The sequence below is a fragment of the Musa acuminata genome, chromosome BXJ1-7 (genome assembly GCF_036884655.1).
Source record: "Musa acuminata AAA Group cultivar baxijiao chromosome BXJ1-7, Cavendish_Baxijiao_AAA, whole genome shotgun sequence".
In the NCBI taxonomy this organism is placed as follows: Eukaryota; Viridiplantae; Streptophyta; class Magnoliopsida; order Zingiberales; family Musaceae; genus Musa; species Musa acuminata.
The window spans coordinates 1,600,500-1,880,387 of record NC_088333.1 but is presented as its reverse complement, the minus strand read 5'-3'; the positions used below and the strand labels follow the sequence as shown (position 1 = coordinate 1,880,387).

Sequence of the window (279,888 nt, the reverse complement as noted above, 5' to 3'; positions counted from 1 at the left end):
GATCGTTCCGATTTATTATGATATTATAATTGTCACTGATTACTATATATGTATGTATGTATATATGTATGTACGTAATGAAAATACGTAACATATAAAAGCATAAAGAGTTCATTTCTTTTTGTGTTTTTATTTCTTTAGATAAACTTAAAAGTTTCTTCTCTCTTTTTTTTTTTTGGGTGTTTTCTTTCTCAATTTTTGTTGCTGCTTGTTGTCATCTTCCTCCTCTTTTTTTTTTTTTTTGTCCAGTGAAGAAATGCATGTGGGAATCAATAATTCAAGCAAGTTGGGGATGGCAACGTCGATATCTGCCACCAACAGATAACAATTCCTCTTCCTCTTCCTCCTCCTCTCCTCTCATCTTCTTTTCAATGTTGGTGGTGGTGGCCATCTGCGATGGATGATATAACATGATGGAGATGAGCCACATCAACCCATAAAGTCTTTAAGTGATCAATATTTTTGGCAATAAAATTATATGTGCCATCCAATCCAAAATTATAGTGAAGAATTTTTATTTTTACTATTTGTATATAGACTTTTGCTAGGATTTCTATGTACTTGTTGGATAAAATTTTCTACTTATGCTTCTTAAATATAGCCATAGACATATCCTTTCAAAAAAGATATAATAATTATATGGGTCAATTAAATAGGATAGTTGTAGATAGATGAATGGATCTATAAGAGAGATAATTAAAATGGTAGGAGTTGAGTTGATGTGAGAGGTGAGATGTAGTATGTGGAGTGTATATTGAGTGAAACAAAGAAGATTATCTCTTCCATACTATACTCCATCTTATTAACATACATTTCTCTCCCTATCCCTTGGATGACACCATGAACAATTATTTTATTGGTGTTGAAAGAACAGAAAAAAAAAATTTACCTACTTCTACTCCTCTAATCTATTGGAGAAACCATGCTATCAAATTGAAGAATCACAAGTCTCCCTTGAGTCAAATCAAATGTAGAACACAGCAGACTAATCTCAGTGGAATGGTTGACACCTAAAGGTGGGAGTTCTTAGCACAACCTGCACTCTCCTCTATTTATGTATGTTTGGGTGATGAGCAGATGATATCATCATCACTTGTGTAGATTGGTAAGAGTTTGGAGTAAGGCACCTAACTCTGCTGATCACATAGATAGATAAACTTGTTTACTGATCCAGATAAACTTTAATAAGAAGACAGATCAATGCCAAACATGTCCAAGTTGCCATGTTATATTTTTAGTGTTCCTAAAAGGAGCTAAATCTTGCTTGCTAATTTAATTTCAGTTGTGTTGTATGTAATTAAGAAGAATAAGCCCCTCACATCCAAGTAACAAAGAACATTATACGAGCATGTTTAAGGCTCCTACAATCCTCAAACATAGTAGAATTCATGCTTTAGCTGATTTATCTTGTATACATTAAGAAGGATCCTATTGATACAAGGGTTTGAAAAGGATTAATGTAAATAGTGTCAAATTATGAATTAATTTATCTTCGTGGCCACGATAGAAATATAATGGCCTCGGTTTAATTTTATTTTCCTTTGATGTTGCTCTAATTAGAAAACCTAAAATCTTAATTTTTGTAGAGGACAAATAATATCTTGCTTTTTGATTGGATGGTTGGTTATTATCGAATATTTTATTTTCTTAAGGAGAAAAAGCCAAAGAAAAAGAGAGACGAAGATCAATATTATAGTTGAATTATACTATATGTTCATATAGTTGATGATGGTGGGTTCTAAGTGGAATAGTAAATATAAATAAGAAAGGAAAAAAAAAGACTTGAGGTGGAAGAAGGAAGCAATTAAGGTCTATCCTAAAAGATAGACCTTTTAAGTTCTATCCTTTTCCTCATAGATATTTTTTAAGGTCTATTCGAAAAGATAAAATCATATAAGATTAAGCATGACAGAATTTTATTTTGGTAAGTATCAACTATGATGGATGATCGACAAGTATATTGATTTTTTGAAACATATTTGACACGATAAGTTTTGATTGTCCGACTTAGAGGACGATGAGGATCCAATCATAATCTTTTTTCTCGAGAATGTCATTGACGTAATTGGGTGAAGCATCAAAATCATCCACTTGGGGCTTACAAAATTACGACAAGGGCATGTCCAATCAAAGCTAAGTTTAAATTTAGATTAAAATTAAGTAATCCGAAGGTGCATATCTCTCTATAATAGTATACGTAGGATATTTTATTATGTGATAGAGAATGATATAATTGGGTGAAGCATCGAAATCATCCACTTGGGGCTTACAAAATTACGACAAGGGCATGTCCAATCAAAACTAAGTTTAAATTAAAATTAAAAATTAAGTAATCCGAAGGTGCATATCTCTCTATAATAGCATATATAAGACCTTTTATGATGTGATAGAAAATCATAGATGATTAATTAGGTAAGAGAGAATTAAAAGAATAATTATGAATCTAAAAATATTTATTTGTTTGGGAATCAAAATAATTAATACAAGGGTTTGAAAAGGATTAATGTAAATAGTATCAAATTACGAATTAATTTATCTTCGTGGCCACGATAGAAATATAATGGCCTCGGTTTAATTTTATTTTCCTTTGATGTTGCTCTAATTAAAAAATCTAAAATCTTAATTTTTTATATGTCCATTTGGAACGAGTGTTCCATCCATAGAGGACAAATAATATCTAACTTTTTGATTGGATGATTGGTTATTATCGAGTATTTTATTTTTTTAAGGAGAAAAAGTCAAAGAAAAAGAGAGATCGAACACCAATACTATAGTTGGATTATACTAATAAGTTCAATGATGGAAGAAGGAAGCGATTAATGTCTATCCGAAAAGATAGACCTTTAAGGTCTATCTTTATCCTCATAAATATTTTTAAGGTCTATTCGAAAAGATAAAATCATATAAGATCAACTATGATGGATGATTGACAAGTATATTGATTTTTAGAAACACAATTCAACACGATAAGTTTTGATTGTCCGACTTAGATCATCATCTTTCTTGGGTGAAACATCGAAATCACTCAATTGGGACCTACAAAATTACGACGGCGGCATGTCCAATCAAAATCAAGTTTAAATTTAGATTGAAAATAAGTAATCTGATTGGTGCTATCTCTCTTAAGACTTTTATTGTGTGATAGAGAATATGATGTGATAGAGAATCATAGATGATTGATAAGATGCAAGAGAATTAAAAGCATAATTATGAATCTAAGAATATTTATTTAATATCAATCTTAATAATCTTTTTTTGTTACAAAGATATTAATCCATCAACCGTCAGTCTACCCATATCAATGGACAGTTAAACGTTTTATGGCATAATTTGTCAGTGAGATAAGAATAAGCTGAATAATAAAATTATTATTATTTTTCAAAAAATATTAACTATTTGGATATATTATTATGTAAATAAAACAAGGAAGAAACGTGTGAGTCGAGTAAGTCTTAACGCCACACTCAACCCTCACACGGAATCTCATGTTGTTCCATGTCAAATCTAACTTTTTCTTTCCTTTCTAGTTTAAATATGGTTGGTCATACGGAGCTTTCGAGGAAGAAGTCTCGAGTCATAATCCCACACCATTTCCGGTCACAAAGAAAAGAGATAGATCGACATCATACCACACTCTCTTCCTCCTTCCACCCAAAATTGTGGACGTATGTGTGCATCGACGTGTCGTCGTACTCATGCATTCGCGTTGTGTCGAGGAATGTCAGACGTTACCAGCTTGCCCCCTGCAAGCGGGCACATCAGAAAACAGTAAGCTTCCTTATAAATACCTTCGCATTCTGAACGGGAGGGGGAGAAACATACACACAAAAAAGACTTCTTCATCTGAAACCCCCTTCACATCATTTGACTTGATCGTCGGAGGGGTCAGGTCGAGCTTCTCGACCCAACCTTTGTGTAGGTGCGAAGCCGAAGGTTTCCGCGGGATGCGCAGGCGAGGAGCTCTTACCCGGAGGAAGCGGCCACCCCGTCCCGATCGGACCACCTCACCCGACCACCTCGACGGGCTCGAGGAACGCCCCAGGGAGATCCCCGTTATTCGGACCCGAACCGAGCCACGTCGGCCCCGAGGCCACGGCTCAAGGCTGTTTCCCACAATAAATTGGCGCCAGAGGAAGGGCCCGGAATGTCGGGTGATCACCCGAACGGCTCAGACCTGGGCCTGTCGTCGCCCGACGGAGCCCCCGCCGACTTGTCGCCCGTGTCGTCCAAGAGAGAGCTCGGGGAGGACACGCACATCAAGGGTCTCCCTTCACGCCCGAGATACGGGATCAGATAGTCCCCCCGGACTTCCAGCTCCCCTCTTTGGAGGTTTACGATGGCTCCACCGACCCAGCGGACCATGTAGTTGCTTTTCGCGCCCAAGAGGGTCGGCCCACGCGTGGTATGACGGCTTGAAGACCAAAACTATCGCTTCCTTCGACCAGCTCGAAGTCATTCGTGGAGCGACCTCCCACCACACTCATCAGGCCCATATAAGCTAATCATACTTATTGCCCACTTTCGATGTAGGACTAATGGGATGTTACAATATCCCCAACTCAATTAGCTTGACATCCTCGTCAAGGCCCAATATAACCCAGATCGAACCCTAGCATAGTGCATGTGAGGTTTAACTCAGTGGTGGCCAATAACTCCATTTTGGTCCTTCAACCACGGACCAAAATGCTTAAGCAGGAGTTAAATGTAGTACACTCATCAGGCCCTTATAAGCTAATCATAAATATTGCCCACTTTCGATGTGGGACTAATGGGATGTTACAAAGGCTGTTTCCCACGACACTATTATAAAAAGGTATTATAATAATTAAGATCGATCAAGTATTTGAGCATTTTCTTTCTAACATTTTAAGACTTTCTTTCTATGCGTACGAGATCAAACTAAATCAATCTTATTAGAAATTATTGACAATCCATCGTATGTATTATCAACTTTGATTGTCGAGCATTTATTTAGAAAACTATTACTAGCATTATTACATCATCTAAACTTGAACAGATGAGTTTGCTTGAGAAAGATATATCTTGTTTCCATGGAAAAGATCAAAAGATGATATCGATGGGATGAGTCAAAAACTGATCAAGAGGTCAAAGATGCTCACCAAATTAATTTTCTAGTATTCCTCTTTTTTTATTTCTCTTTGTCATATCTTTCTTTTATATATATTCTCTTTCTTGGAGGATAAATTTTTTTTCCCTTTATTAAGTGCCTTGTAAAATTAGATTTCCAAATTGAAACCTCTGTTCATCAACATTTGGTAGTTTAATAAGAATTTTTGAATTTAAAAAAGATTATTCCCATGAATGCTTAGTTGGACAAAATCAGCATATCAAATTTAGGCTCAATCATATGTCATTATCATGAAGATTGATTGAGCAAAAAAAAAAAACATTCCTTCAACCACAAAAAAAAAAATCTAATTTCAAGCTCTAAATTTGAAAGATATGATGATGTGTATGATGACAAAGATCCCACATCAAACTAGAATATATAAGGAAATCAATGAGCCATCAAGCCTTGACAATGTGCTAAACAAGTTCTTCCCATGGCTCCAATGAAGTCTCTTCCATTTGGTCCTTTTGATTTATGCTAAAATAAATAAAAAAAACAATTGAATAATTAGAACCTCCCAAAAAGCAAGAAGACAACAAAGATCCATATGATCCTAAAGGCCACATGATTGAAGATTCCACTCTCAGATAAAAGAAAAAAAAAGTTAGATATTTATTTATGTTACAAGACATTTATCTATATTTTGTAATCTCAAAATATGTGATATTAGGTATTTTGTTCCTTAATTTTAGTCTTAACAAAACTACAGAAAACTTTACAGGATGACCTCTTGGAATAATTATATATATATATATATATATATATATATCTAAAATTAAAGTTCCTAATCTAAATAGAAATTGGACATCAAAGAGAAGTTGGCGAAGTCCCTTTATGCCTAAGAAGACCAGACCGCTCGTACTAAGAGGCAATAGTACTAATTAGGCCCATTTGAAGTGTTTTGTAGCTAAATTTGGATCAGAATAGCTTATGGAATCGTCTGAATTGAGTTGGCCTAAGAAAGACGTCCTTTGAGATAGGAATGGAGCTTTTGTCACCCAAATCAAAGATAAAATTCAAATAATTATAATCAGTGAAATTATAATCCTTAAGATCACTATCAATCTAAATTTTAAGCCACTTTAGATATTATCGAAATAAACAAAAGTGTCATAATCTTCTTTCACCAGAGGACTTATCATCATTGTCACTTATTAATATAGCTCAGATTAAATCTTAACATGATGTGTGATTTGGTTTAATAGTATCTCCTCGTCGGTATTGTTAAACTTGAGTCATTTGTCTAAGACATTTATGCTGAACTTAAATTGAATTGAAATATCATATATATATATATATATATATATATATATATATATATATATATATCTCAAATAGATATCTTAAATTCTTATTATATTATTTATGTTTTACATTTGAAGACATCGTTTATATTTATATATTTCATTTGCTTAATAAAAAGTACTATATATCATTAAAAATATGTTCATTAAATTGTCTTTCCATATAGAATCGCATGCATTTAAGTTGACAACAAACCTAATAATTATCCCAAATAAAATTGTTATCGAAAATGATTCTTACATCGCATCCTACAACTTATAGTTAAGAACACCCTTAACTTATACCCTAAAGTTATCTCAATCCGCATTAGTGTCTAATTTTTCCACCTTATATTTTTTAATTACTTGTTTACTCGTGACAAAAAATCGATGGTTGAGTACGTTTCACACGGCTCTTAATAAATTTTTTTATCCATGTTTCTTATGCTATCGTCAAAATGTAAATAAAAATTAGGGAATACAAATAAAAAAAATATTATTCAATGATGTCCTTCATTATTATCTTTATTTTCGTATTATATATTATTTTAATATTTTGACACGTTTCGTTATGCTGTCTTATTGCTCTGATTAGATTTATAGTTAAGAACAGTGTGATCAAATCCACAAGGTAGAGGATTCAATTATCATGAGGAAAAAAACCGAGTGAGAAAGATTGCTCGTCAGAGTGAGGAAGACTATGGGCATGAGGGATAAGACATTCAGTGATAACATGCTTGAAGAGAGCCTTATGAAACTTATGAAGACTATCCTACTTGAAGGGGGACATATGAGGAAGTCCATCGTTGAGTCAGAGTGAGATATACCGTGGGCTTGGGTAGAGGGCCTTTGAGTGAAAAAGACCATGAGCTTGAGGAGAAGGCTTTTGATGACGATATACGATGAAAGAGGAATCTAATCTATAACAGTAGAATATTAATTTGTCTCTATAGTTTCCAAACTCATGTATTTCTTGATATAATAATTGTCATATATTTCTATTTATTCTTATCAAATAAGGGATTTAACATCCCTTAAAATTTTTATTAATGAGATTGGTTAAATTCTCTCTCACCTTATAAATAGAGTTATAGGTTATATCCCAATTTAGAATTAATAAAGTTTATTCTTCCTTCTTTTTATTTAAACCAAATAAAAAAACATATTGCTCAATCATGTCCTTAATCACTTTCTTTACTTTCGTATTATATATCACTTTAATGTTTCGACGCGTTTCTCATGTGCTGTCTCGTACTATAATTACAGTTTGGTCACTCCTCCATTTATATATATCATCATGATAAAGACGTATTACGTCTTTATCATCACCCTCCGGTGAGATGATAGGTGTCCGAAACTGTATGGTTGAGGTATTTTCCTCCGTCCAAGTGACATTATTGCATTGAGATTATAAGTTACACTTTACCGAAGGTGATGGGACCAAATCGAAGCATCTCCTGGACCTATAAAGGATGATTGAGCATAGCTACGTCGAGGAGACACGGGAGAACGAGAAGCGAGAGGGATGATGGAGGGGTGGGAGAGACCTCCGCACCGTCGCAGCCGATCGAAGAACGCGTCGTTCTCCTCTTCTCTCCTTGACGCCATCTACCGCTCCATCGACGACGACGTGGATAACAGCAAAAGCGGAGAGACGAGGGGCGGAGTACCCGACCGCTTCTTTTCCCACAGGAAGCAAGTCGAACCGGTGTCGCACTCCCGAAACGCGAGTAGAGTACCCGTAGTGAGCGAGCTGGCGGTGAGCGGTCCCGGTGTCACCGACTACTACCGCCGCAGCCGTTGTGTCGTCGGCACATTCGCTCCGACTTCCAGCTCCTCCTCCTCCTCCTCGTCCATCACCCCTAGAATCAACGCCACAGGATTGTTCTCATCGTCAGACGGTGAGTCCAACCAGTCGGACCGCATTCCTCGGCCCGATTCCCCTGCCACGAAGAAGAAAGCGAAGCCCAAGTGCAGCAACCTCCGTAGCGGGCTCCGGGGCCTGAGAAAGCCCCGGACGGCGTCGGACGCAGCTGTAGCGACGTCGCCGCGGGCGCGGCTGGTGAGATTTATAATCGCGCTCTTTTCCGCCGCCGGGAGCTCCAGGAAGCCCAAGATCGCCGTCCCCTCCGCCGCGGCGGCCAAAGATGGGGCCCGAACGGAGGAGTCGACGACGACATCCACCTCGGCTTCGAGCTGCAAGGGTACGTGCCTGAGCAAGGCGTCGGAAGCGTCACGGCGGCAGGCTGCGGGAGCGGAGAAGGGGAAGAGGTCGGTGCGGTTCTATCCGGTGAACGTCATCGTCGACGGGGACTACTCGCGGCCCTGCGGCCACAAGCGCCTCCAGGACGGTGCCGCCAATGCAGCGGCGAGGGTGAAGGAGCTGCTAAGGCCGGGAGGGGAGGAGGAGGAGGACGACGACGGGGGGAGCGAGTCAAGCTCGGATCTGTTCGAGCTGGAGAATCTAACGGAGGTGATGGGGGAAGGGAGAGTGGGAGGAAGGTGCAGGGATGAGCTCCCCTTGTACGAGACCACCAACCTTAACAAAAATCGGGCCATAGCACGAGGTTTGATCCTTTAGGAAAAAGATGCATCAGAAATAAAACTCCAAGCAATCAAAGAGAACAAAATAATATTATATGTTTGTAACTCTTTTCTAATGATAATTATAAATAGGAAAATCAAATAAAAAAAGCTTATTGCTTTTGTTTGAACATATGTTGATCGATAGAAGGAATAGTGGAGTTGTTCTTATGTTTGAGCTTTCGGCAGGGGCAGATGCATATGATATGTTCCAAAGAAGACGGTCCAAAGTAAATGATTGGGAAGAGCCATATGTTTGTGCCTTCTCCTCCTGTCACATTGGACTTCAATGGAGCCACCACAGGTGCTATCTTGAAGATTGATATGGAAGATTGAAGGTACTGTTCTTAGCAGAGGAGGATCATTGAATCCAGAGTGCATGATGCCTCATCAGGGAGGTTTTTGTGTGTGTGTGTGTGTGGATTTGAACCCTACCAAGTGTTAGATAACCATGATATGACTGCAACACTAGTGATTGATATAGTCACAATAAAATTAACAAAGATACATATGCTAATCAAACTCACTATTAGTCCACACGTACTCCACAAGCTCTAGCAATTCTCCATTTGCATCGATGGCTCGAGAGACCTTCTAACAACACAAAAGAAGATGAATTCCGTGTTCCACGAATTGTAAATATGATGTGGCCAAAGCTTCTTGTTATGATAATATAATACTCTACCCGCAAAGACGAACAACATGTATCGAACGAATCGGACGTCGATTGGGTCATTCCGACTATGCTCTCTCTTTCTCCTCTCCAAAGTTCAATCCACCAGCACGAAGAGAGGGAAGAGAGTCGGTAGTGTCGCCTAACGGGATGGACCAGGAATCCACCACTATGATTCTTCTCGTCACGTCCTCGTCTTCCGATGCACAAATGTAAGGCTCTTCCTCCACTCCTTCCAAGGCGGGGTTTAGGAAAGGTAGAAGAAGAACGCTTCTCTACACATGGAAAGGTTCTTTCTTTTCTCATATCATATGCGTACGGTTGGTGAGTGCATGATTGCATGGTTTCAGTTGGTGGTATGTATGTATATATATAAATGTACACAATGGTTAGGAAGTGGCTTAAGACAACCAACCCACTAAGCAAGGGGGGGGGGGGGGGGTTGACGCCCTCTCTATCTTCTCCCTGATCATCTCATATCATTGCTTGTATGATTCCAGCTGCCCCACCCCATGCAGTGGAGGAATCCTTTTTGTTCTATATAACTCTACTTGCCATGTATTCTTCATAGCTTTGATTAGGACGGACGACAGTGTATCTATCACCTTTCGTCACCTAACCCACTTGAGCCGAAATAGGATGTCCAATAGTTAGGATTCTGATGGTATGCTAATTAGGTGGTGGGAAAGGTTCAAGTCCCTGCATAATTACATGGATTTGGACGTAAATATGACGAAAATTACCATTTTTAGGTTAATTGAGTCTACCTGATCTGAATCGTTTGTGAACGATTAATTCATGGATATATATATAATATGTTAATTTTTCTTGTTTCATCATGTTGCAGATTCAAATTTTGAGATCTCCAGAATGTAATATTTGATCATTGAAGACCAATTTTTACATCCATTTCTATCCATCTTTTGGATCTATCATGGCAGCAAAAAAAAAAAAAAAAAAGGGATTTATATTTTCTTGAAATTTCATGAGCAAAAAGAAACATTGGTCTTAACATACCAAGAACGCATAATTTGAGTCTTGAGACATTACTAGAACAGTCCACCTCACAATGTGGTGACAATCGGGCATATATTATTTTCTCGAGTTCTCCGAGTAGGGGACTCCGAATCCGACCACCCACCAAATGTGGATGATTGAGGAACAACAACTCACGTTGCTGTGACAGCAATTGCTACTCCAGCTAGCATTTAGGCAGGCCAGCGATTTGGAGATTCCCCAAACTCATCGTGCATGCATGCATGCAGTAAGGGAGCATAAGAACAAGCCACGTCGGCCGCCTTCTGGGCGCATGAACATGACATGGCTAACGCTGACGCATACTGCGTCCTGTTTTGGTACGGAGGCCAAAATCCATTCCCTCCCTCCAACTAAATGTCACAATTGCACTCAGTAATCATTGTGAATGTATTATTAATAAGCATGCCTTCATTTCATACATCTACTTTTTAACACATTGTATGCACGACATATTGGTATAGTGAAAAATACTCCCTCTTAACACACTGTAAACTAATCCATTTATCACCATCTGTAAGCTAAGCACGCAGCACGATCACAGTTATACATGTCACTGTAAACGAACATTCATCTTACAGAGATTGGAGGTAACGAAAGCATCAAATTTTGTCACTCAATTCAACAAGAGCATCGGTCGCAGCAAGTCAGATTTCCAGTAGGTACAGCTGCAAGAACTTTACTGGCATTTCAACCGTATCTTAGTATTAATGGTTGGCCTTGAATGAATCATATAATTCATGCCATGTTCTCTTAATTAAGTTAGGTAAAACATAGTAGATCCAATCAAAAAGGGGGAGAACACTCGAATTTAATTTCTTAGTACAAATATTACCACCTTGAACTACATATGTTCAAAAACATGACATGGTCTTTTAAGCAGTCCATTTACCTGCACTGTACAATTTCATGGCACCCACAAAACGACAGTTATCCTTTCATAAAATGAATACATCCTCAGCCAAATCTACATGATTACCAGTTACCTCTTCCGCCTCTTCGGTTCAGCCTGCAACAAGTAAATCATAAAAGTAACTCAAGGATCGAATAAAATTTTTGACATAAAATAAATAATATTATTTGCAACCATAAAAACTGTTTTTATGATACAGAGTTATTTATTTATTTTGCAATAAATATGTCACACCTAATCTTCAATATGTTTCCAATTGGCTTCTATAAAGTTGAAAATTTTAAGAAATATTAAGCTACAAGGATTTTTTGGCATTTAATAATTTTATTTTCTCATTGTTTTATAATTTTGCCAATCTGATTCAAACAAATACTGTTGATTGCCTCTAGCTGATCCTCATATCAGATGCAAAACTTGTGAACTATGGACTGAAAATTATTTACTGAAATGTACAATTATATGAACCTTTATATGACTATTAAATCTTGATCAATTAAATAACTTTGATTTTTTAAATAGTGAACATAGCAGAAAGACATTTATTGTATGAGTTATGCCTGTCACCATGGGTTCTAATATACTAGCTCACTAGTGCCCATCCTTGCATCAAAAGTGAGCTTTAGTTCACGCGACCAGATATTAGATGATATCTACCTCAAAGAATGGATATCTAACTGTCAGTCGAACTGGCTACAACTATGGGCAGAGACTAGTAAGTTCTGGAGGTATGATTTCTATGTTCAACTCATTCTAACTTAAGCACGAAAAAGGCTCTGCCACAGAAAACCCTAAAACCCTCCAGCACTCATTCTAACTTAAGCATGAAAAAGGCTCTGCCACAGAAAACCCTAAAACCCTCCAGCATAGGCTCATAAAACTGGGTCAGAGGCCATGACGAGCCGAGCTACAGGGTTGGAATTTCTGTCATTGCTCACATAACAACTTTAATAATGTGTGAAACAAAGGTTATAAACACAAGTATCTTCATCAATATCTTTATGAACCAAAACATTTTGACCCATGTGGTATGATATGCCTTAGTACAACAATAAAAATACTAAAAAAAATTTAATATGTTGGTATCAATGGGTACAATCAGTTTTTCATAACATCTGAAACAATGCACTACATAATCTCAACTCAAAGCTATCAATATGCTCACTAACTGCAAACGAAAATCATGGTACCAAGATTATAATGGGAAGTCGTAAAACACATGATGGGAATGAGACGGATCATCTAGGTGTCTTTTTAGACTTTATGGCTTTGAAAAATATTTCTCCAATTTATATCTCCCCTTTGACTAGCACCAAGATCCAACTATTAAATCCTACAAACTTTTGTCATACAGGTTGCATGTTATAGGCATTATGGTGAAGAGTACAGTTCCGTATAATTTGTTTAACGTTATAGGCATTACAATAAAGAAACATGCAGCATCGAAATCAATTCAACCATATGAACAAGTGGGAAGACGTAGGGGGCAAACTATGTATATGTAGAATCTATAAATGATCAACTTGCTGCTTTATTTATTTGATCAGGTTACCGACCATTTCTATGCCAAAAACAAAAGAAACATCGTCTTCAAGGTAAGTTCTCTTAACTGTTATAGGAATTCTTGAAACGATTTCATATCAGCCATTATCTCGAGTTCACAACAACGCTTCAACAATTTGATCATCCTCGATTTCAGTATCAGGTTACTAACACAGACTTTAAATTAAGTTTCTCATATATCAACATATTTCTGAGCAAATTTTGAAGCTTCTGCAGGCCTAAAAATGTCAGATGAAACAAATTCAAAGCAAATGGCATATGTCCGGATTTTTAAGAAAACTTGAATCAGCTTCAGTTACTCACATTGCTAAGCACATGTGATTCAGTTTCAACCAACTTAGAAGAACACTAACTAGTTTCAGAAAATATAAAAATTTGAAGGTTGCAAAGACTTCTGTTATCTTTGTGAGCTTAATTTAAACAAGCTATAAAGTAAAGAACACATGGAAAATCTTATCAAAATTTGAACTAAAATGTCCAAGCTTTAAATTTGATCAGAAATGGAAAGGTATAACAGTAACATGTTTAAGGGAATCATTAAATTTAAATTGTTTTGTGCACTGAATTTCCTCCATTACACAATCTTAATCAAAGTTTGTAAAATAAAGTCATATTGCATGCAAACTAAGCAATATTACCCAAGAATCGTAATTTTGTACTGTACCAGAGTTTCGAGTATAGCTCAGTACGGTACAACACAAAGTATCGAGCGGTACATCAGGGTGTACCGCTTGGTGTGTGTGTGTGTGTATATATATATATATATATATATATATATATATATATATATATATATATATATATATATATATATATATATATATATATATATATATATGTTTAAAAAAAGGCAACATCGCCTCCTTTTTTTGCTTGCGTGGGGAGAAAAAACTGAGGTTTCCTTCTCCTCGCGCAAAAAAGGGCGATGGGTGACATCGCCGAGGCCTCATTGCCTAAGACGAGGAGGCAATATCTCATCTACGACGTCCGGCGAGGGAGGACAGCGACGGATTGGGATCGTCGGGGGAGAGCAACGCCAGATCTCTAGGTTCTCCCTCTTCTTTCTTCTCCCTCGGCTAATACCACCCAGTAGCGGGCGACAAAGGTCGAAATCAATCGTCATCGACTGATTTAGGGTGGTAACGGGATGAAAGCAACCCCAATCGACGGTACCGCTCGGTAGCAGGCAGTCTGCATACCAGTTTGCTGGCGGATTGATACGTACCGCCTGATACGGGCAGTATTATTCAGAATTAAAATCCTTGATATTACCAATGTGATTCTCAGTTATTACTTCATTTCTAAAATGGTTCATGAATGAAACCCTTAAAAATTAAGCTTCAGTCTTATCCTTGAGTGATTTGATGCAGATGTACAAACTCAGTAGTGACAAGTAGTACCGGTAACTTATTTTATCTTTTGTAGCTACATTAACTATTATTTTATTTTTAAAAATAATCAGAATCCATGTCATGTGCAGACAAATATTCACTAAAATAGCACTACTAGAACTCAAATTGTCCCTAAATTTGTTTTTCTGGCTTTTGACTTTTTAAACTTTGATCTCATTAACCTTACTATATAAACTGTGTAGGTGGTACAGTCCAAATCATAGGAATTACAAAACTGAAAATAACAGTTATACAATTATGTCTACTTTTGTTGTCATTTCATAAGATGAAAATTTAAGGACATAACAAAAACTTTAAATGTTGTACCAATAAACTAGTGCTGGAAAAGAAATTTCTAACTATCACATTTATGGTAATAAAAATGTCATATATATAGAAATTTTCCAAGTTAGAACTAAACACATCCACAGTCTAATGCATATTCTACCATGAGGACATGTTCATGTTAGCTTGGTACTTGACTTCTAAACTACCTCAAAATCAGGAGTCAACATTTGCATAATAATCAATTTATGCAGAAAAAACCTTGTGCACATATTTAGTATATCAAACAAGTACACATCAATCAAGAACTACGAGAAAATATGTAATGTTGACATCACCTTGGGCTCGTTAATTGGCGAAGCTGGAAAACCATTCATAGATCTTTTAGCATCATTCTCAGAATCACAATCTGAGCACAGAAAGTGTTCTAATTTTTTAGCCTGTTCAATTGTCATGCCCATACAAGATGGATGGAACCTGTTCACATAATCATATCTAAAGTCTCACTCAAACAAATGAACTAATTTAATTTTAGTAAAAAAGGAAAGCAATATGAGTAATGGCAGCTAAAGTTTTAGAATGCAAAGAAGCAAAAAGATACAATTCCCACTTACTGTTATAATGACTTCATCCTAAGCACTGAAATGATATGCAACCACATGATAAAATATGAAGTTTGTAACTTATACATGCATCACATTACTCGTTAGATGATGTGTTTAGTAGTACATACAATGAAAAAAAAAACACATCTTGTGATGCAAGGATTAAAATATCATACTGTATCGGAGTTTTAAGATTCGCTCGATACGGTATGATATTGTATACCGAGCGATATATTGTGATATACCGCTCTGTCACGGACAAATTGTATACAGGATGTTCGATGTAATGCTTATGTATGTCTGTGTCTTTTGGTTTATTCATGTTTTGCACAGCATGTAGAGGGATGGTTGAAGACTTAACAACCTCATTTTAGTTGGGTTTGGTGGTTGTTTTCGGCTTGTAAATAAAGGTTGTGTCATGTTGACACTTGTGAGAGATTTCGAACTGTAGAAGACCATTTTGGACCCTTTGTTGTGCAACCGTTCAGAGCTTGTGAAGTCTGTTTGTAATTTGCATTGGCTATAAAGTGTTTACTGAAATGATTGCTTGTGGATCCCGAGTGAGATACTTTCTCTAACTCGTTTTCTCTTTTGTATGTCCTAAGGGACTATAGGAGGTTTCGGGGAGACTGACATTTGTGAACGGACACGCAAGGGTGCCGCACGACATAAGCAAAACCAGCTAAGTGCGTGACAGCTTGGTATATATATATATATATATATATATAACAAAATGCATAAAAAAAACTCATGATTGTCAAACGTCAAAGAAAAGCACTATAACAAATACCGTCGGACATAAGAACATCATATACGTGACTGATATAATATGGGACAGATCAGCTTCAGATCAATGTTTGCAGAACTTTCACTTAGCACATAACCCATTTAGATGATACAATTCAAGTTCTGAATCTGCAAATCAAGTGTGTATCTTCCAGACGATGATGAGCAGCTTATCACATTGGCATTTTGTAAAACAATGTACAAAATTTCTGCCCCAGAGACATCCCAGTATTTTAAATAAAAGTCTATTCTTTGTGATGGCACCAAGCAAAAGAACATGGAAATTTTAATAAAACTATTCAGAGACCACACTTAGATAGAATCAAAGAGTTAAATCGTGGACACAGGCTTGCATTGGTTCAAGAATGACACTATCAAAACAACTCGACATAATATGATTGACTGCATGCAAGTATTTGATCAGCCCAGCACATCACCATTTATCATATTTGAATCCATGACAGAATAAAAATACCAGCATCTAAAAGAGCAAAATTGTATGCAAGCATCACAATAAATGCACCAATATTTTGATCCAAGGACTGCCATACCACCCGAAATGGTACGAAACAAGTACCAGTTGAGGTGTGGACAGCCCCTGGTTCAGACGGTCCAATCCAACTCATATTAAAAAAATAATAATAAAAGGCTAAAACAGTTTTTAGGTCTCACAAACACAAGCCCTCTTCTCACAACGCTGCTGCTGCCGCCGCTACTGTTCACCGGCATCTATCTCCCTGGTACACTCCCTCCTCTTCTATTCCTCCTCTTTCTTCCTTCTTCCTTCACCACCTCCCCTCCTTACTTCCTCTTCCTCCATTTTCTTCCTCCTCCGCCTTCACTTCTTCCTTCCTCCTCCATTATGATGTCTTCAAAACAGTGATACATACCGGTGCCCCATGAGTCGATACACTGGTATCAACAGGTACATATTGGTCAAACTAGATCACAGAAATGGATCCAGTATCTGAAACTGCAGTCGTTGCTTTGATCAGCAAACAAACTTGGTTATATCACTCATAGAATCAAATTTTGGTTGCATCAATCACTGAGGACCAGTAAATATGAATATGACCAATGACCAGTCATATAGTAAATACTTCATTTTTTGTGAACCTAGACAGTGTGGTCAATATGCCAGTATCATATTTGTCCAACTGATTACTGAAACTGATACTGGATCAAGATTTAAATCCTTTGCACCACTAGACAAACCTTTATTAGAACAAAGAAAGTTCCAAATTAATCATCCATTCTAACGCACAGTAATTCTGTTCATTAAGTATATTCATAACGACCACAATCAGAAACAAGAATCAATCATAATGATGGATAATTTGTATGATACTTCCAGCTCTCAACATGAGTCAACTAATGTGCACATCCCAACACATGGTCTCTCAAAATAAGATTTAAAAGATGTGCAAGCAGACAATGAGAAGACAAGATATTGCAAACTATAAAAGGAAAAAAAAAACCTTATTGGTAAAGAAATAGTAGAAGAAAACTAAAAAAAATCAAGTCCCTATAATGTCATATTCACAAAATAGGAAGGCAAAAGGTTTACAAAGTTCTTCTGCAAGTATAATGGTGGAACACCTTAAGTGACACATCTCACTGACATATAAAGGCAATTGTTAAAAATAAGAAAAATAAATCAGGAAACCTTTTGTATTGACAGTAATATATATTGAGATTGGCAAGGATGATATGCGCAGGATTGACAGGATCGACTGGATCAGTTAGAGACAAAACTGAAATATTACATCTTAAATTTTTCTGGGATCCATAGATTGAAATCAAGGTCAATGTTAAGGCAAGTAAGCTTGGTAGGCTGTGGCAAAAACTTAAAATTTATGTAAACCATCTCTTTTCTAAAAATGAGGACACATAAAGACACTATTGTGTGCTTTAAGATGCTGCTGACTGAATTGTTTATGCCAAAACTTCTAAAGAAATGGTCGAAAGATTTATCAACTAAGAGACATGCCACCAAACAAATGGGTCAGCAACTTGTTGTTCCTTGCCTGGCTTACAGCGAAATATTACACTGAAATCTAGGTTGAGCTCACGGCATACTCTAAAACACCATCATGTGCATGTAGCTTAATTATGGAGATGCAAGATGATTGTGTAGGAAGAAGAGAACAATTTTGTGTCGGTGATTCAATATTCTACAAATGATCCTAATTCCACAGAGCATGATGGTATATCATGTTACTAAAAATGATAAATCAAGAAAACTAACATGTCTTTACAATAGCTAAAAATGCTAATTTTGACTGGTTATCTCAGGTGTCAGAACATTGAACCATTTGCACAAAAAAACAACAAGGGAAAGAAGCATTAGCACCAAGAGAAGTAAAAGCAAAATAGGAAGGGAAAGCAAGAAAGAGATGAGGAAAGAACGCAAAAAAGAGAAAACAAACTACTAAGTTTTAACTCCTTGTATGCTAACTCAATTATCTATCTCATTTCCCTTTTGATCGAAGGAAGACATTCTCCTTTATCAGTTGGTCTCTTGTCCTTTATTAAAAATTGGCTTGCTTTAACCAAAAAAAGTTCTAATGTGATTTTTTGTATCATATAAATCTAAAGGATAGTAGCGAATACAGAGATCATAAGAAACAAGTAGGTTGCATGTTCTAATAACCATTTTTTTAAAGAGAAGCAAGACACATGCCTAAGGCACGCCTAGCCTCATCCGAAGAAAAGCTGAAAACTAAGCCTCATGAATGAACTTAGCTTTGAGAACTTTATGTAAAAGGTTCAACATGAAAGCGGCACAATATGACACACATCAAATTAGGGAAATCAAATACACTCTTCTTTGATTATTTCTGACTAATTTCAAGTAGCCCATGCCGCCATGCAAACAATCTTTAAATTCAATAGGGTTTTCACATTGTTTTAGCTGGACTAGCGATACTAAAACATAAATGCAATAAGAAATAATGACATCTGAACCAAAATATTATATGAATAATGACATATTTTTTAATCTACCAGGGACCTAAAACTTATATATATATATATATATATATATATATATATATATATATATATATATATATATAATTAAATTATTGCATTGCATGAGGCATGAAAGGACTAATCTATCAAGAACACATCAGAAGTGGTAGTTTAACCACAAAATGAAGATACAAGGCTGAAAGTAAAATCTCAAATTTTTGCAATAATAAAATACACAGAAGCAATCGAATATAGATATTATGAAAAGGATTCGTTATTATATGAATGAATATCTTTTGGATCATCTCAGCCAAAAGATACTATTACCCAAGCATATAAGATTTAAATGCTACACCCCATCAAATATTATAGCACACACAATTCTGTTCTATACCAGACTTAACACACTAACGATGATCTTAGTACTTTGATAAAATACAAATACAATTAGAAGATATTGTTGGGAGAAATAGCCTGAAAGTTTAAGTTAATCCATTAGCTAGAAAAAAATAATGCAATTCTTCCTACATGAAAAAGAGAAGACAAGGCACCAATTGTAAATTTGAAGTACATGCCACTACTAAATGTTGGTAGTGAGTAGTAATTCTCTAGTTTAATAAAATTATATATACAACTATTAATGAGTGAGATAATTACCGGAGATGAAGAACGAAATACTACTCAGGCAATCAAGCAAGGCAGTTCATTGTCTAAGCAATGTGCATAAATTTTGCTTGGTGCATTCATTCCAGTACTTCTCCCAAACATCAAGAATCTGCTTATAGAAATCAAAGAAGCAGCACAATACACAGAACTAGCTAAAAGAATTTCACATATGAAAGGCCAACTGGAGAACTAATAACAACAAGTTAGTCATAGTACTTCTTCACAAAAACAAAGGAATAAAAAACAGAAAAGGCATGTTGATATCTTAGCTGTAGCTGGCATATTTAATGTTTCATAACTGAATAAACCAAGGAGTCAGAATACAAAGTCCATCTAATCTCACTGCAATTAGGGAAGCAATAAGGAGCAGCATAGGATGAAAGAGCAACTACAAGTTTGCTTACCAGTCCTTGCATCCCTCACACTGGACCATGAGATCATCAGGGTTGTAAGGCATCTCACACTTGCAGTACCTGAAATGCAAGATGACACTCGCTTAATGGACATACAATTACAACAAAGATAAGATCAAGATTATGAAGAAAGAGAACCAAAGCAGGCAAAGCCTACACGGCAACACGATCGGGAGTGAAGGCTCCGGTGGCCGCCTTGTACTCGAAGCGGCAAAAGTAGTCCTCGGCGCCGACATTCTCCAGCTTGGTGTAGTTCTTGAAGGAGTGGACGATGCACTTGCCCTCGATGGTGTGCGCGCTCTGCATATCGTAGTGATCGGAGAGGAACAGCTCCTTGGCGCCATGGAACTGTCGGCGGCCACCGATCGACTCCTCGGGGCGGTAGTACCACCGCACCCGCACCCGGACGTTGTTGCGGTGGTCCGCCTCGATCTTCTCCACCCGCGCCACGTACGGGGGCTTCTCCGACTCCGCCGGCCGCATCAGCACGCAGTCGCCCACTACGCCCCCCGACATTATAAAAAGCCAAAACAGAGAAATGGATCGAACAAGGCCGCGATTAGCACACAAATCTGGAGAATACCTTTGACGACCTTGTTGGTGCCTTTGATGGTGTAGGAATCGAGGTCCTTCTTACCGGGCTTGGTCTTGGCCATCAGCTGAAACCTCTTGTGTGATATCAAATCGAACAACTTCCTGTCTCCTGCGTTGATGATGGGGAAGGATAGCTTTTGGATCTCCTACTTTGGTGGTGGGTGTAGAGAGAGAAGATGGGAAGGATGGGGCAATGGAAACCCTAAAGTGACGAGGGAGGAGAGAGAGAATAGTGTGCGGTTTCGCCCAGACAAACTGAAGTTGGCCTCCGTGATAGTATCTGGTCTGGTAATTATATATATATATATATATATATATATATATATATATATATATATATATATATATATATATGTATATATATATATATATATATATATATATACATATATATATATATATTAGAGATTACAATCTATATTTACAATTTCATATTAGTAATTTTTAATATTATTAACTATATATATCATCAATTAAGAACTTAATTCTAATAAAATCTTCTTACTCCTCATCTATATTTTTTTTTTCTCTTTTCTTTCTCTGAATGAGATGACATAAAATAATAAAAAATAATAATATGAAATAATATGAAGATCGAAGAGGAGGTAGAGAAAGTCAACGACAGCAGCATGTGGGGCGGAAAAAATAAAAGAGAAAAATAAAATAAAATTAGAATGATTATAAATAATAAAATATTATTTTATTAATTTATTAAAAAATTATGAATAATGAGAAAGTTTTGTATAATAAGAAAGAGATTCTAATAGTAATTTCCTTTAGTTTTTCTCAAATAATACTTTAAATTCATAAAATAGCGAAGTTATTCCTTCTCGAGAGTTGTTCACTTTTGTTGTCGTCGGAAGAAAAGAGAGAGAAGAGAAAGGTACCCACCTTTGCGGTCACTCGTCATTCATAAGAGACGAATGAGGTGCGAAGGGAAGGAAAAGATTATATTGAATACGCACTCTAGATAGAATAATCATAATTTTTCAAATCTAAAATTACCTCCTCAACTTAGAAAAAGAAATAATAGTGATGCTATTTATTATAGATTCTATTTCTAGCAAGATTACATGACATTGTAGCGTATATGACAACTCCTTGCATTATCCCTACTCAACCATTCATATCTCTTCTAAGCCCAAAGTGTTATCTCCAACCTCCATATTGTTTTTTCTTTTAATGCTTTGGGCTTATAAGTGTATATTTCACTCATGAAATAACATCTGGTAAGCTCTTGATGATGACTTGCATACCAGAGTTACATCTTCAAGAAACAGAATAAGTCACCACATTAGGAACTGATCCTGCAATATTGGTGTTCTGAAGGTTTTATTACCACCACAGTTGAGGAATCTTAGCCTGCAGGAATAGTAAATGACATTTCATGTATTCCACTTCAGGCTGAAAGGATCAATATTTTATTTTGTAGGGAAACACAAACCAATACCAACTCATAGTTTGCAGTATATACAAGATCGCGTCACAGTTTGTTCTTAGCTTGTTCAACAGAAGTGCTGATGGCTTCTGTCGCAGCGAAAAGAGTCGGGTGGAGTGTGTAATTTGAGGGGACCAAATAACCTGGTTCATAGGATACAACAAAGAAGTGTATTATAAATTCTGCAAGATATTGGATTCTAGCAAACCAGTCCTGTCTCAATCTCCTCATGGGAGATTCATTTCTCGGCAAAAGGTCTTCATGATATCTCCCAGCCAGAGTAGTGAGAAGAAACTTGAGAGTAATTATCTCCATAATCTACCTTCTACCAAATTCCGTATATATCAATTCCCTCACACATCATATACAGATTCCTGAATTTATAAGAACACAGGAAACCATTAGTAATCATTCGAGGATGAAGTCAAAGGAAAAACGATATTGAAGAAATGGATTATGATCGTAAGCTGATGTGAAAAAGCTACTCTCTGTTTAGCTTGGACAAGAAATTGCATTATGGGAAGTTAATGCCATAACTACCTAAATGCAATTTCGTACCTGACTAAAAGCACATGTCTGAACTTGCATACATACTCATGCAGAAAATACAAAAAGAATTTTACGAATGAAAGGGTGATAGTTAGCATCTACCTAATATCTTGTGATGCCAATTTTGCTACTTGTGTCGATATGCATGGGTAATTGCATTCTCATGAGTCGCACTCTTTAGCATTTTAATTGGGGTAGCTTCTGGACTCGCGCTTGACTGAGGAATAATCTCTGCTAATGGATTGACAACAAGTCCACCTTGGACTCCGAGCCTCCGCTTATCCCACTTGTGGGAACCTCTAGTTTCCATCTCAGTTAGGTTCTGTAATTCTGAAGTGGAGAACCTAGAGGAACTTCTGCCTTCAGTCCTCCTCCAAAATTTTGCGCATAAGAATTCAGCACCGGGTAATCTGCAGCATGTATTTGCTGCAGAGTCATTATTTGCAATCCTTCCTGCAGATAATGCCAAATTACGGGAAATCTCATCCAGTGCCATCTCGAGGCCATGGACTCTTGTTTCCAGAGAATGGAGTCCATTTTGGGAGTTGCCAATGAATTTCTGCAAGATGAAAACATCCTTTAGAATTGTTGTCTTAGAAAAAATGGAATTCCTTGATTGCAGAAGAACAATAAATATGCCAAAGTAGCATAAAACACAACAGACAGTGGTTAGCAAAAATACAGGATATCTTTAAGCGCCAAGGACTAAAAATGAAGCAAGAAAAACATGGCATACGAAGAATGAAAGCTGAATGCTTACTCAACCTTCTGTAGATATTTATCATACTCAACACTGGCAAGTATAATCTTCACCATGATGCCATCATTCTAGTGTTACAGCCATGAGTGACAAAAAACTCAGCCCTACGCTGGTACGAATTCATGGCATTTAACCTCTTATCAGTGTATATCATCAGTCAGCTATGACCTACATTAAATAAAACTGTATTGGTAGTTTTCTAATTCTTATCAGCATCATAGTGTAATACCATCTATTCTGCTATATTTTCTCATCCAGACATCGACCAATAAAAAACATCTACGGTCATGATTTATCTTGTTACTTATAAGCAATACTGGTGAAATGTTTAACTGCAAGGAGAGAAATTGGTTGATTACCCTTGTTATTATTTTTTTCTTTCTTGAAATGTTTAATGCAAGTCTTTCATAGGGTTATTATTCAAACGAATTTCAAGTAGGTAGAGGGTAAATTGGATAAAATAGAAATTGAGGAAATCAAAGCGATAAATGTAACTGCAACAAATTACATAAACGTCATCTTTGGTTGGAGTATATATTAAGATATAAATTATTTTACCCCTTTGGAGGATTATTTTGACCCAGACTTTCCAAAATGAACTAGCTTTATTGAATTAAAATAGCCAGCCTAGCTTTGCAGCATTTGACAGATTAAACTAAAAGTCTTAAACCCAAATACAAGCTTAGCCAAAAAGATGAAGAGACTACATGGATGAGGAAGATCTGCATGCTTATATTTTAGACCACAAGCATAAGATATCACATTGAGTACCAAAACTCGATTTGAAAAACCTGCCTCTTAGTATTTTTTAACACATCTTAATCTCCAATCATCTTATTATGTATTTGTTTAACTAAGATAGTGGTACTCCAAGATTTAAATGTAATCCATAAATTGATTAGCCAACAGACTACTTGATTCATCATAGCTAAGGCAAAAATTGAACATGATTGGTCCTAAGCTAAGGTTAACAAATTGTAGAGTTAAAATTGTGTACCTTTATCATACTAGCCCTACTTTTCAGTAAACTGTCCTGATCACAACAAAATACTAAATCCCAGATGATGCTTTTTCTAGATCGTGAATTTGACTCTTTATCAATATATTGTTCATAAGAAAATAAGACATGCTCTTGAATTTCTTTAAATTCATTTAGTACCAGGCAATAGGGAAAATTTATAGATTGTGATCTGCTTTCTTATATATCACAAGCAAACTCCAAATAATTCTGCTAACTTCAGTCGTCATGAAACTGGCAGTTTTTACAGTAAAGATTAGCTTGCAGCTTAATGTATTAACATCTAAAACATTAACAAAGAGTTTATGAATCTGAACCTATGCTTTTTTAGGAGTTTCCTGCAAAACCTGTATTGAGTAGTAGAACTAAGCTAGATAATAAAGTCATCCTACATGACTACGGAGTTTATAAGAACACTTAAATAGCTTATTTAGACTTGGAGCAACCAGACTCCATTGAGTTTGTTCAATGAGGATAAATCCCTACTCTTCATGTAAAATCAAATAAATACTACCTACCAATGATTAGTTCATCTGTGATATTTGTGAATAGAGTTCCTTTACGTTAGGAAAAAGTCCATCTGTCGGAAAGATTTCTAACCAACTGTTTCAGGCATCAAGGTTCTTGAACACCATTAATTGTCAAGTTCTCTTACGACACCACAGAATCCACCCTTTTCAATTTTGTTTCCATTATGAAGTGGTGCACGTCTTTGGAAATACATGTTTCTGAAAATTCACACTGATGATGCATACCTTCGGTAGCCAGAAAATTTACAAGTTCACAATAAATCCACATCAAAACTTTTTTGGAATCCTGGCATGCTGAACTCGTGTGTATGTATGTGCCGTATATGTGCATCTATGTATATGTACACGTGTATGACATGTTAGATTAAGATGGGACTGCTTTGAGTGGCCAACAAAAGGCGATGCCACAATGATTTAGATAATGAATTTTTTGACAAATTATTCACAACATTCTTATGTTATTGATAATTTACAAGAAATAATAGTATTTGAAATGTGTGATTCATATTTATCAAGAGAAGTGATGTTAATAATACAACTAGGCATCAAAAGGAAAGAAAATCAATCAGTAGCATATTTTGACTGCTACCCATTTTATCTTCACCAAGAACAGACCACTTGAATGCACAACAATAGAGCACACATATTTAAGTTCTGATTAGCAACGAATAATGGGGTTTTACTTAAATACCAGAAAGGCAAACCTATGCTGCTAATCGTACTCATTGGAATATACATGGACATGCAAACTGATAAACTCGCAGCAACAACACTCAGACTAACAAATATAAGAAGACATCCTAATTGAGAGGAAAACGATTTCGCATATGAAAGTGAGCTACCTGGAGAAGTTCTAATAGATTGGACTGTTGGTTCTCAATTTGAACCAACTGCATCCGAATCAAAGATAGATCACTATCCTTGTGCCCGGCATTTAGTTCATCATCTTTAGTGTTAGCCCCCACAGTTGATTCCAAGCTCCCAGTCTCCTGAAGTGGAACCATACGTGATGCTGATTTGAACCCAGCTAACTTATTCCCCGTGTCCTCATGGTTCCTCTCAAACAGCATCCGCCGTGTTTCTAACCTGGATCTGATATTGCCCTCTGATCCTCCATGTTCACGAATGTTATGAAGCTTTTCATCGTTCACAACTTCTCCTGGAGCACCGGCAATAGAGATTTCCACCCTCCAATTAGAGGGCCTTCGTTCATCCTTGTGGAACAAAGGTGGAGACAATTTCTTGTTCCTGATTGAAGGAACATTCTTTCTCGGTGTTGGGATCGGTAAGGCAGCAGGCGGAGGTGACCTGCTCGAAGAGAATCTTTTTGCAGACGGTATTGAACCAGAGCCGAGAGAAGCAGCTGGAATTGGAAGTACACAACCAACGATTAAAAACCTCTGTTGGGATTTCGCATAGACCGGATTGAAGCAATATCAACAAAAAAGGTTGAAATTTTTGGCCTTGAATTGATCTATAAAAGAGACAAGGGGCTGATTCATTACCTTTGGGAGAAGGTTTGGGCTGCGACTGAGCACTGAGATTGCTTTCAGGGACTTCAGGAATATCCTTCCAAACATCCAGCATCCGAGTCATTGAATCTCTGACAATTTTCACCTGCATTTCAAGAATCGATCATAATTTAGGTGAATCAAGAGAGACACAAGGCACCAAATTTAGCAGCAGTCTCAGACAAGCGATCTTTGCTCCCGACCTTATCGAACTTCCTCGATTCGAACGAAGAGAGGCAGGACGACCTGAATCCGGTCAACAGATCCTTCTCTCTGATGGCAAGAACGGAGAGTGACTCGGCGGCCGCCTTCCTCGAGGCCCAGTCGTCGCATGCGAGGGACTCCACGAGACAGGGGACGAGCAGCGCGAGGAGAGGGGCCGTCCCGGCGCCACCGGCACCGGCGGCGCTGCCTAGAAGGGATAGCAGGGATGACTTAGCCTTAAACGCGTTGCTCCTCAGGAGCTTCACTAGACGGGGGAGGAGCCGCTGGAGGTGGTAGGCGAGATCGGGGTCCAAGGCGGTGGCCGCGGCGGTGTCGATGGCGGCGGCGAGGGAGAGGGCAGCGGCGATCTGAGCGCACTGGTCCTGCTCGTGAAGGAGGGCGTCAGTGAGGGGGCGGAGGAGGACGGCGACGAGGGCGGGCGGGTGTGCGGCGGCCATGGAGCGGACGGCGTCGACGCAGGCGGCGCGGACGGAGGAGTCCGGGTCGCGAAGCCGCCGGAGGGCGGCGGCTAGCATGCGGGGGAGGTGGGGAGCGACGGCGGCGGGAGGGTGGGAGTGGGAGAGGAGTGACAGTAGGCGGAGGGAGTGACGCCGGAGCGGCGTCTTGTCGGTCGGCCGCGCGTCAGCGATGGCGGAGAGGAATGGCGGGAAGGCGTCGGCCGTGAGCTCCCTCGCTATGGCGTCAAGCTCGGTGGCGGCCATGGCCTCCGTGTCACGGTCCGACAGCTTCATCATGCAGCGGTTGACACGCTGCCTCACCCCCTCCTCATTGCTGCCACCCTGCTGCTGCTGCAGAGCTTTGGAAGCCATTCTCGAACTTCTGCGGCTGCCGGTGTTGTCTGTTCTCGATATCTTTTGGCTCTATGGATATATACCAACGAAATGCTCCTCTTCACATTGTTGCCTTGTGCAATGCATGATGGTATGATGATGATGCAGGAAGGAGAAAGAGTAAGAAGGAAGAGTCTTGCATTGCTAGGGGGTTGAGGGAGTGGGAAAAGAGAGGAGGGTGAGTTGGGAAGCTGTGGGGATAGAGAGAGAGAGAGAGAGCTCTGGTTGAACTACTAGAGAGCAGAAAAAGGGATATGGTGGTTGAGAGGGTGGGGAATGGCGAGATTTATTGAGCAAGGAAGAAGAACTACCTGTATGATGATGAATGGAGAGGAACAGATCTCAGCTGTCTAAAGCCACTGTTGTGTTCTTTTTTTCCCTACCTTTCTGTATCTTTTAATTATTTGTTTAATCCTCCTGGATCTGCGTCAACTTACTGCTACTCCATTAGTGCATTGCATGCATTGGAGGGAGCACATGTGAGGCATGTGATGAGGGAGTTTAATCCGAATCTAAGGGCCTCCAACAAAGACCTTCGTATTATATCCGAGAATACATTACATTGCCCTCTTCTCTATGGAGCCGACGGCGGCCATGGATTGCACTGGTCGTTCTATTAGTTAGATACATCAGTATCTCGACAGTTAATGTAGCGTTTCCATGTGAAGTTGTGCATTGTGCTGTATGGTGATAATCCACATTGTGTGTCGTTGACCAGCAGAGAAGTGGAATCAAGCACACATGATAACCACATGGATTGGATTGCATGAATCTTATTTACCTAACAGTCCCGAAGACTCTCAGGAAAGTTCGTTTACCGGTGAACGAACGGTCATTACATGCGAAGCAAATCAAATCAAATCAAATCCAATCCAATTGAATGGTAGAAAGCATTAATCCCCATGAAATCCATCAGAGGAGAGTGATACGGCTACGGTTGGTGAGCTGCCCGTGGGACGAAGAAACCAAACCAAGCAGGCAAAAGTGGGAGACTTGAATTCAACGGGGACGGCGGACTTTTGTTGCTTTCCCCTACCGTGTCCCGACCGACGCATCTGCCCTTCCTTCTCACCCCACACCTCCGTTTCACCTGCTTCCAAATCCAGAGATACCAAATTACCCTTGTGCAGTCCCTTTCTGTGTCGCCACCCATGCATGCCCACCACGGACTCATATGTGCCTACTCTTCCGTCTCCACCGCCTCAGCTTCGCCATGAATGCAGAAGCTCCAAAGACTTCACTGCCAAATTTATCGTCCGAGGGTCGATCGGATAAATGCCGGGACACAAAATAAAGAGGCTATACGGCGTAGCCGAGAGGCTAAATGTGGCAGATTCCACGGCGTATTGTCTGTGAATCTATTTATGGTGGAGTAATGGCAGCAGGTGCATGCCCAGTCGTTAATCCTCTATCTTAATGATACCGTCCGGAGTTGGTCAGGGGGGGTAAAGGAGATGTATCCCCACATCTCTCGCTACGCAACAATGCAAGCACGAGATCATGTGATGGATCTTGGAGTGGCTTTGGAGGAATGGAACATTACAAGATAGTACACAACAATGCACCCATCCTTTGTCGCTGATGTATCGATCGAGTATAGATTTCATTGTGAACAGTATACGGGACTACGCTGCGACAGCTATAACATCATTCTCCAACAATATGTTTCCATAATTGAGAGCGAGCTTAGGATTCTTTCTTTCACGAGGAAGCTGCTCTGTAACAAAAGTACGCATGAAATAATTGGACATGAATATAATAGATTATTAAAAAAAATGATGAGAAAAATAATGACAAAAGATAATCCACTTACGAGTAAAACAACTACAGTGGATGATTGAGATTTTAGGTGAGAGAGATCGATGATTCTGAGTGGGAAATCCATATCAGCGAGTGTCTTTCTCATTCATCAGGACACATCAACCCTAAAGAACGATTTGTCAGGTGAGGTAGGTTATCAAAGCTCAAAAAGTTATATTATTTCCTTTTTTGAGGTAGAAGAACCTCGAAGACGATCCTCATGCTGGGGCATTCTTTCCTTCTCCTTTATGGGGTGTCTCCATCTTTTCACCGAGATGCTTCAGCCTTTGTCCTTCCATACCTGTATTTTAAATTATAATTTTTGTATTTTAATTTGTAATAATGGTTTACCCTCCATGAGAGGGACTAAAGAGAGAGGCAAATGGAAGAAAGAGAGGAGAAGAAAAGAGACTTGTGCTTGCTCAAGAGATAGATACATCGAGTCAATTATATAAGTCCAGAGTTTAATTGCTACAAAACCCTAAAATAATCAGTCTTTGTTGCTATTATCCTTCTTGGTCAACTGCTGTTGAGTGGGCTGATCGGTCAATGGTTCTTAAAGTAGATAACCTCATCTGATGGTTGGTGTTCTATCCTATCATATCTTAATTTAGCTCGCTTGCAATTTGAGGATTTCTCAATAGAGGAGTTCTTCTTTTTCTTTTGCTAAAATGATGTCAAAGCTTAAGCACTAATAGAGCTGTAGGCAAAGGTCGATGCATACTTTTCCTCGATTCCTCAAGTAGTTGAGTTGCTCATGATCAAGAGATGAAAACTCAACTTCCAGTGGGAAGCAAATGTATAAAAGAATTCTCTTATATATGTTGTCAAATATATATCGAATGGTGACAACATATTCTCAGCCAAAATTCATCTTTATTTTTAACGAAAAATAAAGATAAGCTTTACGCCTACCATTCATCTCACCCAAACCTACCGACATCCTACCTTCGCTAAAGCTGATGCATCATGTTTAGCTTGCATGCTATTGAAGGTTGACCTTTTGCCTCTCGAGCTCCTTGTCATCCTGTGAACTTACTTGGCTGCAAACGGAAGCCACACACCATACTGTCTGCATCTCTCAGTCACTGATGTTGTAGGCTTGACGAAATGACACACACAGATAACTTGATGAAGGAATCAGAAAACTAGTTTATGGGTCCAAAGAAATCATCGATCCATTCGTCGGGTAAATGATCTGCGATGCATGAAGAAGCCAAAACACAAGACTTGGGATAGATGAATACGGTATTACCGCCGCTCGACAAGCAACAAAACATGATAAGCTTCTAACACACACACAGCAATAGAAAGTCGAGCCCTTATGATCACTCGCATGCGTCCAACAATGAACAGTGAGTCGAGTTCTACGAACAACGAATTAATGTGTCGGCATGGCATGTGACAGACTCCACATGCACCTACAATGGACTGATGGAGAATGTCTCGGAACTGCTCCCACACGCATCTTATTAGGTCTCTGTCGAACAAGAGGACGACAGTGTGGCCATGATAGCAGCTGCAGGCACCTCTGCATCCGAACCTGAAAATGGATATACATTGCTGAATCTATCATGCATCTGGCAGCACTAGTATATTCTCGTAGATGAATAATCTACCTACATTATAATCCAGCATGAAGATGGAGAAGGCTGTGGAGCAGTGAACACAGCGGCTCATGACATGTCGGCGGGATGATGATGCCAAGCGGTAGGTGATGGCCATGGAGGAATACGAGGGATCTCTCAATAATAATATTACTCACATGGAGTGTGGGGCAATCATATGGGGGGTTCCCATGTGCTATTATATGGTCCCTATTCATTACATGTTGTTATCGCTAGTATTATTATTGCTCTCATGCATCATTAGCAACCAAGTTTGTTCGCTAGTGTGGTTGATCATAAAAATATCATTTTTCTTGCTATTTAGGTGCCATCCACATGTGACTTGCTTTTCCTGTACGATGAATTATAGTTTAAAACCCAAAATTTCATAAAAATAAATTTTAGTTTTCGTAAAAACTATAATAATGAAAACATCCTATTAAGGTAATCAATCTCATGTCCATATTATTTGGTTTTGTTGTTTGATTTATTGAAAGAAGATAATAAAATCACATCAGTACCAAATCCTCACTGATTCATGTGGTTTGGGTAGGTCTGATTGATTTATAGTCGCCTTCATCCGAAAGCAAAAGTCAATTACCCTTTTTTTTGTCCATCTACTGTACTCCTCACAATGTGTTGGGTAGCAACGTTTGTTTCTTCACCCATAGATAGGTCGTCGATGTCTACCAAAAATATAAATGCATTCTTTGACTATTTAACACGATTAGTGTGTTGGAAAATGACATGCCAAAATTATAGTGGAGTCATTAATCGGGTCTCGATCGATCGAGAAACATACATGCATGAAACCAACGAGTCTCTCCCACTCAATTTCATGGTGTAATTTACCACACGTAACCTGCAATTTCAGTGTGATGCAAGACTAGCTAATGTGTATCCATCGAATGAAGATAGCTAGATTTCAACTTGTCTCGAGATAATGATTGTGTCTTACATCTTAAAACAATTCTCATCTCTTACGCATTTTCTACATTTGTTTAGTCCTCTACTCATAATTCAATTTATTTGAAATTATTCCAAAAGTCTCGTATGAATTCTACACTAGATTGTGATTCGTGTTTAATTTATTTGTAATTATTCATGATTTTATAAAAAAAAAAAAAAGGTTGTTTTAATTTTTCGGAAGATATTCATGTATTCATTTTTCTCAAATAATGTTTTTATTTTTTGTAATTCCATAAATATCTCTCACATTGTTCATCGCCTTCTACCACACTGACCACTAGGTCCTCCTCATGTATCATGATCATCAACTTCAACAATTGGGAAGACGACGATACATAGTTTTCTGTCTCTCCTCCCCCACATGACCCACTATGTCACGTGTTGCCCATGAGAACCCACTTGTACTCTGTCCCCTTAAGCACCATTATCGCTTCCGTCGTTGAAGACTTCTACCCCACGATTATCGCCAAGCACCTCCCCACCATATCCACCATAGCCCTCATGGCCTCCTCCTTCCTCTCACATGCTAGTGCCACTCGTAGCCTCACCCAATCGACTAGCGACAATAGGCTGTACTCCATTTGTCTAGGAAACATGGAGGGTAGATTGTTGTTCTCATCATCTTTGACAAAAGCAGTAAACAAAAGCGCATGAGTAAATGCAATAGAGAGTGAGCGAGCATCAATGCCTTCACGCTTGATTCCTAAGTGTGCTAAGGCTAAAAGTGATCAATGGTGGATACTAAGAAGAAAAAAAAACCCATCGCTATCCCCCTTGTCTAATTCACAACTAGTGAGGCGAAGGCAACACAAATTCATGGTGAGGTAGAGATAGCCGCATCGATGCGATGGAGGACAATAAGGGATATTTATGGAATTACAATAAATAGAGCATACCATGTGGGCGGGGAGTAGGTAACGGGGTGAAAGTGAACGACAACGAAGAGGGACATTTAAGGGATTACAAAAAATAAAGTGCACCATTTGAGAAAAACTAAAAATAGGGATACCTTTCAATAAATTAGATTATTATTTATAACCCATTTTTTGTTATTTACAACCTCATCTTAAGGATTTTAAACATTCCCAAGTTATCCCTTTGTAAATAAATGTATATGCCCTCAATTTATAACCTAATTCTAATAAAATCTTTTCAATCCTAATCTACAATTCTTTTTCTTTTTCTTTTTTAATTCTTTTTTTTCTTCTCCTCCTCCTCTTTATTATTAGAGGTGATGTAAAACGATAAAAAAAAAGATAGATGATGAAATGAGATGAACTTATGATCGAAGAGGAGGTGAGAAATAGTTTTTGATGTTTGTTATAATGATTTAATATTTTTCAGGTTATGTAGCAGCCTAAAAGATATAATATTCTAGGTCAATTGTATTAACCTAAAGATATCATGTTTTGAGCCTTTATAAATTGCATAGTAGGGTATAGTAGGGTGCACCGGTGGAAGCTATCAGGGAGGGAAAATAAAAAAAAAGGAGAAAACTAAAAAATAAAATTAGAAGCGATCGAACTTGAACCCGATCGGGTCTAACCAGTTCAAGTCGGTTCAGAGGGTTCACTAATTAATTTAGGTTGATTCAAGCTAGGTTGAGATGATTTCTGATAGATCATAGTTGGATTTGAATATATTGATTTCGGTTCAAATTATATTTAAATGATTCTAAATCATTTAAAACTCGTTAAACTCGAATTAGGCTAATTTGGCTCTCCTTGGGGCCAATCTTAAGGCTAGTGGGCTCGGTACCATTCTTTTTTTTAATTTGATGAATTTTAATTTTTTTATTAATTGCTATATAATAAAATTTGTGATTGACTTATCATTGATCAAGGTTGATATTATAATATATTTTTTATTCCATGACGAGCGATCCAAATTGAAAGCAGATATGGATCCATCACCATGTCACGCATGTAATATATAAAGCATTGTCTTTTATTTTTGGCATATACATAAATATCTCCTTTAAGTGTATACATGGATAGAAGACATTACCAATGAATAAATGAATGATTGTGATAGATAGATATATACATTTGTTACCCTGTCAATATCAGATATAGTATTGTAATTTTTTAAAATATTAATAAATTATCAGACGTGATGATTAAACTATTCATTCATTATTAGGAGAAGTCTCCCCACTATGTTTTCTTTTGGTAAGAAAATATAGAGTATATCGTATAGATGTACAGAGTATAGAGAATGTATCTTTATCCATTAATAAAAGTGGATGTTTGACCTTTATGATTATATATATTATGTGGATGTCATTTGATAATTTTGTGTGTTTAAGTTATATTGTATGAGATCAATGCACAGTGATTTCATTTATTGCATAATGATTGCTTTCATGAAATAATTTGGAATGATAATCGAGTTCTTACTTTCATTTTCATGAATAATTGATTTATATAATTTTATGATTATTCATGGCATAAGAAATTTAAATATAAAATAATTAAATATATTTCCCTCATATCGAAGCTTGCCTTTATGATTTTGAGGTCATAGGGAGATTCCTGCTTAGTATGATCGTTGAAATATTTTATTTACTCATTTTTCACGTGGTAAAATAGGAGTTAGGTTCTAGAGCTTGCCTATAAAGGAAAAGGAAAAATGTTTTTTGTCTGTGCCACTTGCTTCTACATGAAAAACAGAACGAATTCCTATAAAAAATAACTTCTATTTTTAAAAAAATTTCAATTAGCATCCCAAGTTTAAAAAAATTCCTGCACGATGCTACTTTTTTTGTTAAATGATCATATTACTCATATTAGCCATTATCTTGCCCAACATCTTCGTCCTCGTTAGACCTCGTGATTCTCGTCGAACCCATCATTATAGTCGCAAACCTCGCTAGCCCCCGTCAATTCTACCCTTACTTCCTTGCCCTTGTTGTTCTCACACACGACACAAGTGATCATTGGCTTCAATCATCATAACTCCTCTCCCCTTATCCTCGCTGGACTCCCTGTCTCCGCAGCCATAGCCCCCTCTGCTTGTGCCTCCATCGCTGGCTATTTATGCCACAGGCAAGGATGGTCAGAGTGAGGTGCATTGGGGTAAGTCTAGTGAGGCATAAGGAAGAAAAGTTAGGGCAACAAGGGACAATGATCGCTTGTGCTACGGGCGAGAATAACAAGGACGAGACATAGAAGCAAGGGTGGGTTCAACAAGGGTTAATGCGGTTCGTAGAAATAGGGGCGATGTAAGGAGCTGAGGGTAGTGAAGTAGAGTGAAGGCGACGATGGGTTCGATAGAAGCATGGGTAAAATGATCTTTTCACGCAAGAAAGGACAATATACGAAAATTTATCAAAACTAGGGACTTTTTTTTTAGAATTCGCCTTACAAAATATGAAATTCTTCTTCCAATAGTACTTTTTTTTTTTTTTTTTTGCTTTATCCAATATCATAATCTATTTAAAGCCTATAACCCTCCTCGATCAAACGCTTCCTTCTACTATGCATATCACTCGAAGTCCTAAATCAATAGGATGTCCGCCGGTTGCGACACTTGCAGGAGATCGACATTCTCGTCTCCTTCGGAAGCGATCGCGACGGCCATCATGACCACGTCGGCCGTCGCCACGGCCATTGGTACTTGGGTGTTGCTGTGGCGCTCGATCGATCGTGAGGCAGAGGGAACCAAGATGCAGATCCTAGCAGTAACATCAGTGGTTTGGGCTGCCATATCCACGCTCATGTTGCTTGCTGTTGTTCTTCTGCTCGTCTACGACTCTTGTCTGGTATTCGAATCGATGGCAATGGTTCGTCGACGTCCGAGAGAAGATAGAGCATCGAATGATGAGGAAGCTGTTGCCCTTGACATCCATGGGGAGGAGAGGAGGAGACGGTAACATTACTCTCTCAAGTGAAACAAACATGCATCCAAAGATTAGATTTTTCTTTCCTTTTTTCCACACTTGAAAGTCAAACTTCACTTGCTGTATCATAAATAAATACATCTGTTATATACAAAAAGATTTGGTGATTGAGCAAAATGTAGCATTTTCTTCATGTAATATATTAGATATATCAATAAGTATATGTCACGTATTAAAAATCAAAATTCTAACCGTAGGTAGGAGTATATGATTTGAGCTCAGGGCCTTATGATGAAGTATCAAAGTCTTTTACTAGCTAAACCGGCTGACACATTAAAAAATACATTAGATGATGTTTCGAACCCTCAATAGTAAATTATGATCCTAAATTATGAACCCTAAAAAAATGCTATTATTTAAGTTATGATCCTAAACCCTATCACAATTGATTTTGATCCATTTTCAATAGCAATGTCCCATTTAACATGAATAGGTTGCTAGGCATATATCTCCACTCCCCCTTAAATTCGACAAGTTTAGGGAGATGTGCGAGTAAGAAATAGTTTGATAAAATAGATTGTTAACTTAAAGACAAATATGATTAAAATTGCAAAACAATATAAATGAACTAACCATTTCGCAATTCAAACAGAAAAAACTAACACATTTTTCGAAAGATACACACACTTATAATTCGATATAATGGGAATTAGGAAAATAACTAAGTACACCCATCAAGAGTTTATTTTACAAAATTTAGAAACTAATTAAAACCGTGAAGAATTATTGTTTTAAATTAAAATGTTAACTTAAATCATATATTTAACAAAAAAAATAGAATTCTAAAAATCAAATAAAAATAAAGTTAATGTAACACATATGAAACTACAATAGTATATTCTTAGTCGAGATTGGAAAAAACAGCGACTAATATACTTACTACTGTGGTGCAAAGTCAAAATGTTGAAGGATCCTTGGAACAAATGTAGAGGCCAAGAGGGTGTGTACCTGCGTCAACTAAAGTTCACTACACGGTGACGAAGAAGACATGAAGGAGCAAACGAACATCCATAGAGTTGGAAGGATTTTTATCGTTGTTTGTTCTTGCCAACCAATGCGTGCATTGGATAGTCTTAACTCACTTTGTTTGCGCAATAGGAATGGGTATGAATCAAACATTTTGAATGCTTTAGTTTAATTTATTGATCAACTTGTAAGTGATCTGTTGATTGTGAGCTAACTAATGATAATACCAACCTATTTAAATTTATAACCTATTGTTGATTTTTTTTTTTAAAGGTATATCGAATTTGAGAATCAAATTCCTTAAGGATAGAAATGCAATCACCTTAATTTTTTTTTCTTAACTAAAATATTATTTTTATATTTTCTCTTATAACGAATTCTATTTCAGCAACTAATACCTATTTCCTATTTTGAATATTCGAATAGGAATATAACCTAACTTAATTATTTTTTAATTTAAAATAAAAATAAAAATTAATTCTTACCTTATTTGAAATCATTCTCGGCCTCTATATAAAATGGTTGGATTCCTATCTTTTTTGTATCTTGATAAAATTTGAGCGAAGAATTAGTGGAGGTCATTAGCTCCAAGTATGTTCTCCTACATTTTCTTTCATTTAAATACTAAAATATTTTATTCATACATTAAGTTTTTAATACTTCATGATATATATATATATATATATATATATATATATATATATATATATATATATATATATATATAGGTGTAAGCATTTCACGCTCTACCTCTCCCAATTCAACACACTAATCTCCTCTTTTTTTATCTTCTTGTTGACTTCCTCATTTTCCTCCTGTGATAATGGAGTGAGAAGGTTTGCTTTTTCATCTAACTATACTTTTTCGACCTCTTCAATATTTTTGCTATTGTCAGCCTCATCGCCTCCCTAGTATACATCCTTAGCTTTTTTGACATTGCCTTCATCCAAGTGTCTTCTCATCCTATAATGATAGCAAATTCCTCTACTCTGGTGTGCCCCATCCTCACCCTCACCCTCATTCACTCTCATTGCCATTTGATGGGGCATTAGCGGTGCCTCAATAGTGGTGGAGGAGGGAGAGGGCATGGTAGTGGATGAGGAGGATGAAGGCAATAGAGCAGAGGCTACCACACGAAAGAGATAGGGCCTCGTAGTGGGACTGAGGCCGAGGTCGATGAAAGAATAGGACAAAGACAAGGCCTTAACAACACCTCGATAGCTAATAATAAGGATAAAAGAGATAAGGGGCGAAGGTGGTCACACCAAATGATAGGGTAAAGGTGGAGGCCGATGGGTAGAGATCAAAGATAATAAATATCATCTTTTCTTTTTAAAAAAAATACTCTATAAGAATGAACCAAAAATGGGTGAAGAAAATTTGGGGCTCTTTGGTGAATTTGTTATAGATTAATTAGAAAAAACTTTACATATTTAATTAGAGGCCGTGTTTGGTCCAATTTAGGCAACACTATCTTTGTTTGGGCATAGGTCCTACAAGGAGCAAATGCAACTTAGGTTAAACCAATCGATCATGGCATACTAGACCCAACATGGGTCAAGTCCAAACTGACTTGCACTATGACTTAGAATGGCCTAGTGGCTGAGTGTGGCCTATAGCAACCATGCAACATGACATAAACCAAGCCAGTGTGCCTAATACCTGTGGCCTAGAGGTGCCCGATTCCATGGTCCAATATGACTTGATTCCAATGACATAGCATACTTGAATCGATCTGGCTAGGTTCAAGGTGATTATGGGGTCGGTTCAGAGATTTTTAATATGGGTTTAAGTGAGATGATTTGTGATCGTTAAGCCTGATTTGGATAATCTCACTCTAGTTCAAGTTGGATTTGGATGATTTCTATTTGGTTCAAGTAAATTTGGGTGATTTCAACCTTTATTAAGCCAGTTCAATTCAAACTAGGTCGGTTTAGCTCATGTTTATGCTAAGACCGAACTAGATGAAAACTAATTTTACATTTTATCCTTTTTTATGACTACAATTAGAATACATTGAATTTGTCACATATTAATGTAATTATGTACACAAAACAATCTAAATATCTATGTAGATATTACTTTCTCAATCGTCTCTCATATTTAATAACCACATTTCGTCCTCTCCTATCCCCTACCTCTTGTTGATATTGCTTTCTCTTTCAAATTGTATGCTCATGCATCTAGTTTTTGTTATCGTTTTATTAGGCAACAAAGTGTTTTCCTTATGGAATAATAGATCTTACACTTTCTTCAGGTTTTATTCAAGATTTGTTTGAGCTTCTTGGATTATGTTTTAGTAAATCAAGATCATCTCATCCCCTATATAAACTATGTGAATTCCTCTCTTTTTATCTATCTTAACAAAAGACAAAATCTTATAAGCACTTGTGGGGATCTTTGATCGTGGTAGATCACCTTGGACTTTTTGTCATGTGATCGTTCAGAACTTGCGAAGTCTATATTTATAATTTACATTGCCTATCATATGTCTACTAAAATAGCTACTTGTGTATCCCAAATTAAATGCTTACTCTAATCTTGTCTTTTCTTTTTAGGTTTTTAAAGGACCATAAGAGATTTGAAGGAGATTGACTGTATTTACGAATATACATACAATTGTGTTAGATAAAACCAGTTATGCCCATAACAATATGACACCATAGGATTTTCTAATCGATTTATATGATCCAATATTAAATAATTATAATATCAATCAAAATATTTTATAATTAAAATAAAAGAAAGGAATACAGAGCCTTTTGGGAGCCGAATGACCTCTACTAATCCCACGGTCAAAATTTATCTTTGAGAGATAAATAGTTTATATAGGGGATGATAACATCTTGATTTGCCAAAATATAATCCAAAATGTTTAAATAAATCTTAAATAAAACCCGAAGAAATGGTAAGATCTATTATTCCATAAGGAAAACTCTTTGTCGCCTAATACTTGGAATCTTACAATTCAGTAGAAATGAAACAAGGTATGCAATTCAATTCAATAGCATGCAATAAGGCAGGGGATAGGAGAGAACGAAATGTGGTTATTAAATACGAGAGACACTAATATCTACATAGATATTTAGATTGTTTTGTATACATAATTACATTAATATGTGATGAATTCAATGTATTCTAATTGCAGTCGTAAAAAGGATAAAAATGCAAAATTAATTTTCATCCCACTATATATATATATATATATATATATATATTGTTATGTTTTTCGAATATCATAATTTATTGAAAGCCCGTTACCCTCCTCGATCAAACGCTTTCTTCTACGATGCATATGACTCGAAGTTGTTTGTTTATCCATAGGATGTCCGCCTGTTGCCCAAACTGCGGGAGACCAAAACTATGGTATGCTTCGGAGGCGGTCGTGATGGTCATCGTGACCGTGTCGGCCGTCGCCATAGCTCTCCATACGTCGGTGTTTCTGTGGCTCTTGATTGGTTGCGAAGCATTGGGAACAAAGATGCGGGTGGCAGCAGCAGTAGCATTGGCTTGGCTTTCCGTATGCTTACTCATGGCGATTGCAGCAGCAGTTCTCCACATCCGTGACGCTCGTATGGCATTCACGGAGTCGGAGGTGGCCGCACGATGTCCGAGGGACGGAGCAGGAGAGGATGACGAAAAAGCTCTTGCCATCGACATCAGTGTGGAGGAGGAGGAGGAGACCATCCTATTATTATTAAGTGAAACATGCACCCACGGATACGAAGGATTTAGATATTAGATTTGTTTCTTTTCTTTTCCTTTTTTCAACCGGATGTTAAACTTTTACTCGGTTGTATGGCCAAAAAATCCATTTGTTCGCATCTGGAGAACCAAAATGTCAAGATCTAGAGGATGGCATTGGTACCATACATAACAAGATTTGATGATTTGGAATATAGGAGATATGTCTTCATTAATAAGTAAGTAAGCTAACGAGAAAGTCTATTGTTAGCTTAGAATCAGACTCGATATTAATTATGCTATATCTGAAATGCATAGATCTAATTATTACGATGCGTACCTTTTGATGTCATCCCTCAACGAAAAGGTGTGTCTGTATGTGTATACGTGCTAATGTGTCAATGCTCTCTCAACCCCTAGGTCATGTTCTTTTATAGGCGAGAGCAGAAGGTCTATGATAAGATCTCGGGAGATTTCCTCCTATAAAATTATCTCTCGAGGAATTGTTCTTCTATTCTATTGGTTAAAATATTTCAACAAAACCCTTAGATATATATATATATATATATATATATATATATATATATATATATATATATATATATATATATATAAAATCTAATTATAAAAGAATCACAAAATCTAACAAAATGTCAAGATCTAGATGATGGCATTGGTACCATACATAACAAGATTTGATGATTTGGAATATATGAGATATGTCTTCGTTAATAAGTAAGCTAACGAGAAAGTCCATTGTTAGCTTAGAATCAGACTCGATTTGCGTCCGACGAATCCTCTTACAGTTGCTTCACAATGTATATTGTAACGACAATATATAGATAGATAGATAGATTACCTGCAATCAAGATTTGGATTCACAAACACTATCGACAAATCCAATCACAAATGATTTTGATCCACTCCTCCTCGGTCGATGTGTCTCATCTCAGATTCAATGGAATTCATCCTAGTGTGCAAGTAGTACGACATAGTTTGGTAAAATAAGGCTGCCAACTTTAGGTGGAATATGATTAAAAATTACAAAATAATATAACTTGATTAACCATTTCATGCAAAACAAGAAAAATTAAAAGGAAATTTGTTTTCTCAAAATTATAAGCATATATTTATTATTATTATATATAATGTTTGGTAATTAAGAAACTAAGCTAAGTATAATCTGATATCGAGTGAGTCCTTCCTTAATCGCAACCAATTCCTTTTGGTTTAAATCATATTTAGTTTAAATTGAAATAGGAATGAATCGGTTCAACGATTTATTGATTTCAAATCAAATCGGGACTGATCCAAGATGGTTCGATTCTGATTTCTAAGTTTAAAAAATTAGAACCGTGGATTCCACAATTTACGAATCAGAAATTTCGATTCAAACCACCATATTCATAATTCTAATTTATTTTTATTATTAAAAAATAAATTTAATTTTTTATATTTTAAAAATTTTAATTAAAAAATTAACTATTCGAATTGAAACCAAAATGGGTAGGGCGCCGCATAGAGTCAACCGACACCATAGGGCTAAGTCAGTACATGCAATCCATGCACTGTTGTATATTGCACTATTCTAGCATCTCCCCCACATTCACATTCAATCGCTACGTCAAAGCCGATGTGGCACCTCGAAGCTGACATGACACACGCGCACCGATGTGACACCTCGAACTTGTACAAGACAATCACATGCACCCATGTCGCTAACACATGCCGCTTGAGGCTATATGAGACAGCGCCACACAATATGAAGCCGCTCTAGAACACTCAAAGCTGCGTCGCGTGGCATAGAGCCATGTAGGTTGATCAGTGCTGTGCGGAGTATATAGGCCAGTTGCCCGAGGCATCGACGACCATTAACAAACTATGTGCGATCAACCTTTAGCCACAGGTATAAAAGTCGACCTCCTAACTAGTGCTAGAGGTGAGACTTCAAACACCTAATCTCACTATCACTTCTCCCTACTGACTTAAGCTTCAGATGGGTCGAGTCAGAAAATCTACTCCCGACTTTGGCCCATGTGTAGGAGCCCAACGAGAAAGGAAAAGCAACCCCTTAGCTCTACCTCGAATATGCTCGGCAAATGGCATCCCGACCCGACCTAACGCCGACTCTCTCCAGCTAGGAAGCCACGTTGATGATCTTGTGCACTCGGATCGGATGGAGTCATATTGACTACTCGGCCACGACGTAAAGTTGCACAATGGGTGGATAATTATTTCTTTAAATCAATTACACCCTTTAAGATGATCATTTCCTCGTGATGATCACCTCCTCAAGTTGGTCGCGTCATTGAGATAAACTCCCTAAAGTTGGTTGTATCCTTGAAGATGATCATTTTTTTCAGATATGATCGCTCCTCGAGCTGGCCATATCATCAAGACAATTGCTCTATAAATGATCACATACGTCAGTGGGACAATCGTTTCATTAGAACAGTCACCCTCTCATGTCGATCCCGTCCTTCAAGATAGTTACTAGTGAAGTCCGATATGATCAGATGGGTTAATGGTCAATTTGTCGGGAGGAGCTAATCAAAATCAATAGTAATAAGCAAGTCGACGGCACACAAATGGTGAAGACTACAACTTGTGAAAGATGTTATTCTCTCTATCTAAAATTTGAACTTTAATCTTCCCTCTAAAAGAAGAACCCTTTACTTACCACTCTCTCTCTCTCTCTCTTAAAAATATTAAAAATAGTGAGGTCTGCCTAGTGCAGCAGAACCTTCGTCGATGGAAGGAGAGGAAGCAGGGGGAGGAGGGTAGGAGTTGGTCGATGATAGTGAATTCTTGATCTTCCACTGACGACTACAAGAAGAGAGATCATAGTTGCTAAAACAAAATAATTTCTAACCAAGAAACCTAACAAAAAAATCGTAAGATGTAAAGAGAGAGAGAGAGAGAGAATAAAAAGAGTAATGAGGAAGATGATGTATTGTGTCTTTGTTTAGGAATTCTGGATCAATATTGGTCTTGCAAGGATACATCGTCTCGGAAGGAGAGGAGGCAGAAGAAGTCGACCAGATAGAAAGGGAAGCACGAGCTTGTACATATTTTGTCTACCTTTCCTTGATATCCGTAATCTATATATAAAGTTTTTATAACTATAGTTTCTAAAAATCAAATAAAAGTAAAGTTAATGTAACACATATGAAACTACAATAGTATATTCTTAGTCGAGATTACAAAAAACTGCGACTAATATGCTTACTACTGTGGTGCAAAGTCAATTTGTTGAAGGTGTTATGGGAAACAACTTTATGTCGTGGCCTCGGGGCCGACGCGGCTTGGTTCGGGTTCAGAAGACGGGGGTCTCCCTGGGGGCGCTCCTCGAGTCCGCTGAGGAAGTCGGGGGTGGTGTCCGATCGAGACGGCGTGGTCGTCTTTGCCCGCGGGACCGACGGGAACCTTTGGTCTCGCACCTGCACAAAGGTCGGGCCGAGGCGCTCAGCTCGACCCCTCCGACGATCAAGTTAGAGGGAGATATGGAGGGGGTTTTCGGTGAAGTCGTCTCCTCCCCCTCGTTTAGAACTCGGGGGTATTTATAGGACAGTTTAGTGTTACTTGATGTGCCTGCCTGCGGGAGGCAGGATCGTACCTCTGATGGCGTTTGACATTGCCATTGACGTTGCGTGGAGAACCGAACTGCCGCAGGGTATGGGCGAGCTTCGGTCGTCGTCCTCCTCTACCTCGGTCAAGCGCGCGGGGTCAGACAACGATGAAGTCGTTGTCTGAGAGCGGATGATGTCAGCGCATGTCAAGTCAGCATTATTGCCCTCCTCCTCGGGCAGAGTGGCGCCCAGGTGAGGCCGACGTCGTGACACGTCATGTCGCCATTATTACCCCTATCAAAAGGATCCTCGGAACAAATGTAGAGGCCAGGAGGGTGTGTACCTGCGTCAACTAAAGTTCACTACACGGTGACGAAGAAGACATGAAGGAGCAAACGAACATCCATAGAGTTGGAAGGATTTTTATCGTTGTTTGTTCTTGCCAACCAATGCGTGCATTGGATAGTCTTAACTCACTTTGTTTGCGCAATAGGAATGGGTATGAATCAAACATTTTGAATGCTTTAGTTTAATTTATTGATCAACTTGTAAGTGATCTGTTGATTGTGAGCTAACTAATGATAATACCAACCTATTTAAATTTATAACCTATTGTTGATTTTTTTTTTAAAAGGTATATCGAATTTGAGAATCAAATTCCTTAAGGATAGAAATGCAATCACCCTAATTTTTTTTTCTTAACTAAAATATTATTTTTATATTTTCTCTTATAACGAATTCTATTTCAGCAACTAATACCTATTTCCTATTTTGAATATTCGAATAGGAATATAACCTAACTTAATTATTTTTTAATTTAAAATAAAAATAAAAATTAATTCTTACCTTATTTGAAATCATTCTCGGCCTCTATATAACATGCCTCAATTCCTATCTTTTTATCTATCCTGATAAAATTTGAGCGAGGGATTAGTGGACGTCATGAGCTCCAAGTACGTTCTCCTACATTTTATTTCATTTTAAATATTAAAAATATTTTATTCATATTTTAAGTTTTTAATACTTCATTATTGTGAATTTGATATGGATTAATTAGAAAAAATAATATATAGATTTGGTTACAGATAGTGTTTGGTCTAGTTTAGGTAACACCGTTTATGTTTGGGCTTGAGTCATTAAACACGACTTATGTGTGACATACAAACCCAACATTCTACGACCTAGAATGGCCCAATGATTAAGTGTGACCTAGCGACCATGCAAATGATTTCTATTTCTATTTAGTTGATTCGAGCTATGCTGATTTAGCTCAAGTTTAGGCAAAGACCAAACTAGATGAAAACTAAGTTTGTATTTTTTATCCTTTTTACGACTACAATTAGAATTCATCGCATATTAATGTAATTATGTAGATAAAACAATCTAAATATCTATGTAGATATTAAGTGTCTCTCGCATTTAATAACCACATTTCGTCCTCTCCTCTCATATCCCCCCGCCCTTGTCTTATAATTTCGATATGCTTTGCTATATATCATTCATTTCTATTGAATTACAAGATTCCAAGTTGTATGCATAAGAATTTTGAAGATGGTGTATCTAAGATATCAAACGCTTTCTTCTACGATCCATACGACTCACTCGGAAGTTGTTTGTTTATTATCCATTGGATGTTCGCCGGTTTCCCAAATTGCAGGAGGTCAAAACTATGGTCTGCTTCGGGGGCGGTCGCGATGGCCATCATGACCGTGTCGACCGTCGCCCTGGCTCTCCATACGTCGCTGTATCTGTGGCGCTTGATGGTCTTTGAAGCAGTGGGAAAAGAGATACGGGTGGCAGCAGCAAAATTATTGGCTGGGCTTTCCTTATGCATACTCATGGCGATTACAGCAGCTGTTCTCTACATCCGTGACTCTCGACGGAATTCAAGGCGTCGGAGGCGGTTGCACGATGTCCGAGAGATGCAGCCGGAGAGACTGATGAACAGTGTCTTGCCATTGACATCGGTGGGGAGGAGGGGACCATCCAATCATTAAGTGCACCCACAGATACGAAGGATTTAGATATTAGATTTTTTTTCTTTTCTTTTCCTTTTTTTTCAGCCGGATGTTAAACTTTTCTTGGTTGCATGGCCAAAAAATACGCATTTGTTCGCATCCGGAGAACCAAAACATAAAGATGTAGAGGATAGCATTTGTACTATATATAAGAAGATTTGATGATTGGCAAAAGATGTCATGGAATATATGAGATGTGTATTCAACAAAATATATATTAATAAGTAAGCTAACGAGACAGTGCATTGTTAGCTTGGAATCTTAGAGACGTCTTTTGGAGTTCACATTATTTCGAAAGAATAAAATCGTACGAGTACACCCATCGCTCAAAACGGATAATTCTTCGCGAGACAATACATTGTTAGCTTGGAATCTTACTCTTAGAGGCGTCTTTTGGAGTTCATATGTTTCGAAAGAATAAAACCATACGAGTACGCCCATCACTCAAAACGGATAATTCTTCGCGAGCCTACGGATCGCACAAATGGTCGACCGATCAAATGGTCGACGTGCATCGTCCTCCTCCCTCGATCGGTTTTACCTTCAATCGTCTTACGCTTGCTTCACAATGCATATTATAACGACATTATATAAATAGATAGATTACCTGCAGTCAAGATTTTGATTCACAAATTCTATCAACAAATCCTATGCCACCATCTAGATTGTGATCGGAGCCCCAATCACAAATGATTTTGATCCACTCCTCAGTTTGTTATGTCTCATCTAACATTATAGTGTTTGATTAAACGGAATTCATTATAGTGTGAAAGTAGTAGGAAATAGTTTGATAAAAGAGGCTGCCAACTTTAGGTGGAAAATGATAGGAGGCACCATCAATCAACCACCATGGTCATCCAAAGAATGGGAGAATTAACAATAAGAAACAAGTAAAGCGTCACTGTTCTGTGGCATAAAGTTCATCAGTTTCACAGTTGGAAGCAATTTACCATCTCATGGTAACTAGTTAGAGAACATAATAATGCAACTCCGATGCAATCTGCAAATTCATTATGGGATTATATCATGTATTGCCTCTCTTGATCGGGAAGCTGTTCTCTTTTAGCAGTCTTAAATAAATTCAAACACAATATTGTATCTAATTTTTCTAAAATACATAAGCAATTCTGAGATATCTTCAAGCTCCTGAAATTAGAGTCACAATAAAGCTCGACATGCTTCAGATATCCATGAATCACTTTCTTCTCTGCATCTTATTTTCTGTCTCTAGCAAAATATCAAAAAACTCTTTACAGCAACAGCATGTATGTCCTCCTATCTTCATTAGCAGGTTTACAGAAATAGTGTGTTCAGGCTTTGATCCAATCTCCATGAAAGAGAGTGATGAATGATTGGCAAATGTCCCGAGTCTTGAAAGCTAGCAAGTTTTGGAGGCACAATAAACCAACCACTGTAACAGATGAAGGCACTTAAACCGCACCTTACAGAGCCTATGTTTGAGACTGAAGGTCTAACTTGTAAGCCTGTATTTCCATTGGGGATATTAGCACATTTCCCTCTTGAGCTACTTCTCCCAACTGCTCGTTGTAACCCAGCATTTCAGTGTCATCATGTAATAGATTCAAGGAAGTTGCTTTCACATTGGAAACAGTGAGGTCCTTGAACATGTAGAACAAATTCACAGGCTCGTCCGCAATGGTTGAACAATGCAGTCCACCCCGTTTGCAGAATGAACCATCCCAGCCCTTCCTCTGCAAAAGAATAACAAATCTAGAGGCCAGAGGGTGTACCTGTGTAAACTTTAGAGGCTGTGGAACTTTAAAGTTCACTACATGTAAGTCACATGGTAATGAAGAGGATAACGGAGCAAACGAACGTCGATGGAGCTTGAGGGATTTTTGTCGCGGTCTAGTCTTGCTAACGAATGCACACATTGGATAGTCCAGGTGGGCACCCACACGATGGGAAAGAAGTGATGGTTGGAGAGTCAACAGCATATGATTTGAAGGCAAAGCAGAGATATTAGACTCTGTGAGGATGTGGAAGAGGACATTATTAGGAAGGTTATCCATCACCCCTTGACCTAGACCACGTCCATCATCATAAACCAATCGGCGATCCAACATAATTTCTAACCAACCATCTCTCAAGCTAGCTGCCCCTAGTGACTGTTTAGAATGTACTGAGAACCGGTGACCTGATGGATCCTGCATAAAAGCAAGTGATGGCATGGGATAGTAATTTCCTTGTGGTGGGATCTTGTCATATGTTTGTCTTCGGCTCATCTGAAATCCGTTAAGATCAGAATAGAAGACCCTCTTATTGTCAATGTCTGTCTTGTATCTCACAATTAGTTCCCTGTCATTGAATTCATCACCGAAAAGCTCAACATGGTATTCCTTCTCAACAATTAACTGCTGTACAGTGTTCTGTGCACTGTAGATCCGTGTTATATGAGAAATAGGCGTATTCTTCCACATGGTCTTTGGAATAGAAAAAGATTCCTGGACCAATGAACCTTCAGAAATAATAAATTGGCCACCTTCCTCAATAATAGGTTTAGCCTCTCCAATAGGTTTGAACAAGTAAGCACCACTTCCAACACTACTATACAATCCTATGTCTTCACCGACATAGGTTTGTTTGCCATCTTTATGGCTTATCTTCTGCAGCAGACCTCTCTTTACATCGAATGTGAGTGTGTAGAGAAGGTTATGAATCTGTACTGTATCAGTTTCAATTTTTGAACATACATAAGGAGGAGGACAAGAAAATGGGGTATCAGAGAATACTCTCACTTTGGCAGGTGCAGCTTTTTCACACGACGGAGATCCACGAGCTACAAAGTAGGTTTCCAACCCCATTGCAGGAACAGAAGCTCGCCAATAAAGGCGATGCAGCTTGGTATCATCTTCTGTTGTATCATGCTTCCAATTGGGAGATACTTGGCTCTTCACACATGATCCATTTGAGTGCCAAACGGACACATCAGGCTTTGATACTATTACCATTACGACTTCATCCCTTGTTTGCTCCAATGGATTAAAAAATACCACAGACTGGGGTTCCCCATCGGTAACATCAAGAACTTTGTGCACTGGCTGGGCATCATACCTAGACCTACTCTGCTCTGGTTCAAAATGGGACAGCAAGGTAGGATCTGCCTTGTCATGAAAATCACCTAGAAGAACTTCCACAGCCCTAGCCATAAAAATCTGCAAGTCCTGCAGGGAAGTACGCATTCTAGTGCCGTAGTCTCTTACAACATGGTCCTTGGCAGTACCAGTTACTCCATCATGATGCTGAAAAAGAGCTAAGTTCCTTCTTGCAGCGGTCAACTTGTGGGAGAAACTGATAGGTAGTTTAGCACACTGAAGCTTCTGACAGTATCCCAAAACTAATGCAGCTAGTATTTCTGATGCACGAAGTGTCTGTTCCAGAACCCGATCAAATGCTTTAAAGAATGGCCTCGAAACATAGTAGCCACTCCAATAGTCTAGGTTTCTATCAGCATAAGTAAAGAAATCACCTGAAAGAGATGGGAAACCCTCCAGTTCAGCAGATCCCACCTCACCGGGCCGGGAAAAGTTTCTTCTTTCTGCTTCCTCACGAAGAGTGCCAAAGTAATCCTCAAGAGTACCAAACTTGACTTCAGCATTCAAGCTGGGATTAGAATTTATATAATCAAAAATCATTTGATAGTTCCGAAACTGGACTTCTGCTTCATCCATGCTAATATAACGAAAATCATCACCCAATGGAACAAGAAGGGTGTTTGTTCGGTATAAAGTAGACTTTTTCCTGTATTGATCCAAAAGTGTCATGGCTCTGTCCTGAACATTGTTAGAATTTGTTTCAACTGGATCAAACTTCCAGGGGCATGCCTCATAACTAAATCCACGCATCCGAGCAAAGTCAAACTGACAACAAATAGCTGGCTCAGGTCCACAAGTATGTGGAATATCATAAGAATAGAATGGCATCATGTGAACAAATATATCAGTTGTTTCCTCCATATCCCAGCTCTGTCTCCATATGTATTCTAGATTTTTATTCAAAGCTAGTTCTTTTTTCAGCTCATAGTGAGTCCTCTGTATTAGCATATTACGAAAACCCATACGCCGAAGCAGATAAGACATTGTGGCTGAATAACCAAATGGATCTATAGCCCAAGAATTTTTCGGAATAACTCCAATGGTATCATTTAGCCACATGTTTCCTTCTGTAATCTGAATCCAGTATCTTATAGGTTATTTTCCAGTAATTGTTGTACTTTTAGAGAGAACATTTAAAAATAAATGTCAGCTAGATTACAAAGTATGGAATTAATATTAATAGGTAGCAGAATGGATCTAAAGAAGACCCACCACATATATGAATCATCAAAATTGTAACTGATAAAAGAAAAAATATACATATGGGCATCATATAGTAAAGAGTGAGTACAACGTGTATGCTACCAAAGAAATAGCATAATATTGAACCACAGCTTCAATGGGGAATATAGAAAAATAGGATGCACAGAAGTACGAAGAAGGCTATTTTAATTAAAAACATGTGAACCTTATCAGCATTAAATTATTACTAAAAGTATTTGATGCGAGATCATTTTCATTTATTTCTCATTTGAATAATTTAGAAGGATAATGGCATAACTTTTTTTCTTGTATTTGGAGGTCTATAAAAAATGAAAATTGATTCAATTTAAGATATGAATCGATGAATGAAAATATATTATCACATAATATCCATAATATGTGAGAGTAGTGTGAGGTCACATTTTAAGTCTCGATAGTGAGATTTCATCTTCAATGTGCAAGACGTGTGGAGGTGTGAGGCATTTGTTCTTGGGAGTTTTTTCCTTGATTCGGAGTCACTATTTAGTTATAAATTTTTTAACCATATTTTCGAGTATTATTGTCAACTTCATCTCTCTTTTCCTTCCTATATTCTCACCAAATAAGAAACTCTCTTCTTGTCATGAACTTGTCCTACATTGAGACTCTAACCCTCTAACCCTCTAACCAGTGCCCCCACGACATAGAGACTTGTGTCCTATATCAATGAGCTACACTCCTCTAACAACGATAAGACCATGTTCAATGTGGCAATAGGGTTGGCTAATAGTTGGAGAACTTTCCAACATGAGCTTTCCAAGTTGACTCTGTCAAGATAGGAAAGGGTCGAGACTAAAAAGGAGTCTTGAACTCTCAGACTACAAGTGGCAGCTTTAGTAGGGACTAGTCAAGCTTAGGGGTTAACTTGCTACTCCAAAACCCGTCATCCAAGATAGTAAGAGGTTCAGTTAAGGGGTGATAAGAGGATTGGCTCCATATTGTTCCTGGACACTGCATTTGGACCATCAAGATGTAAATAAAGGGTCTTGTAAGCCCTTCGAGGTATGGCAACTTGATGGGTACAATTGGTATTTACTCGCTTGATGGTGACCAATACATGGACCGAGCTATTTTGTCGAACTCGATGTGATAATGAGCATATCGTCTGGTAAGCTTATTGTATCAGGTGGTAACCTAATATACTCAGGACTAGCCAATGCTCACATAATACCAGGTGGTAGACCTACTGACCCAATGACATTATCTCTCCCACCCTTTGGTTGACCCAATTCACCCTTCTCTCTCTCTCTCCCCCTCCCCCACACCCCCCCCTCCTTTGTCTTTTAAAGCCATAGTTTTCTCTCCTCACTTAAATAAAGTTCTTTAATTTCTCATTCAAATAGCTCCATTTTACTTCAATTTTCTCAACTAGCTTGGATTTAGAGAATCACATATTATCACATAATATCCATAATATGTGAGAGTAGTGTGAGGTCACATTTTAAGTCTCGATAGTGAGATTTCATCTTCAATGTGCAAGACGTGGTGACTAATAATAGTGCAAATTCGAAAAGTCAACAAACAAGTAATGGGCCATGAACACATCTTTTTAGAGCACCATGTATAGATCATTATATAGACTTCATGGTGGCCATTTGCAACATACCATTAGTAAAGATAATGGCAATAATCATCACTAGGTACATGAGTTGATGCAAAGACACAATAAAAACTGACTAGGGGTCACTGAATGTGTTCGACCAGATAGAGAATGACTGGATCCAAGACTATTCTTACAATGATTGTCTGAGCTAGCTCTTATTTTACTAGTTCATAGATGAGAAAACCACATATCGTCCTCTAGATTATGGGACGCAGTAAGGTCATTGTCAACGTAGAGTCACTGTATATAAACCTACACTAGGTTGACATGGAAAAAAAGATCGCATCGGAACTATATATCATATTATACACTACCAGTGAGGAAATCAAAAAGGTATTCTCTGTCCCTGAGAGATCTGAATGGGACACCCAGATGTCTAGGAATCTTCAGATGATTGATAAAAGGAAAATACAGTTTCAATTCTTTATGAATTTTATTTAATTATAATATGCACAATTTAATAATGATCAATCAATATGTCGACTTGATGTAATTTACTACCTGAACCCTGTATACTAGTAGTAGTACAACTTCACCACCAATGATTAATTTGCTAGTTCTTTGCAATGACCACTTCTATTTGAAGATAATTATAGTGTGAATCCTACCACAAAGCAGGTCACCCAATGTTCACAAGCAAAATTGGCCCATGTTTTCATTAATACACACCACATCGTATAGATGCTTAGTGAAGTTTATATATTTCGATTTAAAATGCATCTAAGGTTGTGCCACCAAGAGTTGCACAATGTGACCATACCTACCACAGCCCTACTCAACCTAATGCCCTAGTTGTATTAATAATGATGAGGCCAAGATTATTACTACATCAATGGCACATAGTATATTAATACAAAATGTTGTGAGAATATTATCATGCATGGATTCTTCAAAATTTTATTCTTAATCGATAATTGAATCACTGATCTGAAACTGCCTCCAATTGAATCATGAGTAGAACATTAACAATTTATTATATTAAATTAAATAAAAAATATTTTTACTTTGTAAGACATGATTTGTCATCTTTAATACATCTACAAGGTTTTAATAAATGTACACTTTGTGTATAAATTGATTCATTATTGAGCCAAAAATATAAGAAAATACTTATATTAAAATTAATAGGTTCAGATCAGTCCGACCTAACCTGACTAGACTGACCCATATAGATTGGTGTCAATGCATACCGATACATGATACAGGTGCATAAATTGATACTGTACCAACCAGTTTGATAATCAATATCAGTACCAAACTAAGATCTTAATCCTAGGTCGATACTGTTCCCAAGTTCCTAGTCTCTCTTCTCTTATTCTCCTTGTCTTCTCTTTATTCTCCCTAGGAGGCATCCTTTCCGAAAAAAATGCTCAATAGGAGGCATTTAATTACATGACTTTGGTAATAGTACTGGTTTGCACACAATTGAAGGCAAGTGAATAAATAGAGAGAGACAAGACTACATGTCAAGACTGCACACTATCTCCTACACAATAGTTTCCATGTTAAAGAAGACCACATGTTAAAGAAGAGGAAAGTGAGTTCTCCATGGATGGAAGGAGGACAAGACTACATGTCAACACTGCACACTATCTCCTACACAATACTTTCCATGTTAAAGAAGACCACATGTTAAAGAAGAGGAACGTGAGTTCTCCATGGATGGAAGGAGGACAAGACTGCATGTCAAGACTGCACACTATCTCCTACACAATAGTTTCCATTCAAGTGGAGACCTTTTCTGCATGGGTACTTAGCCAACATTTATGGGACAAGTAAAGCAAAGTTTATTGAAGATCCAAACTCTAAGAGCACCCACGTAAATAACAGAAAATTTGACAATAACAAAAGTTTTGAAATATTATATTAACGGTAGCTTACCATTTGAAATGAACCCAAACAATACTGTGCATATAGTGTTCAGTCAGATTGTTGTTGCAACACTCACAATCTCAGCCCTCCCTTTTGGTGTCAACTAGTAAAAACAAACCCAAACAATATTATGCATATGGTGTTCAGTCAGATTTTTGTTGCAAAACTCACATTCTCAGCCCTCCCTTTTAATGTCAACTAGTAGAGGAGCCACTCGAAAGCACTACCAAAGATGGCTATCTACGTTGTTTCTTTTATTTATTTTGTCTTAGATATGCCTACCTATGCTACCAAGATATAAACATTTAATGTTTGATATGATTTGGTAGTCGGTATGTGGCATTTTCATATACCCAAAACCTTAATCCATGTTTAGCATGGACACAAGGATTCACTATGAACTTCACATAAATTAATATTTGATATCATATTGAGCAGGAAGTTAGGGGCTTTGGTTAAGGCCCACCTGTTTGTAGGATGAAACACAAGACTAAGAGGATAAAGAAGTGAAGAATAGAAGGTAGACATACAAAATATGGAAATGACACAATATGAAACTTCAATACTTGAAATTTTGTAATATGATACAACAATGAGAGCATAACTTGTTCAAAATATAACATATTATATTATAGGTATTGGTAATTAAGTTAAATGTAGGGCATGATAAACAATAATGAAAGATTCACTAGCATCCCTAATCTATCATCCAGAGAAATTAGTGACACTGTTTCAAGACAAATAAGAAGATTATAAAAAATTACAATAACTTAAGCACAATAATCATTTCAGTCATCAATCATATATAATGCTCAAATACAAATGATGTAAAACAAAATGAATAAAACCAAATATTGATCAAGAATTTCAAGTTCAACATCACTTAATAACAATGTTATCTCGAAAAGCATACATGAAGTACAAAAGCCCTACAAAGTTTCATTTTGCATGCTTTGTTAATAGACAACCTATAAAGGACTGGGAACTCAAATTTTCTGGTGAATGCACAACCAGGTTATGCGAATATAAGCAATAAGTTGCTCATCCTGAGAACCAGATTGTAAATGCAAATGGTTTTCACTTTTTATAGATTTGAGAGAACATCCAGAAATAAAGCCCAAGTAGCATACAAATAGTGTAACAGTTTAGCTTGTTCATAGAGCTAATGTGAATCATGTTATAATATGATCTCAGTCAGTCAGTATTATAAAAAAGAATTAGAACTTGAATTATGTTAAGACAAATGTTTGAGATATGGACAAATACTCAATCGACTATTGACTTCTTGCTGCTGGACTAGAAGACCAAGTTGACTTAGCAGCAAAAGAGAGCACATAAAGACATACAGCAACCATCGAACCCTTTTATGAGGAAAAGTTCTAAGAAATGAGAATATAAATAAAGATAAACCTAAAAGGATTAAGAAAGATACCTGCTCTATGATAGCAAAATAATGAGAATTTGCCTGCAAAAGAAAAAAGGAAAAAGATGAGCTTTATAAAATCTTAATTCTAAAATAAAACTAGTAATGATTATAATAATTCATATTGATATCATACTAGGTAAAATTATAGACCATGAACTATAATCTAGAAAAGAACATCTCAAAACAGAAAACCCAAATGCAGTAACAAACTGAATTTCAAAAACAACATATGCACCCAGGCGAGTATTTTCTCCAGTAAAGATGACCAATGAGGATAGTATAATGAAGACCTTAAGAACATTAAATGGAAAGACAGAAAGGAAAAAAGGAAAGCCAAAAATATAAGAAAATACTTATATTAAAATTACTCATGCACGGTGATTTAAAAAGGCTCTCGGGCGAGGCAAGGCGAGGCCCGAGCGCCTCGCTAATCTCCCAGGCGGCGCGCTTCAAACAGGCGTCGCCTGGGAGCTTCGGGCGAGCGCCTGGGTTAACCAAGGCGACCGAACCAGGATTTTAGGTCTGGTTCGGTCTCTGATGGTTAGTTGGTTCAATCGAACCAACTAAAATCGATATAAGTGAGAACCCAACCCTAACCCTCGCCGCTGCCGCTCCCGATCCCAATCTCGCTGCTCGCCGCTGTCGCTGCTCGCAAACACTGCCTCTATCGCCGCTCGTGCCTCCCGCTGCTCGCCGCTGTTGCTGCTCACAAGCGCTACCTCTGTCGCCACTCGCGCCTCCCGCTGCTCGCCGCTCCTGCTCCCGCTCCCGCTGCTCGCCGCTGTCGCCGCTCGCGCCTCCCGCTGCTCGCCGCTGTCGCCGCTCGCTGCTGTCGTCGCTCGCCGCTGTCGCCGCTCGCTGCTGTCGTCGCTCGCCGTTGCTGCTTCCTCTTTTCTCAGTCAGCAGGCTTATACTGTTAATATTAAGTTTATTTGAAATGATTAATTTTCTTAATTTAATAGCATATTTTTATTTAAAATTTTAAATAATTATATTTATTAATTATATTATATATTTTTATATTTTAGCGCCTCGTTTCGCTCGGGCGAGCGCCTCGGGCGTTTTTGGACCTTGGCGCCTTTTGGTGTCTAGCGCTTTTTAAATCACTGCTCATGCATCGAGTAATGAACTAGCATATTCAAGAATATTTAGGAAAGATTTGTGAGAAGTATCAGCCAATAGATTGCTTTTAACAAGTTTGGTTGCTTGTTCATGGTAGATGCATGAATGCCTCATGTGACTGTTCATTACATGTTGACATAGAAATATTGTTGTGTATCAAGGACACATTGGTAGAAAAGATACAAATACAATCAATTAAGATTTTAATTCGCTACTGATGTGTTCTTAACAACGAGCACAAAAGAGATGCAAAAGACCCAAAAAAAGGAAAAGAAAAATAATATAACTTAAGCTGTCTTTGACAGCAATCAATTCTTTTCTAGGCGACATGGAGTGGTAGCTGGCTTGGGTCGCTCAAATTGGAGGATCACACTCAGTTGTGGAGAGCAGGTTATCATGGATCAGGTGCTTGTCTACAAAGAAGTCAGACAGCGGAGAGGACAAAGGAGAGGTGACAAAGAAATCAAGGCTTAGGGCATGGTTAGGGCTCATGTTGCGCATGATATCCAAGCTCAGGTCACATGTGGTGCAGGCTTAGTACTAGTGTTGGTCTCGGGCATGGGTTAACAGAGTGGTGCAATCCTTGATGAGCCTGGCTAGAAACTGCACCTAGGCTAACCTACATAAGCACTTGGGATGCCCAGGCGCTTAGGTCGCTCAAATTGGAGGATCACACTCAGTTGTGGAGAGCAGGTTATCACGGATCAGGTGCTTGTCTACAAAGAAGTCAGACAGCGGAGAGGACAAAGGAGAGGTGACAAAGAAATCAAGGCTTAGGGCATGGTTAGGGCTCATGTTGCGCATGATATCCAAGCTCAGGTCACATGTGGTGCAGGCTTAGTACTAGTGTTGGTCTCGGGCATGGGTTAACAGAGTGGTGCAATCCTTGATGAGCCTGGCTAGAAACTGCACCTAGGCTAACCTACATAAGCACTTGGGATGCCCAGGCGCTTGGGTCGCTCAAATTGGAGGATCACACTCAGTTGTGGAGAGCAGGTTATCACGGATCAGGTGCTTGTCTACAAAGAAGTCAGACAGCGGAGAGGACAAAGGAGAGGTGACAAAGAAATCAAGGCTTAGGGCATGGTTAGGGCTCATGTTGCGCATGATATCCAAGCTCAGGTCACATGTGGTGCAGGCTTAGTACTAGTGTTGGTCTCGGGCATGGGTTAACAGAGTGGTGCAATCCTTGATGAGCCTGGCTAGAAACTGCACCTAGGCTAACCTACATAAGCACTTGGGATGCCCAAGCGCTTGGTCTCAGGCTAAGCTAAGGAGCTCGCTTAGGTACTGGCCAAACAAAGATGCCTCGCTTGGAGTAGTTTCAGGTGCTCAGGCTGTTGCCGCACCTCAGCCCGGTGCCTGAGCACCTTTGGACAACACTGGTGCGAACAGCAGTAAGAAAGGACATAAAACAGAATAATATACATCTTCAGCAAGAAATTGATAGAGAAAATTGCAAATAATTTGAGTATTTTTTCTATATACATCAATTAACAATATGGAAACACCTTGTTCCATCAGCACTAATATTTCTTCAATAAAGTCAAATGGTCCACAAGAAATAAAAGCAAGTCAAATTACCAACAATAGAGAAAAATAAGAACTTTATGATGCTCAAAACTTTTGGGACCTAAAGACAATTGTGAAATTTATGAAAACAAATAATATCTGGAAGAAAAAGTTGTCCTACTGAAGCCTCGCTGCTAACACCAACAAGGAGTATCATGTCATAGGGTCAAATTTAGTGCATATCTTCTGTAATTTATTTCAGTCACCATAACACTTTAAAAAGAAATTAAAAAAAAAACAAAATGACATTTATACCATATACGATTGAATAGATAATCTATTATAAGGTTATTATGCATCAGATGTCCAAAGTATGGTTTGTGGAATATATTTATTTACACATTCTTTAGGAAAATTGAAATAAAACCAAATTCCTTGCAATTTTCGCACCAGATATAATTGATAGTATGGTTTTTGGAATATAATAATTTACATATGTTTTAGGCAAGTTGAAAAAAAACAACCAAATCCCTTGCAATTTTCAGAAACTCTTAATTTTATAAATTAATATTCTAGCAAAAGAACAAACTCTAATTTCAACTCACTGACAGTTAAATGTTTCACCTTGCACCTTTCTCATTGAAAATCAGCAACGAAGGAACTATGTAGATAGTTGACTTACCTCATCATTCATCACCCAACCCCCTCCCACAATCTCTAGCTGCCCATTTTTAACTAAGTTGATGAAGCTTTCCTTCTTTTCACTGGAGGCCTCCCTCCACCATCTCTCCAAGTATGACATCTCCTCCCATATAAATTTACGACGTGAATCCTGCAACAGAAGTTTTTAGATCCCCCAAAAGTGCATCAAAGAAAATGAGATTGATCGCAGAATACGATAAATCTACATTCGGTCCAACAAACAAGAGAAGATGCAAGGCTGGATCTCCAAATTATAACTTAGTTGAAAGTGCATGCAGTAATTAGGAAAACGAAATGGACATGTCGAGAACGCATTAAAAATGCCCCAACCTTCGAGAGAGACTCAACGATCGTGTCCAAAATATACCGCGATTGCCTTTGGTAGTACTCCTCAACCGTGAGCCTCCATCCGGGATCATTGTGAGAATGGGGAACCACAAAGACCTTAAGTTTCTCGTCGTCCCACTCATTTCCCGCAAAGGTCACTTTCCATCCCTGCTTCCACGCGCCGCCGTCCACGTCCAAGAACTCGATCCGGTCATACAGATCCTTGGTGGTGATATCCACAACGGCCGCCGCCGCGACCATCTCGCCACCTGCCATCCCGCCGCCACCTCCATCCGAGGAGGCACCGCCGGAGGGCAGGGGCCGGCGGCGGGCGATGCGGTGCTTAGAGTGGGAAGAGGAAAGGGGGTTGGGGACGCCGTAGAGGACGACGACGGCAACGAAGAAGAGGAAGGAGATGGAGAGGCCGATCAAGAAGAAGGTGGAAGTCGGGGAGAGCACGTCGCGGAGTCGGCCCCGGCGGCGCGAGGACGCGGAGGAGGATTTGCGCGCTGGCTTCACCTTGGCTGTGGCGGTGGTGGACGGGAGGAGGCCGCCGCCGCCCCCGCTCCCGACGCGCCGACCACCGGAGAAGAAATCCATACTGGGGTTTCAGGAAGCGATGGCCCTTCTTTTACGGGCTTTACTGGTCTACGATTTATCGGCTCACGCCGATCTGGGAATGCTCCTGAAGTAAAAGCGAATGCAAACAGCACTTCTCCTGGCGCCCACCCGCCAATCGAATCGAGAGATCTACCTTCTTGGCTGTGGGTCCCCCATTGTTCTCGTAGTCACCCAATGAACACGTACGTACCCGAAATGGATGACGATCAACCAGTGGAAACAGGTACTCGGACATTTATACTCAAATATGGTAGCATCAACTGGTAACGATATGTCAATTTAATTAGCTTCAATTGAGTTATTTAGGGACATGAAATTTCTTGAGAGAAGGCTGATTGTCTACAGCATTAACAAAAAATATATATATAAATTATTTAGCTTATAAACTATGTGTCAAATTCTATTTTTGGTCATTTTATTTCTTATTTTCACATAAATATCATAGATCCATATAAATATGATGGATCCTTATAAGTGTTGGAACCTTAACACTTATTTTTTTTTACCGCCATGTAATGATTTAATTCTTTTTTTTTTTTTCTAACCAGCCCACACCATGATTCTCGGAGGTAATACGATATGATTATATTTTCATTGTAATCAATATTATTTGCTTCTCATACAAAATATTTTATTATTATAGATTTGTCGTATGTGTCAGCTCTATAATAATCTTCACAAAAGAAATATAAATTACCCAATAACCGTTATAACATGAGAACATGAAATTCCTAAAATATCAAAATGTCAATATAAATAATTTTTTCTCCAAATCTATTATAATTATTTCAAAGAATATTTGCACTTATAAATAGTACGAGGGAAAAACACAATAGTATTAACCTTTGTTCTTCACCTGGATAAGTTGATTTTAAAGTTATTTCATGATAAAGGTAGAGTCATTCAGCAACCCTTCTTTTAATCATTTCAATCATAAGTCATGAACATCCTTTATAATGAATTCATTCTTTTTGATATATTTGTGGTGAACATTACATAATGAAAATATGAAGAAGCTCATTTCTCCTTCTCAATTTCAAATATTCATATAAAATTTTCTATACGATTTCTCAACTTTTACCTGCATTCAATAAACTTGTGTATAATAGGGGATCTAGTAATAACTTAAAACAGCTTGACAGTCTCTCTATCTAGCACATTGTTTACAAGATTTGTAGATTGTAACATCCCATTAGTCCCACATGGGAAGTGGGGGATGTGTATGATTAGTTTATAAGGGCCTGATGAGTATACTATGTTAACTCTTGCTTAAGCATTTTGGTCCGTGGTTAAAGGATCAAAATGAAATTATTGGCCAGTTAGCTCATCAAACTCGGGTCGTAACATAGATAGATAAATCATACAATAATCATGATATATTGCTGAAAAGAACTCCATAGTTAAAAAAAAAATTTAGATTTTGATCACTAATAATAATCAAATTTTCCCATCCTATAATATATATTCTTAATTGATGCAAGAATTATTCCCGTAAATCCGTACATTCAATTTATGTTAGTAAATATAATTAAAAATAATTAATTATAATCATCAATAGATGTAACCATTACGAAAGAACCGCAATATGAACTTGATAAATGTGTTGCATGGATATAAAAAACATGTCGCATATATAATCTAAAACTTCGGAGACAAGCTTCCAAAGTCAAAAATATTTTTTTTTAATGAAAGTCATTTAGACATGAATCTCAAATTCATACAGTTTTTAACTCCGTTAGAAATGAAATTATATAAATACATGATAAGTCTTCTTATATGAAACAACTCTAAATCTTCTTTAAATATCAACAATAATAATCTTTCACCATGAACTATTATCATCCGTTGACAATTGGAAACTTTACATTTTACTTTTATCTTATAACTTCTAGTTACAGTATGTTTAATCTCATTTTTTTTTAAATGATAGTTTTTTAATAATTTTTTAAATTCAACCCTAATTCAAAACAGTTGTACAAAAATATTATTTTGATTACAAAATTATATATATATATATATCAAAATAATAATAAAATAACTTTAATATCATTCCTTACCATCAAATAGATCGAACAATCATCATCTTCAATGAAAGGAATTAGTATATTTAGTAACAAACTATCATTTTGGTTACAATCGTATTCAAGCAATGCAATTCAACGTTATTTGAATTAAAAATTTTATTTTTTGGAATCAATAAATTAATATAACAATAAAATGAGTTATAGCATATAAATTTTCATGAAAGTATAGTATGACATAAATATTTTTTTAAAGCAATCAATATGTTTACATGACTTTTTTTAGCTTCTTGATTAAGAAGAAAGGAAAAATACAGAATCATGAGATGGACAAGAAAAAAAACAACCGATGCGAGGAAATAAAGAGAAAGCAAAGAAAAAAACGGGGTAAAAAAGAAAAGTGATAAAAAAAACGTTTTGTGCTTCTTTATCAAGAGGTGCACTTTTAGCAATTTTCATAATAAAAACGTTCTACAGAGAAAAAAGAATACAACGTTCAAAAAAATTTCAAAAAACCACCCTATGTATAATAATATTTTTTTAAAGAGCGGCATGGCCTTTGCAATTATGTTTAAAAAGGAAACAATAGATCTTATAACTTACGTTTATGCATATTAGAACTTTTGGATACCATAAATCGGAACATAGAGATCCTTATAAATTCATAATACCATCACGAGGTCGAAACTACGAAACATAGCTGATACCCAATCACATCTCTCACAAAATAAGATACTGTGCACAATCATATGCAGGATACTATGCACAAGTAGTCAAAATAAGATCCTAACCTGCTCGACACAATGGTTCAGCACTACCGATGCTTGCATTGCACATTTCCCATGATCAGCTTCCTTGAAAGTTTCATAATCTCCAGAAAAAACAAAAAGTCGCACATCATGCATCCATTTCGGACATACATTATGTGAGATTTAATGATAGGACAATAACAGATCAATCAGAATGAACTGTGGAATTCTTGAAAATCAATGATAGCCCTCTCACTCCCTCCCTGTACTGAGAAAATACAAGAGACCAACGACAAACAACAAAGGATGTGCTCTGATAAGAAAAATACTTGTACAGACTTATGGGTCGGTCATGTAAGCATTCCTTTTTACTAAGAAGAAAATAAAAAGCGGGGGCGGGGTCGTAAAACTTGCCCACGAAAGTTTCTTCAAGTTTGGTTGTCACAAATTATAGCTTCCTTGAGCGAGTTCAGAATACCACGATTTCCATGCTTCCATGTAATGAGTAAAAAGCTCATTCAGTGCTGCAACAGGTATATTTAAATGTTTGCTTTAGTGCAATGTCTAGATTATACAAATCACGTTTCATTTAAAATCATGTAAATCAGTTTGATGACTATAACATCAACCACCACTGCAGCACATTTTTATCTGTTCATCATGCCTGGTAATTATGAGAATGACAAATTTAGAGATCAAAGGAAAGGAGATTAGACATTACTAGCTAGTTAACAGCGACATTTAACAAAGAAAATGAATAGACATATGACATCATTGGATATAGTAATGCCCATTCCTGAAGGCCTTGTCATTTTTCCACAGCTTACTAGAGATTTTGAAGTTGTATAAAGTAGCCACGCACATTTAGCTCCTCCCTACTTGGATGTTGATTATTTAAATGGTTGAAAAGATTGATAGACTGGCAATTTGCTTATTATAAACAGCACTTAGAAATCAGCGGTAGAAAAAATGTCCTAGTTTTTTAATAAATTTTGTAAAATTTAACCCCTTTTTTTTGTATGAAGGGGGGCAAACCCAAAATGTATTGGTTATATTCATGTGAATGTCTAAAATCAATGTAATACATATTAAAGAACATCCAATTTTCTTTTTAGATTTTCCTTTCAGCAATTTAAAAAATATTTTTAAACCCCATCAACTTTTCCAGAAAATAATATCATACTTCAGTATCATAAATAGACATTAATATTAAACAGAAACATTGATGGTACATATCTAGAATGAAACATACATGACAATGCAAAATATGGTTTATCCTCTGAGAATGAAATCAGCATACTAAGGAGGACAGGAAATTTAATCCTACATTTTAGTCACATCTAATATTATCAAAGAATAAGAAACAGACTGCCTTTCCTTTGATAAATGGTCACTAAAGCAGAGTGCGCCTAAATTAATAGGAAATGCACAAATAGTTTTTTTTTAATGCAAAATCAGATCTCTTTGTAGCTTCACCAGGCGAAGAAATCATGTATGACAAGCAGTTGGAACATTTACTTGGGAAAAGAAAAATATCCGATTAATGACAGTGAAAATCAGCAACACAAACAAATTGAAGCATCAAAAGGTTACCAAGCAATATATGCTTCAGCATAATTAAACCAGGAAAAAATTGCAGATAGTTAAAGACATCAAGGTACATGGAGCAAACCTTGGTTGTGATATTGCGGACGCAAGGAACATGCCAAGCTCTCCCAATCTTGTGTACTTCTCTCACCTTTTCCCTCAACATCACCATCCACTTTTGTCATCCCAGCAGGGCAGAAGGGACCAAAAACATACCCGCTCTTCGTGATCAATTGCTTTTGTGCTGTCAAATTGCATTCCTTCAAGTCATCACTCCTCATTTGTGCCTTGCCAGGCTTCTTACTCACTGTACAACACAACCTAGATCTTTTCATGTCTACATTAGTGATCTCATTTCCAAATGCTCTCTTATTCAACGGCTTTACAATTGGGGGAGGAGCAAATGTCCCACCAGTATCCGTCTTAGGCTTGCCTTCTGTTCCCAACCATCTGAAGGCTGGTTTCCTAGCTTCAACTTGTATCTGAAATCGTAAATTTAACCAAGGCAAAAAGACAATAGATAAGAATGCTATTCTTCTATTCCATTTCTTAAAGATATGCATGCCAAAATAGTACCTTCTCGATTAAACTCATGGAGGACAACACATTTGCTATGTCATACAGACGTCGAACCTTTGCTGCATTGTAACCTAAGTAATTAAAAGTAAATCCAAAAAACGAAAGGTATATTTACACTGAAGAAAACAAGGTCAAATGAGGTTGGCAGATACTTCTCATATTAGATAGGTCGCTGATATCACCGAGTAGTAGTCTTGCAGCTTCATCAAGTGAGATTGTGTCTACCTAATCAATGTTGCAATGCTAATCATTTCAAATACTGGGATAAGACTATAAGTAGGCACCAATGTAAAGAACCTAAACCAAAGTGTAATGCAAAAAGTGAAGGAGATTACGTCTGAGGTTAGGAAAAGCTTCACGAAGTTCCGGGTGAGCAGGCCCAAGGATTTCTCCTTCCTGTTGTCGGTAGCTGGTGAAGCAATAAACAAGGAATCATTAAGAAAGAAAAAAAAAGCAATTTCAATATCAGGAACAGAAGCGATTCTTGTACTTCACAAAACGCGGCTAGCAGAAGTACACAAGAAACAAGCAAGCAGTTCAAAGTTGTATACCAGATCGGGCCTTGCAAATATGATTCCCTGAAGAAGAAGAAGCATTATCCATTTTGCTAAATTTCTCATCCCCGTCATCATGATTCTGGCCTTCACTGTCGTCATCTTCATCCTCAAGAACTTCCTTCCTCACACAATCAATCGAAACGAAAAAAATTAACCATCTCAGCACACGAGATGTCAGCTTTCAGTCATAACAAGAGACGTGCAAAATCAACACTAAGCCTACTTTTTCACATGGGCCATCAGAGCCGGAGATTGCCCTCAGCGACTCCTCCTGCTCCAGACAAAGGATATGAACAGAACAAAATATTTAGGGCAAGCCAAGGTCAAGAAAAGAAAGGGTAGCTTCAGGTGATAATCTTGAGGGCCGGACCTTGAGTTCCTTCAATGCCTTTGGGATCCCCGAAAACCCTATCCAAGAGTACTTATTCTTCGCCTTCCTTGCAAGAACCTAGCCACGCACCAAAAATGAACCGCGTGAAATCTAAGCCCACACTTGTACAAAGAAAATAAGGCACCGAAGGACCAGATCTCACCCCGACGCTCTCCATAACGTTGACAATATCGTAGATCCGCCGCCTCTCGACGCCAAGCTGCCTTGCAGCGTAATCGAGACCCACCAATTCGACGCCATCCCGATCGTACAAGCTCACGAAACTTCACCATCCGAACAGACGGAAACGAAATTAGAACTCAGGAGGGAGAATGAAAAGGAGAGGAAAGTTGGATAAAAGAGTTGATACTTGGAACACAAGACGCCCAAGGACTTCTGCTTCCGGCAGTAGCTGTGATGCTTCGACCCAGAATCCAAGAACCGAGAGGGAGAAGAAGCCATCCCTTTGGTTTCTCTTCTTGATCGAGAATAAGACAGGAGGAAGAAGAGAGACAGAGACTGGAGCGCTTGGTTAGAAGAGGACCGTAGCTAGTGCGGCCGTTAAAAGGGCGCGGATTTGGCGATATGGGAGGGAATTGGTATTCTCTTCTTCGGCTCGCACGCCCGCCGCCCGTGGGGATTCAAAATTTGACATTGCCGCGCGCTCCCCAAAAATGTGTTGACGTAAATGCCCTCGAGCATGCGTGTTTTTGGGTTCATACGGTAAGGGTGATTCGGTCAATCAAAGTTGTTGATTAGGTGGATTGACGATGCCTCCCAGATATGGATGGAGGGATGCACGTGATCGACTTTAAGGCTTTAAAAATAAGATACTAACAAAATAATAACCCTTTAATGATTTAAATATAAATTAGAAACTAATATTTTTTAAATTATATATATAAATAATAAAACCAATGATATCGATATACCATATAACATCTGAGACACGTAGAAATACGTAACTAAAGCCTTAATATTGTGTTTCTGAAGGCTATCAGGTCACCCTAATGATTTCCTGCCATTGCTCCTCGTGTTTTAGCCGTCTAGTATGTACTTTCCCCTCTCTATGGTTCATCTCCTCTAATCCATCACAATGATGATATACTTCATAAGTTCATGCTCTCTACCAATTTCCTTTTATTTCTTTTCCCTGGTGCAAGAACATAAACAATCGTATGAAAAGGTGGGCATCACATAAAACACACACACACGCACACTCTTTGACCTATCAGCGCAAACAATGGTAAAAAAAAGAAACAAAGCAATAGATATCGACTGCAACATCTAATTTGTGAAACTTTCTGAAGTCATTTATTCATTCTTATTAAACAGAAACCAAAAACAAGCCAGTGATATCAGCATCTGACTAAATTGATTACAATTAAGATCCTGAGAGATAATAACAGATGCAACAAGAACGAACAGTTGATTCTCAAAAACATTTATTCACCCTTTTCTTGAAAATAAGGGGAAACGATGAACGACAATCACATTTGTCCTCCAGAAAAAGCCTTAAGGAGTTTCTACAATACCTAAGCCTGGGCTCCAAGTTCCAGAAGTAGGGTGTGATTAACATTGTTAGATCCTGGACCAATAAACTGAATAGGACCTGCAAAGAAGTTGAATACAAGGACATTTAGTTCTACACAATAATTTGCACTCTGCACACAACAGAATTGGCATAGAAGGGAGAAATGATACCAGGGCTAATGTATCTGTTATCGACAGCCCACTCATCTCGCATGGATGCAAACTTTCTAAATGGTGCACCTGAAGTGAATGGTTTCATCGGGATTAATAATTAACTTCATCCAAAGGAAAATTGACCAAAATACAGTATACAATGATCGAAGTAATTTCAATCACTTAATCAGTGAGAGAAGTACCTTCCAGCTCCACCATTGCCTTCTTGATCACTGGCTTGAACTTACCTGGAGGCACATTCGTGTTTCATGAGAAAACAAAAGCACACAAAGGAATCAAGCAACTGCAAAATAATGTTCTGGAAGGAACCTTCCAGTATAACTTGTCCATGTCACAGCTAAAACATCCAAAGTGCTTATCGGCTGCCCCTAAATGGTTCAAGTAAAACAAGAAAATGCAACTTTATCATGTTAAACTTTTGGTCGTTATTTTATGTTAAGTGATCGCTGGTGTAACTTATAAATTTTTTTTTCCTGCTGTTGTTGTATGTTGTTCAGTCCATAAATGTTCATAAATAGACCATATATCATTTGAATAAAACACCCACTTTTGGTGATCACCAAAAAATGATTACTGAGATTTATTGGTGACCATTGCCAAATTACCTGTAGGCCAATTGTAGCCAATGAACAACTTTCAATCAATGCTGTCAATTCAACAAAATCCATGCTGTTTCATGATGAGATAAAATTGATAGACAGGCTGGCAAGTAGTTAAATTAGAAGTACAACCACGAACAAAGACATCAAAAGGCCAAAGATCTCAAAATCAGCAGCATTATGATAGGGTATATACACATCCTAAGGTAAAAGGTCAAAAAGTATAAAAATTATTGATGCCTTATGTCTATTATTTATCAAATTGCTTATGAAATAAGTGTCATGAGTTAAGTGGACAGGTGTGCTTATTGCATTTAGTTAACAGGATAACATCTTTCGAAACTTCTAAAAAGAAGTTACAACATTGCTATGAGCAAGTTCACAATTTCGTGTACTGTAATGGAGGTTCGGATGGGTACCATACCGAGTTTCAATAAAAAATCTAAAGAAGACTGAAAAAGTAAAAAAAATGCTCCCTATAGTATTTGTATCGTCCCGTACCGAGCGGTATCAACCAGACAGTAACAATCCTATATCAACTGTATCGGGTGGTACACCCAACTAAAAAAGACTGAAAAAAAGGAAAAATACCCTGGTCTATCTCAGTGATTTCAATAGGCGCTCGGCCAAGGCGAGGCGAGGCCCGAGGGCCTCGCTTCATTTCCAGGCGGCGCGCTTCAAAGAGGCACCACTTGGGCGCTTGCCCGAGCCTAGGCGCTGGGCACTTCGGGCGAGCACCTGGGTTAAACCAGGCAACCGAACCAACGTTTTAGGTCTGGTTCAGTCTCCGATGCTTTAGTTGGTTCAATCGAACCAACTAAAGCACCGATATCAGCTTTCCTCTCGCGACTTCCCAACCCTAACCCTGCTCATCACAGCCGCTGCCACTATCGCCACTCCCGTTGCCGCTGCTCTTTGCTACCACTGTCGTTGCCGCTGCTTGCTGCTACCGCTGCCATTATTGTCACTCGTTGCTCCCACTCCCGTTGTCGCTGTCGCTGCCACTATCACCGCTCTGTCACGGACAAACTTCTAAACAAGGTGTTTGATGTAATGCTTATGTATGTCCGTGTCTTTTGGCATGTTCATGCCTTGTACAGAATGTAAAGGGGCGGCCGAAGGCTTAATAGTCCCATTTTAGTTGGGTTGGTGGCCTCTTTAGGCTTGTAAATAAAGGTTGTGTCATGTGGACACGCTCGAGAGCTTTTCGGTCTGTAATGGACCATTTTACCCTTTGTTGTGCCACTGTTCAGAGCTTGTAAAGTCTGTTTGTAATTTGCTTTGTCTATGAAGTGTTTTTCGGACATGTTTGCTTGTGGATCCCGTTTGAGGCGTTCTCTTTAACCCGTTCTCTCTTTTGTTGGTCCTAAGGGACAATGGGAGGCTTCGGGGAGGCTGACCTTTGCGGACGGACGCGCAAGGGTGCCGCACGACTTAGGCAAAACCAGCTAAGTCCGTGTCATATGGTATCAGAGCGGGACAAGCACTCATAGAAACACTTGACATGCAAACGTGGGGGACCTAGCGTGGCTGCGTTGAGGGCAGTCAGCACATGCGCGACCGTTTGAGGGAAAACGGGCATGGAGATGTAGGGAAAAGAGTCGCTCAGAGGAGCGGGCATCTGAGATTGGCATTCAGAGGAATGGCCAACCCTTCGCGCAAGAGACACCACGAGAACAGGCAAGCTTGGAAGAATCTGGAGCGCACAAAGGTTGGGATGGCTGAGTTTGAGCTACGGCTCAACGTTGACAACTTTACTTGATGGTGCTCAAGGCAAGCGAGGCGCTTGGCAAAAGGACGAGACCATGCAAAGTGGAATGAGTTGCTCAGCGACCGAAAGAGTTGTGCAAAGCTCACAGAGGTGAGGGGAATTGCTAACTCGAAGAATTCGGTACTCATGCATGGGCTTGTATGCGGACGATGGATTGTTCGTGGCCATCCCAAGGCGACCGAGACTCGGCGCCATGGAGCATTGAAACTTTCTCTTCGGCATGCGAAGGATACGTCCGGAGGAGGCTGAAGTGTGCAACGAGTTCAGCATGTTGCTAGGCCTGGAGGGGTGCAGCGGTGGCTGTATTGACGTGGAGGCGCAATCTAGCAAGTGCGTTTGCAAGAGGCAGAACAATGCACAGTTTGTTCAGCAGATCGGAGTAGTCCAAGGGGATGGTGGTCTCCGAAACGAAGAGAGATGTTGCTCCAACGGGACAGTTATCCAGGAGGGATAAGTCTCGGCTCTCCAGAGGGAGAATCATGTGAGACGGACTTCACATGTTGAGGAGGAGTACCTCACAAACAACAACTCCACGAAGCTCAATGGACCGAGCAAGCAGCGAGGAGTTGTCACATGATCTCGCTCGAGAGAATGCATGGGTGGATGCATTGCGAGATCAAGTGGGGGAGCGACCTGAAGCAACTTAAATGAAGGCACACTTAGAGTCGATATGGAGATCGGACTCAAGGGAGGGCTGACCCGTGGAATGGTGGGCGTGAGGGCCACCATCAACTCAATGCAAAAAAAAAAAAAAAAAAAAAAAAAAAAACGAAGAGCGGAGCAACTTGGGGGTAACTTGGCGAAGTACTCAAGCCGCTTGAAGGGAGCCAGCATAGAAGTTGGAACATGGAGCAGAGGCACAGTGCTTTCCTTAGACAGAGGTCAAGGACATGAACTCTTGCAGAGGCAAGAGTAAGATCATGTTGTTCCATGGGTCCTTCATTCTGACGGAGCAGACTCATCTTGCATGGTGCCAAAGACGAAGGGAGCTTCGGGGCACATGCACCTTATCTCGGAGGAGCATTTGATGGAGGAACTAAGGCGACTCAATTTGCGGAGGCGAAATTGAGTTCAGAAGGCCTTAGCACGGGGCAAGAGGATGCAGAGGCGGGTACTTTTGAAGAATATGCCATAGTGTTGCCATTCGAGTTGCTATGAAGGAAGCGGTGCGCAGCGGAGATTGTGCTGGTAGGGGCAGAGGCCCAGGATCCAGGCAATGGTGCACAATTTACAGCGAAGTCGGTGGACTTCGGGAGCTTCTAGGCGACGGACTGTCCTAGAGCGGTGCTTCATCTAGGTGTGACCCAAGAGTGGGTGGATGAAGGTCGATTGCCAAAGGAGCGAACAAAATCGAAGGTGGAGGAGACCCTGCGATGTATTGGCAGAGGCCACACATGGAGGGTTCACAATTCGAGTTTATTCCACAAGGATCAGAATGCAATGGAGATGTCACCAGGAGGCGACATGGTGCAGCGGATCGTGGTGGGACAGTTCGTGGCAATGCGATACACACGACAGAGTCCCGGGAGGGACTAGATCATATGGAGGTATGATCGGGAGCTACTGGGAGCTCCGCTTTGGTGAACAACACGACGGCAAGAAGGGCTATGGATTCAAGGAGTGAAGGCCATGGTACCGCAGAGGCGGGTCTTCCGGGCGTGCACCGAATTTTGCATCGGATGAAAACCTTGGTCATCAGCATATGGGGGCTGGGTTCCACCAAGGGAAAAGTTCGAATGCAAGTACCAGTGAGTCCCATGAGAGGGACTTGATCATGCAGAGGTATGATCGAAGCAGCTGGAGAGTTGGACTGCTCCAGAGCTCATATTCGCTTAAGGGAGCCCGACAAGTCAGAGGACAAGGTCGAGTAAGCGAACGTTGCTACCAAGGAAGCTAAGGAGAACAGAATCGGTGCAAACCCTACAATGTGATGGCAGAGGCCATGCATGGGAGTTGCAGTCTGTATTTCCATCGACCAAACAGACTGCTTGGAGAACACAGAGGTGTTAAAGCAGGAGGTCGAAAGGGGCGAGGAAGCGACGACAAGTCCAGAGGGACTTAGCTACCCAAAATCAAGCAATCAGTGAGAATGGAGGTGGACTCAGAGGAGTGTCACGAAGGCATATCTACTGATTGTGAAGAAAAGGGATGTAGATGCGAGGCGACGGATAGTAGGGCCATGGGCATGGCAGCGCCATGGTACCGCAGAGGCGGGACTTCCGTCAAAGTCATTGATCCCTTGCTCTCACGGAGGGAGAGCGCTTGGTCGTGAAAGGGGCCGAGGAGGTGGAGCATGCAGAGGCAATCTCGAAGTACCGAGACAAGGCTGAAGGGCAGAGGCCAAGAAACTTCGTAAGACCGGTGTCAACAAGTTTCTCATCAAGATAGCCGTAAGTGAAGGACTTCGGGTCATGCAAGAGTGCACGACCAAGGAACGAAGCAGGCAGTACGTGGTGCTGTACCTTTGCTACTCAGTGGAGTAGGCGGCAGGGTTGATGGAGAAGACGGTACAATCCCAGAGGCGACCTCATCTATCAGAGAATTACTCCAAGTTGGGGTGAAAACTTCCTGCATTCCAGAAGTTCAATGGCATTGAGAAGGTGAATCACAGTAGCTAACTCAACGCAAGGAGTGCAAACACTTCAAGTGCTTCAGAAGTGTGAGCAAAGAGCAGGCGAAGGCCAGTAACCAGCTCGATGCAAGAAGTACAACCTCGAGGAGGCGGGCGAAGTCAAGTAACCTTTGCCTTCTCAACTCTTAAGAGAATGGGCGAAACCGAGTACCCCAGTTCTCTTATCTATCTAGCAGAGGAGCTCTGCACAAGTTCAAAGACCCTTCGAAGATAATGGAAGACAATAGTTGTCAAATCCTCACCAACGGTGATCAGTGCTACTGAGAGTAGATTGTCCGCTTCATTTCCCAACGAAATGCCAATCGAAAGCGGAAGTGATGCGAACCTACTTGGATGTGACAACTAACTGAAAGAAGAGTCAATGAGCAGATTTTGTGGAGGAAGGACCCAAAACTTCAGAAGTTTGCGAGGCGATGCTCGTTAAAGCTCCAACAAGCATCCACCCAGTTCAAGCAGCATGTGGAAATTTTGAGAAACTGGCGCAGTAAGAATGGTCTTTTCCTTCATTTGGTGGATCCGCAGGAATCAACGAGGATCAACACAACTCAGCCAACCCCACACCAGAGTCAGAGTCATTGGCGAGTTGAAGCAGCATGGCGGATCAAAGGTTCGACTACTCAAAAACAGCAGCGGAGAGCAGCTGGGAGCCAGGAGGCGCATTGCAGCTGGAGCAGAAGATTGAAGACTCAGCAAAGGCGAAGAGTTGCAGTGTTCACAAAGGCTTCGACGAGGACGTCGAAGGGATAAGTGGGGGAGAATGTCACGGACAAGCTTCTAAACAAGGTGTTTGATGTAATGCTTATGTATGTCCGTGTCTTTTGGCATGTTCATGCCTTGTACAGAATGTAAAGGGGCGGCCGAAGGCTTAATAGTCCCATTTTAGTTGGGTTGGTGGCCTCTTTAGGCTTGTAAATAAAGGTTGTGTCATGTGGACACGCTCGAGAGCTTTTCGGTCTGTAATGGACCATTTTACCCTTTGTTGTGCCACTGTTCAGAGCTTGTAAAGTCTGTTTGTAATTTGCTTTGTCTATGAAGTGTTTTTCGGACATGTTTGCTTGTGGATCCCGTTTGAGGCGTTCTCTTTAACCCGTTCTCTCTTTTGTTGGTCCTAAGGGACAATGGGAGGCTTCGGGGAGGCTGACCTTTGCGGACGGACGCGCAAGGGTGCCGCACGACTTAGGCAAAACCAGCTAAGTCCGTGTCAGCTCGCCGCTCTTGCTCTCGCTCCCGCTGCCACTACTCGTTGCTACTGCTGTCGCTGCCATTGTCGTCGCTCGCCGCTCCCGCTACCGCTATCGCTTCTTGCTGCTACCGCTACAACTGCCACTGTTGTCGCTCGCCTCTCCCGCTCCCGTTGCCGTTGCTCACTGCTACCTCTTCTCACATCGACTCGATAGTATATTGTTAACAGTATATTAATAGTATACCTTTAACTATATACTAATAACAATATTTTTTTTATTTATTATATTAATAATATATTATTTTGATTTTAATACTGCTAATTTTTATTTATTTGAAATTATTGTTATTGTTTTAAATTTTACGATTTTATGTTAATGTGATATTGTGATTTTGTAATATTTTTTAATTTAATATCATATTTTTATTTAAATAATTATATTTATTAATAATATTATATATTTTTATATTTTAGCGTCTCGCTTTACTCGAGCTAGTGCCTCGGGCATTTTTGGACCTTAGCGCCTTTTGGCGCTATGCGCTTTTTAAATCATTGGGACTCTATCTATCAAAAACCTATCGAATCAATAAATACCATCTGGTATTGCAAAGTTTGTTTATGAGACCACTCATCCGTTAAGAATAAGGACAATTAAGAAATTGTTCAAAAGGCTAGTGTAACGGAGATGTCACATTGAGATAGAAAGTTGTTGAAGTGAGGTAAGTCTGTTTAACAATAAGAAGAGGAAATTTAGTTTAAGGAGTCCGGACAATGACTATCATGAGGAAATTTTCTTGTTTCCAATTTGGAACTTTACCCAACAAACAATCCAAACAGATCAAGAAAACTCGAAGAGCTAATATAACATTAGGGAGTCCGCATGGACAGCTACTGAGCTATCTAAGGCACAAAATGTAGGGAAAAGTTGCTTAACAAACAAGCTCAGTCTTAACATGAAACTTACAGATTTGTAATGGAAATCTAGAAGGGTAGACAATGAACCTATACTATGCATTCATGAGAGAATGAAAGAAGAATGATATACCATGTCTCCTCTCGACATCCATTAATGAAGTCAATGCAGTCCCTCCAACAGTCCATTCATCAACGGGGGCATCTAAGTTGCCAACCTAGAAGTAGATAGACAAGAAATGAGTTGCCAAAACCTAGAAAATGGACATTTGATTGTTTCTTTTTAACAAAAAAGCACATAAAAGTTGTTTAACCAGACGAATAAAATAAATTAGCTGAAGTTACTAAGCTAATTCTATCTCAAATTAGGTCCCATGATTATCCAAGAAGTCACCGGCTTCAAAGAAGCCACCAGGAACAACTCTCCCAGTGGCAAATTCCATAAACTTGTTGGCAATTTGCAACAAGGTATAATGCCATTAATTGCCCTACTAACATGAAGAATAGGGAATAGGGAATAGTGAGTTGGTAAAATAAGAAAAGTACACAAAACACTAACATTTCATATTTCTAACTAATAGGCAATTTCAAAGTGCCAAGATGATTAATCAGTCGACTGCAAATCAGTCAGATTTTCTCAAGATTTAGCCCACAAAAGCCTGGCATAGTCTGGCTCTTGATCTAAGTTGAAACGAATCCAACTAAACTAGGAGGACTGAAAGCCAGGGTGATGGGTTTAGTCATTGTTAGTTATGTCAGCTAGAACTAGATGATTTTAAAGGTAATAATAATATATGTATATGGTGTAAAAACAATAACATAACAAGATACTCGGCAACACTCCTTTCAGATAAACCATGTAAATAAATGAAGGCATCTTCCACAACATAATGTGACATTCTCCACAAACAGATTTGGATCAGAATCTTAAACAGATTCTAGGTTGAATCAAATTCATCCGATTTGATAGGAATCAAGTTCAAGATAGACCTTATTCAAAACATGTGTCAAGTAGATAAGCTGAATCAGATTCATTCTCGTGCTACCAGATGCACCTACAGACAACTTATTAGTTATTACGTTGCCATCAGCAATAACTTGTGGAGACCAGAATGTCAGACATATAACTGTTCCAGAATAATTCTAATATGAGTGAAGTTTGGAAATCTCTACCCAACTTGACACACTATTTACAAGAAGAATTTGCAGGAAGAATTTTCTTTTCATATCGAGATAAGATCTACCATCAACATCTGATACAATTTTCATAACAACAAGAGCAATCATCTGAAATGACCAAGAATAGCATGATCTTGTCCTATCAAAAATAAATAAATAAATAACTGAAAAGTGACTTGATTTTCACAATTCATTTTTTATGTTTCAGCATTTAAAGTTATGATTTTTTTCGATAATAATGACTCTTAAGCTCTTAGCATAATAGAATCCCAATAAATATTGACATACAAGGAAAACATTTACATACCCTTGCATCATTTTTCTAGAAATATACAAACTATGACTAAGAATATGGTTTAATTAAGTCAAAAACCAAGTCGTCGAAATTAAAAGAAGCAAACATCATGCTGATTATGCAAGGAGTGATAATTGGACGGAAGGCAACTTTATCAAATGATTGCTAAAAGATGTCCTCATAGGCAAGTGGACTAGATTTCTAATCAAATTACTAAGTAACCCATGCATCGCTATTCCTCCATCAATGATCCATAGAAAAAGTCCTAAATTAAAATAGCTAACAGAAGGCTCATGATGTTGTAGAGTGATATGCTCCATAGTCATGATTTCATGATTTCCATCATATGCATCATAAACGTGCAGGCAAAACCAAATAGTGCACTAGCTGATCTGTTATCTCATCACAGAAGTGAGCCCTCAATCCTACCAATCCAAATCAAAACTATGCGCCTGACATTAAAAATTGAATTCATAGAAGATGATCTGCAATAATCAAACCACTGATACTAAGAACCAAAAAATCATGTGATTTGAGAATACCTATGCACATTCAACAAGCCAATAGAGCACTTGATCATGAAATTTTTGGTTTTCAAATAAAATCCAAAAGAATAATCTTTGATAAAAAAATAATTTGTATCCTTAATCAAATCAAAGTACTTTCCAAGTTTCAGGAATTCTGGTGTGTGATACCTGGCACATTCAAACCAGTAGCCAAACAATGTATTGTACCAAGTGCATTTGGCCCATATCAACTCCAAGCTACAATTTTCATGTCAGATTGAATGAAAGCAATCAATATTAGTTCCATTGTACAGGTTTACTTGACCCGATCTAGCTAATTAAATTTCCAAAAAAACTCAATTTGTCAGCATTTCTGCTCTATTCATCAACTACTTGTCTGCTGAGTGGCAAATTTTGGTATCTTCTACTCATATCAAATTTCTTACATTTGCAGCTAATTAAACACAAGCCAGATAGATTCAAAAAGGGACCTTCTGGTTTAAAGTCATCTAAATGTATTAGCTGTAGTTATCTTTGATAGAGTTGATGTTCAATTTGACTTCTCCAAGTTTTATTTTCAGTTGGTTGGATTGAGGGCTCAATCCTACCAATAGGATACTAGCACAACTCTTGATATTAAAATGTAGATATGTATGCAAGTATGTATCAAGTGAATTCCTAGACAGTACTTCATAATGTCAGTGCATGAAGATGAATTATTAGAACAGAAAAAGAAAGAAAGTTATCTGAAATAAGAATGAAAGCGAAGGTAACTGAGGATATGAGGCCTGTTTTCCCAGAATGTAATAAAGCTCCAGCAGCATAACCCAATGCATAGCAATAAGCGGCATCAAAATTTGTAGGCAAGCCACATCTTCCCTCATATCTGCAAACGTAGATCCCTAAATCAAAACTAGAGCAACATAAAATAACAAAACATCTGGCATTAATGTTAATTCACAATGTTATCAAAACAACCTCAAAATTTGTGAGTAAAATTTTGCTATTGAGTGGCATGAGGATTATCAACCCAACAATAAGAGAGGGTCAGCACACAAGGCTTCCACTCTGAAGAAAGTCCAATGTATTCCTTGCTTGCAAAGAGACTAAGCTGGTTATTCTAATCCACAACACTCAAGTTGCTGGAGCAACGTCACCATGTTGCCCAGTAAGACAACATTTAACAATGCAGTAAACTTAAGTCCACCATTCAAATCAGACCAATTCAATAATTAATAAGGATACTCTTACCCAAAAAAGTGGGACTGTCCTTTGAAGTGTCCAGCATATGTACCCTCAGACTTTCTCTTCTCCAATTCAGTTTCGACCATGGAGATAAGCATTTTCTCAGTTTCAATTTTGGCAACCTGACCACGTAATAGTAAAATGCCATGAAGAGGAAAAAAACTAACCCTGTGTTTTTCTCATCAAAGATCAATAAATAACTTAATATTGGTACTCTGCAGTTTGCCTTACCTGTACATTTCCATGTGGATCTCTTTCTAGCAACAGCTGCTCTTGGATTGCTTGGGGAAGGAATTCAAATAGCAGCTGAGACTGTTGTTGAAGTTTCTTTTTCCACAATCCCTCTTTGTCAACTACATCATGAGCTAGGATTTCATTTAATTCTGCAATAAGCTGCTGAACCTAAAAAATAAAAAGAGAACAATCATATCAACGCTCCAGTTCATGATGATATATAAACAAATAAATGAATGCAAGGGAATACAAAATAAATCAATTTATGAATTATAAAATTTAAAACATCAAATCAAATTAAATAAAATTTGAATACCTCAGGAATGAAGTCAATTAATCCTTCTGGAATAAGTATGACACCATAATTGTAGCCAAGTTTTGCACGCTTACAGATTATGTCAGTAATGTAGTCCGTCACATTCTTGAGTGTTTGCTTCTTGGCAGCCACCTACAAGCAAAAGAGGGACCTTAGCAAATACAACAAAGCATACAACATTTTAAGTTATAAATGAAACATAGAATACTACATGCAACAATCAGAAATGCACTTTCTATATGCAACAATCAGAAGGAGTTTAAGGTATCATCGTTGTCAAAACCAAGTATTTATTATTGTCTCAACTCTCAAGTAGATAGTAGGCCTTTGTGTGCTGTTGTCATACTAAGTTTCTCGATCTTAATCAATGTATGAAATATCTCTACTTTTGTAGGTCAACTTTTAAGGAGAGAAAAAAATACACCCAGGGACCAGTATGTCTGGTCAGTACGAGATGGCAAACCTTGGTTTATAGCATGGACAAGGCCTCAACAACTAGTTGGCTACTCAAATCAAGGAGGGTAAGACCCCGGTATAAACCTATACCAAGCCTATACTGGGCAGTAAGCCCAATAGGAGTCCCATACTAAATGGTACAAGGCAAGTACAAGGGCCGCACTGGATGGTACAAGACCCATATAGAATGATATGGGTCGCACTAGATGGTACAAGACCCATATACAAGACCCATATAGCTGATATGGTACAAGACCTCATATCAGCTTGATCCATCTGGTTTACCTTAGCCCACTTACCGATAGACTGCCAGATTAGAAAATACCGTTAGTTACATACCATACCTGGCCATATTAAAACCATGGTTTCAAATAGAGGAAGCACAACAAATGAATGTCTTCTCTATCCAAAAGGTGACAAATCATATAACTGAGGAAATGGAATTTGCCAAACATTTGGCAGAGGAAAATCAATAACATAAGTTATTTTGTCAAATTACCCTTGAACATAACATCTAAAATCAAGGAAAGCACCTCTTCACCAATGATAGCAATATTCGGGTGTGTTTGCAAAGCACACTCCAATGTAATGTGAGAAGCAGCACGCCCCATTAACCTTACAACTGCACAAACAGAAATCAAATCATTTAGCATAGGTATGAGAAATCAAGCAAGTGTAACTTGAAGATTAGCAAGGACAGTACAAACAAACTTTTGCAAATTGCACTGTTTAATGTGCCTATGCATCAAGCGTTTTCTTCTATAAGGGGCTAACTAAAATCTTGTAGGTCAATCATACAAAGCAGAAATGCAAGGAAAAAAATGATAATGATAACATTTAAAAATTACAACCTCGAAGGACTAGGGTTATATTTGAGCAGGAACAATTTGAAATCAGTTGTTTATCAAAACTGACGGAAGAGACTGATCAAAATTGATAAAAGAAAAGACTGAAACTTCCATAGGGCTATTTCAAACTAGACCAGATCATGCAGATCAGTTACCATGCGAAGTTTCACTAACATCAACAGACATGGTTCCCAATTCCCATACCCTCACATACTTAACAAGAACCTTGATGAGACGGAAATTTGACAACACAAAAGGAGTGGACCGCATCATGAAGGGAATTTTGAGAGATCAGTGGGTACATAAAGCTCTTTTTTATCAGATGGGTGTAAAAAGAATTTCCTTACAATTAACCAATCTAGTATGTAGTAACTAGAAAATTAGCAACATATAATAACTAAATAACAAGTTGTAGAGCATAATTAGCTTACAGTGATAATATTTTCCAGTTGACCGTGCATCAGTCATGACATTTCCTATCATTTCAGAATATATCTGCAAAGCAAGTAAAAATCACTGAGAGAACTTTGCAAGGAAAAAAATAGATGGACATAGATTTGCCTAAGAATGAATATTTTATTCTTATTCACGTGGCAGCATGAGAGAATCTCCAGTGGCAGACTAAGAAGTTAAATTATTTTGCATCTTTGTTAAGTATGCATTCATATGTATGTAACCAGTAAAGTTAGCAAGTTGAACTGTGTTGATAACTGGTGAGGAAATATCATTTTACAGTTATCAGTGACAAAATTATTAGAAGATCTATTTAAATTTGTAAATAGCGTTGAAATTGCACCTAGGTTGACAATAATTTTCACTTCACTGGTGCAAATGTTCAACATGTAACCTGAAACATTATTCACCGACCTCAGATTCTCAATTCAGGTGTGGTTCTCCAATACATAAAGTAACAGTTCGCTCAACAAAAAAGAGAGGAGGCTTTTACATGTTTTACATGATAAAAGGCAAACAGAACAACCATGTGGTGTCGCACTGTCACTAAATATAAGCAGAAGCCACAAGCCTATAACAAAAGTTCCAATTATTGGTTCATCATAACATAAGAATCTTGCTTCCCTAAATAGGCACATACCACAGCACAAATGAAAAAGAAAATAAAAAAGAACAATGTTTGACCTTGCAAGCTGTGTCAAATCCAAAACTTGCTGGAACTTCCTTGCATTTCAAATCTCCATCAATTGTTTTTGGGCATCCAATAACCCGAGTTTTCATATTCTTTCGCCTAATCATTCCAGTGTTATACAAAGTGGACAAATTGGAGAGTAAAACAAACCATCAAGAACATCATAATGGTTGGAAGTTTGGAACATTATAATTTTATTAATTTGTTTCATTGTCCTACCTAAAATTTTCAGCAAGGAGACATGCATTCGTATTGGAGTCATCTCCACCAATAACAAGAAGTCCATCCAAATCGAGTTTCATAGCTGTCTCCTCCGCTTGCTTAAACTGATACATAAAAGCATGTAATGAAATGTCAAACACAGACATCACTGGTTACTCAAAGTTATTATAATGAGCACATATAATAAAAAAATGTAAAGAAAATGTAAAGAACTTGTCAAACTACTTTTTTAGACAAATAAATTAAGGAAAACAACAAGAAGCACCTGTTCTGGGGTTTCAATCTTGTCCCTTCCACTGCAGATCATATCAAACCCACCCTATTCCAAACAAAATTTAAGATTATTAATATTGCTATAAAGTGGAGAACAGAATTTTTACTTATGAGATACATATGTTATACTAAAAGATAATTTCAGCATTCACAAAGACATGAAGGTAAGTGGAAACTGTGTGCATAACCACGAAGAATGCAAACTCATAAAGGAGTAATATGTTTCATGCCAAAATATGGCAACAATGTGGTTTATGCATATCAACAAGATTTTTAAATAGGTATCACATTTGTATCTTATTCGACTGGCACAAATTGACCAATCTGCTGTAACAAGATACTGCCTTCATACACCAATAAAAAAAATTCTATGATATTCTTTCATATGTGAATACCAGTTAGTACAATTTATGTATTGGGATGTCAATACAGTACCAGACCAGCACAATATTACTGTATAATTGTCATGGAATTTTTTTAATATTATTACAAACATGATATCATAGAGCAAAAGTTCAATATGTATGGCAAACAGAAGTAGATTAGATCTCAAAATCCTAGTATCCTTATCCATATTTCCATATTTTAATTTTCCTTCTCTAAAGGTAATCCATCTACTAAAATTACAGTCTTTAAATTGATTGCACCATCATGTTCTGATGCATGATCCTCTTGCACAAGGCATGTTTAGCTTTTATTCACAAAATTTTTCACTAGGAGGTTTAGATTTGTTGCTTAACTAGTTGAATTCTTGTATGGCATACCTCAAAATGAAAGTATCTAGTTAATTTCATGTTTCCTGGTATCATCATTGTTAAACACATGCAACAAGATATTTGACTAACACTTCATCCAGAACATATCCATTTAAACCCCTACATGTTACCAAAATTGTTCCCAATCTAATAGCTTCCAGTAGAAGTTGACCTGCCAATTACTATCATCATCATAAAAACTGAGATTTAGCCACATATCAAAAAGTTGCAGCATAGAGATCTTTTTCTCCTTCCAAATGGGATTGTGCGGGGTGTGGAGAATAGATAATACATTCAAATTAAACCAAAAATTCTGGTTCCACTAGAATTCTAAGCCAGACAAAACCAAGTCACCATATACACAGAAAAGTAAGCCAATCCAGAAGATCAGGCTTTGCTCCTGTTTTGCACATGGTTCAGGTCAAATTAGCTAAGAGAAGCTCGAGAAATAGTCTAGCAATATCTGGAGTAAAAGTAATACTATGATAAACTTTAAACTATTTATTACTTATTAGAAAAAAATAAAAAGTAGTATATTAAATATACAACACATATATGTAGTACTTCTCGATTTAGTTTCATAAACCATACTTTTCAATTCTTTTCTAATTGAACCTTTTTTTCCCTAAGAATTAACAAAACAACACTGCCTAGCATTATTATTAATTTATTATATTTGTTGGTTTCAACTGGACAATTAATACCCCTACTTCATTGGATGGGGGACATCAAAGGCTGCAAAATACAATGAAATGAATCGACCTACTGATTTCACAATTGACAGTTAAGTTCATGATTTTAGAAAGCTCTTAGGGCGCACATGATTTTAGCTTTAGTTTTACTTATAAAATTACTTATAATCAAGAAAATTAAAGAAGAATTAAAAAAAAAACTTTACTTTTACTTTTTTTTCCCAGAAGTACTTGTTACGAGAAATAAAGATATGTTCCATCTAAAAAATCTATAAATCTTAGATTTCAAACGAAAAGCTAATTATGAACTTTACCAACAATGAATTTGTTTGCTTAAGAAGTTGTATGAGTCCTCAACATAATGCTAAGCAGATCGTTAGAGGGCAAACAAAGGGATCAAAATGACTCAAACTTCAGAATTTGCTTTCATAAAACTGACACCACTAACAAGCAATAGGAGCAACAAATCAATATCTCAAAGCTAAGCTCAGCACTTAGTAAATGTAATCACACCAACATGCCAATTCTCCTATCATTAACTTGAGAAATTTTGAGGCCAGATAAATATTTGCTATTTCACCAAGACCATATTGTTATAAAAACACTTCAATCTCTTGTTTTCAGGAAGCAGCCTTTGTCACTGATTATATAGTTAACCTTGTGCTTTTTGCATCGAATGAGGTGGGCCTCGTACGAAGGCCAGCATCCTTCAGTTAGGAAAACACGATATCAGCCTCAACCAGATAAGCTAAGAAAAGGTATTCCAAAATTAGCTATATTGCCTCAACAATAGAATAAGAAGAAACACTAATAGTTGTCACGAGCTTTCAATTCTGTGATTTTTGTTTTCATTTCCGCTAATAGACCCTTGATAGCATCAGTCAAATATCACTGTCGGTTTAGCATGTAATATGTTGCAATCTGGAAACAATTATTAAGTTCATAGAAATATCCATATCGAGGTTCCCTCTTCAGTGAAAAGTATTTGGCAATACAAACATCAACGATGAATCAAATACCTGGTTTCTGTAAGGATAGATGAACTCTGGAGTCAGTTCCACATATTTGCACTTCATAATCCCTGCCGGACCTCCCTTGAAACCATACAAGGTGCTTCTCTTAGCGCGTTCCTGTAGGTAATCTAACACATTCCAAGAGGAAAATAAATAATAATTACAACAAACCACTTGAAGTAAACAAAACGAAATGAACAAACAAAGCAATTAGCGGCACCGGCAGAGTGGCTCACCGAAGACCCCAGAGATGACATTGTGTCCACCGGGAGCCTGGCCACCAGACAAGACGACGCCGATCTTCAAACCTTCGGGCAAATCCGCAGGAACCGAGCCCGTCGTCACCAACTTTGCCGATGGCTGACCAAACATATTAGGAAACAACTTGGCGATCTCATCTACAAAGCATCAACATCATCAAAGCATTATCAAGGGGAAGAACAACTTTTCTGTCCCGAATCTTAAAAACCCCTCCATCTATCTGCGAGATCTAAAGCGATCCCCCGCAATGGCCAGCGAGATCGAGTCGGGAGGGCGACCTGGGTTGCCGGCGGCGGAGCTCGGGGGGCCATCGAGGAGCTTGAACGGGCCCTTGAGAACGGAAGGGAGAGGGAGCGGGTGGTGGAGACGGTTGGTCTGCACTTCGCTGTAGACAGAAGCGAGGCGGCCGGGAGAGGGGCTCTTGCCGCCACCCTTGGGGAGGACAGAGTTCGCGAAGGCCATGGCGACAGAAAGGAACGAGCGAAACCGACTTTGACAACCGGAAGACAAACCAAGTGGCGACGCCTCGCTATTATTAATATTGTTATCTCGATCGTCTACCACGAAATAACACACCGGGCGTTCGAACGCATCGGTTCACGGCGACAGACGTCAAGGGAGTCGGTGGTCGGGGTGGGTTTGATATCAGTGGGTGGGTGTCCTGTGGGCGGTCGGGCGCGTGAGACATTTGGCATCACCACGATGATGAAGTCGAACCCTCCGTATTGATATGCAGGTAATAGCTTCTACTTGTATTACAATTCTTTCTTACGATTGTTTTGTACCTTTATGTCGTGATCGAAACATCAGCGGCTAGGCCCAATCCCGAATACACAAGATCACTAATGGAGTATCTGAGTTAAGCATATTAACCCGATGGCGTAGACCTCATTCTCCTCGATGAAGATTGAATATTACTTCTTTGGTTATCCGTTGGATACCTACATGCAAGTCGAAATTGGGATGCGAATCTTGACCTGATCCTTCTGACACTCAAGTTAGACAGAGTTCGCTCCCGTAGAGTTGGGATGTGAGTGTGTGCATTTTTTCTCCATCCACTAGTACTGTTCCTAGTGTAGCTTTTATACATGTTGCTGTATGCTGACATACGTAGGTGTTAATGATCATTGGTGTCTCCGTACACATGTATATTAAGACCTGACCCCCAACGCTATTCTCGGGGGTGGCTTTTATACTCATTATCGTGCGTTGATGCACATAAGTATTAATAATCGTCGGTGTCTCTGTATGCAGATGTTTAAAGGCCCAACTCTCAGTGTTGTTCCTAAGGGTGGCATTTATACCCATTGTCGTGTGTTGATGTATATAAGTGTTAATGATCTTGGGGGTGTCTTCATACATAAATGTTTAAAAGTCTAACCTCCAACGTTGTTCTTGGGGGTAGCTTATGTATTTGTTATCGTGTGTTAGGGGGTTCGGATGGCAGGTGGTTGTCTTACTTGGTGTTGAGGTGGTTTAGCGCACCACATCAGCTTCAGAACAACGTGTCAGGTCCGTCGTGACAATTGACGTGTCCATAGGGTAGATGCCAGAATATGTTGTATCAAATATAATTTAGTATGAATAATTAGATGGTGTGAGAGTGCGTGAGAGCCCTGAAATAAGCTCCATACTTATCAAGGACAATCTAACAAGGACTTCAATCATCCCAAGGAATCCAATGGTTGTCGAACAAGTAAAGGTGATTAGCCTAAGAATCTTAGCTAGAAACCCTTTCTTACCTACACATTATAAAGTTGTTCTCCTCCCTGTGGGAGGATGATTGGTGCGCTCATCTGTTCAGCAATTTTTAGTTCCTCCACTAAGCCCAAGAGAAGAAGATGACCTCTCCCTTCTAAACCTTATCTTCTTCTTTCCCTCTCACCAAGTCTTGGCCTACTGCCATGTTTGTTTACACGATGCAACCATCTGTCTTCCTTCTTTAGTCTACTCTCTCTTACTTCCGATCTGAATGTTAATTGATATCTCAACATCTGCTTTGATTCACATGAAGATTTCAAATTAATTCCTCATCATTGGTTATTTTGGATTTAAGATTCATAAATGAGTTGCGATTTTTTTTCATATTTTTATACCAATTATGAGGTTTATTATGGCATTGCTTGGTTAGGTTCAATCATTCAAACTTCTCGTACAGTAATTTACAGCGATTGATCCTCACCAATATGAGCAAACTTTTTTCTCGATTAAAGTTAAAGTCAACTTGATATTTCGATCTTTTCGTTAAAGAAAAAGGAAATATATTTGAATCGCGGTTTGCATCGATGGTATTCGTAATGCTCAATCATTAAAACCTAATGCATCGATTGAGATCAACCAGAAGCTCACCTTCTTGCTGTCCAATGTGATATATTCTTGGCAGGAACAGTCCAACCAGAAGCTCACCTTTCACTTGCTGCAGGAAAACGATGGCAGAAGCGCCCCTCTCGGATGCATTCACCACAAGCTATACAAATCACTAACGTGCTTGAATCACACTGATTCCTAGTAATTAATTCGCTGCAGGTTATTCGCTGGGAGTACACAAGACCGACAAATACTGGCCTCTCTCAAGCAGCGGAGGACCTCATCGGATGAGGGCCACTAAGTCGACAGCAGCTTCATGCTCGATGCGTCGAACAACTCCATAAACCTCAGATCGCAAACTCTTGCTTTGGCAGCCGCAAACCGCTGGTACTCGTCGAATACCGAACTCAAGCACCACTTTTGTAGCTTCCTCAGACACCCTACGACGCAACCTGTTCGATGCTGATCCATGGAGAGAGCGCAGTTTAGAACCTGATGTCTGTGCATCAGAATCATTTACTCTTCTCTCTTACTCACCTTTCCTCTTTTGCAATGGATAAGCAACGGGTGGTTTTTGGCATCTGAAGTAACAGAGACAGAGGTTCATGAATACAGCATTCGATCGTACTTTTTTCCCAGCTATGTAAGTTTTACGTGTAATTACCGAGGACAACTTCGAGAGCCTCTCGAATCCTCTCTCCTGGGATGTTGACGAAGGGTTCCTGCCAAGATGAACTCCATTGATAGTGTCACAATCTAATTCGTTCCTTGTCGATCGATCACATTGGACAGCAAGAAGGAGTACCTTGCGACCTTCGATCCCAAACTGGAAGAGCCTGATACTGTTGGACTCGAGGAACTCCTTGTTCACCTCCGGGTATGGCTCCGGGCAGAGATATCTGCGGGCACAAACAAGAAATGATTAGCGATCGGTGAAAGGGATCAAAGATCACGAATGTAGTTAGCGTTCTCCGCTCACACGATCGACCGGAGCTCGAGGGTCTCCAGAAATCGGAAGTTGGTGGTCTCGGGGAACCCCGACCGGAAGACTCCATCGTTGACCATGGCAAAGTTCAGCGGCGGGACGAACACCCCCTCCGCCACTGCCGCTGTTACTTTTGAGCTGGGTGATCGATGACCGTTGCAGTCGTCTTCTTCGATCGCCTGCTGGACCACGAACTCCTCCGGAATTCTTGCCATCCCCATATCAACTGCGGCAAGAGAGGCGGTCAAATTTGAAGGCTGAACTCACCTGGCGATGCGTATACATAAGTCAAGGAAGAGGCAAAAGGTCGTGGCTGTTCATATTAAATACAACGAGATATAACCGAGAGAGTAGAAAAGATGCAGTAATGAATCGTATGAATGGACTTTACGTTGGAAAGAAATGGTCGTAGTTGCAGCTTCTGGACACAGAGCTACCTGAGGTGGGTGCCATTTGAGATCTCAAGCAGGATCATCAATGGGTCAATGTAGGAACTGAGGTAATTCCAGCAGACTATGTAGACCACCTCTTTGGAATCATCCACATCACGAGTGATGTAATGTGCTTCTCTATCGTTCTTCATCTCTTCTATTATTTAAAGGTATCATCATAATCTACAGGAATCATGCAGGTTAACTGGAACTGAAGTTGGGATTCGAGTAGATGCATGTTGGCATCTGATGACACAATACGCAGGCTTTATGCGTCTTGTGGGTGTCAAGTCACGCAGCAATAACGATCGATGAACGGAGGAGAGGGAGCCGACGAGTACATAATAATGGGCGGGTTAGGTGGAGGGTAAGCTATTCGATATTATACTGTACGTTTCAGTTCGAAACAGCAGACAGTGGCACGTCTTTTTGCCTTTGGCTCCGAAGGGATCGAACGCACATCCCATGGAATATCCGGCGATGCCTGCCTGCCGTGGAGTGGTCCACACCGTGATGCCACCATCTCGCATCGCCTCTTCGCCACGTTCGCGGCCGTCTTCTTCGCCCCGAGCGAAGGGTTTGAGTGGAACAAGTGGAGTGGGGCTCTCTGTGACTGCAGCCTCGCATGCAATATAATATAATATGTAATGACGGATGAATTGTTGGAATTTTTCCTTCATTTTGAATTATTTTTTTTATAAAAACATCGAAAGTATATTTAAAAACTTAATATAAACCAATTGATATAATTTGAAGTAATAATTTTATGCATGGTTAATCGAATTCAAATATGGAAGGCGTTGGAGCTGCTACCGTTCTTACCTAACGCGACGGATGCGCGAGATTTGCCGTCGGAATAAGGGCACGTGGGGTGTGGCTATCATCGACTTCACACCCGACAATATAGCTACAACAGGAGCGGTCCAATTGATCGGTAGCCATCGACCACGTGCCTGCCTCCTTTGGCTTGACGTAGGCAGCGCCTGTTAGTACGTAGGCATGTGGGCCCCAAACACCAACTGATGCGACGCCCACCGCAGGATCGATGGATTCCATACCGACTACAACTTGCACCGCGCTTCATCGTGTTTGGATGACCACTCTCGTCTCCTTTTGGATGCGTCGTCACGTCCTCCACTGGCCCTCCCCGCCTCGTAGTGGCCACTACCACGAGTCGTCCCTTGGAGATGATGCCATCCCTCGGAGACATCGGGAACGTCTCTATTCTATCAAAATTCCAGTGATTCTGATTTTGATTCTGAAACGGAAATCATTGATTTAGTTTCAATTCTAATTTGACCTATCGATTTCGATTGATAGCAATAAAAATAATATACTGCATCAGTTTGAACTCAGGTCAACAGGTTTTAACACTGTTACAACCTTGCTGAGTAAATATACTAACACTGTTACAACTAAAAGACGATGAGAGCATCCCACAACCTTGTAAATCCACCTTAACCTTTTAAGCAAAAGAATATTTATGCACCATAGTACAATTCATGATTATTGACTTCACATCTTGATCATGTTTTGCACATAAATATGACAGGCTCATCTCAAACTACATAAAATGCCAAGCATCATCAACCGATTTAATCGCATCTGCAAGGAAAAGATGAATCTGGTCATTTGTTAATGATAAATTGTAAATATTAGATGTACGCAAACATGACAGTTGGAGATTTATCACTTCTTTTCCTGTGTATTACACATCTTGACAGCAAGCAAACCGACATTATCTAATGTTTCACATTTTTATTTTTGATAAAATTTTAATATATCACAAGAACATATAAAACAAGGAAAAAACGATTTCCTATACTAATTTATAAACAACAATTAGGATTATATGTACATACTTGTGGTTTGAAATTCTGGAGAAAACTTGGAAAATATTTGTGGTCGAGTCCGTAGCCGGTAGCACAGAGTGAAGCAAAGCTAAGTTCCTTGAATCTGTTCTTCCACATGGAAATATGTGATCATGAGCACCAGGAACTGCTTCAACACAGACTGCATCTGCTCCAAATGATGAAGTTTCTGCCATGAAACTAATATCTTTTCCGTCTAGAACAAAACTTCTTTTGTTAATATATTTTTAGAAAAACAAGATCTCCATCATTCATCTTTAGCAGCTAAGTTTGCATTCATAGAGATTTCGATTTCTTCAAGGGAGCGTCCTTTTGTTTCAACTATGAAATATGTTGCAAATACTGCAGACATCAAGGAAACCCCACCGAAAGCTCCATACACAGGCCCCACACCAAATTTCTCCACCAATTCCAAGAAATATAACCCCACTAAAAAGTTGCAAATCTGAAAATTATGTGCAAGAAGGAATCAACATCAATACAAATTTGACCACTAGGATTGACAAGAAAAAGCTAAAACAGTTGTGCAGTCTTGGTTCCAATAGACATCTAATAGTAAAAGTGGCATATCATAACTAATTAGTCATATCAAACAAACAAGGGTTGGAAGGTGTAAAGGTGTCATAACATGTCAAATCAAAGTAATGCATTATCCTATATGCTGCAAGTGGGTTAATTGGTCAGTTGTGTTAAACGTTTGGAATTTCCACCTAGCACTTGCAACATACTGCGATACAAGTTATTTCTAACCCTGCATGTAAGAAATATGCACAATGCTCACAAGCACATTAAAAAGGTTGGCAATACCGAATGATACCGCCTGATACGGGCGATACATACCGGTCCGACGGCATACAGGTACGTGGACCGCCCGCTACCAGGTAGAACGAAAAAATAATAATAAATAAAATAATATATATATATATATATATATATATATATATATATATATATATATATATATATATATATATATATATATATATATAAACGAGGCGACGTCGCTTCGACGACGTCGCCACGCTTGGGAGAAGAGAGAGGCGACGTCACCGAGTTATATATATATATATATATATATATATATATATATATACCGAACGGTATACCCCTCGGTATACAGTTTCGTACCATACCGAGCGAACGTCGAAACTCTGATACGGTACGAAATTGCAGACCTTGCATTAAATACACATCAATATAAGAAATCCAAGATGAAGAAAGCATGACGATTACCAAGTGACTGACCAGAGCTGTCTAACACTATCATGTTCATAGTTCTATTAAGTGCAGCCACTAAGAAGCTAACCTGCGCATGTGGTACATTGAACAATAGCATATATTCCAGCATACCCTTCAAGAACAATTTGTATACCACAGAAAAAGAAAAATATTTTACCCTTGTCCTCTGATGATTATACTGTAGGTCACAGGCTAGAACCTGTAAAATGGATAAAGATATCATCTACAACACAAACCTGCCCCAGAATTTCTCATAACAAAAGGCAAGGTTGACCATAAACTACTTTGGTAGGTTGAACTACAACAAGTTTTCTTATGGTCTAAATTGAGTATACTTTAGGTTTATTGAAGACTGTTTATGTTAATTATCTTACTTTTTCTTCTTTAAAGAGATCTATTTTGATCAATATTGATACTAAGGTCTGATTTCAGGTGATAATATGATTTAGTAAAGTCATTTAGTTTCTGGAACTTATGTTTGGAGAGCTCTCTAATACATATAGATTAAGACTCATTTCCAATTCCTACAGACCGTAGAAAAAAATAAAACTAACAAGGGCAAACTACAAAACTCTGTTTTTTATAGTAAGGACAAGTTCACACCTCACTCGACCCCTATGTGTCAGAAAAAGATATAAAAAATTGAATTTTCTTCCATGAAGTCATTCCAATACTTATCTAACTGTAACGCTCATAACAGGCAAACTACCTGCCATACAAGTGCACATAAGAAACAAAACATAAATTGCAGATGTATCCACTTAAACTTCAATCACTACAGAAAAAGTTCATAAGTTGAATCTAATACAAACTTCAGCACTCACAAGTCGCAACAACTTTGAACATCTAAAGACCGAGAAGAAAGAAAAATCATTTGAATTTATTCTTCTATGAAAAGCTATATTCCAGAACACAATGTACGAGCAGAGTGAGAAACAAGAGCTCAAGGTGATTCATCAATGCATAGACATGACAAGCTTATGTCAGTATTTCGTCAGTTGGAATGTTTATCTACTGTTTGAAAATGCTCAAAAATATTTATATTTAATTTTCTGTCTACATGACCAGCAAAAGTAAATATTCTAACCATACAAAAGCATCATGGATAAACAAAGTATCATCCTTCATGCCAAAGATTGAGCAACAATTGGTTATATGGCAGCTATCAAGATCATAAAACTTACCCAATGTATCGAGAAGCTAAAACCCATTATCTTTGAACGTGATTGGTTAGAACTGAGCTCTGGGATAATAATACCAGTAACCGGCCCAGCACCTAAGGCAAACGTAAAGATGTACCTACATGCAAAGATACAAAATTAAAGAATTGAAATGAGACCAGCCAATGCTACAATCTCTAATAATTTTTGCTCTTTCGACAACAGCTTACTTTCTGGATACAGAGCTAAGACCAAACCTCTCATATAAATCGAACTTGTATAAGTATTTAGAAGGAAATAAAAATAACCATATACAAAGCAATATATATTATTATTTTCTTCTCATATTGTTTTTCTATATAATTGCATCATAATGAACCGAGTTAGAACATAAACTATATAATCCAAAGAAGCACAGAAGAGATTTTGTAACAAAAGGAATATTAAATGTTGTACATGATGGACTAGAATTATGCAAAACAAGATATGAAAAGAGAGAATGCCTCTTTCCTTTGGCTCAAGAGTTGTAACATACACCAGCTTTGCGAATCCCTTTTACCAAAGATTTAGGAACAATAACACTACACATCAAAATGCCATAATAAATATCCACTTATTTTGTATTTACAATATAGTTATGTTATATTTTGTCTAAATATGTAGGGTATCCAAAATGTTATTTAGTGATATTATTTATCCTACCAAACATGCATAGTTTTTATGTTTTATTTTTTTCTTGAAGATATAAAAGTAGTATCTCGTACAACAATAGTTTACATCCCCATTCCCAAGGTTTAAAATCATGGTCACCTTACCAGATATGTAAGGTACTGGTGTACTAGGTGATATACTGACTAATGTGATGCGGAGACTGAGAAAAACTAAAAAGGAATTTTTATCATGCAGTACTGAACTATATGGTCAGATATTGGTCTTGGGTTGGACCAGTACATACCAATCAGTATGTACCGGTCTGATTAGTATTTGTAACCTTACCTGGTCTGATCAGTAAATTACTAGTCATCACTAGTGTGATTTATTACTTCCATCCATGAATTACTCTTAAGTTTTAGTGCTCTTTAAAATATACTTGATTCACACCGTTTTCCCCAAATTTCTCTCCTTAAGCTGTCTAAACCACAGTATGTATCTAAAGATTTTCTTGGGCCTTAAAAATATAAGAAAGTAGTGAAGCATCAATCAAATGGAAACGAGTATGTACTCTTAAAGCCTTAACACATCCATTAGGAAGCCAAAAAACAATATTTGCTTTTCCCAAGTTTTGAGTTTCACCTTCAAAAATCACATACCAAAGAGAATACAACAAAAGAAACATTGTTGTCATCATGTTTTGAACACTAAGACATCCAAAGACCATAAGTGAACTTTCTGAATAACTTCAATATCATGGAAACATTGAGATTCTTAAATTAAAAGAATTTATATTAAAGAAGGCTGAATGATTTAGGATATAACTATATTACTAAAGAGTTCAACATAACTTAAATTTTCTGTCAGAATCATGATATTAGATTTAAAATTAATTTCCTTTGGAGGAAAAGAGTGTACATACATCAGAGTTCCAAGAATAGACAATATGTGGCTAGATCCTTCATCCAATGGAACAGTAATAGCATAAACAATAAGGAACATTGAGACGGCCTGCATATAGTGAAGGTTTCCATGAGAAGCATGGTAACAATAAATACTTCTGTAAATAAAGAGATCATGATCTACCTTATTTTGTGCCAATGAATTTGTATCAATTGATATAGTTGAGATTCGAAATCTTACCGCCCAATATCTTAGTACCATACCTAATACAAGCTTAGATACTGTTTTAGGCTCACCCAATATTTTGACATAGGATTGCTTTCAAGCAATACAAAGGTTTTATTGTTTTTATTATTTACTGATACTAACAACCTAGCAAACCAAAATTTAAAACCTTGACTAAAACACTTATTGGTGATCGTGAACTCAATTCTCCAGAGGAACCTAGGAAAAGGTGTTTGCCATGAATTATACATTTATTATATTAAATGATCTTTTAATTATGACTTTGATGGTAACTATGACGGAGAATTCAATTGCAGTTTACAACAATAACAACAAAACCATAAGTCTCAACTAATTACAGTTTATTGTAGTTAAGTTCTTTATTTTCTTACATATATATGGTCTTGTTATTCCAATGTCTATTGCAGCTTTGGCCCCTAGTCTTTCATGACAAGAAAGGAAGAGAGAAAAAAAAAAGTTAATTTGTAAGCTGCTTATGTTCATATGTTAACTCGTAGTTCACATCTTTTGCCTTTTAGTGTATTTCTTGAACAAATAATTTAATGGTGAAGAAAAGGTTATTGAAACTTATTGAAGAATTTGTTATGAATTGAGTAATTGTGTTGTAATTGATATTTATGCATGATTTAGTTATCAGGAACATGATTATAAAAATTGAATGAATCATTGTTTGGAGGTTGCACTATCCAAAAAGTTTTTACTTTTTCGTTTACTTTTGTCATGAGGTGGTTGAGGGAGGACATTGTTAGTGTATTAATTGATGGCTTATTTCATTACATTTCACTTGTAAATAGAGTGGTACCAGCTCCGATAATAAAATAGATGAGTTGATTGGATCACTAGTAAGCGGTGTGCAAATTTAGAAACGTGGGACCACGATGTGAAAACAAACATGTGAGTCTTGTTGTTAACAGTCAAATGATCATAGTAGTATGTAGAAACAAAATTACTTTTATAAACATACTAATAGATTAAAATACTCCTTATCAATTATTTTGTAGCGATTGTAGTAGAAAGCTACACACCATTCCCAGGTAGCTTCCTATTAAAAGCCTCCGCCTTCCTTGATTATCCATCAGGATTAAAGCAAATAATGCCCCTAGAGAGTATGGATAATAATGAGATTTCTATCAAAGAGGAACCTACAAAACCCCAAATGTGAATAACAATATTTGTAACCTGCAAAGTTGGTCAGTCCAACAAGTAAGCTAGCCAGTGAACTACTAGTAATACCCACATCTTGAAAGGTCAAGGATGAGAAGTAAAGAACTCCATTTATTCCAGCAAACTGTTGAAGTATGAATAGAGATCCTCCAATAAAAGCAACTGATTCATAGGACAATACCCCGTCCAATTTAGAAACATAATAAAAATAATGAATAACCAAAGGAATATAATAATAATGAAATGTTGAAGAGCTGCTGCAGTCAGTTTTATTTTCTTGGTGATGAACAACACACACCTAGGTTTTTCTTGTTGGTTTCAAAGTATTAGTTTATCCCCTGTACCTTCATCAAGGTAAAATAAGTTAAATATTTGAGTCAATATACTTCCTGATTAGTAAAAGTGAAGCCAGCAAAGTTAACATTAAAGAGGGAACTGAATGCAACTCAACAAAATTTGTACTTCTAAGTTCAAAGATATATCATATGATACAAAGCAGGGCTATCAAAGAATTGTATCTAATCCAATGCAATCCATTTGAAATTAGGTACAGATTGAGTTCCGTATTCAGTGAACCAAATTGCGATCCAATTTGTTATTATGTTTGCAATTGAGATCAGATGCGAATTGGGGTTGATATGCTCCAGCAGTCTTGACTCCTATTATTATGTATTTATAGCTAATGACAATAAAGTATTCTCCCACATCCAGACGTGCTACCAAGTGACCACCCAACAAGTTATTCATCCACCTTAAACAGACACGAGTAGCTCTATCCAATAAGACTCACTTCCTCCCTACTCTTTGCGCTAAATATTACTTCTCAGACACATTCCATGGCAAGGATTAAAGACATCTCCTCATCAAAGGAACATAGAAGTCGCTAACGGGATAAGCTAGGTGGCTTAGAGTGGGCTATAGGACCTTGAGGAATATTCAACTAAATGGTTGAGATTCTTGAGAAGAATGTGAAAATATTTAGATATCTTGTGGAGAGTTGGAAGGAGACTAGATCATAGACAGAGGACCTAAATCAAGGTGGGAGGTGGGCTGAAGGCCCGATGATGAAACAAGCAAAAGGCTTATGCCGTGAAGGATGCAAGTTGCAGTGACTTCACAGAAGCTCCCCAACAAGGTGATAGGAGAGAGAAGAAATTCACCTTGATCTACCACAGGAGGCAATAATACATGATGTCAACCATTGCAGAGGGATATTTTGAGCTCCTAGAGTGAAGCATGCAGTAATAAAAAACCACCCTCAATGTACCAATCGTGATGGATACACATGACCATACACTTCCCCTCTGCTCATGTCTAGGAAGGTTACGAGATCAATGAGAAGGCCTCTGTGAAGAAGCCGCGAAGAGAAAAAGGAACTTCTCACTATTGTTGGAGCTTCTCCATCAATAATTCAATTGTTGTAGCAAGTATAAGATTATCAAATAAGGACTTCTACCATTGAGGAGCTAATATATAGCTTGCTTCTAGTGTTCAAGTGTGTTGTCCTGCTTTCAGCATGCTCTAAAGCTTTAATATTTTTCTAATATTATCTTTAAGTTAGTGTCCAGTAAAATCGTGATGCAAAATGTTACAACAAGCCATATGAGATCACAACACAGCAACATCTGTGCTAAGACACATTTGATTCATCAAATCATCTTATAGATTTGACCTTTATACTTTCTCACTCAATACAAATTGATCTTTATCATTTTTTTATCAATAAATGGAACAAATTTCTTGAAAATTCGGGTCGGTAGAAATTATGAGTCTGTCAATTAAGATCCATACTTTTGATCACCAAGATTTCTAATAGCTCTTTATGTTCATCTTAAATTAGTACAGAATGCAGCACTTACAGAGAGCAGCCCTAGAATCAACTGTATCAAGCTTGAATACCATACTTATGATATGTTATCTAGCCATATCTGAGCTTACCATATAGGACTTTTGCTGTAGGATCCCGACGATTTGGGATCATCAATATATATATATATATCTCCCACCATGGGACACAGTTGAGTACATTTTCACTAACTGAACTTAAGAGGTGACATACTAATCCGGCCGCCAACCAGTGCCAACACCATCAACGATTTTAATCCTTTGCCAACAAACATTAACAATAATGTCCTAAAATGTTTATAACTAAGCTGGAAAATGTTCTTCAACTCTTGTATTTGCATCCATATTTTTAATTATCATAATGTTAAGAAAAGCACTGGACTATAGATTCTGACCTTCAAATTTACTATGTTCAAAAACTCAAAGCTAATGCTATATATAGTATGTCCTCATCAAATGTATCTGCAATCTTTATAGTATTGATTTATCAACAGCTTGATCCAGATATAACATGAGTTGTTACAATCAAGGAATTATACAGCAGCTCCAAAATTTTAAAATATTAACTTAATTTGAAATTAGGGCATTACCATGGTGTACCAGCATATTGGTTCCCAGGCACTAGATAAAGCACAGAATTGAAGTCCATGGTTACGATTATAATTTGACATGAATCAAATTAAATTAATATTTAAAGGAAAAATCATGAATCAAATTAAGATTGATAACTAAGGTTTACAATTAAGAGTCTACAATTCTAGAATCAGTTACGGTTTGAAAAATATAGAAAAAGAACATGTACATTGTGCAATTATATTTTTTTCCAGCTTCATTGACCAAAGGGAACAAAAGATAAGTTGTTCATCAGCTATTTTTGCATAAACAAAGGCAGCTTCTAGCTAATGCTTAACTTTAAATTAGCAATTTACCTTTCTTGTTGGGTTCCACTAAAAGTTCCAACCAGCTAGTTTTCTGATTTTTGACATCATCATTAATAACAGTTTCGATCTCTTCAAGAGACTTCTCAACTTCTGACTCACCCCAAATTGTTTCTATAACTCTTTTTGTCTCATTGACTCTTCCAACCTAGACAAATTAAAAACTCTAGAAGGAAATTGAGCAAAATTCAAACAAGGAATTAATTTTTTGCATAATCTATATTACCTTGTAGAGCCAACGTGGACTCTCAACAGCAAATTGCATGCCAAATATAAGAATAAAGCCAGGAACACAAGCTATATATAGCATTACTCTCCACCTAAGAGATGAAAATTCAGTCATTTGAGAGATTGGCACGACAATGACATTGGAACAAGCAATGAAATTCATATGTACACATGGATAATCAAGTGGACATGCCTGGCGATCATACTTAGACAACAATTTCGATATATTATAGATGAAAATGGTACTACATAAACAAAAAGAGTAAAATTAAATGTGAGTCCTTTTTGGCATATATTTCAAAGCTGGTTGGCACAAGTCTATGCATGAAACCCAGTCTCAGCTCTTTGAATGGGCCTGAAAGGAGCTCACAGCCTCAAACTAAAGCATGTTACCAGAACATTTTGTCTGCTTCAGTTGGCCACAAATAAAGATATGCTGACATTTTCAGAATTCCTAGACGGAAAAAGAAAATGAGAACTAAATTCAGTAGTAGTTCTAGCATAATACCTGAAACAAATCTGATTTACTGGCTTGAACAAACTACGTTAACTGGTTAAAGTACAACAAGGTTCTAAAATCTGGTTAAACTGCCGGGTACAGTCCAATTTTCACTGGTCCATCATCGGGTCCAGATCAAAACTGGGCGGGCTGCCCAGTATCTGACCATTATCACCCCTCTGCCAAGCAATAATGTTATCTCAGGTTACAGGACCCACCACTTGATTCATTAGAATCTTTTTTAAGGGTTTTCCCCTCATTTCTTCACCCCTCTCAATCTCTCTCAGTTCTGCAGCAAACACTCTCAATCTCACTCTTCAAACTTCATTTCTCTCAAATCCAAGGCTAACATCAAGAAACTGAAGATTCATTCTCAAGAAACATCTCATTTTTCATAGGGAAAAAGGGTAAATCCCTGTGATTCTTTGTCCTTAGAATCATGATTTCATAGAAGCCACATGCCCAAAATTCTTGTGGACCTGTTTAGATCCAGCAGAGATCCTTGCAGATCCAGCCTAGATCCTCGATTTGCAAGGGCCTTGCCTAAATCCTTGAAGAACTAGCCAAGATCCTTACTCCACATACTATCAATCTCTCACAGTCGCATCACATTAAGGAGAGCTGAGCAGCAACCTTATTGTGGTTAATCAATCCCATTCAAAACTTTACCAATCCAACTCTTTAAGTCTAACTCAATGTTCCCCAACCTGGTTTCATAACTTACAAACACTCAGCAGAACGAACTAAAAAACACATAACAAGGGTAAATTGGCTCTAAAATCTTAAGGGCAGTCAAACTAGTACGAATATGCTAGTCTTGCCCTCATTCATCAATTAAGTGCTGCAGTTTATTAACCATACTACTCCATTAGACTGGTATACAGCCATTTTACTACCTGAATATAGCTCCAAAATGATAATATCAGTATCACACTAACCAATGCATACCAATTCAAGGGATTTGGAGCTAGTACTGTAACAATATTTAACTCCTAGCCCTCCATACATTTTATTGGGTTATCATGGTTACGAAGGAGAAACAAATCTTATAAAGTGATTACCTTTGTAGGATGTTTGTAGTTACGTGGGAAAAATAAATAAGCAGGAACCCATATTCTTAATCAAAATCAAGAAGAAAATGAAATTTAGGGAAAACAAGTTGTGTACTACCTCACTTCACCATCTATTTACACTTAAAGCTACCAAGGTGCTCATGGAGTTTCTCATAAATTTTCTGACGTTGGCAAAGTGATATGTTAAAGTTACAAATTAAGGTCATTACTTCATACAAGACAATTCCTAGGAATGTTCTCATTTGAGCATATCTTTATCAGCATCTAAAATAGCAATCTTTTGTTCAAGATGAAAAAGAAATTAAAGAATGTCCCTCAAATTTCTTAATTGCCCAAGGAAAGGCCATTCATGAAAGGAACATAAAGTTAACCAAATAACTCTTATGAATGAAAGAAGACTTCATGAGGCAAAGTGTCACCTGTCTATTCTCTCTTTAATCTAATCTCTGTCCTTAGAGAATCTTTCTACAATCTCTAAATAGATTTAATTTAATTTTCTAATTGTTTTAGCTTTGACTATTGCTTATTGCAATATGATTTTCTCCATTATTAAGAATATTTTAATTTTTACCATCACTTTTACAACTTCTCACAATTGCTAAAATTCAATCTTTTATCTCTTTTTATGCATGAGAGCAAATAGTAACAATATTTAAATCATAACTTCCATCAAGGTCCACCATCGTATTGCAAGCAAACTTTTCATTTTTGTCACCTAGAAGGCAATGGGCTCACCAAGTGATAATAGGATATGTAGCTGTGTTTACTTATTTTTGATAATAGGATATATAACAGAAACTACTAACTTTCCAATGGACTCACCGAAGCCTCACTATTTACCTGCATAACTAAGAAAATAACACAGTAAAACTAGATTTCCTTATGTTGGAACATCGTGTGCCAGCCAACAGTGAGCACGATTCATGTCATTACACACCATAGTATTCCAATGCAGAAATGCATGCTTACCGTTAAGCAAGGTTAGTAGTTTCGTGTATGGGTCACACTGGTGTACCAATACTCAGTATAGAGGTTGTATCAATGCTCGGTACACTGATACATACCAAGTTTAAAAAAATAAAAAATGGAAAAAATGCCCAGTACAGAATTGTATCCATCCTTTACTATACAGCATCGGGCATATACTGGGCGGGACAAACATACGGCCAATGTTTTGAAAAGCCTCTAGGGCGCTAAAAGGGCATGGCAGGGAGAGGTAGGGATGGAAGTATGTTGTGATTAGTTAGTTTGGCTGAGGTAACTATTCCAAAAGGATCAAACCCATATTGAACCCAAAGTCCATTCCCTCAAGCACATGCCAAAGTCGCCCAACGCCTAGGCTCACACCCGAGTGGCACCTCCTAAAACGCCTCGATTGGACCTGTTGCAAGATGCTCAAGGCTCGCCTTATCTTGTCCGAGCGCCTGAGCATCTTTTTGAAAACACTACATATAGCACAGTACAGCTGAGTTTACCTTGGTCTATGCACTAGTAGCTTGTCTGGCTAGTAATTAACTCTTGTACTGAACCATACTGGATGGTATTACGAACCTTGCCATTAAGTATTTAAAAATAGAAGAGAAAAAGTGAGATGACGAAGGGGATGCTTGGCAATCCAGGCTGGGAAACCAATATTTGGTTGGGGCTACTTTCAAGGAAGGTAAATTGACGGGATAAGTTGCTTCAAAATGAGCTAGTGATCCTTATCCCTAGGTTCTAAAGAACACAGATCAGATTAGCTGGAATTGAACATGGATGAGTAATGTATCAACCAAAAAATTATGTATCAGTTCGAAGAATTTCAGAAGCCAAAGCACTGACAATGCGAAACATACTAAGCACAATGACAGAACACCAGTGCATATCATCCATGAATGGAACAAAACGAAGTCAAAATATGGTCTCATTCGAGCATCAGACATGCAATTATACATACCTTCATAACTTCTTTTCACTTTCTTCGGCACATTCGACAAGATTATAACTTTTGACAAGGTCAAATTGATTGGTTTTAAGGTGATGCATAGCCATACAAAGGAGCGAAAAATGACATCTGACAATTATTTTATTTGTTCATTAAAACCCAAAGCATGTTTGTTTATGTTTCGATAATGGTGAGTCCAACATGAAAAGCATACAGCAAACTGGATCCAGTTTTAAGCCTTGATTCTTATCCTCAATCTTCAAGTCACTTAAAAACCAAATAAACTAATTATTTTACTTGAGTGCAAAGACAATATCCACATATTGTACTATAAGCAAGAACAATAAACAAAAAATATAAGTTAAAAGCAGACAATACCAAAACTTTGTATGATAGTAGATTAACCCCAGTTTGTAAATCCTAACTAGTTTATAACATGGCAGCATCAACAAAATTGGGTACAACCGCACAAGAAAGATGACACACCAGTGAGGATTACTTTCAGAAGGAATCCCTAAAGCAAGTGATGCAATTATACCAAGACAAGTCCCAATTTGACAAAGAGATCCTAGTGAACCCCTATATTTTGTTGGAGATACCTGCATCACAGCACATCATGAATCTACATTGATATTACAGAAGATAGAAAAGGCTTCATAGCATGATCATCATACATTTCAGACATTTAACACACTTAGGGTTTCTATTTTTTTTGCATCTGATGACTCTTTTGGTTGAAGCCTTGAACGAAGTACAATGGCTATGACTAGTATGTGTTTGTCATGTTTCAAACAACTAAGAGCAATGCTCGTAATTACGACAACTCAAAGCAACATGATAAATTGTATTGTTTCTCGTTTCAGGTCTTCATCAGTAAAATTTCAAGCTTAAGATTTCAATCCAACTTAATTTGCTGTATTGTCACCTCTGATATATAAAGCGGTACAAGGACAGTATTTGTACCAATCCCAAGGCCAACAAGAAATCTTCCCCAGAGCATTTCATTCAAATTATGTGCTTGTGCACTGCAACAAACAAATACCATCATCATGACTCATGTAGTTATTGGTATATGAAAAGATACTAATGCAGATATAACTGTTAGATGCAATTAAATAGTAAGAAGGACTCAGGAATAAAAAACAAAAGGAGCGTTGCATTATGAACAATTGAAATTACTTGGTTTTCTTTATAAGCACAAAAAACCTGACAACCCATACAAAATTCAAAATGAAATACCAGGGTTCTAATGTACAAGCACAGAATGGTGAAAAGAACCTTAAAAGTGCCCCAAGAATCAACGGTATTGTATCAAGTTGAAAAGTGCGCCGAGAACCAAATTTGTCGACAAAGGAAGAAACGCCTAAGCTTCCAATAAATGCCCCAGCAATGAATATGCTCACCACAAGTCCTTCAAGAAAAGAGTTTCCTTCAAAACCAAGTTCATGTGCTATAGCTTCAATAGGACCATTCATCACCCTGCAAGGATACCTCCACTTCAAGTTTTGCAAATGACAAAAGAAACCAAGTCGTACATCATAATTAAGCAGAAGGCAGTGAATAAAAACACATAAGCTGTTACATGAAGTAGTGATAAAAAAGAAAATTACAAATGAAACAAACAAAGCTTACAAAAATGTCCCATGGAAACAACATAAGAATGTTGTGAATGAATTTCTCTAAGTCGATGTCTGTGGCAGTCATACTATCTGATATTCTAGTATGGCAACATGGAACTTGCTAAAGTAGTTTATACCACAATTGCATTCAAGTCTTACTCGTTTGTCTAAGTATGGATCACAACATATGCATCAAGAGACTAAAAACCATGGGCCTTTATCCAATCTGTCAATTGCAATCTCAAGATTAATCAAAACAAGCATGGTATAGAACTGTTTTATATCTTAATAGATCCAACACCCCAAATTATTTATGATCACAAACTCTTTCCAAGTTGATAATTGATTCATAAAGCAAATTGTATGATATTTACTAGGACATTATTTGACAAAGCATACACTATTACAGAGTAAATTCAAGAATTTTGAGCAGATGAGTAAGCGACTTGCAAAATTTTGTATGCAGAGGTTTTTATCAGGCTTCTACTTCCCCTTGAATTAAGTAGAGCTTAATATGGGTGAAAATCCAATTAGTTTGCCTCTGTAACACTTAGCTTAGTATTCAATGCTATTGGAATTTATAGTGATTCAAGAAAACAAAACTTTCAACTCTTATATCAGTTTGTTGTCCTCATGTTCTACTTTCATTAGTACCATTTTTTTCCCCTTCAACCATTAATTAGTCGCATGTTGAATATTGAACATGTTGCTAGAGAACTAATGGTAACATGTTATCAATGTAGTGATATTTCACAGAAAAAATAGCAAAACAAAAAGAGAAGGTTCATTGTGAAAGTCGAACATAGTATAAGAACCTCCTAAACTAATTAAACAACATTAAGTGTGATATAGGTCCCAGATTTAATGTCCCTCACATAATGATGCCCCCCAATGCCTACTACAAAGGTCCCATCTTAACGAATCCTCCAATTGTTCTTTATCATTGACAACATAAGATTTTTCTAGTTCCTTTTACATAACCAGAACTACACAGGGCATGCGACACTCTGCAGAAACATAAGAATACATGTTATCAAAACAAAAGTAACTCACCCAATGTGATAACCAAAGAGGAAATTAGCCATGGAAGCGGTGAGCACGTGAGGAAACGACGGTAACCAACCAAGGTCCAAGCCTTCGGTCTCTTTCTGCAAATCAAACCTAACATCCACATCTGCGCCCTCGAAGACCCCTCAAAACTTCAGAAACGGTCGGAAATCGAAGAAAATCCCACAATAAGAGAGCTGACCTGAGATTTGCGGTTGCTGGTCCGAATCGGACACGGGAGAAGGCGGAGGCTTGCTTGAGGCAGCAACACGGGTGCCTTCTAGAGGGGCTCGACACCTGAGATCAATTGAGCCCTTGGCTCTCCTACGGAGAAGGTGATGTAGGAGGAGGAACCTTGGTTTCGATGATCCGATGATTCCGGGGCACGGCGGATGGAGCACCGCCAAGTATCGCATTGTCTCAGTAGAAATGGTATTCGGTGGAGTTGGAAGTTGAGACCGCTCAAGCGAGACGACAAATCGTACTCGTATGGATAAAGATCAAATTAGGTGTTGGATATATCAAGTGAGTCTTCCGTGTATATATCCACGAAATTTTTTATTTATATATAAATCGTCTTCGTATTTATTGGCCCATTTTTATGTTTCTTTTTCCCATTTTAAGAGGCACAATCGACACATTAATTCTCAATCATAATATTATTAAGATATAAGAGAAGGCTTAGGTCGACTTGTCAATATGATTTATCAAGGCTAATTATATATTATCATATATAATTATTTATTTATATATCTTAATTTTTATATTTTTAAAAATTAACTTATTGTTCCAAAAAAATTTAATTTTTAATCATGTAAATTTTTTTTTTTACTTTATATAAAGATTTTAATATTTTATTTTTGTAAGTATAGATATCTCAATATAATTTTTGAAAGAATAGAATCGGGATACTAAAAGGAATTAATTAGCTTGATCCATCGAGATAAATAATTTCGTAGAAGGCAACATTAAGATTAAAACTATATTTGAAATACAATGTTAGAATAAAATGAACATGTTGCACTATATATTTGGGAAATTCAAATTTGAATATAGATGCTAGATGATAAATAAAAGTAAGTATGCACAATTCAATTTTTTTTCTTTGTTCTCCTAATTGATCGCAATGACGTTAAATGAGATGACGATTCAAAGCAAGACCTAACTTTCTATTTACTCGTAGGATTTGGATTTGGATTTGGATTGTCCGGGAGATCATCTTAGTTCCTCTCTTCTTGAGAGTCCATATGTCCTTTAATAATGTATAGAGTACGAACAGTTATCTCGAGCATAGGAAGTGTATGTGCCGAACAACACCGAAAGAGATGTACAAGAACGATGGGATGAGATGTATTCACCATGTATGGTTTTATTCTTGTTCTTTGTAGTATACTAATTACATGTTTGGTAAAAAAGGTTTCTTTTTTCTCTTTGCTTGCCCATCTTGGCATTTGTATTCCTTGATAGCCCGTGAGACGCCTCCCAAGAACGAGAGCCATGACGTTGTCTTCAGGCTCGTCGGTGCGCGCTCTGAATGAATCAAAAAGAAGAAAGAATGAAGAAATGCTGTACCCATCTTGTCCAACCCTGCGATGGTTTGGTTTCCTAGGAGGAGGAAGCCGCCGGAGTTGACATTTCCTGTATTTGTATATGTTGATCCGACAAGCGATGCAGCTTGGCGAACACGCCCACCAGCGGCGCGGTGTTGTACGTGCATGCCTCCGTCTGCATGTAATTCCCCCGCTGATCTCTGAACTTGTCCCGGGAGTCAGGGCCGCCGACGAGAGCCCCGGTGATCACGTTGGGGTTGGGGCTTCGCCGGCCGTACCAGTCGTAGTAGCCCTGCATGCACCCGATGAAGCCTTTGCTCCTCTTGTAGGACACGATCGAGGAGCCCCTGTGGTGGACCTTCATGGGGTACTTGCGGCCGTATCCCACCAGGTAGCTGGTGCGCATGGGGTTGGCGCCGAGGATGTAGTCCGCCTGGGATTTGGCGAGGGCGACCAGCTCCTGCGTCCCGACCGCGCCGTCGGGGCACTGCAGCTCTCGTTGTTCCGCCTTGATCAGGTGGTCGGAGTAGACGCTGAGGAGGAAGGCGGCGCTGGAGACGTACTGCATGTTGTTCCACTGTCGGACGAATAGCATGCCGCCGGGTGTCCGGTGCACGTTGCTGCCGTTGTTCTCGTTCAGACAAGCGCAGACGTAGTACTCGGCCTTGGCTCGGTACTGTTGCGCTGCTCGTCTTTGCGACTCCGGTAGATCGCCTCCCTTGAAAAGCTGAGCAAGACCAAGTCAACACTTTTAGTTTTCCGGCACGGACTTACAGAAAGCTGCTAAGTAATTTGTCGGTCATCAAGATCAATTAATGTGCTACAGCTCGTTCACCAACCATGTCTTCTAATCATCCGGATCAATCAATTACAGACTGCGAGAACAGTCAACTGACCTAATGCACAAGACACTTCTCTAAATGACATCTCAATCGTCTATAGCTTTTGAATAAACAATATATATAAATAATTCGATCATTTTACCTAATCGTTCGAATTAAAAAGATGATGTGGACAGAAAACACACCTCCGTCTCAGTCCTACTCGTGCCACATGTGGCAAATGGTGAGCTGTCACACCATTATTAATGTCACGTTATTACTCTCCGCCCTAAATTTTATCTCTCCAACAAAACAAAACCGCTTGGGTGCAAATATTACGTGTCATTTGCCAGCGGTTCCGTGCTCCTTAAGCAAGAGAAAAAGGAACGGTGTGGATCCGAACCTTTATTTTAACGTCACGTCGACTACGAAACTATGTAATCGATCGAACATAATTGTTTTGTTACACTAATTATAAAGATCCTAGCCATATTGTTCAAAGAGGAAAGGTCAAAAGGACGTGTCGGACTCGGTCCTTTGGGCAAAGCCGGTCGTTAATCAAAGTTAGTATAAGCCTTTTGATTTGAAGTAAAAGGTCGGATGGGATATTAATGAGAGAACTGTGTGTGAACCAACCAACCTTGGTAGCCAGGATCTGAACGCCGGCGTGCTTGACGTCCCAGCTAAACTCGGCCATCTCCCACCCGGTTCCTCCGAATCTATGGCCGTTCTCCACCACGTACTCCAGGTACGCCCCCTTCCCTGTTGCCCTGTGGAGCCAAAGCGCCGCCCACAGCAGCTCGTCCTCGTACCCGCTCCACGACGGGTAGTATCTCTTCGCCTCTCGGACGCTACTGTCGTACTTCCCTCGATACTTGTCCGCAAACTCAAACAGCTGTACATACATATACATATTATATCAGAACATGGCCGATCGAGGGGAGTGACGGAGTATGCGATAGACGGGTGTCGTGTTATCGGTACCTGTCGCGCATGATGCAACAGGAGGTGTGAGTAATGTGGATTAGATTCCTGGAAGACGATGGACGCGGCAGCCATGGCCGCGGCGGTCTCTCCGGCGACGTCTGACCCCGGGTTCTCGGTGTCGATCTTGTAGGCTTGCCGTGAAGTCGTCATGTCTTCCGGCCTTTGCCAGCAGTAATGATCGGTGTCGCCGTCCCCCACCTGAAATATCGACCATATCAGTCGATCAAGTGTCTGGAGGAAGAAAGATCAAGATGTGCATACCTCGACCCAGAGGACGTTGGGATGGGTGTGGGCTTTGATGAAATAATCAGTGCCCCACTTGATAGCCTCCAGAGCGTGATGGTACTCTCCGGCGGCCGCTATCTCGTCGCCGTACTCGATGACGCTCCACGACAGCATCGTGATCGTAAAGGCCATCGGTAGACCGAACTTAACGTGGTCTCCGGCGTCATAGTAACCTCCCACCAGATCTACCTACATGAAAAATCCATTAAAAGTGTGATTAAGAGGGGAATTAATTTATATTAAGCTCATGTGGCAGGGTAGTCATTTTTCACTCACTCCTTGTTGAAGGCCATCGGTGAGGCCAGAGTGGCCGCGCCATGCGACGCGCTGGTTGTAGGGAAGATGACCGGAGCGCTGGGCCTCGAAATAGAGGAGACTCTTTGACAGGGCGTCCTTGTAATCGAAAGCCTCGATAGCAGCCATGGGGAGGACAGCCCAAAGAAGAGCTACTAATTTGAAGGTGCACGTAAGATCTATGCCGCTTCCGCTCCGCCTCGAGCTTCTTTCAATTCTCTCCTCTGCTTTCATGCTTCCAATTACCATCGCCTGCAGCAGCAGTCGGAGAACGCAGAGGCCTCGATAAGGGGAGCAAGCGAAGGGGGGCGCGCAGAAGAAGAAGAAGAAGCCCCTCTTTTGCTTCTTCTCCTTATTCCCTGACTTCCTCTGTCGATCGTCTCGTTAGCTCTGCCCACTTCCCTCCCTCCCTCCAAGGAGATCTTTTACACGTATATATGCATACACGGCTTGATAAGTCAAGGCAGGCCACTTACACGGAAAAGAGATGGGCAAACCACATCGACTCATTCAAGACGGTCAATGTTCAGTGATCAAACAACTACACTTAAATGGGACCTACTTTGGCCATGTCGTAGGGAAGAGGGAGGGCCACCATGACTCGTCCGGAGGCAGAGGGCAGACGACACAATCAACAGCTGCAATCCACGACTGACTCCGTGGAGGAGGAGAGGGGGGCGGGCGGGAGGGGGAGGTGCAGGAGGAGTTGGTGAGCGAGATAGCGTCAGCAGGCGTAAGCCGATACAATAAAGAGCAGAAAAGAATAGATTCGCCTGCGGTGCGAACCAGCAGAAGTCAAGCAAGCAAGCCCGCATATGTTGATATGATGAACAAAAATCGAACACGTAAGGCGAGGAAGCCACCGCGCTTGGCTTCGTCGTCCGCTTACGCGTAACGCGGGTTTCGGATTGGTCGCAGTCATGCGTTTTGTTTTCCTTGTCGGTGCACCGCCACGTGCCTCTCCTCCGCCCCCGCCTTTGCTCCGCCCAAGCCTCGACCTTCCTCGCGTCTCTACTGCATCAGCTGCTTCACCAAAAACCATTTCAATCCGACTCGATCTCATCAAGGTAGGATTCTCAACGTTACATATTTTACTGGTACGCGAAAGTGATGGGAAAGGAGTTAGGTGATCCGGAGACACATGATGGCGAGACTAATTAAATGCAGCGTTGACACGATTCCATCAAACAGATTCGTCACTGTTGATCAACTTATTTTAACACATTTTATAATCATTTTAGATAATTGTGCGTAAAATAGCACACAACGCAGTGGGTCATGATTTATTCACTTCGTGTTATCATCTTTTAGTCGATCAAACTTAGCTTAGTTGGGATGTACCCATCACCACAAATTAAAATGTCCCAAACGTTCGATGAATTCACCGTTCGCCTCAACAAATTAATATATTTATTTATTTATTTATTTATTTATGCAGATCTGGAACAAAAGCACGAAAAGGATATCGTGAGAACGAGGAGCGTAGTGGTTGAAGAAGACGACGATTGAGGCGAGTTGGTGAAACGGAAGCATCAATTTTAACGCAGAGTTGGAAGATAATGGTGCTTCCTCCATAAGAAAATTTAAAAGCTCGGCAATGGGGAATTCGACCTCGCTTTCATCTCGCCATCGCAAGTGAAGAGCCCCTCCAACAGCGATTGCATGTAATATATATATGGCTTCAGCCAATTCTTGCGTTGAATAGTATATATACTCCATGGATGGCAGCAGTAGAACATTAATGTCCTCCATATGACGCCGGTTTCGAAAGCCAGCCACTGTATATATAATATGTATTGTTGAATTGGTCTGGAGGTGTGCGATTTGTGGCCTCGTCAAATGAGCAGCACCTCCTCCACTAAATCTCAACCATCCCACGCCGTCTTATCTGATCGATTTAATCCACATAGTATGCCCAGAAATGTCACGGTTTCTTCCGTGCGTAGTGCAGTATCCCCATCTCGTCTCCTCCATTTACCAAGTCTCCAGACGTCGTCAGGTGCATCACAGGTGTTCGATCCTGAATTAGAAGCTGCATGCTTATTATGCTTTTCTTTTCTTGCAAGGAACCGATGCTGTGGATGTTTGAAAACTAGATACACGTAGTCTCTTCTCCTTTTCTCTTTGTTGGAGGTCAATCAATGTGGAAAAATCATTGTTTGCATGCAGATTTGACATGGTATATTATCTACCCGGTCCAACCCTAACTAATGTGATGTAGACCAATGTCACTTGGACAATTTCGTCACGGCAATATATTATTTTAATGGGATGCTTGAGCTGGTGGGTTTGAGAAGAATTCTATTTGATTCGGTCATTGGCAAAAGCATCAGGACCCATTCCGACCCAATATTCTTGTCCACAACCTTTACGTGTGATGGAGAATTGAAGTACGTGTGTAATCATCCCACGTCCGTGTACACGTTCGTATGTAGATAATGTATGCATGCGCCAAGGTAGGGCTACGATGGGCTTGTCGTTGTGTTAGTCATGTTCAATCCACATCGCGTCAGTCGATTCCTAGCCAGGGTTTATCCATTGAGCTCCACTAGCTGAAGTCATCTTCTACGTATATGCTCCCAAGGAGAGTGGTTGAGTTCCTGGAACCTTGCCATCTGACGACTCTAGGCTTCCGTGGAGGCCATTTCATGAGCTATGATGGAACATTGGTGATGTAAAATAAGAACAGACATCGAAAGCACCATCACACCTTACCCATAGAATTTTCTAATGTAAAAGAAGAACAAGGTGTCAACCAATGTCTTCCAAGTCTTCGTTCATATAATTCTCGAGTAATATGAATGAATGCTTTCACCACAGGTTGACCTTATTCTATCGACTCTCAGTCGGCTTAGACATGTGCTTCGAGTATCATAAGCTTAAATCGAAGATGACTCCAATCGATTTCTCCAAAACTTAAGTTAGTTTTTTTATTAAATGAGAGAGAGACTATAATGCTTGAGCCGAAAAAACCTTCTCCGTGTTGGTCAGATAATGGGTTTTTATACCCACACATGGGGGTTAATCGTACCCGACCTATTAATGGCCGTCAACCTCTTAAGCGACGAACCCGTACCCTTTGTGTTGATACCGATCGTCCTGCGCAGATCAGCGTCATGTGTGGGTATAAAAACCCACATCCTTATCTCATTGGGGCAGTGTCGTACATCAGTGGTTGAGTTCGAGGCGTTGTGTTGATGTGATCTACTATGTCGATTTCGAAGCTCTTGTTGGCACTGTGGTTGTGGATGGTTGCCTAGGGGTAATGCTACCAAATTATGCCCTATCACTAAGTATTCATTATCGAATAGTAATAAAGATGGGTTCGATTAATGATCGGGGTTGTCAAATGAATCTAACTACAGGAAGCATAAATGATAAAAGTATATAGTGATTTGAGCAAAAATAAATTAAACAGTGCCTCCACTAGCTAGGGATCTAGCAAAAGATGTAATAAGATATGATGTTGAATAGGTTCAGAAGTGTACGATTATTTGTCGGCACATGTCAATAATTATTTTGGGAAGAAATTCAATTTACAATAAAATTTTGATTTTTTTTGATAATTTTTAAATTCAACCTCCTGATTTCCCATGTAGCATTAAAATTGTAAGTTTATATTTTGAAATCTAATCTCTATCGGCACATCTAATTTAGTTAATTCATTGTTATACAAGCCATGGATCTAAAATAACTAAATAATATTAACGTGTGAGCACGTCATTTAATATAATAGTATATAACTAAATAATGTTAAAAGCACAAAAAAATAAATTCTGAAATTTAGAGAAAAAGAAAGAGGGCATCTTGTAAATTTTGAGAGAAAAGCTTTGAGCTTCCACTTGCATATTCTTACGAGAGAGAGAGAGAGAGAGAGAGAGAGAGAGAGAGAGAGAGATTCATTGGAATGTTCTTTGGACAATGTCATACAAATTAGATTCACTCATATGTCAAACACTTTAAGATACTTATGAGTTTGTTCTCTTTGCATCATCTTGTCATAGCATCTGAGACAACTTAACAAATTATCGATACTTTTCTATCATACCACATTATTTTTCAACATAACGCCAGAGATGAGTTGACTCTCTCCAGAAAAAATGGTTTTAGAGGTATGAAACATACAGTAAGCACAAACCACATTATTTTTCAACATAACGCCAGAGATGAGTTGACTCTCTCCAGAAAAAATGGTTTTAGAGGTATGAAACATACAGTAATCACAAGTGCTCCTGTGACATAGGACACCAGCTCGCCAACTTGCTAGAGATCAGTCTCTTCAAGAGCAGCAGGTAGGTGTTTAACAGTTCTCCATGCTCATATAATATAATATATGATGCTGCATTTCCACGTTTAACTTGCAATCTTATGAAGGAATTGCTTGGCTTTCTTTGGTCAGAGAATTTTTGGAGCTACAGTTTTGGCTCACGTAATACAGACGCTTGAGAGAAGGGTAGAATGAATTCTCGGGTGATCCACGTCTTCCGTTCTTCCCCCCTACACCCAAACGATCTCCTTCCTAAAAGCTTTTCACGTCATGCTTTATTATGGTCTACATTAGTCTAAAGAAGATGACTGCGAGATGATAGGCTTTTGTCTTGTTCTTTCAGCAGCCTTAGAGAAAGGAACGTGGTTTGTGAATCATTTAGAACGATTTAAGGATCGAATCGAGTTGAATCGATTAAAGTAAGATACGTTCGAACTAAAACCGATTCTCGATCTACCTAATTAAATTAGTTTAAAATTGATTAATTCAGTCTAATTAATCAATATATATTTTTAAATAATTTAATATATATATATATATTTTAAATAAATAAAATTAAAAATTTTAATCTAATTGCATCGAAAATACTATTTAAACCAATTTTATTTTAAAATTTTAAAATTTTAAGAATTTTTAGGCCTATTTGATTAATTGATTTGAATTGATTACATAGTTATGTCAGTAAAATCAATAGAATTAATATTTTTTAAATTAAAATTAAAATTATTTATGAATTTAATGTAATTCCATTTTCTCACTTGGTTTGACCAATCCACTTATTTATTCGATGTTTTTTTGTATCACATAGTTTTGACGATGAACACGAGTGTACTATATACTCATCCGATAGATCAGTTTTCTATCTGTCGCGGATAAGGGTTGAATCCGACAAGCACAATACTCTTCCATTAGATTACAAATAGTTGACAGGAAGAAGTGATTCGGCCACAGGTTTTTTTCTCTTGTAGACACTCACCAATAAACTTCAGAAATATGTCAGTTAATGATGCAGAGATTAATATGTTCCCGCCGGGAGTGTTCTTACTGTTCATAACAACGTAGTTGTCGGCCATTAAATTTGTGTTCCTTATGCATCTGTCGTCTTCCGGGAAACTGATGAACTGGCTGGCTGACTGACTGACTGGTGCAGATGAAGCCACAGAACAAAACAAGAGATCGCTTCCATGGCGTTTCCAAGTTAGATAGCTGTGCATTTCAAGCTCATTATATGTATGCTGTCGAAGTACGTCCACCGAACATTCCACCGGCAGAACTCGACTAACCCTAGAGATGACATTTCAGTCGGAGCCGCCATGACAGGAACTTCTAGTTAACGTTCTACCTAACCTCCATTATTGGCCGCCTTAACTGTGGACTGGGAACAGAAGCCGAACCAGAAATTTCTCCAATGACGTACCGGTGATCTTCTCAGAGTCAGCATGTTTCCGGCGGGCGTCAGGCCGAGTTGAGTTTTGAGTGTTCCAACGCTCAGGTCTTCCGAATTATTCAATACTTAGGCTCCCCAACTCTGGACTTTTGCAATGCTTCTCCTTCCTTTGCATTTCTGATCTCTCGACTTTTCTTTCCCAAGTCAATCACTGGGAAAATCTATGGACGCGGATCCAAGAAAGTCTTGCTTTCACATGATTCGTTTTCCATGGGAAACTTCTCCACCTCAAAAGAATTGCTGCTTCCTAAAGCTGGCAGTATCTGATACAAGTTGTCAAAGATCTCTGGACTTTGTTAGCTGGACTTCATTACATGGAAAAGGCTGCACCGCAGACGAAAGTCGAAAGCAACTTTGGCAGGGCACAAACCATGAACATAAACAACACTACCAGATTAGGGCGACATCTCACTGAGCAAACTCAGAGAAGATCATACATTATTATCATGTCACAAAATTCTACTGCGACCTAAATATTCTGTCACAGAGTCTGAAGAACGAGATAAATAATTCATCTTTAGCAAGTATAAAACCTCACAGAGTCTTCGAGGGAATAAAGAAGACAATTTCTATGAATAGATTTTTTGAGGACTACATTCGATTATACTTTTCCAAGCAATTTGTGCCGACGAGACTTGGCATGTTCCCTTTCTTTGTATGCTTGGTTGGTCGTCTCTTTCGCTTTGGGGAAAAGCAAAGGGCAGTCTCTCTCCGTTCACCTGTGCACTATTACGCACCAAACATGTCACCGAGAATGAATGAGATTTTGGTTGTGAGCACTCGGAAGCATTACAAAGTACAGACATCATCATATAAATATCTTATGTGGGGATGTGACTACTCGTGTAAGACATTGCAAGCTTTCGTAGGATCGAGTGGACCTCATGTTCTTGCACCTACACACCAAAATTTTTGGGAGGTGTAGACCGACCCCTGAAGTTGGATTCTGAACATCGACAAAGATCCCGGGGCATGAACACGATCCGATCTTAGTAATCTTATAGATAGATTGTTAAAGAGGATTTTGAAGGTCAGATTTATAGTAATTCCAGAGTGGATTAAAATACTTGTCATTTTATTTTTTAATTATAGATTTTAAATATTTAAAATAATATTTAAAATCTATAATTAAGAGACGTAGTTAAAAGATTACGATTTCTCTCTCAACCTCCCTAATCCATCAATCTAAGTGATTTAATGAAAAGATAACTATGATTTATCTATAATATTCTCTCATATTACAATAACTTTTCGTCACTTATTCGATCATTTAAGTTTTACGATGCTTCGAGATATCTTCCTCGATATATGTAATTTGTTGCACATGAATGCTATAAAGCCTATTAGTTACATCAAAATTAACCTCGTAGATTAAAGAATCAATATTTAATTTAAAACAGTAAATAATAGGTTTTATATTCGAGCATCGATGGGATCGGACGTACACACGTAATCTTGTTTCTGCAGTCGAGAGCTGTACTACCAGTAATCAACAACAAATTAAGTCAATGCAAAGAAGCAGCCACTCTAACCTCTGTTCGTTGTGGTGTCTCTATGAATGGGCCCGCAGAGCTCTCTGCATCAGTATCACTGGTTTCATGCACACGAATCAACATTTCACATCTGCTTTGGACTCGAACGAAGTCATTGATATCTCCTTTAATCAATCACATGGTATGCTAATAAATTAAGCACGACGATGCGACGTTTAACCACATCAACGTGCCATAAACCGTGTGTCCATCGTACGACATGACATTGCCTCAATCATAGCTAGACTTTGTGTGACCGTAACTAAGGCCACAACTGTTCATGGATCCTCGAATAATTTAATTGATCGTGTGGTAAATTCATAGTTGGATATGTTAGAAAATAAAAATAATTATTGAAGAAGTTAAGAAGCTTGAATGCATTAACATTTCCTTTTTTATTAGAGGATTTCCTTCAATAAAATAAAGAGATTTACTGAAAAATCTTATCTGCTATCAGGATATCCATATATGTTTACGGTCAATGAAACAGACATATGTTTACGGTCAATGAAACAGACTTGAGATGGATCACAAAGGCTTATTAGCTGGCTGAGACTTGATCGCTTCATGCCTACGAACATTAATAAGCATGACTATGACAACCATCCATAGTTATCAAACTAGACTAGTCGGTGATCACCGAACAAATGACACTTGAGTCAACTTGATCATGGGGCAATTATATCTGATTTGAAATGGAAACTAAGGCAAACAATCATGAAAGCTACGTTGCTGTGAAGGTAGATTATCTCAAACTTCTACTGGTTGAGTCGACGACACCCAAAATTTGATGATAATTTTGATAACGTTAAGCATAAAAATGTCTGGGTTGCACTTGACACCCAACCAAGACGAGCACACAAGCGACTGATTCAAATCCATGGACTCGACCTTACCGACGGGCCGAGCCCAACTAGTCAACAGTCCGACCTAACTTTGTGATCAAGCCCAACCCGACTTTATCAGGGTAAGTTCGAGAGGACCCAACTTGTGATGGGCCAAACGTGGCCCACTAAGGGTTCGACCCAATAAGAGCTGACCCGACCAATTATGGGCCCGTCATGAACTGACCTGACCGAAGTCGAACCAACTTGTGATGGGCCAAAAATGGCCCACCAAGGGGTCGACCCAATAAGAGCTTGACCCAACCAATTATGGGCCCGACCTGATCAGCTTTGATCAGCCCAAGTAAGATCCATACCCAAAACTTCTTTGGCCCGTTGAAACTTGACCCAACCAATTGTCTCGCTAGGGATCTCCTTCGCTTATACTAATATTGACAGCACACGTACAAAGCCTATTGGTGCCCGTATCATATCATATCATCAAAGCACTGTTTGATTGCATTGTCCTTTATAATTATATAATATATATAATAAAATCAATTGGATTCTGATGATAAATATTGATCAATAAAAATGAAGTCCATGTTATAGTAAAATTCCTTAGGGGATGCTCTTGATGGGAGAAATTCTCCTAATAAATTATCTTAAACCCTCTGCTCTTACCTATAAATAGATATGACCTCTAGAGGCTAAACGACACTTGTTATAAAAGACGTAATTAAGAGATTACGATTTCTCTCTCAACCTCCCTAATCCATCAATCTAAGTGATCCGATGAAAAGATAAGATGAGGGAAAAAAGAGTATCTAGTTCTCTTTGCAAATCGACATCACTATGATATTCTGATTCACGAATAGTACATTTGCAGATCATACAGAGATTTTTTTTTTAGATAATATCAAAAGGCATGTATCGTAAATCCAATCTAATGTTATTTGATTTCAATCATAGCATAAAAGTTTTTCCACGTCACATATAGTATATCATAGATTTTATGTTTACAAACACATGATGCATCTTAATTATGAAAACAATCTTCATATGCAAAACTTCATCGTCCATCCAAAATATTAATATTAGAACATCAAGTGCTATGTAATCCAATAAAATATCTTTCCACACATAGTATATCCACTCGAGGCGAGGCATAAATATCAATATGCCCATTGCATTTTTAACTTAAGAAAGCATCTTCGCGCATAATGCATATGCCCAGGAAGGAAGGCACCAAGGTGTCATGTTCATCCTAATTAGGTGAAGTATTTCTTATGCTCGATGATTAGGCAAAAGCATATAAAGCACCAAAAGACAGCAACTATCAAGTTTCGGAGATGGACATTACTCCTCCACATGGACAAGCTCTAACCATAATTGTAATGGGGAATAATGCCATTTCCACCATTTTTGGCCAATCCAGACTTAATAAATAAACTAGATATGTCAAGTCAAATCGATTTTTTCATATTAAGTTGATGATCATAATTGAGTAAGACTTAATAAGAATATGCCAATTATTTTTATAGATTTTATTATGGCGAAGTTTGACAAAAGGACTAATTTCACTTTAAGAGGAAGAAGGTTGAATTATCTTATTTAACAAGGCCTAGAAAAAACATTGAAGGGATGACTCTATGAAATAATCTGAATTGGCCACTCCTCTATGTTTTTCTTCCTCGATAGTTGACTCGCGAGTCAAACGAAACCCTATGGGCAAACTTTGGTGTCATCATGTCATGCTAGTTGGGCTGTAATAACCCACTAATCTATATATGTTGCACCTCAATCGGTCATCCATAGCTTGACTAGATTTCATGTGTCAAATTTTAATTAATTATCAATTATAACTACAACATTTGATCTCTCATCATACTTCCCAAAAAGCTTACCCAAGCTAGAGCACAGAGCACAATATAAGTTTGGAAACTCAACAACAATTATCTACATCAAGAAATCGAGACATGTGCTCTAGCTCGGGCAAGCTATCCATGTAGAGAATATCGGATATAGAAGATGCACAAGAGCATCGAGACATATTTGTATGAATTACTAATGTCAAACATAGGAGTTGCACGAGCATCAACATATGTCGATTTGAATTACAAATGCAAGAGACGTATTAGGAGAATGCAAATTTGAACTAAAGTAGTAGACATAGGAGATGCCTTCACGTTAGAAGTGTTAGATAAAAGAAGACATGAGAGGAAGTTGGGTCATGCCAACTGTCTTGATTGAACATCCATCTAGATGGAATATTTCTCTTTAAAATCAAGTAACACTATTGATTAGGTGTCGACTATATATGATATATCAATAATTTATTAGAATCATATGTTAGACTATAAATTAATTTGTGTGTAGTTATGGTAATCTTTTGAAGCCAATAGCTTACATGTTTTCTATAGAACGTATAAAGTGAGAAAAAAAACCTATCAACCATGAGTTTCAGGACTTTACGATAAACTATCAAAGTCCTTACTAATTAAACTAACTATCATCTTAAACCCTCAACCTTTGACAAGACTAATAAGTTTGATTGAGCCTCACCAATATCTTGCAAGTTATTGGTTAGTGTGGCCCTTGAGTTTAATGTTCTAATGGTATAAAAAATTTTAACTAGAAAATATATGTTTTCATATAAGCTTTTTGAGTACGTATTAAAAGCCTAATTAGCACATAATTAACTTAACAAGATATTCTTATCATCTACCTCAAAGAAAATAATAAATATTTTTGAATCATCCTATGCATCAATGGTATTACTTGCAATGTGTTGGAAAGTTACTCGACTGAGCCAGTCACTATGGTAATTATGTCTTGGGTCGATCTATTATGTGTTTGTCTTGTTAGGATATTTTATGTCTTGAGTGGATGTATTATACGCAATGACATACTTTGCATCAGATATTTCGATAAGTATGTCCTAAACTAATAGATTATGCACAAAGCATATTGGACACTTTGATAGTTAAATTTTTTATGTCTAAGATAATTTAGATATATTTTTTTATCGATTATATTTTGGGTTAATGTATTACTTATAAAAGGGATACTCTAATCCTATCAATCGCATCGAGTAAAATATATCATAACTCGTTAGCTAATTGATTTATCAATTTTGCTTGACTCAAATCTTTGGTCAAAATATTTAAACTAAAGTTAATAATAGTACACTCATCAGTCTTGTCGATGTGAAACTATGTGAAACTAATCGGAGTGTTATAATTTTTTCCACTTAATAGCTTAATATCCTCGTTAATACCTAACGTAACCGGTTCAAATCATATAATATGGTGCATGTGAGATATAGTCCAATGATGACTCCACGACAAGTCCTCTAACTTCATCTATGAATATCTCTTTCTTACTCGAGTCCTCTCACCATACCCAAATATTAAGTCGGTTATGATATCAAACATGGACTAGTTGACCTATCAACTTTGTTTGAGACAAACCATCACACAAATAAATCTTTTTATACATTTGTCTTTCTAAAGTTCACATAAATAGAGATCCAGACTAACCAACTCAGGTCAAGACTAACCTGCCTGTGATCCTGACCCAGCCAAGTCAGACTAAGCTGCCCGACCCGTTCACCAAGCAAATGCCTAAATATATATTTTTTAAATCTCAAATATTAATTACAAATTCTATACCGTATGAAAGTTCAAAATTGGTTAAATGCTAGCGCAAATAATCTACTTACTTCAATAAAGCTTCGCACTAAGCACATTCCTCTTCCACCAATCTCCCATTTACAGAAGATCAACAACTCCTTTGAACATAGATAATTAATCTCTAATCAAGTCCATGAAAAACCCTCGGAGTACACAGGAAGACATTCACCAAAACAAGAGTCTCATATCAACTTCAATCGATTCTGTAGCCATCATCACAACAAAGTAAAAACACTTCATTCTTGATGAGGCTAACAGTTCCTCATCCATCACTGGATAATATGATTTTTTTTTTCTTTTTCGCATTAAGCTCTCTATTCTGAAAAGGGAATGACAATTATATCCTTAGCAAAATACTCACAGTTAAAAGGTACCTAAAAATTTCCAGTCCAAGGAAAATACCTGGGAGATTCAAATTTTCCATATCTATCTTGAAGCATCAATGTCCACGGTCCTTTGACAAATGCCAACAGAGTCGATGCAAGCAAGAAAGCCTGTCTCTGCAAAATGGCTATCGGTCTTAGGAACAATTTGATATGAAGAAACTTTGGAATTCTAAAAGGGCTACCCGGTCAGACAATAATGGTTGTCTACCCAGTCTTCTATCTGAGTGTCTATGAAGAAAAGCTTTGCAATCACAGTCCTATTCCCTTGCTTCTACAGAAAGTAAGTCATCTGCAAGATTCATGTAATAGTTTGTGAGAAGAAGAAAAATAGTAAAATCAACTTGCTTGACACCTTTGTTTCTTGACATACGAGACTGTTCAAATTACTAACGCAAGAACAGATACAAGCCAAGTAATTTCCAAGAATACTCCAAGTGAACCACAATACAAGTTTACTTACATCCCAGTAGTCATTGCTAAATAATCATGCAAACAGCTAAGTCAAACAACTGACAACAAATATATAGACTTTTAAAATCGAGGTCTTAAACTGTTTAAAAGATGCAATATATTGATATCACACATATAAGGAAAACTGATCAGCACAATCAACTTCAAATGTTGCTCGAAACATAGAAAGAGCAAAGATCTCTTGCTAAACAATTACAATAAATAAAGGGGCTTCCTTGTGGAGAAGATAATGTTATCCTCGCATCAAGCAATGTACTAGATCTTTAATTAAAAAACTCAATCTTGTCTCTTTTGTCAATCTAATGATCTGAAGAAAAGCATACCAGGCAATATTAAAGTAATGTCCAAATTCAGCAGCATGTAACATCTTAAAACATCAAGCTTTGCTGCTTAGGTGTTTCAAACCAATCCCATATCAAATCAACAGAGATGGATTAAGTTCGCTCAGCTTTACCCTAAAACATGCTAAGGAATCAATCGGTATTGATCTAAAACCTCCTAAGAATATGAAAACACGTGATACAATTCGGTGCTATCTGTCAGAGCACCGAGAATTGGTTATCGTCTTAAGAATAAAAAATATTTAACAATTCTTAGGACAAATTATTTCATTACAAATAATTTATATTTGCAATGAACCAAATACAGTGTGCATTACATGTGACTGCACTGTCAGAAGACCTATGCGGCTTCAATTTGTGATCTATTTATGTAAATTGCATCAGAATAAACCACACAAACCCGTGGGGGCCCATATGCACACTTCATATGATCATATATGTAGTTTATATTTCCTACTTACTGCTGTTGTTTCATTATTACTATTATTTAATAAACTAATGTACGATCCATGTTTATGGAATCAGTTACCTTAAGATTTCTTAAGAAATCATCGTATAGATTGTTGATTGACCATAGACAAAAAATTCCCATTTATTATTAACACAGTATATGAAATATTTTAATATACACTATAATATAGTTCTGAATCCAATAAAAAATATGAGCTGTGCAGTACCATGAACACCCACGTACAATGGCCAATGTTGTAAATTGTTACCTGTAAATTATCAATAAAAATTTATGCACCAGGCAGTTATGTGCTTGGATGAGTTCACACACTACAGTTAAACACCATATTTGTAATTAACCAAGTATTAAGCACATGTTATCCATATTAGGCCATCCTAGTCTGACAATTCCACCCATTTTCAGCTTTTCTGATGCAGCGCTATGGGTTAAAAGATCTCATTTTCAGTTTTTCTGGTGCAGGGCTATTAGGTAGAAAGATCTTCGATATAGATCATCATTCGGAGTCCCATGTAGGACTAAGCACAGAGAGCCTCCCCGTGTATTATTAAACATATTAAATCCTACTCCCTTGTAGTGAAAATAATCACAACCTGAGCATAAATTGGTCTACAGTGTGTAAGCCAGTAGCTATAGCTTCAAGATTAAGCATCTCCAGAACCAACAGACATGCCTAACAACGTTTTGTAATGTAATCCTACATCATTTCTTCAAATGCTAAGTGGCAATGTCTTATTTCACATAGCCATGTATTTCTAGAGCTCCACTAGTTGTTCATAATTATGACAATATGACAACATCATAGCAGAAACAAGTAGTCACATCCAATCAGCAACGTGATGAAGCAAAATCAAAATCTAGGGGACATATATATATTAAACATAAGCAACATGCAGATGAGAACGAAAAGAAAGAAACATAAGTAAAATATGTACATTTCCTTTTTGCCTATGTCTTCTTCCAAAAGGAAAAAGATGGATAGATAGAATTACCAAAAGAAATAAACACTAAATAGACTATTATTAGGGAGAGCATCACTAATTTAGCAGTCAACTATAACCACTACCATCCAGATAAACAAGAATCATAAATAAAAGCAGGAGCCTGCACTAAGAGCTACAAGCTTTCCAGCAAGACCTTTAATCAGCTTCCTGCAGACTTGAGCTCATCCAATGTCAACTTGATGTGGTCCCATACAAGATCTAGCCGGTTCAAGTAAATCTCCAGTTCCAGAATCTGCTGCTTTCTCCAATTGTCATCCACAGGCATCCCCGGAGCCATCAAAGAACTACCTTCAAGGCTAAGAGGCAGCAGGTTCAATGGTGATGTCCCTGGACTAAATCCTGAACCCAGAGGCCCCCCAATAATGGAATTGATCAGCTCCTTAAACAGCGGCAAGAGGCAGCTCTTCACTGTCTCCTCTATGATGTTTGGCACATTGGATGCCGAAGCAAAAGGTGTGTGCATCACCGAGGTGGAATTCTCCACGCCAACTCCCCCAAATGCAACCGCAGCTGCAGTCCCTTCAGTCACCCTTCTTCTCAAGTGCCTTCTTGATCTCGAGATCGTTCTACCAGAACTTAAAGGACCCTCATCAATAGGAACCGTAATAATCTCGTTGGACATGATGGCGCTTGGGGCATTCAGGTCCTCGTCATCGCTCTCGTGGGCCCTCTTGACGCTTGCACTCCAGATGTTGCGAGCGATGTCATAGATGGCCCGCTCGTGGGTGCCCTTAAAGGCGAAGTCTTTTCCCATGGACCGCATCCTACTGACGCAGTTCCGATACTTCTTCTTCAGACGGCGGAGCTTTTCAATAAGCTGGTTCTTGGTGAACTCAAAGTGGAGCCGCTTCTTTATCTCCTCATAGAAGGGGCCGGTGTCGTACTGGTGGGAGGCGAAGGTGGTACCTCGCCTCGAGGTGAACCCCAAGAACCTCTGGAGGATCTTGATCTCCTCCTCGTCAGTCCAAAGTCGCTGGAAAAGCCGGCGGGACTCATCGAAGGAGACGACGGCGAGGGACCTCCTCTCCTCGGAGGCAGTGGCGACGGAGACTGGAACGGAGGAGGATGAAATGAAGAGGCCAGCGCCGGAAGAAGTGGAGATGGCTGCAGAGACACGAACGACCGGGTTCGCGCCGTTCTGGGGGGCGGCAGGACCGGAGGTATTAGGGATACGGTTGGGGTTAGGGTCTCCGACATGATGGGAGGACGCCAAAGGGATAACATTGCCGGCGAGCGGCACCGTCTGACATTGCATCGGCGGAGGCGGCGGCGGGGCCCGGCCGTTGGCACCGTTGTCGTCTTCGCTGTCGTCGCTCCCGGAAGTGGAGTCCTCTTCGTCCTCGAATACAGCGCGCTCTTGCTCGGCTTCCTCAGCCGTCGGCATGTCTGCTCCCGCTTCTGCCCTTCCGCGAACGGATCGATACAGGACGGAAAACAAGAGGTGATTTGGGTTTGGGCTCGAATTCGAGCTTAAATTAGGGTTAGGGTTTGATCACAATGGGTTGTGTAAAGAGGTCAGAATATGCTCGCGTAGAGCGGATGCGTACGTGACGACTGATGGCTCACTTCGTAGATGCGGGATCAAACGTATTAGCGGGCCGATCGTCAATCTCCACCGTAGGATGACCTTTGGACGGTGCAGATGTGCCCTCGAAAAAGACGTGGCAATAGGAGCCAGTTATTTATTGGTAATCTTCACATGTCAATACACAAATTTCAATTTGTTATTCTAACTTACACTCATTGAAGTCATTTGTTGATACAAAAGAATAGGATCTTTTAGATTGATCATATTTGGCAATGTGTATCCTAGTGTTAAAATATTTTTGATTTAATTAAACAATCAATAAACCCAATTATATATATAATTCAATAATCAAAATAATTTTTTTTTCTTTTTAAAAGTTATTATAAAAAATAAAGCATTTGATCGGTTTGCCTTTATTGAGATTTTAAAAGATATTTTAATTTATTTGTGTATGGATATAGGATTCTCATCCATCTTAATTGTTTTTTTTTAATATAAGTATTTTTAAGATTTTCATAATCATATGTCCTGAATTCTAAGTAAGAGAATGAGTCCTGTAAAAAAAATTAAAATTAGAGTTTAATTTTTTATTAATATCTTATAAAATTTTAAATTTAGTAGAGGGAGAGTGAGATGTAATGAATAATTTGTTCCTGATTTTTTCTCTCATGTTTATAGAGAATATAATTCTCAGTTGAATTTTTAGAGCTCTAAATCGATGATTATTGATTTTTTTATAAAAGTTTTATAGTCTAAAATATTTAAAAAATATGTTCCTAGTATAAGGCTTATAATTAAGTCATAACAGATTTGATGATAAATATTTAGATGGATTCTATTATTAATAATTTTTCGATTAATTAAAATTATTTGTTTCTATTATCTTATTTATATTTATGTTTATAATAGCTGAATATAATAATAGATTGATTTGGTAAGATAGATTACATGGGTTATTGTGTATTACATTAGCAATAGTTAATAGAATTGTGGTAAATAAAAAGAAATATGATATTAATATCATGTGATCGTTTTGATAATTGAAGTTAATATAGTATTATTGTGGTTATTGTACTTATTAACTTGTTTTAAACTTCATGGTCATATATAAAATATTTTTTTTATTTTTTTTAAATTAAATTAGGTAAAATTATTTTTAAATAAAAAATTATTTTATTTTATTTTAAATTTATTTTTTATGTCTTACTAATTAATGAGCTAGGTGAGAGAATGTTAGATTATGTGATCCTATTTAATTATGTAAGATATATTATATATTTAATTAGATTTTGATGACGATTATCAATCAATAGAAAAAATAATAATTATAGCATGATTCCTTACCATATCATTTTGATGGGAAAAACTCTCATATTTATCATTCTAAACTCTCTCATCAGACCTCTTAGCGATGATATATTAGTCATTGAGATTGTAAATATTCTCAATCTCTCTTAGTCCTTAATCTATCATTTTTACGAAGGATATGAAAGATGGAGAAAGCGAATCTAGTTTTTCTTATTGTTATGGCTCTCAGATCTAATGATGATACACTTACAAATCAAATAAAGATTTTTGGCATTGAGAGGCATATTTCGTAAATATAATTTATCGTTGTGTACTTTAATTTTTTTTATATAATAATAATATAATCATGATTTTTACGTCTATAATTCCAACGATGGAAACAAATAATGCGAGTAGGAAAGTTTTTATTTCAGAATTTGGCTGTTAACATTTCAAAGTCCGATCAATTTTGCTATTTTATTTTTCATTAGATAATTTGGATAATATTGTTTCTTCTTATTCATTGAATTTATTAGTTGTCAATACAAAATATTGAGTTTATTTTGAAAATTTTACAATAATTCTATCATTATTACCAAATTGTTCAAGAAGAAAAAAAAGAAATTCGAACAAAAAGAATGAAATAACCATAGGATTCACTACAAACATTAAAGAAAAAATAGTATTTTTTCTCCAAAAGTAAGTTTCTTTCCAATTAAATATTTATACAGAGATAGAAATATATTAAAGAGACATATGATCGAGAAAAAAATTATTTATTTTCTTCCAAAAGTTTCAATGAACTGATTTATTAAATGCTATTATACTTTCCTTAATTTTACAAGTTTTGCATTTTTCTTCTTGTATCGAGGTCTATAAAAAAGGGGTAAAGTTTTATGTCAAGTGTGTGTCACAGAGAATTAGGAGGCCCTCAATTCTTGACGAAAACAAAAACAAATTTCGTAATCTCCATCATCTATTTTCTATTATCTTTATTATTTTTTCTCTTGCCCTTTATTTGTCCTATATCAACATATTTGAGTCATCAAGTATTAATTATCAAAATAAATTATCATCGCACTTTAAATATCGAGTTGGTGATGATGTATTTAACAAAGATTGAGGATTTGAAATCTATCTATGTATTTTTAAATGTATAGGGTTGGTCTCATGAGATTAAATTTGAAATGACAACATCTTGTTTTTCTTTATTCTCAAAAGAGCTCATCGTTTATTAGTGACTTCTATCCTATACCCCTCGTCCTCTTATGTTGGAGAATGGAGTAATAGGGATGAGGACGATAATGGAGAGAAGGAACTCATCCTCCTCGGTATGAGAGGAGATAACAACCTAAAGATCATATAGAGACGATGAGATAGATCACATAGAGACTGAGGTTGAGGAGGTGAAGTGATACGGAGATAGATGAGGGAGACGATGAGACTAACAATAATAAAGATCACATAGAGGTTGAGGAGATGAAGTAATACGGAGGAGCGAATCTTTTCACACCACTATTACATGATAAAAATGAGAGAATCCACGAAGAAGACAAAAAAATAAGACATTGGTGTCAAATGAGAGAGGGCATCAAATGCTTTGTCCCGAGTAGTGGAGATTTTGAATAAGTGATAGACTCCTTCGCCATGGGAGAGCGAGCAAGAGGGCTAAGTGACCCCAAGTGTGAAGACAAATAATAATTTTATTTTTTAAGAAAAAAAATACTCTATAAGAAAAAAATAATAAAAATAAGAAGAGTACGCTAGGTGGGAAAAAATAAAAAAAAATAGTGTTTTTTTTAATTTATCCAATTTTCTTTGTAGTTTGGCATAATCACATTTTTATGCCATTCTTATATGTTTCGATAGATAAAGTACATTGAGTTGCATTATACTCGGACTTACTAATTTTATATCATCAAGTACTTAAAGTGATAATTAACGCACATTGTTACCCTGCAATAGTATTATGTTGATACTCACGCTGTTACCCTCGTCATTCTTACTTCGCACAACGTGGTCTCAGGTGGGATCCACAGCTGAACCGGTCATCAACCGTGTATATGAGGCGAGTGACGGTTACGGAGGTTGAAGATTTTATCCAGCCCGCGTGACCGCGAGTAACAAACATATCTCTCCCTTCGCTCCCATTTGTATAGTTTCTCCATCACCTTCTGTTTCAAATAATTCCAAGTCAGTTAAGAACATTCGAAATGGAAGAAGCGGCACAACCGCTGCTGTCCTCTCATCGCATTCACTCGGAAATCGAAGAGTCCTTCCCGGTCTCCTTCTCGCCTTCTTCCGATGCTGCTACTCCTCCTCGCCCCAAGTCTTGCCTCCACCGCGCAAGCAGCGCCCCGGCCATGTCGGTCATCCCCTGGGATCTCTTTCTCCAGGATTCGGAACCGAACCTCGATACCTCCAGCCCGATCATCAAGCATGCCTCCGTTCTGCTGCTGCTCTACCTCTCCATCGGCATGCTCGCCTACTTCTTCAACCCCCGGGGCTTCTCCGTCGTCCAGACCCACCCCGCTGTCGACGCTCTGTACTTCTGCATCGTCACCCTCTGTACCATCGGATACGGCGACATCACCCCCGTCACCCCGGTCACCAAAGCAATTTCCTGCGTGTCGGTCCTCGTCGGCTTCGGCCTCATCAACGTCCTGCTCACCGACGCCGTCAACCATTTACTCAACTTGCAGGAGAGCGCCATCATCGACAGCGTCCGCGGCGCCAGCACCCGACACACCAGCTACATTGTCGACGCTGAGAAGGGGCGGATGAGGATCCGCACGAAGGTGGGGCTAGCGGTCGGGGTCGTCGTGCTCTCTGTCGGGGTGGGGACGGTGGTGCTCCGCCTGCTGGAGAATCTCGACTGGATGGACGCCGTGTACCTGTCGGTGATGTCGGTGACGACAGTTGGATACGGAGATCGGTCGTTCAAGACGACGCGCGGGAGGATCTTCGCGTCCGTCTGGCTCCTGGTGTCCACCCTGGCTGTGGGCAAGGCGTTCCTCTACTTGGTGGAGGCCAGGATTGATAGGAGGCACCGGAGGATTGCGAAGTGGATCTTGAAAAGAGACTTGACGGTGAAGGATTTGCTTGCAGCTGATCTGAATCAGAAAGGATTCATCAGGTTAGATCACATTTACGATTCCTTTCATTTTCCGTGATGAACCACATGTTTGATGTGAAGATGTCTGCTCCAGCATATGTCATGAAGGTGAATAAGAACGGATTCACCCCATGACGAATTAAAGATGTCTGCTCTCACTGACATCATGACCTTGGAGTTGAAAGCTTTGAGTCAGTCATCTACACGCTACAAATTACTCTGACCTTGGCTTTCATGTTCTGCACTGGTATTACTTCAAAAAAGATCTGAGTCAGTTATCAACATCTTTTCTGGAAATACAGAGTATGCATTCTATGGTTATTGATCTTGAACACTTAGCTTTGTAGTGCATTTGAAAATGAACTCTCTGTTTTGCTTTTCCTTTACATTTCATTTGTGCCTATTCTTGCTTCAGATCATTTCGAAATTGAGTTGCTATGTTAGTAGTTTCAGTTGATGCCCATTCCAATCAAAACTATATCTGTCTCAGTGCAAGGGCAGAGTTTTCCCTAGCTTTCAGTAAGTCTGGGAGTTCATCCTAGTAGAAACCAGGAAACTTTCCCAAGACCTAGCAATTAATTATATGAAAGATACAGAATATACATCTAACTATTGCTAAGATCTTATTGATTCCTTTGAAATCTATCACCAACTTGATAAAGTTCACAGAATTATGATGACTTAGAAAATAAATTTATGCAAAGCATTTTGCAGCTACACACATCAAGCATCTGGTGATTAAAACTCTTGAAAGAATTAACAGCATAAATACTGTGCACAAGTAGATGAAACATTGCCTTAAGGTACTTGATGTTTGACTTCTACCATTCAAAGCTAGTGTTGGTTCTGATTTTTTTATAAAAATTCTGCTTCTTATTTCTGTGATTTTTTAGGATACAAACTCATATGAATGGTTAAGGGATTGCATGATGGTGTGATCTTAAACTAGCATATATACAAATCTTTTTTGAACTAAAGTAGAATGGAGCAACATTTCATTACTTGATAATAATTATAAATGTTTCTCCAGTTGACCGATTGCATGACAGCAAACAAAGTTTACATGGCCTTATGCTCTATTTTTGTGGATTTCAGTAAATCAGAATTTGTGATACACAAGCTGAAGGAGATGGGAAGGATTGACGAGAAAGAAATATTGTCGATCTGCAACCAATTCAACAAGATTGACCTGCACAACACCGGGAAGATAACCCTCCCTGATCTATTGAGCGTCTCAAGATGACATACAGCAGAGGAGGGGTATGCTATCAAAGCATGGTCTGTTGTTGTGTTCATCGAAGTAATGATGAATGACTGTAAAGCTTCATATACTTTTGCAAGTATAGCAAATGTGATTCTTGAAAGAAAAATGTAAATTTCATGTTCTTTTGCAAGTGTAGAAAATGTGAATTGCCAAAATTTTACTTGGTCCGACCATGTTGAAAGAAAATCTTTTCCAGGGTTGCAGAATTCCAGCCGAAAGGAACAAAGGCAACAGATCTGAAGCATGTCAGCAAGAACATGTTAGGCGTGGGACACAGCAGAGATTATTAACGTTTTGGACGATGATCAGCACCACCACCGGTTATTGTTCTACAACCGGTGGTTGACTTGAATGATAATTTAATGACTCCACGCATGCATTTAGACAGTACAAGATTAGCAACTTTCATTAATCTTGATGCAGAGCTACAACAAAATCCCAATGAACAAACACAAGTTCTTTATTTGATTCTATACTTTTCATCAATTGATTAAAACCCAAACCGAAACTCTTTTATCAGACTTCAGATCAAGAACAAGCAGTAACAATAACTGGGACGCAATGACAACAGCAAGAAACTAGATTGGTTACTAGATAGGCATGCATCGATTAGCCGATTCAAAGCTTAGGCAGCAGGCTTCTCCCACTCGAGGGGCTTGACGACTTCCCAGGTGAAGTCGGGGTCGTCCCTTCCAAAGTGCCCATAAGCCGCAGTCTTGAGGAACCTGCCATTGCCTCCCCTCTGCAGATCCAGGTTGATGGTGATCATCCCTGGCCTGAAGTCGAAGTGCTCTTTCACAATCTTCAATATCTCCTTGTCCGGGATCTTGCCGGTGCCGTAACTATCGACGAACACAGACAGAGGTTCCGGCACGCCAATGGCGTAGGAGACCTGCACAATGCAGCGGCGGGCGAGCCCGTTGGCCACGATGCTCTTGGCTGCCTGCCTCACGATGTACGCACCACTGCGATCGACCTTGGTGGGATCCTTGCCGGAGAAGGCACCGCCGCCGTGTGCGCCCCAGCCGCCGTAGGTGTCGATGATGATCTTGCGGCCGGTGAGCCCAGCGTCACCATGAGGGCCACCGATGACAAACCGACCCGAGGGGTTGAGGTGGAAGATGGTCTTCTCGTCGAGGTACCTCTCAGGAATGACGGGCTTGATGACGTGCTCCTTAAGGTCCACGGCGATCTCGTCGTTGGTCACTGTCTCGTCGTGCTGGGTGGAGATGAGGACGGTGTGGACGCGGATCGGAACCATGGCGCCGTGGTCATTGCGGTACTCGACGGTCACCTGGGTTTTGCCGTCAGGTCTCAGCCAGGGGCAGGTGCCGTTCTTGCGGACCTCGGTGAGGCGTGCGCCGAGCTTGGTGGCGAGGACATGGCTGAGGGGCATCAGTTCGGGGGTCTCGTCGGTCGCGTACCCGAACATGTGGCCCTGATCGCCGGCCCCGATCTCCTCGGGGCGCTTGGTGAAGTGGCCGTGCACACCTTGGGCGATGTCAGGAGACTGCTGCTCGATGTTGACGAGCACCTTGCAGCGATCGGCGTCCAGGCCGACATCATCGGACACGAACCCGATCCCGCGGCAGGTGTCACGGACAATCTTCTCGTAATCCACGTTGGCCTTGGTGGTGATCTCGCCGAAGACCATGACCATGTTGGTTTTGGTGCAGGTCTCGCAGGCGACCTTGCTGTCGGGGTCTTGCTCCAGGCAAGCGTCAAGGACGGCATCTGAAACTTGATCGCAGAGCTTGTCAGGATGCCCCTCGTTCACGGATTCAGAGGTGAAAAGGAAGGTTTCGGCGCCAGCCATGGTGTTCTAAGTGCTGCATAACCAGGCATCGATCAGGAAAACTAAGAACAACATATCTATTGATCTACAAATATAAACCACACACACAGATCAAACATGGAAATAAACATATCAGCCAACAAAATTGTAGCATTTCCATAAAATCTATCTAAGAAACAACATCTTAAAGCTGTCCAACATTCCAGGAGCCAAAAATCAACAAGAAATCATGAAAATATTTGAGAGAAGACGATGCGATACCTGTAATCTCAAAGCTGCTGCCTGTTGTTGGTGGATACAAATTGGATTCAAATCGAAAGGAAGAGCAGGAGGCACTCACTCTTTCACCGCGGCTGGCCATCTCTCGACGTCAGTATTTATAGGCGAGCGACGTGCTTCCCGACCGGTGTTTGTTGAGGTGGATCCGACGGCCCACAGGCTTTTCCGCCGGGATCTGATCGTATCGTGCGGCCGAATAGTGATCGAAACCGGTGGCGGACAGCGACCCGAAGGTTTGGTCCCTGCGGTAGTCGTGCCGGGCCCCTCGCTAGTTACTGGCTTCTGCGGAGGTCGGGCTCCCATGTCTTGGCTAAGACAGAAACCAAGGGTTCCGACACCGAGCATCGGACACTCGGACGCCAAATGACGTCATCCGTCCATGTGATGGGTGGAATTATCCTGGCCTCTGTCTGGGACAAGACAAGGGAGCCTTACCCTTCGTTCGGTGGGTATGTCGGCTAAATTTATTTGGTGAAGCCCCCTTTACCCTGAGGATCCTATGTCTCGGCCAAGACTGGCTTCTGTTCTACTATTGGTGGACAGACGCTGGGTCCCATAAGTAAGTTTGGGTCCCATATTTCTAGCCAGTGCGAGCGCAGTTGTGCACCTTCGGAAATGCTTCTTACGACAATTGTATTATTATGTATGTGGTCAGAGAAAAGAAGAAAGTACAAGTGTCACGTTCGTATGCTGATAACGTGTTCTTTTCGGGTACCAAACCACTGCTCGTCTTTTCGACTCACCACCGAGTGTTTCCACCGGTTGAGGTGTTCTTCTTTGATGGGGATATAAACAGGAATAACCTTTGTATAGGAACAAATACTAGAAGACCAAAATATGCAGCGGAATAAAATGGAAACACAATCAAACAGAACACCAAGATATACGTGGAAAACCCCTTCAATGTGAAGGGTAAAAACCACGGGGCAAACTAGAGATAATCCACTATGAGAATAATGAATATACAAATCTCAATCTCTTTGCCCAAAACCCAAGCAACAACCACAAGAGAATAACTGGGATACAAGGATCACGTTACTGCCCACAATATCTAAAACCTCCCAAGTAATCACAGCAAGAGCCTACTGTAGATTTGATCTAACCTGAGATGAGAACACTGCTAGATGATTGTGAACAGTCTCTCTGCGTTGTCCTTGTCTTCTTCCCTTTCTTTCTCTTCCTCTTCTGCCTTGTTCTCCTTCTTCTCTTTGGAATCTCGTCGCTACAAAGATCTGCCTCGTTGCTGCCTTTTTATAGCTTTAATCTGCCTCTAAAACGCAGCCACCACACCCCCCTAATCTTAATTAGGGTTAGGTTAAGAGGGGGTGTGGGCCGTGGGCTGATAAAGCCCACATGGGCTGAATATGGGCCATCAGCCCAACAATCTCCCCCTTCAGCCCATAAGGGAGGCTGTCCCATGACTCCTCAATGTGAAGCCATGCCGACCAACTGTCGGCATATCTCCTGTCTTTCTTTTGGTAAAGTCTTCATCAACATGTCTGCTCCGTTGTCATCTGTATGAATTTTCTGAAGCTGCAACTGCTTCTCTTTCTGCTCACTCTCAACTGCTTCCTGGTAATTCTCTAGTTCACCTGCATCAGTAAGCATTACATACTCATCTGTAGAGTATCTTCTGGAATGTTGACGTTGTCTAGAAGATCTTCTCAATTGCGGTTCTGCGGGAACTTGCTCTCCTACTTCTTCTTGCTCAACATGTCCTGCAGGTAAATCAATATCAGGCTCTACACTATTTTCCTGCACATCTCCCCCATCACCCTGATATACTGGAGGAATAACTGGGTCACAATCTGCTAATCCTTCTACAGAAGTCTTGGCTGGTGCCTTCTTCTTCAAATCCTCAAAGGTTTGATCCTCAAAGAAGACCACATCTCTACTCCTGAACACCTTCTGCTTTTCTGGATCCCAAAGCCTGTAACCAAACTGATCATGTGAGTAGCCAAGAAAAATACATTCTTTAGACTTACCATCTAGCTTGGACCTCTCATTATCTGGAACATGTGCAAATGCACGACAACCAAACACTCTCAAATGCCTGTAGGAAACATCTTTCCCTGACCATACATGCTCTGCAACATCACCATCTAGGGCTGTACATGGTGATAAGTTGATCACATCAACTGCAGTCCTCAAAGTCTCATCCCAAAACCTTTTGGGTAGCTTGGCCCGTGAAAGCATACATCTGATCTTTTCCATGATGGTGCGGTTCATCCTCTCTGCAATTGCATTATGCTGAGGTGTACCAGGAATTGTCATCTCATGTTGGATCCCATGCGACCTGCAATAGTCATTAAACAATCCCATATACTCACCACCATTATCTGATCTTATGCATTTCAATTTCCTTTCTGTCTCCCTTTCAACCCTGGCATGAAACTCTTTGAAGACATTAATAACCTGATCTTTGGTCTTCAAAGCATAAGCCCAAACTTTCCTGGAAAAATCATCTATAAAAGTGACAAAATAAAGTGCACCACTTATACCAAGAACATCAACAGATTCACCAGGAGTTTTTGTCCTCAAAGGACCACATACATCTGTATAAACACGGTCTAAGGCATGCATTTTTCTAGACAAAGCAGCACTAGCAAATGAAACTCTATGTTGTTTACCAGCCAAACAATCAATACAAGGGTTCAGATGTATACCTCTGAGATCTGGTAATACCTCTCTCTTGGAAAGAGCTTGCAGCCCCTTCTCGCTCATGTGTCCCAATCGCCTATGCCACAACTCCATACTGAAGTCTTTCTCTGTAGCATTTAACTGCTCACCATAAGCTTTAGCCTGCAACCTGTACAAAGTATGACATTTCTTTCCATTAGCTATAACAAGAGAACCCTTACTGAGCTTCCATTGCCCTCTGTGAAATCTGCTTTCATACTCTTCATCATCTAGTCTTCCAACTGAAATTAAATTTAGCCTCAAGTCAACCACATGCCTCACATCCTTAAGTACCAACTTACAGCCAAGGTTGGTCTTTAAATGGATATCACCCATGCCAATGATGTCTGCTGTGCCATAGTTGCCCATCTTGACAACACCAAAGTTTCCAGACCTGTATGTAGCAAAAAACTCCCTCCGTGGTGTAGCATGATAAGAAGCACCTGTGTCAATCACCCACTCAAGATCCTGACACACACAAGAAAAAATATCATCAGAAGGAGACAAAATCAAATAATCACCACCCTGCACTGTAGCTGTAGTATTATCCTTTGACTCTGTAGACTCCACTTCTTTTCCCTTTTTTTTGTTCTTCTTAGGTTGCTTACATTGGTTCTTGTAATGTCCTTTCTCACCATAGTTATAACAAACAATATCTTTTCTTGATCTTGACTTGCTCCTACCCATACGTGAACTGCTTCTAGACTTTGACATTCCTCTGTTCTCTGAGATAAGTGCCTGTGAATCATTCTGAGATGTTGCTGAACTCTTTCTTCTCAACTCCTCATTCAACAAACTGCTTGTTACTTGACTCATAGTGACAATACCATCTGGCGCAGAATTACTAAGGGAAACCACCAGTGTCTCCCAACTTTCTGGTAATAAACTGAGAAGTAACAATGCCTGCAACTCATCATCAAGAGACATTCTCATAGAGGATAACTGGTTAGTAATACTCTGCATTTCATTCAAATGCTCAGCAATAGAAGCACCCTTTCTATATTTTAGGTTCACAAGTTTTCTGATCAAAAAAGCTTTGTTGCCAGCTGTTTTTCTTTCATAGAGACTTTCCAATTTTTTCCAAAGAGAATATGCAGAAATTTCAGTAGAAACATGGTGAAATACACTATCATCAAGCCACTGTCTAATAAATCCAATTGTTTTTCGATCTAACCTCTTCCACTCATCATCTATCATAGTTGTAGGTTTTGCAATATCCCCTTGCAAAGGTCCATACAAATCTTTGCAATACAAGAGATCTTCCATTCTTGGTTTCCATATCATCCAATTATTTCCATTCAAACTAATCATGCGAGAAATATTACTGGCCTCCATGTTCAAATACAAAAATTAAATCACCAAAACCCCGCTCTGATACCAGTTGATGGGGATATAAACAGGAATAACCTTTGTATAGGAACAAATACTAGAAGACCAAAATATGCAGCGGAATAAAATGGAAACACAATCAAACAGAACACCAAGATATACGTGGAAAACCCCTTCAATGTGAAGGGTAAAAACCACGGGGCAAACTAGAGATAATCCACTATGAGAATAATGAATATACAAATCTCAATCTCTTGCCCAAAACCCAAGCAACAACCACAAGAGAATAACTGGGATACAAGGATCACGTTACTGCCCACAATATCTAAAACCTCCCAAGTAATCACAGCAAGAGCCTACTGTAGATTTGATCTAACCTGAGATGAGAACACTGCTAGATGATTATGAACAGTCTCTCTGCGTTGTCCTTGTCTTCTTCCCTTTCTTTCTCTTCCTCTTCTGCCTTGTTCTCCTTCTTCTCTTTGGAATCTCGTCGCTACAAAGATCTGCCTCGTTGCTGCCTTTTTATAACTTTAATCTGCCTCTAAAACGCAGCCACCACACCCCCCTAATCTTAATTAGGGTTAGGTTAAGAGGGGGTGTGGGCCGTGGGCTGATAAAGCCCACATGGGCTGAATATGGGCCATCAGCCCAACATTCTCGGTAGCAAAGCACTAGTATTTTCTTTTTATTTGAATTTTGTCGCCATTGATCGTTTCTGATGGAGTTATTGAAGTCTTTCTTATAAGATGTGGGTTGTCCTATATGCATTAGGACGAATAGAGTTGATCAGGTCCACTTTTCTTATTTTATCGAGACCATCGACTCAAATTCTATTTTTCATATAAACAAATACATCTATATTTTTTATTTTAATTTTTATCATCATTGATCGTTTCTTTCCATTGGTAAATTGCTTGAAACATGTACATATATAATTGATGATGTGATTGATGTCTTTCTTACAAGATAAGAAGTGGGTTGTTTGTTTATATTGAAACGTAAAATAAAAAATTATGTCTAAAAAAATTAAAATAATTGATCTAATAAAAATAATATTTTTTATAATAAACCATTCGAAGATATTAGTTTTATGATAATAATATAGACTTAGAGGATGTATTTATTTTTATGATAATAATATAGACTTAGAGGATGTATTTATTTATACTAGTTCTACGCCTTTAAAAGTAGCTCACTAACAATGTGAGACTGTTAAAAAATTTATAAAATATAAAAATTAATAATGCGATATAAATAAAAGTAATAAGTGAGAACTTGATCTTTTGAAAATATCTCTCTTCCACTTGTTCCTTATTGATCCACTCCACTTGAGTAAAAACTGCTTTCGAGTTTTTATCTGGATTCATTGGATTTTTATATGGAAAATAGTCATATAAATTTATGACATTGAAGGTTTTTGAGCCCCCTAATTATTTGATAAATAAATCATATAAGTATTATTATTGATTTTCTTTAAGAATTATACGAACCATATATATATATATATTCGGATTCAATTTGTTGTAAGTACTTATGAAAAATCTCTCTTTTCGCATATACATCATAATAATATATTTTTTCTTGAACACATTATCAAGCATCGGTAGTTTTCAACTTTTTAAGTGTTAATAAAATCAAGATTGCACTGATATTTTTTTTTAATACGCTCATTTCGCATCAACTCTTTTACCTTCTTCTTCATCATCTTATTTCTTTTGGATTCATCTAGTAGTGAGATAAATTTAATAGACTTTCTCCTGGAGCCAAATCAATTTGGTACTGAATATCTCTTATGGGTGGAAATTCATCTAGTAACTCTTTAGGGGGTGATCTCCTTAAAATCTTCTAATATCGATCTCAGTTCGTTTGAAACACTTTAGTATATTATTATTTCATTAGAATTGACAATAAATTTTGATACTGAGTTAAAACTAGATAAGAGAGACTTTTCCTCCACTTTATAAGTATTAGTTTCGTATCCTTTTTTATTAGTTAGTAGAATGATAATCTTTTTTTCTATTCCACTAGAATATATAGATATTCTTTCTTCCAAAATAGGTTGCATAATATATAGATATTAGACAAAATGAACATCTTCTCTCTAAAAATTGATACTTCCATATACTAATTTTCATGGGTTGATCAATCATTAGTCTCCTTTTTTCTATATTTATAATTTTTTTATAATATATATGAGTGATAGAGATATTAATTATGTTCACAAGTATGATTATCCATGAGGACCCAACTTAATGATGTAAGAATGAGAGAATAAACGAGTCTTTTTTATTATCCATATAGATATGGATGGGATGGGGATGGATAGAGAATTCCTTACTTATTTTTATATCGTCAATATGTGGGCTTAAACATTCGTATGATTCAAATTAGACTTGTTAAACCTTAGTTGAATCGATTAAGAATTATTTGATTTGATTAAATAAAATAAAATAATATCAACATTTAACGATCTTACACGCTCTCTAAAAATTAATAATTTGATATATTACTTTTCACGAATCTATTTTCTTCTTTATGTTTATAATCTTATTATAATATATAGGAACAACATATATATCAATTATATCTACAAATACGATTAGCCATGAGAATCAACTCTCAATAACATATAGGAACGGTATCAATTATATTCACAAATAGATTATCCATGACGATCCACCCTCAATGACGTAGAGATAAAAGAATAAATATTTTTTATTATCCACGTAGATATAGATATAGGATAGAGATAAATAGAATAATATGTGGATCTACACATTCGTCTGATTCAAATCAGACTGGATTGAATGAGACTTAAAATCAGTTTTATTTGAATCGGTCTACGGGTCAAGTTCCTTGCTTTTAATGAGAATTCATCATCTCCACTCTTGCCCCCATCTAACGGCTTACGGGCTACCACCAACTTATGTTGACCCACCCTGCAACCCCATTGAAGTCATGGGTTCGGGTTCACGGTGGATATATCACTAACACCTAATCTGACGGTCTAGAAAATTCGAGCTCCTCTTTCTCCCGTCTCTTTTTCCCATTCCGTCCGTGAGAAGGTAACCTCCTTCGGAAGTCGGCACGGCAGCAGCAGCAGCGGTGGGGCAGGCTCATGCTTTGCTTCGGCAGCAGCACCGGAAGATCCACAAGAAGAGCGACCGCGGCCGCAGCGCTTTCTCCCCCTCCATCATTTCCGCTTCCAGGTAACTCACGGCTTCCTTTACCAGTATATAATGTCGTTGATCGGGTGATTGATTGTTGGGTAGCTGATCCAGAGGAGGATGGGGAAGGAATCAATGGGAGGAGGTGGAGGAATAGAGATCGCAGCCCACTCTCAGAGCGCAGTGCCCCGACGACATCAGCGGCAGAATCTGTCGCCGCTTCACCCGTCTCCTCCACCATCAACCTTAGCAGAGAGTACACGCACGCCGTCACCACGAGCTCCTTCCAGGAGATATGGTCCAAGATCCACTATGACCAGTCCGAGGGGGAGGGCGAGTGGTGGGACGAGGAGGAGATGACCGACTTAGCTATGGAGGTGGTGGAGGAGGGGGCTCCTCCGTCATCAAGCCGCATAATCGCGCAGGTCCTCCAGCCGGACCGGACCTCGATTGAAGAGGCCCTTCATGGTGCGCCTCCCACCCACCTCGCCAGACTCGTTTCGGACTATTTCGACGGCAGCGAGCACACATCCCGCTTCTGCCTCTCCCTCGTTCGAGCCGTCCGCCGCGCCCGCTCCCTCTACGCGCCAATCGGCGACCTCATTGATCTCCTCCCAGCCTCCACGGCAGTCGATGGCTTTCCCGCCCGTCTGACCGAGGCCCAGTGCGACTTGGCTTTCGACAGACTCCTCGAGTTCGACCGGCTGGGCAATCCCTTCACGGCTCCTTCCAGCGACGGCAGCTGCAGTTTCCAGGGTCTGCGGGGATGCTTCGCTGAGCTTAAGCAGCAACTGGAGCTCCGCCTACTCAAGGCCAGCCGGAGGTACCGGCTGATGTGTTGCGCCACCCGAGGGTCCGGCGCCTGTTTGATCGTCTCAACCATCGGCCTCGCTGTGACTGGAGTGGTTTTGGCCACGCATGCACTGGTAACTCTCATGGCTGGGCCTGCTTTGTTTTCTGGGGGCTGCCACCGAATGGTAGACGTACGAGGCCTGAGGAAACGGCAGAGGGATTCCATAGCCCAGCTGGAGGCTGCCTCACGAGGCGTGTACGTGATTAACAACGACCTGGACACAATCGACCGCCTGGTGGCAAGGTTGCATGCGACAGTGGAGAGTGACAGGGTGCTGGTGCGGCTGGGTCTGGAAAGCGGGAAGCGTCAGCAACACCCCATCCAAGAGGTGTTGCACCATCTCGGCAAGACCCACCGCAGCTTCCTCCACCAGCTTGAGGACCTCGAGGAGCATGTCTGCCTTTACTTTGCTGCCGTCAACCGTGCAAGGTTCCTCCTTTTTAGGCAGATCCAACAGCAGCCACCACCACCATAATTTAAGGCACTGACATGTCTTTGTTGTGGATTTATCTTGCTACGTATCAGGTGATCTCACATTGACTCCTTTCCTTTTAAGGCGGTAAAGTGATTTCTCTTTCAAATATTGGTACTTTTTTTCCTCAGCCACTCGCTTAATAGTGCTATGTGAGAACAATTGCAGATGCTGCAAAATTTTATCATTCAGGATAATTTTGTTCAAATGGTGTTATATTACTGCAAATTGCAAAATAACTGAGTTTGTTGGATCATACTCTTTCTTAATTGATATATCCTGCTGCTTTGTTGTCATCGAATGCAAGAATAGATTGAATTGTGCAATACATAAATATAATGTATGTATGTATGTATGTATGTATAGGATTTATGCATAAGCAATAATTGGGAATGAAGGAAAAGCAATGCAAAATGTATGAGATAAGCTGGTAATGTATGAGATTAGGCAGTGAAAGAAAAAAACATTGTCAATCTAATATTTGTTTGTTTTGCGCGTTCCTCTGCCCAAATGTATGACACTTGGATTTGTGAATGTATAACATCCAGAATCATCATTCTTTTGATGAAAAACGGTGCTTATGATGCACAATTGACAGAAAAATGTTTAAAAGTAGGATAAAGAGTAAATCCACTCCAAAAGAAGAAAAAGCCACCTCCTACTGAGAACTGATTCGGAATAGGAACCTGAGCAGATTGGACTCTCTAGCTTCCAACAATACAAGTTATCAACAACGTACAGTCACAAATACCAACAAACTGAATACCTTGCTGACTAGAACAATTAGTCTCCTACACTGAGTCATGGTTTTCAGTTTTCGGTATTCCATGACCAGACTGGTACATGTTCGGTTCGTGCCTATGTACCAATATATGATACTCTGGCATGTACCATGGTACTAAGGAATGAGGCATGGGTGTTTCGAGAAGGTGAAGAAGAAAGAGGAGGTGATGGAGAGGAGAGGGAGGAATACCCGGTAGGCTGACAATAGCTGATGACAGGCAGTTGGCAGGCGATAGCATGAGTCACGAGGAGAAAAACTCAGAACTCAGTTGGCTAGGAGAGTAATGCGAGAAGCCTATTGTTTAAAAACTCTAAACTTGTTATTTACAATAAACGAACCCAATTGTCCAAAAGTCCATGTCCCAATTCACACCCGAATTGGAAAATATCATCTGGTTTATATCAATCTGTACAAAATTACAGTCCTTGCGGATACTAATGCTACTCGCCAATTTCATTTGATACCTATGATCTGGACATACTCGCTGCCACTAGTTACCTCTTCCATTTCATTATACTTCTCTCAAGGTTATAATCAGGATTTTGTTCCATTAGCTTGTGAAAATGCTTCCAAGTAGTATATCGGATAATAACCTAGTTGTTAATTTTTTTGACATTTCATTTTCTTTGCACAATATTAATCAACATCAAGCATTTAACAGCTGAACTTTCTTGATAAGTTTTCATTTTCTTAAGAAAAGGATATCCAATAAAGTATGAGGTTCATCCTTGTGATACATCCAACTTATAAGTTCATTTGTAAATACTGATACAGATGGATAGAACAATACTAGTATAAAGCTTTTAGTTACCAAGCATCTAAGTAACAATTGTGCTTTCTTGAGATATCCTGATGGTAAGCATACTGTTGCACAGTTTTTAGCTATTGGATTTGAGCCCTGTAAATGCGTTTCATCCATAGCTTAATGTAATGGAATGAAATGAGTAAAAAGAAATTATGCAAATACCATTGATGCTGCAGATAAAGGATGTGACAGCAATTAAACATGCTTCATTGATAGCCATCTAACTATCCAACTCAGTTACACTAAATGCTACTTATGAAGTAGATAGGATTATCCATCTGACTTCTTTCAGGAATCATAAGAGGTGGCATTGAACATAATTGATCTCTGTTCTCTGCCATAGTTCATTTTAAAACATAAAATTCTCTAATTCCCTAAACTACTGTTTTATATATATGTAGACAAGCTATCCTTTTAGATTTCTAATTGACTTTGGAGTAGCTTTGAATGACCAATGAGACCAATGAAACCTTGGTCTTTAGAATTTTTTGGAGTATGCCAGATCAGCATGCTTTTAATTGTTTTATGTATCATTCGGCAATAATTGCTCCATATGACTTTAGCCTATTGTTATGATATCCAAATTTGATATTTCTTTGTTGTGATGATGGGAAAAACTGTAAGGATGTGGACTTTATAATTAGACCTCTGCTGGTCAGCCTCTCGTCATTTTGCTTAGAAGGGTTGAGACATATTACTAATAACAAATTTGTCAGGTGGCAATCAATATATCTTTAATTTTGTAGTGTTTTTGAAACAGCAATAACATATTTGACCTTCTCTTGTATTTCCTTGGTACATCTCACCAATTTGATGTATCTATTTGTTTATTTATTTATGCTTGAACTAAGCCATAAACATGTCATTTTTGATCCTGTGAGAATGATTTTTGTTTGCATCAGCTCCATTTAAATTTAATAAGGAAGCATGCAACTGATGATGCTGGTTGTACTTACTCCCATGCTACTGTCAAATTTCATGTCTTTTGAAGGTTATCTTCTTCAAAGTGTGCAGCCCTATAGCTAGATTTAATATAAACTACAATGTCTTCCTGTTGATACCATAATTCTTCCTTCAATCCATATGTGTAACACAAACTATTTTGTTGATAAACTTTTGTGTTAGTTTAGTGTTCAGCCTACTTCTAATGCTTCAACAAAGTATGTCTATTTCATGACACCACTACAATTCCTACTCTATGGAGTGTGAAGTTGTAGAGTGGCATGAGAGAGATCCCAGATGCGTGTTTGAGTTGATAGCATTTGGTGTGTGGTTATGGAAATCACATGGATGACTTGCAGATATTCTGAGTGAAAGTATTGGGTATCTACTAAGAATGTTTAATATTCCAAATGGAGTTGTAGGTAAGCAGGAACACACACACACACACACACACACACGTGTGCGTGTGGAGGATTTAAGACAATAATTTACACTTTTGAGGGAGATGGTGTTACTCGTGTATTGGCCCTTTGTTTGGCAGTCATTTAGGCTTGATTTTACCCCTAACAATTGATTATATACATTTATAATTACATAATTGCAAATGTGGGCATCTAGCTAAAGTCAAGATTTTGGTTGCCCACATTGCATTTGCAAGTCATGTTTGAGATTACACACTAGGTGTCATGGAGTTATGGTCTACATCTCCACCCAATTTGTGTGCTCTCAAGTGCAGATTGCAAACAATGCTATGTACAGCCTAGTGATTAGGATTTCCAGGCATTTTGTGACCAGTAACTTTTCCTCCGCCCTCCACTTTAAGTAGTACTTCCCTTGTGTCCCCCCAAACCCAACCCCTCTTTCAACTCCTCCCCTCTCCTCGGTCTGCCACCACTACTCTGACCTTCGTTGGCCATTGTTAGTTAAATATTGAGCTTCTTGTCCAGTTTCAAACTTGTCATTCCTCTACTTTATCTTTTAGTGTCCATCTTTTTGCTATTCTGTCTTCTTTATCTCCTTTTAGAAAATAAGATTGTTTTCTTTCAATTAATAACTCAATGTCATTCTCTAAATGAGGTCTACATAAATCTTTTAATGTCCATCATTTTGCTATTTTGTCTTTTTTATCTCCTTTCAGAGAATATTTCAAATAGTAGCATGTTGTTATTGTAGCCTATCTTTTACTTCAGGTTGGATAATAGTGGAGACTAACATACTTGATGCCTTTATCATGTAATATTTTTAGTTCCTGAATTTGGGAGAGTGCATGATGCTTGTGTTTTGTATCAGCGTGAATGGTGTGGGTTTAAGACGTATTTGTAGGGATGTAGAAAAAGAATGGAAAAATTAAGAAGTTAACCTGGTAGTAGGACAATTCATAAGCTTAGTAGTATCCAAATTTAGTGAAAATACTTGAAAAATAGGTCCTCATGGGTAAGTTTGTGGCATTTTCCAATGAGCATGTGCACGCAACCATTTGTCTAGGCTTCTCAGATTCATTTGAGGAACTTACATTTGTGTAGCTGATAGCCTGACATCTATTTATTATTCCACATACTATTGTTATTTTTTCTTCAACCTCTATGAGGTGTTGTCATGAGTGTTTCATGGCAAGACCTTTTTTATGCATTGTTCTAGCATAAACCTTTGCAAAAATTGTGCTAGGAAATCATAGAATTTAAAAGTTCTAGTCCATTTATATGATTGATTGTGTTTGACTTCTTAATTATCCAAGTTTTACAACTGATATTGGGAACCAAAATCTATTAAAATTCATTTATCTTTTAAAGTTAGATAAATTTTATTCCCATAAAATATTGTCTTATTTGTTAAGTGATTTTGTCTGTTATAGTCTATTGTCTTCGATGTTAGATAGCATGCTTGAAAGTGGAGGAGCATCACTGTCATGTTTCTCCCACTTCTTCTCACTTTGCAGAGAACATTTTCATGTAGGAGTGAAGCATCGAACAATGGAAGCTAAGCTACTTATTTTGTAGGTACCAAATGCAGTCATCTATTTTTAGTTCAGCATAGTTACTGGTTTTATTTCACTTTTGTTCAAGTTGTATTACCTGTTAGATGTCTTGAATAATGTTGCATTTTAGTGTAAAGACTTACCAGTAAGTCCCATATTAGAAGCGGAAGGATGATTGTGATGGTTTATGGGGACAGATGGGTCCTATTCTAGGAAACAATTGCAACATATGTCTACTCTGGAGACAGCTCTGGATTTTATTAGGAAATTGTAGCTGATCATACTATTTTTCTACCAGCTCTAGGCTATAATTTAGCTTTAAACTGAAAAAGATAAATCCATAATTTCTGCGAGACATGCATTACAGTTCACTTGCAATCAAACGATTAGTGTATATAGCTAGCTTTTCACATATCAGAATATGTATGATACTTCTGCAAGATCTCTCATTGTCTTATTGTAATTGGCGATGCATATTAAATCTTGAAGTGTTTTGTTGATCAACTAGTCTCTTTATAATATCTGAGATGGGAGTTGTGGTTTCTGGCAGTCGTGTACACATTTTTGCACGTGCAATTGTACCTTTCTAGAACAATCACCATATGCTAGAACCTTTATAAGTCTTGAAAGTCTTTGTTGTTTATGATCCATCCTGTATGCAATGCTTCCTTGTTCCATGATTTGGTGCTTGATAGTTTCTGCTTAATTGCCATCGTGAGCATGATTGCAATAGTCGGTGATCTGGCAGCGTCACAAGCTAGAGCGATTTACTTATTGGCAAATTCAGGATTGTTCGTCATTTTAGTTAAAACTGTGTCAGACAGTGTGCTCCTAGTTATGAATTTACATTTGCACATATGACCTGGTGATAACATGTATGCATATGAGATTGTCTACACACCATCATCATGGAATTATTTCATGTTTGGAATCCTTTCTTCAGGTCAGCATTTTTACCTTTAAAAATTGACTGATGTTATGTAATGATAAAAATAAGCAGGTTGGTAATAACAGTTACATCAGCTGCTTGTGGAAGCCAACATTATGCTCTGTGCCAGTTGGGAGTCCTGTCAAGGAAGGATCACAAGCTATACTCTGTAGATCAATGATATGTGTTAATACCATTGTTAATCCTTACAGATGAGATCCAGAGAGGTTATATGATGAAGGTAATTTCATTGTTCGTCAAATCAGTTCATCCTTACAGATAAGATCTAAAGAGGTTATTTGATGAAGGTAATTTCATTGCTTGTCAAATCAGTTCACCTAATGATGGCAAAATAAAGACAGCTGAAGATTGATTCAGGTATGATCTAATAAATATGAAATTCAATATAAAGTAAAAGAGCTGTTTTCAAATTGCTGTTACATCTGAGAGTTGGTGTTTTTTATACATCAAAAGTGTTTGGATTTTGTTGGCTTTGTTGTGTGTTATTCTTATTCTTTATGAAGGTAATAAAATCAATAATAATAATAATAATATGAGTTTTAATTATTTGAGATCGATTATATGAATTTTTGTCAGACTTATAAAAAATTATATGTTTAGTTAAGTTTAGAATATCTAAATATGTATGTATGGCTTATCTAGTTAGTTTTTTTTTATTTCTTCTCGTACCACTAACATTAATTATTTTATCCTTTCTGACTATCATAGGTCGGGATTTTGTAAACATATGCTCTTATAATCGTAAATAATATATTTTTTATCTTTTCATCTATTGAAATGATATCTAGTTGACGAATAAAAATATATTTTTTAAATATTTATTTATAATTTCATATATTCAACTCAATATTTTCATCTCGATAACATAAATTTTTTTATACATATTGTTTCTTAATTGTTTACACTTAGATAAAATATTATTGATTTTATAATTATTTTATATTTTTGTTTCAAAGATATATGATGATCACACAAGACTCTTGATGTTCGTTATCATTTTAATAATTTTATTTTTTACTTTATGAATAATATTTTTATTTTAATTAATTAATTAATTAATTTTAATAATATATTTTAATAATATCTTCATCAATCTTTTTATTTTATTGAATAATTAATTCAAAATATCTTAATTTTTTATTTAAAGATATTTTTTCATCCAACTTAATTATATTCTCTTATCTATTTTTAGAATTATTAATATTATATATATATATATATATTTTTAAACTTAATCTAAAATCTTTAGTTTTTAAGATTTATTTTTCTAGCTCAAGTTTATAATTAATTTTACTTAAGTTTTTATCAATTGGGATAATATCAATAGTAAATAATATATAGCATGGAGTTTATTATGTAAGTGATTAGTAAGTTCATCAATTATCAATATCATAAATGATTTAATGCAGATTTTTGATATAATTTTATCTTCATAGAAAACTCATTAGATATATTTCCTATAGTATCATACATATTTTAATAATATCAATATAATTAATATATATTCTAAAATTTACTATATGAAATCTTTATATAGACTTTCTCTAATTAATAAAAATCATATGTAACTTTTTTTTCTAATATTTTTATGTTATTTTAATAAATAAATAACTTTTGTGGTTGATCTTTTAAACATAAAATTAAATTAATTTTTAGAGATATTTGTTTCAAGTCTTATTGTATGTTTTATAACTCTTTCTTAAAATTTCTAATTTTTTTATAATTTAAATAATTCTATAAGTCATCCTTATTTTTTATAAATTAGCATAATTTTTTTTTCATTCATCAAATATCATTTTGAATCTCATGATTTTGTTAAATAAGTTAGTTAATCAAGCTATTTCTTTATCTCCTAAACATTTTAAAATCTCAATAGCGATTCACAGGCCAACACTCTTAATTATTTTTATCTTTTTTAATACTTATTTTATTTTATTAAATAATCTATAAAATTATTTTCATCGTTTCTTAATCTCGTTATCATTAATAAGTATTTTTTTATTTTCGTTTTTAACGTATCTAATGTTATCTAAATCCTTATACTGTCTTTTCCTAGTTTTAACAATTCGATATATATATATATATATATATATATATATATATATATATATATTTGTTTTACCATCTTTAATATCTAATTTATTATTAAAATTATCATAATTTTTATATCTTGTCAAACTAATTATTTTTAGTCTCTTTTTTAGATTATTTATATCTTTTGAACTTTTTATTTTTATAATTTTATCAATAATTAAAATATGATCTCTTAATAAAAAATTATTTTTTGAACTTCTTGGTACCATTATTAACTCTCTCTTAAAGTTACACCTTTACCTTTTAGTTTTATAAAGAATTGTTTTTGTTAAGTTTCTAATCTTATTAGTTATCGTAGTCTAAATAATATTAATATTATCCTCATCTAAGTCTCATCTAAAGTCTCAAGTTGTCTTCCTTTCTATCCTATTCTTAAAAGTGTTTATATTATCATCTTTAAAATTTCACTATTTATTCTTAGTAAATTTTTGTACTATCTTTTTTTTTTTTTTCATTTTCTATAGTAAATATCTAATACTATCAACCTACGTTAATTTGTCGAACTTTCACCATGTATAAGTTTAATTATGATATAGGATAATTTCTCTAGAAAATCTCTTATTTTTACTTTTTCTCATTTAGATTTTTTTTATTTATTCCCGTAGAGCACTTTTTATTATCTAAAAGATGAAATTGCTCTTAGTCTATGTTCAGTCAGTTGTCGCCTTCATTCCTTGCAATTGCTTATTGCCTTTGCCTCCTCGCTCGTATTGTGAGGCCTTGTGTGCCCTCACATGCCATTTGCATCGTCGTCCATCGTCCATGTGTTCCTAACTTGTTTGTCGCTTGTCTTCTTTGGCCATACATGCGCTCGGCCTCGTCGCTTGCCTCATCACATGCCCCTCACCCCATTGCCTGGTTTCCTACGTCGGATTGTGTTTGTTCTAATTGCACATAATTCCATCGGTCATCATGCGACAACATAGCAGTGGTGGGGGCTCGGACCAGCCCAAGGTTGAAGCTAACTTCTCGATAGCTACATCGCTACCAACATCCATAGCGACCATAAGAACTTACTCCAACGAGGATGGTGAGATAAAGCTAAGGCGGTGAGAGTGGAGGAAGATGGCACAAGAGACGAGGGCGACAGAACCTTACGACAAGACGAAGGTAGGAGATAATTTCATCTTATAAGTTTGTCTTTTATAGTATTTACTTAAATATCTACTTGTGTCTCTTTTTTTGTCTCCCAATTAAAATTTTCTTTTCGCCATACTTACTATGCTGCCACATCCAACACATATGCTTACTAGAAATTAGTACCCCAAAAAACCCAAAAAAGAGGTCTCATGACACGATTGAAAGCAAACGAGGACAGGCATCGTCTCGTGGGTATGAATTGGCTGCATCCACCAGAAGATTACGGAAGCTCAACGAGCACAGTGCAATCGAGGATGATCGATAAACTAGTAATAAAGTAGTGAGCTGCCATTAAGCAAGTCTAATCCCTCGGTTATCTTATGAAATGAGCTGAGCAACAATCACGCAGGTGCATCATCTTCGAGGTCAACAAAGCTTCCCGTTGACTTCGTACACGGTTAAAGCAATTAGTATCGGGAGACGCGATCCGGGCGGCGAACGTTGCTTGGGATCCAGATTTCTTTTCCATCAGGCAAAAAGAATTGCCGTGATCGATCGGTGCAGTAACCAAGATTGGCACATGACTTCCTTCGGAATGCGGTCCTCTAGCTGTAACCAAGATTGCATTTGACTAACTTTACGTGAGAGCTGCGAAGGAGATGGAAGCAGTCTTTGTAAGTCAAACATTTGTGGTGTACACAATATCGATCCATGCAAGTAAATCAAATTATTTGTATATATGGATATGCATGCGATTCCAAAAGGTGTTGAAGTGAATATAATTTCATTTCATCGTGTTCGAATCCACTTGGACACAAAAAAACAAAGAGTATTACCGGATCCACTTTCCACCCTTCGGAACGTGGAGGGTCGTGCCGACTGTATTGGGAGAAGGAGTTTGAACGTTAGAAAAGACCACAGCAGGTGAGCATTTATTGTGAACTGCGTGTTTTAGAGAGGAGCGTAATGGATGTAGAAAAAAGAGACCAAAAGAAGTCGAAAAATGAACTCATTACATATATTAGTATCTTGCTTTTTAGATTTAAAAAAAAATTATTAAAATTTTTATAATTATAAAAGTAAAAAAAATCTAATTTCATTTATCGTAACATTATCGGTTTTACCGATGAAAATATATTTAAAAAATAATAATAATTTTAACATTTCAATTGATGGTGTCGGACGATGACATCGTTGGGAGTCGTGAGTAGCTATTGTAGATAAGGAGAATGACGACAAGAGATGAATGTTGCAATGCATTTGCGTCGATGTCGACGCAATTGGCCAACGACGTCGCTCTACATCTGCATCTACATCGATGATCTTTTCACCGTTCGGATAACTACATTGATGCTGACGTAGATGTAGAACGATAAAAGAACCGCTCAGGTGATTGTTGTGGATAAGAAGAGCAATGATAAGATATGAGGGTCGCTCTGTATTTGCATCAACATCAACATAGTTGTTGAGCAGCCCTCATCTCCCGTCGTCACTCTTCTCATTCACAACAATTACTCGAGCGACTCTTTTGCCACTATGCATATGTATCAACGTTGACGTAGTTGCCAAGTAGTAAAAGGGCTACCAATGTAGATATCAAGCGATTCTTTCGTCGGTTGGCAGCATCGATGTAGATGCAAAGCGACTCTTACCTCTTGTCATCACTATTCTCATCTATAATATCTATTAGCAATCCCTAGCGGTGTTGTCATCCGCCACTATCGTCATCATCCATCACTACTAACTAAAACATTAAAATTATATATATATATATATATATATATATTTATATATTTCTGTTGATAAAACAAACTATATTTACGTAAATAGAGATAGATATTTTATTTGTTATAAGCTCCCGGATGAGAGAAAACAGACGCTACGTGTCACCAAAGACTGGTGTCTTACGTTATAAGTATTGGAGAAAATCCTCCGAATTTTTGTTCATTTATGTAAGATCGCTAGTTCTGCTTCTCCTTCTCTCTCAGTCACTGTTTCTTGGGATTTATAGGATTGGCAAATGCACAATTACAGGATTTGTATTCTATTACTAGCATTCAATTACTGCTCTCCGTTCCAGAAAATGTTGTGCAGCATATGGAGCGTGCATGGGAAATGTATGAACCACGCGGAAGGCAGGGAAAGCCTTCCTTTTATGAGTGACCAAAAGGAATTAATGAGCGAAGGTGGGAAGGTGACGGAAGTCAACTACGTTTGCCAAACACCATCATCATCCTTTTATGTCCTTCGCCGCTCCTATCCCTCTTCTCATTCTTTCACTTCGTGGAACTCGCCGACCCACCCTCGATCCCCTCCTCTTCTGCTTCCTCCTTCCCCTACCTGCGGCCTTCGGGAGGTCAACTACTCCAATCCAATCCGGGAGGCGGGAGCTATGGAGGACGGGAAGAGTTTGTCGGCGGTGTCGAACGTGGGTGCGTGGGCGATGAACGTCGTCAGCTCCGTGGGAATCATCATGGCCAACAAGCACCTCTTGTCCGCCAACGATTACGCCTTCACCTTCGGTCCGTAGCGTACTGCAACTCTCTCTCTCTCTCTCTCCCTCTCTCTCTAGAGTTCGTTCCTTCCTGGCTCAGGGAGAGGATTATACTTGCCACTTTGTCTTGTCGAGGTCACTATCCATCCTTGCTCCATGTCTTCTAACTTTGCCTTATGCGACTCCCAGCAACAACTCTGACCGGATTCCACTTTGCCGTGACTGCACTTGCTGGCCTGGTGTCGAATGCCACCGGGTTTTCTGCATCGAAGCATGTCCCACTGTGGGAGCTCCTGTGGTTTTCGCTTGTCGCCAACCTCTCCATCACCGGCATGAACTTGAGCCTAATGCTCAACTCCGTCGGCTTCTATCAGGTGCTGTTCAATCTCAACTTCTTCCGAAAAGAATGAATCACAAGTTTTGCATGTCATGCTAACTAAACATCGTCTCTATCCGAGCCTTAGATCTCAAAGCTGAGCATGATTCCCGTGGTTTGTGTCATGGAGTGGATCCTCCATGGCAAGCAGTATTCGAAAGAAGTAAAGATGGCCGTGGTTGTAGTCGTCGTTGGGGTTGGGGTTTGCACAGTGACAGACGTCAAGGTTAACGCCAAAGGCTTCTTCTGTGCTTGCGCAGCAGTCGTATCGTCTTCTTTCCAACAAATCGTGAGTTTTTAGTCTCAAGTTTCGATCACTCTACTCCACCGATATTGCTTGCAAATGTCCTCATGGATTTCGAGTAATTATCATTTTAGTGTTAAGCGGTGAGATTTATAAGGTTAATTAAAACATCAATCTTTTGGTGTTGAACTTACGGTTGCATTTCTTTGTGTGCAGTCAATCGGGTCATTGCAGAAGAAGTACGCAATAGGTTCCTTCGAGCTGCTGAGCAAGACAGCCCCCATGCAAGCTCTTTCCCTCGTATCGCTTGGACCCATCATAGATTACTGCCTCAACGGCAAATCCATACTCAAGTATGAGTTTTCTCCTGGTGCAATCGTAAGTTCTTCCCTCCAACCTTTCCCATTCCGTGTTCTTCCGTAGGTCAAAGTGCAAAACCTAATATTAACCTGACGCCGATCGCCATGCAGATCTTCATACTCCTCTCTTGTCTACTTGCTGTGTTCTGCAACATCAGCCAGTATCTCTGCATCGGTCGCTTCTCAGCAGTGTCCTTCCAGGTTCTCGGCCATATGAAGACAGTCTGCGTGCTTATACTTGGTTGGCTGCTGTTTGATTCAGAATTGACTCTAAATAACATAATGGGAATGGCGATCGCTGTCATCGGGATGGTCGTCTATAGTTGGGCTGTGGAATCGGAAAAGCAAGCTAAGGCTAAGTTTCTATCCAAAACCAGTTTGACCGAAGAGGACATCCGCCTTCTCAAGGACGCTGTCGAAAACGCTTCGGTGAAGGATGTGGAGCTCGGTGAGCCGAAGGCGTAACTGTGGATTAGCATTTGATGAAGGAGCTGTATAGCTAGCTTTATGTAGCTCATAAGCGAGGGAGCTTTTAGAACATACATTGCCGATTCATTTCATAGTTCATGGTTGGGAAGGGTTTGACATTTCTGTTGTTCTTGAGTAAACATTTCTGAATCTTTGATGGAAATACATTTACTGCTGCTATAGATTTGACAGAGACCATTTCATATTACAATCTCATTTGCCACCGAATGGAGTCTCTCATTCATCCAGGTGGAGACACAATTGTTTATAAGACCTCTCATCCGCCTGCAGAGGCCGCCTCGACAATCAAACAATTAAAGACAAGTTCTTAAAATTTTAATTTGTTGTCCAAAAGTCACCAAAATAAAGTTCCCAGAAGCCAGATTAGATAATTACCTTTCTCCACCGCCAACCAGTCCATCAAAGACAAGAACCTGAATTAAAAGTTGCGCCAAATATCATCTACGCATACAGCCAGGCTTCCAAGTGTTTGATAACAAAGGCAGTGAAACGATCATGCCATGGAAGAGAAGAGCCTCCTATGAAGTCTGAGATGCGATGTATCATTACAATTTATTTTCCTGAACAAGTACATAGATATTATGATTGAACATTTACTACTACCGTGTCCTTAATCATGCTGTATCATTAGAAATAGCTAAAATACACATTTCCAGAGAAAGGCAAAACAGAATCGACTAAAAAGTATTTGATGAACCTTCTTTATGTTCGTGGGTCAGGCCGGGCCTGCCTTATTGAGATGAATCAATATACATGACTGCAACAATACACGAACAACGTCTACCCACAAAAACTAATAAAAAACCAGAGTTGCATCTGCTTATCTTGCGCAAACATACTACACATGGCTATACCAACCTACCGATTCCATGATCGGAAGTTTTGGTAGACGGAGTAGAGGATATTAGGGAGAAAAAAATTGTAGCACACCTTCTATCTACAATCGAGAAAGCAGGATCCATGTACCCGTGGAAGACTTAAAAAGGTCCTGTTACTACCTGTGCCTGCCAATGACAACAAATAAGCTGGATTTTGAATACTGACCGATCTGGTGCTTAGTTGCAGTCCAACCCACACTCCTCCAAGAGCGGCCCATCTGACTTTGCCAAGAACGGATCAATCCGCACCCACAGCAGAGAGAAAATTGATGCGAGGAGGATGGACCACACAATGACAATTGTAGGTGTCCGGTTCTGTCGACCAACAAGACCTTTGAGGAAAGGATACAGGTGGACGATCACCCAGAAGGAGAAAAAGAGCTTCCCGAACAGAGGTCCCCATGATTCATATCCGTTGTTTATTGCGTTAGAGACACCAGCTACCACACCAATGAAGTTCACAATAAGCAAAGTTGTAGGAGGGATGAGCAGCGTGGTCCATTTGAATGTGTACAACTCGGAGAACTCTTCATCGTCACCAGCCTTCGTCGTCACAGTGAAGTTGGTGTCTATACCTGCAAGGACCTTTAAAAGCCCCTGAAACACAGCAAACAGATGCGAGGAAACACCTCCAATAACCCAAAACTGTTCATTTCTCCACCAGTCATCAATGCCGACACCACTCCATCTCATTTCCAGAATGCTCGTGGCAAAGATACAGATGAAAAGCGACAGGAACCAAAGACTTGCTACATTGCTAAGCTGCAGTTTAAAGCACAAGTCATTATTAGCATTAATAATTTCTAAGAACAATCCAATTGGAAATAAGAATGCACTCTTACCTCTGGGGTAATAAATTTTCCAGTGAGCAAGCAAACGGCAGGCAACGTGCAGTAGGCCAAAAGAGGAATTGATGTCCAAGGATAAACAGTGGCATTAATGTATGACATCCGTTCCAACCATTTCAGCCCACTTCCATATCCATACCAGAGAGGGCAGTGTTTGCTCAAGAAAATTTCCACGGACCCAAGAGCCCACCTAAGAACCTGGTGAAGACGATCTGAGAGATTGAGAGGTGCAGAACCTTTGAATGCAGGCCTTGTCGGTACACAATATATGGATCTCCACCCGTGGCAATGCATTTTGAATCCTGTCAATATATCTTCTGTGACTGAACCATAGATCCATCCAATCTGTGATGAAAACGAAGCAAATTAGGAAGATAGCTAAAATGTTATATAAAAGATATCAAGACAAAATAATTACCTCTTTTCCCCATTCTGTCTTGTCTTCATAGCCACAGCTAATAACATGGATAGCTTCCTTTAAAAGAGATGCTGGAGTAGCACCTTTTGGTGTTCCACCATTCTCAAGGAGAGTAGACGCAACAAAAACAGGAGACTGTCCAAATCTCTTTTCTAACTTCTCTTCAGACATCAGATGTGGTTTTTCACTCCCGTTTCCTGTCAATTAATTAAAAGGCTAGCACATTGAGACATTATGGATGACACAAAAACAGGAACGACTATTAACTTATTTCTGACAGCTGTATAATTATACCTTCTATCAACTAGTGTTGCCTAAAAGGGAGTAATGGATATATTTTAGGTTTAAACCACATGACAGATAAAGGTGAAAGCACTTAAAAAATGCATAATTGACAATAGAGTGGCCTATTTCACTGTCTATTTTACAAAAAGGTATCGAGTTACAAACAGAATGAAAATCCAGATGAGTATTTAAGCACTGTGGACCTCTTAAGATGATGTACACACACGTATCTAAGAATTACACTAACGCTAAATCGAGTCATGTCCTATCTTGATGATCATGATCATATGGTTACTAGAACTACAAGAAAAGAACAAGAAGCACCAGAAGGTCGTCAAACTCTACGTGGAAGTATGGCCTTAGTCGGTAAATTTGAATCATAGTCTAAAATAACATGTAGTAATTGACCAACTAAAGGCATGTACTTACCTTGCTTTCCTTCTTCAATGGACTCCAGTGCAAATTCTGGTGCTTCATTATCACCTCTCTTGGAACTATTCTTTTTCTTTTCCTGCTTAGCTTTTGCTGTTTTCTTCTTCCTCGTGCCAGAACAACAGCACGCACAACAGCACCACTTAGGCCAACAATTGCAAGTCCTAGTTGGTGGCTTCTTTGACTTCGGAGCACTATATCCATAGAGCGACTGTCTTCTGAAAGCACATCCAGTGCCCACATAAATGGGTCCTTGAATTCCATCCAAACCTTTCATATTGATCTGCATCATGTTTTGTTTTGCTTCTCTAAGCATACCAGGTACATGAACTTAAAAGCGAAGAAAATGTGCAAAGGACATTCAAAAGTGAAACTAAAGAATGTGAATCACATGTGACATGGAGATACTTACATCAAAAAACACAATGTTTCGATTAGCATAGCGATCATGTCGATCAATACCGTCGAACCTCTGCGGGAACTGCACATAGCACACTTTCTTTCCTACAAGTGGATCCATCATGAAGCACATTGCCTCTCGTATAGCCTTGCAATTGTTGAAGTAGTGGTCACAATCCACATTCAACAAGTAAGGTGCATTTGTAAGTACAGCAGAGACTCGAACCTGACAAAAGCAATAGAACCAAATAAGTAAATCTAAAGCTACTGTTACACTAAGGCAAGAAAATCAATCCAAGTGACAGTTTGTTACCAAAGCATTCATAGCACCAGCCTTTTTGTGATGGTTGAAACCTGGCCTCTTTTCTCTAGAGACATAAACCAAGCGTGGCAGTTCATTTCCTTCCACATCATGCCCACCACTTTGCCCCAAAAAGACCTAAAAATTTATGATAGCAACAAAACTATCAATTGAATTGGCAAAAAAAAAAAAAGAAGCAGCAGCTTGATACGACTGCAGCAAATAAAAATTTAGAATAGATACCTAAAATGTTATCATTGGTGGTGATGTACCTAACTCACTTACGGTATAGGTAAGTAAAAATTTACCTGAATCATCCCTGGATGATCACGGACATTGTTTCCAGGCCAGAGTGTTCCATCTTGCATGGTCCATCCTTCTTCTGGTACCTTTTGTGCTTTTGAAACTAATGCATTTATTCGTACCTTGAATTCCTCATATTCTCTCTGCAAACAACATCAGATTCCAGAGAATTATTTATATGCAAAATTTGTCAATTAAAATATACACAGAGTCCTCTCTGCAAACTATGTCAAGTTCATAGAATTGTTTATATGCATATTTATTCAATGAAAATAGATGTAGTCTTTCATACCTTCATTGCTCTCCTTTCTTTAACAAATGAAGGATGGACCTTATCCTTTAAATAGTCCATCTTTTGCTGAAAATACCATTCTGGTGCACGGGGCTCAACATTGAATTTCTTACAAAAAGGAACCCATTTCTTTGCAAATTCAGATGTTTCTGATAATGCTTCAAACGTTAACATCGCAGCACCATCATCAGAAACATAGCAAGAAACTTTTTCAACAGGGTAATCCACAGCAAGAATTGAGAGGACAGTGTTTGCAGTGATCAAAGGTGGTTCCTTCATAGGATCAACTGTACTCACGAATATGTCTATCGGAGATAGTTGAGAAGGCTGCCCTTCTTTTTCATATCTAGAAAAGAATGAATAATTAGGCAAATGTCTGAGTAAATTATTCAAGTTAAACAAAAAATTTGATAATGACAACTTCAGCTACCTTAATGACAATCTGTCGAGATAAGTTTCCCTTTCAATTGGAAGCCACTTGGGAAACTGATCCAGAATCCATGACATAGCAAACCAGATTTCGCAAATGACGGATATGAGCCACAATGGATACGCATCAACTGCAGGGTTCATGATCCGATAATGGAAGAAAAATCCAACAACTACCAGACGAATTATGATGATCATTCTGTATGGGTTTATTTGGCTGGAAGATATTGGCAGCTTTCTTGACAATGGTTGTCGTGCTTCATCCATTCTACAGAAAACAAATTGAACAATTAATCTTACAAAGAAACCAAATGTGATTACCTCTCAAACATGACAACTTATTTGGCTTAACAAATAAGAACATGAAATACAAGAAGGTGGCAATATCTGATATAACCTTTTGTGCTGATGCAAAAACAATATATCAGAAATAAATATTTCCCTTTTAATCAACCAGCCCAATACAATTGATAGTTGAACATGAAAGAACTTCCCAAGGCTTTTTCCCTAATGGCTTCACTTGAAACGCAGTTGTAAATAACCCATAATCATTTTGTAACCATCCAGAGAAAACAACAAAAAAATTTCATCTGGCAAAAGTTTTTTTACCCGGAGACTTTTCCTCTATCATATTGATGAAAGGAAGGAACCTCTAGATATTAATTACACCGTTAATATTACTGATTGGTCAGTCCTAAATTCAACTTTTACATAAATTGAACCAAAATTTAGAACATTAAGGAATTTCAAAAAGAAAAAAGCCTGCATAGCAAATCATCAGAATCAACTATAAACATGAAAACGGAACTCATGGAACATGAAGAATTAAATTATTGAGAAATTCATAATGTACATCATCATGTCCAGAACCTTAGGTAAAGACAGTATTTGGTGCATAAGGTTGACACTATTTTGTCAAACAAAACATACGGAATACTGGAAATTTTTTGCATGTTTTCATTTTATGTTGTTACAGTACAGCTTATCGAGTAACTAATACTAGCAATTGCATATGAAAGATGGCATCAAACTGACTAAGAACTATTACAAGATTATAACATAGTAAAAGAAATAAATGAGAACAACCTGTACAGTATTAGACTGAATAACTAGAGTATATCACCATCGATGCTTATAAAATATGATTTTTCTCAAGATGCTCGATTTATCAAAAGACATGGAGCTTACAATGGTAAATCGGATTCATCACCATCATTATCCCAATCTCTACCACCACCATCATTCCTAGTCATGTGCATTTTCTCTTGCTTCTGCTTCCAATTCTCCATTCGTTCTTTCCATGCCACACTTCCATATCCATAAGCTGCAAGATCCTTGGAGGGGTCCATTGATCTAGGTTGCACTGCAAGGGATGAGCTTTACATTAAATTTTTTCATGAACTAGAAAACCTGATGGATCAACATTACATTATAATTTCTCATCTTTAGACAAGTATTCCTAGTGGCAATGTAGAATTCTGGATACCTGGAAGAGCAGGGTCTGAAAAGGGAAGCGGATGGATCCTTTTCCCTCCGCCACCCATGAAAGAAGGGACGAGGGCATGCTGTTCGGGAGGAATATCATCAACCTGGAAGCAAAATTAACAGAACCATCAGACAGTGTTCTTTTAGTGTGTGCAAAGTATTGACAGCAAGTTATGAGTTCAAGCACCATCTCGCCATTGGTGAGCAGAGGAACTTGAGGTGCATTATGAGCCATATTAGGCGCATTGATGTCACCCCATCTACCATAGCTCATATGGCCCTGCAGCATAGCATCAGCCATGTACTGTGACTCCTGCTTGTGTCCCCCAACAAAGTTGAACTCATTCTCAAGATCATCTACGCCATCCTCTTCGTCATCACCAGCCACACGAGGACACCCTACATGAGAGGATTAGAAATTCAACAATGTGACACAAGAAGGATACAAGGCCGGAGAGATCTATGACAAGAGGATCAGAAGTGAAGAAATTATACAAAGGTTTATTGCAAGAAGCATGCTAGACTGATCTACTACATGGGTTTACCATAAAAAAAAAGAATATCAGGTAGAATGAATGAATTACATTTTTCTGCATGATTTCCATCTCTATGTATGCACACAAGGAATCATATTTTTTATTAGTACCAAACTAACATAAAATTCATCATAAATTGATCATTATTATCTGATTGATTAAAATATAATTGGATTATCTTCAAATAATTTGATTATTTTTGTCTGAGATTGTGGAGTTGGGAATTTGTTTCTCTTCGATATTGTGTAATTTCATACCAGAATGAATATAAAATAGAGACATATCCAGCAGCACTACAAGAAGGACCGAGGACTAGAGAGATTTCTTGCCAAGGAAATATAGGCGTTTTTTTATGATCGATATTATACCAATTACGAAGTGAACCAAATCTTAAGAGGAGGTCCAAAACAGCAGAAGATCTGTATGCATCAACTATGACCATGGAAACAAAATCCTCCGCAACAGATCTACAAGAATTGAAGCAGGGAGGAGTTAGTGAGGGCGTCGTGTTTGAGGTTTTTACCCTTGAGCCGTTTAAACCTGGTCTTGCACTGGGGGCAAACCTGGTTGCCCTCCCGGCGCTCGTACTCGTAGCAAGTCCTGCAAATGGGGAAGGCGCACTCGTTGCAGGCGACGAAGAGATCCCCGTCGACGGTGAGGCCGACGTCATCACCGCAGATCTGGCAGATTTGCCCGCTCAGCTGCTGGAGCGGCTTTGGCTGCAGGCAAGATCAAGTCAAAAACCTCCACACCCAACAGTAAAAGGGAATGCAAACTGAAACTTCCCCCCCAACTTGTTAACTAATAGCTGACAGGAAAGGAAGAAGAAATACCGCCGATTCTCCATCGCGGCGGATGACGACGAGCTCGTTCCGGTTGTGAGAGCCGGCGACCAGACCAGCACTCGCCTCCATCCCTTGTCCGCGGAGGGTGAGGCTCTATCTTGACAGATCCGAAGAATCAACTCCACTCTCGGGAAAGGAATGGGGAAGCAGAAGCGATCCCTCCTCCCTCGCCTCTCGATCTGTGGAATGGAGGGGGGGAGGACAGTCAGCCCCTCTCTCTCTCTCTCTCTCTCTCTCTCTCTCTCGCTCTCCTTTTTCTCGCTCGGGGGTCGTCTACCTCAACCTGCCCTCTTCATCCCAATCCCTCTTATTATTCCTTCCTTCTCACTAACAACGCATCCATTTTTTTCACCGTCACTTCTTTTGTCGGTTGGTTAAGTAAAAGATAGAGAGAAAAAAATGAGGCGATCACCAAGAGTGGTTAATCAATAAACGTGAAAGATCAACGAGAAACACAGTGTGGACAGCGACATCAGAGCTGTCTGTGAAGAGGGAGAGGACTTCGACCACATGCATCTTATTGTATTATTTTACGCGCAGGTCCGACGCACACAGCCCCTCCCGTTCTGCCACTCCTTTTTTATTTTTGGAGAGTTGGCGTCGTTTTGGCGTTTTATTTATATTTTAAGGTGTCCGCCGACACTGCCAACTGCGCCAGAAAGAACATTAGCCGCGCATACAGCTAAGAAAGCGATGTGAGCCTGTGAGGTGAGGATTTTGAGCGCACCTAAGGAAGAGTGCCGAAGAATTTTGATTTAACTATATAATTTTCTCGATTATTTGCAATTTTGATTCAAGTAAGATATTAGAAATAGGTTCAACATAAATCTAAAGAAAATCCCAAGAAAATTAAACTTACCTACAGCACTGATGGATGAGGAAGAGACGCGTACGCCATTAGATCGGTCTTCCTTCTGTCCGACAGCACCGCACGGACACCGTCACGAGCAGGTCGGCGCCAGAAGAGCATCATGCTGCTGATCATCACGATTAATGGACAGGAATACAAGAAAGATACGCAAAATACGAATCGTATATCAACGAGTTAATCGACGATTTTGATCATCTCAACCCAACCATTAGCCGCTCAGATGAGTCGTCGCTGCTGCATCTTCTCCTCTTGATTGGTGACATCAGAGGCCTCTATTTCTTCCCAGTGGTGAATTAATTGGGCGAGTTGGACATTGTAACTGACAATAATTGAGCCCGGTTTAGTGTCGGCCGTGCTGCCTCTCTCTCTCTCTCTCTCTCTCCCTTCCATCATTGACGTCTCAACAACCAGGCACACACGCGGTGGGCCGGAGGACAGCTCATCGTAAGACCACGCGGCGCCGATTTGGTGGGGCGAAAGGACCGGTGATGTGCTATTGCGATTTGCTAATTGGCTACGTGGGTCGAACCGACACTTTGAGCCGAGTGGTTTTACCAAAAGAGCGCGGTTGGTGGCGCGTCGCGTGGGGGCCATTCACGGAAGCATCACTGCAGGCGACGAATAAACAACATCCTTAAACAATGCAAGTCAGTAAAATGTGGCAATGAAGAAGGAACGTTCGTTCACTGTCGACCATCACATCGATCATATTTAAAGAAATTTACGTCGGTATAATACATTCGCACTTATTGTTTCTTTTCTCGACTTGATTTGACTTGCCGGCTTGTGAGGACCACAAAGGCTGTGAATGCATAGAGAACTGCAGCAGATCCGACAATTGCTCCCACGATGGGTTTTGTGATGGCTTATGTTATCAGGGAATAAACAAAGAAAAATATCTACGACAATATCGAGAGTAATTTCCAGTAATAAAATGTGAGTCTGATATTTTTTGTTTTTCTCGACCTCTCTTTTGGAGAAAAAGATATAAAATCAAAATATTATTTATGAATCTAAAAAAAAAGAAGATACAAATCAGTGTAAACACCAATATGTCATAAAAAATTAAAAAACTAACTACGATAATCCTCACGACATTTTGTAAGATTTCTGTGTTTTTAGAATGATATGATATGAGATAATATTAATTATACTGTTTTTTAATATTGTGCATTTGTTGCATTGACTATGTTGAAATAATAAAATCTTCTTGATAAGGTAACTATATTCAGAAAAATGTACTTCCAACATACCATTTAGGCCAAACCTCTGCTTGAAAGCTCATCCACTAAGTACCATTGACATTCTGGAAATTTTAAGAAGAAGAATCTCATTTATTCTTGTAAAACAAAGAACACATATAGCAGATATAATCTCACCTGTTGTATTTATAATCATAAGAATTCTCTTCAGCTGGAATCCTTAGAACAAAATGAACAAAACATAATGCTCCTCGTTTTCTTGTCCTAAATGTTGGAGATAGTTGATTCTGCACAGGGCAGCACCTTGATAACTCATATACTTGGTGCCCATGGAGTAATCATTCTCTGGCTTCCCTTGTTAGCTTCACCATCTTAGTGAAGTTCTCCTGTTGGATGAATTGACAAAAGGCACGACTATTTCGTCCATCTTACACTATATAATCCATCACCTAATTGCAGTAGCATGATCATGACACTACTTTCCCAGTTACTAATGACCACCTCAATCATTCACCAGCTAGTCAACTCTGAAGAAATATTTTGGTGCAAATTACAAATGAGCAGAACAAAGTCACCAAGTATTAATCTTATCTGCTGCTCTTTTAGGACCATTACCAGTAATCACCACATGAGCAAGCTCCATCCTGGAAATGGTGAAACCGAACAGGGTCCCTTATTATGATGGTCATGTCCTCAGACTTAGCAACGAGCTTAGCAAAGGTGTGACAGTCACCACATATCCTTAGGTTCTTCATTATCCTGATCGGCTTACTTCTGGTTGAGTTCAACACTCCAAATGCAATTGCTAGCTTCTCACTGTGGTACCGTAGTGATTCTTCCTTCTGCTCTTTTCCTACATCATGCAACACAAAATCTGTGTCCGGCACGTACCCTATGTTGGCAATTCTACTGATCAAACGGCTCAATTCTTTCTCAATGCCATCTGCTTGTGGGTGTGACATGTCCAGAACGATGAAGACATGGATCTTTTTGCCCACTTCGATCCAGCTGCGACCTGGCTCCTTCCTCACCCGACGGTCTCTCATGGATTTCCTCACCTGTTCCACCTCATTCCATCGGTGAGAATCAGCATAAATGTTGGATAAGAGTATATATGCCCCTTCATCATCTGGTTGTAATCTAAGAATCTCCCTAGCTGCATGTGCTGCTAAATTTGCATTCTTGTGAACTCTGCAAGCTCCAAGAAGTGTTCTCCAGATGACTGTATCAGGTTCAAAATTCATATCCTGGATAAACTCGAGAGCTTCCTCGAGCTTCCCAGCTCTCCCAAGTAGATCGACCATGCAACCATAGTGCTCTCTTCCTGGCTGTATATCGAAGAGTTTCTTCATAGACCTGAAGTAGTACCACCCATCTTCCACAAGACCAGCATGGCTACAGGCAAACAGAACTCCCACAATGGTGATATAGTTTGGTTTAGGACCCAAAATCTTCATGGACTCGAAAAGCTTCAATGCGTCACTGCTTCTTCCATTCTGTGCCAAGCCTGAGATCATCGTGCTCCATGAGATCACATCCCTCTCTGACATCCTCTGGAACACAGCATCTGCGTCCTCCAAGCTCCCACACTTGCAATACATGTCTAGCAGTGCGTTGTGCAGAATCAAATCCCTCTCATGCTTGAGCACATGGACATGAACTTGCCTTCCCATCTCGAGTAGCACCATTCCGGTGCAAGCTCTCAAAACACTGGCCAATGTGCCTTGGTTTGCCAAGAAGCCCGCCCTCTTCATCTGGGCAAATAGATTGATAGCCTTGTATCCATCTCCGCCCTGCGCAAAGCCACCGATAATGGAATTCCAAACCACCAAGTCGCGTGTCGCCATCTCCTTAAAAACCCGATATCCGTAGTCCAGATCACCAAATTTCGAGTAGACATCAATGAGAGAGCTCCTGACGAAGACATCCGATTCCAAACCATACTTAACAATGCAACAATGAACCGACCAGAGGGACGCCAATGTTTGGCAGGCCCGGAGAACAGCTGAGAAAGTGTACATATTGGGAGCCACCCCTTCCCTTTGCATAGAGATCAGAAGCCTTAAGGCTTCTTCATTCCGCTTGAGATTCGTCATCACGGAGATCATGGTAGTCCAGGACACTACATTTCTCTCACCCATTCTATCGAACAGCTGTCGTGCCTCGTTTACGAGGCCAAATTTCGTGTACATGCTCATCAAAGTGTTCGAGAGGAACAGCTCAGGGTGGTCACCGTCCGAAGAGAGGTGGCGATGGACGAGCCGGCCTTCGTCGACGGCATTGTTCCTGATGCAGAGCTTGATGAGGTTTGAGTACGAGATGGGGTCGGCGCGAAGGCCGTGAACCTCGAGGGAACCCATGGCAGCGATGGCGTCGGAGAAGGCGCCTCGGTGGCATAGGCTGGCGAAGGTTTCGACCAATGGGTGCGGCGGAGAGGAGTTCGGGAGCGGAACCGAAGAGGCGGGAAGGAGGAGAGCGGCGACGGAGCGGTAGGAAGTAGGAGGGAGACAAGGCCGGAGAGGTTTCGATGGTATGCATCCGGAGAAGGCTTTCATGTAACGCTGAGAGGAGTGAATTGATCTCAAGAGCAACGAACTGTATTGTGAGTGTGCATATTTACGATCTTGGATCATCGAACTCCTGTAAATAATGCGGGGTATTTTTTTTTTGAAAAGTATCTCTATTTTTAGAATTTTCAAACAGTATTTTTTACATAATAGCTAAAATAATTTCTTTTTTTCTTGTAAATATATTATAATATTTTTAATAATATCAAAAAAATATTGTGACACAGCATATGACACTGCATTCTAGCGTGTTTATAATATTTTAATATTACAGTGTTTTCAACAACACTACAAAAATATTACAATATAATATTTTTAATAATAAAATAAAATTATTGTAATATAGTATTAAAAATATTATATTATTTTTAATATTATTAAAAATGTTAAAAAATATTATATGAAAAATATTATATGAGGATATTTTTAGATATTAGGTAAAAAATATATTATTTAGAAATCAGAAAATAGTGAATTTTGTCGAGAAAAAAATTAATTATTTTCGTCGTCCTATAAGGCTAATAGAGCCACGTAATGGGCCTCAATTTGGGCCCAAGTTTGTTGCGTCCAACAAACATGTGTCCGACCCAAACCGTAAGCCAGCCAGCCTATAAATAACCAAGCATTCGACATCACTTGCCTCTTGCTTCCCCTCGTTAGTAAACCCTACCCACGCACCAGCCGTTACCCTCTTCCTCCGTCGTAGCCGTGGGCGATCTCTTTGTTCGCCATGGGTGAAGGCTTCCTGTGACCAGCCAAAGCAAAGTTAATCCCACCTATCAATGATGGAGTGTGGCTTTCTTCACGCCTCTGGAATACACGCCTTTACCCCGCCCGCCCCCCTCTTCTCTCTTTGGATTTCGTTTGATCGGTGTTTTCTTCTTCTACTAGATCTTTAGCTTCTTTCACCGTTTAGAAATGCAATAGTTCGTGATGTTTTTCCCCCAATTTTCTCTCTTAATTTTGCTACCGATCATAAGTCAGGTGTCGGCCGGAGAAATCCAATGGCTGACACAGTTACATGCTCGGGAGATGGACGGTGCCCTTCGTTACACGTGCGGCTTTTTCTTTTGGTGCTGTCTCGTGTTCCATTGGGGTTCCATATCTTATCACATTTGCTTGCAGAGTTGGATTTCCTCGGTAGCTTTCTTAGAATACAAGAGCATTAAGTTTTGGTAGACAGGCTCGGTGGCATTTTAGGCTAAAAGCACATTAAGCTTTGGGAGATGGCATTATCTTCGTTCTTTGTTTTTGATATTGTTTGCAATCATATTAAACACTGCAACTAATCAACTTATATGGTAAAGCTTGTTTCCGTCATTTGAACCAAATGTCTCTTTGAATAACTGTTTTATCAATTTTATTAGGGTATTTTATTCGAAAATCTCTGTTATTTGTTTTTCACTGATGTCGTCTCCCATGTAATTCGGCGTTTTTTTGTATTTCTACAAAAAATCCCTCCAGTTTTATTTCATTTTTTAATTTTAATAATGTATTATTATAAAATTATTAAACAAATATACAAAATGATACTAATTATATTAGAATTATTTTGAGTAATTTATCAAAAAAAAGTCTTTAACGATCTTTTACGAGATTATATTTTCATATTTAATTTTTATCAAGGGTTATTTTTAAAAACATTGATCAAAATGTCCTTAATAAAATCATAAAAAGACGATCGACTTTGACTAAGTATGATTTGGATTTTTAATATTTAATTAGTTTTTTGGAATGAATTATGTTCAATAAAACCTTAATTTATTCAATTTAGGTCTAAATTTGCCTTTTGATTTCTCTCAAAATCCCTTTGTCTCTTTCACCTCCATTTCACTTTCTCCTCTCACATCGTCGCCTCCTCTCCCTCCCTATCGGCTTCTCCCACTTCACATTCGCCTCTTCTTACTTTACCTTTATCACCTTCTCATCCTCTTACTTCTATCGCCTCTTCAACGTTTCACTCCGTCGTCTTCTCTCTTCTCGTTGGCTTTCTTTATCTTCTCCTTAGCTTCTTCCTCTCATTCTACCTTCGTCTCCTCCGCCCACTCCATATTTGCTTCATCCTCTTCCTCAGGGTGGAGTGGGAGGAGGATGAAGCCATAGGAGAGAGGGAGAAGGAAACTAATGGCGTGGGGGAGGAAACGTCGGATTGAGAGGAGGCTAAAGCCATGTGGGAGGGAACCTAATGGGGAGGCGAGGAGATAGCTAAGAGGGAGGAGGAAGCGCTATTGGTGGAGTTGGAGGAGGTGACGGAGTGGGAGAACTAATACGGAGGGAGGAGATGGTGAGTTGTTAGAAGGTATATGACTCGATTCGATTGGAGAACTACTAATACGGAGGAGGAGGCGGATCCGACTTGAATTGATTTGATGTTTTTTTATTTAATAATGAGTGTTTTGTTGGAATTTTTGATAGTTGAGATGTTTTGTAAGAACTTTTGAAATAGAAAAGTTTTTTTTTAATTTATCCGTAATTATATGATATTATTTTTTTTAATTTATAAAGAATTATATTAATAAAAAAATAAATCCATCGAATTATTGTTTTAACATTAGAAGCTATTTTAATTCGTCTCTTTTAATAAAACTCATTGTGAGAAAACTTATTAAAATAAATTATAATTATGATTATTTATTAGATTAAGATTTATTTTAATCCTTATAATTTATTCAAATTTAAAATAATTTTTATATTTTAAAAAGTATAGCATATAAATTTTGTTAGTTTGAGTTAAAAGACATTAGAATTTATTTATGTATGTTGATTCATAATAAATTATTATTATTATAATATATAATTTAATTTTAAAAAAATTTTGGTTTTACCTTAGGTGAATGTCTCTTACTGATTATGAGCTCAGGAACATTTGGTTTTGTCCCAGATGGATGCAAATCGTAACTTTTGGTTTTACCTCAGGTGAATATAAATCGATCTGACACTCTTGATATTTTTTCCTTCTAAACATTTTCATTGTCATCGAATCTCACTTTGTCCTCTTTGTGCTTACATATTGCGTTTATGATGTGATGGTCTAATTTTTTCTCATTTGTCCTCCATCTTCAGTCTTTTTTATTTTTGTCTTTGTCTTTTCATCATTTGTTGCTACAATCTTTGTTGTTCTTTTTTTTCAAAATAAATTTTATTTTTTTTAATTTAAATTATATATATTATAATATTATTAATTTATTATGAATCAGTATATCGCATACATAAATATATATATAAAGGGATCATCTATTTTACACTCACTTTGACATCCTTCGTGACTTTCCTCTATTGGCAACTTTAGTGAAGAAGCCCAACACTATCACAAGTGATATATATGTGCTGCATGATTGGGTATTAAAAACCAATTCCTTTTGCGTGATGTCTCCCTTTACATGATCAAGCACCAATATTGAAACCGTAAAAAAAGAACCCTTCTTTTTCATCACTAGGTGTATGATGATCGACCGAGTCACTCCCAACAAATCTCCTTCCCTTTGCCTTGAAGCTTGTTCATGTTGCCAACCATTGTAACCATAGTGGAAGTGCATGCATGGACACAACGAACTCTGACCCCACTAGAGAAGTCGGGGTTAAGATTTCTCCCACGACCCAATGATGGCCGACCGGAGTCACCAACAATCCTTAACTTTCTCAATCTTGTATCATTTAGTAGGGACTTTGTTTAGCAACAAGAAGAAAGATAAGGCAGAATAAAGGAAGCTGGTCTTCGTCTAGAAAGTGACTATGATGAATGCTTTGTTAGATGAAGCGAATAGGATGACGAGTCACTTGAAGTAAAATAGGATAATAATTGAGTTTCACGTGTCAAGTTCCGATTATCCAATAAATATTGATCATATCATCAATAAATGGCTATTAGAAATTAAGGAAACAAAATAACTTGTTTTGGAACAAGTCCTGGACTATCTTGAATTGATCAGATGTAGTAGAATTAAACATCAGCCATGTCGTGAGCTGGAACGCAAGCCAGATCATGTAGAGCTTTGAGAACAAAGTCATAGCATGCTTGATGTGTGTCTCAATCATCTGAAAAATCTCCTTACTCTTGCTGAGGACTTTCTAGGTTGTCATGTTGGCAAACTAATTACATGTTGACTTAGCCATTTGTAGTTGTCCTAGTTAAACCAATGCATTCATTATGATTTCTTCTGGTTGGATTAACAACTAAGAAATGGGATAGTGTTCTATACAGTACAAGAAGTTGACTTGATGCTTCTTAACATTGACAACTTAGTTTAGTAGAAGTCAGTAAATTTCCTGAAGAAAAGAAACTTGAAACTAGATACTGAAAACTGCAAAACTTTGGATAAAAATACTGATCAGAAATGTAGTTCTGGGGTAGATTACTAATTAATGCTCCAACATATTGTTTGAATCTTTAATTCACTTGATTAGGAACAGCATTGCAATTTAAGTGATCACTTTATCTTCCAACCAAAGAAATCCTAAGATCACTAGATGATCTTCTTTGTTGATGCACCTACTCGGAAGGACCTTTTTTTTTTGTGTACTAAATACCCTTGTGACTAACCTATCATCCCACTCCAGTCTTAGAGAGCAGTAGTATCCTGTCACATTTCTACATGTAATGTGTACCAAAATTTAAGTCTGCCACCTTACCAAAGGAACCTTCTTTTGTACTATTAGTTAAGTCCTCTCTCTCTCTCTCTCTCTCTCTCTTATATTTAGATTATCTTAATGCCAACCCTACCAAAGAAGAGAAATTAACAAATAGTATAACAAAAGTGGAGATCACCCAATTTCCGGCTGAAATCCAGGGATGTAATATGCTTTACAAAGGTTGATTCAAGCAAAGTCATGTTCGCTGCGGTCATACGTTAACCATGCAACTCCCAGACTTCAATTGCTCTGAAACGAATCAACAGGAAAGGGGGAGAAAGAAGCCTTTTCTTCTTCCTCCGGACTGATGAGCAGCCTATAGGCAATTATTATTGTAGGGAAGGGAATCGGCTGCTGCAGAAGAAAGCCTCACTCATCTTATCATTCCTTGTGAATTGATTTCTCTTTGCATGTGATTCCTACACAAATCAACCGTACCACCTCCTCCCCCCCTCCCCTTGTCTCACGTTATCAATCTCCTCACTCCAATGGAAGGAATCCTTCATTTTCTACACCATCGATGTACGGGTAGTCATATCACCAATAAGAAAACATGAGTAGCGAAGGATCCCAGCTCAGTTCTCCTTCTATTGCACTCTACCTACCCTTCTTCTAAGAACTTTTAACATTCAAAATTCCTCTGGCTATTGTAGCTAACCATTTAACAATCTCCTGGTTTATCGCTCAACTGTTTAGTTTACTACCACTATTATGCCAGCCAGTATTAATGCTTAGCCAAATATTTGACATAACACACTAAATATACTCTAATTAAATGGTCAAACTAAAGCTGGGATGATTAATTAGTGCAGATTTCGTACCAGAATTCTTAGCAGCTCCTGTCTCCTGAAGTTTTTACTCTCGACGGTAATCTCCGTCCAAAAAAAAGTACATGTATGATTCTGTGAAGCAATCATTAAATCAATATCTATAAAATATTTAGATGTGCAAACATACACATACACTTACAGCGACTTCATTATAACCCGCCACCTGCTCTCTCTCTTTCTTTTGTGTGCATCGTCTCCTACTCCCTCCACCGAGACGTCTCTCCTTTGTTGCCTCTCCATCACCACATCTGACCGAAGAAGAAGAAGAAGTTGACAGGAGACTGAAGCAAGCAAAGACGACGTAAGTAAACAAAACATTGGCACGCCATACCTGTAGCGTACACCACGCAGTGCTGCAAATCCTGATGGAGGAGGCAGTGCTGGACCTCGACCGGCTCAGGGCAGTCCGCGTCCTGGGCCGCGGAGCCATGGGCACCGTCTTCCTCGTCAGGGCCGCCGACCGGGACCCGGCCCCGTCCCTCCTCCCCGCGCTCTTCGCTCTCAAGGTGGTCGACAAGCGGTGCGCCTCCGCCAAGCCCGACGCCCTCCGTCGTGCCCGCTGGGAGCTGTCCCTCCTCTCTGCCTTTTCTCAGTCTGACAGCCGCAACCACCACCCTTTCCTGCCCTCCCTTCTCGGCTCCGTGGATACGCCCGACCTCCTCGCGTGGGCACTTCCCTACTGCTCCGGCGGCGATCTCCACGCTCTCCGCCGCTCCCTCTCCCCTGACGACGACGCCTTCTCCATCGCCGCCATCCGGTTCTACCTCTCCGAGATCATCGCCGCCCTCGCCCACCTCCACTCCCTCCGCATCGCCTACCGTGACCTTAAACCCGAGAACGTCCTCCTCCAGTCCTCCGGCCACATTACCCTCACCGACTTCGACCTCTCCCGCTACCTCCCCTCGAGATCCTCCGCCAACCTCTCCCCTCTTCGTCCTCCGCCTCCACTCCCCTCTGATCACAACCGTCGCCACCGCCGGAGTCTTGCCCGGATCTTCGTCTTCGGCACCGCGGAAGACCACCTCAAGAAGAACGCCAGGTCGGCCAGGGTCTCGCCGCTGAGCCGCCGAAGGACGAGCTCTCCCTCCACCTCAGGCGGAGGCGACGAGCGGTCGTTCTCCTTCGTAGGGACGGAGGAGTACGTGGCCCCGGAGGTGGTGCGCGGCGACGGGCACGGTTTCGCGGTGGACTGGTGGGCTCTGGGGATCCTGGCATACGAGATGGCGTACGGGAGGACGCCGTTCCGGGGGCGGAACCGGAAGGAGACGTTCCGCAACGTGCTCACGCGGCCGCCCCAGTTCTCCGGACAGCGGCGCACCGACCTCACCGATCTCATCGAGCGGCTCCTCGCCAAGGACCCGACCCAGCGTCTGGGGCACGCCAGGGGTGCCGATGAGGTGAAGGCGCATCCCTTCTTCGAGGGGGTGATGTGGGAGCTGCTCCCCGAGGTGTCGCGGCCGCCGTTCCTAGCGCCGGTGGTAGACGGCGAAGAAGGGGTGGGATTCGACGTCCGAGATTACTTAAGAGTCCTCCACCAACAACAACCAGCAGCAGCATCGCCGTCAGCGTCGTCGGAGTCGTTTGCCGAGTCTTGACGGTGACGTGAGTTCGCTGGCCAGATTGTTTTCCCTGTTATATTTTTCAGGTTAACCAACGGCCTCCGTTGGAATCAAACGGAAGTTCAGGGGTTGAATTGTAATATAACAGCTTTTGCCACCTGATCTCGCTACTGTTGTCGAAGGTCTCTTATGTGTTTTACACTACAAGAAAAATCCCAAAGAATAAAGGATGGCTGCATATAAGACGAAGATTGGCCATATTCCTCGAATGAGCATATGTTATTTTAGAGATTAGATGATCCAAATCAGTTTATAGCACAGAAGGAAGAGGAAGCATGGAACCGTACCATCATATAGTTAGGACGAGGTGATGATGGCCTGCGGCTGTTGTTGTTGAAACCGCTCATTAAGAATGCATAATGGAAGAGGACAAGGCGATCAGTTAAAAAGGTAGTGAGGACCTTATCATCATATCGGGCGACCAGCATGGCACGTTCCGATCATTGTTCGGTTGCAGTTTATCCCGGAGCGAAGGGGAAGAGGTGGAGGCGGTCCACCCCATCCTTGTATCGAGGAGGCCGAAGAAAAGCGAGGACCCCCGCCAGCCCACCTCGTCTCGTCTTCCTCTCTGCAGCTTCTTCTTACGGCAGGAGGAGGACCATGTGACCCGCAGTTCCTGCGGTGGCAGCTTATTCATGCCGTGCCTTCTTCCTTCTGTTGTCCGAGTATTGTTCCGAGCCAAGCAGAGAGCATGCCAGCAAATAAAATCGACATCCTGCCATACCAAACAACCAACACATCATGACTTGAATCTGGAAAGCTGCTACACCTTAAGAGAGAACAATGTGGGAGCAAAGCTTTCCCACTTGACCACTGGACCATTCAGCTGAAGAGTGAAGCCTAAAAGCTAAGCAAACGGAGCAATGTTGCTACCAAGTAGAATGGAAGTATCTGAAGACTAATCAGAATTTACTAGGGGGGAGTTTTACAGCTCTAAACACAATGTCAAAATATGGTGAAACACATCCAGGTAATAATTCAAAACAGAGCAGACTAGAGGTGTGAAATACTTGAAACCAGTGGGGGGTAATGATCAGATTAATATCCAGACAGTTTGAAGTGCCACTAAAATGATTTTTTTCTCAAATAAAAATTTGTTATAACAAAGCGGCAAACTGCTAATAAAAGATACGGAGATCATTTGATTAACAAGTACGAAATCTACTTGTTCCATCCAGTTGGATAAAGGGGTTTGCAATTTCATCTGTTCCATCTGTTGGCGAGACCAGCATTACAGCAGGCCCCCTACGTATCTGCAAAACAATACAGGAAACAGTGATGTTGGAGATGCCTGTGTACCTACCTACAAAGTGTCTTCCAATATTGTAGGATGAGTATGGGAGGACAACAACAGAATAAAATGCAAAGAAAAAGCAAAGAGCTCCATTTAAAGTGAATGACGTTCACAATAGAAAATGCAACACAGTGTCATTCTCAATATGCATGGCCATCATGGATAGATACAACATGTATATCACTCTCAACGTGTATTTTCATCTGATGGCAAAGGGTTCTCAATTGAACCAAGAGAAAAGGAGGTCTTCCTGATAAAAGAAAAGTCAATATACTTACGATTAGACCAAGGCGCCTGGTTTGATCAGTTGTCTTCAGTGGATCATCAGGATCTGCAAGAATAGGATAACAATGTTCAAGAAGCATTGTCTAACTTTGAATACATTAATTTTGGTCCTATAACTATTCGTTTAGGCATACAAAACGATGTGGTCAAGGATCTAAATATATTTATAATGACAACAATAGTTTAATATTATCCTAATATTGCAAGAGAACCAATAGTTTACACCAAGAAGCACTGTGGATGTCCTAAATTGGATAAAGTTTATGATGCATAACATCAAGAGAAAGCAACCTGATCAGTTTAGCAACATGAACAGTAAACAAAGTGCTACCCATAGACAACTTTCAATTAACATGATCATGGAAAATTAGTTACCTCTCAGGAACTCTGTCGCTTTGTCTAGCACCAAGTTTAGCAGTTGATCATAACCTTTTCACTTCAACGTATGCCTACCAGGTTTACTTCTAATGGTCCTTATCGAGGTACACAAGCAGCTTTCTGAAACCAGCAAACTACCAACGTGTCACCATTTACAAACATAAATGATACTTTCTAAAAAAACTTTTGACCATTCAAGAAATACTTGGAAGCTGAGACGAAATCAGCCCCTGGCCTGAAGAAAGTTATAAACAACACCATTGAGTAGCAGCTAAAGTGATAATGTATGGCATGTTATTAGATCTCACATGTAGAGTCTGTTATTAGATCTCTACGAGAATTTGGTACTGAATAAACCAAGAAATAAAAATGATAAGAAAGGAGCATATCACTAGGTCTGTATTTTACTAAATTAACAACAAAATAAAGTCTTACGTCTAAATTATTTGGGGTTTATCATCATTAGGCTCTATCGAGTTCCATTGGGGTCAGTTACATTGCTCATTTCTACTGTGACTTTGACCATTCAAGAAATCTTAAAAGCTGAGGAAAATGGGCCATCCTTTCCTGAAGGGAGTTCTAAGCAACAATATCGGAGTTGCTAAGTGAACATGTAAGAGATATTGTTAGACCTCTAGTATAATTAGGCACTTATTGGGCTTGTAAATCAACAAAAAATTCAAGCCTTCATCTGAATTATTTGGGACCAGTTACACTGCCCATTTCTCATCAATTGGCTCAATCAAGTTACATTTCATATCAGTTAAATTGCTCCTTCCTATCGTGCCAAAGGACCATTCAAAAAAATTGTTAGAATGTGAGAGAAAAAGGACCATCCTCTCCTGAAGACAGTTCTAAACAACAATTTTGGTGTCGTTTGACATCTAGAAGATTTCAGTGCCAACATCAACGAGAAATAAAAAGATATGAAAGAAGCACATCATTGGGTTTGTAAATCAACAATAAAATGAAGCCTTACATCTGAACTATTTGGGATCGGTTATGTTGCTCTTTTCTCATCGTTTGGCACTATTAACGTCAATATTCACCAACAATCCAACAGTCATCATGTTCTTTATCACTTTATTTATGTCTACTTATTTGCATGCTCCCCCTAAAGCGCTTCTAATATAGCAGATTTCATTCATGATTAGGCCCCAAAAAGTTGCTTCTGCTCCAAAAGGGAATTTTCAACAAGTTAATTTTTCAAGGTGGCTAGTGATTTTCAAATTATCTCAAACACATGCCCCACATCCGATAAGGAAGTATCCAAGCATCACAATCTTCCACATTCAAGTCCCTGACATTCTAATCAAGATCCACATTTTTCACAAAATTCTTCACAGATGAAAACATGTGGGATACAATTTTGTGACTCCAGCTCATGAAAACTTCCCATAACAAATCCTCCTACAGGGAAAGTAGTTTCCACACCGCACTAAACTACATTAACTTTCATACCACATTTGTAATGATCTCCTCAAAATAGCATTGCCCTGCAGAAGAACATTTGAGGAATCTCTTTACTGGCGTACAGTGAGAAACTATCCTTATTATGCACACATGATATAGGAGTCATGCAGATTATAATTCAGCTCTCATCTTCTTTGGATGCTAAGCAATATATCATATCTATCACTACCAAAAAGAGTAAGGGATCCATCTACCTAACATTAGAAAGATATCACTATAGATAGATTTTCAAAATACATTAACTTGAAAAAAAAAATTGCCTTCAATTAGTAGTCCAAGTGTACCAAAGATCTGACCGACATGTCAAGAGAAATGGTACTCTTATACATGCTTTTGTTTGCTTTCTTCTGGCTTCATTCACTGTCCTAAATTTCAAGCATGTAAATCAGCTAATGACTTTCCGTCTAGATAACATTGATCAGAGAGTAAAACCAGAAACTTCATTCACTCAAATGAGTTCTTTCATGGATTAGGCAGCTGAGAGATAATAATAGATGTAGAAACAATTAATATAGTGCATAATTTGGACCCAAGAACAACATGAATAATAAACCTTGTCTTCCCCCAGTTAACTTGACCTGGACGCCTTTGTCGATGAACTTCGCCAAATCATGAACTGTTTCCTTCCTACCTGACTAGATAGATAAAAGCAAACATTCTTAGACATAGATAGAGAAAATCAAAGCGAAGATCTTTCTCTGCGTGGAGAAGAGAATGTTGTTTAATGCAGTTTATTAACAACTTTTCAACAAAGGAAATCTCGAAACCCTAACCCGTCGCTAAGGCGATGGAGGAATCAACCAACAATAACACTAACTTTTCAACCAACAAATCACAAGGAAAAAAGAAAGAAAAAAAAGGATAAGAAGCAAAAGAGAAATCGTCACTGAATTTGGCGGCGAAGTGGAAAAAAAGACATCATTCGAATACATATTAGATCGATCGAAAGCGAAGATAAAACGATAATCGAGTAAACAAACTCGAAAGCAGGCAGATTCGAAGAGAACTTAACCTTTTCTTCTTCTGGATGTGAAGATTCTTGGATGGGTTTTCTGGAGAGGCGAGGTTCCTTGGCCGCTATACCAAGGGCTCCGGATCGGGGAGGAGCGACAAAGTCAACGACTACGAATACGGATTCGGATTCGGGTCCGGTCGAACTTTTATATAGAACCCCCTATTTTAAGTGTTTCCCGAGAGACGTCTCGTTTCTAAAATTCCCAAATGACGTATTCTTTTACCCAATACTTTAAATATCTCCAGTCAACTATCCCTTTCCTTTTCCTTTTTGTTCTTTTTATCGACCGATACATAGGTGACCAGTTACAATGTTTTTACACTACTTTATAATGTATTTAACAATATAAAAAAAACACTATAACTCATTTAGAAATACTGTGCTACAGTATTTTTATACTGTGTTATGATGTTTAACACAATGTTTTTATATTGCATTACAATGTTTTTATTAGTATTGTTGAAAATAAAAATATTGTATTACTGTATTATAATATTTTTTAACTACATTACAATGTTTTTCTAGGATTACTAAAAATGCTATAACACAGTAAAAAATAATATAAATATAATTATTTTTTAAAATTTATATAATTGTGGCATAGTACGTCCGTAGTCAATAAGTCGAGTGAAATATTATGAAGATAATGCTAGTCATATGTGTCATGCAACTCAATCACATGAGTGATGGCACGTGTGATTTGACACGTAGTCTATTTACTTATTATATTTTTAACATTTTATTACTTTATATCGACTGTTGCATATATGTAATATATATATATATATATATATATATATATATATATATATATATATATATATTGTGATGTCTTTGGATCTATGCAATGAGAATCGGATCGTGATGAGATCATGATAATAAGATCAATTCACCTTTAAACACATATCCTAAATAATCCTGGTCATAGGTTACTTGAGAGGGATATCGAGATAACCGGACAGACTAGTGTGCTGTATACCCGTCCATATGATGGATGCAGTTAGTCTCATAGCTTCTCGTGTAGGGATACTATGGATACAGTACAAGTGCTTATTGGAGAATGAGTTCACTGATTGATCCGCTTACGGAATGCTGGATGGTTGATAATGTCTTATTGTCACACAGTGACTTCATAGTCCTAGTAGTGTATATGGTCCTTAGACTTGAGACACTAAGGATATCCTGTATAAGTACTTCATTCTTTGATATCGGACTTATAGGTCTGGAGATTCAAAATCTAGCATAGCCAATCATCGGGAGTGGTAGTCACCCTTACGAGGGCTATTGAGTGTCAATAGAGAATTATCCACTCTTAGTGTCATAAGAGGAATATCTTATGTGTTCTTATTCAAACAAATCCCTGACCAGAGTTATTCAGATTGAGAGAGAAATAGTTCTCCAAGAGAATCCGATTAGAGCGAGACTCGAGTAGAAACTGTATGAGTCTGAAAGCACCATGCCCGGTATACGGTCTCTAGGATATTAAATGGATGATGGACTATAGATATACGGTAACTGAGTATAGACAGGTTTAATAAATTGGATTCCCCTGTATTGTCTGGGGACTGTGGCGTAGTGGCCTAGTGCATCCGCAATCGATGAGTCGAGTGAAATATTATGGAGATAATACTAGTCATATGTGCCCTGCAAGCCAATTACGTGAGTGATGACACGTGTAACTTGACACGCAATCTTTTTACTTATTATATTTTGATATTTTATCACTATATATCGATTGTTATATATATACAATATATATATATATATATATATATATATATATATATATATATATATATTATGATGTCATCGGATCTATGTAATGGAAATCGGATCATGATGAGATCACTATAATGAGACCGATTCACCTTTAGACACATATCATAAATAATTCTGGTCATAGGTTACTCGAGAGGGATATCGAGATAACTGGACATACTAGTGTGCTATATACTCGCCCATATGATGGATATAGCTGGTCTTATAACTGCTCGTGTAGGGACACTAGGGATATAGTACATGTGCCCATTGGAGAATGAGTTCACTGATTGATCCACTTACGGAATGCTGGATGGTGATGATATCTTATCGTTAGACAGTGATTCCGTAGTCTCAATTGTGTATTTGGTCCTTAGACTTGAGACACCAAGGATATCCTATATGAGTGCTCCACTCTTTGATACCGAACTTATAGGTTTGGATGTCCCAGATCTAGTACAACTGGTTATCGTGAGTGATAGTCAACCTTACGAGACTATTCAGTGTCAATAGAGAAGTATCCACTCTCAGTGTCGTGAGAGGAATTTCTCATGTGTTCTTACTCAGATAAATCCCTAACCAGGGTCATTCGGATTGAGAGAGAAAGAGTTCTTTGAGAGAATCCGATTAGAGCGAGACTCGAGTAGAAACCGTATGGGTCCGACAACATCATGCCCGGTATACGGTCTCTAAGATATTAGATGGATGAGGGATTATAGGTACACAGTAACTGAGGACAGATATGTCATATTGATTGGATTCCCCTATATCGTCTGGGGACTACGGCGTAGTGGCCTAGTACGTCCGTAGTCGATGAGTCGATTGAATTATTATAAAGATAATAATTCTCTGAGCTAGAAGGAGTTCTAACAGGTATGACTTACGACCAGCTCGATTTGTGCCTAGAGGGTCACACACATATGATAGGTGTTGCGATGAGTAAAGGTTCAGATATGAGATATATGTCGGAGCCCCTATCTTATTGGATATCTAATAAGCCCATGAATTATTAGATCCTTTGAATGAGATCCAATAAGAGCCCTTAAGAGATTATTGGATAGAGATCCACTAATCTAAGAGGCTTGAGTAGTTGGATGAAGATCCAATACCTAATAAGGGAAGATCCATTATGGTTAAGTTAACAGAGGACCTCTATAAATAGGAGGGATTCAGTGGTTCATAGGCTAGAGCCTTTGCTTGCCTCTCTTATTCTCCTCCTCTCTACCTCATAGAAGGCTTGGAGTTTTGAGGAGCGTCATCGTAGCCCTATGTGTGGATCACCGTTAGAGATCAGGGCACTTGACCTCCTTAACCCTCTCCTAGAGATTTACAAAGATTCAGGGATATACGATCTCCGTAGGTAACACAATCTTTACTATACACAGTTTTAAGTTTTGTCGATTTTTATACACCAATCTTCGCATGATGACGAACATTTTTTTAGGAAATTAAGAATTTTATTTTTTGTTCTTCCGCTGCGCATGTGATGTCGCCCCCCAAGATTTCCCAACAAATAATAATTCATTGAGCTAGAAGGAGTTCTGACATGTATGACCTACGGCTAGCTCGATATTGGGCCTAGAGGGTCACACATATATGGTAGACGTTGCGATGAGTAGAGGTTCATATATGAAATATCTGTCGGAGCCTCTATCTTATTGGATATCCAATAAGTCTTTGAATTATTGGATCCTATAGATGAGATCAAATAAGAGCCAATGAAAGATTATTGGATAGAGATCCACTAATCTAAGAGACTTGGGTAGTTGGATGGAGATCCAATACTCAATAGAGCAAAATCTATTAGAGTTAAGTTGACATGGGACCTCTAGGAGGGAATCAATGGTTCATAGGCTAAAGCTTTTCAGTTGCCTCTCCTTCTCCTCCTCAGAGCAGGCCTAGCCTTTTAAGGAGTGTCGTCGTAGCCTTGTTGTGTGAATACCACTAGAGAAGAGGACGCTTAACCTCTTTTACCCTCTCCTAGAGATCTACAGGGATTTATGGATATATGATCTTCCTAGGTAACACAATCTGTCTAATACGTAGTTTTAAGTTTTGCAGATTTTACACATCAATGTTCGCACGACAACGAACATATCTTTGATAAATTATATATTTTATTTTATGTTCTTCCACTGCGCATGTGATATCACCTCTTAGATTTCCCAACATGCCTAAATTAGTAACCCAAGATAAATAAGTGTGCCAATGAGTGGTAAAAAGTTATCTCTCGATAATTACACTAAAAATAAGCTTTTATATATGATTGTAAAAGGGCATAATATTATGTAAAATATTTTATGAGAAATGTAGCCCTCAATCGCCTCTAACAATCTTCATTTGGTCTTTAATTTGTGTGGGTGATAGAGCAGAGATAGCTTACTACTTACCTTGGACCCTTATCCATATGGGCATATTAGTAGGGGATAGCTTCTATCTCCTTCTTTCAACCTAGATACCATATGTCAGATGATGATTGGTCAACGATATTATCTCTATCATTTGCTCCCCCTCCCCATAGGTGTGCTTCGAGAACTTCTAGGAGAGGGTCTTAAAGTATGACATCTAGCCTATCTAATACATTGTCTTAGCTCCTTTGATCATTTTTTTAGTAAGATTCAGAGTGCTAAACTAACATACATTTGGCATGCCTAAAGAGGGTTAAGGTAACCAATCCCCGCATCTCGGGTCAACGACGAGAAGGGTCGGGATGCTCTATCGTTAAGTCCTGAGTAAGGTTATACCTTTGCACCTCAAGCAATGAAGGGGTCAGGTTTCTCAACCTTCATATCTTGAGCAACGAGGAGGGTCAAGTTTCTCTGATACCATACTTTAAACTATGCTCTAATACCATAAAAAGATATCACATCATAGATTTTTTGTTTTACGGGACCATAACATCTTTCCATGTGTACACCAAGAGCTAAATAAATGAACACTTTATTAATATATAACATATAAATATTTATTATAATTAATTTATTTAATTAAATATAAATAAAAAATAGTCATAGGCTTTATTAAGAAATATATTAATATTAACTCAAAAATAAATATTATTGTATCTACGTAGCGGTAGAGGAAGGTTTGCTTTTTGTTCGACTCCGATCTAGTACTTATTAAGAAGTTGCTATGAAAATAAAAAATAAAAAAAATTAACAATATTAAATATGGACCCTTACAAGTCAAATGTGAAACTAATATATGTTTAAAAGTCAATTATCCCACTGACATATATCAAAAACCCAAATGTGCCCTTCCTTAGTGAATGGAGAAGCTTTATACTATAAGATAAGCTTATGTATTTCGACAATGAATGAAAACAAATCCATGGACGGAGTGGTGTCTTGTACATATGAAAGTGGGGATATGCTCCCAATAATAGATGGAGGAACTATTTAGCTATCATGATAGCCTACTATTTAAATTTATCCTACTTGCCCTCGGCAAAGAAATAAAATTATCTCATATTGATTATATCAATATCAAGATAAAATAATATATTAAAGCATCTCAATTTATCTTTTAATCATCACTAAAATTAAATAATATCAATTATCTTTTAATTGACTTAAAACCCTCGGACAAAATCAATCTCTAATCCTTATTTAATCGGAGTAGACCGATATAATTTAGATAATATTATATTTAATTTAGGTTAAATAAATTTGAATAGGTTAAACTGAATGACGCTGAATTAATCTAAAATTAATTAAATCTAATTTTATCCGATCAATATTTAAGTTTCAATAAAACAAAAGGTAATGAACTAAACTGTAGCCTACAAAACTTACAAGTTAGGCTTAACTTATTAGCTAGGCGTAGTCTATGGGTTATGGCTTAACCCATGCGCTTAGCCAAACCTACTACTTAATTTCAACCTACATCTTGACCAATTTTCTTAATTCCAAATTATAATATCATGAAATTATAATAAAAAATCTAATCATTAATATTAAATTATTAAAACATAATAAATAGTAATAGATTAAAAAGATAAAAATTTTAGAAACTATATAGCATGAATAATTAAAATATATTTTAATCTAAAAATAAATTTTAAACACTAAAAAGAATATAAATATATTTAGAAATTATATAAAACATCAATAATTACAAAGTATTTTAAGTTCGAAATAAAACTTAAATATTTAAAGGAATTAAAATTTTCAGAAACTATATATAATATGAATATTTATAATATATTTTAATTTTAAAATAAAATTTTAAATATTTAAAAAATACTTTAAAAATTTAGAAAAAGACACAGTAACGCAACTGTCCTCATGAACTCCTCTTTCCTTAACGTAATAATTTATTTAATTTTTATATCTTATTTAATTTGTTGACAAAAACAATATTATCCACACTAGAATGTTAATAATTATTTTATAAATTTTATTAGCTACTGAATAACAAATCATGTCTAAAGGGAAGGTGTATCGTTACAGAAAGTACATGAGAAGACAAAGCAACATATCTGTTCTCATCCAACTCCTCTCTTTCCTTAAGGTAATAATTTTTATATCTTATTTACTTTATTGACAAAAATAACATTATCCACACTAGAATGTTAATAATTATTCTATAAATTTTATTAGCTACTAAATAAAAACAGTATGCCTAAATCGGAGGTGTTTCGTTATAGAAAGTACACAAACTAACATAGCTGTCCTCATACAACTGTTTCCTTAAGGTAATATATATTTTTTTTTAATTTTTAATATTATTTAATTTATTGATAAAAATAATATTATCCATACTAGAATGTTAATAATTATATTTTATAAAAAAAATAATGCCTAAATCGGAAGTGTATCGTTATAGAAAGAACAACTGTTTCCTTAAGGTAATATTTTTTTTTTAAATTTATTGACAAAAAAATAATATGATCCATATTAGGATGTTGAATAATTATTTTCTAAATTTCATTAATTACTAAATAAAAAATTATACCTAAATCGGAGGTGATTCATTGTATCGTTAGAGAAAGTACAGGAGAAGCAGCGAATGCATGGCGTTGCTCGCGTGGTTCAAAGAACAAAGCCGAGTCAAAGGAGAGAATTTGATGCTTCCAGCCAGCTTAAAATCCCATCCTTCTTCCCTCTTCTTCTTCTCCTTCTTCTTCTTCGGACCAAAATGATGGATCGCTTGGCTGTTGCCCTCCTAATGGCAATCGCCGCCGCCATGGCCTTCTTTCCCGCTTCCGCCAACAGATGCACCGACAGGATCTTCGACGCCGCCTCCACGGTCGCCCACTACCAATTTCTCGGCCAGAACCGCAGCACGATGGTGGACTCCCTCTCTCGCTACCATCTGAACCCGAACGAGGAGTCGACGTGGATGAACATTCTCCCGCGAAAGGCCGGCCAGCCGGTGGTCACCGAGCTCGACTGGGCCATGCTGTACCGAGCCGTGAAGCGGCCGGGGATGAAATCCGCCGCCAACGGCGGTAACTTCCTGAAGGAGATATCTCTCCGTGACGTCCGAGTCGACCCCAGTTCTTTCCATGGCACAGCCCAGCAGACGAATCTGGAATACCTGCTGCTCCTCGACGTGGACCGACTCGTTTGGAGCTTCCGCAAGCTGGCAGGCCTACCGACGCCCGGCGAACCCTACCTCGGATGGGAGGAACCTAACGGACAACTCCGCGGCCACTTTGTTGGTGATGAGCTTGCTCTCGAACCCATCCTTGATCTAGTGATGACAATATATACATTCGATTGATATGTGTGAGCTTCTTCAGGGCACTACATGAGTGCAACAGCGTTAATGTGGGCAGCCACTGAGAACGGGACGATACGCGACGGGATGAGCGCGGTGGTCGACGCACTCGACGAGTGCCAAAAGAAGATCGGAACCGGGTATCTCTCAGCTTTCTCGACGGAGGAGTTCGACCTGTACGAAGAAGTGAAAGCCGTATGGGCTCCCTACTACACCATCCATAAGGTACGTATCATACGTTCATGCATCATGCGTACGTGAAGGGAGATGTTAACCATCAATATACAGATCCTGGCCGGACTGGTGGATCAGTATTTGCATGGTAACAATGCAAAAGCACTAGACATGGCGATTTGGATGGCTGAATACTTCGGCAACCGTGTGATAGATAACATCAAGAAGCGTTCCATCGCATGGCATTGGGAAGCCATGAACGAAGAAACCGGTGGCATGAACGACGTCCTTTACACGCTGTACACAGTCACGGTATATATATACACACTTATACACATGTTTGCAAGAGAAATAAGATGCAGATTACATGTCTCATTTAAGAGATACTGATGATGATGCAGAATAATACGAAACATTTGGTGTTGGCTCATCTATTCGATAAGCCATGTTTTATCGGACCACTTGCAGTGCAGGTAACATCTGATGTGCTTTCTCGAGAATATAAATATGATGATGATACAAGATGAGGGAGGATTGCTTCTTTTACAGGCTGATCTCCTTTCGGGATTCCATGGCAACACACACATTCCAATAGTGGTTGGGGCTCAGAAGCGATACGAAATAACTGGAGACTTGCTCTACAAGGTGTTTTTAACTTAGGCTTCTTGCCAAAGTTCCCACTTGGCTAAGCTCTTTTTCTTCTTCTTCTTTTAACTGCAGGAAATTGGAATGACATTTATGGACATTGTGAATTCCTCGCACTCATATGCAACGGGTGGATCGACCGTAAATGAACATTGGTTAGTAGGACCGAACTTTTGTTCTACACTGAAGCTGACAAAGATTTGTTGACGACTCTCTTCTCTTTCTTCTTTCTTCTGCATGTAGGACTGAGCCGAATCGCTTGGCGAGCTTCTTGCTAGTGAACACTGAAGAATCTTGCACTACCTATAACCTGTTAAAGGTTCGTCACTCTGATTCATTTCATTCTTTTGTTTCTCCGATTTAGGAACCCTCGAAGGTCGGTTCTGATTCGATTTGGAATCGTGGAATCATTGATGATTGACCGACTCGGTTCTGGTTTGAACCGAACCGGAATCGGGTCAGGCTATCTCCATCCCGTTGCTACAGAGAAGCCACCGTTTGCCACTCTAAACACAGTAGAGGATTGAAACATGCATGATGCAGGTGTCTCGCAATCTGTTGAGATGGACAAAGAACATGGCGTACGCGGATCACTATGAACGCGCATTGACAAATGGAGTGTTGAGCATTCAAAGGGGGACTGAACCAGGAATCATGATCTATTTCCTCCCTATGAACCCTGGAGGTTCGAAAGCAGTGAGCGGCCAAGGTGGCTGGGGAACTCCCACTTCATCCTTCTGGTGTTGCTATGGGACAGGTCCTTCTAATGTTTCCCTCGGCCCAATTCAATTGCTTGGTCACCGCTTGCATTTCTCCTCACTTTCTTCTATGCTGTCGCAGCCATCGAGTCCTTTTCGAAGCTCGGGGATTCGATATACTTCGAGGAAGAGGGTGCCGTTCCAACTCTGTATGTCATCCAGTTCATATCGAGCACTCTTAATTGGCGTTCAGGAGAACTCACCCTGCAGCAAAACACACAACAAGTTTCTTCGCTCGACGACCATTTTCGAGTTCAATTCACAGTCGCCAGCGTAAACAAGGTGATGCAGCAGCACGAGTTCTATGCAGTTTCAAGGATTTTGATCGAAAGTTTGATTAGGTTTAGATTATATTTCGCAGTCGCCATCTAAGAGCTCTACGTTGAGCATTCGCGTACCGATTTGGACTTCTAATAGTGGGGCGGTAGCTACGATAAATGGACAAAGCGTGGCCGTGCCTTCCCCAGGTGAGACCGCAGTAATATGACACTTGCAATTCCCAGGTAAAGCTTGTCCAACCTTTTTCGCTGATGATGATAGGAAATGTCTTGTCGATCACCAAGACGTGGGGCAGCAAAGATTTGTTGAACCTGTCGCTGCCAATTGGAGTGAGGACAGAGGCCATACAAGGTCAGTTGGTGGAGACTGCTACTGCTGCCGCTGTTGTTGCTGCTTGATTTGTAGTCATGATGTTCTGCTTGCGCAGATGATCGTCCGGAGTTCTCATCATTGAAAGCAGTTCTATTCGGACCGTACCTTCTCGTCGGTCTCAGCTCTGGTGAATTCGAAATGGGAAAGCAGGATGTGGCTCAAGGGCTCTCTGATTGGATATTGCCAGTTCCGGATGATCACAGGCTTCAGCTCGTATCGCTCACCCAGGAGAGTTGCGGCGGCACGACGTTCCTCTCCGGGGTGAACGCCTCCGGCCTCGACGCCACGCGCCTGCTCACCATGGCAGCATCTCCGAAGCTCGGAACGAATGCTGCTGCGCAAGCCACGTTTAGACTCGTCTACACGGACCAGAAAGCCGTACCTCGAATCGCATCCCGAGAGGCCGTCATCGGAAGGGTCGTCCTCCTCGAGCCGTTCGATCTCCCGGACAAGGTGGTACGTCACCAAGGTGCCGGTAAAGGGCTCGTTATCTCTGTCACGGAGGACGTGCCCCAGGATCGAAATGCTTCCATGTTTCGGGTGGTGGAAGGATTGGATGGGAAAGCGACCACCATCTCGCTGGAAGCTGACAGCACTCCGGGCTGCTTTGTGCACCACGATTGCGCCTCGGGTAATGGCGTTCAGCTTGTTTGTCCAGCCAACGACGCCGACCGCCATGGTGCCGCGTTCCAAACGGCCGCGAGCTTCACGTTCGGGAAGGGATTGAGTGGGTATCACCCCATCAGCTTCACGGCGAAGGGAACCAAGAGAAGCTTTCTACTCCAGCCATTACTGAGCTTGCGAGATGAGACCTACACCACCTACTTCAACATTGGAGTTTGAAGTCACGGTGGTGGTGGTGGTGGTTGACCTCCAAAGCCTTTTCTGTGCCTCCTTTTGTTTCTCTCACTTATTGTTCAGTTAAAATTAATTCAATAAAAAAATAGGAGAGTTTTCTTTGTGATGTGTACAGAGAAACACTGGTTTCATAAAATAAATAAAAGTGCTGGAAAATTGTCAAACAGGTGAACTTGCAATGTAAATCCAAAAGCCCTGTTGCATATCAGATGGATAGATCAGAAAGTTTGATAACCAAAAACTTCATGAACTTTCTCGATACTCACTCTACAGAGATATATATAATAATATTGTTTCCTTTGGGACAATAAAGGCACTTGCAGCTCTAACTCATCTCCTAGTGGCATTATAATTTTCCCAAAAGGCAAAAAGAAAAAGGCAAACGAAACATAATCCTCAATCAATTCAATAACATGTTAAGCAGGCCTTTTTGTTGAGAGAAGACAATGGTGCATGGGGAACCCTAAATCATGTAAAAATATTTTTAATCTTATTGGTGATAAGCACATGGTAGCAAAGACCAGCCTATAATAGGGTCATTAAGTTTTCTTGCATTCACCTAAGTCTCTGCAGATGAGCAACCCTATTGTTTAGATGAGACTAAAGCATTGAAAATGTTTGTAATTCTGAAAGCATAAACTAACTGCAAATAACATGAGCAACTGCATCTGTTGGATATGAATAAATCAGTTATCACTAAGATGATCGACAACAGAGCCTTCTGTAGTTAAATCTTCTAAAAAAGGGAGACTTTAGGTTGAACTGAAACTGTGAAATATAGGTAATGTTAAATAGGTTCCGATGGGTTCAGGACACTATAAACATGGCACAGTCACAGTAACTCAAAAACAATCCCAACCTATATATATGAACCTAATATTTCAAGACTAACCAATCAAAACGATCGATAAGGAATTGGACATGGAGCATAATTCTAAGTTGAGAAGGCCACACAAAATTTTCAGCAGAAAAGCTGGATCTCCGATACACAAATTGCTGCGGCGTTATGACAAGTTACTCCTAAAAAAACTCATGACAGATATAATCTTGAAACTTAAGATGGCTTGCAAAAAGTTCTCAAATTCATCCGTTTAAGAGATTAGCGAGCCCACTTAACCAAAGTCACTGTTTCTATTGTGAACCATACCATAGTTAATTAGGCCGCTTAACTGTTCCATAACTTCGTCGGCAATTCCCTATAGATTAAACCTGCAAAATATTCAGTTAATACCCATTTCATTATGCTCCAAAACATCTCCATTCTCAAAATCACAAATACTGGTTTTTGCTAATAGCATTTGGGTCCTCCATATCCTTTTTTCTTCAATTTCTAAATTGGAATTTCTTTCATGGTAAAACAATAATTTAGCATGCCTTCAATTAACAAAAGGCAAAGACTTCATATTTATGTCGATAATTAATTCCTCAAGAGCAGTCCTGTGTAGATAGAAACATGTGAATTTTAGAGTCGTGATCTCATCTTAGTCCTAAAATTAGCAGATACAAGACTATAGAGCAAAGTGAAAACAATAAGTTGCCGATATACAAATGGAAGACCTATAATCCACAATTAAATGTGAAGGTCGCAAACTGAAACCAAACACAATAACATAAAATGGAATCCACAGAATTTGCATTAGAATCAAAAGATATGTGCTGCTTAATCTGAGAAAGTTGCAGATCCACTATCTCATTGCGAACAAATTAAGCCAGCGTGCATCTAAAGAAAACCATTGCACACTCATTCAAATTCTTAAACGCCATAGTTGATAAAGATCTTAAATTTGGTGAAGCATAAAACTTGGAAAATACACAGATTAAGGGTTTCACAATTCCACTTTGTTTGCAGCATTCGAGAGAATCCTATCAAGACGCGTGATCCCTTCATATTATTTAACCCTAAACTCCAAATACTCCGATGACCATAGAAACAAAAGGCGAGATCCAAGGCGAAGCTTTTACCGGGAGACCGAGGGGTAGAGCGATCTGCCTAATCAGAATCGGAGGCGGTTTCTTGCTTCTGGAGGCGCTCGAGGGCCTTCTGGTGGGCCCAGGTCTCGAGAGTGAGGTCGGGCTTGGCGTTGAGGCCGACGCCGAGGATGACGATGGCGAGGAAGGAGGTGATGTAGCAGGGCAGCTCCCAGTCCTCCCACTCCCTCGACTTCCCCGGGGGGGGCGGCAGCCGATTGAAGATGTACCCCTTGGGCCGCTCCTCCGTCCCAGGGCTCGTCCACCGCCCAGCCCCCTCCCCGCCGCCGCCTCTGGTCCGCACCGCCGCCCTCAGCCGTTGTCGAACCATGCCAGACACCGCCGCGATTGCCTTCGATGGAAGAGGAGCCATCGCGGTATCTGGTGAGTAAGAGATGGAGGAAGATGACCGAGACACCTTGACACCTTGTTCCGGTCGAGACTTAGCCCTAGTTAAAGCGATTAGAAATGGGCCGGGCCAAAGCGCTTCTCTGGGCCACATCTCAAAGAGAAAAATAAAAATCCTTTTTCCTAAATTTAGATTAAAGAGAAATATAATTAATTCAACATATTTAAAGTACACGATATTATTATTCATATTTAACATGCTAATATATTTATTAATTTGTTCTGCTAAAATACATATATTTGATTTTAAAAATATCTACCATGACATGTCAAGTTAATTCTCTATAAACATCTAACAAGACTGTCAACTACATTTGACTTTTGATATCAAATTTCGTCTTCATTATTTATCTTTTAAAAAAATATTAAAAATAAAATAAATAGGACATATCCTTGCTGTTGTAACAGTTTGAGAAATATGAAGGATGGATACCAAATGCAACAATGGAAAGTCAAATTGGTACATTCTTCAGCAAGAAAAAGGAAATATATGTCAAGGTATACATTTCCAATCATTTACTTTTCCAGCAATGCATGGCAAGGTGATGTGGCTGTGCCGGTCATATGCCATCTTCTTCATCTTGAAGCAAGTCGGCAAAAATTTTCCAGCAACATATCTGCTGGTTCGAATCTTTGTTCCTACTAGCTACATGGAATTAACACACAAGGTTTTAGACATCCATAACATGAGCCCTCCCTCCACACTAGCCAAAAATATCTTCCGACGAGAATAATCGTTGGCTCTCATCCTCACTCGAGAGCGGGTACTGAAGCTGCTCATAGTTCAGCTGTCTGGATGCTTCATACAGAGCAATTCCGACACTGACGGAGAGGTTCAGGCAGCGGACATATGTTTCAACCATTGGAATTCTGATGGTTCCACCACCGAGGCCTTCTGCGCTGCAGTCAAACAGAGCTTCAGGTGGTAGTCCGCTAGTCTCCGAACCGAAAACTAGCCAGTCACCTCGCTTGTAGGTGAAATCCTGGAGGTAGGGTGAGGCAGATCAAGCTATGCATCCAGATCAAGAGACTACTAAATTTACAGCACTGCTTTGCAGAAACAAGGATACTCTTACATGCAAGCTATGAGTACAGTTAGAAAAGTGACAATTTAATGCTTGTGCATATTCCTTCAGACACTCCAACGATAAGAACCCTAAACTATCTCTGAAACTTTAAGAATCTACCATGGTACCAGCATTTAATTCAAAGCTATCATCCATGGAATGATTGACATTTTGAAGAGACAATGATGTAATGCATACTCCAGAAAGAAAAGGTAGTTATGATATGAAAAGAACTTTGAGAGATCCACTACAAGTACCCAGTTCACTACTCACCGAGTGGATCTGTGTGCCTCTCTTGGTGAATGCTAAAAGCCGTTTTTCACCATCCTGAGACAAGTTGATTAACAGATCAAAGATCAAATGAAGATAAAAGAGTGTCATGATATCATCAGCTAGAAGAGGAATTACCTGTTGTCTGAAATATTCTCGAAACTCGGCCCAAGAGGTGTGTACTTTAACAACCACATATCTGTTAAAGTTAGTTTTAAGCTTGGAAAACTGATCTCATGATTAATTATCATCTGATTTAAATAGTTTTATTAATAAATTTTTAATTTTACAAAGAATTTCATTGTACTCAAACATGTTATCAAGCAAAGTATGAGTCCAAATGTCCCCTGAACTGCTTTAGTTACACAAATTTTTAAGATAAACTAAAACTTTCTCCTCTGTTCTTAAAATTCAAATTTGACACTCCTTATTTACAGTTAAAGAACATTACAAAAAGCATGAGGTAGGAAGCACACAAGCACATTGCATAATCCATATAACTGCAGGATACGGCCAATAATCCAATCCAGCACGCTTTAGTTTAGAATCTTCTATTGTATATCCTAAGGGCTGGAAGAAAGAGAACCAGTGAGTGACAAGCAACATGGACAAATATAAGTCATTAAAAGAAAAATAAAAAACCATAACTAACAGTAGCAGCTACATGCCTTCTGACAACATAACTAATCTGAAGTTCCAATTTTATTGCCCTTCAAGAAATTATCATCAGATAATACTTGAAGAAACATGTCCCCAGCATACATCTTACTTGTTCAAAGGATAGCTCCTCTTGTTCTTCAATATGCAATAGTGCATATTTCCATGCTTTCGATGTGGTCTGATCACTAAACCTATTCCCTTGACTTATAAACCACCCACATCACATTCAGAAAATCTCTAGTTACTACTGTTTTTTCTTTTTTTCTTTGGGGTTGTGCATTTGTGTGGGGACATCCAAATTTCGCAATTCACAGGATGGTCAGCTGTTCTTCATATGTATGTTTGTGACATCAGTAATTAATCAATAGCATGATAAAGAGAAAAAATAATCACGGAATTTCGAAGTCAAAATTTCAATTTTAAGGACAATGCGCACCAACCTTACCCCAACAAGATGCAGACCAACAGCTGATGCTGCACATGTTCTGGCAATGGATCCTGTATTTCCTGGAATCTGCATATCATATCTGTCATCAGAAACACATTTTGTTCTCGTCCAGTAGTCCCAACTAATCTTCTTTAGTCTTAGTTCACAGAGAAGCATTTGGAAGGTTAAACGAGACATCATTTCAAATAGAAATCTTTAATCTGAAAATAGCTGAGAATTAAGTGTCCATACAGAAATAGTTCAACCTACATCAGCAAATCATGTAATAATTTTCCTAGTACCAATCATCACGGCAGAACTAGCGATAAAGGAGGCTTGTGCCAATCTTCTATATTACTCACATGTAAACTTCCAGGTAGTCACCAGGAGACTTCTGGTGATTTGAAGTTCCTTTTAAAGAATCATTAATTTCATATTGGAAAACATGCATAGAAGATTTAACGCTTGGCATATTTCTGTTTGAATGATATCCATACATGCTGAATCCAAAATTTGCAGGATCAGCATCCAATTAAAATCAGACATAAGTATTAGGATCTAAATTAGTTAGATTAGCCAAATTGGATTCAGTATCAAGTCTTCCAACATAACTAACATAGATATGTTCAGACTGGAAAGAAGTTCTGATCGACTTTAAATCAGATAAAATTGGCCTTTTAAGCCAGTCACAGGCTAGTCAATTGGGAATCGCTGGACACCAAGTGGGAATCATGTTGAAGAATCATATAGTTAATAATGTCTACACAGTACATTCTATCCTTCTGGGGACAAAATTCAAGAGTTAAAATTACATACAAAACTTGAATGAATCTAGAACAAGAAACTACATGTTAAATCGAATCGAGTAAGCAACAAAATGCTAATTATAGGAAAATGTCCAATGTTCATTAGAAACAAGTTGATAGATTGTTAAAAGTAATAGCTCGACGACATAAGAGAGCTTGCACAAGTACCTGTGGAGAAACAAGCACTACTTGAAGAAGCTTGTTGCATGAAATGTCATTAACAACTCCAGGAGTGCACCTGGTACAAGAGTTTGCATTACCATTTTCAACTGCCAAAATACGAAAGAGTGAAATTTCAGCTTCTAAAGCATATCAGAATGTGTTCATTAGTTTGCATATCAATTCTTTCCATCTTTATAAACGATTAAGACAGAAATTGAGCTACGTAGCAATAGAAACAACACAAAACTGATCTATGCGTGTATGTTGAGGGTTCAAGAGGATGCATACCCGAGTAGAAGAGAGGCTCCGGCGAAGCAGCGGAATGGAAGGAGAGCGAGTGCCGTTTTTGGAGGGTTATCGGTGGGGAAAAGAGTTTGCGAAGAAGGCGGGGAGAACGAGTAGGAGGAGGGCGAAGGAACACGGGCGAGCACCGGAGGTGGAGGGTCCTTACGCCGCCCACCCCCATCCCCCCACGGCGTCTCTTCGAGTGAGAGGAACAAAAAAGATGGAGAGGGATAAGGAGAGGAGGGCCGATTAGGAATTTTATCAGGCCTTCTTGCCTCTTGGGCTGTCATCGGCCCAAAATTAGAATCGGAATATATATATATATATATATACTGCTGAGTAAAGATGATCTTCGCCCGAGGCATGGAGGTTAAGAAACTCAACCCCCCTCCTCCATATAAGGAACATAGGTAAGGCACCCAACCCCCTCCGCCGCCCAAGGCGTGTAGCCTGGGAAACTCAACCAAGTCGAGAAGAACACAGGCCCTCTATGCTTGAGGTGGGTCCCTCAACGATGGGAGGGGCATGTCGATGATGAATTGTCATTAGTAGCATTCGCATCCTTTGTTAGGGGGGATCGAGAAACCCAACCCCTTCCTCCGCTCGAGACATGGAGGTCGAGAAACACAATCCTTTATTTGTTCGAGGCACAAAGGTTGAGCATACGACCCTCTTTTTTTGTCGTTGACGAGCTGCGGAGGTTAAGGAATCGACCCCCAATCATTACCAACCTCCATGCCCGAAGGAGGGTGGAGTTCACATTGGCAAGGCCTGATTTGCTACCAACAAGAGTCCGTCGGCGAGGAGCGACCCCTTGTCGAGGGACGCAGGTCGTCGATTCAAGATGTGGGTCGAGCACCCCCTGATCTTATCGGTGTCCGACTAATGCGTAGAGTCGAAGAACCAATTGAAGAGACATAAGCCTAATATGTCGGATAAACCAAATGTCGCACTTTGGATCCCTCTTGCGAGAACCCCCGAAGCATGCGATAGGGGGACAAATGATAGGGAGAACATCGTTAGCTAGTTATCATCAGATATGTGGCCTTTATTTGATGTCTAGAGTGGAAGGAGAATATGAGGCCACCCTTCGCCTATCTGCCCATGTGAATAAGAGTCCAAGGCAGACAATTATAGGGTGTCCTCCCCTTATTGCCTGCACGGATAAAAGGCTAAAAGGAGGTTATTAGAGGTGGTTAGAGACTGATTTTATAGAATATTTCATGAAATATTTTACCCTTTTACGATCAGATATAAAACCTCATCTTCAACACAATAAAGAGAGGATCATTTTTTGACCACTAATTTGGGCGTCAAAGAGATCACGTTGGAAAACCTCTTCCAATCTTGGTCTTCAAGTGCTGAAAAGCACTTTGCTGATATAGCCTTCTTCAGTCTGTTTTATGTCTATGGCTGTGAATGTTAGTTCGATCGTTTGTGCTGGAAGACAGTAGGAGAATCGGGCAAGCTGTACCTGTTCATCTGGCAAGCAGAAGAAAGATCTGAATCCATCAGCTTGAGCTGCATAACGGACACAATGGAATCAGATTTGTTTCAGCATGGATGAGATTGTTACCAATTTGAGATGCTACTGAATTAACTAAGAATCTACATGCATACAAGATGTGTGTATTCTGAGTTGACAAAGAGCAAAGTGATGAAGGTACAAACATCAAGGATCAATCACATGTCAAACTGCTCCTAACCAGCACTATCTGCATTGGATCACACAAAAGGGAAAGATACGGGCAGTGACATTTATATAGTTCACCAGCAAATTGTCCATTGTGGAGTATTGTGTCGAACACAATATGTCCTAAGGTTGACTTGCTTGATGAGAAAAATTAGGAAACATTGAAGACATTGGATGCTCTGATAAGAACTGTAAATGATAAAGCAGACATATGTTTTCATTTTCCCATAAATGGATCGCAGAAAGAACCTATCACATCTGAAAACAACGCAAATACATTCTATCATCACTTTCAGTCCCACTTCATCTGTACCACACTACTTATACAATTGTTAGGTGAAAATTACAGTTGTTTTATGAAGCCTGTACCTGACAGGACAACACAAATTTAAGATGGAACACCAGTTTCAACAGCTCATGAGAACACAAATTCCATCAGAAAGAACTAAAGATGATCGATTACTTTGCTATTGAGAGAGACTCACAGAGAACCCTGCACTTCAGCACTTTGTCTTGAATGTAGAATCCTGGCATAACCATGATCTTAACTTGGGCTGCAATATGCGCGCGTTTTTTGTCCAAAAGAATGTCCTCCATGTAGAGGGGATCAAAGATTCGGTTCTCGTCAACTCGCAAGATCATCAATGGTGGGCTGAAGGAGAAGGCAAGCAGGTGAAGCAACCAAATGAATTTGGCAGCAATGAAGAAGCACTGGAGGAGCTGTTCAGGCCACAGTCTCGACCAGTTTAGCAACGAAGCAATGCAGCTCATCTTTTGGTCACAAAACATGCTGAAATTTTTGCTGTAGTACTTTGTTCCCTTGTGAAGTACCTCATTCCAGCTCAAGTTCCGTAGTGCAAGGAATGCCGAGTAGTTCTCCCGGCGTTCTTGCTGTGGGTCTAGAAACTTTGGTGAGCCATTCTTCTGGAAAATGCAGTTCTCAAAGTCCTGATATAGACATTGGTTTATAAGAGCTTCGACATGGTATAGCATCACTTTCGAGTGTTTTTTACTTGATGACATCTGTTGATGTTGGAGAAGCAAATTTAGCTTCTCCATCATATCACATTCAGTTTCTTCAATGTGGTGGATCAGCATCTGGCTAAACTGTTTGATGGAGAGCCTGGCTTCTGATACTATCTGCAGGAAACCGTCCATCATTACCTCATGGCTGACGGGCATCAACTCGTCCTTTACACAACCACTGGTTTTTGTTCTCTTCGGCAAGTTAGGCCTGTCCGTAACCTGGAAACTTTTCACATGTGCTGCCTGCTTCAAGGCCTTCTTCAGCTCCTCACAATACGTTTCCAAATTGACTAGCTTTTGTTGCAGCTCCCCAAACAAAGACCTCATTTTTGTAACTTCTGCGAGTGCAGCATCCTTGTTCTTGTTAGCTTCAAGCAGTTCCTTCTTCAGTGATTCAAATGAAAGTAATCCCCAGTCATTCAAGAATTGGGACATCTCTTCAGATTCTATTGGGTGTGGCAACATCTCTGGTTTGGGTTTCCTTTTCGATTTCGGAAATAACCATGACAGAACAGGCCCTCTGTGCTTTGTATGCACATGTTTTGATGTCCCTGTGTCATGCAAAGATGTCGTGCTCGAAACTGTCTTCAGGTTCCTGTGCTCCCTTTCGGGTTCCCTACTAATGGTTACAGGCTTGCATGTGTCGCACTTTTTGATGGTTTCATGCTCACCGGGACTGCTTCTACCTCTAGAGGAAATGTGGGTATCAGTCACCAGTGAAGCTTGCAAAAAGGAAATGTGATTTATGCATGAGCTTCTCTTGGATAAATGCTCATTCCTTGAGCAAATATTTTGCTTGTTTTTCTGGGCATCTATGTTTATTGTTGCATCATTTTTGCCTTCTACCTGAATGGCACTCCAGGTTTCCGATAAGCTTCGGGTTTCAGGACGGATGTAGTGAAAACCTGGTAAGGATTCTTCTTCATAACTCTGCCAAACACAGAAAAAAGAAATCACTATAGAAGAAAAATAAGGAAAACATTAGGAAACAAGCTAAACAACACTTTTCTATAGTCATCATTAATTCAAATCAAAATATCAATATCTCTTAATATGATCCTTGTAAGTTGGCCGAAAATTAAAAAAAGGGATAAGCTGTAATTAGATCAGACAAGTTAGATCTCAGAATCTTCAAAGCCTTGATTCTAGTAGGACCAACACCAGAAGGTGAAACAAATGAAGACCATGCCCGATAGCAATATACCGGTAAGTAATATGGTACGCAACACAAATTTTAGAGAAAACGAGTTGCATACTTAAGTCTAGCCGACAGTACTTTTCTGCTAGTCATTTGGTTACCAGAGGAATATTATAAGATTGGATGAGCAGAACAGGAAAGAAATGAGTTCAAAGAATAGGAAATTGATGATATGCCCTTAGAAAAAGAGAACAAACCCTCACAATTGTTGTTGCAGAATACAATTATCATCCTTGACACACTACAAATCCGAGAACAACAATGAAACTTCATGACCAATTAGCTACTCAGAATCTACCTCTTCGTAGCGAAATTACCACTTTACGCAATTTAATTGATGCAATAATATATTATCCATATGAAAAAAAAAAACCCATTTCATTGATAAAGTGGGTCATTCCAGCTGCAGGGGCTGTCGGAAAGAATCACATCGCGACCTAAGAAGAGTGAACTACAATTATCCAAATGGCAAAAACAATTGTGATGGAAGAAATACTTTCTCAGGGAAAACATAATGAGTTTTGTAGATATATGTCAGCTGCTAGTGAAGAACTGTAGTTTTCATATTCCAATTCCCATTCATTCTTCGGAAGGATTCCTATTATGAAGTCGGATAACAAGAGCAAATCTATTGCAAAGATGCAAACAGAATTTATACCTGTGGAACATAGAACATCAAGAAAATGAAAGCTCGTCACTCCCCCAAATGTAAATTATGCAAATACAAATATGGATCGAAAACGAGTTTCTCCATAAGGCCAATCGGTAAAAGACTTGCCGCTCATCATTATTTGGGTTTTGTTTCATTTTTCCATGGGGGAAGCAAGGAACATGTCTAGTTATACTAGCTGGTGATGTTCCCAACAAGGAGAAGCTACAAAGATTTCAATGTCGGCGAGCGACCAGAAGAATGAAAGAATTACACCAAAATTGCTACGATACGTCTCCACTGTACCAAAATAGCACAAGCTAACAACACGAATCCACCAAGCTCAAGCCGAACTACAAACCTACCGTGAATTATCGCAAGAAAAATGGGGTAAAAGGGCAAGTAGAAGGTCATCGAGTTCCTCACAGGTGTGAAGACAGGGTAATCTTCGGCGGTGGAGTGCGGATTAGAGTGGCGCAGAAAAGAAGCGGCACCGACGGGCGGGCCGAGCACAAAGGGGCCACCACCAAGGTTGCGCCTCTGTAGCAACTTCGCGTGCAGAGACCTCAGCTCCGCGGTCTTGGCAATTGCCGCCTGGATATCGTCGCTCTCGGTTCCATGAGCCTGAGAAGACGCGGTAGAAGAAGCCATGGAGCCCAGAAACGCCTGGTGACTGAACTCAATAGGACATGGGATGGGATAGCGGTCAAGACGCTCGTCGAGCAAGCCAACCTCCACGGAAGACCGACAAGACTAGATGAGGAGGAACAGGGAGAGGAAATCTAACGTTGGGAGTAAAACTGCACGTTTCTCCCAGAGGTCAAACAATGTCTGCTAGGTCAAACCATACACTGTTTTCTGCTTCTTTTCCACATAAGTAGTATCTCCAAGACGAATTCTTACCTTTTCTTCACCTGAAACACTGCAAGATGATTACAGTAGAGATCAAGTCGTTGCTTCTCTCTTCCGTAGCCTTGTAACTACAATGAAGAGAGAGAGAGAAAGCGATGAAGTCATCCTGACACTGTCGGCAGTACTAATAGCATTCATTACACTGTCATGCAAACCTATAGATCATATATCAACGCATTAAAAGGTCGACATATTATCTCCCCAACTTTGTGCCAGTTAGCAGCCTGGGTTTTACGTAAGAACGAGTACAAGACTTCACTATCAGCCAACGAAGCCATGGGCCCTAAATCGAGGTCTGCTGTTTAATGTTGTCCATTTGGTGTAAAGCGGCGAAGAGGTCTATTGGAACCTTACGATCATATAATGCCACAATTTCATCTGTGTGATGGAAAGCTGCCTGCAAAAGCAACAAGATGGTGAAGCCCCAGTGCTTCTTGTCAGCAAATGGACAAGAGACAATTCCACCTGTACGAAGCCAAGGAGGAAAGAAGGGCAAAGCCCTCCCCATTCCATTGCCTTCTTGTCTCTTGTTTTGATCAAGGATTGGACGGATGCAAGCAGCAGTTAGATTAAAGCTTACAGTGTCCATTTGCTTCCCCAGAAGCTCCTGAACTCGTTGCAGTCGTAACTTGAAGCTGGAGAGGTTCACTGTCATGGCGACATCAAAAGATTGAAGCTTGTAGGTACTGCAGACTTCTGCCGTATAATAATTCTGCGCCATCCCTGTTGATGTTAGGAGCTATCGACGAGGGTGTGATTAGCCAGAGAGAGAGGCAAGGCGACAACGACAGCAGACGATGGTGAAGAAAGAAGAATCCAATATGGTCACAACAGAGTCCTTCCGTGTTCACAGAAGAGAACAATATGACAGGAACTCTTGAGATGAATGGTCAGTTTGCTCGACCACAACTGTTACCATGTGAACGTCCATTCCATGAAGAAGATAGTGACACTGTCTTCTTTCAATAATAATTGTAGCATTGCTACTCTTCAGAGACAGGTCCATTTGATGAGATTGATTCTGGGAACGAGGGATTCATTTCTTCTGTCAATATAGTAGTAGATTGCAGTTCACGTTAGAGTCGTTTCACTCCCCAATCTATCATCCTTATCAACTACATTTACCAGCAGAGGATAATACGCACTGTTGACACCAATTAATTCTCCTCAGTAGTAGAAATAGTTGTATTTTCATTTCGATCAGCAGCCATCATAGTCCAAACATATTTGAACACCAAAAACAAATGGTAGCATACTGAGAGCATCAAAATAAGTTGAGACACAAACATACTTGTGAACATCCAATTGTTTTGCATTAATTACCACACTATTCTTCCCAAAATACAAAAAGATTGCAAGTCCACATCCAAAACACATGCTTGATAGCTCCAAGAGAAGGCAGACAAGGGATGTTCTACAGAGACCAGCGCATCACCTGACCGGATTCATCATATGCTGTTCCACTTGAGCCATGGAGGCACTGCCCGTCGCCATGCCGAGCTAATTCTAGCATGCCGGAAATCTGACCGTCACCAACCTCAGCCACTCTACCCACCCCGCCGGCGATGTGTTGGATATTCTGAGGGTTAGGCCTGCCTCCATGACCAATGAAACCCCATGATCTTGTCATGCAATTATCTGATACGGTCGACCGAGCCATGGGGGTGCCGTCCAAGCAACTGCTTACCGAGATAGTCGGAACCTGGTTCCTGGCAGTGTTGTGATTCCATGGCTGGGTTGACAGAAGAGAGAGAGCACAGCTGGAGTCTGAGGCTCCTGAGAGACAATCACGGAGCGGAGGTTTAGTGATGGAGTAGAGGGGCCCCTCTAGATGTCCATGCATACAAGGATGAGCCCCATGCACCACGGCTCCACTTGATAGAGGGTATAAGACTCCCAGACAGTGGTTGCCAGCCACCCAATCACCAGGCGCAATGGTCGGCCAAACATCTCGTGTGGTAGTTGAAAACCTCGGGCAGCTAAAATCAACTGGAAAGCTTCTGGCTCTGCCAAGTTCTTCTATAACAAAATAAATCAAACATGATGATGAAACACGCAGTCCTAGAAATCTAATAAACTTATTACAAACATGTAAATGTGATGAAAAAAAAAAAGATGTTTCAGACCATGGAAGGATGGTGTATGATGACAGTGGCGTGATGCAAATGGCCCAGGAGGTGGTGGCTTCCTTCGACGTTCATTATGGCCTGCCAGCCGTCTGCGGCAACTGCGTTTTCCTTGGTCAAATTCAGGTAATTGGTGAAACCTAGGTTTTGGAATCACAGAGTAACAATTTATTAATAACTTGGTGGACTGGCTAATCCCTAGCTCACAAAACCAGTAGAATGAAATGAAAATGAAACAACAAAAGATGATGAAGTGAGAATACATACCAAAATCTTGGAAGTAAGAGAACAATTTTGTATTTTTGTTCTTAATGGTGGTTACAGGTTCAACTTATAGATAATTAGTTAAGAGTTGGAGTTAATGATCATCACAAGTTTCGAGTTTCCTTGGATCAAGTTAAATGTTATCCAAATGATATTCCTCACAATAATCCTATCAAATTATAAATTCATGTCAACAAAGAGCTAGTTAAGATGTTCAGTTGACAATTGATGGTTTGATAGTCAGTCCATTAGTGAAATTATGGCTTAAACCATTAGCGAAGGCACACCGGGTGCAGCCAAAAACAAATACGACAGAGCTTGATAGAACATATATGATTAACCGACACAGAACAATTAATGCAGTATAGGATCTTAAAAAAATCTTTTTAGGAGACTCATAAAATATTCATAGTTATAACAGATCACATGTGCAGCTTTACAGACACTCTGCAGGTTGTTGAAATTTTCTCATTCACCAGCAATTAATTTTAGATTGTTGAAAATTATGATCACCAGCGATTTATATACCACCAATTTATTTTAGATCACCAGGTTGTTGAAAATTATGATAGGACCAAAGTTTCTAAGGTCAAAGGTTCAATTAGTATGAAAATAGGTTTCGGTACACATTGTTAACATATTTTGTATTCTCTCAGCCAGTAAAGTTACTTCATAAATTTAAGAATTGTGTAGTATGCCGTCTACTAATCGGTTGGCAAAGTGTGAAGAAAGAGAGAAATCACATGCAAGTGCAGCCCTTTCTCAAATAGTGGTAATAAGGAACTACTAACTCAAAATCAGACCAAATAGAAGAAGAAGAAGAAGAAGAAACCAAGACAGAAGTTTAAAAAAAAACTATATTGAACTTATAGAAAAAAAAAGAGAGAAAAACACTTATAATATCTTAAACTACTCTTAGACTTAAGCCCTATAGGCCTGAACACTTGAGACTTGGATGCATCTGCACATGCATATGTCATCTATTTATAAGTATAGAATAACAATTTAAATCAAGCGACTCTTGTCTCTAAAGCTCAATCTAATCAACTTATTTAAAAGATAAAAGATAAAAATGTTAAAATTCTCTAAAATATAATACTTTAAATCTTAACACAAAGATCAAACGGTGAAAGAACTAATGTAATCTGTCTCACTATTTCTGTATCATTTTCCTTAGTGTCTTGACTATTGACAAAGTCATGTACATATGCACTTCAGTGACCCTTTATCTTTTTTTTTTCTTGTTAAAAAAGAAAAGGTGCAAATATGATCCATTTGCATTTATAAAATGAAAAATAAAACGTGATCAAGATAAACTATAAGCTAGTGAAACACATGAAGATAAGCAACATACTGTGGAGGGCATTATTCACTATGGAAGAAAAGAAAAGGATTCCAAAGTCCTATCGAACTTGAAGTAATTTCACATACAGGTGATCTACATGCACCGAAGAGTCAAAACAATGTCAAAACACAATCTTACAGAAAACAAACTCAATGTAGAGAGAGTATTTTCTGTGACTCAAACCCTGACATTGGAGTCAGGGAGCAACCATTCTGTGCCTAGAAGACCCACACACAATCTCACAAGGAATGTAAGACTTAACAGTATAATATTCCTACAAGGCAGAATCTCTATGAACTGACACATCATAAAACAATGATATCAGACTTATGAGGCTCTATAAAGCTTGAATCCATTAATAGACTTCTTTAACAAGGTCATGTGTCAAATTTAGGAGCTGTACATAGCAATCCTTTGAAAAGATAAGAACAGGATTCGGATGGAATTAGAATGCTCTTACATGCCAAAAGTTAGCACAGTTTCAGTCAAACAAACTTCCAATCCTTCACCATCACAACCATAAACAGCAATACTAGTCAAGTGCAGAAAAAAAAAAGGATGGACATGATCAAACTTGGCCATTTTATTTCATAATTCAGAGATTTGCAAAACCAAGCTTCTAAGCTCATAAAGAAAGAATTAGAAGTTAATAGTAGAAAACTAAAATAAAGCAAATTCAGAAGAGATAAAATGATCGATTGAATCTTCCACTGCCAATAGGTAGCATGAATGTCGTTCTCAATACATGTTCCTCCATCATAACATTATTTGCATCTATAGGAGCAAGTCAATCGACGGATCATTTCTCTGGGATACCCCGTCAACCCAAGGTTCCTCGGTTCCTCCAACATGAATCTCTCTGCCAGTTATGATTTACCACCAGCCCAATAATTTTCAAGAGATGAAGATCAATATGAAAAGATAACCTAAAGTCCCTCCGACATGAATCTCTCTGTCAGTTATGATTTACTACCAGCCCAATAATTTTCAAGAGAAGAAGATCAATATGAGAAGAGCCACATGAACCAAATCTCAGAAAACAACAGTTATTAATGCAACAATGACATCCTGAGACAAAATATAGCAGCAATTAAATTGTCAGTATGACATAATTCTTAAACCCAATCACCAAGAAGAGTAGATTCATGTAGCAGAATTTGCTCCAAAGATCATTTTGCAATGTATTTATAGATGATTAAGCTATCAAGCAGAAGTTGCACATAAGTCCACTTTAAAACCAACAAGGAGAGGCTGCATCCAAGTCTCTTCAAAACCAATAATTAACATGGTACATAAATTAAGACATTGATTTGTTACAAACTCAAAAGTTAAAGTTCCTCCACAACACTTCCATAGTTTATAATTAAAAAAAATCATTTACAAATTGAATCAGAAATAGAAGATAAAAATGAGTGGTTCAACCATTATAAAAAATGTTTTAAACCCCACAGACCAGCATCAAATTAGCTAGACTAACAACTATCATAATACACTTTGACGCCAAGATTAAATATGTAGAACTCCACAAGAACAAAGTACCATGGCATCACATGTGCTTTAATGTCCTATCATGCAAATAATAGAAACAGCAAATAAATGAAACAAAAAAAAAAGCCAGGCAGGGCCAATGCTAAGAATATTTTGTCAACTAAAAGCAGCAACAGAAACCCTACAGCCCTTTTTTCTTCTACTTGTTCATTTTTTTCTTTATCTTATAATTCTTTCACATTAGATCAACTGCATCATTAAACAAAAAAGAACATAATTATATTGGGATATCAGACTATGCTGTAAAAAATAAGGTAAAAGGAAATAAATTATAACCAGGAAAGCAAAGAAAACAAATCCAAGAACTATAAATTACAGAACATATATAGTAATATCAAAATATATTCTAATAATATGTTAAAATTAAGTAATTATTAGTAAGGCTGCAAAAGATGAAACACCCAAAAACATTCATGAACACACAGTTGAACTACATCCAAAATATTTGTCCAACATCAACCTGCCAAAGACAACTTGTAAATTGAAGTAAAGACAGTAAAAAAGGAAAATAAATAAAATGTCTCCACAAAACAACTTAAAAAGATTTCATCAGGTCTAAAATAAGCTCACAATAGACTTCTACCACTTTTCCCCAAAACACAAAGTCAGCATCTTCCTACCTAAACTTCACAATAAAATTAAACCTAGATATAGAAATGAAGAACAAAAAAGATCAAAACTTTTTTTCAGCCTCCAATACCTTGGAGAACGAAAAAAAAAAAAGGAAAGGGAATAGCTTGAATCAAAACAAACCTGCTGCACTGCTGGCAAAATCTCTGCTCCAAGCCTGCAACAGTCACTTTTGGTGCCTTTGAATGCATCCCACAGACCTTATGCTTACAGTAATAAGTTTTCGCCCCAGTGAGATCCACCTTGCAGCCATCTACCTGACACCTTGGAGGCTGCTGCAGCCCACCCTTCACAACCCCTCTCATTTTCTTCGTCGGTGGAGGCGGTGGCGCCGCCACAGATGCCGGAGCCAGGGCATCCTTGGAGGAGTTCCCACCACCATCCTCAAAGTAGATCTTTTTCCCGAACTTGAGCCCATGGAGGGAGTCGCTGGAGCCAGAGGAGGCCCCGGAGACCCCAACCGAGCTGGAACCCATCTCCATTGCTGGAACCCCCTCCAACAGTCCTTGCATGGAGTCCGACACCCGAGAGGAACCAAAAGGGTCGATGGGATTCTATAGAGGATAGGTCTCACGAGTCCCTGCGGGGTAAAAGAAGGGACCCTGGTTCTTCTGCTACGTCATAAAGCTGCCAACTGCCATCTTAAGCTACCACTGTACAGCACTGTGATAAATCTGGCAAACATATCCAGTGGGAGCAATGAGGGAGCAATGAAAAGTAAGAGATTGTGATGGTTTGATAGCTAAGAAATGTGGAATCTTTAATTGAAATAAGCATTGCTTGGTCTTCCAAGAGAGCATTGCTTGAGTGGACGGGTGGCCTTGGAAAAAGCAGTCTTTAAGCAGATCTCTGTACTTTTCTGCTTTGAAAAGATGGGTTTTTTCCGCCTCTCACATTCTTTCCTCTCGCAGAATGTACCTCAAACAGCTCTTGATTGATGGAGGCTTCTGGCTTTTTTTTTTTCCTACTTCTTACTGCCTCGGGAAGTGACGGCAAATCTAGCAAGCAAATGAATAGATTTGCTGGGGAGTTTCAAGTCTCAACTTCACCCGTTTGCGCATGAACAAGGTCCGGCCGGTACTGAGAAGGACTGAGCTAATCCAGCGCTGCTACAAGTCTTAGTCTGGGATTGGGTCTTTGAAATCAGTACGTCAGTTCTTCACCATGGCGCGATGCCTGGGCAAGGTGTGCTGAGGCATCGATGTGCTTGATCTGGAACGAACTCGAAGGTAGAACAAGAGCAGCGGTACTTCGACTTCCGGTAATGATGCTGGTCGTGGTGTTACCCAACAGAAGGTACAGGAAAAGGATCGGTGATCATAGTACAAAGACTCTTGCCTAAATAGGCGAGTGACCACTGGATCGAAACTCGAAGAACATGGAGGACGACTGTTGCCAAGAAGAAGGCGGAGGAGCAAAATTAATGCGCAGGAATTCTTTGGCATCCTTATCCTAATTAAACGAATTGTTTTCATGATCAATATTCGTATTCGTTATTGTTGTGATCATACTGCTCTTAAAAATACCCAAATGGTTAGGAAAATAAAAGAGGGGATAAACTCTTCCCCAAAAGGCTGCTCAATTAAGATTATATACATTGAGTTTTCATCGGCTTAGATATTCAGATTCTGCAGTACTTTATTGTTGATAATTCTTCACAGTCATATAAATATCTACATATTAATCTCATAGTTGCAAAATATTTATACAGATTTTTTTTTTTTTACAAAAGATAAAAGATGAAGATGAAATTAGACAATAGGATCTTATGATAAATTATCAATTAATATTTTAATATATTAGATAAGATTTCAAATGAGCCACGATAAATATTTATGATATTATATACAAATAATTCACTCATATGTGTTGATGAATCTTTACGTCGTGATTGATGTGTTAGTACGACTAAGTCCAATTCCAAATGCGTAAGGTTGCCCACGATGATGCTCAGATGGTGGAAGCGAGCGTCGAGTTGAGTTGGGTTCCAGCCTTATCTCCCAAATGCAATCTTTTCTCTTGGCGAGTGGTTTGTTTTTTTATCGTCGAGCTCCTGCACATAGACCGAGGTTAAGCTAGAGTTGAGTGGAATAAGGAAGAGTTGAGTGTTCGAAGTCCACCGCATTGGTTAGGAGGATTGTCTTTTATGCATGCAAAGAGGGTGGTTAATTGTACATGGTCCTTTAATGACTGTCAACTCCTTGAAATGATGGGTTATACCTTGTGGATGAGGGCCAATCAACCTGTACAGGTCAGCACCATGCGACATCGTCCTAAGTTTTGTGGAACAACTCCATGGTGTTCAGCGTCGAGCAGAGTGGCTTGTATCTTGTGGACGAGCGACGATCGACCCATATAGGTCGACGTCGTGTGATGTCATCCTAAGTTTTCCGAAATGACTTCGTGGTGTTCGACGTTGAATAACGCGGAGATTATGGTTGTCTCGTTCGAAGTATCATGTCGTGTCAGCGTGGAGATCCCTTGTTGACCTTATCGCAATCCCTGTTGGCTGCCACGTGGATGTGCTGAAATGCGCCATATCAACCAGCACCGAGTCCATCTACATATTTGAAAGTAAAAAAGACGTGAGCCAATTGCATCTATTGATTACTTTCGACGGTAGCGTCAGTGGCATTCGGCAAATAATGAGCTGAATGACATTTATGTCACATCTCGACCGTCCGTTCTTATCAGGCCCATTTTATGGCCACTGAGAGGCGGCCGAGATGGGCTTTTGCTCAAACTATATATGTCAAGGTTAGGCCGAAACTTGGGCTGACAGTTGAGCAGGCTCCGGAGTCACGGCCCACCTATCGAACGATCGTGATCGACTAAGCAGAGGTTCCGCGGATCGGACGGCGGTGATTCTATGGGTCCCAGTGGAGAAAACCGCTGGCCCATCACCATTCACGCGCCCTCGACTCGACCGCCCCGCTCCGCTTCTTCGCTCCGGAGGCCATTAAATATAAAAGCCCCGTAACCGGGCATTACTCGCCGGCATCATCGAAGCCCAGCCCCGATATACACTCGACTTGAAGGGGCGATCTCTTCGTTCCCCTGTAACTTCTCGTCGCCCGCGCCTTGTGGTTCCAGCTACGAATCTGGGGTCGTGTTCTCAAGGGAACGCCTCCGATCTGGCTTTGATCGGATCCCCCGGCCCTGCGATCTCTCATCTCCGTGGCCCTCTGGAGCTTCTGGATCGATCGCCTAGGTGCGCAGATCTCGACTTCTTTACTGTTTTGTCTCGATCCGATCGGAGACCGGAAGGGGAATCCTAAGGCCGATCCGCAATGCATGCGTGTTTGCGGCGTGAGGCCGATTCATAGATCAGACTCTTGTTGGTTGTTAGTCAGGTTCAAATCATTGGTTGACACGAAATGGATCGATCGCTTACCATTTTACCAAATTAGACGAAAATTTCAATCGTGCACATACGTTCTTTTAGTTCCACTAATGCCGGACATTATTATTCTGCAGTCTGAAACGTTGCAGCAGCTGATCTTTATTACTCATCAGAAGTGGAATCAGGCACTAACTAATCCTTTTTGCTAGTTTTAAAAAACCTGATCTTCTGTAAAAAGGCCTTCGTGGAGATTAGGTATTGAGGTTTTGTTGCAGAATTTCCTATTTGTTTTTGATTTATTTTGTTTTAAGGTTTAGACCTGATGCAACTCCTTTCGCGACAGAAGTAAGCATACTTAGAAGATTAGATTGGTAGCACCCTTAATCATTCCAATCATGTGGATGTTCAAGCCATTCACGGGCAAAGAACCTGTTGGTCTTGAAGGCCGAACAATTGATGTTGGTAATGTAAAGGTCCATGTTCGGAATGTCATAGCACAAGGGGGGTTTTCCTGTGTCTACATTGCCCTTGATCCTGCACAATCATCTAAACAGTATGCGCTGAAACATATGATTTGCAATGATGCCGAGTCATCAGATCTTGTCATGAAGGAGATCTCTGTGATGAAGCTGCTCAGAGGGCACCCTAATGTTGTGACCCTCATTGCGCACACCATACTAGACATGGGCTGGAGGAAGGAGGCATTGCTTGTAATGGAGTACTGTGAGAAGTCTCTGGTTACTGTGCTAGGAAACAGAGGAGCTGGATACTTCGAGGAGAAACAGATCCTCTTGATATTTAGAGATGTTTGCAATGCAATTTATGCCATGCATTCCCAATCACCACCAATTGCCCACAGGTATTCTGATACATCAAATAATTTAGATGTTTTATTCTTCCTACCATAACAATGTTGTGTCAATGCATTAGCTACATGTTGTATCTTATCTAATGATTAAGTTTGATTGTTTGTTATGGAGTTTGAAGTAAATTGCCTAAATCTATGAATTAGCTGGTGATGTTCTTACCTTCTTACTGATTTAAGACTTGGATAGAAGTTCTTTATGGCTATTTGTGATATAATGGTGTCTACGCAGCAGCTTTTTCCCCTCTATCAAAGAAGTCGAGTGGCTGCATTGTTGTTTATTTTGTCTTGCCTTGTTGACAGCATCAGTTTGAACGTAACCTACAAAGATAAAAAGAAAGTGCTTCACCATCAACTGTTAAGCCACATCATTTCCTCAAAGTGATCAGTATTTTTGTCTTTTACATTTCACTCTGCTTAAAATTTCTCATGCCAAGTATGTTGTCTATTGAGCTCTGCAGGGATTTGAAAGCTGAAAATGTGCTGCTAGCTCCTGGTGGAGCTTGGAAGTTATGCGACTTTGGCAGCACTTCTACCAATCATAAATGCTTTGACAAGCCTGAGGAGATGGGAATTGAAGAAGACATTATCAGGAAGCACACAACTCCTGCATATAGAGCCCCTGAGGTTTAATCAAAGAATTGCTTTGATTAAATTATTGAGAAGAATATGTTTTATGTTTAACGTAGAAAATGGTTTTGATTATTATTCTTTTACCTGATACAGATGTGGGACCTTTTCAGAAAGGAAGTTTTATGTGAGAAAGTGGACATCTGGGTTAGTAATTTAAACTGAAATCCCTTGCCTTTGTCATTTACAGCTTCTCCTTCTCCCACGCATAATTCTCTCATCTTTCATCCTACAATAAATTTTTTTTTTTGCTAAACTAATGATATTATGTCTGCAAAGTTAAAATTCTCTATATATCACATTTTTTATCACCTTATCATAGCTACCACACACTAAATTAAGCAACTTCTTCATTTGGGTGATTTGACCAATTAGTGTAACTATTGTACTTCAATATTTTTGCTCAGTATATAAATGCTTTTGCAATTAAGGTCTTGCTTGTCTCCACTTATTTTCATGTCTGGTCTCTGCTTAATTTTTACTCTTTTTTGTTTTAATTAGGTTAATATTTGAAGCAGGGTCTGTCGTACCGTACCATACCGGTGTTTTGACCTGGGCTCGGTACGGTACCGGTACGGTACGGTGTATCGAGCGGTACACCCAGGTTCACCGAGCACTGTAGTACTGCTACAGTGCGGACTGGTATCGGGCGGTCCGCGTACCGCTGGCCTGTCAGACCGGTATGTACCGCCTGTACCGGTACGTACCACCTGTACCGGTACGTACCACCACCCTGTTACTCATAGTCTCATAAGTTTGATAAGAGTCTAGGGTCTAACTTTGTTGCTGGATTTTTCCCTGAAATATATAGAAGTTAAATGCCTTCTATTCCAAAAAAAAAATTGGAAACAAAGTGTTTACACTTACCACCACCCTCCTCCCTCATGCACCAAAAAATAAACTAAAAAAATATCAAACATATTTCGTGAACATCTCCCAAAATTTTTAAGCCAAAACCATAACTATTGTTGAGTTGTTCCAGTTGTGCTTAATAGAGATGGTTAATTTTCATTTACTGTCTCCCACAAGTACGGAAACTGAATCTTAACCCTTACGATATCCCCACTCTCACAAACAATAGCATCATGACACTTTGACACAACAAGAGAGGTCAACTGCTGCTCGTTTGATTTCCGAAATCTCACTCTCGCTTTCTTCATTGTCCTCACTGTCAGCACTATTAGCATTAAGATGCTCTGAGCTTATCCTATTAACTCCCCATGTATATAGGAGTATGATAAAGCTTATGTTCACATCTTTCAGGCTCTTGGATGCCTTCTATATCGAATCTGTTATTTCAAATCTGCATTTGACGGTGAATCAAAACTTCAAGTCCTGAATGGAAACTATCGCATCCCCGACTTACCAAAGTACAGTGCTTCTATGACCGGCCTGATCAAGGGCATGCTTGAAGCTTCTCCAAATGCCAGACCAGATATCATGCAGGCAAGGGCTTTGCTTGATTGGTCATTCATCTCCATGAAACTAGGTTAGTTATAGATTGTTGCATATGCAACAGCCTTAGAGCTGCAGTAGATCTTAAATTCCTATTACTGATTGTGTATCCATCTGGCAGGTTTGGTTTCGTGTCAATGAACTGCTTCCCGAAGAGTTGCAGAAGCATTTACCTGATGGCTGTGCTGAAGCTGTTGCCATGCATCGATCTCGTTCAGATTCACAAGATCAAGGTAAGAACGTGCTCCAAATTCTTTTAGCTACTGTTTCCTTGTTTGTGAGTGAATTATGATTTTGAATTATAAATGAGTGAAGGGACCAGTTATATTGATATTGTGATTGTGCTTTATATATTATTTCGCTGGAAAATCTCTTGGGAGAAGGAAGATCTTCCTAAAGCAAACACTGATATGCTTGTTTGCTTCCAGAAAAATCCTTTTAAGAAAACTTCTTTGTATTTCAAGGACAACCTCACTTTTGTTTTTCTTAATTAAACCGTTTGAGAACTTGAAGGAAAAAGTCTACTTGTTTTTTATTCGCTAACATTTTTTGGATGCTATAGAAAAGTTCTATTTGCACAATGTTTTTCTACATTCCTATTTCCAAATAAATAAAATGAATTTATACTGTTTAAAAAGACACCTCTTTTCCTTATGTAATGATTCCTTGAAGACCAGATACCAGCTTTCTTTGAATTTATAGATTTTATCTACACATGTAGTGATTCTTAATTATGATGATAATGGTGATTTGAAAATGGTCTGCAGAAGTCTCAAGAAAGACTTCTTTGATGCGTCGAAGGAGCCCACCACCACCACCTTCCTCACAAGAATCTGAGGATACGCAACACTCTGGACCGTCTCAAGATGCTTCATGGGAAGGGGGGCCCATCGGTGCATTTTGGTCCACCCAACATGGGAAGGATTCAGCGGTTATAGATAATAAGAGATCTTTCTTTAATGAACCAGTCAAACAAGCAGTGTCAAAGCAGAATCACAGTACCATTATAAGCAAAGATAGCCCTCCAAGGGAAAGCCATGCCCATTCCCGACAGCCAGGAAGGATTGAACGGGGAAACCCTGCTGATGAGGACTTTGAGAAAAAAATTTCCCAAGAAATGAAGCATTGTTCCCAGAGGCCAAAGGTGTTGTACCCTGAGGAGAAACCAGCTTTTGAAAATGAAACATTCAATACTTTGGTGGCTGATTTTGATGTCAGCAAGTTGAACTCGAGGAATATTGTTAGTGACATAAAATCAAGGAAAGAAGATCTGGAAGCAGAAGTCGGTAAACTAAAAGAACAGCTGAAGCAAGCCAACTTGGAGAAAGTAGATATGACATCCAAATATGAAAATTTATCTGCCATCTGTCGCTCTCAGCGACAAGAGATACAGGAGCTGAAGAGTGCTCTTTCGGCACTAAGCCCATCACTACCAAGCAAAGATAGGTCAAAGAGTCACAACCATCCTGGAAGCTTGGAGTCTGCAGCTCTTGTACATATTTCAGCAATAACTTGTTTTATAACGTTAGATGTTGTTTGAAACTTTGCATGCCAGCTTCCCAGTTTGTTGATTCATACTAACCCCTCATCATGATGCCTGTGCTTTTGCAGCCAAGGGACAAGATGGAAGGAAGTGTATGGGACCTTCAGCAAGGAATGATGTCCAACCCTTCTGCATCATCACACAGACCAGAGCTGAAGACATGGAATGCTTTCCATGGAGAACCCAAAATTCAGGCTGCACCAAGAAGCAACCATCCTATATCTTCTGGAGCAACTAATGTCCCTAAAAATGTTACGCAGGCTGCAGAGCACTCGAGACATCGGTGGGGTTTTGATATGGAAAATTTTGCTGATCCATCTGGTCCACAAGCATCCAGGATTTCTGCCGAAGGAATTACTTCCCAGAGGTTTAACGGTGGGGCAACAAAGAAAACAGAATCTGAGCAGCCTGCCGGATGGGCCGGGTTTTGATTTGCCTTCCGAAAATAATCTCGAGCTAATGCATAGTGTCTACATGATATGATACTCTCGCATGGTTTGCACGACAGCAATGAGCAAGGGAACTCATATTTTGTACCGCCTGTCATGTTGCTTGTGGGGAAAGGTTCGATGAAGGGGATATCATTGGCAAATCAAGCTTAGGGTTGTTTCTGCCCTTCAGCGTATCCTGTTGAGGGGAACTGCATTTTGCTAGGGAAGATGATTTCTCTTCTTCGGGAGTTAAATTCTGGTAAATGGTGTTTGCTGTCCGTTTGATGTTGTGTTAAATTGATTGTTTGTGCTTCAGCATTCTCTTATAGAGGCCATGATACTGACTCTCGTCTTCTTCTAGCCTTTCCCGCTACATAATTTTCCGTTGGTACTTTTATCATAGTCAGATATCTCAATCAACCACCAGTTCAGGGTGTCCATCATTGGACTTACCAACCTGAGGTTATTATTATAGAAGACGATGGAAAATGCTTCTTAGGTGGCCCAAATCGGTCCTGACACCTGTATGAGATGATCTAGTCTTTCACAGACTTAATGTGGTGAATACATACACCAGCTTTTTGAATGAGTGCATCACGTATTATGGTGTCCAACAATTTATCAGAAAAAAAATCTTTAGTTTTATGCTTTTATCAGATAATAGACTATGCTTTAAAACGTACCGAATACGAGTCAACAGAACTAAACATCTTTAGTGACATCAAGTATCAGAGTGGCCGTATGATTTATGATGAGCCCAAAGGCTGAGCCTAAGTTAAATCCGAAACATTACCGTAACGCACAATCAAAATCTGAATTAATAGAATATATATATATATATATATATATTTAATTTCCATTTCCATCCTTCTCACTCACTAAATTATAAAAATATTATTCATATATTTATATAATTTTATATAATTATTTGAAAAAAAATAATTAAATAGTCCCATCAATTCACGTGTCGATGTGATCTCCGATTCTAATATCTATGTTGTGATCTCAGTGATCATCTCACCAATCACGATGAGATGTTACCCATCACGTGCATAGCATGTGCATAAAAACCTTCCTACCCAATCCAATGGTCAGCCATGTGAGATCGGGTGGTGCAATGCCCGCACTTCAACGGACAGGATTCATTCGTAGTCCATTATAACTGGTGCCTGTTCGATAGGGTTTTCGGGTCAGCGGCGCGCCGATCGGGAAGCGAGGTATGGAGCTCCGTCTCCTCTTCTCCCTCTCGTCGTCCTGAAAACCCTAGTCTTTGTTGGTTCCCTTGCGATTGCCTGATATTTTTCTCTTTTTTAAATTTATCTTTCGGGTTCATGGATCCCTTTTTGCCTTGTTCAGTCGTCCGATTGACTTCGAAAAGCGGCGATTTTTGATTGAAAATGGTCATATACGGTCATATGTTGCTGTTTTTTCTTTAAAATAAGATCATCTGCTTTGGAAATGTTAGCCTGTGATGAGATCCGCGGTCTCAGACATGGGATTGGCTATCTAAAACCTAGCAAAAGCTCGTACTCCGCTCCTAAGAAATCCTGAATTTTTTTGCACAAAGTGGATCGAGTGAGTTATGCTTGTAGAAACTAATCTATCGAGCAGCTCCGAACTACGTTACTTTGATTCTTGCTCCTGTTTGTTAATAGCTTCTCTTGTTGATCTCTTTTTCTCTTTCATCTTCCCATAAAATTGCTCACGTTTGAAAATGCATTTTATAGTCAAGTTCTGCATATGCTCATAAAGATACGTTTCCATTTACCGTATGGTTTTTGATGATTGATTGCTTAACTAGGAATTCAAGATATCTTAAATTCTCTTTATTCTGACTTGCAGTACTTTACTGACCTTAGTGTATTCTGTTTCGATAGGTTGAAGTTTGTTTACTAGGACACCTGTTCAGCAATCCTAGATGGCTCCACCTGCAAAAGGTACTTTGTCTGAATCCAATTTATCTTCAATATAATTTTTAGCTACTTCATATTTGGCTGATTTTATGGTTTAATGTGAATTTAACATGATGTGGAAATTGACATGGAGACTTCATTGACATGTTTGCTTGTAAATATTATCATGTAAATATCATCAATATTTGGCTATTTATGGGCAACCTGGGCTAGCATGTCATAATTGTTGCACTTCATGGAGATGATCTATTTGAGAAGTTGGGGTCAAATAGTTTAATCCCTCTTTTCAATTTAGATGGAGTTTTTTTTTCCTAATTAGCTCATCGGCATTGTGTTGTTTAAATGTTTATTCACAAAGCTAGAATCCTCCAATTCTGTATGGATTCATCCTTCCATTCTTGTGGATCCATTTTTTTCTTGACCTTCCATTTATTGAGATGTTACACCACGGTGCATCCTGTACTAGCAAGCGGGTCCAAGATACTAGACTGGTAAGACATATCTTTGTGATGGGCGAGAATTTGACCCTCGTTTTCTCTGTACATATTAAAGAGGAACACAATGCTTCTCTATTGTTGTGATGATTATGCTTGCAGCTATTTGTAAAGTAACTTTAAGTTTGCTGATGATTCGTTTTCGTTTAGAGCTGTATTTAGCTCCATGTTTGTGTATTATTATTATCTGTCCTTGTAGGATAACCTGTGAACCATAGCATTCAAGTAGTTCTCCATTTCCCCACTTCTCCAGGAATTGACATTGATGACCTATGTCTAACCCAATTTATCGCATTTTTGGTTAAACACGAGGATAAATATTGAGTTGTGACTTGTGGTTGTTGTTTTGGATTATATTGGCTGTGCCTTGAGAGAAAAATGTGGTGGATATTTGTTCATTCTGTGGTACTGTCTTGGAATTAATACCTTGTGTGAGGGATTAACTTTGTAATCTTAAATAGTTGGGTTTTTGGGGCACTGTTAGTAATTGTTTTGCTTTACATAATTGGAGTTCTTGTAGGAGATAAATGCTCAAAACTCTAATGGAAGAGACAGTTCATGAAGCTGTGCAATTTGGAAGAGATGTTTTTAAAACATTCATGCACAGCCTGGAGTCATGTTATATTGTCTGATGTCCGTGCGTTATGCTAAATTATAAACAAAAACTAATCAATATAATAAAACAGTTCTGTCCTAAATAGAACTGCTTAAGCTATATATTTTTGTTTCAATTGAATATATGAAAAATCAAATTGTTGCTTTAAAAAGTTATGCTTAAATTAACCATTTATACATGAATTAAAAAGGTCATCTTGATGCAAGGATCTTTTTTTTTTTAAACTTTTTTTGTTTTGAAGTAAAACTAAGTTATGAAGGTTCTAGCTAATTATAGGCATATATAATGTACAAGTAGTTTTATCGCTGATATTCATGTCAAAATTGACTCTGGTTTCGTGGTACCAACTTTGATTTTAAGAACAAAGAAAGAAATTAGATAAACTACCAATGGAGTAGCATCTTGATATGTTGTTCTTGTTACTTCTAACCAAGTTAGAAGTGTTCTCACTCTAGGCTTTTATCTAACTTCTTACATTCTTCTTAGCAGCTACCTCCAAGAAGGCTGATGACAAGACACAGGCTCTGAAGGTTGCGAAGGCTGTGAAGTCCGGATCTACCTTGAAGAAGAAGGCCAAGAAGATTAGGACGTCTGTTACTTTTCACAGGCCAAAGACTCTGACAAGGGACAGAAATCCGAAGTACCCTAGAATTAGTGCTCCACCAAGAAACAAGTTGGATCAGTATCAAATCCTCAAGTATCCCCTGACCACTGAATCTGCAATGAAGAAGATTGAAGACAACAACACACTAGTCTTCATTGTTGACATTAGAGCCGACAAGAAGAAGATCAAAGCAGCTGTGAAAAAGATGTACGACATTCAGGCCAAGAAGGTGAATACCCTGATCAGGTGAGTTGGTTTTCTTTCCTAACTGCTACATGTTGATCATTTGGTCCAACTGTTGATGATTTGTGCCCAATCTGGAACAGACCTGATGGTACTAAGAAGGCTTACGTGAGACTGACTCCGGACTATGATGCGCTTGATGTTGCAAACAAAATCGGCATCATCTAATCTTGGACAAATTCATAGCTATCCAAATGATTCTGACTTGAGGCTCTATTTGGGATCTCAAGAAATTTACAGCACTATGGAAGCCGATGTCTATGATGTGACTTCCGAAACGTCATTCTTATTTTCAAAATGGAGTTTTATTCTGTCTTTGACATTTTTTTAGGTTTTTGTTGTGTTACTTCAAAGACTATTATGCAAGTTTGCCCTACTTAGTTGGCTCGATAGCTTTAATCAGTGATAGAATTTACCCATTGAGCATCGATAAAATATTTTTCATCTTCCATGCTGAAGTAGAATTTTCTCCAGTGATCCTCATAAGTTTCAGTCCTCGGTTTTCTTTCCCCCTATTTCAAATATACTGTAACTACGTATTTTCCCTAGTTATCTATTTGAAATATTCCTCTTCCATGCAATATAACATGCGGTTCCCTGCAACTGGGCAATTCCACAAAACTGAACTGTTATTTCTCTAGTTTTCTGTCACAGGCCTAAAGAAGATTAATATACAGTCAAGATTGACGCACAAAGTTTCTCTCAGGCAATTACATTGTTTTTTTAGCCATGAGTTTGCATCTGCCAACATTTCCGCGTCTACATGCGGAATATATACTTCTTACCCACGCATCACAAATATCGATCATCTACTGCCAACACTACAGCATCTCGATACCACGATGGCACAGGACAAGCTACCATGAAACCATAGAAGTAAAACCATACCGGTATATACCGACTCTGGCACATTCTTTTTATCAGGATCTACCAGATGCCAAGAATAATACACACTTGGTTTCCTCTTTCAACCAGCAACATGTTCAAAAGATGTCGATCATTATTGCCAATCTGGATCCTGGCGTAACCACAAGCTTTCTGATGAATGCTGGATCCTGGCGTAACCACAAGCTTTCTGATGAATGCCTCAACAGTGGAATCGATTTCCAAAATCGGTGAGGTCAGCACGGTGCTGCCTCTTGTCGCTGCTCAGCTCTGTTGTTGATCTTGATCTCCAGTAGCCGCTCCACCGGCTGCCTGCATATCGGGCATCGATTTGTCTGGAACCTAAGAACCTTAGCGCATTCGCTGCACATGCACTGCAAAGCCAGAAAGGAGAATCTTGTTTACTCTTGGCAAGCCAAACTTTAAAGAGGCCAACACTGTGCTAATATTACAACCTGATTTGATGACAAAATCTAAAATGAAGCTTTGAGGAGTTGTCGAATGAAAAGAAAAACAATAGAACCCGGGATAAGATATTTTTACATCTAAGATACAATTATTTCTCATATGATTTTTTCTTGTTAATTCCACAAACTGAATAAAATAATATTAAGCATTTTTAATGCTAATATGTTGGAATCTCAGCCTAGAGCCTTGAACAGAACCTTTTGAGTTCTGCCAGAGCACAATGGAGTGATGGCTCGACAAAGAAGTTAGAAGCTTGATAGCTCTTTACATACTAGCAAAGGTACAGCAAGAATCTAAGAATCCTGTGATGGCTTGGTCACAAGTAGAAGCACTAAAAATCTTCTGACATCATGACAAAGGCACTACTAGCGTAATTCTATGAAGGGCCCAAAAGCTCCATTAGCAGTTAACACTCAGTCGGAGAATAGTTTTGCTGACCCTTGGTAGCATCCCGATGGCAAAAGCACTATTTGTGTTTAATACTCTGTGAAAGATTTGTTGGACGCTAGAGGAGGCTTGCCAGAGTTACTAAAGCCCATATCTATGAAAATTTTAATTGCTGTCTATATAAATTTAGAGAAATTTTGGGAAATATTTCATCGTATCTGAGACCCAACAACTTTTTTAAAGATGGTTATAAACCAACAATTTTGACCAAGAGCTTTGCAAAGCTTTTGACAATCTTAATAGGCTATATTGAGCTACTTGCATCCTTTTTGAGCTTATGCTTATCCATCATTTTCTTCTGGCGCTCACTCCAAGTGAGAAAGAAAAGATTCCCTGCATCATTTGAATGCTTTCCTCATTGCAACTCCTTTTACACTATTGTTTTCTCTCTTGTTTAAAGTATGTATTTTGTTGACTGATTCAAAACGCTTCCTATCAAAGTATGGATCTAGTCTGTAAGGTTTATTTAGGATAGTTTACCTTTTATTGATTTTATGGATATTACTTTCCTGATTTTGAGGAGTTTAGATTCATAGTTTTAAGAACAGCTTTCCTGATTTTGTTTAATTCAGTTTTACTATTTATGTAAATGTGTTCTCTATAAATTTTGTAAGTTCCTTAGAATCAATGGTAGAAGAAGAATTCCTTTTTAAACATCTCAAAAGAAGCCTATTATGAATTTTAGAGAGGCTTTGGTCATAGTAGCATTTGTGTAAGTAGTTTGGTTATTGCCGGCAAAGAATATCATAATTAATGAAAAACCAGAGGATTTAAAGTAGTATAATATTCAAAAACAAACATAGCTCATACATGTTTAACTGGACCATGATAAACTTGTCTGCCTCCTCACTCATATGTTCTTCTCATATTTATTATGATTTTCAACTAGCACAACCATGACTCTTGCTTGGCTTTGGGTTTTTTATGTTGACTATAGGTTCGTGGTTTTTCATTTGACAACCTAGGTCCCCCTCATAGGCCGGCTACATATAACTGATAAATCCATATGACTTTTTAAGTTTTGAATCAACAAGCAAAAAAGATTATTTCTAAAATTCTTTGACAAAGCTTCAATGTAGTGTGAATTCACAAAGAAATACTCTTTGACTTGAGCTAATTAAACTACAATTCCAATGAACTATAGATAAATAATCTAAAAACAACTTTTTGGTTTCACTTTATGACTTGATTCATGTTTGAATCTTAGTAGACGGCTAAAATTATGATTACATATGAATTTAAGTTCATTTTAAAGTCTCAAAGTGCAACACTTCTATTTAGTCCCATATTAGCTGTGAGAGGCAAATCTAATTGTAGAAGGGCTAGATGAGTTAACGCTATGACTTGGGAAGCATTTTAGGTCATATGGTTCTAGAACTAAAAAACTAATGAGTCGATTATCCCATTGGATTGGATCATGACGATTAACATCAAAGCATACCTAATACAAGGCATGTAAGGGGTCCAAGAAAGAAAGAGCAACGCAACCTGTGAATGAGGTCGGAGGTATAACATTATGTGAAGCCATCATTTGGTTGAGCCTCATGTGCCACCAACTAGAAATGATTTGAAGTCATGTATTGGACCTTGCACTTCCATGAGGGTATCAATGCCTAAGTGGAGAGATTCTGATATTTTGATTTAGTTCCGTATCAGAAGTGCGATGGATTTGATTGTATAAAGGGCTCGACGAGACTGCGATTATAAACTTGGGCTTAAGCATTGGTCCTAGTCCTATCACTTGTGTGGTGACAATAAACCAAGGAATTCTTTCGATATGGGATACTACATAACATAAATAATAATCAACTTAAATCCTAAAAAGTCAAATTAATCACAAGGCTAAATGATTGCAAATGATTGTTCAATCAAAACAAAACTACCAGTTTAGCCAACTTTAAATAATTTAAAACTTTGGAGAAGAGAATAAACTCTAAATTATGCCCAAGAAATACACATGAGAATTGAATTTTATTATAAAATTCTAATTAACTTCCATATCAAAGCATCCCATAGAACATAATTATTTCAAAAGAAGTTACACAAAAGTTTCTGTAACAATGGGTTTTATAAGTGTAGAAAGCATATAATAGTCTCAACGAAATCAAAATTACAGTATACAAAGCTTTCCTCTCCAACATGCAAATCTATCAAGTTATCTTCATATTTTTGTCAGGCAATTATTTCTTTTGGAAATTAGCAGAGATGAATAGCTGAACTGTAAACAATAGAAAAACAAAATATTAAGAAACAAATAACTTAACATACCATGTGTCTGCATGGGAGGACAGTGGTATCATGTGGTTCAGAAAGACAAATCACGCATTCTTTTCCTGCATCATTCCCATCAGTATCATCGTCAACTGAGTTCTCGATGCCATAGATTTCCTGCAGCTCATATCTGATTTGATTCACATACAAGATCTGCTTCATCACACGAACATGATACTCACCATTCTCTTTCTTCTCAAACATAGCCTGTGTAATTTGCGAGTGCGGAGTTCCTAATTTCTGGTTCTCACGTTCTGGTCCTTGATTGTTGGATGTAGAAGCTTCTGCTTTTACAGCAAGAGGATATATATCAAGTTCCCGCTCTTTCACCAACTCGGCCGTGTTAAAAATTGAGAAATCAATTCCTGTCCCAGACGGTTGCCTGAACTTCTGACCCAAACCTTCCTTAAAGGACACTGTGACTGGTTTAAGCAAGTCCTCCTTTGTTGCAGTAAGGTTACAGTCCATATCTTCTTTTGCAAAGAAGAAAATAGTAATGCTGTTTACAGTATGTACAAAAGCATAGAATTCAGACATAAATACCATTGCATATTATAAGCGGTTGCATGTGGAAGTACATGCTGAAGTAGAAAGAGGTTATGTACTAAATGTAGCATGATAGTAGATCACAATCTGTGGGTAACCTGATCCCATCTTCTGGACTGGGATTGGCAGGGTCAGATTCTAAAACCCCTATTGGGTTTCTGCTGAATGGTTGAAGAAAATTTATTTATATGAATTTTGTAACATATACTGAAACTAGTGATATAAAGTACAAGCACATAGGTAGATATTCAATGGCCCAAACATTTTCGTTCTATGCTTTTAGTAATAGATAAAATTCTAGTTCAGAAGCTAACTTCTAACTATAAGAAAACTAGGTCACCATATTATATCAAAGAAACTATAAAATCAACAAGAAAACAAAGACGACTCGGAGTCTATATCCTACCAATAGTGTTATGTTTAGATTCCATGAAATGTGAAAGCTATGTACAAACAATATTTGGATTTACAACACTAAGGATTCATGTTGCAATATCATAAAATTGGGGTGTATAGCCTTTAGATCTTTATATTCTACCAAGTACAAAGGAAATTGACTGACCCTGCAAATTTTGCAATATCAACTCAATCAGCCACCTATTGTTTGTGTAAAAAACTGCAGAGATGTGATGTCCATAATGTTTCCATATGAATAAAATCCTCAAGATTGAAGTTCAGTCTTATTGTTTTAGCACATTAAAATTACAGTTTTTCATATTTGGATATCTCACCTTTGTTATAATAAAAATATCATGATCGAAGCAGGTATACTAGTCCTACACCCAATTTTGAATAGTCAGTGCAAAGAGTCATCTTCAGCATTCATTTCATTCCAAAGCAGAACTACCCATATTAGACTCAAGTCAAGCTCTCTTATCAACCATTCCTGAATCAAGAACGATCAAACTGTACTGAACCAACAAAAAACGTTGGTTCTCAGTGATTGCACCATCCTAATCTCAGCACTCACCCTTTGTGATAAAAGCCCCTCTCTTCTTTATCCTCTGCAAGAGTCTATCAGCTAATATTCAAGTATATTACACTTGTGTTCCTTCAGATAATCTCATTTGACGGTTCAAAGACTTGGATTAATCTTCTTGAGGTTAATTTTGTGATGAATTTACTGGGATTTCAGTGTTTCCCAATTGTTACCTCATCCTTTTATTTTGTTTTTCTTTTCCCCTGCTTTTAGCATGTCCATTTCTGCTAAATATTCTAAATATGTTGGTTGAAATACCAGACTGGCTTTTGCTAAATCTTCTATATACTAGGAAAAGAAATAATATTCCATTTTCCTATCAAGTATATGAACATGTTAATATTGCTTCACATTCAGAACAATTGAGATGTGGGATGTCACCGATTATATCAATATCTCCGGCAACTAGGTAATACAGAACATTGTTAGTACCTTAAACAGGCCTCTTAATTTTTAGGTGTGTTTTTGGATGCTCTGAAATATCTGCAAGTATTAACTTCCAGTGATCCTAGATGCCGATTTCCAAAGTTAGTTCTCCACATATCTGTTAAGCAAGTTAGAACTGCATACATCCACTAATGAATGTGAGACCGCAAGTTTGCATGCTTAATATAAAGCAAAGGGGAAGACAATCTAACCTATATCAACTTATGCAACTAAAAAATTGTTGCTTATGAAAAAACAAGTCAATTGCCAGAAACTCTAGAAGACTGTGCTTATGATCACAAAAAGGCATGTTCATCTAGTTTTGGATCTGCAGTCATATTTGATAGATGAAGGAATAATCTAGCATCGCCTAACAACAAACAAATTCTAGGAAAAATTACAATTAATTTTCTCTCCATGCTAAGTATTATTTGTCATATTAATATATACCATGGAAAAAAAAGTCAGCAAAAGTTCCAGAGCAAAGTCAGAACTTTGACATCACATGAAGACAACAGCACTAAACATGTACATGTATAAGCAATTATTTCCCATAGAAAACAGGAAGGAAGCAAAAGAGGTCACCTTCCTGCGACGGTGGCATCGAAGGTGAAAGCCACGAGGAAACGACCTGTATTGTGGTCGTCAGGCTCAACCCTGAGGGTCTCCTTCTTCACATTGACGTCGTTCCTGATGGTGACGGCCTTGTGGTGATCGACGTACGGAGGAGCAGGGGGCGGGGCGCCATACGGCGAATACCTCCCGCCACCCGCCCACCCCGGGTGGTGGACCGGGTACTCTACGTGGGGCGCGCTGCCGCTGCCACCGTGTTGATGGTCGAACGGCGCCGGGAGAGGCACCGGCATCGTCGGTGGTGGAGGCGGGTAGTACCCGTACTGGTAGTACTGAGAGGGGTTCGGGTTGGGGTACTGCGGCGGGTAAGCGGTGGCCGCCCCGAACACGTAGCGGTTGGCGGTCACCTCCGGCGGCTGTAGCGCGGGGAGCAGAGCAGGTGCGGGGCCGAAGGGAGGCGGGTGGTGATGGTGATAGTGGTGGCGGTGGTGAAGGCTGGAGTTCCTCCGCCGACCACTTCCAATGCCGGAACCGCCGCCGTTGCCGCTGCTCCCGGTGTTTCCCATTCGACAAGGAAATTCCAACCGGAATCAGCTTTTCCCCTCGAGAAATTTGGAGGGTTTGTGGGCATCGAAGACAGACACGTTAAAATCACATAAAGATCGGATCTTGCACGCGATTTCGACGCCAATTTGGGGGGATTTCCCGCGACCCAAAGGAGAACGAAGGAAGGTAGGGGGCCTCCTCCTTTTAGGAAACACAGCATGAAGGAAGACATGGTGAAGTTGCAAACCGATTCCAACAACTGTGCGTATTTGCAAAAACGCCCCTTCTTTTACGGCTTTTCTGTCGTTTTCTCTTCGTTGTTACGAAGGCTTTTTTTCTTTTCCATCCCTAAAACAATTGAGATTTGTCGACAGGTCCCTATGGTCGGAGGTGGGGACTACCTCCACTTGTTAGATTCCCGCGATGAGTATTTTTGGGGCGTAGCATTTGGTGGTGGATTTGCATGAAGCTCCGTTTTGCTTGCAATGCCTGCGGCGTTGCTTTAATCACATTTTCTTATGACATAATAATGTGTCAATAGGATAATTAGCTTTTAATAAGCTTTTTATCCTCAGCTTAGTTTAATCTTAACTATAAAATTAAATTAAGTAAAAATCCGATTATCTAAATCGAATATAGAGTTAAAGTCAATCGAATCTTATTCCATATCTATATCGTGAGAGTATCGAGAGAAATGGTTGAATCCGAAAAATAATTGATCTTATAAATTATATTGGGGGTGCACTCGATAAAATTCTTCAATACTTAAGTTAGCTTGAGGATCATGATATCAATAAAGTATCGAGAATAATAAATAAAAAATATTTATTGAACGAGTGTGTTTATGAACATACATAAAATGATTTGTTATAATATGACATTTATAACATTATATAATGTCAAAAATAATTTTATATATTCCATAAAGTTATATTGTGTCGGATATAAGGAACATGTGAGAAAATGAATGATATAAACGGATAACATTCGAAGATCGTGATCATGTTAATCATACTCAATTGATTTGACATCAAAGTGTCACAATGTATTGATTCAAGTGCTATGAACTCAAAGTGTTAAGAAATAAAATAACCATTTTTTATAATAAAATATATTATTATATACGATTTAATTTTCTATCTGAAGACTTTTGTGGTCTATTATTATTCTTTTAAGGATAAAAATTAATGTGGGAGTATGTGTCTAAATTTATTTTTTAATAGATCAATATGCTTCAAAAACTATTAGAACTAAATAAGTTAAAGACAAATTTTCTTAATCAAAATTTCTAATATAAACTCTTCTTCCCATCAGAGGTAAAAACATAAACCCCAAAACTTTGTTTTGGGGGGTGTGAACAATAATTTTCTCAATCATTTCATCCTATCTTCGAAGAATTATTCTAATATTTATATTATTGCTGATAGTCATAAGTTTCACAAAATCCTATTACTCAATCGAAACATATACTCCCGAATCTTTCGTTACATTCTCTCAATCATTTCATCCTATCTTCGAAGAATTATTCTAATATTTATATTATTGCTGATAGTCATAAGTTTCACAAAATCCTATTACTCAATCGAAACATAATTATGACCAAAATAAAACTACTCATAAGAAAACAAAAGGATGAAGAATTGCCATACCAACCAATTCTTTTCCTAATAGAAAATAAATTTTATCGAAGGAAACTAAAAATGGTACAAAAATCACTATGTCGTTCATAGCCAACCGAAAAATCCATATCAAATGAAGCATCTCAAACCCGCAAAAAAAAAAAAAATCATGAAAAATATGAGAAATGTAAAAACCTAAAATTTCTCGTATAATAAGTACTTCATGATATTCCATAACTAAAACATAGTTAAGTAGTTGTTATCTATGTACATAAAATTATATACATTTTTTTCAGGCATGATATCACTTGTTAAAAACCTAAAAAATTTTAGTATAATAAGTACTTCATAATATTCCATGAATAAAACATAGTTACGTTGCTGTTATATATATATATATATATATATATATTCTCTCAGGCATGATATCACTTGTTAGGTGCACAGGTCAATGAAATTATTTTCAGCATTTCAAAGTTGTAATTGGAATGTTTTGTTTTGTCCATTTCTACATCTAATTCTGTACTCTAATTAATCGTTATCAGATGCATGGAAGGTCAAAATGGAGGTTTCTTTTCCAGCCTTTGTTTGACCTTTTAACATTCATTTCAATGCCTACACCAAAAGTCCACATTTTTCTACATTTTCCAATGGATAAAACAAGCATATGGATCTTTCTAGAGAGAAGGAAGTCCTCCAATTACACCTTCGCTGGATTTGTTCCGTTCAAGGAACGATTATTAACGTTTTATACATCCATTTGAATCCATATAATAATGATAAATGCTTTATGCATCCACTTGGTCAAACATATGTTCAAACACCCATCTCTTGATTTGACCAAATATCTTTAATTAAAGCGGACTAATCTTGTTGATGGGATCGGATTATCCTACTAATCTTCTGTAAGAAAGAAAAAGTGAGTTCTTCGCCATCTTATTGGTTCATCTACGCTTTGTCCGAATCTTCGATGTATCATCCTCTCTGGCGACCTATTACCCGATTGGTCAGTTGACCTTCGCAACTCTGATTTTTACGGTGTAATTTTTACTTTTCTTGACCCGATGTCCAAACCTATGGCCCGAAGCCTTCTGCCGATATGTCGATCGATCGTCCGACTCGACGTCCAATTTTCTGCATTCTGCTGATATGTCGATCGATCATCCGATTCGACGTTCAATCTTATGATATGTTTCACTCCGGTCCAACATGATTCTTTTTACTTTTAATTGTCTTTCCTGATGGAATCTTCCTGCTCGAAGCGCAGATCAGATAAACACTATCAATTGGTTTTATCATTAAAATCCAAATTTAATAAGAAAAAAAAGGTGAGTTATCTAATTATTTTTAGAATAAGCAACAACATCATGAATCATAATTTATCCACCTCTTCTCTAAGTTTGTTTGTGCCTTTATAAATCCTTATTCTATGATTAATTTCATCCAAATATTCCCACGCAGATCTGTAATCCAGTTTTTACATAATTAATTTTGTGGTGATTAGAACGGCTCACATTCTTTTTACTATCGTCAACGTTTGGGCAGCGAAGTCAAGACATTTCTTTGACACGATCCTCATATGTGACTTTTAGGCCATCCATTCGAATTGGATTCATGCCAATTAAATGAAACAAAGTGATGATGTTGGTGAAAGAAACAGGTCATTCTACAAGGACGACAAATAAATGTACAGCATGCGACTTGCTTCTGTGAAGAGACCACTAGGAATAATTGATCATGAGGAGGCTCTCCGGGGCCGCCTTCCTTCTCTACCTCCTCATCGCTCTCCTCGGCCCTTCCAATGGAGCTGACACCTTGACTTTTGACCACCCCCTCGCCGACGGCGGGGAACCCTTGATCTCGGAGGGCGGCAGCTTCGCGTTGGGCTTCTTTAGCCCCACTGGTTCTGACAGCCGCTATATCGGGATATGGTACGAGAAGATCTCAGTCCAAACGGTGGCGTGGGTCGCCAATCGCCAGCGGCCTGTCACCGGCAGCCACGGAAGCCTATCCGTGGCGGCCAACGGGACGCTCGTCATCACCGGCGAGAACTCGACCGTCGTCTGGTCCTCGCCGTCGCTCGCGCTTTCGAACCCGGTGGCGCAGCTCCTCGACGATGGGAACTTTGTCGTCAGGGAGGCGGATGGTAATCCTACTGATCCTAACAGCTTTGCGTGGCAGAGCTTCGACTACCCGACCGACACGCTCCTGCCGGGCATGAAGCTCGGGTGGAATCTGACGACCGGTTTCAACCGCACACTCACGTCGTGGGCGAGCGCCAGCGACCCGGCGCCGGGCGAGTACACCTTCGGCATCGATCTGCGCGGCGATCCCCAGATCTTTGAATGGTCAGGGACGCGTCAGGTGTGGCGCGCTGGCCCATGGAACGGGCTGCGGTTCACCGGCGTCCCACAGATGACGTCCTACAACATGCTCTCGTTGCAGTTCTTCGTCGACGCCACCCAGGTCGTCTACGTCTTCTACATGATCGACCCTTCCTTCGTCTCCAGGCTGGTCGTGAACCAGTCCGGCACCCTGCAGAGGCTGGTGTGGGTCAACGACAGCAAGTTCTGGAACGCCTTCTGGTACGCCCCAATGGACGCATGCGACACCATCTTCCCGTGCGGCCCCAACGCCGTCTGCGACACCAGCAGGTCGCCGCAGTGCGGCTGCCCGCAGGGGTTCCAGCCGAAGAATCCGACCAACTGGGGATTCAGGGACGGCTCCGACGGGTGCGTGAGGAAGACGGAGGTGGACTGCCGGAACGGGACCGACGGGTTCGCCTTAGTGAGCGGCGCGAAGCTACCGGACACGTCGAGCTCGACGGTGGAATGGGTCGGCACGACCCTGGACCAGTGCAGAGCTAATTGCTTGAAGAATTGCTCGTGCACGGCCTACGCTCAAGCCAACATCAGCGGGAGCGGCAGCGGGTGTATACTGTGGAGTACTAGTCTCACGGATCTGAGGGTGTACGGAAGTGGAGGACAGGATCTCTATGTCAGGACGGCGGCCGCCGATCTAGGTATGTACAGCTCGGTCTCGCTTAGTTTAGATCGCTGGCTGCGGGAAGCCCGCAGTCGTCGGCAATTAGGGGCTTAAGCCCGTTAGCGACGACCAAAGAGGCGGGTGATGGCGACGGATCTGGCCGGAGTTTCTGACTTCGATGCCGCAATCTCCTCGATGTCTTCTAGAGAGTCTCATCTGAGACACTCAGAATTTATGATGCCGCAGATTGTCAGGATTCATGACAGGGAGGACGGTAGCCATGATTCGTTACTTTGACGGAGTCTCACCTAGAGAGTCAAATATAGTTGCGCACATTAAGGTATAATTTCGACGCATATATTAGAAATTAAAAACTTGATTTCTATATATTTGTTCAAATTTTATGAAAAAGTTCATGTACTTTTATTATATCTTGGCAAAATAATATCACCAAGAAAAAGAACATGGATACATAAAGCATGAAACATAGAAGAGAAAAACAGAACTTAAATAAGAAAGAAAAGCAAGAAAGTCAGAAGTCAAAGTGAATATAAATTTTAAAAATTACTAATAAAAAATGAGAATATATATACAAAGAAGGGATAAAAGCATGTGAATGTAAGATATAAAGGTGTTGCTTGTAAGACCCATATATACCTTGGAATCAATAATCAACAATGAAGCCGCCACTGACCATTGACCTTTTTTTGTTTTTTTGTGATGAGCTCTTATTTTCCGGAATTTTCGTTGCCATTTGTGATATTATTATAGTAGCTCATAGGAAAAATAGTCCAAGGAGAATTTGACATCTCTGAAGGTGGTGCTACTAAAAATATCATGCTAATATGCTGCACGCTTCTCGAAGGTTTTTATCTGAGGAGAACATATAATTTTGTTCTTGTTTTCATATGATCATGTTGATGTTTCAGACTCAGAATCAAGTCATCGCCGGATCTATTTGACCGTGATCACTGTGATCCTTGCTCTCTTCATCTTAATCCTGGCTTTGGTCGGTTGCCATGTTTGGAGAAGGAAGAAAAGAAGCAGCACAAGTACCATCAACACTTGTTCTTCTTTACCTTGTTACTGCCACTTGAGAGGAATCCTTCATCACCAGTTGTTATCACTCAGCAGGTGTGTCAGGCATGGCCACCTCCTTCGCAGAGAGACATAACGATGAAGGAACAGAAGCGAAGGACTTGGACCTCCCGTTGTTCGATCTGGGAACGGTCGCAGACGCCACAGGCAACTTCTCCATGGAAAACAAGCTCGGCGAGGGGGGATTTGGTCCCGTGTACAAGGTAGGGAATCGACCGAGTCTCGCGATTTACGGTTTCACCCAATTTGTCTGCTCTCAACCAGAAGCTCGCAGGGAAAGCTGGAGGACGAGCAAGATATAGCTGTGAAGAGGCTGTCCAAGACATCGGTGCAGGGCCTCGATGAGTTCAAGAACGAGGTGGTGCTGATCGCCAAGCTGCAGCACCGTAACCTTGTTCGCCTTCTTGGTTGCTGCATTCAAGGAGAAGAAAGGATGTTGATCTACGAGTACATGCCCAACGGAAGCTTGGACTCCTTCGTCTTTGGTGATCAGTCCATCGTTTCACCTTCTCATGGCATTTTGCATCTCCATTCATCACTCATCATTAGAATCTTTGCTCAGATAAAGCCAAAGGTTGGTTGCTGAACTGGCCAACGCGTTACAGCATCATAGTTGGGATTGCTCGAGGCCTTCTGTACCTCCATCAGGATTCCAGATTGAGGATCATCCACAGGGATCTGAAAGCTAGCAACATTCTTCTCGACACGCACATGAACCCCAAGATATCTGACTTCGGCATGGCAAGGATATTTGGAGGGGACGAAACGGAAGCAAACACCAAGAGAGTCGTCGGAACATAGTAAGACTTCAAGAACACATAATACATGTGCATCGTGACCAGCAGAATCAAAGACGCTTCTTACTCTTACCATAACTGCAGCGGATACATGTCTCCCGAATACGCCATGGATGGAATCTTCTCCGTGAAATCTGATGTGTTCAGTTTCGGCGTATTGATACTTGAGATCATCAGTGGCAAAAAGAACAGAGGAATCTATGACTCGTCACGCAGCCTCAATCTTCTGGGATACGTAAGTATAAGAACTCATCGTCGTCTTCCTCCCTCGCTGTGCCACTAACACTGATTGCCTTCAGACGTGGAGCCTATGGAGAGAAGGTAAAGGCCTCGACTCGGTCGACGAAGCCATCGGCGACTCGTACCCCGAGGCGGAAGTCTTGAGGTGCATGAAGGTCGGCCTTCTGTGCGTTCAGGAGCGACCGGAGGACCGACCGACGATGTCGTCGGTGCTGTTGATGTTGGGAAGCGACAGCGCGCTGCTGCCGCAGCCGAGGCAACCGGGCTTTGTTGCCATGAGAGGGCCGCTGGAACCCGATTCCTCGACGAGCAAGCAGGACTCGTTGTCCATCAACAATGTGTCGGTCACGATGTTTGAAGGTCGATGATGAATGCCCCAAATAAACAAATCAGTGACATGATGTAGAATCGAATCCTGCATGCCTCCTGCAAGAGCTGTTAGACTAATTGATGCATGTACAACATGATAATGGAACAAATATCTCAATATTCTTGACGAAGAAAAATAAAACAAATAATAAAATAATTAATTATATCAACTTATGATCACTCGATTATATAGGGTCGGGTCAATATCGACAATTAAATATACTGTTACACTCATGTTGAGCGTCTTTATATTGTGATAATATTATGCTAAAAATATATCAAATATGAATAATAAACTGTCAACAAGTTATTATCATGTTGTAATCACTTTATTGTGTAAATCCTTGAAAAAAATAATATAATATACTATTATTACATTCATATTACAAGAAGAGTATTGGTGAAACTCGTGGTCGATGAGTCACGGCTTGGTCCCCGGGTCGATATTGGAAGTTCACGATCGGTTGAAAAAAACTCTGAAGTCGATTATATCAGGAAGTTGGGATGTAGACACCGTCTTCCAGGAAGGCGTCTCTCGGTCGGGGCGACCGCGCTTCCGGGGGTGGCCGAGCTTCTGCACATAAGGCCCTCGTCGGGGGGTTTCCGCATTTGGCCCCTCGTAGATTAAGTTAGTAGTTGCCTCTTTTTCTCTTTCGTCCTCTAGCTAGATGTCGGTCAGGGGCTTTTATACTATTACGCGAGGATCGGTTGTACACGGATTTGGAGCGGCGGTTGATCCTCGAGTGGTGAGATGGTACCTTTGTGTGACCGTCGCCCGGAATGCACGGAACGATGCCATGCGACGCCGTCCCGAACTTTTCGGGATGAGACTTGCTGTGGGGTGCCTCTTGGTACGAGTTTATGCTCGTTGCGGGGAAGTACTACTTGTGCTGACTTGGCATGGGTGTGATGCGGCGTGGGTGATGTCGTGGCCGGAGTAAAAAATATGCCTTATCACTTCTCCTCCCTCCATCGAGGCGTGCCATAGAGTCCTTGCAAGAGGGCGAGGGGCGCGCCTAGCTCGTAGGAGTGCTGCGTGTGGATCGATTGCTCGTGAGGGGTAGTTAGGCTGATTTGCCGTGGGGTTGCTCGGTAGGCCGTGCTTCATGTCTCGGGCAAGGGTTGAAACTATTGGTTGAGCCACTGAACTCGGGCAAGGTTGGATCGACAAGTTCCTGGTCAATGGACCAAGCTGCACGACTTGGGCAAAGATTGAATCTGTTGGCCGAGCAATTGAACTCGAACTCAAGTTTGGATTGACGAGTCGCTGGTCGAGGGACCGAGCTATGTGACTCGGGCAGAGACTGAACCTACTGGTCGAGCAATTGGACCCGGGCCCAGGTTTGGACTGGCGAGTCACTGGTTAGATGGTCGAGTTGCGCTACTCGGGCAGAGACTGAACCTGTTGGCCGAGCGATTGAACTCGGGCTTAGGCTAGACTGATTTGAGTGGCGGTCGCCAGGTAGCGCGCCAAAACACACATGTAGTAGCGCACACGTGTGTTAAAGTGGTTGTGCCTTAACGAGCAGGGCAATGTAGGTTCTAGCGGGAAATTTCCTATCACAAGCGGGCTTTTGGCAGGAAATTTCCCGTCACGAGCGGGCTTTTGGTGGGAAATTTCTTGTCACGAGCGGGCTTTTGGAGGGAAATTTCCTGTCACGAGCAGGCTTTTGGAGGGAGCTTCGAGACTGGGGAATCTGGGGAGATCCAGGGAGTTATGGTGGGTTTAAATGCTATGATCATCTCTTCCCTTGGGAAGCCCAAACGTCACCTCAAGGTGGATTTGCCCCTCCTTTATAAGTTCATCCTGGAGTAGTCGTTGTAACATTGTCTAGTCTCCTATTCCACGCCTTGGCTCCTTCCTTCTAACCTTGAGGTCGGGATGTCTCTATCTTCCTCTTCTTCTTCTTCTTTGGGTCAGTCGGCTGCCGGGGCACATGGATAATCTTCTAGGAGCCCAAGGGTAGAGGTTATCAGTTCATCCTCGGGTGGCATGCTCCTGGGAGTCATGAAGGCTTGTGCTGCCCTTAAAATAATGCAGTTGTGGCATGACGTGGACTCGATGGTGACCGAGGAACTTTTGGGTCCGATTCGGGATCGCTACTGCATCCCGAGGGGTTACGGGCTCTATGCCCCACTGCCCGATTAGCGATCGTATGATCCGTTTCCCGATGGGTTTGGGCTGACTGTGGATGCTCTCAAGGCGAGACTATGGTTTCCGTTGAATCCTATCATCGAGGAGTGTCTCCGTAGGTGGGGGATTTCACCATCCCAGATGGCACCGAACTCTTAGCGCGGGATTTTACCATCCCAGATGGCACCGAACTCTTAGCGCTATATGATAACTTTCCTCAGGGAGCGGGAATCGAGCCGTCCCAGTCACTCTTCTTGGCCTGTTTCATCTATGTAAGGGGCGAGGAGGGCGGGTTCAAAATTAGCAACGCTCCTTCCAACAATAAGGGTTGGAAAAGGCACTATTTTTTTGTCAGTTGTAGTTGGGAGTAGGGTTTTGACGCTAGATGGACCTCCCAAACCATCAACAATGTTCCTCCCTTTCTTTCCGATGAGAAGACCGAGAGCGTGGATTGTCTAAGGAAGATTTTGTCTTCCTCTCGGGTAATTAAGGGAATGACCGAGGAGTGGCTAGCCGAGGTGGGACTAAGCCCGGCTCCTAGGGGTACGGTCATGTTTATGCTCTGGAGCATTTACCTTACTTCTAGACCGGCTGACCAGCCGACTCTTTGTTTGCAGAGATGGTGAACCTCCGGTCGCTGAAGGGAATGCCTCGTGCCAAGGTCGTAATGCAATCGCCTCGGGACGGTTCTGGCCTTGGAGAAGCTTCGAAGAGGGGGACACCGAGGAAGACATCAAGGTCGGCGGAGACAAGTTGACCGAAGAAGAAGGCGAAGGTGGGGACTCGAAAGATGTCCAAGGGTGCGTCGACTCACGAGAGAGCAACCCAGGGGTCATTTGAGTCAGGTGTTGCTCCCCAAGGCGAGGGCTTGGCGGGCGCGAGAGGGAAAGGGGGAGTCAGGTCATCCAGTGACGACACCTCAAGGAGATCATCGACTAGCCCGAAGTCGATGTGCGACTTGTGCTACGTTCGATCTCATTCCGAAGGCGAGCAGTTTCAAGCCTTGAGTATGATCAACCTTCCAGAGGGGGAACCAGCGGCTTCTTACACCTCACGATGGGCGACCCTTTCGACCGACAGTCGGATATGGTCCGACGGGTCGGTTGCTCAAGAATTTTCCCGGGGGGCACTCCACTTGATACTAGCGAAGCAGCTCTATTGCTCCCCCTCCACCATAGTGCTGATGGCGAGCAGCCAAATCTCTCGTCTAGGTGAGTAGAGGCATTACCCTTCCTCTCATTTAACTTTCTGTTTACGAATTCTGACGCCAGTCCTTACGTAGGGTCATTATTATACCATGGTATTGATCGACCGAGTGTATGATGCCGATCGGGTGATCAAGTGTCTGGGGGAAGCCAACTCTAGCCTCCGCCATGAGGTCGAAGAGCTGAAGAGCAGGCCCAGCCCAGAAGCCATGGCTGCGGCCAAACAATGTGCCTCAGACTTGGAGGAAGAAGTGAACCGCTTGAGGGCCGAGCTAAAGGAGAGTCGGGCTCGCGTTCGGACACTCGACGATGAGCTGCTAACCCTCTCTCGAGATGTTGAATCTGCCATGTCCGCTTCTTGGACCGCTGAGGAAGCTCTGAAGGAGGAGCACCTAGGGTTGCCCATGAGAATTTAAGAAGCGATCACCAAGTATAAGAAATCTCTCGGGCTTGAGCTCGGTAAAGGTCGAGGTGAACGTCGAATCCGAAAGACAAAAATCTGATTATCGAAATCAAATATAGAGTTAAAGTAAATCGAGTCTTATTCCATGTCTATCTCATGAGGGTCGAATTCGAAAGATATTTAATCTTATAAATTATATCGGGGGTGCACTTGATAAAATTCCATGCCTAAGTTTGTTTGGGAGCGTAATATCAATAAATCAATGAGAATAACAAATAAAAAATATTTATAGGATGAGTGAGTTTATGAACATATGACTTTTTATAATGTTATGTTTAGAACATGTCGAAAATAATTTTGTATATTATGTGAAATTATGTTGTGTCGAATATAAGTTGAGAAAAATTGATATATGGATAACATTTGAAGATCGTGATCATATTAATCGTACTCAATTGATTTGACATCAAAGTGTCTCGATGTGTTGGTTAAAGTGCTATGAACTCCTAGTGTTAAGAAACAAAATAGTTTTTTTTCTATAATAAAATATATTATTATATACGATATAATTTTCTATCTGAAATCTTTTGTGGTCTATTATTATTCTTATAAGGATAAAAATTAATGTGGGAGTATGTGTCTAAATTTATTTTTTAATAGATTAATATGCTTCAAAAACTATTAGAACCAAATAAGTTAAAGACAAATTTCCTTAATCAAAATTTCTAATATAAACTCTTCTTCCCATCCAAGGTAAAAACATTAACCCAAAACAAAGTTTTAGGGGTGTGAGCAATAGTTTCTTCTATTCAAGTATATAATAATATACTCCCGAATCTTTTTATTACATTCTCTCTAAATAGTTATTCTAATATTTATATTCTTACTGATAGCCAGAAGTTTCACAAAATCTTATTACTCAAATTATGACCAAAATAAAAACTACTCATTAGAAAACAAAAGGATGAAGAATTGCCAACCCAACCAATTCTTTTCCTAATAGAAAATAAATTTTATCGAAGGAAACTAAAAATGGTACAAAAATCACTATTTGGATCATAGGGAAGCGAAATATCCAGCTCAATTGAAGCGTCTCGAACCCGTAAAGAAAAAAGATTTACAACGTAATTTCTTTCATGAATAACATGAGAAATTTAAAAACTTAAAAGTTCCTCGTATAGTAAATACTTGATGATATTCCATGACTAAAACATAGTTACGTTGCTCTTATCTATGTTATACATAATAATGATAAATGCTTTATGCATCCACTTGGTCAAACATCTGTTCAAACACCCATCTCTTCATTTGACCAAATTTCTTTAATTAAAGCGGACTAATCTTGTTGATGGGATCGGATTTGACCAAATATCCTTATTCTATGATTAATTTAATCCAAATCTTCCCACGCAGATCTGTAATCCAGTTTTTACATAATTAATTTTGTAGTGACTAGAACGGCTCATATTCTTTATACTATCGTCAATGTTTGGGCAGCGAAGTCAAGACATTTCTTTGACACGATCCTCATGCCATTTAAATGAAACAAAGTGATGATGTTGTTGAAAGAAACAGGTCATTCTACAAGGACGACAAATAAATGTACAGCATGCGACTTTCTTCTGTGACTCGACCACTAGGAATAATTGATCATGAGGAGGCTCTCCGGGGCCGCCTTCCTTCTCTACCTCCTCATCGCTCTCCTCGGCCCTTCCAGTGGAGCTGACACCTTGACTTTTGACCACCCCCTCGCCGACGGCGGGGAACCCTTGATCTCGGAGGGTGGCAGCTTCGCGTTGGGCTTCTTTAGCCCCAACGGTTCTGAAAGCCGCTATATCGGGATATGGTACGAGAAGATCTCAGTCCAAACGGTGGTGTGGGTCGCCAATCGCCAGCGGCCTGTCGCCGGCAGCCATGGAAGCCTATCCGTGGCGGCCAACGGAACGCTCGTCATCACCGGCGAGAACTCGACCGTCGTCTGGTCCTCGCCGTCGCTCGCTCTTTCGGACCCGGTGGCGCAGCTCCTCGACGATGGGAACTTTGTCGTCAGGGAGGCGGATGGTAATCCTACTGATCCGAACAGCTTTGCGTGGCAGAGCTTCGACTACCCGACCGACACTCTCCTGCCGGGCATGAAGCTCGGGTGGAATCTGACGACCGGTTTCAACCGCACACTCACGTCGTGGGCGAGCGCCAGCGACCCGGCGCCGGGCGAGTACACCTTCGGCATCGATCTGCGCGGCGATCCCCAGGTCTTTGAATGGTCAGGGACGCGTCAGGTGTGGCGCGCTGGCCCATGGAACGGGCTGCGGTTCACCGGCGTCCCACAGATGACGTCCTACAACATGCTCTCGTTGCAGTTCGTCGTCGACGCCACCCAGGTCGTCTACGTCTTCCACACGATCGACATATGGAACGTCTCCAGGCTGGTCATGAACCAGTCCGGCACCCTGCAGAGGCTGGTGTGGGTCAACGACAGCAAGTTCTGGAACGCCTTCTGGTACGCCCCAATGGACCCATGCGACAACATCTTCCCGTGCGGCCCCAACGCGGTCTGCGACACCAGCACGTCGCCGCTGTGCGGCTGCCCGCAGGGGTTCAAGCCGAAGAATCCGACCAACTGGGGATTCAGGGACGCCTCCGACGGGTGCGTGAGGAAGACGGAGGTGGACTGCCGGAACGGGACCGACGGGTTCGTCTTAGTGAGCGGCGCGAAGCTACCGGACACGTCGAGCTCGACGGTGGAATGGGTCGGCACGACCCTGGACCAGTGCAGAGCTAAGTGTTTGAAGAATTGCTCGTGCACGGCCTACGCTCAAGCCAACATCAGCGGGAGCGGCAGCGGGTGCATACTATGGAGTACTAATCTCACAGATCTGAGGGTGTTCGGCAGTGGAGGACAGGATCTCTATGTCAGGGCGGCGGCCGCCGATGTAGGTATGTACAGCTCGGTCTCGCTTAGTTTAGATCGCTGGCTGCGGGAAGCCCGCAGCCGTCGGCGATTAGGGGCTGACGCCTGTTAGCGTCGACCAGAGAGACGGGTGATGGCGAGGGTTAGCCATGATCGATTGCTTTATGATTTATGATTTGGAGGAGGGTAGCCATGATCGATTGCTTTGATTTTGAATCTCATTTAGAGAGTCAAATATAGTGGCGCACATTAAGGTATAATTTAAACGCATATATTAGAAATTAAAAACTTGATTACTATATATTTGTTCGAATTTCATGTACTTTTATTATATCTTGGTCAAATAATATCACCAAGAAAAAGAACATGGATATATAAAGCATGAAACATAGAAGAGAAAAACAGAACTTAAATAAGAAAGAAAATAAAGAAAGTCAGAAAGCAAAGTGAATAAAAAAATTAAAAATTACTAATAAAAATAAGAATATATATACAAAGAAGGGATAAAAGCATGTGAATGTAAGATTATAGGTGTTGCTTGTAAGACCCATATACCTTCGAATCAATAATCAACAATGAAGCCGCCACTGACCACAGACCTTTTTTTGTTTTTTGTGATGAGCTCTTATTTTCCGGAATTTTCGTTGCCATTTGTGATATTATAGTAGCTCATCGGAAAAATAGTCCAAGGAGAATTTGACATCTCTGAAGGTGGCGGTACTAAAAATATCATGCTAATATATACCGCACGCTTCTCGAAGGTTTTTATCTGAGGAGAACATATAATTTTGTTCTTGTTTTCATATGATCATGTTGATGTTTCAGACTCAGAATCAAGTCATCACCGGATCTATTTGATCGTGATCACTGTGATCCTTGCTCTCTTCATCTTAATCCTGGCTTTGGTCGGTTGCCGTGTTTGGAGAAGGAAGAAAAGAAGCAGCAGAAGTACCATCAACACTTGTTCTTCTTTACCTTGTTACTGCCACTTGAGAGGAATCCTTCATCACCAGTTGTTATCACTCAGCAGGTGTGTCAGGCATGGCCACCTCCTTCGCAGAGCGACATAACGATGAAGGAACAGAAGCGAAGGACTTGGACCTCCCGTTGTTCGATCTGGGAACGGTCGCAGACGCCACAGGCAACTTCTCCATGGAAAACAAGCTCGGCGAGGGGGGATTTGGTCCCGTGTACAAGGTAGGGAATCGACCGAGTCTCGCGATTTACAGTTTCACCAATATGTCTGCTCTCAACCAGAAGCTCGCAGGGTAAGCTGGAGGACGAGCAAGATATAGCTGTGAAGAGGCTGTCCAAGACATCGGTGCAGGGGTTCGATGAGTTCAAGAACGAGGTGGTGCTGATCGCCAAGCTGCAGCACCGTAACCTTGTTCGCCTTCTTGGTTGCTGCATTGAAGGAGAAGAAAGGATGTTGATCTACGAGTACATGCCCAACGGAAGCTTGGACTCCTTCGTCTTTGGTGATCAGTTCATCCTTTCACCTTCTCGTGGCATTTTGCATCTCCATTCATCACTCATCGTGAGAATCGTTGCTCAGATAAAGCCAAGGGTTGGTTGCTGAACTGGCCAACGCGTTACAGCATCATAGTTGGGATTGCTCGAGGCCTTCTGTACCTCCATCAGGATTCCAGATTGAGGATCATCCACAGGGATCTGAAAGCTAGCAACATTCTTCTCGACATGCAGTTGAACCCTAAGATATCTGACTTCGGCATGGCAAGGATATTTGGAGGGGACGAATCGGAAGTAAACACGAAGAGAGTCGTCGGAACATAGTAAGACTTCAAGAACACATAATACATGTTCATCGTGACCAGCAGAATCAAAGACGCTTCTTACTCTTGCCATTACTGCAGCGGATACATGTCTCCCGAATACGCCATGGATGGAATATTCTCCGTGAAATCTGATGTGTTCAGTTTCGGCGTGTTGGTACTTGAGATCATCAGCGGCAAAAAGAACAGAGGAATCTATGACTCGTCACGCAGCCTCAATCTTCTGGGATACGTAAGTATAAGAACTCACCGCCGTCATCCTCCCTCGCTGTGCCACTAACACTGATTGCCTTCAGACGTGGAGCCTATGGAGAGAAGGTAAAGGCCTCGACTTGGTCGACGAAGCCATCGGCGACTCGTACCCAAAGGCGGAAGTCTTGAGGTGCATGAAGGTCGGCCTTCTGTGCGTTCAGGAGCGACCGGAGGACCGACCGACGATGTCGTCGGTGCTGTTGATGTTGGGAAGCGACAGCGCGCTGCTGCCGCAACCGACGCAACCGGGCTTTGTTGCCATGAGAGGGCCGCTGGACCCCGATTCCTCGGCGAGCAAGCAGGACTCGTTGTCCATCAACAATGTGTCGATCACGATGTTTGAAGGTCGATGATGAACGCCCCAAATAAACATAACAACGAAATGATGTAGAATCGAATCCTGCAAGAGCTGTTAGATTAATTGGTGCTACTAATTGATGCAAGTACAATATGATAATGGAACAAATATCTCGATATTCTAGACGAAGTAAAATAAAACAAATAATAAAATGATTAATTATGTCATCTTATGATCATTCGATTATATATATAAGTTCGGGTCAAGATCGGCAATTAAATGTACTGCTACACACAGGTTGAACGTCTTTATATTGTGATAATATTATGCTAAAAATATATCAAATATGAATACAAGTAGCTTGAAATTTAAATAAAAAATAATAAACTGTCAACTCGTTATCATCATGTTATAATCATTTATTATGTAAATCCTTGAAAAAAATATATATAATATACTATTATTACATTCATATTACAAGTGAGGTTATATTGATTTTACGAGGTTACACGTTGATATGACATATTTTGATATCACCCCCGTGGCAACGGTCAATAGCCACATCAACGCCAACATGGGGCCTTTGGGCTAACATGGTGCGCTATGCTGTTGCGATACATCAAACTTGGACAAGACGACTACTTGTACTCACATTGTTCGAGGTCATGCAAGACGATGTTGCATTGTACAGAGCCACTTTGGAAAGCTCAGAACGGCGTCGCTCAAGGCGCATCCATGTAGGTTGGTCAATTTCCACATGAAAGGAATGAGCCAACCGCACGATGAGCCGATGGCCATTAACAGACTTTGTACCATCGACCTTTGTCCACAGGTTTAAAAACCAACCTTTTGACCAACATTAGAGAGGAAGACTTGGAACACTCAAACTTCCCTGAACATTTATCACCTAATACTAAATTAAGTTTCAGAGGGGTCGAGTTTGAAAATCCCCTTATCGACTTCGACATGTGTTAAGGAACTACTAGTCATATGTGCCCTGCAAGTTAATTACGTGAGTGATGACACGTGCAACATAATACATGTTCTTTTTGCTTGTTATATTATTTGACATTTTATCACTTTATCTTGTATGCTATATATATTGTGATGTGCTAGTCATAGATATCATGTAAGTCAATCACATGAGTGATGATACGTGTGATATGACACATAGTATTTTTACTTATTATTATATTTTTTAATATATATATATATATATATATATATATATATATATATATATATATATATATATATATATATATATATATTCACGGATTTGTACAATAGAAATCAGATGAGATGAATTGTATAGTAGAGTCGACACTTCTGTCACCTGTCACATGTGGGGAGATATGGTGAGTGCTGGTCGTGCTGTGTTTGAGGGATTTAGTTCCTTTTCCTTCCGCAAATTGAATAGATTAGAATGTAACTCATTTGGGAATTCCGTGAAAATAAAATAAAATCATCATTCAAGCCTTGTTTGTCTTTGTGCATCATATTTTTTGTAAAGTCAACTATTATTGCATTTGGAACTTATAACTAAGAAATGAGAGGATGTGGTCATGCACTGAAATACCTATACCTTGTGCAAGTGAACCAGAAAATGTTCAGGTTCTCACAAGTTGTTCTGTCATTCTCCGTTGTGTGTTTCTTGTATTTTACATGGTCCATCTCACTGTAGATGCTACGTTAGTGATGGAATTCAAAAGACCCACTCTGTGAATTCTCAGTTATTGAAGACTGCCTTTCATTTTCGTTATTTCACTTCCCAAAGCAGTTGTCGATAGTGCTTCATTTGTTGCTCTTAGTTAGTATTTGTATTGAAATGTTCTCGGTTATCGAAGACTGCCTTTCGCATATCCATTTAACATTTTAAGATATCATAAATCTATATATGCTATATTTTCTAAATGCAGGTTAGCAGCTTTTATACAGGATTATTGTTTAAACGCCTTGTAAATATATTTGTTGGGCCGACAGCCCACAAGTTTAGCTCATAGTGGGCTTTAATAACCCATCTCCTTTTATTTAACCTTATATCAAATTAGGAGGGTGTGATGATTACGATTTGTTTTAAGAGAAAAATTATAGCAACAACTTGTTTAAAAAGGGAGAAGAAAAAAATAGAAAAACAAGAGAAGAAAAGAGAAAAAGATAAGGAGACAATTTTTAATCATCCAATTTTCATCTCAAGTTAGATGAGATATAGATTCTTGCTGTGATTATTTGGGAAGAATTTGAAAATTATGCACAGTGACAATCCTTGTATCACAATTATTTTCTTGAGATTATTACTTGAGTTTTGGGCAAAAGACTGAGATTTTTATATTCATTGTTTTTGTAGTGGATTATCTATAGTTTACCCTATGGTTTTTACCCTTCACTTTAAAAAGGTTTTCCACGTAAATCTTGGTGTTCTATTTGATTGTGATTCTATTTAATTCCGCTGCGTATTATGGCTTGCGAGTATTTATTCATATACAAAAGTTTATTTCTTTTTATATCCCATCAACTGGTATCAGAGCAGGATTTTGGTGATTTAATTTTTGTGTTTGAACATGGAGGCCAATAGTGTTTCTTGCATGATTAGCTTGAATGGAAACAATTGGATGATATGAAAACCAAGAATAGAATATCTCTTGTATTACAAAGATTTGTATGGACCTTTGCAGGGGGATAGTGCAAAGCCCACACTATGACAAATGATGAGTGGAAGAGGTTAGACCGAAAAACAGTTAGGTTTATTCGACAGTGGCTCGATGACAGTGTCTTTCATCATGTTTCTATTGAAAATTGCATATTCTCTTTGGAAAAAGTTGGAAGGTCTCTATGAAAAAAAAATAGTTGATAATAAAACTTTCTTGATCAGAAAACTTATGAACCTAAAATATAAATATAATGCTTCTATTGTTGAGCATTTGAATGAAATGCAGAGTATCACTAACTAGTTATCCTCTATAAAAATGTCTCTTGATAATAAGTTGCAGACATTATTACTTCCCAGTTCATTACTAGAAAGTTTGGAGACATTAGTTGTTTCTCTTAATAATTCTACGTCATATGGTGTTGTCACCATGAGTTAAGTAATAAGCAGTTTGTTAAACGAGGAGTTGAGAAAAAAGAATTCAGCAACATCTCAGAATGATTCATAGATACTTATCTCAGAGAACATATGAAGGTTAAAGTCTAAGGATAGAAGCAGTTCACACATGAGTAGAAGTAAGTCAAGATCAAGAAAAGATATTGTTTACTGCAACTATGGTGAAAAAGGACATTACAAGAATCAATATAAACAACCTAAGAAAAGGAAGAAAAAGAGAAAAGAAGTAGAGTCTACAGAGTCAAAGGATAAGGATAATACTACGGACATAGTATATGGTGGTGATTGTTTGATTTTGTCTTCTTCTGATAATATTTTTTATTTTATGTGTCAGGATCTTAAGTGGATAATTAACATAAGTGCTTTTTATTATGCTACACAATGGAGGGAGTTTTTTTACTAGGTGTTGTCAAGATGGGCAACTATGGTACGACAAACATTATTGGCATGGGTGATATCCACATAAAGACCAACTTTGTCTGCAAATTGATACTTAAGGATGTAAGACATGTGGTTAACTTGAGACTAAATTTAATTTTAGTTGGAAGATTAGATGATGATAATAGATTTCACAAAGGGCAATGGAAGCTTAGTAAGAGTTCTCTTGTTATAACTTATAGAAAAAAATATCACACCTTATACATGTTGTAGGCCAAAACTTATAGTGAGCAATTGAATATTACAGAGAAAGATTTGAGTTATGATATAGGCGATTGTGACACATGAGTAAGAAGAGGTTGCAAGCTCTTTTCAAGAGATACATGTTGTATTGCCAGACGTCATAGGTACACATTTGAATCTTTGTATTGATTGTTTGATTGGTAAACAACATAGAGTTTTATTTGATAGTCCTACTTTATCTAAAAAAAATGCATGTCTTAGATTGTGTTTATATAGATGCATGTGGTTCTTTGAGGGCAAAAACTCATAGTGAATCTGTTAATTTCTTGGTATAAGTGGTGTACTTTATTTTATCACTTTTATAGATGATTTTTCATGAAAAGTTTAGACCTATGCTATGAAGACCAAAGATCAAATTATTAATATCTTAAAGAGTTTCATGCTAGAGTTGAAAGAGAGATAGAAAAGCAATTGAAATGTATAAGATCGGATAATAGTGATGACGGTTCATAGGCCTAGCTACCCAAAAGATTTTGGGATGAGATTTTCAAAACTATAGTGACCGTATATATATTGTTTTGTCAGTGTGTCAATAAAGTCAAGTTAAGGTGCCTAAATTCTTCTTATTTTCTTATAGATTATTGTTGTGGGAAACAACTTTGGAGCCGTGGCCTCGGGGCCGACGCGACTCGGTTCGGGTCCGGATGTCGGGGATCTCTCCGGGGCGTCCCTCGAGCCCGCGGGGTCGGTCCGGTGCAATGGTCCGATCGGGACGGGGTCGTCGTCATATATCAAATCAAATATTAATTCAGTATAAAAACTTAAGTTACTAATTTGTATAGTAAACCCACAATTTGATGCACTAAGACAAATAAAAACTCTTAACTAATTTGATGCACTAAGACAAATATACTGTATAATATTTATGGTAATTTATTATTTACATAGTATGAAGGGTATGTTGGTCACTAAAGTCAAGTAAGCGTGCCTCATCTTTCCTTGTTTCGGTAGACTATCATGGATCAAAATTTTCCACATGACTAGTCGTAGATCATTTTAGGACTCCTCACCGCTTCATATTTATTCGAAAGAGTCGATGTGGGTTCCTAAAGTCAAGTCAACGTGAGTCAATGTGCCTCAATTCTCCTTGTGGGTTACTATCATGGATAAAAATTTTCCACATGACAAGCCGTGGGTCAATGTGTTTTGGAGACCTCACTGCCTCATATTTATTTGAAAGAGTCAATACACAAGCCTCATCAATCACTGTTAGGCCATTCAATCATAATTGGATTCATGCAATAGTAGAATGAAAGGCATTCCACATCTGACTAATTTACTTCTCGATGTTTACATATAACACAATTCTTTAGGATTTGTACACGATTATTCGTTTTAATTGAATCTTTATAATTTAGATTCATATAGAATAATTTTAGCTCTATTTCATGATAAATTTTTATTGTTCAACACATAATTAGGTTTGATATCAATCGAGATTATCGAATCAATTTTCTAATTAATGTCGCGTGGCCACCGTATGGGCCAAATCAAATAGATTATCGAATCAATTTTCTAATCAATGTCGTGTGGTAACCTCCGGCGTCAAGTGAAAGCTTTCCTCGATGTCATATTATTTGTCTGATAAGGTTAAGTCCTATCTATCATAAGTAAAAAATAAGATTAAGAATTTGAAACTTTATCCGATATATATATATATATATATATATATATATATATATTTTTTTTTTTTTGTGTGGTACTAAAGATGTCAGCTAATTTAGTTACAAAAAAAAAATAATAATTATCATAAAATTTTGAATTTAATCTCCATCATTTATTAAAAAATAAAAACAAGAGGAAGCGATGTCGACAAGTTGAAATGACATGTTGGCTGTCTCGATGAGTCACCATTGCCCTTTCGGAAGAAATCAAGTTAATACGCCAAATGAGAGTAAACAAGTAAATGACGTTGCGATGATGTTAGTGAAAGAAACTACATTTTTTCCACAAGCACGCCAACCAAATAAATGTACAGCATTCGACTTGCTTTTGAGATTAGACCACTAGGAATAATCAATTGACCATGAGGAGGCTCTCTTGGGCCTCCTTCCTTCTCTACCTCCACACCACTCTCTCCTCCCCCTCCAATGGAGCTGACACCTTGACTCTTGACCACCCCCTCGCTGACGGCGGGCAACCCTTGATCTCCAAGGGCGGCAGCTTCGCGTTGGGCTTCTTTAGCCCCAACGGTTCTGACAGCCGCTATATCGGGATATGGTACTACAATATCTCAGGCCAAACGGTGGTGTGGGTCGCCAATCGCCAGCGTCCTGTCACCCGCACCCATGGAAGCCTATCGGTGGCGGCCAACGGAACGCTCGTCATCACCGGCGAGAACTCGACCGTCGTCTGGTCCTCGCCGTCGCTCGCTCTTTCAGACCCGGTGGCGCAGCTCCTCGACGATGGGAACTTTGTCGTCAGGGAGGCGGATGGTATTTCTAGTGATCCGAACAGCTTTGCGTGGCAGAGCTTCGACTACCCGACCGACACGCTCCTGCCGGGCATGAAGCTCGGGTGGAATCTGACGACCGGGTTCAACCGTACGCTCACGTCGTGGGCGAGCGCCATCGACCCGGCGCCGGGAGAGTACACCTTCGGCATCGATCTGCGCGGCGATCCCCAGGTCTTTGAATGGTCAGGGACGCGTCCGGTGTGGCGCGGTGGCCCATGGAATGGGGTGCGGTTCGCCGGCATCCCACAGATGGTGTCCTACAACAAGATCTCGGTTCAGTTCTTCGTTGACGCCACCCAGGTCGTCTACGTCTTCCACACGATCGACGCATCGATCGTCTCCAGGCTGGTCATGAACCACTCCGGCACCGCGCAGCGACTGCTGTGGGTCGACGACAGCAAGTTCTGGAACCCTATCTGGTACGCCCCAATGGACCCATGCGACACCATCTTCCCATGCGGCCCCAACGCCGTCTGCGACACCAGCAGGCCGCCGCTGTGCGGCTGCCCTCAGGGGTTCCAGCCGAAGAATCCGACCAACTGGGAATTCAGGGACGGCTCCGACGGGTGCGTGAGGAAGTCGGAGGTAGACTGCCGGAACGGGACCGACGGGTTCGTCTTAGTGAGCGGAGCGAAGCTACCGGACACGTCGAGCTCGACGGTGGAATGGGTCGGCACGACCCTGGACCAGTGCAGAGCTAAGTGTTTGAAGAATTGCTCGTGCACGGCCTACGCTCAAGCCAACATCAGCGGGAGCGGCAGCGGGTGCTTACTATGGAGTACTAATCTCACAGATCTGAGGGTGTTCGGCAGTGGAGGACAGGATCTCTATGTCAGGGCGGCGGCCGCCGATCTAGGTATGTACAGCTCGGTCTCGTTGCCATTTGTGATATTTAGCTCATAGGAAAATTAGTACAAGCAGTATTTGACATCTCTGAAGGTGGTGGTACTAAAAATATCATGCTAATATATACTGCAAGTTTCTCGAAGGTTTTTTTCTGAGGAGAACAGATAATTTTGTTCTTGTTTTCATATGAGCATGTTGATATTTCAGACTCAGAATCAAGTCATCACCGGATCCATTTAACCGTGATCAGTGTGATCCTTGCTCTCTTCATCTCAATCCTAGCTTTGGTCGGTTGCTGTGTTTGGAGAAGGAAGAAAAGAAGCAGCAGATGTACCATCAACACTTTTTCTTCTTTACCTTGTTACTACCACTAGAGAGGAATCCTTCATCATCTGTTGTTATCACTCAGCAGGTATGTCAGGCATGGCCACCTCCTTCACAGAGCGACATAACGATGAAGGAACAGAAGCGAAGGACTTGGACCTCCCGTTGTTCGATCTGGGAACGGTCGCAGACGCCACAGGCAACTTCTCCATGGAAAACAAGCTCGGCGAGGGGGGATTTGGTCCCGTGTACAAGGTAGGGAATCGACCGAGTCTCGCGATTTACAGTTTCACCCAATTTGTCTGCTCTCAACCAGAAGCTCGCAGGGAAAGCTGGAGGACGAGCAAGATATAGCTGTGAAGAGGCTGTCCAAGACATCGGTGCAGGGGTTCGATGAGTTCAAGAACGAGGTGGTGCTGATCGCCAAGCTGCAGCACCGTAACCTTGTTCGCCTTCTTGGTTGCTGCATTGAAGGAGAAGAAAGGATGTTGATCTACGAGTACATGCCCAACGGAAGCTTGGACTCCTTCATCTTTGGTGATCAGTTCATCCTTTCACCTTCTCGTGGCATTTTGCATCTCCATTCATCACTCATCATGAGAATCGTTGCTCAGATAAAGCCAAGGGTTGGTTGCTGAACTGGCCAACGCGTTACAGCATCATAGTTGGGATTGCTCGAGGTCTTCTGTACCTCCATCAGGATTCCAGATTGAGGATCATCCACAGGGATCTGAAAGCTAGCAACATTCTTCTCGACATGCACATGAACCCCAAGATATCTGACTTCGGCATGGCAAGGATATTTGGAGGGGACGAAACGGAAGTAAACACCAAGAGAGTCGTCGGAACATAGTAAGACTTCAAGAACACATAATACATGTGCATCGTGACCAGCAGAATCAAAGACGCTTCTTACTCTTACCATTACTGCAGCGGATACATGTCTCCCGAATACGCCATGGATGGAATCTTCTCCGTGAAATCTGATGTGTTCAGTTTCGGCGTGTTGGTACTTGAGATCATCAGCGGCAAAAAGAACAGAGGAATCTATGACTCGTCCCGCAACCTCAATCTTCTGGGATACGTAAGTATAAGAACTCATCGTCGTCTTCCTCCCTCGGTGTGCCACTAACAGTGATTGCCTTCAGACGTGGAGCCTATGGAGAGAAGGTAAAGGCCTCGACTTGGTCGACGAAGCCATCGGCGACTCGTACCCAAAGGCGGAAGTCTTGAGGTGCATGAAGGTCGGACTTCTGTGCGTTCAGGAGCGACCGGAGGACCGACCGACGATGTCGACGGTGCTGTTCATGTTGGGAAGCGACAGCGCGCTGCTGCCGCAGCCGAGGCAACCGGGCTTTGTTGCCATGAGAGGGCCGCTGGAACCCGATTCCTCGACGAGCAAGCAGGACTCGTTGTCCATCAACAATGTGTCGATCACGATGTTTGAAGGTCGATGATGAATGCCCCAAATAAACATAACAACGAAATGATGTAGAATCGAATCCTGCAAGAGCTGTTAGACTAATTGGTGCTACTAATTGATGCAAGTACAACATGATATTGTATCAAATATCTCAATATTCTAGACGATGTAAATATTGGCATCCAAATGTTCTCATTTATTGAAGACTGCCTTTTGCACATCCATTTAACATTTTGAGATATCATTAATCTATATATGCTATATTTTCTAAACGCAGGTTAGCAGCTTTTATACAGGATTATTGTTTAAAGGCCTACGAATATGTTCGTTGGGCTGACAGCCCACGTGTTTAGCTCATAGTGGGCATTAACAGCCTACATTTCATCTCCTTTATCTAACTTTTAGGAGGGTGTGATGATTACGATTTTAAGAGAAAAATAAGAAAAAAACAGTAAAACAAGAGAAGAAAAGAGAAAAAGATAAGAACAACACATAGAGATTATTTTTAATCATCCAATTTTTATCTATTAGATCTACGGTAGATTCTTGCTATGATTACTTGGGAAAAATTTGGATATTATGCAGTGGCGATCCTTATTTTACAGTTATTTTCTTGAGATTATTACTTGAGTTTTGGGCAAAAGGCTAAGATTTTATATTTATTATTTTTATAGTGGATTATCTACAGTTTACCCCGTGGTTTTTACCCTTCACGTTAAAGAGATTTTTCACATAAATATGATGTTCTATTTGATTGTGATTTCATTTAATTCCGCTGCGTATTATGGCTTACGAGTATTTGTTGATATACAAAAGTTTATTTCTTTTTATATCTCATCAACTAGTATTAGAGTAGGGTTTTTGTGATTTAATTTTTATGTTTGAACATGGAGGCCAGTAGTGTTTCTTGTATGATTAGCTTGAATGGAAACAATTGGATGATATGAAAACCAAGAATAGAATATCTCTTGTATTACAAAGATTTGTATGGACTTTTGTCGGGAGATAGTGCAAAGCCCACAACTATGACAGATGATGAGTGGAAGAGATTAGACTGAAAAACAGTTAGGTTTATTCGATAGTGGCTCAATGACAGTGTCTTTCATCATGTTTCTACTGAAAATCCTGCATATTCTCTTTGAAAAAAGTTGGAAGGTCTCTATGAAAAAAAAATAGCTGACAACAAAACTTTCTTGATCAGAAAACTTGTGAACCTAAAATATAAATAGAATAATATTACGGCCATAGTGTAGGGTGGTGATTGTTTGATTTTATCTTTTTCTCATAATATTTTTTCTTTTGTGTGTCAGGATCTTAAGTGGGTAATTAACACAAGTGCTTTTTATCATGCTACACAATGAAGGAAGTTTTTTTGCTACCTACAGTTTTGAAAATTTTGGTGTTGTCAAGATGGGCAACTATGGTACGACAAACATTATTGGCATGAGTGATATCCACATAAAGATCAACTTTGGTTATGAATTGATGCTTAAGGATGTGAGGTATGTGATTGACTTGAGGATGAATTTAATTTTAGTTGGAAGACTAGATGATGATAGTAGATTTCACAGAGGGCAATGGAAGCTTAAGGGTTCTCTTGTTATAACTTATGGAAAAAAATATCACACCTTATACATGTTGCAGGCCAAAGCTTATGGTGAGCAACTGAATGTTACATAGAAAGATTTCAGCATTGAGTTGTGGCATAGGCGATTATGACATATGAGCAAGAAGAGGTTGCTAGCTTTTTTCAAGAGAGAGGTATTGCCAAACCTCAGAGGTACATATTTGAACCCTTGTATTGATTGTTTGATTGGTAAATAACACAAAGATTCATTTGCTAGTCCTACTTTGTCTAAAAAAAATGCATGCCTTAGACTAGGTTTATACAGATGTATGTGGTTCTTTGAGGGTAAAAACTCTTAGTGAATCTATTAATTTCTTGGTATTAGTGTTGCACTTTATTTTGTCACTTTTATAGATGATTTTTCATGAAAAATTTAGACCTATGCTATGAAGACCAAAGATCATATTATTAATATCTTAAATAGTTTCATTCTAGAGTTGAAAGGGAGATAGAAAAGCAATTGAAATGTATAAGATCGAATAATTATGGTGAGTATATAGAATTATTTAATGATTATTGTAGGTCATATGACATCCAACATGAGATGACAGTTCCTGGTACATCTTAACATAATTCAATTACAGAAAGGATGAATCGCATCATTATGCAAAAGATCATATGTATGTGTTCACAGGCCTAACTACCCAAAACATTTTGGGATGAGATTTTCAAAATTGTAGTCACCGTATATATATTCTTTTGTCAATGTGTCAATAAAATCAAGTTAACGTGCCTAAATTTTCTTTATTTTTTTATAGATTATCATGGATCAAAATTTTCCAATGACAAGCCATGGATCTTTTTAGGAGACCTACTTATCACCTCATATTTATTTGAAAGAGTCAATACCGACATAAGCCTCATCCATCACTGCTAGGCCATTCGATTCATGCCAATTAAGTGAAAGAAACAAGTCATCCTACAAGCACGCCAAATAAATGTACAGCATTCGACTTGCTTCTGAGGCTCGACCACTGATCATGAGGAGGGTCTCCGGGGCCTCCTTCCTTCTCTACATCCTCATCCCTCTCCTCGGCCCCTCCAATGGAGCAGACACCTGGACTCTTGACCACCCCCTCGCTGACGACGGGCAACCCTTGATCTCTGAGCGCGGCAGCTTCGCGTTGGGCTTCTTTAGACCCAATGATTCTGACAGCCGCTATATCGGGATATGGTACCACAAGATCTCAGTCCAAACGGTGGTGTGGGTCGCCAATCGCCAGCGTCCTGTCACCGGCAGCCATGGAAGCCTATCGGTGGCGGCCAACGGAACGCTCATCATCACTGGCGAGAACTCGACCGTCGTCTGGTCCTCGCCGCCGCTCGCTCTTTCAGACCCGGTGGCGCAGCTCCTCGACGATGGGAACTTTGTCGTCAGGGAGGCGGATGCTAATGCTAGTGATCCGAACAGCTTTGCGTGGCAGAGCTTCGACTACCCGACCGACACGCTCCTGCCGGGCATGAAGCTCGGGTGGAATCTGACGACCGGGTTCAACCGTACGCTCACGTCTTGGGCGAGCGCCATCGACCCGGCGCCGGGAGAGTACACCTTCGGCATCGATCTGCGCGGCGATCCCCAGGTCTTTGAATGGTCAGGGACGCGTCAGGTGTGGCGCGGTGGCCCATGGAATGGGGTGCGTTTCGCCGGCACCCCATCGATGGTGTCCTACAACAAGATCTCGGCTCAGTTCTTCGTTGACGCCACCCAGGTCGTCTACGTCTTCCACACGATCGACGCATCGATCGTCTCCAGGGTGGTCATGAACCACTCCGGCACCACGCAGCGACTGCTGTGGGTCGACGACAGCAAGTTCTGGAACCCTATCTGGTACTTCCCAATGGACCCATGCGACACCATCTTCCCGTGCGGCCCCAACGCCGTCTGCGACACCAGCAGGTCGCCGCTGTGCGGCTGCCCGCAGGGGTTCCAGCCGAAGAATCCGACCAACTGGGAATTCAGGGACGGCTCCGCCGGGTGCGTGAGGAAGACGGAGGTGGACTGCCGGAACGGGACCGACGGGTTCGTCTTAGTGAGCGGAGCGAAGCTACCGGACACGTCGAGCTCGACGGTGGAATGGGTCGGCACGACCCTGGACCGGTGCAGAGCTAAGTGTTTGAAGAATTGCTCGTGCACGGCCTACGCTCAAGCCAATATCAGCGGGAGCGGCAGCGGATGCATACTGTGGAGTACTAATCTCACGGATCTGAGGGTGTACGGAAATGGAGGACAGGATCTCTTTGTCAGGGCGGCGGCCGCCGATCTAGGTATGTACTGCTCGGTCTCGCTTAGTTTAGACCGCTGGCTGCGGGAAGCCCGCAGTCGTCGGCAATTAGGGGCTGAAGCCTGTTAGCGTCGACCAAAGATGCGGGTGATGGCGCCGGATCAGACCGGAGTTTCTGACTTCGATGCCGCAATCTCCTCGATATCTTCTAGAGAGTCTCATCTGAGACACTCAGAATTTATGATGCCGCAAATTGTCTGGATTCATGACAGGGAGGAATGTAGCCATGGTTCGTTGCTTTGACCGAGTCTCATCTAGAGAGTCAAATATAGTTGCGCACATTAAGGTTGTTAGTGTAAACAACCTTAAGCCGTGGCCTCGGGGCTGACGCGGCTTGGTTCGGGCCCGGATGACGGGGGGGTCTTCCTAAGGTGGGCTTCGTGTCCGTCTCGGTGGTCGCGTGTGGTGTCGTTGACTCCTCCGGGAGGTGGCTCCTCGCATGGGGGCCTAGCGAGAAGCCGTTGTCTTCGTACCTGCACGAAGGTCAGGTCGGCGTGCTCGGCCCGACCCCTCCGACGATCAAGTCAGTTGATGTGGAGTGGGTTTTTAGATGGAGAAGTCCCCCTTTTCCGTTCAGAATGCAAGGGTATTTATAGGGAAGCTTACTGTTTTCTGATGTGCCCTTTTGCAGGGGGCAGGCTGGTAGCGTATGACCTTGGTGTTGGTGTGGCGTGAAGAACCAAGCTTGAGCAGGGTGTTAATGTGCCTCAGTCAGCGCTCCGGTCTGCGTTGACCTGGTGCTGTGAGGCGTCATTTGGGACGACTGACGTCATGCGCGTCTTATCGCATTTATTACCCTCATCATATTCCCCCCCGGAAAGAAGCTATGCGTCGGTTCTCGTACTGGGAGTCTGATGCATGGCTCTAGCTCTGAGATCATTCATTGGTTTGCCGCAGGGGGCACGGATATCGTGGAGGTTGGCAGTAAAAAGAAGGGGGGTGGTGTGTGTGGCGATGATCGCAGGTAAGGTGCGGCCGATGGATACTGCTCGGTTGAACAGGCCGGGATGGGGTCGAGGTCTCGAGCGATACGTAGCCGAGGAGCGCGACGCAGACGCGTAAACCACGCGGGTGCGGTCTTGGGAGCAGGAGGCCGAGGAGCACGATGCAGGCGGGTGAACCGTGCAGGTGTGGTCTCGGGAGCAAGAGGCCGAGGAGCACGACACAGGCGGGTGAACCTCGCAGGTGTGGTCTCGGGAGCTGGAGGCCGAGGAGCACAACGCAGGCGGGTGAACCGCGCAGGTGTGGTCTCGGGAGCTGGAGGCCGAGGAGCACGACGCAGGCGAGTGAACTGCGCAGGTGTGGTCTCGGGAGCAGGAAGCCGAGGAGCATGACGCAGGCGGGCTGGTCCCGCAGGTGTGTCTCGGGAGCAGGAAGTTGAGGAGCACAACGCAGGCGGGTGAACCACGCAGGTGTGTCTCGGGAGCAGGAAGCCGAGGAGCACGACGTAGGCGGGTGAACCGCGCAAGTGTGTCTCGGGAGCAAGAAGCCGAGGAGCACGACGCAGGCGGGCTGGCCGCGCAGGTGTGGTCTCGGGCATCGTGCGACCGAGTAGCACGACGTAGGCGGGTGAACCGCGTAGGTGTGGTCTCGGGCATCGTGCGACCGAGTGGCACGACGTAGGCAGGTGAACCGCGTAGGTGTGGTCTCGGGCATCGTGCGACCGAGTGGCATGACGCAGGCAGCTGAACCACGCAGGCGTTGTCTCGGGCATCACGCGACCGAGGAATACGGCAAAGGCCGAGGGATATGGCGAAGGCCGGGGGACATGGCGAAGGCGGGCAGGCCGCGCTGAGGTAGACTCGGCGGTCTGCGGCCGAGGGATGCGGCTCGAGGTTGTCTCCAACCGAGTCGTGTAGACTCGGAGGAGTTTAGGCCGGGGCTAACAGCGAGCCGAGAGGGGGTTGTTGAATCTCGGATTTTGATGATATAATCAATTGGTGGGTTAATTGATCTAATCCATATTATTGAGTTAAGTGTGCAGGATTAACTACGATAATCAGAAAACATAAAGCAAGGATACCGGAGTCGAGCTCGATGGACGTTTAAGAGACCGAAGAATCATCGGAGATGCTGCCGGAACCGTCCGAGAAGAAATCGGGAACGTGTCGGAAGTTCGCCGAAGAAATCGTCGGAGGCTCGCGGAGATCACCAAGAAGGCTCGGCTACTCGTTAAAGTCATCACAAAGATTGGGAGCTTGCAGGGAGTCCGTCGGAAGAAGTTCGTCGGAAAGCTCGCCGGAACAAGACTCGACGTTCGCGGTTAAAAAACTTGCTTAGGATGTTTTTTTTATGTAGTTCACCTGTAATTAGGATTAGGATTAAGAGATAATCCTATATCCTGGTTAGGGGCCAACTGGGCCCAAAGTCAAATTTGGTTTGGGCGAAAAATAAGCCAAACCAATGAATCGGAAAGCCAGGCGGTGGAACCGCCTGGCTGGGCGGTGACACCTCCTTGGCTGGGCGGTTGCACCGTCCAGCACCCGAGCGCTGGGCGGTGGCACCGCCTGGCTGGGCGGTGGAACCGCCAGCACCGGGAACCCTAAGAGAATTCAAATTTTGGAGCCCAAAATTTGAATCCTCTTGAGGCCTATAAATACCCCTCAAATCTCAGCTGAGGTTACAACTTTTGAGAAGCATTTTGATTGAGAGAAAAGTCTTAGAAAGTCTTAGCAAGTCTTGTTTTCAATTTGCTAGAGAGTTCTCCTCCTTCTTTCTTATTGAAAATTTGTAAGAGGTTGAGCTGCTTGTAAAAGGTTGTAAGAGGGGTGTTTACCCTTCCATTTCAAGAGACTTGCTAGTGGAAGGTGGGAGCCTCATCGAAGAGGGGCCTCGCAAGTGGAGTAGGTCATTTGACCGAACCACTCTAAAAATCGGCGTAATCTCTGGTTTGCTTTTTATTATTGTCATTTACATTACTGCAAATCTTCTTACTGCTTTAGTTCCTTATTACTCTTGCTGCGCAACTTTAAGAATACGCCTTCAAGTTAAATTTCTCAAGTTTCATTCTTAACGTACGAAAGATTTTGTTAAAATCGAAGTTTTAATCCGCTGCACTAATTCACCCCCCCCTCTTAGTGCCGCTCCGATCCTAACAGGGGTAAGGCAGATACCGAACCTTTGCTCGGAAAAGGCCGAGGAGGGGCTTTGATTTCTTTCATAAGGACTACATCGGGTAGCCACTATAGGTGCTTGACCTCTCTCATGGGGCCAGCGGTCGGAAGTCGTCCCTTCTCCTCCCGGCCGCCCAAGTCTCCGCTGCGATGTACCGGTTAGCCCGTTGGAGCATCTCTGGCACCGTGGTGGGAGGTCGCTCCGCGAGGGACCAGAGGAATCTGGAAGGTTGCAGGCCTATCATGAGCGCCTGCACTAACAAAGAGGGGTGAGTGTCCGGCAAACCCCGGATTTGCGTGGCAAAGCGATCCACAAAATGTGAGAGGGGCTCATCCTCCCTTTGTCTGAGTCCAAGGAGCAGTGCCGTGGAAGGCTTCGGCCATGCACAGGCCACGAAGTGGAGCTCGAAGTCCTTGACAAGCTGGTCGAAGGACGCGATCGTTCCGGTATTGAAGCCGCCATACCATGCATGGGCCGGCCCTCTTAGAGTGGTAGGGAACACTCTGCACATCAGAGCATCAGAGGTCCCGTATAGCATCATGTGGGCACGAAAAACAGCTACATGGTCCGCCGGGTCGACGGAGCCATCAAAAGCGTCCAAAGAGGGGAGCTGGAAGTCCGGGGGGACTGTCAGATCCTGTATCTCAGGCGAGAAGGGAGACCCTTGGTGTACGTCCTCCCTTAGCTCTCCCCCGGACCTGTGGACCTCTTTCTGCACCTCGTCAAGTCGTTGGCTGACGAGGCGCAACTGGGCCCACAGGGAGTCCGAAGAGAGTGCCTCGGGCTCCGGGCGGCCGCTCGGGTTTGCCATCACCGAATCCCTGAGTGAGGCCGGTCGGACCCGAGGCGAAGCGGGGGGCTCTGGAAGCGTCATGTGGGCCCGAATGGGCGCCTTGCTTTGTCGCAGTGGTTCGACCGCTGGTGGGTGCGCTGGATGAGAAACGAGCGGGATGATGGTTTGCACCACATCCATCAAAGCTCGGACTTGACTAGTGAGGGCCTGAAAGGCCTCGGATGGCACGGGCGTCGAGTCGGCTGGGGCGTCGTCAGGTGGTGACAAACTCGGGTCATTGAATATTTGCCAATATCGTTCAGAGGTCATGGCGGGGTGTTCGTCACGATAGTCTCCGTGCGGGGGATGTTCCTGCGAGGCTTCGGTCGGGTGTGACCTCTCAGCCATAGGCTCATCTGAGCCGCTCGGGTGATCACCCGACATTCCGGGCCCTCCTTCTAGCGCCAAAATGTTAGTGTAAACAACCTTAAGCCGTGGCCTCGGGGCCGACGCGGCTTGGTTCGGGCCCGAATGACGAGGGGGTCTTCCCGAGGTGGGCTTCGTGTCCGTCTCGGTGGTTGTGTATGGTGTCGTTGACTCTTCCGGGAGGTGGCTCCTCGCATGGGGGCCTAGCGGGAAGCCGTTGTCTTCGTACCTGCACAAAGGTCGGGTCGGCGTGCTCGGCCCGACCCCTCCGATGATCAAGTTAGTTGATGTGGAGTGGGTTTTTAGATGGAGAAGTCCCCCTTTTCCGTTCAGAATGCAAGGGTATTTATAGGGAAGCTTATTGTTTCCTGATGTGCCCTTTTGCAGGGGGCAGGCTGGTAGCGTTTGACCTTGGTGTTGGCGTGGCGTGAAGAACCAAGCTTGAGCAGGGCATTAATGTGCCTCGGTCAGCGCTCCGGTTTGCGTTGACCTGGTGCTGTGAGGCGTCATTCGGGACAACTGACGTCATGCGCGTCTTATCGCATTTATTACCCTCATCAAAGGTATAATTTAAACGCATATATTAGAAATTAAAAACTTGATTTCTATATATTTGTTCAATTTTTTTGAAAAAGTTCATGTACTTTTATTATATCTTGGTAAAATAATATCACCAAGAAAAAGAACATGGATATATAAAGCATGGAAACATAGAAGAGAAAAACAGAACTTAAATAAGAAAGAAAAGTAAGAAAGTCAGAAAGCAAAGTGAATAATAATTTTAAAAATTACTAATAAAAATAATAATATATATACAAAGAAGGGATAAAAGCATGTGAATGTAAGATTATAGGTGTTGCTTGTAAGACGCATATACCTTCGAATCAATAATCAACAATGAAGCCGCCATTGACCACAGACCTTTTTCTTTTTGTTTGTCATTTGTGATATTATAGTAGCTCATAGGAAAAATAGTCCAAGCAGTATTTGACATCTCTGAAGGTGGTGGTACTAAAAATATCATGCTAATATATACTGCACGCTTCTCGAAGGTTTTTATCTGAGGAGAACATATAATTTTGTTCTTGTTTTCATATGATCATGTTGATGTTTCAGACTCAGAGTCAAGTCATCACCGGATCCATTTAACCGTGATCACTGTGGTCATTGCTCTCTTCATCTTAATCCTAGCTTTCGTCGGTTGCTGTGTTTGGAGAAGGAAGAAAAGAAGCAGCAGACGTACCATCAACACTTGTTCTTCTTTACCTTGTTACCACCACTCGAGAGGAATCCTTCATCACCGGTTGTTATCACTCAGCAGGTATGTCAGCCATGGCCACCTCCTTCACAGACCGACATAACGATGAAGGAACAGAAGCGAAGGTCTTGGACCTCCCGTTGTTCGATCTGGGAACGGTCGCGGACGCCACAGGCAGCTTTTCCATAGAAAACAAGCTCGGCGAGGGGGGATTTGGTCCCGTGTACAAGGTAGGGAATCGACCGAGTCTCGCGGTTTACAGTTTCACCAATTTGGCTGCTCTCAACCAGAAGCTCGCAGGGTAAGCTGGAGGACGAGCAAGAGATAGCTGTGAAGAGGCTGTCCAAGACATCGGTGCAGGGCCTCGATGAATTCAAGAACGAGGTGGTGCTGATCGCCAAGCTGCAGCACCGTAACCTTGTTCGCCTTCTTGGTTGCTGCACTGAAGGAGAAGAAAGGATGTTGATCTACGAGTACATGCCCAACGGAAGCTTGGACTCCTTCCTCTTTGGTGATAAGTTCATCCTTTCACCTTCTCATGGCATTCTGCATCTCCATTCATCACTCATCATGAGAATCGTTGGTCAGATAAAGCCAAGGGTTGGTTGCTGAATTGGCCAACGCGTTACAGCATCATAGTTGGGATTGCTCGAGGTCTTCTGTACCTCCATCAGGATTCCAGATTGAGGATCATCCACAGGGATCTGAAAGCTGGCAACATTCTTCTCGACATGCACATGAACCCTAAGATATCTGACTTCGGCATGGCAAGGATATTTGGAGGGGACGAATCGGAAGTAAACACCAAGAGAGTCGTCGGAACATAGTAAGACTTCAAGAACACATAATTCATGAACTTGTATTGGCATGTGCATCGTGGCCAGCAGAATCAAAGACGCTTCTTACTCTTACCATCACTGCAGCGGATACATGTCTCCCGAATACGCCATGGATGGAATCTTCTCCGTGAAATCTGATGTGTTCAGTTTCGGCGTGTTGGTACTTGAGATCATCAGCGGCAAAAAGAACAGAGGAATCTATGACTCGTCTCGCAGCCTCAATCTTCTGGGATACGTAAGTATAAGAACTCATCGTCGTCTTCCTCCCTCGCTGTGCCACTAACAGTGATTGCCTTCAGACGTGGAGCCTATGGAGAGAAGGTAAAGGCCTCGACTTGGTCGACGAAGCCATCGGCGACTCGTACCCCAAGGCGGAAGTCTTGAGGTGCATGAAGGTCGGCCTTCTGTGCGTTCAGGAGCGACCGGAGGACCGACCGACGATGTCGTCGGTGCTGTTCATGTTGGGAAGCGACAGCGCGCTGCTGCCGCAGCCGAGGCAACCGGGCTTTGTTGCCATGAGAGGGCCGCTGGACCCCGATTCCTCGAGGAGCAAGCAGGACTCGTTGTCCATCAACAACGTGTCGGTCACGATGTTTGAAGGTCGATGATGAATGCCCCAAATAAACATAACAACGAAATGAAGTAGAATCGAATCCTGCAAGAGCTGTTAGACTAATTGGTGCTACTAATTGATGCCAGGACAACATGATAACGAAACAAATATCTCAATATTCTCGACGATGTAAATATTGGCATCGAAATGTTCTCAGTTATTGAAGACTGCCTTTTGCACATCCATTTAACATTTTGAGATATCACAAATCTATATATGCTATATTTTCTAAATGCAGAGCGGCAGCTTTTATACAGGATTCACCTGATCGTGCAAAGGCCTTGCTGTGGTTCTTGTTGGGGGATATGTTTCGCTCCAAATCTTTCCTTCGATTCTCCCTTACGTAGCCCTTCTTCTCTCAAGGTATCAATTGGAGTTTTTCGATAGCTTATCATGCAGTAAAAACACCTATATGCTACATTTGATCATATGTATCTGTAAATCTATATTTATTTATCCAGAATATCTGTTTAGTCTTTTGATACTTTTTGTCTGAAATCCATCTTTTCTTCCCAGGAGACGGCAAAATTCCTCTTTCTCATCCCAAAAGTGCTCCTTGATGCTTAGTCCTAAATTTAGATTACTGGGTACATTTAATTGATATTGAAAGGAAACGAAGAAAACGTTTGGTTGGGTGTTTGGTGGCAGCAATTATGATAGTTTAGCCTATACCCTTAGGTTACCATACACTTACTTCTCCAGTGCTGCTTTTAGGGAAGGAGGGAGAAGCATTATCATTTGTGGTTGCATCCTTTGACGTTTGGCATTTTCATTGCTAGAAAGAAAATAGAAAGGAGAAGAGACAGACAGAGGATGAGAATGTAAGATACAGTTTATGCTGAACATATAAAGGTGGTATCTTAGAGGATATCATGGATGCCAAGGTTTAGTGAGGCCCTAAATTTCTTGCTTGTCACCACATGAAGAATTTGATTTTGGTGTATAGTTCATGTTCAACAACAGTCCAACCACTTGCAAATATATTTCCTGTTCTCTCCGTAGGCCTTTGTCTTCCAACTGTTGGGGTAAGTGTCCAAGATTACATGAGATTCTTATTTCTTATCAGATTCTAGTTGCTAAGTTATTACAATCGCATTGGCTAACATGCATTAAGCATAAAATGACATTGTTTTACATCTAGGAAGCCAGCCGGATTCTGATTTCCGACCTATTGTTGTTTTTTCAATCTCTTAGTTTGTAATTTCTTTGTTCTGATTTGGTTTTCCTTGTAGAGATTAAGAAGATCCTCAGAAATTAGGATACACAAATGAGTGTGAGAAAAGACTTGATGAGGAGAAGACAATAAAGAAGAATTAGGATACAAATGAATGCAAGAAAAGATCTTCGAGGAAGAGAAGATAATTAAGAAGAACAAGGAGATTACAGGGCCAACAAAACCTAGAATATACTAGTACTAGCTTGATCTGAAAAAGTCATACCAAATCTTGAGACATGACTTGTTTATAAACTTGGGTACCGTAAGAACTCCAAAGACTTTGTTTCAGAGCGAAGAAAATATGAATATATCAAGTTTCATGTGATCATGGTTTCTATTCACATTTATGTGAGGTGTCCTTCTAAATTGTATTCAAGAAACCTGATGGCTATTATATAAATAAAATTTAAACTCCGATGAGTTGAACAACGAAACAAAAAGTTGAGAGTGCTAGCTCTCGAACTCCTAGACGATCTTCTTGACGAGTTACGATGAGCTTCATTGATAAGGTCCTGGACTTCTTGATCAATTTCGACATAATTTTTGATGAACGTCCAAACTTCCGACGAACTCTCGAACTCTCAACGAAACCGTATTCTTAACTCTGGGACTTCATTTTTCTTTATGCCTTGCTATCGTAGTTAATCCTACACACTTAAAACTCACTTCGATATAGACAATTTTTACTAAGCTAATCAAATATTGTCCGGCATGTCATTGGTTCATCGACTATTCGTTTGATTCTTCGGCGCATCGTCCTCTCTTGTGGCCTATTGCCCAATCGGCTAATTGACCTCCGCAACTTCGATTTCCTTGGTGTAATATCCACTCTTCTTGACCCGATGCTCAAACTCATGGCTCGAAGTCTTCCGTCGAAATGTCGACCGATCATTCGACGCGACGTCTAATCTTCTGATATGTTTTTCTCCGACCCAACATGAATCTTCCTACTTTAATTGTCTCTCCCTGATCGAAGCTTCCTATGTCACTCAAAACGTAGATCAAATCATAAACTCTATTAATTAGTTTGTCTAGTATGAGTACTCCACTCTTTGATACCAGATTTATAGGTTTGGAAGTTTCAAATCTAGTATAACCAATTATTGAGAGTGACAACCAACCTTATGAGGGCTATTGAGTGTCGATAGGAGATTATCCGCTTTCGGTATCATAAGAGAAATATCTTGTGTGTTCTTGCTCAAACAAATCCTTGGCCAAAGTCATTCAAATTAAGAGAGAAAGAGTTCTCCAGGAGAATCCAATTAGAGCGAGACTCGAGGAGAAACCGTATGGGCCTAACAACACCATGCCCACTATATAGTCTCTAAGATATTAGATGAATGAGTGACTATAGGTACATGATAATCGAGGACAGATAGGTCCAAAGGATTGGATTCTCCTGTATCGTTTAGGGACTACGACGTAGTGGCCTAGTGCGTCTATAGTCGATGAGTCGAGTGAATTATTATAGAGATAATAATTCACTAAGCAAGAAGAAGTTCTAATAGGTATGACTCACGACTAGCTCAATATTTAGCCTAGAGGGTCACACACATATGGTAGGTGTTGCGACAAGTAGAGGTTTGGATATGAGATATCCGCTAGAGCCCCTATCTTATTGGAAATCCAATAAGCCCTTGAATTATTGGGTCCTATGGATGAGATCCAATAAGAGCTAATAAGAGATTATTGGGTAGAGATCCACTAATCTAAGAGGCTTGGGTAATTTGATGGAGATCTAGTACCAAATATGGTAGGATTCATTAGGGTTAACTAGGGGGCCTCTATAAATATGAGGGAACTAAAGGCCCATAGGCTGGGGCTTCTTAGTAGCCACCTCATTCTCCTCTCTCATTCTCTTCCTCAGATAGTAGGCCTGAAGATTTGAGGTGCGTCGTTGCAGCCCAACTGTATGGATCACCGCTAGAGAGAAGGACGATTGACCTCCTTTATCCACTCCTATAGATCTGTAGTGATTTAGGGATATAAAATCTTCCTAGATAACATAATCTATCTTATATGCAGTTTTAAGTTTTACGGATTTTTGCGCACCAATCTTCGCATGACGACGAACACATATTTGGGAATTTTGAGATTTTATTTTTTTGATCTTCCGCTACACATGTGATGTCGCGCCCAAGATTTCCCAACACCATGACCGGGAATATTTAGCGATATATTTTTTTAAACAAATTGCTAGTCATAGGTACCCTGCAAGCCAATCACGTGAGTGATGACACGTGTGACATGATACACATTTTTTTTTTCTTATTATATTTTGGCATTTTTATTAATTTATATTGCTTATTGTATATATGCATATATATTATGATGTCCATTGATCTGTACAATGAGAATCAGATCGTGATAATAAGACTGATTCACTTTTAAACATAGACCTTAAATAATCATGGTCATAGGTTACTCGAGAGGGACACCAAGATAACAGGAAAAATTGGTGTGCTGTATACTTGTCCATATGATGGAGGCAGCTGGTCTCATAACTACTCGTGTGGGGACACTAAGGATATAGTATAGGTGCTCATTGGAGAATGAGTTCACTGATTAATTTACTCACGGAATACTAGATGGTTGATGAAATATTATTGTCAGACAACGATTCCATAGTTCCAGTAGTGTATCTGGTCCTTAGACTTAAGACACTAAGAATGTCATGTATGAATACTCAACTTTTTGATACCAGATTTATAGGTTTGAAAGTTTCAAATCTAGTACAACTGGTTATTGGGAGTGACAACCAACCTTACGAGGGCTATTGAGTATTGATAGAGAGAGAAAGAGAAAGAGTTATATGAGAGAATCCGATTAGAGCAAGACTCGAGAAGAAACTGTTTTGGCTTGACATCACCATGCCCGCTATATGGTCTTTGGGATATTAGATGGATAAGGGACTATAGGTATACGGTAATTGAGGATAGATAGGTCCAAAGGATTGGATTCCCTTGTATCATTTGGGGAATGCGACATAGTGGCTTAGTACGTCCGTAGTCGATGAGTCCAGTGAATTATTATGGAGATAATAATTCACTGAGCTAGAAAGAGTTCTGACATATATGACTCATGGCCAGCTCGATGTCAGGCTTAGAGGGTCACACACATATGGTAGGTGTTGCGACAAATAGAGGTTCAGATATGAGATATCCGCTGGAGCTCCTATCTTATTGGATATCCAATAATCCCCTAAATTATTGGATCCCATAGATGAGATCTAATAAGATCTAATTAGAGATTATTAGTAGAGACCCACTAATTTAAGAGGCTTGGATAATTGGATGGAGATCTAATACCCAATATGGTAGGATCTATTGGGGTTAACTAGGGGCCTCTATAAATAGGAGGGAACTAAAGGTCCATAGGTTGAGGCTTCTCAATTGTCACCTCCTATTCTCCTCTCCCTTTCTCCTCCTCAAATAGCAAGCATGGAGATTTGAGGAGTGTTGTTGTAGCCTTGCTGTGTGGATCACCGCTAGAGAGGAAGACGCTTGACCTCCTTTATCCACTCCTATAGATCTGTAGGGATTTAGGGATATACGATCTCCCTATGTAACACAATTATCTCACACGTGATTTTCTGCGTCGCGAGTTTTTATGCACCAATCTACGCACGATGATGAACACAAATTGAAAATTTTGGAATTTTATTTTTATGTTCTTCCGTTGCACATGTGATATTGCCCCTAGATTTTCCAATATGAATTGGTCTCAATATCATGATATCATCATAATCTAATTTTCATTGCATATATCTAAAGACATTACAATATATATTCATAATCAATATAAAGTAATAAAATATCATAATAATAATAACAAAAAATATTGTATAGCATGTTGCACGTATAATCACTCATGTGATTTGCTTTAATAACACCTAGCATTTAGTATAGGCGACACTGTAAAGCTCAGCCCTCACCCCGGAGCCACTCAATAACTAACTCAAAATCACTCGAGAACTATTTCAAAATCACTCAAGAATCACCTTAGGCTCAAACCGCGTAAGGTCAATAATGAATTCTCCAGTAGCATCCAAAAAAAAATTGGGATCAAGTGACAGATAAAAAGCGAATGCTATATTGTTAAAGAAAGATGTTGTTTGAACTATTTAAGAGTAAAAGGGAAGATAATTCACACATTAAAAATAAAATATTTTAAAAATATTCATATGCAAAGAGTATATATTCTGGGTTTACTTTACAACTTAGTAACTTAAGTTTTTGTACTGAATTGATATTTGATTTGATATATGTTAACTCTAATCAATTTGATGCACTAAGTACTGTCTAATATTTTTGGTAATTTAAGATTTACATAGTAAAAGTATGTGGGTCACAAAAGTCACGTCAGCGTGCTTCATTTCTCCTTGTTTTTGTAGACTATCATGGATCAAAATTTTCCATATGACAAGTCGTGGATCATTTTAGGACTCCTCACCGCTTCATATTTATTTGAAAGAGTCAATGTGGATCACTAAAGTCAAGTCAACGTGAGTCAATATGCCTAAATTCTTCTTGTTTTGGTATACTATCATAGATCAAAATTTTCCACATGACAAGTGGTGGGTCTCTTTTTGGAGACCTCACTTCCTCGTATTTATTTGAAAGAGTCAACACACAAGTCTCATCAATCACTGTTAGGCCATGCAATCATAATTGGATTCATGCAATAATAGTAGAAGGAAAGACATTCCATCGCTGATTATCATGGATTCGTCTTGTTATGGCGGCATACTATCATGGATCAAAATATTCGACATGACAAATGGTGGGTCCTTTTTACCTTACTACCTTATATATATTTGGAAGAGTCAATACTATTCTTTCTCACAAGCCTCGTCAATCACTGTTAGGCCATTCAATCGTAATCGGAAGACATTCCACCGCTAACTAATTTACTTCTCGATGCCTACATATAATATAATACAATTCTCGTGTTGGACTTTTATGAACTTGTAGGATTTGTACGCGATTATTCTTTTTAATTGAATCTTTATAATTTAGATTCATATAAAATAATTTTAGCTCGATTTCATGATAGATTTCTATTGTTCAACACATAATTAGGTTTGATATCAATAGATTTCTAGTCAAGTGCCAAGTCAAAGTCTTTTGATAAGTAAGAATAAGATTAATAATTTAAAACCTTATCCGATATATATTTTTTTGTGTGGTACTAAAGGTGTCAGCTAATTAGTTAAAAGAATTTTAAATAATTATCATAATTTTTTAATTTAATCTTCATCATTTATTAAAAAAATAAAAACAAAAGGAAGCGATGTCGACAAGTTGAAATGACATGTCGGCTGGCTAGATGAGTTACAATGCCCGCAGCTACGTATCATGTCTCCCTTATCACTCTTAAATACTATTATTAGAATGCAGGGGCAAATAAGAAGTATGGAATTATCATTGCCCTTTCGGAAGAAATCAAGTTAATATGCCGAATGAGCGTAAACAAGTAAATGACGTTGCGATGATGTTAGAGAAAGAAACTAGTGTTTTCCATAAGCACGCCAACCAAATAAATGTACAGCATTCGACTTGCTTATGAGGCTCCACCACTAGGAATAATTGATCATGAGGAGGCTCTCTTGTGCCACCTTCCTTCTCTACCTCCTCACCACTCTCTCCTCCCCCTCCAATGGAGAAGATACCTTGACTCTTGACCACCCCCTCGCTGACGGCGGGCAACCCTTGATCTCCAAGGGCGGCAGCTTCGAGTTGGGCTTCTTTAGCCCCAACGGTTCTGACAACCGCTATATCGGGATATGGTACCACAAGATCTCAGTCCAAACGGTGGTGTGGGTCGCCAATCGCGAGCGTCCTGTCACCGGCAGCCATGGAAGCCTATCCGTGGCGGCCAACGGAAGGCTCCGCATCACCGGCGAGAACTCGACCGTCGTCTGGTCCTCGCCGTCGCTCGCTCTTGCAAACCCTGTGGCGCAGCTCCTCGACGATGGGAACTTTGTCGTCAGGGAGGCGGATGCTAATCCTAGTGATCCGAACAACTTTGCGTGGCAGAGCTTCGACTACCCGACCGACTCGCTCCTGCCGGGTATGAAGCTCGGGTGGAATCTGACGGCCAGGTTCAACCGCCAGCTCACGTCGTGGACGAACGCCAGCGACCCGGCGCCGGGCGAGTACACCTTCGGCATCGATCTGCGCGGCGATCCCCAGGTCTTTGAATGGTCAGGGACGCATCAGGTGTGGCGCGCCGGGCCATGGAACGGGCTGCGGCTCACGGGCGTCGCACTGATGACGTCTTACAACAAGCTCTCGTTTCAGTTCTCCGTCGACGCCACCCAGGTCGTCTACGTCTTCCACATGATCGACGTATCGATCGTCTCCAGGCTGTTCATGAACCACTCCGGCAACGTGGAGCGACTGGTGTGGGTCGACGACAGCAAGTTATGGAACCCTCTCTGGTCCAACCCCGATGACCTATGCGACAACATCTTCCGGTGCGGGCCCAACGCCGTCTGCAACCCCAGCATGTCGCCGCTGTGCAGCTGCCCGCAGGGGTTCCAGCCGAAGAATCCAACCAACTGGGAATTAAGGGACGGCTCCGACGGGTTCGTCTTAGTGAGCGGAGCGAAGCTACCAGACACGTCGAGCTCGACGGTGGAATGGGTCGGCACGACCCTGGACCAGTGCAGAGCCAAGTGTTTGAAGAATTGCTCGTGCACGGCCTACGCTCAAGCCAACATCAGCGGGAGCGGCAGCGGGTGCTTACTATGGAGTACTAATCTTACAGATCTGAGGGTGTTCGGCAGTGGAGGACAGGATCTCTATGTCAGGGCGGCGGCCGCCGATCTAGGTATGTACAGCTCGGTCTCACTTAGTTTGGATCGCTGGCTGCGGGAAGCCCGCAGTCGCCAGCAATTCGGGGCTGAAGCCTGTTAGCGTCGACCAGAGAGACGGGTGATGGCGAGGGTTAGCCATGATCGATTGCTTTATGATTCATAATAGGGAGGGCTGTAGCCATGATTTGGAGGAGGGTAGCCATGATCGATTGCTTTGATTTTGAATCTCATTTAGAGAGTCAAATATAGTGGCGCACATTAAGGTATAATTTAAACGCATATATTAAAATTAAAAAACTTGATTTCTATATATTTGGTCAAATTTTATGAAAAAGTCCAATGTACTTTTTATTATTTCTTGGTAAAAATTACTAATAAAAAAATAAGAATATATATACAAAGAAGGGATAAAAGCAGCATGTGAATGTAATAAGTCAACAATGAAGCCGCCATTGACCACAGACCCTTTTTTTCTCGTTGCCATTTGTGATATTTAGCTCATAGGAAAAATAGTCCAAGCAGTATTTGACATCTCTGAAGGTGGTGGTACTAAAAATATCATGCTAATATATACTGCAAGTTTCTCGAAGGTTCTTTTCTGAGGAGAACAGATAATTTTGTTCTTGTTTTCATATGATCATGTTGATATTTCAGACTCAGAATCAAGTCATCACCGGATCCATTTAACCGTGATCAGTGTGATCCTTGCTCTCTTCATCTCAATCCTAGCTTTGGTCGGTTGCTGTGTTTGGAGAAGGAAGAAAAGAAGCAGCAGACGTACCATCGACACTTGTTCTTCTTTACCTTGTTACCAGCACTTGAGAGGAATCCTTCACCAGTTGTTATCACTCAGCAGGTATGTCAGGTATGGCCACCTCCTTCACAGAGCGACGTAACGATGAAGGAACAGAAGCGAAGGTCTTGGACCTCCCGTTGTTCGATCTGGGAACGGTCGCGGACGCCACAGGCAACTTTTCCATAGAAAACAAGCTCGGCGAGGGGGGTTTTGGTCCCGTGTACAAGGTAGGGAATCGACCGAGTCTCGCGGTTTACAGTTTCACCAATTTGGCTGCTCTCAACCAGAAGCTCGCAGGGCAAGCTGGAGGACGAACAAGAGATAGCTGTGAAGAGGCTGTCCAAGACATCGGTGCAGGGCATCGATGAGTTCATGAACGAGGTGTTGCTGATCGCCAAGCTGCAGCACCGTAACCTTGTTCGCCTTCTTGGTTGCTGCATTCAAGGAGAAGAAAGGATGTTGATCTACGAGTACATGCCCAACGGAAGCTTGGACTCCTTCGTCTTTGGTGATCAGTTCATCCTTTCACCTTCTCGTGGCATTTTGCATCTCCATTCATCACTCATCATGAGAATCGTTGCTCAGATAAAGCCAAGGGTTGGTTGCTGAACTGGCCAACGCGTTACAGCATCATAGTTGGGATTGCTCGAGGCCTTCTGTACCTCCATCAGGATTCCAGATTGAGGATCATCCACAGGGATCTGAAAGCTAGCAACATTCTTCTCGACATGCACATGAACCCTAAGATATCTGACTTCGGCATGGCAAGGATATTTGGAGGGGACGAATCGGAAGTAAACACCAAGAGAGTCGTCGGAACATAGTAAGACTTCAAGAACACATAATACATGTGCATCGTGACCAGCAGAATCAAAGACGCTTCTTACTCTTACCATTACTGCAGCGGATACATGTCTCCCGAATACGCCATGGATGGAATCTTCTCCGTGAAATCTGATGTGTTCAGTTTCGGCGTGTTGATACTTGAGATCATCAGCGGCAAAAAGAACAGAGGAATCTATGACTCGTCACGCAGCCTCAATCTTCTGGGATACGTAAGTATAAGAACTCATCGTCGTCTTCCTCCCTCGGTGTGCCACTAACAGTCATTGCCTTCAGACGTGGAGCCTATGGAGAGAAGGTAAAGGCCTCGACTTGGTCGACGAAGCCATCGGCGACTCGTACCCCAAGGCGGAAGTCTTGAGGTGCATGAAGGTCGGCCTTCTGTGCGTTCAGGAACGACCGGAGGACAGACCGACGATGTCGTCGGTGCTGTTGATGTTGGGAAGCGACAGCGCGCTGCTGCCGCAGCCGAGGCAACCGGGATTTGTTGCCATGAGAGGGCCGCTGGAACCCGATTCCTCCACGAGCAAGCAGGACTCATTGTCCATCAACAATGTGTCGGTCACGATGTTTGAATGTCGATGATGAATGCCCCAAATAAACATAACAACGAAATGATGTAGAATCGAATCCTGCAAGAGCTGTTAGACTATTCGGTGCTGCTAATTGATGCAAGTACAACATGATAATGGAACAAATATCTCAATATTCTAGACGAAGTTAAATAAAACAAATAATAAAATAATTAATTATGTCTTCTTATGATCACTCGATTAATATTATGCTGAAAATATACTGTTACACTCATGTTGAACGTCTTTATATTGTGATAATATTATGCTGAAAATATATCAAATATGAATACAAGTAGCCTGAAATTTAAATAAATAATAATAAATGGTCAACTCGTTATTATCATGTGATAATCATTTTATTGTGTAAATCAATGAAAAAATAATATAATATACTATTACATTCATATTAGAAGTGAGGTTATAAGGAGATTAGGAGGTTAGCCAACATGGGGCCTCAAGGCTAACATAGTGCACTATGTTGATGCGATACCTCAAACTTAGACAGGACGACCACTTGCTCTCGCATTATTTGAGGTCATGCAAGACGACGACGCATTGTACACAGCTGCCTTAGAAAGCTCGGAACGACGTCGCTCGACGCACATTCATGTAGGTTGGTCAATGTCCACACGAAAGGAACGAGCCAACCGCACGACGAGCCGATGGCCATTAAAAGACCATGTACCATCAACCTTCGTCCACAGGTATAAAAACCAACCTATTGTCCAACGTTAGAGAGGGAGACTTGAAACACTCAAACTTTCCTTAACACTAAATTAAGTTTCAGAGGCGTCGAGTCTGAAAATCCCCCTATCGACTTCGACATATGAGAAAGAACTACTAGTCATAGATGCCCTACAAGTCAATCACATAAGTGATGACACGTGCAATATGATAGGTCCAAAGGATTAGATTCCCCTATATCGTCTAGAGATTGCAACATAGTGACCAAGTACGTTCATAGTCGATAAGTCGAGCGAATTATTATAAATATAATAATTCACTAAGCCGAAAGGAGTTCTGACAAGTATGACTCATGGCTAGCTTGATATTGAGCCTAGAAAGTCAGTCACACACATATGGTAGGTGTTATGATGAGTAGAGATTTGAATATGAGATATTCCTCGAAGTCCTTATCTTATTGGATATTCAATATACCTTAAATTATTGGATTCTATTGATGAGATCCAATAAGAGCTAATGAAAGATTCTTGGATAGAGATCCACTAATCTAAGAGGCTTTGGTAGTTGAATAAAGATCCAATACCTAATAAGGATGGATCCATTAAGGTTAAGTTAACAAGGGACCTCTATAAATAGGGAAAAACCAAAGGGCCATAGGCTAGGCTTCTTGGTTGTCACTTCCTATTCTCCTCGCCCCTTTTCCTCCTTAGCCAACAAGTATAGAGATTTGGGCAGCGATTTAAAGAGCATCTTCGCAACCCCTACCATATGAATCACCGCTAGAGAGGAGAGCGCTTAACTTCCTTCATCCTCTCTCACAGATCTGTAGGAATTCAATGATATACGATCTCCCTAGATAACACAACTATCTCACATGAGGTTTTCAGTTTCGTAAGTTTTTACACACCAATCTTTGTACGATGATGAACACCTTTTGAAAAATTTAAGATTTTGTTTTATATTCTTCCATTCGTATGTGATGTTGCCCTCTAGATTTTCCAACAGTAATTGCATATAGAAGTTAAACATTCTCACCTAAGAGAGATCGTATATCCTATTATATGTAGATCTCAGTCCATGGATGAAGGAGCTCTAGCAAACTCCTCTCTAGCGATGATCTACACAACAAATACGGCGATGATGCACCTCCTCGCGCAACACATCCTTTTCTCACGTTCACGCACCACTGTACCACAGCAACCAAAGAGAAATCAATCCCTCTTGCTGCCCACTCACACTAGAGAGGGACCAGTTGATTAGAGGAAGGAGCATGGAGGAGATAAAGGAGGTGGCGATAGTACGGGACTAGCTTATGATTCTTTTTAGTCCAAACTCCTATTTATTGAGACTCTCCTTTAACTAATCATAATGGATCCTTCTTTTTAAGCATTAGATCTTCATCCAATAATCTCTGACTTAATAGATATTAGGTCTCTCCCAAGAATCCATTAAAACAAGGGGCTTATTGGATATCTTATATATATGATCCACCATATGTGTTTGACCCTTATGCCTAATACCGAGCTGAGCATGAGATACACCTGTCAAAACTCCTTATAACTTAATAAATTATTATCTCTATAATAATTAACTCAACTCATTGACTACGGATGTGCTATGCCATTACGTCATAGTCCTCAAATAGTATAGCGAGGTCTAATCCATTGGACTTATCTGTCCTCAATTACCATGTATCTAAAGTCCCTCATCTATCTAATATCCTAGATATTATATACCAGGTATGGTGCTGTCAGGCACATACGAAATATATTCGAGTCTCTCGATTTGAATATCATACTCATCGAATTCATTACAATTCGATTGACCCTAACTAGGGATTTGCTTGAGTGAGAGCACATGAGATATTTCTCTAATAATACCAAAGTGAATGATCTTATATTGATACTCAATTACGTTAGATTTGGAATGTCCATACCTATGAGTTTGATATCAAATAATGAAGTATTCATACATGACATCGTTAGTGTCTCAAGTCTAAGGACCAGACACATTGAGACTATAGAATTACTATCTGATAATAAGATATGATTAACCAACCAATATTTCGCAAGCGGATCAGTAAACTATATCTCCAATGAGTAGTTGTACTATATCCTTAATGCCACCACATAAGCAGCTACGAGACTAGTTGCCTCCATCATATGTATGAGTATATAATATATTGGTATGTTCAGTTATCTCAATGTCCTTCTCGAGTACTCTATGACTGAAAATATTTAACAATTTATATTTATAGAAAAATTGATCTCATTATCATTATATATGTTCAATTTTCATTGCATTGAAGGATAGTATATATAATATATGTTCATCATCAATATAAAGTGATAAAGTGTTATGATAACAATAAAAAAAAAAATTTATATAGCATGTTACATGTGTCATTACTCACGTGATTGGTTTGCAGGGCACTTATAACTAACTTTTAATACAAGTGACGCTCTAAAAGCTCAGCCCCCATCCCGGAGTCACTCAAGAACCAACTCGAAATCACTTCGGGTCCACCTCGGAGTCACTTAAGAACTATCTCGTAATTACTCAAGAATCACCCTAGAGTCACGTCGGATGTTCCTATGCTCCTAGGCTCTTACTATATGTCAGGTCAACAATGAATTCCCCTTACACGTAACGTCTAAAAAAAATCGAACTAGGTGATAGGTAAATGCCAACGAGTGAATTGCCATGTAGCGTCAAGAAAGATGCAAACTAGATTCTTTAAGAGTAAAAGAAAGATATGAGAATATGTTAAAAATATTCATATGAAAAGACTATATTATTCTAGGTTTACTCTGCAACTTAGTAACTTAATAACTAAAGTTTTTATACTGGATTCTGATTCGATATATGTTAGCTTTAATCAATTTCATGCACCAACACAAATGTACTGTCTAATATTTTTGGTAATTTAAGATTCACACAGTATGAAAGGTTTGTGGGTCACTAAAGTCAAGTCAAGTCAGCGTGCCTCGTTTCTCCTTGTTTTCGTAGACTATCATGGATCAAAATTTTCCACATGACAAGTAGTGGATCATTTTAGGTGTCATCACCGTCTCATATTTATTTGAAAGAGTCAATGTGGGTGTGTCATCACCGTCTCATATTTATTTGAAAGAGTCAATGTGGGTCACTAAAGTCAAATCAACATGAGTCAATGTGCCTCAATTCGCCTTGTTTTGGTAGACTATCACCGATCAGAAATTTCTACGTTATATACTGTGGGTCCTTTTAACCTCACAGCCTCATATTTCCTTGGAAGAGTCGATACCATTCTTTCTCACAAGCCTCATCAATCACTGTTAGGCCATTCAATCGTAATAATGGATGGATTTATTTCCCGATGTCTACATATAATACAATTCTCATGTTGGACTTTTATGAACTTGTAGGATTTGTAAGCGATTATTCTTTTTAATCGAATCTTTATACTTTAGATTCATATAAAATAATTTGAGCACTATTTCATGATAGATTTTTTTTGTTCAACACACATAATTTGAGATCTTATAACTTAAGTTAGTAAGGACTTGAAGATCGAAGTATTTATTTAAGTTCGCACCTACGAGGCCCATTAATAATATGGTAGATGATCATTTAAGTTATGATAAATATTTGAAACTGTTATATAAAAAATTTGATAATCAATAGAACATGTCCAATCGGGAAGATACGAAGTAATAGATTCTTGAATCAAATTTCTAGTCAATACCGTGTGGTCATCTCATAGCGCCAAGTCAAAGTCTTCGTAACATGTCTGATAAGTAAGAATAAGATTAATAATTTAAAACCTTATCCGATTTTTTTTTTTTTTTGTGGTACTAAACGTGTCAGCTAATTTAGTTAAAAAAATTTAAATAATTATCATAATTTTTTTAATTTAATCTTCATCATTTATTAAAAAGTGAAAATAAGAGGAAGCGATATTGACGAGATACCATGCCCGCAGCTACATATCATGTCTCCCTTATCACTCTTAAATACTATTATTAGAATGCAGGGGCAAATAAGAAGTATAGAATTATCATTGCCCTTTCGGAAGAAATCAAGTTAATATGCCAAATGAGAGTAAACAAGTAAATGACGTTGCGATGATGTTAGAGAAAGAAACTAGTGTTTTCCAGAAGCACGCCAACCAAATAAATGTACAGTGTTCGACTTGCTTTTGAGATTCGACCACTAGGAATAATTAAATTGATCATGAGGAGTCTCTCCGGGGCCTCCTTCCTTCTCTACATCCTCATCCCTCTCCTCGGCCCCTCCAATGGAGCAGACACCTGGACTCTTGACCACCCCCTCGCTGACGACGGGCAACCCTTGATCTCGGAGCGCGGCAGCTTTGCGTTGGGCTTCTTTAGCCCCAACGGTTCTGACAGACGCTATATCGGAATATGGTACCACAAGATCTCAGTCCAAACGGTGGTGTGGGTCGCCAATCGCCAGCGTCCTGTCACCGGCAGCCATGGAAGCCTATCGGTGGCGGCCAACGGAACGCTCGTCATCACCGGCGAGAACTCGACCGTCGTCTGGTCCTCGCCGTCGCTCGCTCTTTCGGACCCGGTGGCGCAACTCCTCGACGACGGGAACTTTGTCGTCAGGGAGGCGGATGCTAATGCTAGTGATCCGAACAGCTTTGCGTGGCAGAGCTTCGACTACCCGACCGACACGCTCCTGCCGGGCATGAAGCTCGGGTGGAATCTGACGACCGGGTTCAACCGTACGCTCACGTCTTGGGCGAGCGCCATCGACCCGGCGCCGGGAGAGTACACCTTCGGCATCGATCTGCACGGCGTTCCCCAGGCCTTTGAATGGTCAGGGACGAGCGCAGAGTGGCGCGGTGGCCCATGGAATGGGCTACGGTTCACCGGAATCCCACAGATGGAGTCCAACAACTTGGTCTCGCTGCAGTTCTTCGACGACGACACCCAGGTCGTCTACGTCTCCCACGCGATCAGCGATTCGATCGTCTCCAGGCTGGTCATGAACCACTCCGGCAAAGTGGAGCGACTGGTGTGGGTCGACGACAGCAAGTTATGGAACCCTCTCTGGTCCCACCCCGATGACCAATGCGACGCCATCTCCCTGTGCGGCCCCAACGCCGTCTGCTACCCCAGCAGGTCGCCGCAGTGCGGCTGCCCGCAGGGGTTCCAGCCGAAGAATCCGACCAACTGGGGATTCAGGGATGGCTCCGACGGGTGCGTGAGGAAGACGGAGGTGGACTGCCGGAACGGGACCGACGGGTTCGTCTTAGTGAGCGGCGCGAAGCTACCGGACACGTCGAACTCGACGGTGGAATGGGTCGGCACGACCCTGGACCAGTGCAGAGGTAAGTGTTTGAAGAATTGCTCGTGCACGGCCTACGCTCAAGCCAACATCAGCGGGAGCGGCAGCGGGTGCATACTATGGAGTACTAATCTCACAGATCTGAGGGTGTTCGGCAGTGGAGGACAGGATCTCTATGTCAGGGCGGCGGCCGCCGATCTAGGTATGTACAGCTCGGTCTCGCTTAGTTTGGATCGCTGGCTGCGGGAAGCCCGCAGTCGCCAGCAATTCGGGGCTGAACCCGGTTAGCGTCGACCAGAGAGACGCATGATGGTGAGGGATTAGGGCGGCGTTTTTGACTTCGATGACGCAATGTCCTCGATGTCATCTAGAGAGTCTCATCTCAGGATTTATGATGACTCACTGCCATTTCTGACTGAGTCTCATCTAGAGAGTCAAATATAGTGGTGCACATTAAGGTATAATTTAAACGCATATATTAGAAATTAAAAACTTGATTTCTATATATTTGTTCCAAATTTTATGAAGAAGTCCCATGTACTTTTTATTTCTTGGTAAAATAATATCACCAAGTAAAAGATCATTGATATATAAAGCATGAAACATAGAATAAAGTAAACTAGAAGAGAAAAACATAACTTAATTAAGAAATAAAATTAAGAAAGTCAGAAGTCAAAGTGAATATAAATTTAAGAAAAATAGTCCAAGCAGTTTTTGAGATCTCTGAACGTGGTGGTACTAAAAATATGATGCTAATATATACTGCATGCTTCTCGAAGGTTTTTATCTGAGGAGAACATATAATTTTGTTCTTGTTTTCATATGATCATGTTGATGTTTCAGACTCAGAATCAAGTCATCATCGGATCCATTTAACCGTGATCACTGTGATCATTGCTCTCTTCATCTTAATCCTAGCTTTGGTCGGTTGCTGTGTTTGGAGAAGGAAGAAAAGAAGCAGCACAAGTACCATCAACACTTGTTCTTCTTTACCTTGTTACCACCACTTGAGAGGAATCCTTCATCACCTCTTGTTATCACTCAGCAGGTATGTCAGGCATGGCCATCTCCTTGACAGAGCGACAAAACGATGAAGGAACAGAAGCGAAGGACTTGGACCTCCCATTGTTCGATCTTGGAACGGTCGCCGACGCCACAAGCAACTTCTCCATAGAAAGCAAGCTCGGCGAGGGGGGATTTGGTCCCGTGTACAAGGTAGGGAATCGACCGAGTCTCGCGGTTTACAGTTTCACCAACTTAGTTGCTCTCAACCAGAAGCTCGCAGGGTAAGCTGGAGGACGAGCAAGAGATAGCTGTGAAGAGGCTGTCCAAGACATCGGTGCAGGGCCTCGATGAGTTCATGAACGAGGTGGTGCTGATCGCCAAGCTGCAGCACCGTAACCTTGTTCGCCTTCTTGGTTGCTGCATTCAAGGAAAAGAAAGGATGTTGATCTACGAGTACATGCCCAACGGAAGCTTGGACTCCTTCCTCTTTGGTGGTCAGTTCATCCTTTCACCTCCTCATGGCATTTTGCATCTCCATTCATCACTCATCATGAGAATCTTTTCTCAGATAAAGTTAAGGGTTGGTTGCTGAACTGGACAACGCGTTACAGCATCATAGTTGGGATTGCTCGAGGCCTTCTGTACCTCCATCAGGATTCCAGATTGAGGATCATCCACAGGGATCTGAAAGCTAGCAACATTCTTCTCGACATGCACATGAACCCTAAGATATCTGACTTCGGCATGGCAAGGATATTTGGAGGGGACGAAACGGAAGTAAACACCAAGAGAGTCGTCGGAACATAGTAAGACTTCAAGAACACATAATACATGAACTTGTATTGGCATGTGCATCGTGACCAGCAGAATCAGAAACGCTGATTACTCTCACCATTCCTGCAGCGGATACATGTCTCCAGAATACGCCATGGATGGAATCTTCTCCGTGAAATCTGATGTGTTCAGTTTCGGCGTGTTGGTACTTGAGATCATCAGCGGCAAAAAGAACAGAGGAAACTATGACTCGTCGCGCAGACTCAATCTTCTGGGATACGTAAGTATAATAACTCATCGTCGTCTTCCTCTCTCGCTGTGCCACTAACCGTGATTGCCTTCAGACGTGGCGCCTATGGAGAGAAGGTAAAGGCCTCGACTTGGTCGACGAAGCCATCGGTGACTCGTACCCCCAGGCGGAAGTCTTGAGGTGCATGAAGGTCGGCCTTCTGTGCGTTCAGGAGCGGCCGGAGGACCGACCGACGATGTCGGCGGTGATTTTGATGTTGGGAAGCGTCGTCTCGCTGCTGCCGCAGCCGAGGCGACCGGGCTTTGTTGCAACGAGAAGGCCGCTCGAAACCGATTCCTCGAGCCAGCAGGACTCGTTTTCTATAAACAATGTGTCGATCACGACGTATGAAGCTCGATGACGAATACCACAAATAAACGTAACGATGAGATGAGATGATGAAATAACTAAGTATCATGATATAATCATTCGATTTTATAAGATCGACAATTAAACATACTGTTACACTCATGTTAAACGTTGTTAGATTGTGATAAATTAGACTTAAAATATATCAAGTATGAATACAGTATATTGAAATTTGAATAAAATAATTAATTATAGGCTCATTATTTTTCTTTAATTCCGCCTGCTCTTTATCATTGCCTCGTTTCTTCCCTTTTAAATTGTAGGCTCGTTAGTATCGCAATGAATTTTTTTTTAAATTCCGCCTGCTATTTACCTTGCCTTTTTTCTTCCCCTTACTCTCCCTTTTCTATGTCCTCCCCCCGGTTCCTCCTCCTCCGCCTCTTATTAGGATCGAAATCGACACTAAAAGGGAGAGGTGAATTAGTGCTTACGTAATACTTCTATCGATTTGAAAAACTTCGTTCGATAAAACTCGTATCGGAAAGACGTTTAACTTGAAATCATTCGTAAGCGTAGTGAATAAGTAAATCAATTTGTAATAAGAATAAAAAGTATAAAGTAAATTGCAAACTGATTTATAATGGTTCGATTGCTGTGACCTACGTCCACTCCTGATTCCTCTTCACTTGAGGCTACCGGCTTTTACTATCGATCTTATTTCAACAAGGGAAGATCAATTACCCTTATAACTCTTTCTTTTTCACAGGTTCAGGAGAGAACCTTTACACTTCTCTTTTAGACCTTACTCTTCCCTTGGAAATCTTATAACTCCAGGAGGAAGAGACTCACTAATATAAAGATATTACAATTTTTACTCGATGATTCTTTTCTTTTTACTATTCAATTTCATGTATAAATCGAGTATGGACGAGTAAGGTATTTATAGGCCCCAAATAGACTCAAATTTGAAGCCAAAACGATCTCATCCCGGGTTCCCTATATTCTAGCGGTACCACCGCTTGCAGCATTAACACTACCACTAACACTGGATAGTACGACCGTCGGTACCACCGCTTGACATATTGACACTGGGTGGTATCACCGCATAGTCTAGCAATACTACCGCTTGACATAATTTAGGAGAGTGTATCTGGGTGGCATCACCACCAGACCCTACTATATGTCATTGAATGAGCTAATCAACAAGCCCAATTCAACCTTGATTCAAACATAATTGGCCCCTAATTGAGTTGGTATTATTTTTCATCCCAAAACTGATTCAATTAGACTTAAACTAACTTGATCTAGACACAATTGATTATAAACATAAATCCTATGTTTTCTAACATGTCATCGGCTCATTCAGTGCTTCATCCGATCTTTCGGCGCATCATCTTCTCCTTCGGCATATCACCTAATCGGTATGTTGACTCCCGCAACTTCCGATCATGTACCGTTTAGTCTTTTCTTAATCGAGATTAGTCATGTACCGTTTGTCTTTTCTTAATCGAGGTTAGTCATGTACGGTTTAAATGCATATTAAATCATATTTTCATCAATTAATTTTATTATCAAAATTCGAGATTCAACACCTCCCCTCATCGCCTTTCCTTTCATCGTCCTCTTATCGTTGTTTCATCTCTCTCGATCGATAACTAGTTGTATTTTTTAAATAAAAAAATATATTACATTAAATGATATACATGACACTCAGCACATATACCCAGG

At 39.9% G+C, this 279,888-nt stretch overlaps 30 protein-coding genes and 1 long non-coding RNA gene across 54 annotated transcripts; 13 read left to right on the top strand and 18 right to left on the bottom strand.

Moving 5' to 3' along the window:
* Positions 1–7,927: 7,927 nt before the first annotated feature.
* Positions 7,928–9,130, top strand: LOC135679826 (protein BIG GRAIN 1-like). Its single transcript, XM_065193809.1, has one exon. The coding sequence runs from the start codon at positions 7,940–7,942 to the stop codon at positions 8,993–8,995; it is 1,056 nt and encodes a 351-aa protein (XP_065049881.1). The 5' UTR covers positions 7,928–7,939; the 3' UTR covers positions 8,996–9,130.
* Positions 9,131–11,482: 2,352 nt separating this feature from the next.
* Positions 11,483–21,170, bottom strand: LOC103990859 (chromatin remodeling protein EBS). Of its 2 annotated transcripts, none has more exons than XM_009410142.3 (5): positions 20,881–21,170; positions 20,455–20,797; positions 20,289–20,357; positions 15,193–15,331; positions 11,483–11,714 (listed from the first exon to the last, which is right to left on the bottom strand). In XM_009410142.3, exons 1-5 carry the CDS (start codon positions 20,951–20,953, stop codon positions 11,688–11,690), a joined length of 651 nt encoding a protein of 216 aa, XP_009408417.2. In that variant the 5' UTR covers positions 20,954–21,170; the 3' UTR covers positions 11,483–11,687. The 2 variants fall into 2 exon arrangements, with proteins under 2 accessions (XP_009408417.2, XP_018684845.2); XM_018829300.2 differs by having other exon boundaries at positions 20,935–21,170.
* Positions 21,171–22,274: 1,104 nt separating this feature from the next.
* LOC103990860 (TORTIFOLIA1-like protein 4) lies at positions 22,275–28,083 on the bottom strand. The gene is made up of 5 exons (XM_009410143.3): positions 26,901–28,083; positions 26,692–26,803; positions 26,029–26,549; positions 22,981–23,437; positions 22,275–22,703 (listed from the first exon to the last, which is right to left on the bottom strand). Exons 1-4 carry the CDS (start codon positions 27,729–27,731, stop codon positions 23,006–23,008), a joined length of 1,896 nt encoding a protein of 631 aa, XP_009408418.2. The 5' UTR covers positions 27,732–28,083; the 3' UTR covers positions 22,275–22,703; positions 22,981–23,005.
* A 19,163-nt stretch (positions 28,084–47,246) lies between these two features.
* Positions 47,247–59,880, bottom strand: LOC135678147 (alpha-mannosidase 2-like). Its single transcript, XM_065190607.1, has 4 exons — positions 59,192–59,880; positions 58,842–58,991; positions 55,532–55,564; positions 47,247–50,456 (listed from the first exon to the last, which is right to left on the bottom strand). Exons 1-4 carry the CDS (start codon positions 59,786–59,788, stop codon positions 47,718–47,720), a joined length of 3,519 nt encoding a protein of 1,172 aa, XP_065046679.1. The 5' UTR covers positions 59,789–59,880; the 3' UTR covers positions 47,247–47,717.
* Positions 59,881–62,673: 2,793 nt separating this feature from the next.
* LOC135585099 (E2F transcription factor-like E2FE) lies at positions 62,674–66,246 on the bottom strand. Of its 2 annotated transcripts, none has more exons than XM_065193807.1 (10): positions 66,043–66,246; positions 65,836–65,956; positions 65,673–65,750; positions 65,526–65,573; positions 65,297–65,420; positions 65,081–65,154; positions 64,898–64,970; positions 64,743–64,816; positions 64,252–64,648; positions 62,674–63,103 (listed from the first exon to the last, which is right to left on the bottom strand). In XM_065193807.1, exons 1-10 carry the CDS (start codon positions 66,132–66,134, stop codon positions 63,021–63,023), a joined length of 1,164 nt encoding a protein of 387 aa, XP_065049879.1. In that variant the 5' UTR covers positions 66,135–66,246; the 3' UTR covers positions 62,674–63,020. The 2 variants fall into 2 exon arrangements, with proteins under 2 accessions (XP_065049879.1, XP_065049880.1); XM_065193808.1 differs by having other exon boundaries at positions 64,743–64,804; positions 66,043–66,245.
* A 714-nt stretch (positions 66,247–66,960) lies between these two features.
* LOC135678146 (pyrophosphate--fructose 6-phosphate 1-phosphotransferase subunit beta-like) lies at positions 66,961–84,609 on the bottom strand. Its single transcript, XM_065190606.1, has 16 exons — positions 84,194–84,609; positions 83,891–84,052; positions 83,661–83,782; positions 81,187–81,240; positions 80,919–81,025; positions 80,693–80,798; positions 79,987–80,050; positions 79,241–79,329; positions 78,252–78,383; positions 77,933–78,103; positions 77,708–77,823; positions 77,231–77,342; positions 74,610–74,694; positions 67,562–67,606; positions 67,377–67,445; positions 66,961–67,284 (listed from the first exon to the last, which is right to left on the bottom strand). Exons 1-16 carry the CDS (start codon positions 84,375–84,377, stop codon positions 67,208–67,210), a joined length of 1,695 nt encoding a protein of 564 aa, XP_065046678.1. The 5' UTR covers positions 84,378–84,609; the 3' UTR covers positions 66,961–67,207.
* A 1,727-nt stretch (positions 84,610–86,336) lies between these two features.
* Positions 86,337–87,880, bottom strand: LOC103990865 (tyrosine-protein phosphatase DSP1). The gene is made up of 6 exons (XM_009410149.3): positions 87,599–87,880; positions 87,202–87,474; positions 87,028–87,121; positions 86,887–86,944; positions 86,760–86,803; positions 86,337–86,684 (listed from the first exon to the last, which is right to left on the bottom strand). The coding sequence occupies exons 2-6, from the start codon at positions 87,426–87,428 to the stop codon at positions 86,520–86,522; spliced, it is 588 nt and encodes a 195-aa protein (XP_009408424.2). The 5' UTR covers positions 87,429–87,474; positions 87,599–87,880; the 3' UTR covers positions 86,337–86,519.
* A 1,121-nt stretch (positions 87,881–89,001) lies between these two features.
* On the bottom strand, positions 89,002–104,547 carry LOC103990866 (probable plastidic glucose transporter 1). 2 transcript variants are annotated; one of them, XM_018829374.2, is made up of 13 exons: positions 104,248–104,547; positions 104,052–104,172; positions 102,658–102,858; positions 102,305–102,404; positions 101,866–101,978; positions 97,882–97,975; positions 97,647–97,803; positions 94,888–95,034; positions 94,734–94,807; positions 93,482–93,570; positions 91,933–92,047; positions 89,501–89,954; positions 89,002–89,262 (listed from the first exon to the last, which is right to left on the bottom strand). In XM_018829374.2, the coding sequence occupies exons 1-12, from the start codon at positions 104,459–104,461 to the stop codon at positions 89,757–89,759; spliced, it is 1,623 nt and encodes a 540-aa protein (XP_018684919.2). In that variant the 5' UTR covers positions 104,462–104,547; the 3' UTR covers positions 89,002–89,262; positions 89,501–89,756. The 2 variants fall into 2 exon arrangements, with proteins under 2 accessions (XP_018684919.2, XP_009408425.2); XM_009410150.3 differs by having other exon boundaries at positions 89,002–89,243.
* An 826-nt stretch (positions 104,548–105,373) lies between these two features.
* LOC135678145 (endoglucanase 7-like) lies at positions 105,374–108,657 on the bottom strand. 2 transcript variants are annotated; one of them, XM_065190604.1, is made up of 5 exons: positions 107,965–108,657; positions 107,665–107,877; positions 107,401–107,601; positions 107,057–107,311; positions 105,374–106,322 (listed from the first exon to the last, which is right to left on the bottom strand). In XM_065190604.1, exons 1-5 carry the CDS (start codon positions 108,229–108,231, stop codon positions 105,651–105,653), a joined length of 1,608 nt encoding a protein of 535 aa, XP_065046676.1. In that variant the 5' UTR covers positions 108,232–108,657; the 3' UTR covers positions 105,374–105,650. The 2 variants fall into 2 exon arrangements, with proteins under 2 accessions (XP_065046676.1, XP_065046677.1); XM_065190605.1 differs by having other exon boundaries at positions 107,665–107,873; positions 107,965–108,158.
* An 11,216-nt stretch (positions 108,658–119,873) lies between these two features.
* LOC135679824 (probable transcription factor At5g28040) lies at positions 119,874–123,957 on the bottom strand. Of its 2 annotated transcripts, XR_010515343.1 has the most exons (3): positions 122,552–123,957; positions 120,316–120,422; positions 119,874–120,247 (listed from the first exon to the last, which is right to left on the bottom strand). XR_010515343.1 is itself a non-coding variant. In XM_065193806.1 (2 exons), exon 1 carries the CDS (start codon positions 123,800–123,802, stop codon positions 122,558–122,560), a length of 1,245 nt encoding a protein of 414 aa, XP_065049878.1. In that variant the 5' UTR covers positions 123,803–123,957; the 3' UTR covers positions 119,874–120,422; positions 122,552–122,557. The 2 variants fall into 2 exon arrangements, 1 of the variants encoding a protein (XP_065049878.1); XM_065193806.1 differs by having other exon boundaries at positions 119,874–120,422.
* Positions 123,958–127,446: 3,489 nt separating this feature from the next.
* Positions 127,447–129,591, top strand: LOC135680083 (two-pore potassium channel 5-like). Its single transcript, XM_065194075.1, has 2 exons — positions 127,447–128,369; positions 129,444–129,591. Exons 1-2 carry the CDS (start codon positions 127,447–127,449, stop codon positions 129,589–129,591), a joined length of 1,071 nt encoding a protein of 356 aa, XP_065050147.1.
* A 463-nt stretch (positions 129,592–130,054) lies between these two features.
* On the bottom strand, positions 130,055–131,770 carry LOC135678144 (S-adenosylmethionine synthase-like). The gene is made up of 2 exons (XM_065190603.1): positions 131,669–131,770; positions 130,055–131,441 (listed from the first exon to the last, which is right to left on the bottom strand). Exon 2 carries the CDS (start codon positions 131,426–131,428, stop codon positions 130,238–130,240), a length of 1,191 nt encoding a protein of 396 aa, XP_065046675.1. The 5' UTR covers positions 131,429–131,441; positions 131,669–131,770; the 3' UTR covers positions 130,055–130,237.
* A 6,974-nt stretch (positions 131,771–138,744) lies between these two features.
* LOC103990869 (UPF0496 protein At3g19330) lies at positions 138,745–140,485 on the top strand. Its single transcript, XM_065190602.1, is given in 3 exon segments — positions 138,745–138,906; positions 138,979–140,177; positions 140,179–140,485. Coding segments are annotated over 3 exon segments (1,317 nt in total). The 5' UTR covers positions 138,745–138,815; the 3' UTR covers positions 140,206–140,485.
* Positions 140,486–150,988: 10,503 nt separating this feature from the next.
* Positions 150,989–153,825, top strand: LOC135678143 (UDP-rhamnose/UDP-galactose transporter 3-like). Its single transcript, XM_065190601.1, has 5 exons — positions 150,989–151,340; positions 151,502–151,686; positions 151,777–151,977; positions 152,149–152,310; positions 152,403–153,825. Exons 1-5 carry the CDS (start codon positions 150,995–150,997, stop codon positions 152,754–152,756), a joined length of 1,248 nt encoding a protein of 415 aa, XP_065046673.1. The 5' UTR covers positions 150,989–150,994; the 3' UTR covers positions 152,757–153,825.
* On the bottom strand, positions 153,451–160,694 carry LOC103990871 (probable cellulose synthase A catalytic subunit 5 [UDP-forming]). The gene is made up of 14 exons (XM_009410159.3): positions 160,220–160,694; positions 159,910–160,105; positions 159,038–159,249; positions 158,852–158,954; positions 158,554–158,728; positions 157,367–157,633; positions 156,937–157,282; positions 156,650–156,787; positions 156,354–156,479; positions 156,054–156,266; positions 155,639–155,924; positions 154,925–155,121; positions 154,501–154,851; positions 153,451–154,420 (listed from the first exon to the last, which is right to left on the bottom strand). Exons 1-14 carry the CDS (start codon positions 160,298–160,300, stop codon positions 153,836–153,838), a joined length of 3,276 nt encoding a protein of 1,091 aa, XP_009408434.1. The 5' UTR covers positions 160,301–160,694; the 3' UTR covers positions 153,451–153,835.
* A 125-nt stretch (positions 160,695–160,819) lies between these two features.
* On the bottom strand, positions 160,820–164,874 carry LOC103990872 (pentatricopeptide repeat-containing protein At2g03880, mitochondrial). The gene is made up of 5 exons (XM_065190600.1): positions 162,482–164,874; positions 162,356–162,408; positions 161,309–161,710; positions 161,091–161,205; positions 160,820–160,958 (listed from the first exon to the last, which is right to left on the bottom strand). The coding sequence occupies exon 1, from the start codon at positions 164,857–164,859 to the stop codon at positions 162,916–162,918; it is 1,944 nt and encodes a 647-aa protein (XP_065046672.1). The 5' UTR covers positions 164,860–164,874; the 3' UTR covers positions 160,820–160,958; positions 161,091–161,205; positions 161,309–161,710; positions 162,356–162,408; positions 162,482–162,915.
* Positions 164,875–170,434: 5,560 nt separating this feature from the next.
* On the top strand, positions 170,435–171,960 carry LOC135678141 (serine/threonine-protein kinase UCN-like). Its single transcript, XM_065190599.1, has one exon. The coding sequence runs from the start codon at positions 170,696–170,698 to the stop codon at positions 171,923–171,925; it is 1,230 nt and encodes a 409-aa protein (XP_065046671.1). The 5' UTR covers positions 170,435–170,695; the 3' UTR covers positions 171,926–171,960.
* Positions 171,961–172,837: 877 nt separating this feature from the next.
* LOC135678142 (uncharacterized) lies at positions 172,838–176,513 on the bottom strand. The gene is made up of 5 exons (XR_010514822.1): positions 176,392–176,513; positions 175,933–176,014; positions 173,904–174,026; positions 173,522–173,574; positions 172,838–173,202 (listed from the first exon to the last, which is right to left on the bottom strand). It is a non-coding gene; the product is annotated as an uncharacterized LOC135678142 (long non-coding RNA).
* A 6,773-nt stretch (positions 176,514–183,286) lies between these two features.
* LOC103991142 (uncharacterized) lies at positions 183,287–187,017 on the top strand. Its single transcript, XM_009410503.3, has 12 exons — positions 183,287–183,817; positions 183,899–184,101; positions 184,165–184,362; positions 184,452–184,523; positions 184,600–184,695; positions 184,771–184,850; positions 184,939–185,014; positions 185,239–185,452; positions 185,536–185,735; positions 185,815–185,920; positions 185,994–186,083; positions 186,160–187,017. The coding sequence occupies exons 1-12, from the start codon at positions 183,292–183,294 to the stop codon at positions 186,945–186,947; spliced, it is 2,649 nt and encodes an 882-aa protein (XP_009408778.2). The 5' UTR covers positions 183,287–183,291; the 3' UTR covers positions 186,948–187,017.
* A 1,666-nt stretch (positions 187,018–188,683) lies between these two features.
* Positions 188,684–189,353, bottom strand: LOC135678140 (uncharacterized). The gene has a single exon (XM_065190598.1). It carries the CDS (start codon positions 189,301–189,303, stop codon positions 188,953–188,955), a length of 351 nt encoding a protein of 116 aa, XP_065046670.1. The 5' UTR covers positions 189,304–189,353; the 3' UTR covers positions 188,684–188,952.
* Positions 189,354–189,783: 430 nt separating this feature from the next.
* LOC135678139 (uncharacterized) lies at positions 189,784–193,241 on the bottom strand. The gene is made up of 7 exons (XM_065190597.1): positions 193,019–193,241; positions 192,737–192,837; positions 191,781–191,849; positions 191,187–191,245; positions 190,814–190,874; positions 190,679–190,732; positions 189,784–190,321 (listed from the first exon to the last, which is right to left on the bottom strand). The coding sequence occupies exons 1-7, from the start codon at positions 193,194–193,196 to the stop codon at positions 190,043–190,045; spliced, it is 801 nt and encodes a 266-aa protein (XP_065046669.1). The 5' UTR covers positions 193,197–193,241; the 3' UTR covers positions 189,784–190,042.
* A 1,663-nt stretch (positions 193,242–194,904) lies between these two features.
* Positions 194,905–198,413, bottom strand: LOC103990878 (IRK-interacting protein). Its single transcript, XM_009410165.3, has 2 exons — positions 198,008–198,413; positions 194,905–196,664 (listed from the first exon to the last, which is right to left on the bottom strand). Exons 1-2 carry the CDS (start codon positions 198,230–198,232, stop codon positions 195,168–195,170), a joined length of 1,722 nt encoding a protein of 573 aa, XP_009408440.2. The 5' UTR covers positions 198,233–198,413; the 3' UTR covers positions 194,905–195,167.
* Positions 198,414–199,781: 1,368 nt separating this feature from the next.
* Positions 199,782–205,846, bottom strand: LOC135586876 (squamosa promoter-binding-like protein 17). 3 transcript variants are annotated; one of them, XM_065190596.1, is made up of 4 exons: positions 204,530–205,836; positions 200,620–200,759; positions 200,181–200,512; positions 200,063–200,085 (listed from the first exon to the last, which is right to left on the bottom strand). In XM_065190596.1, the coding sequence occupies exons 1-4, from the start codon at positions 204,916–204,918 to the stop codon at positions 200,080–200,082; spliced, it is 867 nt and encodes a 288-aa protein (XP_065046668.1). In that variant the 5' UTR covers positions 204,919–205,836; the 3' UTR covers positions 200,063–200,079. The 3 variants fall into 3 exon arrangements, with proteins under 3 accessions (XP_065046667.1, XP_065046666.1, XP_065046668.1); XM_065190595.1 differs by having other exon boundaries at positions 199,782–200,509; positions 204,530–205,846; XM_065190594.1 differs by having other exon boundaries at positions 199,782–200,512; positions 204,530–205,837.
* A 1,530-nt stretch (positions 205,847–207,376) lies between these two features.
* On the top strand, positions 207,377–213,051 carry LOC135678138 (uncharacterized). Of its 3 annotated transcripts, none has more exons than XM_065190593.1 (9): positions 207,377–207,617; positions 207,884–208,004; positions 208,093–208,608; positions 209,076–209,241; positions 209,341–209,391; positions 210,508–210,690; positions 210,821–210,932; positions 211,467–212,223; positions 212,311–213,051. In XM_065190593.1, exons 3-9 carry the CDS (start codon positions 208,145–208,147, stop codon positions 212,357–212,359), a joined length of 1,782 nt encoding a protein of 593 aa, XP_065046665.1. In that variant the 5' UTR covers positions 207,377–207,617; positions 207,884–208,004; positions 208,093–208,144; the 3' UTR covers positions 212,360–213,051. The 3 variants fall into 3 exon arrangements, with proteins under 3 accessions (XP_065046665.1, XP_065046664.1, XP_065046663.1); XM_065190592.1 differs by having other exon boundaries at positions 207,380–207,617; positions 208,096–208,608; positions 211,467–212,191; XM_065190591.1 differs by having other exon boundaries at positions 207,380–207,617; positions 211,467–212,191.
* A 743-nt stretch (positions 213,052–213,794) lies between these two features.
* LOC135678137 (large ribosomal subunit protein uL23) lies at positions 213,795–216,945 on the top strand. The gene is made up of 4 exons (XM_065190590.1): positions 213,795–213,890; positions 214,551–214,610; positions 216,186–216,546; positions 216,627–216,945. Exons 2-4 carry the CDS (start codon positions 214,592–214,594, stop codon positions 216,709–216,711), a joined length of 465 nt encoding a protein of 154 aa, XP_065046662.1. The 5' UTR covers positions 213,795–213,890; positions 214,551–214,591; the 3' UTR covers positions 216,712–216,945.
* A 251-nt stretch (positions 216,946–217,196) lies between these two features.
* Positions 217,197–223,907, bottom strand: LOC135678136 (probable E3 ubiquitin-protein ligase LUL2). Of its 2 annotated transcripts, XM_065190589.1 has the most exons (4): positions 223,151–223,907; positions 220,797–221,113; positions 220,612–220,676; positions 217,197–217,802 (listed from the first exon to the last, which is right to left on the bottom strand). In XM_065190589.1, exons 1-4 carry the CDS (start codon positions 223,702–223,704, stop codon positions 217,665–217,667), a joined length of 1,074 nt encoding a protein of 357 aa, XP_065046661.1. In that variant the 5' UTR covers positions 223,705–223,907; the 3' UTR covers positions 217,197–217,664. The 2 variants fall into 2 exon arrangements, with proteins under 2 accessions (XP_065046661.1, XP_065046660.1); XM_065190588.1 differs by having other exon boundaries at positions 220,612–221,113.
* A 3,053-nt stretch (positions 223,908–226,960) lies between these two features.
* On the top strand, positions 226,961–240,015 carry LOC135678135 (receptor-like serine/threonine-protein kinase SD1-8). 7 transcript variants are annotated; one of them, XM_065190583.1, is made up of 7 exons: positions 226,961–228,325; positions 238,271–238,393; positions 238,473–238,642; positions 238,713–238,923; positions 239,001–239,238; positions 239,320–239,470; positions 239,535–240,015. In XM_065190583.1, the coding sequence occupies exons 1-7, from the start codon at positions 227,041–227,043 to the stop codon at positions 239,841–239,843; spliced, it is 2,487 nt and encodes an 828-aa protein (XP_065046655.1). In that variant the 5' UTR covers positions 226,961–227,040; the 3' UTR covers positions 239,844–240,015. The 7 variants fall into 7 exon arrangements, with proteins under 7 accessions (XP_065046655.1, XP_065046658.1, XP_065046654.1 ...); XM_065190586.1 differs by having other exon boundaries at positions 226,964–228,325; positions 238,476–238,642; XM_065190582.1 differs by lacking the exons at positions 238,271–238,393; positions 238,473–238,642; positions 238,713–238,923; ... (1 more) ...; positions 239,320–239,470; positions 239,535–240,015 and adding exons at positions 229,218–229,340; positions 229,420–229,589; positions 229,661–229,871; ... (1 more) ...; positions 230,268–230,418; positions 230,483–230,958 and having other exon boundaries at positions 226,974–228,325.
* Positions 240,016–245,585: 5,570 nt separating this feature from the next.
* Positions 245,586–248,851, top strand: LOC135587023 (receptor-like serine/threonine-protein kinase SD1-8). 2 transcript variants are annotated; one of them, XM_065190574.1, is made up of 7 exons: positions 245,586–246,883; positions 247,081–247,203; positions 247,286–247,452; positions 247,524–247,734; positions 247,812–248,049; positions 248,131–248,281; positions 248,346–248,851. In XM_065190574.1, the coding sequence occupies exons 1-7, from the start codon at positions 245,599–245,601 to the stop codon at positions 248,652–248,654; spliced, it is 2,484 nt and encodes an 827-aa protein (XP_065046646.1). In that variant the 5' UTR covers positions 245,586–245,598; the 3' UTR covers positions 248,655–248,851. The 2 variants fall into 2 exon arrangements, with proteins under 2 accessions (XP_065046646.1, XP_065046645.1); XM_065190573.1 differs by having other exon boundaries at positions 247,283–247,452.
* Positions 248,852–251,196: 2,345 nt separating this feature from the next.
* On the top strand, positions 251,197–259,732 carry LOC135678134 (receptor-like serine/threonine-protein kinase SD1-8). 5 transcript variants are annotated; one of them, XM_065190576.1, is made up of 7 exons: positions 251,197–252,512; positions 257,958–258,080; positions 258,163–258,329; positions 258,400–258,610; positions 258,688–258,925; positions 259,023–259,173; positions 259,238–259,732. In XM_065190576.1, exons 1-7 carry the CDS (start codon positions 251,228–251,230, stop codon positions 259,544–259,546), a joined length of 2,484 nt encoding a protein of 827 aa, XP_065046648.1. In that variant the 5' UTR covers positions 251,197–251,227; the 3' UTR covers positions 259,547–259,732. The 5 variants fall into 5 exon arrangements, with proteins under 5 accessions (XP_065046648.1, XP_065046647.1, XP_065046650.1 ...); XM_065190575.1 differs by having other exon boundaries at positions 258,160–258,329; XM_065190578.1 differs by lacking the exon at positions 251,197–252,512 and adding an exon at positions 255,323–257,404.
* Positions 259,733–266,351: 6,619 nt separating this feature from the next.
* On the top strand, positions 266,352–269,978 carry LOC135678132 (receptor-like serine/threonine-protein kinase SD1-8). 2 transcript variants are annotated; one of them, XM_065190572.1, is made up of 7 exons: positions 266,352–267,601; positions 268,242–268,364; positions 268,444–268,610; positions 268,681–268,891; positions 268,969–269,206; positions 269,288–269,438; positions 269,503–269,978. In XM_065190572.1, exons 1-7 carry the CDS (start codon positions 266,362–266,364, stop codon positions 269,809–269,811), a joined length of 2,439 nt encoding a protein of 812 aa, XP_065046644.1. In that variant the 5' UTR covers positions 266,352–266,361; the 3' UTR covers positions 269,812–269,978. The 2 variants fall into 2 exon arrangements, with proteins under 2 accessions (XP_065046644.1, XP_065046643.1); XM_065190571.1 differs by having other exon boundaries at positions 268,441–268,610.
* Positions 269,979–274,699: 4,721 nt separating this feature from the next.
* On the top strand, positions 274,700–278,242 carry LOC103991144 (receptor-like serine/threonine-protein kinase SD1-8). Of its 2 annotated transcripts, none has more exons than XM_065190570.1 (7): positions 274,700–275,985; positions 276,627–276,749; positions 276,832–276,998; positions 277,069–277,279; positions 277,357–277,594; positions 277,692–277,842; positions 277,907–278,242. In XM_065190570.1, the coding sequence occupies exons 1-7, from the start codon at positions 274,701–274,703 to the stop codon at positions 278,210–278,212; spliced, it is 2,481 nt and encodes an 826-aa protein (XP_065046642.1). In that variant the 5' UTR covers position 274,700; the 3' UTR covers positions 278,213–278,242. The 2 variants fall into 2 exon arrangements, with proteins under 2 accessions (XP_065046642.1, XP_018684745.2); XM_018829200.2 differs by having other exon boundaries at positions 277,069–277,282.
* The last annotated feature ends 1,646 nt before the right edge of the window (positions 278,243–279,888 follow it).

Coding starts and splice junctions, on each gene's coding strand:
- LOC103990871 (XM_009410159.3), bottom strand. CDS start 160,300: ATGGAGGCGAGTGCTGGTCTGGTCGCCGGCTCTCACAACCGGAACGAG. Junction 158,729..158,851: donor TTCAGACCCTGCTCTTCCAG/GTATCCAGAATT, acceptor CATCCCTTGCAG/TGCAACCTAGATCAATGGAC. Junction 155,122..155,638: donor CATTGAAGAAGGAAAGCAAG/GTAAGTACATGC, acceptor ATTAATTGACAG/GAAACGGGAGTGAAAAACCA.
- LOC135678137 (XM_065190590.1), top strand. Junction 216,547..216,626: donor AAGGTGAATACCCTGATCAG/GTGAGTTGGTTT, acceptor AATCTGGAACAG/ACCTGATGGTACTAAGAAGG.
- LOC135585099 (XM_065193807.1), bottom strand. CDS start 66,134: ATGGCTTCTTCTCCCTCTCGGTTCTTGGATTCTGGGTCGAAGCATCAC. Junction 64,971..65,080: donor AGCTTTTCCTAACCTCAGAC/GTAATCTCCTTC, acceptor AACATTGATTAG/GTAGACACAATCTCACTTGA. Junction 63,104..64,251: donor TCCGCAATATCACAACCAAG/GTTTGCTCCATG, acceptor TACCTGTTGCAG/CACTGAATGAGCTTTTTACT.
- LOC135678143 (XM_065190601.1), top strand. CDS start 150,995: ATGAGCGAAGGTGGGAAGGTGACGGAAGTCAACTACGTTTGCCAAACA. Junction 151,687..151,776: donor ACTCCGTCGGCTTCTATCAG/GTGCTGTTCAAT, acceptor TCCGAGCCTTAG/ATCTCAAAGCTGAGCATGAT. Junction 152,311..152,402: donor AGTTTTCTCCTGGTGCAATC/GTAAGTTCTTCC, acceptor ATCGCCATGCAG/ATCTTCATACTCCTCTCTTG.
- LOC135587023 (XM_065190573.1), top strand. CDS start 245,599: ATGAGGAGGCTCTCTTGGGCCTCCTTCCTTCTCTACCTCCACACCACT. Junction 247,453..247,523: donor GATTTGGTCCCGTGTACAAG/GTAGGGAATCGA, acceptor AGAAGCTCGCAG/GGAAAGCTGGAGGACGAGCA. Junction 248,282..248,345: donor ACCTCAATCTTCTGGGATAC/GTAAGTATAAGA, acceptor GATTGCCTTCAG/ACGTGGAGCCTATGGAGAGA.
- LOC103990878 (XM_009410165.3), bottom strand. CDS start 198,232: ATGGCTTCTTCTACCGCGTCTTCTCAGGCTCATGGAACCGAGAGCGAC. Junction 196,665..198,007: donor ATTACCCTGTCTTCACACCT/GTGAGGAACTCG, acceptor TGTGTTTGGCAG/AGTTATGAAGAAGAATCCTT.
- LOC103990860 (XM_009410143.3), bottom strand. CDS start 27,731: ATGGCTTCCAAAGCTCTGCAGCAGCAGCAGGGTGGCAGCAATGAGGAG. Junction 26,804..26,900: donor AATCGAGGAAGTTCGATAAG/GTCGGGAGCAAA, acceptor CTTGAAATGCAG/GTGAAAATTGTCAGAGATTC. Junction 23,438..26,028: donor ATCTATTAGAACTTCTCCAG/GTAGCTCACTTT, acceptor TTCATCTTGCAG/AAATTCATTGGCAACTCCCA.
- LOC135678147 (XM_065190607.1), bottom strand. CDS start 59,788: ATGGATTTCTTCTCCGGTGGTCGGCGCGTCGGGAGCGGGGGCGGCGGC. Junction 58,992..59,191: donor TCGTTGAGTCTCTCTCGAAG/GTTGGGGCATTT, acceptor CTTCTGTTGCAG/GATTCACGTCGTAAATTTAT. Junction 50,457..55,531: donor ATTTTGCTATCATAGAGCAG/GTATCTTTCTTA, acceptor TACTGGATTCAG/ATTACAGAAGGAAACATGTG.
- LOC135678135 (XM_065190583.1), top strand. CDS start 227,041: ATGAGGAGGCTCTCCGGGGCCGCCTTCCTTCTCTACCTCCTCATCGCT. Junction 228,326..238,270: donor GACGGCGGCCGCCGATCTAG/GTATGTACAGCT, acceptor TTGATGTTTCAG/ACTCAGAATCAAGTCATCAC. Junction 239,239..239,319: donor AAGAGAGTCGTCGGAACATA/GTAAGACTTCAA, acceptor CCATTACTGCAG/CGGATACATGTCTCCCGAAT.
- LOC103990859 (XM_009410142.3), bottom strand. CDS start 20,953: ATGGCCAAGACCAAGCCCGGTAAGAAGGACCTCGATTCCTACACCATC. Junction 20,358..20,454: donor ACTCCCGATCGTGTTGCCGT/GTAGGCTTTGCC, acceptor CTTGCATTTCAG/GTACTGCAAGTGTGAGATGC. Junction 15,332..20,288: donor TGTGAGGGATGCAAGGACTG/GTAAGCAAACTT, acceptor TTATGTGAACAG/GTTCCATCCATCTTGTATGG.
- LOC103990872 (XM_065190600.1), bottom strand. CDS start 164,859: ATGAAAGCCTTCTCCGGATGCATACCATCGAAACCTCTCCGGCCTTGT.
- LOC103990865 (XM_009410149.3), bottom strand. CDS start 87,428: ATGGGGATGGCAAGAATTCCGGAGGAGTTCGTGGTCCAGCAGGCGATC. Junction 87,122..87,201: donor CTCGAGCTCCGGTCGATCGT/GTGAGCGGAGAA, acceptor TTGTGCCCGCAG/ATATCTCTGCCCGGAGCCAT. Junction 86,804..86,886: donor GGCTCTCGAAGTTGTCCTCG/GTAATTACACGT, acceptor CTGTTACTTCAG/ATGCCAAAAACCACCCGTTG.
- LOC135678140 (XM_065190598.1), bottom strand. CDS start 189,303: ATGGCTCCTCTTCCATCGAAGGCAATCGCGGCGGTGTCTGGCATGGTT.
- LOC135678145 (XM_065190604.1), bottom strand. CDS start 108,231: ATGGTAATTGGAAGCATGAAAGCAGAGGAGAGAATTGAAAGAAGCTCG. Junction 107,312..107,400: donor TGTTGCATCATGCGCGACAG/GTACCGATAACA, acceptor ATGTATGTACAG/CTGTTTGAGTTTGCGGACAA. Junction 106,323..107,056: donor TTCAGATCCTGGCTACCAAG/GTTGGTTGGTTC, acceptor GGTCTTGCTCAG/CTTTTCAAGGGAGGCGATCT.
- LOC135678132 (XM_065190571.1), top strand. CDS start 266,362: ATGAGGAGGCTCTCTTGTGCCACCTTCCTTCTCTACCTCCTCACCACT. Junction 267,602..268,241: donor GGCGGCGGCCGCCGATCTAG/GTATGTACAGCT, acceptor TTGATATTTCAG/ACTCAGAATCAAGTCATCAC. Junction 269,439..269,502: donor GCCTCAATCTTCTGGGATAC/GTAAGTATAAGA, acceptor CATTGCCTTCAG/ACGTGGAGCCTATGGAGAGA.
- LOC135586876 (XM_065190594.1), bottom strand. CDS start 204,918: ATGCAAGGACTGTTGGAGGGGGTTCCAGCAATGGAGATGGGTTCCAGC. Junction 200,760..204,529: donor TTTTGCCAGCAGTGCAGCAG/GTTTGTTTTGAT, acceptor TCCAAAACCTAG/GTTTCACCAATTACCTGAAT. Junction 200,513..200,619: donor TCATACACCATCCTTCCATG/GTCTGAAACATC, acceptor ATTTTGTTATAG/AAGAACTTGGCAGAGCCAGA.
- LOC135679824 (XM_065193806.1), bottom strand. CDS start 123,802: ATGCCGACGGCTGAGGAAGCCGAGCAAGAGCGCGCTGTATTCGAGGAC.
- LOC135679826 (XM_065193809.1), top strand. CDS start 7,940: ATGATGGAGGGGTGGGAGAGACCTCCGCACCGTCGCAGCCGATCGAAG.
- LOC103991142 (XM_009410503.3), top strand. CDS start 183,292: ATGATGGATCGCTTGGCTGTTGCCCTCCTAATGGCAATCGCCGCCGCC. Junction 184,524..184,599: donor TCGGACCACTTGCAGTGCAG/GTAACATCTGAT, acceptor CTTCTTTTACAG/GCTGATCTCCTTTCGGGATT. Junction 184,696..184,770: donor CTGGAGACTTGCTCTACAAG/GTGTTTTTAACT, acceptor TTTTAACTGCAG/GAAATTGGAATGACATTTAT.
- LOC135680083 (XM_065194075.1), top strand. CDS start 127,447: ATGGAAGAAGCGGCACAACCGCTGCTGTCCTCTCATCGCATTCACTCG. Junction 128,370..129,443: donor AATCAGAAAGGATTCATCAG/GTTAGATCACAT, acceptor TGTGGATTTCAG/TAAATCAGAATTTGTGATAC.
- LOC103990866 (XM_018829374.2), bottom strand. CDS start 104,461: ATGCGATACTTGGCGGTGCTCCATCCGCCGTGCCCCGGAATCATCGGA. Junction 102,859..104,051: donor CTCTTTGGTTATCACATTGG/GTGAGTTACTTT, acceptor GTATCCTTGCAG/GGTGATGAATGGTCCTATTG. Junction 92,048..93,481: donor TCTATTCTTGGAACTCTGAT/GTATGTACACTC, acceptor CTTTGCATGTAG/GTACATCTTTACGTTTGCCT.
- LOC103991144 (XM_018829200.2), top strand. CDS start 274,701: ATGAGGAGTCTCTCCGGGGCCTCCTTCCTTCTCTACATCCTCATCCCT. Junction 276,750..276,831: donor GAAGAAAAGAAGCAGCACAA/GTACCATCAACA, acceptor ATCACTCAGCAG/GTATGTCAGGCATGGCCATC. Junction 277,595..277,691: donor AAGAGAGTCGTCGGAACATA/GTAAGACTTCAA, acceptor CCATTCCTGCAG/CGGATACATGTCTCCAGAAT.
- LOC135678138 (XM_065190592.1), top strand. CDS start 208,145: ATGTGGATGTTCAAGCCATTCACGGGCAAAGAACCTGTTGGTCTTGAA. Junction 209,392..210,507: donor GTGAGAAAGTGGACATCTGG/GTTAGTAATTTA, acceptor CACATCTTTCAG/GCTCTTGGATGCCTTCTATA. Junction 210,933..211,466: donor TTCAGATTCACAAGATCAAG/GTAAGAACGTGC, acceptor AATGGTCTGCAG/AAGTCTCAAGAAAGACTTCT.
- LOC135678146 (XM_065190606.1), bottom strand. CDS start 84,377: ATGGCCTTCGCGAACTCTGTCCTCCCCAAGGGTGGCGGCAAGAGCCCC. Junction 80,799..80,918: donor CTCCTTGCTGAAAATTTTAG/GTAGGACAATGA, acceptor TGGAATGATTAG/GCGAAAGAATATGAAAACTC. Junction 78,384..79,240: donor TTGCTATCATTGGTGAAGAG/GTGCTTTCCTTG, acceptor TTTTGCTTGTAG/GTGGCTGCCAAGAAGCAAAC.
- LOC135678144 (XM_065190603.1), bottom strand. CDS start 131,428: ATGGCTGGCGCCGAAACCTTCCTTTTCACCTCTGAATCCGTGAACGAG.
- LOC135678134 (XM_065190575.1), top strand. CDS start 251,228: ATGAGGAGGGTCTCCGGGGCCTCCTTCCTTCTCTACATCCTCATCCCT. Junction 252,513..257,957: donor GGCGGCGGCCGCCGATCTAG/GTATGTACTGCT, acceptor TTGATGTTTCAG/ACTCAGAGTCAAGTCATCAC. Junction 258,611..258,687: donor CTTGGACTCCTTCCTCTTTG/GTGATAAGTTCA, acceptor ATCGTTGGTCAG/ATAAAGCCAAGGGTTGGTTG.
- LOC135678139 (XM_065190597.1), bottom strand. CDS start 193,196: ATGGGGGTGGGCGGCGTAAGGACCCTCCACCTCCGGTGCTCGCCCGTG. Junction 192,838..193,018: donor GGAGCCTCTCTTCTACTCGG/GTATGCATCCTC, acceptor GTATTTTGGCAG/TTGAAAATGGTAATGCAAAC. Junction 191,850..192,736: donor TAGTGCTTGTTTCTCCACAG/GTACTTGTGCAA, acceptor TATGATATGCAG/ATTCCAGGAAATACAGGATC.
- LOC135678136 (XM_065190588.1), bottom strand. CDS start 223,704: ATGGGAAACACCGGGAGCAGCGGCAACGGCGGCGGTTCCGGCATTGGA. Junction 221,114..223,150: donor GATGCCACCGTCGCAGGAAG/GTGACCTCTTTT, acceptor TACTGTAAACAG/CATTACTATTTTCTTCTTTG. Junction 217,803..220,611: donor TCCTCCCATGCAGACACATG/GTATGTTAAGTT, acceptor CTGGCTTTGCAG/TGCATGTGCAGCGAATGCGC.
- LOC135678141 (XM_065190599.1), top strand. CDS start 170,696: ATGGAGGAGGCAGTGCTGGACCTCGACCGGCTCAGGGCAGTCCGCGTC.